General features: G+C 46.7%; 1 protein-coding gene and 1 long non-coding RNA gene across 3 annotated transcripts; one reads left to right on the top strand and one right to left on the bottom strand.

Annotated features, from left to right (window-relative positions):
* Positions 1–94402: 94402 nt before the first annotated feature.
* On the bottom strand, positions 94403–143144 carry LOC138582219 (uncharacterized). Its single transcript, XR_011304983.1, has 2 exons — positions 142960–143144; positions 94403–96704 (listed from the first exon to the last, which is right to left on the bottom strand). It is a non-coding gene; the product is annotated as an uncharacterized lncRNA (long non-coding RNA).
* Positions 143145–143489: 345 nt separating this feature from the next.
* SP1 (Sp1 transcription factor) lies at positions 143490–278397 on the top strand. 2 transcript variants are annotated; one of them, XM_069653314.1, is made up of 6 exons: positions 143490–143671; positions 158417–158544; positions 158937–160413; positions 212125–212287; positions 250207–250406; positions 271099–278397. In XM_069653314.1, exons 1-6 carry the CDS (start codon positions 143665–143667, stop codon positions 271407–271409), a joined length of 2286 nt encoding a protein of 761 aa, XP_069509415.1. In that variant the 5' UTR covers positions 143490–143664; the 3' UTR covers positions 271410–278397. The 2 variants fall into 2 exon arrangements, with proteins under 2 accessions (XP_069509415.1, XP_069509414.1); XM_069653313.1 differs by having other exon boundaries at positions 158399–158544.
* The last annotated feature ends 9961 nt before the right edge of the window (positions 278398–288358 follow it).

Below are 288358 nucleotides of genomic sequence, written 5' to 3'. Positions count from 1 at the left end.
CCTGAGGTAGTGGAAATTCCCAGTCCACCATGAATGTGTTCCCCAGAGCTCCTGTCTGAGGAAATTCCCTGGAGCAGAACAGGTCACATTTCCTGTTGATACTGGATGCAAACAGATCCACTTCAGCGGTTTCCAAAAGGGTGAAGCTCTCTAGAAGGACTTCTTGAGCTAACTCCCATTTGTGGGGGATCGTGCTCTGCATGCTCAGAACGTCTGCCACTGTGTTCTCTTCTCCAGCTAGATGAACTGCTGATAAAGACATTCCATGTTGAAGAGCCCAAACCCAGACCTGCATTGCCTCCCTGCAAAGTGTTAGTGACCCTACACCTGCTCTTTTGTTGGGGTAATGCATGGCCACTTTGTTGCCAGTTAGTATCAGGACATTCTTTCCCTGTGTGGATGGCAAAAGGCCATCAGCACCAGTCGGATTGTCCTCAGGTCTATAAAAGGTTTATGTGCAGCCAAAAAGGTTAATCACATTCTCCTTGCTGCAAGGCCACCACAGGAGATCCTGTGCGACCTTGCTCGGAACCTGAAGAAGGTCCATCATCCTGCTGGAGAATTGCGACCATTAGGATCTGAGGGCTCACTGGAGCGACCTCATCTTTAGGCGGGCTTTTGGCACCAGGAAAATGAAGCCCAGCAACTTCAGAAAGTCAAAGGCCAGCAGATATTGGCCATTCTGAAACTTTTCCACCATCTGGGAAATATGTTGAGCCTTTGACTCAGGAGGCAAAGCCTTCCCCTAGGAGGAGTCCATGATTGCTCCAATAAACTGCAGCTTTTGGGAAGTTTTCACCTGAGACTTCTTGAAGTTGAGGGAGAAGCTCAGTTTGGGCTTCTCCCTCAACTTCAAGAAGTCTCAGGTGAAAACTTCCCAAAAGCTGCAATTTATTGGAAGGGTGGCAGGTGCTGCTGAGACATTCCAGAGCTTGTTCGGGATAATGAGCTCTGATCAGCCAATCGTCTAGGTAGAGAAAGATGTGAACCATTGCCCCCCCTCCTTAGATTTGCTGCCACCATGCCATCAACTTGGTGAAGATCCTCGGGCAGAGTTGAGCCCGAAAGGCAGAACTCGAAACAAAGTAAGAACTGGCAAAGGAGAACATCAGGTACTTCCTGTACTTGGGATGTATAGGTACATGAAAGTAAGCATCCTGCAGTTCGACTGACACCATCGACTGACACCATCCAATCCTGGAACTGAAGGGCCTGGAGGAACTGTGAAAGAGTGACTATGTTAAATCTGACCTTCCTGAGGAACTTGTTCAAGCTTCTCAGGTCCAAGATGGGCCACGGTCCTCCGTCTTTCTTGGAAACCAGAAAAAAGGTGGAGTACCAACCTTGGAAATAGCACGGCTACAGGTACCCTTTCCATGACACACTTCTCCAGCTTGGAGAGAATCTCCTGCAGGAGGAACGGGTCTGGTTTCCAAAGAGATTGTTTGCTTGAGGTACAGTGTGGAGGTCTTTTTAAAAATGGAAGGCAGTAACCCTGGGCCACTGTCCCATCCAAAGTAATGTTTAACCATGCTTCATAGTACTGTTTAGTCTGCCTCCCACCAGAGTCTTGTGTGACAAGATGTTTTGAGTTTGTGGCTGCGGCAGAAGGGAGAGAGGCAGTAATTGCCTGGGCAGTACTACCTTCACGTCTCGTGCTCCTAGTGGAAGTCTTCTTTGACCTCTTAGAACAATTTGACCTCTAGTGCTCCCGACTGAAGGAAAAAAACCAAAGGAGCGACCTCTCCAACCTTGAGAGGTTGACTGAATCTGTTGTGGCTAGCGAATAGCTGCAACTAGAGATTTAGCTGCTGCTTTGGAAGCTTGGAGCTTTTCTAGCATTTCATCAGCTTCAGTGCCAAAAAGATGCAATCAATCAAAAGGCATGTCTAGTAACCTAGACTGCACATCCGGAGCAACACCATACTTACGCAGCCACGCAAATATTCTTGCTACTGTGCTGGCCACCATAGAACGATTTACACAGTCAGATGTGTCCAACCTTGATTGTGAAGATTGCCATGCCACCTCTTTGCCATCCGGTATGATGTTGAGAAAACCTTCTCTCATTTCCCCTTCAGGGATATTTTCTGCTGCCTGTGCTACAACATCCCATAATGTGTAGGAATATTAAGCTAATGCACAAGAAGCATTTATGGCTTTGAGCGCCATGCTCCCATCGGAAAACCCTCTAAAGAGTCAAACTTGTCACCCCGGTCAGGCGGAATTGCAGGGTAGGATGATGCTTTTGTTATAGAGGTACAGGAATTCCAAGTCAATTGAAGAGGGTTTATACATTTTAGCCAGATCCTTGCATACAGCAGGCGTGCGTGGTATCTAGTTTCTGCCAGTGCTCAAGGATTTGGTTTTTCAAGATTAGTGAAAAGTAAAGCAGGATCCTTGGGGGAGGTAGGATCCCTTGTCTAGGATGTCAGTAAGAACATCCTGCACTATGTACTTGGTAGGACGGCCCCACCCCAAGTATTCTGTATCCTTATTCATCACAGACCTATAAGCCCCACTAGGCTGGGCAGTAGGATCTGAGGGGGCAAAACCCATTTCTTGGGAAGTGTCAAGCCCACTAGCCTCTTTTAAACATGTAGACATATCTTCCAAGCTGGAGTTTTCAGATATACACTCCTCTGGAAAATGTGGTGTGCCATATGCATAACCAAAAGGAGAAATCAGAATAACTATCTTCCTTCTCCTCAAATATAGACCCCATGGACTTGAAAAAGTCTTTTTACAACAAAAGCTCAAAAGCCTTCGACAGGTCAGAGGTATAAACTGATGGCTTTGATGTCGAAGGCCCGATGAAGTCGAGGAAGAGGGAGCTAGAGGCTTTGGCTTTTCTCAAGACAAAGACAATGTCAATGCCTCTCGAGGTAGTTCTTCGGCTTAGGCGCACAGGGGGTAGCCTATGACAATTCCCTGTCAGCCTTCTGAGGTGCAATGGGGTTGGAAGCCTTCTTAAATGTTCAATATATGTATGTTGCCACCAACGTCACCGAGTACGGTATGGAAGCTGCAGAGGGACCGCGACTGGACGATGCATTCTGCTGTCGAAGTTTCCAAAACTGCACGAAGGATATTGGTAGATCAAAGATAAGGAATCAGTGGGAGGACACAATCCATTCGAAATATTGTTCTTGATGTTCGTTGGGGGCATAGGACTACATCAGTGTCAAGAGCTGTTAATTTACAAGTCCTTTAAGAATTAGGTATCTACATTCTAGGTGCCTATATACGTATTGCCTAGTCAACCTTAACCCTCTTCCCATCAGTATAGACAAATCTCTCTTTTTTGTCCCACTGCAAGCAAAATATTGTATTGGGTACAATCTATGCTTTAGCCTTCCTTCATCCTGTTCAACTATGTGTGTTTCTTGTAAGAAGACTATAGGGGACCCCATTTAATTCAGTCTTCTTATTATAGAAGGTCTCTGGGGGTGGGGGTGGGGGAATTAAGACCCCAAACATTCATGGTCACGCACTATAGATCAGTAATTGGCCACCAATATCATCGTTCCATTTAGGCACCTTATATCCGAGATCAGATTGGATGCCATTTGACATTTCCCTTCCCTCATGTCAACCTAAAAGAAAACCAAAACAAAATAGATCCAGAATCATAACAAACACTTCATGTTCTCCTCAAATCCTGCCCTTTGACTCGCCCATATTATTCAAGCACACTTTTCCCAAATGACAACTTGTATAACACCCCACCCTCCCCCAACAGACTCTTACTGTAAAACAAACTGCTTTGGTTTGGTATATATATATTCAATGAAAAAACTTTGTTAAGGGGACGTTATGGTTCCAAGTAAAACCGAAAACTCCCTGAAATTCGCCAGTTATGGTAAGCTAAGCAATCATAACTCGCGCCACCACCGTTCACTGCTAAGACTAACACCCAGGACATGAAAGATGACATCACAAATGTCATTGATGATATCACTGATGACATCACATGTGCATTTACCTTTCATGAAAAGTCTGTACAAGGGATTCTTATTTTAATGTTAATAAAAAAGTGTCAACGTTCATTGGAATAAATATCATGAGGTACGTAGTGTATCAAGTAATGCATTAATCCAAATAGCATTGTATTATAAAGTTTTTTCCAATATACTAAGGTACACATGTAGTAACAGCATAGTGTGCAGCAGACATGATGAAGATGCAATATTAATAATCGTGCCAGGTTAAATACTAAAATTATAAATGCTTTCTTATTAGAGTCTTGCATACTGTGAAACATATAATAAGTACCTAATCAAACCCACTTACTACATTATTGCATTACTGCACACAGAATACAAACACACAACACATACAAATAGAGCATATACAGGGAAAGTGAAGTAAACAAAAAAACAGCAGTATTACCCGACAATCTTCATAACCTAACGGATTATCTTAATGCACAGAAATGATTGCACTACTTCAAAGCTACTACCCTATGTATAACTATCACATATTGTGGAGCGCCAAGGGACCACTACGGTGGTGATAGTGTGCGGTACAAATGTCCTTTAACATTAACATTAACTAGACACTAAAGAAAGTAGTGTAAGTGCAACGTGTACAAATATGAGCACATCCAGGAAAAGTACAGTAATAAAAAAACAGAACTATAAGACAGTGTTGATAACCTTACTAATCATCTTCATACATAGAAAGCATTGCTTTCTTCCAAGTCTGTGTTTTCCCTTTGTATATGTTTCATATGCTTTGAGTGGACCCTAGGTGAATTACTGTAAGAACATATTTGAAGTATAAGTCTACAAATATAGTACTTCGTACTATAGTATAGTGAATTTTTAATTCCTGACTGTTACTGGACTAGATATATCAGTAACGGAAAAAAGAGTGAGCCACACATATGATGTCATCAATGACATTTGTGATGTCATCTTTGATGTCCTGGGTGTTAGTCTCAGCAGTGCACAGTGGTGGCTCGGGTTATGGTTGCTTAGTTTACCATAACTGGAGAATGGCAGGGTTTTTTCGGTTTTACTTGGAACCATAACGTCCCTTTTAACAATGTTTTTTCACTGAATTTCATAGGTTTTTAGTAGCGCAACATAACCATAACGTCCCCATAACAAAGTTTTTTCATTGAATTTCATAGGTTTTTATTAATGCAATTTAACCATAATGTCTACGAACATCTGACTTCATTGCAGACCTTCCGGAGAGTGCCACATGACCATATGCTGGCGCGCGGCATAATGACGTGTCAGAGAACCCGTACGCACTTCACGATAAGATATGTGCTTCGCGGACAATTCGGAACTGCATTTTCTACTGATTTAGGAACTTTCAACTTCACAATTTCCCTTGCACATCTCCAACACCTATTCCTACTCATCCATTGATAATCTAGTACACAGTACATACTTTTAGCAAAACTGCTATTTATCTTAAAATAGAATCAGCTAATGCCATCCCTCCTCCCCAAGAGACACCACCACTGCTGTAATCAAGGAACATGAGAAACACTGCCCCCTACCTTAGAAAAAACACACACGCAACATTTTCCCCTCCATATTAGTGTTTGGTGCCTCTTCCCTCATTTCCCTCCCCACCTTTCGTTCTAAGCTCTCCTGGCAAAACAATGCATCCAAAAACAAAATAAATGTTCCTTTAGGAACCACCTTTCACAGTTAAAAAATAGAACTTAAAAAAAAACGTATAGACTCCAACTACTTTGTATTTCTCAGTAAAGTACATACACTCAATAAGATTTTCCAACATTTCCATTTGCATTTTGTGTTATGCTAATGGGACTATTGTGGCGTTCATCCTCCGTTCCAGGGACTGGAACGGTGGATACCGGCCCAACAGCCTAAGTTATCAACCCAAGCAAAGCGAGGGTGGATAACGAGGTCTCTGGACCATTATCCCCCCGTTCCAGCCCCTGAAATGGGGGATGAAGGCCATTAGCAACCTAGGTTCCCAAAGCGGGAACCCAAGGTGCTAAAAAGAGGATTTTGCTTCCTACACAGGCGTCCCGGTGTAGGAAGGAAAATCCTTTCCCAACATGGTCACCATGGAAAGAGAAGGCGAGGGTTCCATACAGGGCCCTCTTCGCTTTCCATGGAAGCCTGCAGAAGGCAATGAGAGAACCCTGAGACCATATTACCACGAGCACATTTTTCTTCCCTTTCAGATCTATCCTAATTTCAAATAACTTCACCACAAAGCCAGTCCCAGGTTGACATGGCCACTTTACTCCTATGTTTTATCCCTTGTGGGCATGGCCAGTAGCCATATTGTCCGGATCATGACCTTATTCCATGAACCGGACAATCTGGCCACTGCCCATGGCCACAGGCTACCCCACAGTCACTAAAAGTATACCGCTATTTTTTGTAACTACATTATGACACATCAAATAATAAAACACTAGCACATTTGCAAAACCATGCTTGTAGATCCTTGCCAATGCGCCTTACGCAAGTTTGCTGGAAATCCACCCACGTTTTATTTTTTCAAAAGTGTCAAATGAATGCATATAAAATCGTATATAACCTAGCCCCCACTTCACAAAATCCATTCAGACTTTACGAAAACATTTATATCTAGATCTATAATCTTTTTGTAAACCTTTGTGTAGATTTGTCAAATGGTACCACATTTATAAGCCTTTACGTTATTCTGGCACCCCCATCTAATTTTGCCCCCTGTTGACAAAATCCCACCAAACTTTGTAAACTCATTCGGAATCAGCTCAGAAATATCCCATCCCATCCTCATCACCCCTCACCTCCCCAGAGATTATTTGATAAGTTTGACAAGTGCAATGCTCAGACAATATTATTGTTCTGAGGGTTCGAGCATGTATTTTTTATACATACGTTGATCGATCGCACAAACATTTCCAATGCACCTTACCTTTAGTTTTCCTCTTTTGTAAGCATGCGAAATCTGTCAGCAGGGCATGGCCATCTTGTGCTAATCTTATCCGTTGCTGCATCAGCCTTAGATGAACTGCCCTGACGTCACTAAATCATATGCCCCGCCCCTGAGCCTCACATCACCAAACCTAGTGATATTCTCCACCTTTCTCAGTGACATTCCTCGGAAGCGTAGCCAAACGTGCCCATAATCACCTACGTGACGTAGAACCCCAAAATCAACACACATCGTCTGACAACACAGCACGCCACAATTCGGAATATGAACCCCTACTTTAAAAGGAAACAACAAGACTGTACAATTTGTAAAGTACTTTTATTTCACAATAAACGCTCAAGAACATCCGACTATTGCCATCTTCAATCAAATTGGAAATTTGTTTTTTCGCTTGCGATCCAAAATGTTTATCGTGAGTAACGCGTTGTTCTTTTTGCGCACACAAGGTGTTTGTTTTGGGTAAAAGAAGCGCTTGGGTCGCACAGTGAATTCTAGGACTTGTGCATGAACTTGGGAATAGACCACCGTAAAGGATGTTATGTTGTTCTAATCGCCAGTACAGCGTAAGGGCATATGGGCCCTTGCCGATTGTCCCAAAAAAGAGTCAAGTATATCCAGTTGTTCACAAGTGTCTGCAGCTGCCTGTTAAAGAACCCGTCAGTTGGCATCTGGAATCTATGACAATCGCAGAATGGCAGGATGTACCTGTTTCAAAAACATAACAGAAATGTGTCTTACTAGCCGATCTTTATTACAGTTTATCTATTGACTTATTAATTCGGCATAGAGTTTAAACTAATGATTAGCACAGACATGAAACAATCTCAACAGAGAGAAAACAACGTGAAAAGTGGTACACAATTCGAGGTGCTCATAGATGGCATTTTAATTAAATATTAGCGTTGAACCTGGGGGAACCTAGTGGTGGTCTACATGCACCTCGATGTTAGACGGCCCATGTGCACGTTAGGAAGACCACTACACACAAAGGTTGTACTTGCGTTTCATTGCAATATGCCACACAGAACAAACGAGTAGAATGTAACCCAGAAATAATGGTCCGACAATGATAAATTGATGCTCGTTCAGCTATAAAATCGTCAAAAATCAAACTTTCATTATATTCACCATTTCCATTATCTTGGCGTAACTCAGACCGTAACGCAGACTCCGTTCGCACCAACGATTTTTCATAAACTGAATTTACATGTTCCTTATTCCAGTTTTGGAATGCATAACCTTATCATATCTTACATTATTACAAACCTCCTTTCATTCAATTCCTTTCGGAATGGCCCCTTTCTCTCAAGGTCAAAAAACAATTGAACCTTATACTGTGTGTCCGATGCGTGGGCTTCCTATGCTCGCAAACAAAAATTCAAAGCTGGTGACCTTCACTCAGAATCAACATACATTCTTAGTTTGCAACAACTTGCCTCACCGCATCCATAAACACTGTAATTCTGATGCACGTGCAGTGCCGGTCTTTGCATCAGGCAGTGCAGGTGGCTGCCTGAGTTGCCAGGCTCTAGGGGGCGCCAGTCTGACTCCATTATTATTTTAATTACATTTTTACACAGACATGAATAGCCCTTTCTTTGCCACGCTCTGGAGTGTAAAATAACCTGAAATTGCTTCTATTTAATATTAATAAATATTGGGCAACCAATATAAACAATATAGAGGAACGGGCATTCGGAATGTAGTATTACTCCGTAATACCACAAGGTAAGCTTGGGGTTGCAGACTGCAGAAGCAACAATCTATGTTTACAAGTCCACCATTTACTTTTCTGCCTCACCATCGGTGTTGTCACTGAAATAATGCAATCAACTTGAAAATTAGTGAAGGTTGCAGGCTAAAAGCACTGTGCAGAGAAGTGATACAGCACCCACACGTGGTTATATATTTTGTGGGTCGTCCTCGCTTCCCTAGCACTCTGCAATCTGTCTTAAATGTATCCCAACCCAGGCTTCCACATGCTGCTTGGTTTTGCTAAGAGACTGCACAGGACACACACAGACACAAAGCTGCACCCATCATTGTGTTGCACCCAGTCACATGCCGAGGCACACACAGGCACTGAAGAATCACCAGATCAGAAACAAATGAGAGGGTGTGGATAAATGGTGGACATAGCCACCGGTTAGAATGAATGTGCACCCAACCCCTCACCTTGAGTGAATCAAGCAGAGCCCAGGCAAATACCCATGATCAGCTTCAGTGATACTCTTCCGTTCATCATGTTTGGTAAGACTAACAGAGACGTAGAAGGACAAGGCACAGAAAATAAATGGTGGTGGCAGCAACACATTTAACAAATTACAGGCAATTGGCAATGTAAAACATTTTATTGTTAGCACCTGCAATCGTATGCATACATTTTTAGGCAATTGAAATCAGATGGGTATTCATTCTTGCATGTCAGGGGAGTGATTGTAAGTGTAGGGGCAGGAGGCCGTTCATTTTCACAGCAGAGCTTAAGTGTATGGTTTCTGAGTGGTTTTATAAGTGAAAGAGAGATATAACTGATTGTAACATTGACGCTGCACTGGAATAGTCTCATTAGAATGTGTAAAGAAGTTAGATGCCCCCACACAAGTAAGTTTGCCCCTCCCCATCGTCTCTGAAATAGCACCTCTGCCAACATTTTGGGGGGGTGCCAATGATGCTTCCTGCCTGGGGTGCAATCTGGTCTAAGACCGGCCCTGTGCATGTGCACAGTATGAAAAATGTGGGGGCTGCCCTACCTCAATGATCGTGGCGCTGCTAAGGGGTAGGGAAACTTTGCAGCTTTTACGCTTTCGGGACCAAGCCGCTGCTCCTGCTGCAAATTTGGTGAAAGTCCATCCAGCGGTTTGGGCTCTAGGCGTGAGCACATTTTTTTCCGCATTCAGTCTATGGGAAAAAAATACATTTTGGGACCCTCCCTATCTTCATCTTCATGATCCCCTTCTTTCAGATGCTGGAGGAGGAAGGGATCATTTTTGCCAACTACGCGGATGACACGAAATGCATCCTACCTATCTCAGGAACCTACCAAAAGGACGTAGCTTTCATTAATGCAATATACCTAAAAATTCAAGATTGGATGGTATCCAATGGCCTTGCCCTAAACAGTGCCAAAACTGAACTTCTTTTGGTGGGCTCGCCAAGTAAATTGGATAAATTAGGAGCAGAATATAAGAACATCAACCTGGACAATTGTAAAATCAAAACCTTGCCCAAAGTTAAGACCTTGGGCGTATGCCTGGATAGACACCTAAATATGAAGGCTCAGGTGAACAGTCTTGTTTCATCAGCCTCATATTTCCTCAAACTTTTTCGCCATCTTCGTCCATTTATTTCTGAAAAAAACTCAGAATCATTGGCTAGAGCCATCATTGGATCAAAATTAGATTATGGATGCAGTCTTTTGGTGGGTATCCCTCAGACCGAGATTCATCGTCTTCAGGTGATTCAAAATGGGGCTGTGAGAGTAGTTGAGGGCTTAAGTAAGAGAGATCATGTATCAGAGGCCAGAATGAGCCTTTATTGGTTGCCGGTTAGAGAAAGAATTCAGTTTAGACTTCTGCTCATCACCCAGAAATGCATTCTCGGTCCAATGCCATCATATCTGAAGGAAGCCATAATCGTGAAGGACAAGGGAAGGTCACTTAGATCAGATAATTCTAATACACTCAGTGTACCCTGGCATAAGACCAACAAAACAAGGCAGGGGTCTTTTGAAGTTGCAGCACCCATTGCTTGGAATGCCCTTCCAACCTCAATAAGAACGTTGGTCTCAACAGAACTTTTTAAAAAGAAATTGAAAACATTGCTTTTTGCCTAAACCCGCCCAAAGGGACAATGGATAGACAATAGTTTAGCTGTTTTTGTGGCCTGTTTTATGTTTGTATGTCTGTGCCCATCAGCCTTTGGGTACGAGGTGCGCATTACAAATAACTTAACATAACATAACATATAACTTTGCCCCACCTGTACCACACCTCACCAAACTTTGCAAAACAATTCAGAGTGGGCCATATACTTTTTTTGCAAGGTTTGGTGAGGGGGAGCAAAGTTATAAGCCGCCCAAAAAGTGCTCTTCCTATGGGATTAGCAATTTAACCATAACTACCGTGGCTGTGTAATTATATATATATTATATATATATATAAAATTATATATATATTTATATATATCCTTCAGTCTTTTCAATTTTTCCCTTATCACAATCCTTCCTTCCATCAGACTCTGCTCTGTATGGCTTGCCAAATGGCCTGAGCTTCATACAGCTTCCCTGTTCCAATCAGGTTCTGCTCAGGGCACCCTTCTCCTTTCCTCTGCTTTTAGGGTTTGAATGTCCCTTTTCCATCTTTCTTTCTCATTAAGATGCTTTTGTCTTCTCTCACGCCCTCTGTCAGAATAGGAGTTACTAGGTGCTGTAAGGAATCAGGAGTAAGACTCCTACTCAAGGGCATTATGTTGGTTGTTATACACTTTTATTAAATTAAAAATAGGGTTGGAGAAAGACCTATCTCACCCTATCACTATGAGGGGTTTCTCTGCCTCAACAAATCCAAAGGATGTCAATGTCGGAATGTCCAAAAGCAAAAGAGTTCTCTGACCTGTGTCCGAAATCCTAACCTGATCCTTACATTCTAAACCTATGATAATGTGAAAAAAGATACTGTCTTGTACACCTTGTAGTTGGGTGCGGGTCCCAGACTTGCCACACGTTGCCTGGTATACTCTGCTGCCAGGGCTTTCTACTTTCACTTCTGTTCTTTCTGCCACACTGTTTTCCCTTCATGTGGCTTTTTCAATACTACTTTGGGTCACAGATACTTTCTCATTTACTTCTTGATTTATAATCAACTGTGCAGGGTCCCTTTTACTCTGCTCCGGTTTCCCCAGCTCTTGTACTGCTTCTGTGTCTGTACGCAACAAACCTCCCAAAGTGCCCCGGCGGCCATGTCCCTCTGCGCGGGCTCACCGGTTCTTAGCGGCAGCTTCGGAGTCCCTCGCATCTCCCGACTCGGCCTGCGGCTCATGTCAGGTTTGGCATACGCTACATCTGCTTCTCGGTCTCCACCATGCCTCCAGCACCCTTCGGCATAACCTTTAGTTCTTGGTGTCTCAGTGTCAGACCTATGACACTGGCGCTTGGCTTTACGGCGCTCCAAGCTCTCCCGTTATTCAGCAAGGCAGTCTGCTTCCTCTGGTTGTTCCGACCTGCATCGGAAGCTGTGAGTCTCTCTTTTAACAGATGTTCTGAAGATTTAAAATGTCCCAGCACCAATCGAGCTGCCATAACAACTATAGTGTGCTTCTGGCTTCTCAGTAATCTTCATGCTCAGGTTCATCTTCCTCATCCCTCTTTTGACTGTCTTTTGAGAAACTATACTATCAGTCATGTCTGAATGTTGTGCAATACTATAATGAGCAACAGAGGGATGGGTAGTCCAGAATGACCTATGAGGCTCTAGTGAAGGACCAGGATAACATGTTCTCTCTAGCGAGTCTACCCCATTACCCTGTGGGTTGACTCCCCTCATGTGGTCCTCCCACAGAAAGCCACCCCCGGGGTCAAAGCCAGGTAGCCTCTGCCTTTGCCTGGCCACATGGTGGGAGATTTTCCCTGGGAAAACAGTGATGACTTTGCTAGATTCGTCACAGTGCATAGTCCGTGATATGTTCACCAAATCTGTGACCTCTTCTTTGGTGCTGTTATAAGGCTTTCCTTCTTATTCAAAGATCAGACTGCATGGAAAACCTCATCTATACCTTACATCATGTTTACGAAGCCATCCCATGACTAATCTCTGACTTTTTCTGTTCTGCAAGGTGGTTTGTGCAAAGTCTTGGAACAACATTTTTGATGCATCTCTGATGGAGATGGGCCATTGTCAAGACATCAGGTTTATCCGTTGGTTCAAACTGTTCTTGTGTTATCCCTATATTGAACATGGAGGTCTTTTTATTTGTGCCTCTTGGTCTAACAAACACTACTTTGTCCTTGTTCCTGTCTGGCTAGTTCTGCTTTCGTCATCAGGTACACCAGGGTCTTGCTTACTCAGGGGTGGACTGGCCCATAGGGAACTCTGGAGATTTCCTGGTAAATCTCTACACCCTGGGCCTGTTTTGTGTGGTAAGCTATTTTATTTCCAAATGTTCTCATAGCAAAAAAGGTTGGGCTTGCTGAAAATGTCTAATATGGGCCCACTTCGGAAAAGAAATTCCAGGGCCTCTTTTGGTTCCCAGTTCACCACTGTGCTTACCCCAACTTATGTTCTCCATCTGTTGTCATAGTTTCTTTCAACCCCTCCTGGGATCTTCAGATTATTAGCCCTAGGTAGGCTACAGGTTGTACGTACAGCTTTTCTTACCCCCTCCTGTGGTTTTCTGGTCATCAGCCCTGTGCAGGCTACAGGCCTGCTTGCCCCGCTTTGATTAAGATTGTTCTGATGGTTTTGCATTCCCCTTTCTCTTCTGTATGTCAGCCCCATCTAGACTGTGGCTCTGCTTGGCCCCACTTCAGTTAGGATTTCTGTCTCTTACACTTACCCCTCCTTCCAGGGTCTTCATAATGTCAGTCCCTGGTGGATGATGGGCTTCACCGCCCTTTCTGCCACTTTCTGTGCTGCGCCACATACCTTCACTCCAGCTGTGGGCTTCGGTTATGGAGGCAGTCTATTCTCTTGATACGCAGCGTCTACACAATGCGTTCTGTCCCACACGATCTCAGAGTCGTCATGCCTTCCCTGGTTGGACACTCTTCTGACAATTAGTTTGACTGATCAGGCAATGAGATTAAAGTGTGTGTGGTGTGTATTACATATTCTAAGGTTGTAGTTATTAGTAATGGTCTTTATTGCAAATATATGTCTCAATTATAAAACAAATGAAAGACTTTTGATTAGGTTCTTCCTCTCTCTGGTTTCGAGAGGAGTTGGTAAATATTAATTTATTAATCAAGTCCATAACTCCACTAACAAATTCAAAAGAGTTATGTAGAGACAAACCCACTTCGAATGGATTGTGTACTCCCACAAATTCCTCATTTTATGATATCTCCATATCCAGCTTTAGCTGCTTCTGAAAATAAATTTCAGCAGGGGGCACTGTGCGTCAATGCCTGTCGACTCGATGTACCTCGAGGGCCCCCGCCTTGATGTCGAGGTCATCTAAGGTATATAGCGTGCGCAGCGACCATTGGCTTCAGTTTGTTTTTTCCGCAAGAGCTATTACTTCAGAAGCTTGCCATGCATTTGGTTCCTTGGCAAGAAACCACTTGAATTTAGTGAAAATGGCATTGTCGTTGGCATCGTCGTCTCAGAGATCGGGGTTCAAAAAATGTCACGACTTGGAGGGCATAAATGTCCCTTATGGACCCCCATCGGGTGTCTCTTTGGTGCTTAGGATCCACTCATTTAACATTGGAGTGTTGATCCTGCCTATCAATGACAGCGAAAGCCCTAAAAGAGCGTAGAGGGAAGTTAGCGGGGTAGGTCGCATAAATCTCCATCACCAACTCTGTCGAAAAAGCAATCCTCAGACGAGTCAAGAGGAGACTCTCCTCACCGGAAGAAAGCTAAAAGGTCCCGATCCTGCAGTGGTTCCCCCCCACTTGTCATCATCCTCACGACAGTCGAAGAAAAGGCACTACAGGTCATCGTCTTCGCCGTCGAGTTGCTCCCAGGAACAGGTTGCTTGCCCGACCAAATCGGCCTAACCAACTGAATGGGAGAGATTCAGGCTAAAAATGCTCAAAGTTTTTGAGAATGCGGTCTCGAGCCCCTCGAAAAAAAGCAAGAGCCATATCAACAAGCATGACAGAGATAAGGCAAAGGGTAAATGATGTGTGCCCTCGGGCCCGGGTGTCCAGGAGAAAACTCCTTGGGAGCCCTCGGAGGCTCCTTCGAGTAGAGAAAAGTCTCCTTTGAAAATAAAGTTGTCGATGTCATTGATGCCGAAAGACTCGACATAATCGAAGTCAAAGAATTTGACGCCATTGTCCACGCAAATGACAAAACCGTCAAATGAGGTCGAGAAAACATTCACCCCACTGCCTAAGAAATACTTTAAGTCACTTTCCTCAATGTAGGAGGTTGATGAGCCATCTTCGGATGAATCATGTCCTTTTGGGTTACAGTATGGGACACAAGGTGTCCCAGAGGCCTTAATTTCAGAGGACTCAAGAATAAAAAATCTTCTTGAAACCCTACAAACTGTAAGTGGATTAGACACTTAGCCCAAAATAGAGTTTGAGACCAGATCCATCAGGCGATCCATGCTGATGGATCGTACAGGCAAATGTTGTCTAGGCTCATAGAATATCTGGGATGAAGTAGACTTGCACCACTTTTTGAGCTGGTCGATCTCACTGACATTTTAGATAAAGAACCCCACAAGGACCGTATTCTTCCTTGTCATGAAGCCCTTCAAAACGTGAGTTAATGTCAATTTGGAAATGCCGGAATTAATTCCAGCAGTGAACAAAAAACAGACAAGTACAGAGCGTCGAGCAGTGACTCCTGTTATCTAACAAAACACCCTACTCCTGGAAAGTTTAGTTTTTCAGGCCGCCAGATCCACATCCAAGCAACATGCATTCCCAACAATTCCCCTGGACAGAGACGACAAAAGCTATGACGCTTTGGCTAAAAAGGTTTTCTCTGCGGGAAGTATGGCCCTTAAGTTGGCCAATGCAAGGTGAGCACAGGCTAATTTCCCTTTCACCCTGTGGGATTGCATAGCGATGACAGCTGAACATTGGGAAGAAAGACTGTTTCCTAAGAAGGATGGCAAAGATGCAATGTGTAAATCCCTCCAGACTGGTCTCCACTCGGCTGACAGTATCAGCAGGACTATGGTGGCTAGCACTGTAATGCGCAGGTTTGCCTGCTTCAGAATATATGGTTTTACTCCAGATGTGCAGTATAGACTTCTTAACATGCCCTTTGATGGCACACATTTGTCAGCAAGGCTGACAAAAGCCTTGAGAAGCTGCGGACCTCCAAAGCAGCAGCCAAATCCTTTGGCGCTGCAATCAGGCAGCTACAAACCCACCCCTCTAGTACGGCTTGGAAGGGCAGGTCATTTGGGTATTACTCCTCAGTTAGAAGAGGGGGAGGACTGTTGAATCAAAGATGTCAGAGAAGATTCCCGTGTGGTGGACGGGGAAAAGGTGCTAAAACCGCCCAGGCAGTGACTGCTTTACCATCAGCTGCCTCAAAACCTCTCTTAGCCCTTACTCCACAATACCCCTGTGGGAGGCAGACTCTCACAGCCTCTGAAAGAATGGCAGGGTATTACTTCAGATGCATGGGCATTGGAAATAGCTGCCCAGGGTTACTGCCTTCCCTTCCTAAACAGGCCGCAGGATCATCCACTGGGGAACGGCTCTTTCAAAGTTCCAGATCCGCTCCTTGATATGATATGATATGGCATTTGTAACGCGCCTATACACAAGTGTTTCCTTATGCAGGAAATGTTGACCCTGCTAAGGAAAGGTGCTATAGAACCAGTACCTGTAGCAGAGAGGAACAAGGGTTGGTACTCTCCTTACTTTCTAATCCCCAAGAAGGACAGAGGGTTAAGACCCATCTTGGACTTGAGAGACTAGAACAAGTTTCTCAGAAAGGACAAGTTCAAGTTGGTTACCCTTTCTCAGATCCTTCAGGCCCTCCAGCTTCAGGACTGGATGGTATCATTGGACCTTCAGGATGCTTACTTTCACGTACCAATCGATCACAAGCAAAGAAAGTACCTGAGGTTCGCCATTGGCTGGTTCATTATCAGTTTTGAGCTCTGCCATTTAGGCTGACCTTCGCCTAAGGGTTTTCATCGAGTTGATGGCGGTGGTGGCAGTGAGTCTCAGAAGAGGAGGTATTCATGTCTACCCCTATGTAGACAATTGGCTGATCAGGGCACGTTCTCCCGAACAGGCCCTGTATCATCTCAGCATAACCTGCCACTCTGTCCACAAACTGGGCTCCTCCTCAACTTCAAGAAGTGCCACATGATACCATCTCAAAGATTTCAATTAATTGAGGCAGTCCTAGATGCATCCTTGGGAAAAGCCTTGCCACACGAGGTGAGGGCTCAAGACATTCTGTAGATGGTCACCAAATATCAGAGTGCCCAGCATCTTCTAGCCTTCGATTGTTTGAGGTTGATCGGCCTCATGGCATCCTGCATTTTCCTGGTGCCAGACCCTCGCCGGAGAATGAGATCTCTCCAATGGGCTCTCAGGACTCAATGGTCACAATTCTCAGGCAGGATGTCAGCCCTTCTTCAGGTTCCAAACAGAGTCGCACAAGACCTTCTGTGGTGGGTCTGAAAGGAAAACCTTCTAAAGGGAGAACCTTTTTGGCAACCATGGCCAGAGATAATTGTAGTGATGGATGCCTCACTCACTGCGAGGAGCCCACACCAACAATCTGACAATTAACAGTCATTGGTCTCCATCGGAGTCCAAACTACACATCAACCTGTTGGAGCTGAGGGTGATCAGACTTGTGCTGGAGGCATTCCTGCCCTCTGTACGGGGAAAGAATGTCCTGATAATGATGGATAACACAGTGGCCATGTACTACCCAAACAAGAGAGTGGGTGTAGGGTCACTACCACTGTGCAGAGAGGAAATGCAGCTCTGGTTCTGGGCAATCCAAGAAGGAATCTCCTTATCAGCAGTTCACTTAACTGGAGAGGAGAACACAGCGGCGGACGCTCTGGGCAGGCAGAGCTCGGTCTCCCACGAGTGGGAACTAGCTCAGGAAGTACTTCCAGAGATCTTCACCCTTTGGGGAAACCCTCAAGTGGATCTGTTCATGACCAGTGTCAACCGGAAGTGTGGGCTGTACTGCTTCAGGGAATTTCCCCCAAGAGGAACTCTAAGAGACGCGTTCGTAGTGGATTGGGATTTTCCACTCCTGTATGAGTTTTATCCAGTCCCTGTCATTACTCACATAAGGAGGTTGGGAAAGCTCAGGAAATCCCTGATCCGAATTCCTCCGGATTGGGCAAGGAGGACGTGGTACCTGGACATTCTGGGCATGTCCATCTGCCCTCCAATAAGTCTTCCACAAAGAAAATACCTTCTTTCGCGAGATGAGGGGTCGGTTTCCCCATCCAGAGGTCAAGACACTCTGCTTTCACGCATGCTTTCTGAGAGGCTGAGATATAAGGATTGGGACTTCCCTGAAGACGTAATGGAAAATTTGCTTTCGGCCAGAAGGACAGCAACACAATCCTTATACCGCTGCCGTTGGAACAGGTTCTGCAGCTGTTGCAGAGATAAGAATGTGGACCCTTTTACAGGCAGCACACCTATGGTATTGTCATTCTTGTAAACAACAAGGGGGTCCTGGGAGTCCCTCTGCCAGATATTAGTCCTGGTTACAAGAGCCTTACCCAGAGTCTTCAGCTCACTATCTTTCAAAGAGAACTATCTGAAACATATCAGTCTTTGTCCTGCCCTGGGACACTCCAGCACTGAAATGCTAGGCAATTCTCCTCTGAACAAGAGTACCAACACCAACCCCAGACACGTGTTTCGGTCTGGTTGGACCTCATCAGTAGGGTGGAGCTGTGCCTCTCTAAGAATAGTGAGTAAGGGGTCCATGTCTGGATTCCCCTAGTAACTTAGGGTGAGACCCAAAGTTAAATAAATATGCAAATAACAAGGGGGTTCCTCGGAGTCCCTCTGCCAGACATTAGTCCTGGTTACGAGAGCCTTACCCAGAGTCTTTAGCTCAGAGGAGAAATATCCGAAACATATCAGTCTTTGCCCTGCCCTGGGGCAGTCCAGCAACGAAATGCTAGGCAATTCTCCTCTGAACAAGAGTACCAACAGCAACCCCAGACACGTGTTTCGGTCTGGAGTCCCTCTGCCAGACATTAGCCCTGGTTACGAGAGCCTTACCCAGAGCCTAAGGCTAGTGAGCTAAAGACTCTTGGTAAGTCTCTCGTAACCGGGACTTATATCCGGCAGAGGGACTCCTAGGACACCCCTTGTTTTTTGTCATTCTTGTTACAACACCTGGCACAATCAAATGGTACCTGGCAGCACTATCTATTTAAGAGGATTGACAAATGTATTTACTCCCGTTCCTTTTCAAGTCCCGGTTTGGGATCTGAACCTAGTTTTGAAATGTCTAATGTGTACTTCATTCGAGCCTATTCATTCCTGTCCTTTAAGATTGCCAACTCTGGAGACCATCCTTTTGGTGGCTCTTACATCAGCCCGTAGGGTTAGTGAACTTCAGGCCTGGTCTTGCAAGCCTCCTTACACAATTTTCTTTAAGGAGGGGGAAGAGTTAAACCAACATTTTTGCCAAAGATTGTGTCTGACTTTCATTTAACTCAGAAGATTATACTACCGTCTTTTTATCATCCATCTCATCCTGGGAAAGAAGAGAAGAGATTACACAGGCTTGTCCCAATATGTGCACTTAGCTTCTACATTTCCTGGATTTCTAAATTAAGACTGGATTATCAACCTTTTATTGGTTACACAGGCCATAAATTGGGTATGTCGTCACAAAACAAACCTTATCTAGGTGGATCCTCTTAGGTATCTCTGAATGCTACAGGTTAGCGGGAAAAGAACCTCCTCACTCCCTCGGAGCTCATTCGACCAGGGGTATGGCTACTTCCTCTGCTTTACAGAGGGAGTCCCAATTCAGGATATCTGAGTGGTGGCCACATGGTCCTCCATCCACATATTCACCAAGCATTATAGTCTGACTCTTCCTCAAGCCGGGAAGGTGTTTTTGGGAAGGCAATGTTACATTCTGTGCACACAGACCAGTAAGGAATTCCCAAATTCTTTGTAAAGACTGAAAATTCTCACTCCCTCCTCCAGAAATACAAGCACTGCTCTGGGAGTCTATCAAAAGATGATGAATACGGGGGAGGACACAATCCATTCGAAGAACAAGTTACTTACCCGCGGTAACATTCTTTTTCGACTGGATGTTCCTCCCATGCATTCCTCAACTCCCCTCCCAACCTGCCCCGCAGTAGAATTTCCTTGTTATTGCAGTTTACGCTCTTTCAGGGTGAGCATCTGTCGGGAGTAGGATAAACTAATACACGTAAAAACGGAACTGAAGCCATAGGTCGCTGCACGCGCTATATACCATTGATGAAGTTGACAAAAAGACGGAGGTCCTTGAGGGACATCGAGTCGACAGGCATAGACGCACAGCGTCCCTTGCTAAAGATGGATATGGAGATATCATAAAATGAGGAATACGTGGGAGGAACATCCAATCGAAAGAACATTACCACAGGTAAATAACTTGTTCTTCTGTGTTATTGAAATATGTGCATGATGTGATTTATTGTATGCAACAGATTAAGTTTTGTTCAGAACTGAAATTTTTTGTAAATGGACCACTGATTTTTTTTTTAAACACTTATTCTATTATATTTATGGTCTATGAAAATTCAACATGCTTAAATTATTTAATTTGTGTATGAAGATTTGAGCTAATATTCAATAAATATGGTTTGTTAAACAGTCCGTCACACATTTCCTATACAATCCTTGTGTAACGTCCACGCGGTTTCCTAATTTCAAACATTCTGGACAAACAAAAGGGTTGAACTATGGGAACTATTTCCTTGCATTGATACTGGAAACAACTAAAATAATGTCTGTGCAGGAAAGAAAAGGTTTGATCGCTATGATATTTTATCTTACGTGGGCTTTTTATAAAGAGCAAACCTAGGATGAAAGCAACAGAGCATTTTACATGGTAAGAGTGCATTTATACAGTAGTAGTAAAGCATTGGAGGGGAAGCGGCCTGGCAACAAGTGGAGGTACGCATAGGAGAGCACAGAATAGTTTGTCACACCAGCGAAGGAACCGTTTGAATATAACGTTATTCCTAAACTGTAAAAGCCATATCAATTAAAGGGGATGGAACGGTATCCTCTCCCCAGTGACAGTGCTTAACAAAAGAAGGCATGCTTCCTTGTGTTCCCCTTTACAGCAAATGTTGGTTTCCAGTCTTCCAATGTCACAGCAATCCTCTGCTAATGACTATGGTTTCATCTAGGCTCTGTGGTGTTACAGCTGACACGGCTTTAAAAGTATGGCAGGCTGTTTTAAAAAGGGGTTGGTGTCATCAACAGGTGTAGTCCCCTGACAGTGGGGAATACATGCTTGAATTTTCAGATGCTTGCAATTAGTATTGCTGCAGCTTGTTGTACAGACATGGAAAGTTGTCAGAGGCATTGGAGAGAAGGGGATTTGTCAACCCCCACACTCCCATGCAGATGCAACAGTACTAGGGACTGGATCTTGGTCCTGAAGTCAGCTGAGGCAAAACGTATTCTGTTGTGTGCAAGAGTGCTTCCCAAGCCCAGGCATATCCAACAGTCTGGCTTGCACGTCAGGCAAATCGTCTAAGCACTGTACCAGCAGCCATAGAGCAGTTAATACAGTCTGCCGTGTCCAGACCGGACTGTAAGGATTGACACATAGCGTCTTTTCCATCCTGAATAATACTCATAAAACTATTGCTTTCTTAACCCTCTGGGATGTGCTCAGATGTCATGCCAATCACCTCCCACAAAGTATAGGTGAACGTTGCTAGTGCACAGGTTGCATTGGCTGCTTTCAGCACCATACTCTCGGCAGAAAAACCATCCCCATAGAATCAAGCCTTTTATAATCCCTGTCCGGAGGAACCATGGGATAGGGTGCTCCGTTAGAAGCAGAAATGTCTGCATGAGCAAGGCTTTGTGGACTTCGATGTTTCAAAAGAAACTCTGGATCCATTGACAAAGGTCTGTATTTCATTGTGAAGTCCTTATGTACTGCAGGTGTGGTAGCCAGTCTTTTCCAATTCTCCAAGACCCTACTGTTGACTGCTGTATGAAAAGGAAGGATTGGGTCCTCAGGTGACCTTTTATCCAAAATATCAATCAAGTCATCCTGTTCATACTCAAACAGATGACCTGCCCCAGCCCAGGTATTTTATTAACTTTGCCATCGCTGATCTTAGAAGAAGAATCAGCGTGGTCCGGTGCCTTCAGGAGTTCCAAAATCACCTTCTGGAGAAGTATCCTTTAGGGTGTCCACAGGGTCCTACACGCTTGAGTCCTGGGATATTAGCTCCTCTGGAACACCAGGGAGTGACGTACTCCATGTCAAAACCATAATAAGAACTTTCCTCCTCCACCATACTGCTTGACCGCCTGGCCCACGTCGGAATTCCGGGCCAGGTTCACACCTGGTTTACCTCTTTCCTGGCCGAGAGAACTACACTCAGATCCTGATCCGTTTAGCTCTTGATCAGTCCGAGATGTTGGTGTGCCTGCGGGGGTGCCTGGCGGCCGTGGGAGATTGGATGAACCGAAACTGGCTGAAGTTGAACGGGGATAAGACTGAGGTGCTGGCAGGGCGTGGCTAACTAGCCGTGGACTAGGTCGCATCTCTGTGCAGTGCTCCTGTGGATCCGTCTTTCATCCGTGAATTTATGCTACTAACATGCTCCTTGACGCTGGAAACAGAAGAAAAGGAAGTGGGAAAGTATATGGAGCAGGAATCCTGAAATGCAAAGCAACCGAGTCTGCAGATCAGAAGATAATTGTATTTTCGTGCGGTGGCGGAATTGAAACGTTGTTGCCAAAATGGCGGACAACAAAGGGTGCGGCATCGTAGCCCTGCGGGTGTTGAACTGTTGCTGAACATATGGGTGATGAGTGAGGCGGCTGCCTGAAACACTGATGGACTTGCTTTGCTCAGTTGTGTGCTGATACAAAGACACCTCGTGCTGAGACAAATGTAGCAGTGTGTGAGTGCTGCGTTGCTGGCAGGGAGGGGCCGTGGTTCAAGGCGGCTATCCGCTGCCTAGTTTGACTGCGGGGCTCCGCCGGACGACCGCCGAGGGCAAGAACATTGTCTGTTGCTGCGGGAGAGACGGCGGTGCACTGACGGCAAACAAAATAGTGCCCGCGGGCGATCGCGTGGCATCGCAGCTCCCACCCGCTTAAGGAACAAGGCGGTTGTGGAGACCGTAGAGCGCCACGCTTACACGAGCGGGTGGCGGCGGAGAAAGTTAACAGTTGAATACTCGCGTTCTGCACGCGGTGGGATCCCGTGTGCCTGAGGCGGCGGGGGACACCCATGCACGGGACGCACAGAGGTGCGCACTGAGGCCGCATTGCCTGATACCAAGGATCAACTGCTAGCTCTACGGTGGGGACCGAATACAGAGTGCGTGTAGGTGCGCACAGCCTACGCTAACAACACGCTGCACTGGGGCCACTCGGCTGGGCAAAGGCAAGAGGCTGGATGGGCTGTAATGTACACCCTATCGTTGACCCTATCCAAGGACACGATTTCGAATGAAGTTTGAATGGCGAGGGATGCTGTGACCTCTGGGCAAACTGCTTAAGACATAGTACACGACAGGCAGCAGAGGTGAACTATCGTTATGCTTGTGCACAAGACACTTGCACAGAAGATATGAGTGGAAGGGGCGGATTGTGATGCTTGCAGAATAAGAAAAGCCACGCACGGAACCCTCCCTGTGGTGACGCTGTGCCAACAAACACTGTGTGCTAGTAGTATTACGTGGGAGGCTACAATCCATTGAAGTTATTATTTCAGGGGACTTGACAAATACAAACGAGAAGAAAAGTACCCCAGCAATCGAGAGAACAAGGGGAACCACGACCTCAATACGGATCTGGAGTATAGACGAGTGAAGGGGGATATTATGTCTATAAAAAGCTCAAGAACAAAGACCAAACAATACACAATGGAGGTTTTCGCAAAAAACGCAGAGAACCCCTACAACATCAGTGCAGAGCACGGTAGCGACTCCTGCGGAAACTGCCCCAGATGTAGACAAGCACCAGTTCCTGGATACCATTGAAGAATTGAGCACTAAATGGGGGTCAGCCTTGGAGAACAAAATTGATACGGTAGGAACTGAACTCACTTTGTTAAGGCAAAATGTTAGGGCGTTGGCAGAAAGAACAAGTGGGCTGGAAGGTGCAGTTAAGACCAACACAGACGTCAGTGCAAATAATACAAAGTAAGTGCATGTGCTAAAACAGTAGGTGGCCAATCTCGCGAATCGGGTGGAAGAAGCGGAAGGAAGGGCGAGAAGAAATAACATACGGGTGGCCGGCCTACTGGAAGGCGAAGAGGGCCAGGACCCAACGAACTACGTGGAGAACATGATCCTACAGGAGATAGGAGCAGACAAGCTGTTGCAGGGGTTCACGGTAGAACGAGCGCATCGCGCCTTAATGAGGAAGCCACGGCCTGGGGCTCATCGCAAGGATCTTGAATTACAGGGATAGAGAGAAGATCCTGGAATACTTTCGCAAAGGCGGAACAATAGAGAGAGCATCCACCAATGTCACGGCATATCCGGACTACACGATGCTGGTGCAAAGGCAGAGATACAGCTACATGACCGTCAAGAGGAGGTTGCGTGCGGCAGGCATCAGGTACATGCTTCTGTACCCGGCTAAAATGAAGGTGCTACATAAGAGCACAGTGTTTTTTTATACCCCGGAGGAAGTGGCGACATGGCTGGACCTGCAAGGCTGCCTGGAACAAGAGGCGGACCGGCATGGACAGGATAATTAAAGATTTTGTGCTGAGAACATTGAGGGGGTAAGTGGGAAGATGATCCTGGTATACTGGGGAAGCGAGTTATGGTTGAACAATGATTGACATTTGAGCTTTGAGCTCTGCATTGACTGGAATATAGTGGGTAAGATACAATTGACAGCTATATAGCATTAATAGTTAGCGTAAGAATTTGAAAATAGGAGTGACAGGAGGAAGACAACCTACCCCGAAATATTAGTAGTTAAGTGGCCCTTAGGCCGACTTCACCATACTGAGCCCTGAGCACAGGTTAGTGCGTGCAGGACTAGATGTGGGGATGCCTGAGATCCAGGAATGGAGCTGGGCAACTGTTGGGGAGGGTGTTGTTGGGGAAGGGATGGGTGGGGGGAGGGGAAGGAGACGGGGAGTTTGGTGTGTATATAGTTATGGGGAGTTTAAATTTAAACAAGAGCCTATGCGGTCTAAAGAGAGGGATCTGTTTTGTGTGGGTGGGAAGGACTGGCTGGATGAAAGAAGGAAAAGTATTAATGAACCATGGGGGAGCTTGCTTAGATAATAATGTGGAATGTCAGAGAACGTAATAGTTGTTTGAAGAGGAATAAGGTCATGCTGTATTTGAGAAGGCAAAAGATAGATGTTGCACTGTTACAGGAAACGCATCTGACACGAGAGAAAGTAGAGCTGGTTGGGGAAAAAATGGAAAGGGATTGTGGTGGGCTCATCATACTCTGCCTATGCTAGGGGAGTGCTTGTTTGGGTGGCGCTGCACGTTCCATTTAAGCTAATCGAGGAAGTGGTAGAGACAGAAGGGAGGATGGTTATAATGAAAGGGCTGATAGAGAACAAAGAAATATGTATTGTGAATACATATGCCCCTAACCAAAACACGGCGGCATACTTCAGAACTCTGTGTACCTCCCTGGGCGCGTGTGTAGGCAGTGCAGTGATTTGGGGTGGGGATTTCAATTGTGTAATGAATCCTAAAATAGACAGGTCGGATGATAGGATTGATAAGCCCACCCCAGCGGCCAGAGCAGTGCGACGCTGCTAGATGATTTTGGCCTGGTAGACGTTTGGAGAACGAAACATCCCAATGAGAGACAGTATTCACATTATTCAGCCCCGCAGCAGCTGCACACAACAATCGACTATGTCTTCGCCACTTCAGATATGATGACAGAGAGTACCCATATAGAATATAAGGCAAGGATCCTCTCGGATCACTCGCCCCTGGTCCTCAGATGGCAATATTGCCCCCCGAGGGCACGGATTCCAAGGTGGAATGCAGAGGCACTCAAGGATCCAGTCTTTAGGGAGGACATAAGAGATGAGATTATCAACTATTTTGAGGTGAATACTGGCAATGTTGACTCGGCAGGAACACTATGGGAGGCCTTTAAGGTGGTGATGCGAGGGGTTGCCATATCCAAGTCAAGGGAATTGCAGGGTGGAGTAATAGCTGACCTACAAAGAGCAGAGGAGGAATTAGAAAGAGCACTGGGAAGAGGCAATGCAGATACGGAACTAGTACTCAAATTACAGCAGCAGTGCGCGGAACACTGGGAAAGGCTCTGCAACCTCAATTATAAAAAGTACATAGAGAGACAGCATGCAGGGGGTGATAAAACGGGCCGGCTCCTAGCGTGGTTATACAAGAATGAAACCCCTAGACCCCCGATTAGGACTATAACTAGAGAGGATGGCGAGGAAGTGGATACCCAAGAAGGAGTCAATGAGGAATTTGCGGAGTATTACAAGGTGCTATATGACGATAGAGAGAGAAGCAGCCAAGAGGAGATAATTGAAACACTAGAAGATATAGGACTGCCAAAGATAAGTAAAGAAGAGAGGGAAGAGCTGGATGCACCAATTACCTTGGAGGAAATGGAAGAGGTTGTGAGGCAGTTGCACACTAGCAAAACTCCAGGAGCAGACGGGTTCCCTAGTGAATTTTATAAAGTATTTAGGGTGGAAGTGCTCCCCTCAATGCTGGAAATGCTTAATGAAGCGTTTGAGGTGGGACAGTTGCCGGAGTCGCTCAGAGAAGCGATCATAGTACCACTCCCCAAGCCCAATAAACCAGGGCATAGTTGTGGCTCCTACAGGCCCTTGTCGATGCTGAACCAGGACAGTAAGATATTGACAGCCGCCTTGGCAAACAGATTGCGGAGAATAATTGTGAAATTAATTCATCCAGATCAAACGGGCTATGTCCCGAGTAGGAACATAGCTCACAACCACAGGCGACTCCATCGGATGCTCGAATGGGGGTGTAGGAGTGAAGGCGAAATGGCGATTGTGTCACTAGACGCAGTTAAAGCTTTCGACTCGGTTAAGTGGCCATGGCTGTTGGCGGCCCTAGGAGGATATGGAGTAGGGCCAGGTTATATTAAAGGGGCTAGGATGCTATAAAGTGAGCCGTTGGCCAGAGTTCGAACAGGATCAGTGATATCTGAGAGATGACAACTTAGCAGAGGCACTAGGCAGGGGTGCCCCTGGTCCCCGATGCTTTACATCTTAGCCCGGGATCCCCTAGCAATATACCTTAGGCAACCATATGACACGATAGGTATTGAGGTAGGGGGGGGAGCAACACTTCATATTCTTGTATGCAGATGATTTGTTATTGTATCTGAAATACCCGGAAGAAAATCTCCAATACATTTTGGAAGTGTTGGAGAGGTATGCCAGGCTGTCCGGCATAGCGGTGAACCCCCAAAAATCTAGCATATTCCTGCTGGGTGGCTATGTGGGAACCCCTGTAGAAAGGTTGCCGGTGCTACAAATACTGTGGGCGGTGAGTTCTTTCCGCTACCTTGGGATAGACGTGTACCACATGGCAGAAGAGGAACATAAGTGCAACACCGAGATAGCCATTGAGAAAATCAGGAAATGCATGAAGTTTTGGGAGAAGTTGCCCCTATCAATGATGGGACGAGGAGCAATGCTTAAGATGGTGGTCCTACCTAGGCTTTTACATTACTTTAGCAATATTCCATATATGATACCTAAGAAGTTCTTTGTTAAGCTGAACAGTATGTGTAGGGACTTCTTGTGGTATGGCATCCGGATAGAGTGGCGTTATGGAAGTTGCAGAACTTTTATGAAAAAGGTGGTATTAAACTGCCTAATTTCGAGGTTTATTATGTAGCGGGTCAACTGCAATATGTGGCCAAGTGGCTCTCTGATGAAGAGACCCCTGAACATAGGTTGTTTGGGCAGAACTGTACTCCATTTTACTCAAGGGAAATGATCTGGTTGTCTGAGTCAGAAATGAAGGAGCGCCCTGGGATGATGATGTTTGGGTGGAAAATGTGGCGTCGAACTTGTCGGATGATGGGGGACCCTTTCCCATGCTCCCCGCAGATACCGTTGGTTGCACTGACAGGGGGAGATAAGCAGCTGAGGGTAATTATCAGGTCCTACTGGGAATCGGTGGGGCTGGTTACGTTGGGGGACATTTGGCAAGAAGGGACCATTAAGGATTTTGAAGGACTTGGGGAAGTAGCGGGATTACATACAGGTCAATATGTTACGTATCACAGAGTGGTGCAGAAAATTCGGAACATGTGGCCTGAAACAATTTTGACAGAGGAACCAGATGCTACTATTGGGGCAATATATGACATATTGGAGGGAGAGCATGAGATCTCTAGATTGTATGAGATGGTGATGACTACGATCGGGAAGGAATTGGTACATTTGAGATTAGAATGGGAAATGGAGAAGGGAGTTCCGATAGAGGATGGGATATGGGAACATGCCTTGGGATACCACAAGAAGGTGTCAAGAAATGCCAGGTTTAAACAAATACAGCTATATATAACGCACAGGGCATACATGACCCCTCTGAGGATATTAAAGTTCCAAAACGTTGGGCGCCAGGCGTGTCCTAAGTGCGATAAGGAGAACGCCGACATGATACACATGTTTTGGTCATGCCCGGTAATTGAGTGCTTCTGGGGTGATGTGGCACAAAAACTAGCGGAGAAAGGGGTCACGCTCGTCACAGACACGGCCTGGGCCTGCTTGCTGGGAGGGTTGCCCAGACCACGGAAACTTAAACATGTTGGGAAATTGAAAGATTTGGCGTATGTGCTTGCAAAACGAAGGATTGCTATGGGATGGAAGAAGTGCCACAAGCCACGGATGGAGGTATGGTGGAAAGATTTATAGAAATGGGCAGAGGCTGAAACGATGGTATGGCAAGATATTAGCAGCATGGGTGGGGAAGAAGAAATGGGCTCCCTAATGGCATAGAAATTATTGATAGCGCAAATGTTTGGAATAGTATCGGATCCAACAGGATCCAAGGGCAGCGAAACCCTGCCACACGAAGCAGATACTGTATGCGAAGAACAAACAGGCTCATAAAGGGGGGTGGGATTGGGGGAGCAGTGACTAAAGACTAAATGTGTTTAATGGAACTGTCATAAATTGCACTGCATGTTTGGTTTGTATTGTTGTTTGGTTTGAATAAAATTAATAAAGAAATACAAAAATTTAAAAAAGACAGGTGCTGGTGGTGGGCTCGCCTCTTGATCCTTCACTCTGGGTGTCCTCTTTCTGGCCTTCTTTGGGTCCCCTTCCTCTTCCAGCCGACAAGGTGAGGAATCTAGGGGTAATAGTCTCTGCTTCACTCTCTATGGAGTCTCAGGTTGCCGCTGTCTGTAAAGCAGGGCATGTTTCTTAGAATTCTGAGGAAGGTCCTTCCTTTGATACCTCCTCATTTACATTTTCCAGTAGTGGTTGCTCTTGTGCTCTGTCGCCTAGACTACTGTAATTCCCTTTATCTATTGCAACCAAAGGGACTTATTCAGCGGCTTCAATGTCTGCAAAACATGGCTGCTCGGGTCGCCACTGGCTCCCCTAATGGTGCCCATATATCCACTCTGCTACATTCCTTGTATTGGTTGCTGGTTGCACGGCACATTGTCTTTAAAGCTCTATGCCTGGTACACCATGCCCTGCATGCTCAAGGTGCTGAATATCTCTGTGATAAGTTCTCCCACTACCTTCTTACGTGGTCCCTGCGTTCTGCTACAGCTGGCTTACTTGTTGCTCCTCTGTTTTGACACTCCCATAGTGGTGGGTGTGCTTTTTCTGTTGCCGTAGCTCAGCTTTAGAATGGCCTTCCGATCATTTTGAAACACTTGGTAAATCTCCTTACCTTTAGAAAAGGCACTGAAAACGTATCCATTTTAGGATTATGTATGTAGGCACATGCTAATCTCTCTTCTTTTTTAGCGGCATGATGCCCTCGTGTGAACGAGCGCTTAACAAATTACCTTAACATAACACCACCTCCTCCTCAGAAATAGAGGCCACAGACTTTTAAAAAAAAAGTATTTTTCTTGTGTTTTGTAAACCTACGGCGTTCCGAAAAGGACAGTAGACAGCCTCGACACTTCGATATTGATGAACTTGACTTAGATGTCTTCAACAGCGTCGAGTGGGTCGAAGGAGTAGTATCCCTTCGAGGTCATGACTGGTGCACGCGAAGCCTTTGAGGACTTCAAATGCTCTCAAGTCTTCGACAACCTGCTGTCCATGAACTTGGGCATGCAGTCAGCGGTTTTCATCAACTCCCCGTCGGCCTTCGGCATGATGGGGTCGGGAGTCTAACGACTTCTTCGAAGGGGCTGAAGTTTCCGCCTTGTCAAACCCCTACAACATCTGCAGGCGGAATTTCTCCAGTTCTGTCTTACTAGCCCCCTTTTTTGGAAAGATTACCATTTAACATTCAGGCAAGGAATCCGTAGACGACGAGCTGGAATGATGATGCCTTTCCTTAGATCTCCTCGAAGACTATGAACAGGAATGACGAGACTTCAAACGCTTAGCGCACTTACTGTGCCTCTTGGTCCGGTGTGGAGATTTCTCTGTTGGGCTCTTGTCTTTGGGTGATTTTTTGGGGGGTTGGAGGGATTATTGAAGAAGATTTCAGGGAGAGTTTGCCACAAGCAATTTTCCCCTTCCTCTCTTTTAAAGCTTATCGAGTCACAGACTGGCACAAGCCACAATCGTCAAGGATGTGTTCTGACCACAGGCACTAGAGACATACTCGATGAGAATCGGTTATAGACATTCTAGCCGAACACTCGGCACATCTCTTGAAGCCAGTTTCCGGGTTATGGGTTGACATTTTCAGAAGAACTCCCAAACTACACAGTTATCGAACATGCCAAGTCAAAGAATCATTTCGAGCAGCTGTGCAGAAAAACGGAAATGAGGTAACTGGCGCAGTGCAAGTCTTATATACCAGCATCAACGTCATACTCGAGGAGGACAGAGGCCCTCGAAGGACACAAGGTCGACAACGACGCACAGCGACCTCTGATGAGAAATGTTTCCAAGCTGCAACTAGGATATCAGAGTATATCAAAGATTAGGAATATGTGGGAGGACACAATCCATTTGAAGGAGGGGATTCCCACCCCCGGGCCTGACTATACTCCACGTTGGGGGTAACTACCTGGTCTTCTTGGGCAAGAAGACGCTGATGGAATGTTTATTGTCTCTGTTTGCCTGGCTGGGTGGTTTTTGCCATGGGGCGCTCCTCGCTTGCTCCCAGATAATTTCTCGCGTGAACTGGGGACACCGAGTGCAACCATTGAACATCTCTGCTGGAAAGTTGAACAATGAATTGGCTTGGTTGGCAGCATGCAATGGGTGTCTGAGTATGGTGGAAAATGGTCTTGTGAGAGGACAAAGGACCTTTCACGGGGACAGGGTGCACCTGTCCGACTTGGGAACTGAACAGTTGCTTCAAAACTTCTTGGCCCTGGTGAGAACATTTGGGCAATTGGGGGGTGGCGCGGACCAGTGGCTCTGCACCACTGTGGCAGGTGGGGGAGGGCCATGTGGACACAGAGCTGCCCCGTCTGGGGTATCCCGGGGCTGTAATGCTGCTGGGCGAGGGCAAAGGAATCCCCCTCGATAAAAGCCACTGGAGGGGTCCCAGTTGGAAGGGGCCTGGAGGGGGCGGATCAGGAGGCCATTTGGGACAGTGACGAGTGAGTGGCCTCCTGGTATCGTCCCCCTGATAGGGCATGGGGTGGAAGACAGAAGCCTCACCTCCATGCACCACCATGAGGGTGGGAGCCATGGTCATCTGGACCACCTGTCAGTCATATGTTTTGCTGTGATGTGTTTTGTGGGGTTGTCACGTTTATGGGATACGGTATGAGGTTTTCTTGAAGTGGTAATGAAATGTGCCAGAATAGCTTCCACACACAGTGTCAAGTGCATTTACTTCTGCCCTGTCACTGCCCCCTGCAGAGCCCAACACCAAGAATCTGAGGACGCATAACTGTTAATGTCTCCTTGCTTTGCTAGTTGTGAGGAAGGGCATGAAGGCCATCAATTTACTTACCTTACCAGGTGCCAGCTAATGCATTTTACTGGGTAGTCAGCCTGTCTGAAAAGAACAAAAAACTCAAAGAACTCAACGAATGAGTTTCGCTTTGACGAGATCAAAGAAAAGATGTTTCCACTGTCTGTGTATTAAGCTTTATGACCACTGTTGGGAGTAGTGCTGATTTCATGAGGGAAGACTAGAACCTTGGATCCAGGCAGTGACGGAAAGGGTCTTCCAATATAGGTTGACTCCACACTCAGTAACATGTGTGTCACTGTTTGAACTATTGAAGAGACAGGAAGGCTAACTCGCATTTGTGTCCAGGATGGATAGGGAGAAAGCGCTGATCTGGAAATGGTATGAGACAGTATTCATGAGAGTGAACTTAAGCCAAAGGTGAGGTTCGATGAGAAGAAATGCTGCAGAGATGTGAAGGTGAATCCAGGTCATACAGTTCAGTTGAAGCTGAAAGGGGAGTCGCAATTTTCCAAAGCATTGAAGTTGTTGAGGGTGTTTTATGGTCAAATGAGGTGGTGTTTGGTATAAGGAGAGGATGGCTCTGGTGAAGAAGGGCGCTAGAAGTGTACAGTGGAAGGAAGGGAGGTGTTTGGAGCAGTGCTGCTCTCAGGAGGGAAGAATAGAACCTTGGGTGGGGGAACAAAGAGATGGAAGGTTGGAAGGGGAGTGAGGTGGACGGAATGGGTGGGATTTGAGATGGATGGTGGACATAGGGAGGTAGTTACTTACCGACTAAAGGAGAACTTACTGCAGCACTCCTTGGTCTCCGTATCATATCACAACCACAAAGATAAAAGCTTGCTGAGTCCCACGGGAGGGGGTAGAATCATGGCTGTTACAGGGGTCTCTCTTGTCATGTTTTGAGTTGGTCTCCTGCAACATTGTCGAATAAAGATTTCTTCTTGACCTGATTTATACAGCGCTCACGACCATCAAGCATCTCAGCACTGGAAACCAAAGAGAACTGAACAGGAGAGAGCATTTAATAGAATATAAGCTTTTTCAGAACAGTGAGTGTCTATAAAGCCCATGGATCAAGAGGCAAGGCGAGTGGTTAGCTCAATGTCTTTTTTTTTTTTTTTATTTCAAATTTCATTTACACTTAACATACAATCAACACAAGAACAAAACAGAGCGTAAATCAACTGAATTAAATACAGCACCATCATTAATGTGAACTACTACCTCCCGTCCGACCGACCGGGCAAACAATATTTTCCTAGTACTTTCACATCCTACCATGTACAATTAACAGTTATCACATCTTATCCGTGCAGTGTCCTCCATTCCATAGTCACGGACCAGTGAAGATGCCCCCTCCACACCCTCTATATTGCATACAACACCCTGCTCTGCCCTTTACCTCCCTCTCGCATGCCCCCATCCTCCCATTAACGGGTGCCCTTGGGTTACGGCAGCATTAGGTCCAGTGACCAACATTGCGTCTCCCAGAGAATATATGCCCGCCTGTTCCATTAAATAAGTTTGTTTCAGCCTTATGTCCTTTTCAGACGTGGCTCATTCGATCATGTCTTTGGACCACACCCCGATCAACAACGTAGTTGCAAGTTTCCATTTCATTGGGATCTGTCTCTTTGCCAGTATTGTACTTGAGGGCACTCCCACCACATATATATGTATGTGGTCCTTTACACACACATTTAGGACATGTCAACTGGCTTGATTATACATTTTCTGCAACATATTGGAAGATATGTATCCATGCTGAAGGCACTTGTGTAGTATGAATTTTAATATTATGTTGCACAATACATTTTTGGTATTCCAGCATGCTCTTTTCCACTCTGTGTCCTCTAACACATGCCTATGTCCTCCTCCCGTTTACCACGTATATCCAGAATACATTTACCCTCCTCCTGACAAATGTCTTGTATAAAGCTGTGAGGCTTTTGTCACCTTCTCCCAATGCCAAAATGGCCCGATTAACAGTGTGTAGTTGTGGTTCCCTGGGAAATCCCTCCCATGTCCTCCTACTCCCCGCTTCCAATTTGGTGTATATCAGAAATCCAGCTCCCCCAAGTTCCAACATCTCACATACCTTTTCAAACCCCAAAAATCTTTTATCCCCAAATATTTGTCGGGATTTCTTATGTTCCTTCCAGCACTTGCTTGGTGATCAGCAGTGTAGATCGCTTTCCCACATACCATGAGCTGTGGCATATACTTCCGTTCTTTTGCTTTAGTGTTTTTATTCCATGTCCTATGTATCACCCTTACATGCCACGGTAGTACCTTAGCTGGCTTCCTCCCCAGCAGTGGTATGTTCAATAGTTGCTGCAGGGCTATCAATCCTTCTATTAACTTTGTCCCCAGGTCCTTGGCCTCCCTTAAAAATGGCACCACATACCATAGAACAGTGCTGCCAAATAGTTGCTAAGGTCCAAGGCACAAATGCATCCCTCCTCATACTGCAATCTCATTGCCTGCAGTCCTATTCTTGGGCTATTATTGCCCGAGTATATGGGTACCTCCTGGAAAACGTAGAAGAGTCTGGTAAGAAAACCTGATACCCTTCCCATCAACATGAACTTAAGCCAAAACTCGACTAATTTCTCTACCATATTGAGTACCTGTGTGACATTTGCTGTTTATACTTCACTCATATCTGCGCTCACCATTATACTACATATCGAAAGGGGGCCCAGCGTTGTTGGGATGGCCAGCTTTGCTAATTTCGCAGCATCCGTCCACGGCATAGAATACAGACATGATTTTGCCCAATTAATCTGCAGCCCCGACACCATCCTAAGTTCCTCATTGTTCCAGCATTTGTGGGAAAGTTGCAGCTGGAGCTTTTATGTAGAGCAATATATTGTCCGCACATAATTATGTGCCTCTGCCCGTTAGGTTATACGATATAATCAGGAACTTCTCCCTCATCAATAAAGCTAGCTGCTCCATCACTATGGGGAACAGTAACATTGACAGTGGACATCCCTACCTAGTTCCCCTGCACACCTTCCATTAACTAGATATTTTATTTTTGTATTTTATTGTGCATTTGTAAGGCGCTCATACAACAAGGAATTGTGTTTCAAAGCGCCCATAGGGCAAGGGGGAAGGGAACATGGCAAAACAGACAGGTAGATATAAAACTGGGGGACAGGAAAGGTGCGGTCCTACTGGGCTTGTGAGCATTCAGAACGTGCAAGTGCAGAGAGAGAGAGAGAGGGGAAAGGGTAAGTGCTAGGAGATTCCACAGAGGGGAAATGCCGGCGAGTAGGCCAGTTGCAGGCAGGCAGTAAGTGCAGGGCAGTGATCACATGGTAAGTAGTGGTCACCTCCTAATACAGTAAGTGCAAGCTAGTGATGCAACATAGGCTGGTGGGTGGCAGAGGCAAAGTGCTGGGAGAAGGCGGAGGCTGAAGGTGATTGGGAGGGTGGCCAGTACCCGCAAGGACACAAAAGCCCTGGCCACCAATCTGAGCAACAGTGGGGTTTAGCTGGGGATATGACCAGGTTCATTTTAATACTGGCATACGGTTCACTATAGAGTAGCTTGACCCAGCCGATAAAGGCTTCACCTATACCAAAACATTTTAATACTAGTCATAAAACGTCCGCCGACAACCTTACGTGCTTCCAGACTGGGGATTGCCCCACTGACCTCCCTCCTTTTTCATGCCCTCCACGATTAGGAACTGCTGTCTGACATTCATCATTGTATTTCTGCATGGTACAAATCACGCCTGGCTTATGAATCATTCGGACAGCCTTCTAGCTATAATTTTGGCCAATATTTAACTGTCCACAGTTATCAACGATAGCGGCCGGTACAATGTTTATGTTTTATAGAATTCAACAGGAATCCCATCTCCTCCTGGTGTTTAACCACCCCTTAGAACTACAATTGTCCAGTGTACCTCATCAATATCTAATGGTCTCTCCACTGATTCCCTGCCTGATACTTCTAGCCTTTTTGATCCTGCATCAGCCAACAAATTCGCCCACTTATGCAGCATCTGATCCTTTTTTTTTTACTTTTATCAAACTTTTCATAAAATAACCAGAATGTCCCATTAAGGTCATCCTGCTCTCGTACCACATTGCCACCAATATCCAATACTGTGGCCATCGAGCCACTATCCTTTGACTTGAATAGCCATGCTAACGTTCTGCCAGGTTTGTCCGCTTCGCCATACATTCTGCTAACATGCGCAGCATATTCTATTTTCCGGATCGCCTCATGTCTTTCAGACAATTGTTCCCACCTTCTACCATCCTACTGCATATTGACCTTTTCCAATATCCCCCACAGCCCCCAACTCTGCCTCCAGTTGTTCAATTTGTCTTGTAGTTGTTTGATCCCACATGTACTGGCTATACAAACCCCTTGTAACATTAAACGCCTCCCACAATACCCAGATATCGTATTGCACCCCTGTTCTAAAAAAAAAAAAAAAAGAAATCCTATTGCCTGCTTGATTGGGTACCTAAATGCTCCATCTGTGAGTGCCTCTGCTCAAAGCTTCCAGGTTGGTTCTGGTGCTTTCCCCTGCGCACAGTGAAATGTCATCATCAGAGGCGCATGATCAGACAGCGATCTATCAAGGTAATCGGCTGCCTCCAGTGAATGAGCCCCTTCCTCCTGTAGGAATGTTAAGTCGATACGACTATATGATCCATGTGCAGTTAAATGCAAAGAGTAATTCTGGGTGTAGATATCGCCATACCTCAATCAACATATGCTCTGCAATGGTAACAATTAAAGCACTGGAAGCAACTGCCAGCAGCCCTGACCCCGACCAGCAAAATATCTACCACTTCATCTAATATACAGTTACAATCTCCCATCCAAATTACCTTAAATGCGGCATATCCACATAATAGGACCGATATCTGAGAAAAGAATTCAGAGCCATCAATATTAGATGCCTAGGTATACAGTAATTCTACCATTTTCCTAAGAAGTCTACCTGCCACCACCACATTTCTAACATCGGTATCCTGCACTACTGATTGATCTGCCAGTTAAGGTTGTTACTTAGCCATAAAAGAACCCTTCCGGCTGACTAGGTGAAAGCTAAGAACTGGTCCCCACAAAGAACATCCTGGCCTGCAATCATGAGCTTGTCCTGGGCTCCATATTACTGACTAGAACGGTGTGCACTCTAAGATGGCCACCAAGACTGCAGGGACCCCGCTTTCTCCATTAGCCCGCCTCTGCAAATTGCAAATAGGCTGGGGCTGGGGCTTGAATATCCTGCCCGGCCAGCCCCCTCCAAGGGCCACTTAGAAGGATCTCTGCCATCCCTGCCTGGGCCAGGAGGGCCTTCCACTCCTCCCCTCACCTAGCTTGTGAGTTTTCTCAAGGGTGTTCGCACCATCGGTATTACCCAAATTGTTTGTTTACAATTGTTCGAATGAACAATTGACCGAATTTAAAGGGTCACAATTGACCTTTTCACAATTGACCGAATATATATATTTATATATATATCGGTTTGGTTATATATATATATATATATAGGGGTTTGGCGTTGGGTGGGGGGTTGTGGGGGGTTTCCCCCCACATATATGGTACAATTGACCTTCACAATTCGGTCAATTGTGAAAAGGTCAATTGTCATTCGAGCAGTTGTAAAACGAACAATTCGTATACAACCCGCACCATCTCGCCTTGTAAAGTGTTCTAGGTAAGCTTTCTTCCCGCTTCTACATCCTTCAGCTGGCCAGACTTTACCACCGGCACCATCTCCTCCACCCGATCCTGCCCCCACAGATCCACGGACTGATGCATCTCTTGTACTGTCCCCCCAGCCGGAATTTACCTGTATGTACTACTGCTCGTTGATCCATTTACTCTCTCGTAGCCGTCTGCCACCGTAATCTCTCCTGCTGCTGTTGCTGATGACTTCCTTGTTACCATAGCCACCCACTACGTGTCCCCACACATCAGCTGTTCTGCTGGCCATGTGCATACAAGCAGTTACGACACATCCCACCCTGTGACTCTTGCACCTCCCTCAGCAGGATGGATTTTATCTATTGTTAGCACTGGATTGATACGCTTAGCCCTTCACTGTACTGCCTATTTGTACCTGCCTATTGATGTAGGCCCCATAACTATGTGCTGAGGCTTTCCCAAATTGCACACCCATCCTAATGCTGCATGTTTCCCATTTGTACCTGCATATTTGATGTAGTCCCCTGGACCATGTGGTAGGGCAGTCCAATGTTGCATTGTACCTATTTTTTCTTGCATAGTTGATGTAGCCCCCTCACTATGTGGTGGGGCAGTCCAATTTTGCACTGTACCTATTTGTACCTGCATACGCGATGTAGCCCCCTGCACCATAGGGTGAGGTGTTCCATTGTTGCATTTTAGCTATATGTACCTGCATACTTGATGTAGCCCCCTGCACCAGAGTGAGGCTTTCCCAAATTGCGCACCCACTCCAATGCAGTGTCTTCATTTCCATCCATGTGCTGTGTTGAACCTGTTCACTTGCACTTAATCTGCCCTTCTCCACCCTTCCACCAAGCATTACTCCTTCCTTCCCCTCACCCCTCATTTCTGTTAGTGCACTTGCATGGTCCGAATCGTCTCACGACCTAGTAGGAAGGTTATTGTTGGTCTTCTTCCCCCTGCTGATCCCTGCCCTACAATCCCCCCACTCTCCCCTCATTCCGTTACTGCACTTGCACAATCCAAATGTCTAAAGACCTAGTAGGAACGTTATTGTTTTTTTTCTCCCCTGTACGCCTCCCCTCCCCCCCCCGTCCTGATTCGCTGTGAAACACATTTTTGCTTCACAGGAGCATTATAAAACCCAATAAATAAAAAAAAGCGGGAGCATAAATGCACCCTACCCATTTCTTGCCCAATTTCGTGTGCTCTTCAGGTGGGAGGTTTGTCTCCTGCAACTTAATATCAATTTTCCTCCTGCAAAAGTAAAAGCAAATCCTTGCTCTCTTGACCACACCATTGATCCCTTTATCGTTCCAAGTAAGAATTAAATGTAGCCATTTTCTTGTTGCGATGGCTTACCCCAACATATGTCTCCTACTCCCCTACCTTTGGTGGCTTCTATTATGGCTTTTGGCCATTATACCCTTAAAGAATAATGAGCGATGGTGCATGTAACTGCTCCAAACCACCCCACGCGTGCATCCATTGTATCCCCAACTGCGTTTGCCACAATATGCGCGTAGGACAAGCCCCACTCAAACTTCTTCCCCCTCCCCCTTAACTTTAACAAAACCACAACCATTCTGTTAACTGCTTCGTGCAAAGATGCCCTACGCCAGCTGCTGCTCTACCACAGTAGAATCATGAGTGGATGCCCACTGGTCCAACACCCTTCGGGAGAATGACCAATCAGTACATTGACATGGTAAACAGGAGATCCTGAGTTCGAATCTCAGCAGTGCCTCCAACTTGTCGGGGTGATTATCCCGGGGTTGGCAGAGCCGTCCGCGGACCTCCGGGCTGGGAGGCCCCAACTCCTCCCGTGCTTCCCAAAATGAGTATGAGACACACACAAGGAGCAAGGTGGTTCTACTGTTCATTATAACAACGGCAGGGATGGGTCTTGGATCGTACGCGTCCGTCCAGACTCTCACCCTTAGTGGGGCTCACAGGCCCTTTTTACAGCAGTATGACACGCTACCTGCGTCACCTGGGAAAGTTAGCAAACAATCTATTGCCACTTTGGATTGGTTCCCCGAGTGGTAGGGTTAGTGTAGGATACATATAGAGAAGGATATTAGTGGTTAAGGATGAGTCAGGTGGTATACTTGGGCTGTCCCTAATATTAGATACTTGAAAATCGCTACAAGAGGACCCCTGGTGATTGGCTAATGTTAGTGGCGTCAGTGATGAGCCCCCCTGCGTTCTGATTGGTCCTCTCGCAAGCTCCCAAGCCTGGGACCATTGTCGTCCCCAGCTCGCGGTGTACCTGTCATTAGCAACAATGTGCAACTATGTGTTTGTGCAGACAACGTACAGGTCTGCTCATAGACTTGTGAGCGGGCCGTTCCCATCGACGTAGGTGTCTATCTTGCTGCTTCGCTGTTGCAACCTGTGTCCCAGACGTGGAACCCAGGCGACTTTCTGTCTCGTGGGTCTGGCACCTTGTCAGATCGGTTTGGTCACGTGTGGAGAGACCGTAGCTGGAGCAGAATTCTGCACATTAGATTTGGATTTCATTTCTGTGGGCTTGGCTTTTTTACAGGTGTAACCTTGGCGCCGGGCTGGTAGCATGCGAGTTGCAACATCGTGGCCTTGGCTATGAACTCTCGCTGGGGCTCGTTCTGCATGATCAGCACTTGTACTCTTGCTCTGAGAGGATTTTCATGGTGGGGCTCTTGCTTGCGGCCTACTCGGTCCTAGTTCATGGGTGGCGATACATAATCCATTGTACGGAGGTCGCGGTTTGACATGGCGTCACAAGCAGTGTTAGGTATACATGATGGTGTCATCACAGGGCGAGTGGTGGGAGAAGCGTCAGCAAGCGTATACACGAGTTCTTCAAGCGTCTTGCGTTTCTGCATTACTATAAAAAGGCCTATGTGAAAAATAACAATGATGCACGTCAGTGGGTGTGTCAGTCACCTACGTCATAGCACTGAATATGTTCTTCGTGTAGGTTGGTGTGTGAGCGACCAGAGTGCATGGTGGCACGTGTGTTCTTGGCAGTTGGCTAGGTCGTTATGGCATCTCTAACGATGTGGATACTTGTGGCTGTTGTCTTAGTCGAGTTCATCCATGCTGCAGGTGTCGGCTTGAGTCGGACAGGCTGTTGGGCATACCCTTATGTTCCTGAACCAGGGTATTTTGTCATCTGGTAGATAGACTAACTCATCCCATGGGGGTGCCTGGGCCGTGATCCTCTAGGCCATGGTCGTGATGAGATTGGGGGGAGCTTGTTTTCTCATTCTCCCACTTCAAATCCCCTTCAGCCGCCACACCTATGACAAATTGTCCCGCTCAGCATTTGGCCTAGTCCTCAGCTCTGCCATCTCATTTTAGCTTTGTTTCAATGTAGTGTAACGCAGCCTTAGGTTCCACAAAAAATTGCCATTTTCCATCAACTTCAATGCATTGTTTTGCTGGCTGCAATAGCACATAAGGGATCTTTTTCGCTCTTAGTAGCTTCTTGACTTTTTCCAAATGTTCTTCTCCGCTTCAACCCCAAAGGCCAAGTAAAAGGAAAGTCTGCTACCATTCAACACGACATTAAGCTGCGTAGGTGCCAGCAATAGTAATTTTACTTTGTCCCGATACATCAGCATCCTCATCATGACCACGTGCAGAAATGCCCCTGGGGACTGTCTTTGCACCAAGCTCCTTCAAGCTGTAGACCCTGCAGTGCTGTTCCACCCTCAAGTGTAGCAAGTAGCAGGCTTTCCATAAACATTTCCATGTTCTGACACCTCGCTTCTTGACCGTTCCTCAAGATCACGGTAGTTTTGTCATCTCCTTCAAAAGCGCCCACTCCTTAACACGCACGTGGTTGCTGTCTTTAAGGTTGAGCACTCTTTTCCATCTCGCTCTTCTGCTCACCCAATTTACTGCCATCATGCCTCAGCCTCGCCATCAATATCAATAATAAATCTATTTAATCTGTGATCTGATGGTTCCCTTCAATTATCAATGCTCAGTTCGACATTAGTTGGGTCACAGGCCTGTCCACCCCCAGCCACTGCTGCATCTTCCGCCATCTTGTCTTGCTTCTGTGGCTTCAGAGAAGCTGAATTCCAATGAGCCCGTTGCTGTTTTGACTATGACCCAAGCCCCGCCTTCTCTCTACTTGGCAGCCGCCTGGGCCCCCACTTTGCCCAGTCTCTCCCTATGTGTAATTGCTGCCCTCACCGAATATCTCCCTCAGCACAATCCTAGCTAGCGCACGCTGCTCCTTGAGCCTCAGCTGAGAACATTCCCAACCTCTGGTGACCCTCTTCCATATGAGCACTGCGTTCAGCTACCAGCCGACCTTGGTGCCACCATATCGCGAGCCTCAACCCCACTACTTCGCCCCCATATGGAGCCAGTCCTAAACAAGCCAGCACTCCACTCTGGTTCCAGTATATTCGGGTTAAAGCGATCTTCCAGTTTATGCCTGGCAAACCGGGCAACTAGAACCCATGTCCACTACAGGCAAACGAGCAGAGGTCCACTGCGTGCTCTCCAGTCTTGCACCAGTCCACCTTCCATGCCTTCGATCCGTCCTGCAGCAGTGGTCACACACTGTCCCTTCATCCACTGATCCCCTATTGCCATTTAGAGTGGTGTTCCCAACAAGTCACGAACAGTTCCACTGTGTTTGGCTGGGGCAAGTTAAGTTTGTTAGCAGCAGCATAACGCAGCTCCGAAAGCAGTTAACTTATTGAGCAGCCATCTGGTCTTCTCCCTGAGCTCAATGCTGTTTTTACAGTGCAGTATAGACTTCATTAGCATGTAAAGCCGATGGCTCGCCAGTTTTAGTTGATGAATGCAGGGGAACTCGGACTCTCCAAGGAGGGACAAGTTATACATGTTTGCCACTGAGATCAGGTCATTGTCCAATGCCCATCCAGCCTTTTAAACGAAGCAGAAGGCGATATCAGTTCCATCAACAACAAAACACTCTTTTTTGCCCCCTGGAGGCCCATGATGCTTTTTCTTTTCAAGTAATGAATATGAACCAAATATGGTATAGACCCAGTGTGGGAAACCAATATGAAAATGCATTTACAATTGCATGCTACATTTACTGTTTATAAGGAAATTCACATCAGCAGAAACGTTTCCCTTTGTAATAAGCTGATGCACTATACTGCGAATTGGATATATGCATAATTAGCACAAAACATTTGCAGCAGGGCAATCCCTGTGGAAAAGACAATACTGCAAGAGACATTTATCCCAGAAATGCCACCTACCTACAGGTGAATTCTCCACTGCCATTAAACTAATCCCTTTTCAGCAGATACCAGTTTTATCAGTAAGGAAATCAGTGCTACAAGTTGGTAAAGCTGCCCGTTTCTCCCGTGAAATTGACCTGCATGTCAATTTCAATTCTCCTGCCTTACAGTACCGGCAACCTTGACTCCTTGGCTAGCACCACAGGCTTTGTGCCCTCCTCCACACACAAGTTTAATTTTCTCCCTTCCTCTTTGGTCTACAAAGTTGTAGAAGTTCAACTCAACCCCTGCCCAGGACGGCTGTGTCCTTCGTTCAGCACAGTCAAGGCCCACTTATGAGGACATTCTCCTAGCCACTTCGATTGGACAGCCATGGTGGTTATTCTGTCCCTTATGCCCTGCATCACAGTAACGATGTACATTCCCCTACCCCTTCACCTGCATCCCTGTGGAAACTGCCACCCCTCATGGTATGGGCAGGCCCAAAACCCATGAACGCATTTTAAAAGCCCTGCTCTATTGGGCATAATACAAGGTTGACACTATGGTAACATGGAGGTGAGGGTAGGCTATAAGTTCCCAACTGAGCCCTGTGCCTGCTCTACCAACCCTACTAGTTTCTTTTTGGGGTTTTGCTGGTGTTGAGAAACCAACACCCTCCTAGCACCAATCCTAGGGGCAAAGGCCATCGTAATTTCACACTGAGTGGAACTAGTTAAAATAACTGTAGCACAATCTCATATTACAGACAAGCTAGGCAGAATGGAACTCACTGTCCCCGTCTCTAACAATAAGGAGGCACCTATTTTTTAGTTTTAAACAACACCTCGGCAGACACCCTGGCTAATATTGTGAACAAAAATTAGACCTACTATGGGTGGGGGGGGAACCCTCCTGTCGAAAATCATTCTCCCCAATAAGGAATTATTTCTCCCCTTCCTTGTATGCCTTACCAAAGCCAGCTTTGGGAAAAGGTTGTGTTCCTAAGGCTTTGAAGAAAGTCTGGGTGACAACATTGTTAAAGAAACCAGGTCTGGATCAAAAAGCTTATTCTAATTTCAGACCCATTACTAATGCCCCTTTTTTGCTAAAAGTTCTAGATAAAGTGGCCACGGCCCAATTTCAGGTATTTCTTGAAGTATCTGGAGCTTTACATCCACGTTAGTTAGGCTTCAGAGCTTGCTGTGGCATAGAGATTGCATTACTGAATATGCAATCAGAAATGCTCTAGATTATGAACAATGGCAAGGCAGGGTTGCTGATGTTGTTGGATCTGTCAGCAGTCTTTGACCTTGTCGACCATGATACATTGTTACGTGGCCTGACAAGGGCTAGCATTTATTCCACTGGATTAAATCTTTTTTGACTAGACGAATGTCTAGGATCGTCTGGGATAATACCTGCTCGCTTGATGAGCCACTTAAATGCGGTGTGCCACAAGGCGCCTGCCTATCCCCCTCCCTGTCTTCTGCCGCCAACTCTGTGACTTCTTGGAAGGGCTGGGCATGCCTTTCCCAATTACGGCGATGACACTCAGCTCATCTTTGAGCTGAGCAGCAAATAAATAGAGGATGCGGAGAGGATAAATAAGGTTTACACCAAAATACAGGACTGGATGACCAACAATGGGATGTACCTGAAAGCCACTAAAACTGAGCTCATGCTGTTTGCCCCATCCCAGTTTAGAACAAAATTGGACAGTCAATATGCAGGATTTAATATTGAAAAACATCTTATTAAAGGCAGTCAGTAAGGTTAAGACATTGGGTGTTAGACTGAATCATCCTGGAGCTTAGACGCTCATATCGTAAATGTTACAAACAAAGCCCAATATTTACTTAGGCTTCTGAAACTAGTAGAGCCCCATGTCTCAGAAGCTAATTGTGCCACACTGGTCCGTGCACCGATAATGCCAAGGATTGATTACTGCAACGCGTTGATGATCTGGGTCAGCTAAAAGGGCTTAAAGTGCCTGCAGGTACTTCAAAATGACGCTATACAGATTGTCAGAAAGGTACCCAGCAATGAACCCATCTCCGCCCACAGAAATAATCTGCATTGGTTCCCGGTGGAAGCACACATTAATTTTAAGGTGTAGAGGAGGAGCCAAATACCCCTACCAGAAGCTCCGCCCCATGTTGCCCATATGTTGGGAACCAGAAATTGCGACACGTGCAGTACCAGTGAGGATGCCTATACCGCAAAGAATTCTTGAAACAAGGTATCCTCTGAGAAAACCTTATATGCATTCACAAAGAAATAATGCTCTTCTGGACAGAGTCCCGGAAGAAGTGTGAAAGCGAGTGAGAAAAGACTGGTGACGTCATGCGAAGCAGAGCTGACACACACAGGTAAGAGACACAAGACAAAAAACAAACATCCTATAAGATCTGTAGAGGACGTGTCAAGGATGAGCAACATTTCGGGCTCGAGATGAAGATGCTCATGCAAAGAAACGCTGAAGAAAATGCAAAGTAATTTTACACTTGTACAGATGCAGTAACGCAAGTAGACAAAGTGATCTTGAGGATGGCTACGTAGTGAATAGATTGCAGCGATGCGCCAATGTGTATACATGGGAGTGTATAGAACCTGGATGTTCCACAATGCACTTTCGCAAGGCTTGAAACCTCGTGTATGGAAAGGTTTTCAGTGTGGCCCAGTTGGAAAACAGCTAATGGCGGAGGAGCAATTCAAGAAAGGCTTGGCTGGCCCAGCACCAAGAGTCAAGGCCACTGTGAGCCTGGTTGTCCATCAAGTAGTTACATGAACGTGAAAAAGAAATAAACTTCTGTTTGAGGTGAAATGGAAAAACACTAAAGGTGCCAAGAGTTCATCATTTATTAGTATTATATGCAGAGAAGAGCTCGTAAACGTGGTCTCCAGTCACATGGTCAGATGAGAATAGCCTTGGGTCGAGCTACACCGAAACCAGAAGAGGAGACCATGCCACACTCCCTTTTATTCTCAGGCACAGAGAGCTTCTGCAAGGCCAAGTTCAAAGCCTTAATTGAACGTCAAACTGAAAGAGTGATTATAGATGTTGGGCTAATTGGTGGGGAGGTATGACCAGGCCGACCCTCCCAGCACCTGGGGTAGTAGCCTGTGTGCTGGTAGCGTGCGGAATATTCCAGAAGGGTACATGCGTGCCAACAAATTGTAGAGGGCCACGTATCAGAGAGCCCTATAGTTTATGTAACCAATGAATCATATAGTATTTTGTGAAGATGACTTGCACAAGAGGAGGGCTTAATTGTCCACCTGATGTTAGAAACCCAATCACTACTCCCGTTAGTATGGAACGTATACTTAGATGTTCCCTGTAAGCCTATCACATCCCTAAATTGGTTTTTGTAGTTTGCCACGTAGTGTGACGTCAAAGACGACGAATAATTACTAGAAAAGTTATATTTTTTATGAAATGCATTGAGAGCTCGAGCGAACGTCTGATGTCCATTGTAACCTCCTTGTTTTAGATAATTGCAAATAAAACAGAACAGAGTTTTGCCAAGTTCCTGAGTCGGTTTCATTATTGATGTACAAGTTATTTCTACATCCCCATCCATCTCTAAGTATTGCTACCTCTTAAAGGACCCAGGTCTGAGGGCTAACGTGGTAGCAGAGGTAGGATTGTAAAAAATGTGTCGACCCAGTAGGTTTTTAAGTGTCTCGGAAATATCAGATGTCCTCTGCCATTTAGCTGGAGGACTGCAAGGCTTCCTGCAGATAGCGGGCGAAATTTTGCAAGACACAACGAGATAGGTGGGACGGGTCCCTCTTTCACAGAATTCCCCTCCTGGTTTCTATAGGCATCTGAGCAGACCGAAGCCTAAGGTGGCCAGTTGAGGAGGAGATGATCCCAAGGGTCAGGAGCTGTAAAGCAAATGGTGAGTATATTGAGAAAGGGGGCAAAACACGATATATGTATAATAAATGGGGAAGTGATAATGGGAAGAAAGTAACAGAGGGTTGGTGGGGTATTTAGTGAACGAGGAGTGTCATTTAGAGGTACTTAATAGATGTACTTAGTTAATGACGAGGAGCGTCACAGATTAAGCCCATAATCCTACGTCCAGGAATGTCTACAAGAAGTTATTTAAATATCCAAGTGGATATAGCTAGGCTACGAGCAAACAAGCTTTTGCTAAGGGAGATCCAATTTGAGTATTTTTAGGGGCAAGAACAAGTAGCGCTAACATGAGATATATGTTGGGGCCGGCCAGTCTGTCCGTCTGTCTGTATATTGTATGTGTTAAGGAAATGATGAGATGTCGAAGAACGACAAATAATAGATTATGGTAAAAGGCTGAGAGTAGATTATGTATTTAGTTGTTAAAGGTGTCGACTGAATAGGTGGATTGAAGTATAAAGTGAGAAAGCGGTTTGGAGCGGCAACGATTGGTGCACGCTGTGTGTAAAATAACAGTAAGTATTGACAGTCGATTGTGATTTGTCATGATAGAGGATGTTACTCCGCTCATGCATCCGTGTAAGCGGCCGAAACATGCAGCCAAAAATAAGCAATATAGTGCAGAATGGGTTAAGGGCACAGCAGATAAAAGGTTCATGCCATGGCCACAAGGAGGATCACTGTCAAAAGCAGTTTTGCAACACATGACTACATACTTGGATGCAGCGTACAAAGGACAGAAATTGGAAAAAGGTTAGCTAGTCTCGAGCTTTGGAAAATGTACCAGGAGGAACGGGAAGACCTGCCTCCTGAAGACTGGATGCTTAACCAGTGTAAAGAGGGGGGTGTTGAGCCTACCGCTCCCCCTACCGTGCATGAAGTAAATGGGGATAGTATGAAAGATGAAGGATTGTATCTATTAAGAGAGCTTAAGGCAGTGACAGGATACAGTAATCCGATAGATGAGCTGTCTGCTTATGGCAGTGACGAGAGCCCAGAAAAAACTCCAGAAAGAGATGTGATCTCTAAAGTCCCACGGGACAAAGAGAAAAGTGAACGGCCGAGTGTGACCCTAGATATAGAACGAGAAATTAAGAGATGGAAGGGAGAAAAAGACAAGCTGAGCTCATACAGATCGAATGGCTGGGAGGTCAGATATTGCTCAAACTTGATGGGAAGAGCATCAAGGGAGTATGGCAAGGTGAGCAAGATAAAAAAGACAGGAAATGAGAGAAATTAAAAGAAGTGTATAAAAGAAAGAGTAGACAAAGATGGGAACAAAAGTTTCAGGAACAGTTAAGAAAAGCAGAAGAGCAAAGACCGTATGACAACAGGCAGAGAGCAATTGAAGAATGAGACGGGCAAGAAAAGAAAAGACGAGGAAGAACAGAAATTAAGAGATAAAAGAATGTAAAGACGCAGAAATGTAAAGACGCAGAAATGAAGTGCATAGGGCAAATGAGAGAAGAGAAGCAAAAAGACAGGAAGAACAAAGTTAGGGAGGAAACAAAGAAACAAAGAGAATTCTATGAGGAAATAGAACAAAAGAGAAGGCAGAGGGCACGCGACATTGATCGCATTTAGAATCTAGTCCAGTAGTATTATGGGAGGACATAGAGGAATTCCTCCCATCACAAAAAACAATGCCAGGACCCTCTAGACTAAATCTAGAGGAGAATTTTGAGATAGGAAGTAATGGAGACAGAATCGAGAAGGCTTATCAGGCGATGAGGACAAAATCTAGAAATAAAATAAAGACAATCTATCTGAAATTGCCCGTGACGGGGAAAGGAGGGAAGCCTAATCTCGAACATAGAGCCTTGTCTTTGGACCGGCTGACTCTAAATAGAGACGAGAAGGATGACTGCCATACTAGTTGGGGACAAGATGTGTCAGATGTAGACAGGGAAACCTTCCCTGGGGAGGAGGGAGCCAAGGGGTGTTTTCAGACTGAGAGAAGTAACATGGTTGGATTTAGACCAGCCTAAAGAAAGAACGCCAGATCCTATTGCGCACCCAGAGCGACCTAAAAGGCGACGTCTTATTGAGAGGGGGGGGGGAATCGCCACCATATTTGAACAGACTGAGGTCATTGCCAGGGAGAAGGCGATCAGGAACCATTGTCCCTAATATGGATAGGCAGATGATGGGAGCCAATAGTAATTTTGGGATTTCACACTTTCTCTTGTTAGAAAAAGGCGAGGCCAACAACAGTATATCCCGTGGCCCCAGATGGATAAGAATAATCTAAGGTGTAAGCTACCGAGTTTGTGTAACGCTCACCTGATTCCCACGGAGGCGCTGGTCTAGGCAGGAAGGAGTCTGTGACTCGAAAAGTGATGTGCAGGACTCGATTGGCTTCTGGGGCTGAGCCTCTTCGCACTGTGTGTCGAACTCGAAGGGTGAGATTTCTGCAGATGAAAGAATATATGGGGTTAAAGATCTGGGCAATCGAGTGTCCTTCTCTCTCTCTCTCTCTCTCTCTCGTCTAGCTTCTCCGTAGAGCCCCCAGGTAAACGTGCTCACCTTAGATAGGTGAATGCTGGGCTCTCCATCTGCGTCTGGTGCAGGGTGCCGTTGCCAGTTCCTTCACTGGGTGAAACGTAGGCCTCTTAACATCAGAGGATCGCAACCGCTGTTACAGCACGAGCAGTGAGTTTCCGGACACCTTTTAGTCCATATAGTCTTTAGGTGCGTGGACACGTAAGTATTGAACAGGGCTCGGAATAATGCTTTGTTCTATTTGTTTTGCAGGGCTCTAGCGTTTAGAAGATGGTATGAAGAGAGCCAAAGCTGGAGCCAGAGCCTTGGAAAGAAACGCTTGGAAATGCGTGAGTATATGCAAGCGCTTTAACTGTCTCTTTCCTTCACAGCTGTGAGTTCGTGCTGAAGAGGTGATGAACGCCGGAGTAGTTGCAGGCGCTCTATTGTGGAGAGCGCGATGGGCGTAAGTAAATACCTGTCTAATGTCTCTTCTTTTGTCTTTCAGATGCTGGGTTGCAGTGTTGAAAACATCCGGAATTCGCGGATTGCCGGTGAGTAATAACTATGCTTTTGTCTCCACAGGCGGCGGTGCAGCGTGAAGAAATGGTCGCTGCCGATGGACCAGGTAAGGAATGCGTTGCATGTGAAGTCGTCGTGCTAACCTGTTGTTTCTTGTCTTTTACAGGTGCTGCTGAAGACTGGATACTGGAATGGTAAGTATTGTTCTTGCAGGTACAGGATCGGAAGAAGAAAAGCTGGAACAGACTCGGTGAGCGTTCTGCTGCACATGCAGAATAACGCGAAGCACGCTTCATCAATCGGGTGTGGTTTAAATAGCCTAGGAGTGATGAGGCGTCTTCCTCCATGGCCCCGCCTAGGTAAGAAAAGAGTTCCTGTTCCAGAAGAGTTCCAGTGTTGTATCCAGGGCGTGGAGCTTGCCCCACCCAGGTAAGAAAATAGTTCCGGCTTACAGAGGATTCCTATGTAGCTGGTAAGTAAGCAGCATGGTCTGCTGCAGGTAAGTCCACCCAAGCATCTTTACATATAATATGAGCCCGGCGCTTCCAGTGCCGGGACCGATGGCCTTGATGAGCCTGGTGCCACTGGCGCCAGGACAAGGTCCAAAAGGTCCCAATAGGGACCGGCTGGTGCCTAGGCTTAGGATTAGGGGCCTGCTTCCAAGGACGTTGGACTGGTCCTGGCTCCTTGGAAGCAGTGATCATGACAGCACCCCCCCTCAAGGCCCCTCCTAAGCGTGTCTTCTCCGGGGGTTTTGGCTTTTCGGGGTGATTCAGATGGAATTTCTTGACCAGACGAGGTGCGTGGACATATTCTGAGGGTTCCCAAGATCTTTCCTGGGGGCCGTATCCTTTCCAATCAATCAGGTAATATAATTTAGATTTGGCGATTTTGGAGTCTAGGATGTTCTTTACTTCGAATTCAAGTTCTCCTTCTACCAAAACAGGTTCTGGGAGTTTAGTCAATCGGGTTTCTGGTTGTACTGGTTTTAATAAGGAGACATGAAAGACTGGGTGTATTTTCATATGCGCAGGTAATTCCAATTTGACAGCCACAGGATTAACTATGGCAGAGATGAGATAGGGTCCAAGGTATCTTGGGATGAAGGTGCGGGGTCCTTTTAGAGGCAGGTGCTTAGTGGATAACCAGACCTGGTCTCCTACTGCGTAGTGAGGGGCTTCTTTACGGTGTCGATCTGCTCCTTTTTTGAATTGAGCTTTAGCTCTTTGCAGGTGGGCAGTGGCTTCCTTAAAAGCACAAGTGATCTCCGAGTGCAAGTAATCCACAGCAGGTGTTTCGAATTCTTGGGGAGGATCCAGGTTAGAGGTTCTAGGATGGTGTCCGTATAATAGGAAGAAGGGAGTCTTCCCGGTTCCAGAATGAGTCGAATTGTTGTAAGCGTATTCAGCGATCCAAAGAATATCCTTCCAAGGGTTTTCAGTTTGTTGGAGCATGCAACGTAGATATTGCTCTAAAGTCTGATTTGTCCTCTCGGTTTGTCCGTCAGTTTGGGGATGGTGACTGGTTGAAAGTCTTACATCAATTTGGGCTAGACGACAGCAACTTCGCCAAAAGTGGGAGATGAATTGACTTCCCCTATCGGAGACCAAAACCGAGGGAAAACCGTGTAACCGAACGATGTTTTCTAAGAATTCTCGGGCCAATACTGAAGCTGAAGGTAGGCCCTTCAGGGGAATGAAGTGAGCCATCTTGGAGAATAGATCCACGACTACTAAAATGGTATTATACCCTGAGCATGGAGGTAAGTCCGTGATGAAATCCATGGACAGGGTATGCCATGGACAGGGAGGGATGTCTAATGGGTGTAATAGGCCGGCTGGTTTCTCCTTCTGACTTTTATTCTGGGCACACACACCGCAGGAGATTACAAAGTCTCTAATATCCTTCTTCCATGATGGCCACCAGAAATGTCTTTTGATCTTTTCCATGGTTTTGGTAATGCCAGGGTGACCCTCCATTAGAGAGTCGTGATAACAGGAGATTACTTGTTTTTGTATTTTCTCACAGGGCAAGTACAATCGTCCTCGGAAATATGGTAGGTCTTGATCCACTGAGAATTCTTTTCCCTTTAATTGCCAGTCCTGCAAATCGGCCGGATTTAGGAGTGATTTGACTGTAGTCTTGATGTCTTCAAAGGATTGAGCACTGACCAAACCCAAAATCCTTTGTTCTGGGATAATGGGTATTGGTTCTGGATTGGTCAAATGTTCATCTACTCCCATTCGGGAGAGAGCATCTGCTTTTCCGTTTTTACTGCCTGGTCGATAAGTAATTATAAAGTCAAACTCAGCCAGAAACAGAGCCCAGCGAAGCTGTCTGGAAGACTGAGCTTTGGCTGTCTTCAGATATTGTAAATTGCGGTGATCAGTCATTACGGTGACTGTGTGTCTGGCTCCCAAAAGATAATGCCGCCAGGCTTTAAAGGCCGATCTGATGGCTAAAAGTTCCTTGTCTGTAATTGAATAGTTGATCTCGGGAGCCAAGAATTTGCGGGACCAAAAGGCTACAGGATGTAATTGGAATTGGTGTGTGACCGGATCTCTTTGTGATAAAACTGCCCCCATAGCAAGACTAGAAGCATCCGTTTCCACGATGTAGGGGAGTTCTGGGCGAGGATGTTTTAGAACAGGTGCAGAAATGAATTTAGCTTTTAAGTCCTGAAAAGCTTGTTCTGCTTCAGTAGACCACTCAAAACGTTTGTTCTTCTTTAACAGAGCGGTGATGGGCTGGACTATCCGAGAGAATTCAGGAATGAATCTGCGGTAAAAGTTAGCGAAGCCTAACATGCTTTGAACTCCTTTTACAGAGGTTGGTGATGGCCACTTAATGATTGCATCGACTTTCTTTGAATCCATATGGACTCCGTGAGGTGACAATATGAATCCCAGGAACTCAACTTCAGTTACGTTGAAAACGCATTTTTCAAGCTTAGCAAAAAGGTTATGTTGACGCAATCTCTCGAGAACCTCTTTGACGTGTCTCTGGTGTTCCTCTTCAGATGATGAATAGACGAGGATGTCATCAATGTAGACAACAACACACACATCTATGAGTTCTCTAAGGACATCGTTCATAAAATACTGAAAAGCGGCAGGAGCGTTACAAAGTCCAAAGGGCATCACTTGATATTCAAACAGCCCATACTTGGTGCGGAATGCCGTCTTCCATTCATCGCCCTCTTTTATTCGTACCAAGTGGTAGGCTCCTCTGAGATCCAACTTTGTATAAATACATGCGTCTTTGACTTGGTCCAGGAGTTCAGGGATCAAAGGTAACGGGTATCTGTTTTTAACGGTGATTTGATTCAGGGCGCGGTAATCTATGCAAGTCCTAAGGTCTCCTTCCTTTTTCGGAACGAAGAACAAAGCCGAGGAAGCTGGAGATTTTGAAGGACGGATAAACCCGTTAGCTAGGTATTGGTCCAGATATTGTCTGAGGTGAAGATTCTCTGGCTCGGTGAGGGCATAAATCCTACTACAAGGAGTTGTTGTTCCGGGTATCAGGTCTATTTGACAGTCGTAGGACCTATGAGGAGGCAGGGTGTTAGCTTGGTCCTTCCGAAAGACGTCTTGGAATTCCTGGTATTCGGGAGGTAATTTGGGAACCTCGGAAGAGATCGCTGCCAGTGAAACATCAGGCCGAGGATAACAAGTGGTAAAACATTCTGGAAACTGAACTGCCTTTGCTCGCCAATCGATCTGAGGATTGTGCTTCTCTAACCAAGGAATTCCCAGAATGATCTGGAACTGAGGGGCCTTGATTACATCGAACACGATTTTCTCCTGGTGTCCATCTTGGCTCACTAACGTCACTTCTTGGGTGGCATGCGTTACTTGTCCGGAGGCTATCTCCGTGCCATCCACTGTAGTAATGACATCTTTTACTGCCTTAGGGACAAGAGGTAGATTCATCCTTGATACCATTTCACGGTCCACATAATTACCGATTGCTCCGCTGTTGATGTAAGCTTCAATTGCATGCAAACGATCCGGACGTTCTGGGCTAATGAGGACCATAGGCACCACGAAATGCGAGGTCACGGGACAGATTTTAACGCTCGGCAAGAGGACCTCTACACTTGTCGGGCTAGGTCGTTTCCCTGCTCAGAATTTTGGGTACAGGTATCTGCGGCTCCTACAGCCTTCTTAGCTGGTTTCACTGGGCAGTCTCGAAGAAAGTGCCCCGAGTTTCCGCAATAGAGGCATAATTGCAGCTGTCTTCTTCTTTCCCGCTCCTTTTGAGTTAAAGGTCCTTTCATGCCCCCTAGTTGCATGGGTTCCACGGTGTCGGCTCCCCTAGTAGAGGTCTGTGGTTTAGAAAATACTCGGGTATCAAATTTGGAACGATCCGCCTTCCTGTTCTGTAATCGGTGGTCTAATTGGACAACTAAGTCAATATAGTCTGAGCATTCTTGTGGAGGATTCACAATTTGAGCTAACACATCCTTGAGCTCTCCACGCAGGCCTCTGTAGAAAAGCGTTATTCTTTTATCCTCCGGCCATTGAGTTTCCACTATAAGTCTATTGAATGAGGCAATATAAGTCAAGAGGTCTTGATTACCCTGTCCTAACGAGAGGAGTTCATTGTCCAAGGCCTGCCCCTGGGCATGTCTTGCGAATAGTTTCTCCATGCTGGACTGGAAGGCCTGAAAATCGTGAAGGACCGGATCATCCTGAGTGACCAAAGGGATCGACCAATCTGCGGCACTGCCACTGAGATAAGAAAGCACGAAAGCCACCTTGGTCTGGTCTGTTGGAAAGGCAGCTGGGCGACATAAGAAGTGTAGGCGGCACTGGTTGATAAACACTGCAAATTTCTTTGGGTCACCAGAAAAGCGTTCGGGTGGAGCCAAAGGCACATTACCGGGTAGATTGATTTGCACTGGATTTGAGGATGCTGAAGGGTAACTTACTCCTGGAGCGGGCAAAGGAGTCTGTCCTGCCTGTGTTTGTAGTAATTGTCTAGCGAGGTCTTCCGTTCGCTCCTTGGATATTATCAGCTCTCTTCTCAAAGAGTTTGTTTCCTGACGAGCTGCATGTACCTCTGCTCTTAGTTCCCCAAGCAATCGGGCCAGTTGGTCTGTGTCCGAGGTTTCTATTGCGCCTGGGTAGGAGTTTTGTGGTGTGCTTCGCGTTCTGTAACGCTCACCTGATTCCCACAGAGGCGCTGGTCTAGGCAGGATGGAGTCTGTGACTCGAAAAGTGATGTGCAGGACTCGATTGGCTTCTGGGGCTGAGCCTCTTCGCACTGTGTGTCGAACTCGAAGGGTGAGATTTCTGCAGATGAAAGAATATATGGGGTTAAAGATCTGGGCAATCGAGTGTCCTCTCTCTCTCTCTCGTCTAGCTTCTCCGTAGAGCCCCCAGGTAAACGTGCTCACCTTAGATAGGTGAATGCTGGGCTCTCCATCTGCGTCTGGTGCAGGGTGCCGTTGCCAGTTCCTTCACTGGGTGGAACGTAGGCCTCTTAACATCAGAGGATCGCAACCGCCGTTACAGCACGAGCGGTGAGTTTCCGGACACCTTTTAGTCCATATAGTCTTTAGGTGCGTGGACACGTAAGTATTGAACAGGGCTCGGAATAATGCTTTGTTCTATTTGTTTTGCAGGGCTCTAGCGTTTAGAAGATGGTATGAAGAGAGCCAAAGCTGGAGCCAGAGCCTTGGAAAGAAGCGCTTGGAAATGCGTGAGTATATGCAAGCGCTTTAACTGTCTCTTTCCTTCACAGCTGTGAGTTCGTGCTGAAGAGGTGATGAACGCCGGAGTAGTTGCAGGCGCTCTATTGTGGAGAGCGCGATGGGCGTAAGTAAATACCTGTCTAATGTCTCTTCTTTTGTCTTTCAGATGCTGGGTTGCAGTGTTGAAAACATCCGGAATTCGCGTATTGCCGGTAAGTAATAACTATGCTTTTGTCTCCACAGGCGGCGGTGCAGCGTGAAGAAATGGTCGCTGCCGATGGACCAGGTAAGGAATGCGTTGCATGTGAAGTCGTTGTGCTAACCTGTTATTTCTTGTCTTTTACAGGCGCTGCTGAAGACTGGATACTGGAATGGTAAGTATTGTTCTTGCAGGTACAGGATCGGAAAAAGAAAAGCTGGAACAGACTCGGTGAGCGTTCTGCTGCAGATGCAGAAGAACGCGAAGCACGCTTCATCAATCGGGTGTGGTTTAAATAGCCTAGGAGTGATGAGGCGTCTTCCTCCACGGCCCCGCCTAGGTAAGAAAAGAGTTCCTGTTCGAGAAGAGTTCCAGTGTTGTATCCAGGGCGTGGAACTTGCCCCACCCAGGTAAGAAAATAGTTCCGGCTTACAGAGGATTCCTATGTAGCTGGTAAGTAAGCAGCATGGTCTGCTGCAGGTAAGTCCACCCAAGCATCTTTACATATAATATGAGCCCGGCGCTTCCAGTGCCGGGACCGATGGCCTTGATGAGCCTGGTGCCACTGGCGCCAGGACAAGGTCCAAAAGGTCCCAATAGGGACCGGCTGGTGCCTAGGCTTAGGATTAGGGGCCTGCTTCCAAGGACGTTGGACTGGTCCTGGCTCCTTGGACGCAGTGATCATGACAGTTTGACTTCGGGCGCCGGGAAATGGATCTATGAATTAGATAAAATAACAGGAGGAAACACGTTAGCTATAGGGGACAATAAGGGTCTTCTAGCAGCCATCCTTGGGGAAAGGGCTGATGACATTTGGACAAGATCAGGATACTCAAGTGTCACAGCACAGAACACAGCACATAATGGAGCACCATTTAATAATTGTAGAGCGACATTCTGGAAAGCACTTGAGTACAATATCCTGATACGCCAGATATGGGTGAAATTATGGCACGGAAAATGCAAGGAGGAGAAGATCTGCTTGCTTACATTCAGAATTTTAAGGAACAGTGGTCTTTGGAAACTCGAGAGCCTTGGGGGAAATCGATACCTGTATTATATCATATTTTATGTCAGGGATTGCTGGAGCAGGTACAGAGACAGCACACAAAGCTGGTGGGTATGAAGGCAAAGCCATGGTCAGAAATACAGCTGACTATTGTGCTTCATTGTCATTTGTTGCAAGAGAAAAATCGAAAGAGAGAAGATGCTAGGAAGCTAAACTAGTACAGAAGAAGCTGTCAAAATATGCTATAGAAGGGGCGATGTTGACTAGCGGAGAAGGGCTAGGATCGCAACAGACAACAAGTATGCCGCAGGTGAATAACCAACGGTAGTCAGATCAAGGAGGGAACAGATTTATGCCGAGAGGCAGGGGAGGCTTCTGCAGAAGAGGCGGCTTTCAGAATAATCAGGGAAACTTTCAGAATAACCAAGGTGGCTTTCAAAATATGCAAAATGATAATCAAGGCATGCAGGCAGGGCAGATTAGAAGACCCCCTCATGTGTGTTGGACATGTGGAGTGACAGCTCATATTGCGCGAACATGTAAGAGCCAAGGGTAAGTGCAGAATGGGAAATTCTCAAGAGGGGGGGCAGCTTATACTCCAGCATATACCCCACAAAGTAGGGATGGGTCCACCCAAGATCAGACAGTGGATCTACCACAAGCACCGCAAATACAACAGGCTTTGCAACCACAGCAAGCACCATTGAATCCGCCGCAAGAGCAGTCACAGCACGCATGCAAGACAGGTATTGACTCCTAGACTAAAGGGTGTCATTATAGAGGGTGGGAATCCATTCACGTGTACGGGAATAAGTATGTACCCACAATAGGAAAGCTGACAGGGTGACTTGATGTGTTCAGTACTATTGGTGACGCCAAATCCTCAAGAGGAACCAAGGGCTGATGTTACCATAGGGGGCAAATCCTTTTCTTTTTTAGTATACAGAGGGGCACCTCGCTCATGTATACAAGATGGAACATTTTCGTTATCGGGAAATGCCATGAATGCTCAAGGGTTCTCTGGAGCTACAAGAAGAGTTCCTTTTACTGAGAAATTGCCAGTGTCTATAGGAGAGTGTGATAGTTCTGTCCCATTGTTGTATTCAAGGCAGACACCAGTTAATATACTGGGCCGAGATTTAATGACGAAGCTAAATATGACTATTTCCTTCACTGATGTAGGCATATTGTGTTCAACGCCAGAAATACATTATTTAAATGTGGGCAAATTTATCATGGCATTTACAGGGCAAATAGCCATGCGAGGAACGGCGTTAGAGCCAGAGGTTTTTCACTATGGGGTATGCATTTTGTTAACGTGGTTACCTGATTTACTGGTCAAGATTATGAGAATACCTGATGAGTTTCTGCTCAGGCCGCAGATACCAATGGACGAAGAGGGGGGGTTCGGAGACATGTTTTTCCCTTGGAATTGCAGGCATCCATAGTGCGAGGGGAATTGGCCATGCTCGAAGGATTTGACGATGAGGGCAGACCATGGAGTGATTGCTATTGGGGAAAGGTATAGATTGACTTATGTCACTGACAAGGATATGTTTAAAGACGACCCGTCAGACGATGAAGTGGTGTTTGAAATGAGCGTTACATATTGGATCAGGACAGAAAGACGAGGGGTTCCACAGAGGAGGATGATAGTGCGGCAGCATCCTGCATTTTTTTTAATGAGGTTATGGAGAAAGTGCCAATTTCTTTATGGACTACGGGCCCTTATGGCATATGCCAGTTAAAACGGGTGGGAGAGGTAAAGATTACGTTGAAACCAGGAGCAATTTTACCTCGACCAAGACAGTATCCCATGTCTCATGAGTCAGATAAGGGTATTTTTAAGACTGTATGAGCTATGGAACAAGGCATCTTGGTGATATCAGAGTCAACATGTAATACCGCAGTGTATCCGATTAAATAAATCAAAAGGTGGGTCATGGAGCTTAATTTAGGATACAAGACCAATAAACCAGATTGTAGAGGCAGTTTTTCCTCCAGTTTCGAATCCTGCGACGATTTTATGCAGCATCCCTATTGAATCACAATATTTACGGTGATGTACTTGAAAGATGAGTTTTTCTTAATCCCGTTGCATAACGATTCCCAAGATGTTACGTCATTTACGTTCCATAAGACTAAGTTGAAAACTACACGTTTGCCCCAGCGGTGCTGGGAGTCTCCATCGATTTTGAACAGGGTCCTGCAGATGGACCTAAGCAATATTGATTTGCCTAGTGTTGTGCTGCAATATGTAGATGATATTTTGGTCTGTAGCACAACAGAAGAGGAGCGCAGACAAGACTCGATTAGGCTAATGATTGTTTTAGCAGACAAAGGATATAAAGTGGATAAAGAGAAGTTGCAGTACTGTCAAGAAGAGGTGTTGCTCATAGGACAGTTAATTTCGCATGAAGAAAGAAAGTTACACCTGAAAGAACAGCGGGAATCTTAAAAACGTCAAAACCACACACGATAAAGCAAATGCAACAGTTTTTAGGACTGTGTAATTATGTAAGAGCATGGGTATTTGATTATAGTTCATACACAAGACCCTTTTTGCAGGCTCTGAAGAAGGCACATGTTAATCAGGAAAAAATAGAATGGACTGGGGAAAAGGAGGAAGGGTTTGATTAACTAAAAAAGACAATTTGAACAGCTCCAGTTTTAGGAATTCACAATTATTCTGAGGAGTTCTTTTTATTCCCACACACGAATGGAAAAGTCATGACAGCAGTACGCACACAGAGAACTACATTGGGGTACAAACCCTTAGCATATTACAGTGGGATTTTGGATACCATTATGAGGGGTCACTTGCCTTGCGAACAATCGTTGGCGGCAGCCGCGTTTGCTATCGAGAAATCTGCAGGCATAGCGATGGGGTGTTCCATGGCTTTATTTGTTGAGCATGCTTTGTTTGCAGTTTTGGACACGCCTAAGGGTACACTGATGTCCCAAAGAACTTCCGCTTATGAGGTGGTGATCTCGAATCCAGCGATCAAAATAGTCAGGTGTAAAATGGTGAAACCTGCCACTTTTGTAACTGGACCACTGGCAGAGGAGGAGCAAGTGCATGATTGCTCAAACTATGAGGAGTTTTATGACGAGATCCTGAGAGTGAAGGAAAATGCTCTAGCAGCTGGGGAAGTTTCTTTATTGATGGTTCTTCAGGGATCGATCAAACTGATGGAGACAGGCATTCAGGCTCAGCTGTGGTAAGGCACAAGAGCCAATGGGGAATTTGAAGTTAGAGCAAGTGCGAGACTATTTTTCAGCACAGGCTGCAGAATTGGTGGCGCCCTTGAGAGACATGCAGACCAGGAAGTAACAGTGTACAGTGACTCTGCCTATGCAACGTCAACCGTGCATGCAGGATTAGCACATTGGAAAAGAAGGAGCTACCTCCGAGTGGACGTCACTGCAGTGCAACACGCTGCATTATTGGATAGGCTTATTAATGCACTACAACTCCTGGTAGCCATCGCGACAGTTAAATGCGCAGCACATACCAAGAGAACTGACTTTATTTCACGCGGAAACCAAGCCGAGGATGAAGAAGCTAAAAGGGTTGCACTGATATTATTAGTATTTATACTCCTGATGTGAAAGAGAAAATGGTTGTGAATGAAAGCTTTAATCACTTAACACAAACACAGTTACTGGAAGTTCAATGTGGAGCTCCACAGGAAGAGAAAGAACTGTGGATGCAGAAGGGGTGTTCTTTATCCCCTTCCAACGCACAGTGGCAACAAGACAGCACTGGTAAACCGGTGATGCCTGTAGCCTTATTAAGGGTGGCGTTAGAACAGCTACACTACCCTGCGCATGTTAATAGGGAGAGCCTTGCGGCAACCATTGCAGAGGACTGGCTCGTACCGAATCTGTTAGAACATGTTGCTTTTCAAGTAGTAAATTGTCAAACGTTTACTGCTGGGCACACACTGCGAACAGTCTGAGGAGTAATTCCTCGACCAAATGGTCCTTTTCGGCATTTACATATCGATTATGTTGATATGCTACAGGGTTGAAATGGATAAAGGTATATGATAATGGAAGTGTGCCCGTTTGATATGAATTGAAGCTGGGCCATGCACACATCCTGATATCAGTTGCGCTGCAACATTTTTAGTCCGAGAAGTATTTCCTAGATGAAGAGTATGTAAGGTGCTGAGATCAGATAATGGCCCCCATTTCGTGAATAAGGTCTTTGAACAGATTAGCTTATTGCTTAGCATTAAACACAAGTTTCTCCTGCTTATCACCAGCAAGCGAACAGATTATGTGAGAGACTCAACGGTCTGCTTAAGAATAGAATAGCCAAGTTGAAACTGACACTGAAAAAGGAGTGGCTGCATTGCCTGCGCCTTGCATTATATGCATTGAGAAATCAGCCTGGCTCTGACCACCACCTCACACCCCACAAATTAGTTACACAGAGGCGAATTAGAACACCTAACTCCTCCATCGCGGACTAGGAGTGATGCCCAGACAACTGCAGAATTGTTAGGAGATGAGTTACATGATTACTAAACATGTATGACCGCTAGTATCTCTGTCATTTCAGATCAAGTCAAGCGGACGGGGTGTCGGTCTAGGAACACAGATGAAGACCATACAGCAACCAGACCTGAAGTACTATGTGTTCATAAACTTTTTGCTGCAGATCATGTACTAATAAGGAACGTTCCATGAAAGTGGTACAAGCCCAGATTTAGCGGCCATTTCATTGTAGAGGGTATTACTCCATCAGCAGTCACGGTCCAAGGGAGACTAGCTTGGATACACCTAGGGGATGTGACAGTCTACACAGGAGAGGCCACAGCACCCCCAACCCATTTGGTAGAAAGTCAAGGAGAATTGTTCACACATGCAGACTAGATTGAGGAAGAAGGACACAAAGACTATCCAGTGGATAGGTGAAAGTGTACATTTGGACTGTGGCTCCCTTGAAACACTCTTTGTAGTTGCTATAGCAACGAGTAAGAAAGCTACTGTTCTTGAGCGACAGGAGTTTGCTGACATTTGGACTGTGGAGTACTGAAGTAAATGGAAAAATGCCCAACTTAAGACTTTTTGTTCAACGATGGAAGAGGGAGCAGTTCCCCGATTAGTTTCTCACTGAGTTCCTCTTTGGAGGTGCTCATGGTGCTGTCTGATGTTGACGTACATAGACTACTTCTTGCTGTCTTCATGTTTATACTCCGAGCTTACCCTGCTCTTGTTGGTTGGAGAACTGATATACATGCTTTTGTCCAAGATCCTAAAAATGGCCCTACGATCAGGCGACTATTGGCAGCAATTCCAGAGCAGATTAGACTATTACCTGAACATCTTTCTGGATGTACAGGTGGTCCTATCTAACGATGATGCCCAGAAACTACTTCTTATGATCTTTTACTATTTGCTTCAAGTACACCCTTATCTTGTTTGGCGAAACACCAACACTTGTGTTTATGCGAGATCCTATAAATCATCCTGCAATCAGCCAATTACTTGTGGAGATCATAGAGCAAATTCGACAGCTACCGGAGCATTTAATGAGATTGCCTGAATAAAGCAAATTCTTCCTTCCTTACAAGTAATTACAGGCAATCATGTGGTCTATTGAGCATATTGCAGCTCCAGAAAGTGAACAGAGTCAACGACATGAGTAAAGACATTGATGGTGGGGCCTAATGTATTGGTGCATGATCTATGCCTGCTCAGCATGCATTATCATTTTTCTGTTTCCATTGATTCATGCCGTTTACCTTAATGGGTTCAGAAGGGAAGGATTTCCGCTTATCCTTCCCACTCCAGTTACTTTGGCAGAACTAGACATTGTGAAAAGGCCAAGGCCTTATGTGATTGTACCCACTCCAGTAGCTCATGTGAAGGCACCTATTTCACTGACGAGTGTCCCTATGATTCCTCCTGTAGGACGAATGCTCTTCATGAGCATTTTGCATGTATTCTTTTGGAAGGAAAGAGGCCTAAGAGAAGTGCAAGGGATGATTATGAATTAAATGATTATTTAGAAAGTACAGCATATTTGGGGAACAACATGTGGTATCAGCACATGAAAGAGGTGGGGGGAAAAAACCTCTGAGCAGGATTGACATGTTTGTGCACTCCTGCCTTATGCTATGGGAAAGTCTAAGATATAGCTATTGAAACATGTTCTAAAAGCTCATTGCCTTACTCACCTTGCACTCTGCCATACAAGAGGTCATTTCCAGGGCCGAACGGCATCCTTGGTATGGGTGACAGAATGGACATCTCCTGATGATTATGTTCAAGAATTAAAGACAAGAGAAAGAGCATAATCATCTTCATCTGCATGAAAGGAGCTGGAATCAGATGGGAAATAAACAGGAAACTCAAGGGAAGACTGATTAAGAAGTTTGAAGCTGCAAGGAAAGAGACCGGATGCAAATGTGGGGAACAGTACTTTATCCAGATGGCTGGGAAGAAGGCATAGTCGTATGAAGAGCTGTGGCAGTAACTGGCCATCACAAGCCAGTTATTGAACAAATGGAAAAAGGATGCAAACCTCTATGGCTGAAGCTTGCAAAGCTTCTAATGTGGGTCGAAGACAGAGGAGGTCCACTACAGATATTGCAGAGCTGTGTTTCAGAAACAACGGTACGAGAAATGTTTGAGAGAATCAACAGTTTGGACGAACCTTTGATGTACCAGGAATGAAAGACAGGACAGTAGTGATAATGGACCACTACTGGGCCTGCAGATCCAGAGCATGCATGAAGCTGCCCAGAGATTGGGGAGGGCTGTGTTCTATGGTGATTGTTCATGTTCCAGTGTTGGTGATTGCAACGAGTGACCTGAACATTGGCGAGTTTCCAAAAGCGGATGCTCACCTGAGGAAGAAGAGATCTGCTGAGCTCTTGAATCGAATGAAGAGATAACATGATTTCCCAGCCAAATCAATAGAAGCCTTCAATTCTATTCCGTATGAACACAGGTTGTTCAGTCAGACTTCAGCACTGCCGGCTACAATCTTTATGCCGGGTATCCAGATGATAGCAAATACCAAATGGTTACAGATAACCAGATGAAAGCTTCTGCAGACGATCAACGCCACTACAAAGGGATTCAATGCCATCAAGGAGGGGCTGAGAGCCATACGACTGATGACTCTTCAGAATAGATATGTCCTGGATATGATTGCAGCTATGGATGGAGGGGTTTGTGCCAAAATTGGAGCATCAAGTTGCACATTCATATCTTATCACGATGGCAAGAATGGCACCTTGAAGGGGGTCATAACGATGCTGACAAATCTACACATCAAGATAGAAGACGAAGACATTGCTGATGACAGCTGGTTTGCAATCTTCTCGTGGGTTCCACAATGGATGGCAAACATTTTCAAGTTTCTTGGAGTCCTGTTGGTGATGATCATGTTTGGGTTCTGTGTGATCAGGATAATAATCCCACAATGCAAGAAGACTGCAAAGAAAGCAGCAGGAATGAAGATTGTGATTGATGTCAAATCGAGATTCCAACCCCGAGAGCTGACAGATGAAGAAATTAGAGACTAGGTGAAAGCCAGCATTCATGCACCTAAGGGAACGAAGTTCCTGTCCCCGAAGAACCACAGGAAGTAGGTGGGGAGATGGATCTACTGCAGTCCCAATGGACAATGCATGCTTATGACCTGGAGTGTTGAAGAGCATGTGAAATCAGCTGTATGCCTGAAAGGTGTCAAAGATATAGGTTCCAAAGAAGCATTTCTTCAGACGAGGATGTGAAGATTGATGAGAGAAAGGTCAATGAATCACCCAGATGGGGCAGGGGGGGGCAGGGAGTGTAGAGGAGCCAAATACCCCTACCAGAAGCTCCACACCCATGTTGCCTATATGTTGGAAACAGGAAATTGCGACACGCGCAGTACCAGTGAGGATGCCTATGCCGCAAAGATTTCTTGAAACAAGGTATCCACTGAGAAAACCCTATTTGCATTCATGAAGAAATAATGCACTTCTGGACAGAGTTCCGGAAGAACTGTGAAAGCGAGTGAGAAAGAAGACTGGTGACGTCATGCGAAGCAGAACTGATGCACCCTGGAAAGAGACACAAGACGAAAAAACAAACATTCTATAAGATCTGAAGAGGAGGTGTCAAGTATGAGCAACATTTCGGGCTCGGGATGAAAATGCTCATGCAAAGAAACGCTGAAGAAAATGCAAAGTCATTTTACACTTATACAAATGCAGTAACACAAGTAGACAAAGTGATCTTGAGGCTGGCTACGTAGTGAATAGATTGTGGCGATGCACCAATGTGTATATATATAGGAGTGTATAGAACCTGGATGTTCCACAATTCACTTTAGCAAGGCTTGAAACCTTGTGTATGGAAAGTTTTCCAGTGTGGCGCAGTTGGAAAACAGCTAATGGCGAAGGGGAAATTTAAGAAAGGCTTGGCTGACCAAGCACCAAGAGTGAAGGCCATCGTGAGCCTGGTTGTCCATCAAGTAGTTACATGAACGTGAGAAAGAAACAAACTTCTGTTTGAGGTGAAATGGAAAAACACTGAAGGTGCCAAGAGTTCATCATTTATTAGTATTATATGCAGAGAAGAGATCGTAAATGTGATCTCCAATCACATGGTCAGATGAGTATAGCTTTGGGTCGAGCAATACTGAAACCAGAAGAGGAGACCATGCCACACTCCCTTTTATTCTCAGGCACAGAGAGCTTCTGTAAGGCCAAGTTCAAAGCCTTAATTGAATGAAAAACTGTAAGAGTGATGATAGATGTGGGGCTAATTGGGGGGGGAGGCATGACCAGCCCGACCCTCCCAGCATCTGGGTTAGTAGCCTGCATGCTGCTAGCATCTCGAATATTCCAGAAGGGGACAAGCGTGCTAACCAATTGTAGAGGGCCACATATCAGAGAGCCCTATAGTTTATGTAACCAATGAATTGTCGTGTATTTTACAATGCTGAAGATGACTTGCACTAGAGAAGGGCTTAGTTGTCCACCTGATGTTGGAGACCCAATCATTAACCCTGTTAGTATGGAACGTATACTTAGATGTTCCCTGTAAACCTATTACATCCCCAAGTGGGTTTTTGTAGTTTGCCACGTAGCGTGACATCAATGATGACAAATATTTACTATAAAAGTTGTTTTTTATTAAATGCTCTGAGAGCTCGAGCGAACGTCTGATGATGTCTGTTGTAACCTTCCTGTTTTAGATCATTGCAAATAAAACTGAATAGTTTTCCCAAGTCAGTTTGATTTTTGATGTACAAGTAATTTCTGCATCCCCATCCATCTCTCAGTATTGCTACCTCGTCTTAAAGGGTCCAGGTCTATGGGTTTAAAGGCGATGACACTAGTCCATAAATGCCCATATGGCCAGGCCTCTGCGTACCTGAAAACTTGTGTTAAGATTCACTGCATGGGAAGAACCACCAGATCAAGTGATGGGGCCTGCCTGTCGGCTCCCAGGAGCAAAAGAACGAGAGGTATGGGCAGGTCCTTTACTGTCCATGCAGCCAAGCAGTGGAATAAACTTCCGATAGCTCTGCGTGTGGAAGATAACAGGCTGAGCTTCAGAAAAAAAAGGTTGAAAACCATCCTCTTTGAGTAATCAAAAACGGAAGATTGCACTATCCCCATCTCTTTGCCCTTCTCTATCCTGCTCTGCTTCTATTTCTCTCTTCTGCGCCCTGATGCCTGCGGGCTCCGGCACACTATAAACTAACAAATAAATAAAGAGTGGTGAATATTTCACCCCTTCGTTTGCACAGGTAGGGTTCTAGCGCCCCCGGCCCCTTGTTTCATACAGCTGTTTTGAGGCAAAGGGCAAAAGTAGAACAAAAGAGGTCAGGGAATTGTATTTGTCTTTTAAAAGATCTCAATTAGGTTTTCCAAATGTATTTTATGTGCTACATGAAACAATAGGCAGTCCGACAACTGTTATCAAGTCAATATTATATTCCACAAATTGCTCCGAGAGTAAACATAAAGAACATTAGAACTTATCTTTGAGTAAAACATTAAGAATGTAAAGGACGGCCATTTAGGACAAACCACATGTTCCCGTTTGGAGCAGAAAGGTTTTGTCCTGCTCACTCTGCGCAGTCTGACTTGTGTGCTGCTTCTTATAACTGCTTCTGAATTGTTAACACACACATCCTTCGCAATTTGCATCACTTACTCAGTGTTTAAAAGGTTTGCGGCAGGACACAGAGCGCATCATGCCTCTCTTGTTCAGTCTCCAAGTATCTTGTCACAACCATCGTTGGGCTTCTCCTGAAGAACTCTGACCCATACTGAACATTGCTTTGGAACCCAAGACCACTCGCCACAAAAGGTTCAGATAGCAGTGAGGAGTAATTCTATTCAGCTAGGTTGGTGCCTTCGTTTCATAGTCCTAGGATCCCAGTTGGCTAGTCAGAACACCATTCTACCAAGTTCCCTCTCACAGACTACTTTCCTGAAAGCTCTCTTCTCAGAAAGAGCTTTACATATTTTAGAACCGGTTACGATTGGCAAAAAGATGGTTTCTTCATGTTCCACGACTCATGTGTGTACATGTGCATCATTGTTCATTTGGCCCAATCGGTTGGGAGTAAATCTCCAGCATATGCCAAATTCTGCTCCAGAAGCCAAAGTTTTTAACAAGCTTCCAAGTTACTTGGAAAAATTCCCAAGCAATCATCATAGAACATTTTATTCGAAATTCCGACTAAACCTCTTTGAAACCAAGAAGAAACAAGGCATAAGAAAACATTATTTGCACGTGAATGTGAGTTGCAGATTCTGTAACAAGGCGAATGAAACGCTTAAACACTTGAATATATACTGTCCAAGCCTGAAAACACTAAGAACAAAGCATCTGGGTGCAGAAGTACAAATAAAACATCATTGGATGGAGAAGATTGGTGGCTGAGACTCTCGGAAAGACATTTGCATGGACTTTCATTTTGGAGGAAATTAATAAGATGATTAAAAAGCCCAAAAGTAGAAAAAGTAAACATGGGAGAACAATATGATCAAAGGAATGTTTAATGTGATCGAATACATTTAGATACATTTTAAAAGTTTGTAATAAACTGAATAAAATTAAAAAGAAATCTGCAGCTTTCACAGAATAACTCATCATTGAGGTTCTTATGTTTAAGTTTGGATCCTCACATTTATAACTTCTCTGACATCAGGTAACATGGCGGAATAAGGCTAGAGAGAGCTCTTCTCCCTCTCGCCATGTGAAATGTTGACACAGAACTGTTTCAGGTGTCAGTCTGCAGGCCACAACAGCTTCTTCCCTGAGATTTTGTTGGAACCAGCCAGCTGTGAGCTTCCATTGAATAATCCAGTTGCTCTGTTTTCCTACCTGCCCTCTGGCCTGTGGGTTGACGGAGCTGCTTTGCTTGATATTGCTCTCAAAGAAGGCTATCATTATATATACTAAATACCAATTGACCCTTGTCAGTAACTTCCATTTTGAAGAAATCCATAATTACACCAATCAAGGTTGCTGGTGTAAAGTCAGGAACAAAATGGAGTTCTATTACTTCAACATAATCTACCATTAACAATGCCACAATGGATGTGTGGGAAGTGAACAGCCAGACACCAGGACTTTGCTTCAATATCTCAGATGAACAAGTTACTTACCCATGGTAATGTTCTTTCGACTGGATGTTCCTCCCATGTATTCCTCATCTTTAGATATCTTACTTCCAGCATCAGCTTCTTCTGATTTTTTTCTTTTCGGCACAGGGCGCTGTGTGTCGATGCAGTCGACTCAATGTCCCTCGAGGGCCTCTGTCTCGAGGTAGACATTATTGCAGGCATAAATAGTGCACGCAGCACCCGGTATCATCAGTTTTTTCTGCCTTCAACCCACAGGATTACCAGCGTTAGTATGTCAAAGACAGTATCAGACGTTGAGGGAACGCAAGGTGTAATGCGCGGAAATTCTACTGCAGGGTAGAAGGGGAGGGGCGATGAGGAATAAATGGGAGGAACATCCAGTCGAAAGAACATTACCACGGGTAAGCAACGTTCTTCTAATGGATTACGTCCTCCCATGTATTCCTCATATTTAGATAGACTCCTAAAGCAGTATACAGTTTGGAGGAGAGAGTAAGAATTTTCGAATTAGAAAAATTAAGTCTCAGGTTTTAATCATGAATAGAATGTAGAACCGCCTTTCCAAATCCTCCCTCCTGGCCTGAAACAGAGTCCAGCCAGAAGTGTTTTGTGAAGGTATGAATGGTAGACCAGGTGGCTGCCGCCCAAATGTCATTAATCGGCACCCCTCCCAGCAAGGCGGAAGACGTAGTCATACCCCCTTGTGGAGTGAGACCTCAGGCCTTCTGGGGGAATTTTTTCCTGAAAGCCTATAACATTCTGTGATGCCTAAGATTATCTATCTGGATAATGTTTGTTTAGTGACTACCAGACCCAACATGTGTCTGGAATACGGTCATCTTGTCTTAATTTAGCCATTCGTTATATATAAAAGCTAAGCCGCCTTTCAGGGTCTAGTCTGCGTTGCCTTTCTTCCTTCTTTCTAAAGGTGCAGAGGTGGATAAAATGTTGGCAGAACAATTTGGGGGATGTGAAAGTCTGATACTATTTTTAGAGGAAAAGTGGGTTTAACCCTCAGAACAACTTTGTCCTTATAAAAGTTTGTAAATGGTGGTTTACTTGATAAGCCTTGTAATTCGCGCACCCTGCAGGCAGATACCAAAGCAATTAATAAGATGGTCTTAAATGTCAACAGTCTCAGACAGGAATAAAGCGGCTCAAAAGGGAGCGCACATCAGGAATTTCAGCACTAGATTTAAAATCCCACACTGGCACCAGAAATGGGACTGGAGGAAACACATTTGTGAGTCCCTTTAGAAATTAGATTTGCAGTTTCAACTTGAAATATGAGCCTTCTTCTGACGTGCGCTTAGAAGCTGAAAGCGCCATCAAGTACAGTAGATGTACTATTGCTAGATGCAATAAATAAAGACAACACCATAGGTGTATCGCACTGAAACGGGTCCACATTCTTTTCCCTGCACCAGCTGCAAAATGTGTTGCAACAGGGACTTAATTGCTGGCCTTCTAGTTGAAATCAAAATCTCCATTACGTCTTCCAGGAGGTTTCAATCCTTATATCTCAACCTCTAAGAAACCATGCGTGAAGATTGAGTGTTTTGACCTATGGATGGAGAACCCGGCCCTCTCGCGACAGAAGGTCCTCTCTTTGTGGAAGATGTATTGGAGTGCAGGCGGCCAGGTCAAGAAGGTACTGGTACCACGTCTTCCTGCCCCAATCGGAGAAATTAGGATCATGGGTTTCCCAAACTTTCTCAACTTCCCGATGACTTGAGGAATGACGGAGACTGGAGGAAACACATACAGGAGCGGAAACTCCCAGTCCACTGCAAACACGTTTCTTAGAGATCCTTTTGGGGGAAATTCTGTGGAACAGAACAGTTAATATTTCCAGTTGACAGTGCTTCCAAACAGATCTACCTGGGGGTTCCTCAAAGGGCGAAGATCTCTTGAACTTGTGGGAGACTACTCTGTCTGCTCAGATCGTCCACCGCTGTGGTCACCTCTCTGGCCAGGTGAACTGCTGCTAGGGAGATTCCTTCTTGAATTTCCCAGAACCAGAGCTGCATCGTCTCTCTGCACAGTGGTAGTGACCCTACACCACCTCTCTAGTAAGGTAGTTCATGGTCACTCTGTTGTCTGTCATTATCGGGACATTTTTCCCCTGCACAGCAGGAAAAAAGGCCTTCAGCACCAGTCTGATTGTCCTCAGCTCTAAAAGGTTGATGTGTTATTTGGACTCCGATAGAGACCAACGACTGCTGACTGTCAGATCGTTGGCATGGGCTCCCCACCCCGTGAGTGAGGCACCTGTGTTATATCCGGCCATGGTTGCAAAAACAGTTCTCCTTTCAGAATGTTGTCCTTGCAGGCCCACCACAGGAGATCCTGTACGACCCTGCTCGGAACCTGAAGCAGATCCTACAGTTTGCCCAAGAACTGAGACCACTGGGCTCTGAATGCCCATTGGAGGGATCTCATTCCCAGGCGTGCCTCTGGCACCAGGAAAATGCAGGATGCCATGAAGCCAAGCAACCTCATCAAAAAGTTGAAGGCCGGAAGATGCTGGGCAATCTGGCGACCATCTGCTGAATGTGTTGAGCCCTCACCACAGGTGGCAAGGCTTTCCCCCACCCCCACCCCGAGGACGCATCAAGGACTGCTCTGATGAACGGGAGCCTTTGAGATGAGATTTCTTGAAATTGAGGGAGCACAATCTGTGGATAGAGTGGCAGGTTATGCAGAGATGATCCAGAACTGTTTGGGCCTTGATCAGCCAATCTTCCAGGTAGGGGTAGAGGTGACTCGCTGCCACCACTGCCATCAACTTGGTGAAAGTAAGGTCAGCACGAATGGCAGAATTCTTAGTTGATTAATCGAACCGCCAATGGTGCACCTCAGGTACTTGCTGTGCTTGTGATGGATAGGCACATGAAAGTAAGCCATCTTGAAGGGCAAATGACACCATCCAATCCTGAAGCTGGATGGCCAAAAGGATCTGAGAAAGAGGGACCATTTTTAACATGTCCTTCCTGAGGAACTTTTTCAAGCATCTCAAGTCCAAGATGGGTCTCTATCTTCGGTCCTTCTTGTGGATTAGGAAATGGGGAGAATGCCACCCTTTGTTCCTCTCGTCACAGGTACTCATTCTATATCACCTTCCTCCAGCATACTCAACATTTTCTGCAAAAGGAACAAATATGAAACTTTGAACGAGTGGCTGCCCGATGGATGATCCCAAGGCCTCCTTAAAAAGGGAAGGCAGTAACAGTGGGCTACTGTTTCCAATGCCCAAACCTCTGAAGTAAGGCCCCACCATTCTTGCAGATGTTGAGTGGGTCTGCCTCTGAGCCAGGTTTCGTGGGTTAAGGCCTCAAAGAGGTTTTGAGGTGGCTGAGGCAGCGACTGAGGGTAAAGAAGCCATTGCTTGGGCTCTTTCTTTGGCCCCTTTGACCAGCCAGTCCTCTCGCTCTTCCAAATGAGGAGTAGTAAATAAAGGACCTACCCCTCCAAGCTGGTGCACTGGGATGCAAGGATTGTGGCTATCTGATGATGGTGCTGAGTTACTTGGTTCTGGCATTAGAGGTCTGCAGCTCCTCTAGGCTCTCGTCAGCCTTGCTGCCAAACAGCTGAGTGCCATCAAAGGGCATGTTGAATCTGGATTGCACGTCTAGTACAAATCCAACTTTCTCAACCTCGCAAACCGGCTTATGACCGTACTCACCACCATGGCTCTGCTAATGCAGTCTGCAGAGTCCAAACCTGATGGAGAGTCCTAACATTGCCTCCTTTGCTTCACTACAATGCTCAGGAAGCAGTCTATCTCTTCTCCCTCCAGAATGTGATCAGCCGTCATGGAAACACAGTCCCACAAAGTAAAAGAGAACTTGGCAAGTGTGCAAGTGGTTTTTAGCACCATACCCTCGTCTGAGAACACCTTTTTGCCATTGCGTTGAAACGCTTAGCCTCTCTATTAGGCAGTATAGTTGGATATGCTGACTGCTTCAACATGGAAGTTGCCGCCTGGACCACCAAGCTTTCCGGTGTCGGATGTCTAGTTAGGTATTCAGGATCAATGCTGGAAGGCTTGTATTTTATGTTAACATTTTTGTTGACAGCCAGGCTGGATTCCAGTGCCTCCCAATTTGCCTTAACCCTCTTTTGTAGGGCAATGTGAAATGGCAACAAAAGGTTCTTCTGTGGTCCCTTATCCAATAAGTCAGTCAAATCATCTTGCTCAAACAGAAGGGCTGGCCTGCCAAATCCCAAAAATGCTATTACCGTAGACATCGTCTATAGGAAGCATTCACATGTTCGGCTCAATCTGGCCTCCCAAACTCCAGCTCTGGTGAAGTGACAGTGCCACTTGCTGACTGAACATTAGGGGTTCCATATTCGAGCCCGAAGGGTGGTGCATCTAGTCGGCCGCATAAACGCACAGCGCCCTCGACCAAAAAACAAATTCAAAAGAAATTCCAAAGCAGACGATGCCGGAAGGAAGATATCTAAAGATGAGGAATACACGGGAGGACACAATCCATTTGAAATGTATTTTATGAAAAGAAAAAACAAAATGAAATCCAGCTTCTGATCAGCAACTCAAATTGGATTAAGCTCTCTAGTCTTTCCTGTTAGCTCTGGAACAGGGACCTTCCATAGCCTTCCTTTCCTTCTTTCCTCCTGGCCTTCAGTCCAATAGCCCCAGCAGTATTCGTAGTCTTCTGAATCCTGCAACGCAAGGAACCCAAAAGTGACAATGTAACCATTTGGTTCACTTTTATATGTTCCTCCCATTTGATTCACTAACATTGGCCCTCTACCTTCTGTGGCAGCCTCTGTTGGCACCCTTTTACCTGACCCGGGCCTATCCGATATGGCCTCTTGGGAAGTATTCCTGCTGAGGCCTCCTCTGCGGGTTCCAACATGGGTGCCGCTGTCGATGCGTCCCAGGCCACATTCTCTTCTCTTCTGCAGGGTCTATCGCTAGCACCGCTGTCGGCTCCTCACATACTTCCACCGTAGGATCTATCCGTTTGGGCAGATCAATGGCACATGACAAATCGTCCGCTATCGTGTGGAAGGCCACCAATGCAGGATAACAAAATGGAAGCAGGGTTGGTAGAGCACTAGAATTCACTGATCACTGCGCTGATCTCAAGTAGAACCTGCTGCCGGTGAGAGGGTTCTTACAAGACAGTGCTAGCCCATCTTGATGCAGTGGCCCACAGCCTTACTAAAGACCCATGTTGGGTCGCAACACATGTCGGCTGAGTGTATTAATAAATCACCAACAAACAAAGCGACAAGACTGCTCCAATTCTTTGTAAAATCTGTATATAATCATACAAAGAGTCATTATTTCAATGAACCAGGCCGTGGGTGATATCGGTTCTTAAACCCAAATTCCTTCGAACAAAATTAAAGGGTTGTAGGATGAGCAACCATCTCTAGACCATCCTTTTGGGTCGCTAGCCACTGTAAGGGAACATGATCAGCAAATAAGGTAAATATTATTATTATTATTATTAATTTAGCATGCTTGTTTTTCATTGTATGTTTTGTTTGCTAACCACTATATTGCAATCATCCAGCAGTCATTTTCTATCTGTGCAACCAAATACAGTATTAATTTAGTATTTTTCTGTCTCTTTGGTGTTTCTTCCCCTTATGAAAGGAACACATGTGATTTGCACCAATTTATTTTGGTTAAATGGAGGGTTGGTAAGAAGAGGTTACCAAATTGAATTAACCCGTCTGTTTCAAAACCCTGGGCACAGCAACACTCCTTTCTCTGGTTTATGTAGTAACAGCTAGACCCAATTTGGAGCCTGTATAGCCAATGAATTGGTCATTTTGATGAAATTTAGACATTCCGGATATGGGGCAGATGGGGAGCAGGTGCAAGTGGATCTAGGTCACCTGGCCTAAGCCCCACCCACCTGGCACCTTCCAGGTTGCCACCCTTTTTCCCTAGTTGAGGAGCCCCCAGCCTCTTTTCCTTTGCAGATGGGGAGCAGGTGCAAGTGGATCTAGGTCACCTGGTGCCTTCCTGGTTGCCGCTCATTTTCCCTACTTAAGGAGCCCTACAGCTGCTTTTCCTTTGCAGATGGGGAGCAGGTGCAAGTGGATCTAGGTCACATGGCCTAAGCACCACCCACCTTCTTAGCCCTTCCTCTTCCTTCCTGCTCTTAACTCTTAGATAAAGGTCGTCTCTCGCCTGAGCGTCCAATGGGAAGGGCAGACAAAGAAAAGGGTAATTCCGGTTTGGACCAGGAGGACTCAGGGCCCGAACCCCTGCTCAGACAGCAGGTAAGCATGCACCAACATGCGTTTACTCACTCTGTCCCCACAGGCCATCCCCACCCCCTCTGGTCGCCCTGTGATGTTCCCTTGTGCACCCACCCTTCTCGCCCACAGGTGTTGCCCGTTTTGCTTGATTATTCTACGCTGTTTCCCCTCCCTCCCCCTCCAGCCTACTTCTGCAGGAGTCTGTCCTGATACATTCTGGTTTGACCATCACTGTCTTGTGGCCAAGGGTGGACTTGACTTTTATGGACCCCATTGTTTCACAAAGGCGGCACCCTTTCTCAACTCTCATGCTGGACTTCCTTTGCATCTTGTACTCATGGTGGCCCTGAATCATGCTGTTCCCATCTTCATCTTGTATCCTGGCTTGCAACATTATGTGTTACTACTGACCTCTGCAATTGTATTTGCTCTCCCCTCTTGCTTCTCCACTCTTTTTGACTGCTTACTCTGTTCTCTCCTCCTCTCTCTTTTCCTATCTCCTCCCCTTCCTTTCTTCTATGCGCTTACTCTATCAGAATTGTCCCTGGACCTAGTATGATAGTAAACTCGTCTATCTCCTCTCCCCTGCCCCTCCAGCACTATCTGAAATGTCGTCAGGCCAAGTACGATAGTTGCTTGTTTTGTTCCTCCCTGCCCTTTCTTCACCCCTTTCCCTCACCTTTTGTTTTTCTCTGGCCTAGTACAGTAGCCGCCTGTCTGTTTCCATTTCCTTCCCACTCTCCCCCTCCCTTCCTAGCACTTGCACTATCTGAAATGTCATCAGGCTGAATAGAATAGTTAATTTTATATCCTTACTGTTCATGGCCTGTAAGAAGGTGATTGTATTTACCCTTGTGCCCTCCCTTGCCTTGAAGTGCTTTGAAACACATTGTGTATAGGCGCTATATAAATAAACTGACATATACATATATCAAAAACTGATCCAGTTGGGTCCAGTCTATGTAATCTTCCCTCCTCCTTCCCCGGATAGGAAGGTGTATCGAAAGCCGGTAAAGTGATTTGTTTGCGACAAGTGGAAGCCAGAGACTACCTTCTGCAAGAAAGAAGGTTTAACCATGAGAATAACCTTGTCTTTATGGAAAACTGTATGAGGTGCTTACAGGACAGGGCCTGCAACACGCTTACCCTGCAGGCTGACGTTACTGCAATAAGCAAAACAGTTTTTAAAGTCAACAATCTTAATGGGCGTGAGTGTAGAGGCTGAAAAGGAATGCATGTTAAAAATTGTAACACTAGATTAAGATACCATACAGGTACATTGAATGGAACTGGTGGAATTGCATTAGTAAGGCCTTTTAGGAATCGAACAATCAGATGGATCTTAAAATATGAATCCTCCTCTGAAGAGCGCTTGAAAACAGACAGCGCCGCCAGGTAACCATTAATTGTTCCAATATGGAGCCCCAGATTTGCCAAATGTAACAAAAAGGAAAGCACCATAGGTGAGTCACATAGAAACGGATCCACATTCTTATCCCTGCACCAGCTGCTGAATTTATTCCAACGGCAGCAGTACAAAGATTTTGTTGCTGGCCTTCTGGCTGAAAGCAAAATCTCCATTGCGTCATCCGGAAGGTCCCAATCCTTAGATCTCATCCTTTGAGAAACCAAGTGTCTTCACCTCTGGATGGACAACTCTACCTTCTTCTTGCGAGAGAAGATCCTCTCTTTGAGGAAGACCATTGGAGGGCAGATGGACATGTCCAGAAGGTCCAGGTACCACGTCCTCCTGGCCCAATCCAGAGAAATTAGAATCATGGATTTTCCGAACTTTCTCAACCTCCTGATCACGTGGGGAATGACAGGGACTGGAGGAAACACATACAGGAGTGGAAACTCCCAGTCCACCACAAACACATCCCTAGAGCTCCTCTTGGAGGAAATTCCATGGAGTAAAACAGTTGGTACTGGTCGTGAACAAATCCACCTGAGGGGTTCCCCAAAGGGTGAAGATCTCTTGAAGGACTTCATGAGCTAGTTCCCACTCGTGGGAGACTGTGCTCTGCCTGCTCGCAACATCCGCCACCGTGTTCTCCCTAGGTGAACTGCTGACAGGGAGATTCCTTCTTGAATTGCCAAGCACCAGAGCTGCATTGCCTCTCTGCACAGTGGTAGTGACACTACACATCCTCTCTTGTTGAGGTAGTACATGGCCACTGTGTTTCCATCATTATCAGGACATTCTTTCCCCCATACAGAGGGCAGAAAGGCCTTCAGCACTATTCTGATTGCCCTCGGCTCCAAAAGGTCGATATGTAGTTTGGACCCCGATGGAGACCAACAACCACTGATTATCAGATTGTTGATGTTGGCTCCCCACCCCGTTGAGTGAGACTACGGTTATCTCCAGCCATGGCTGCCAAAAAGATTCTCTCTTGATAATGTTCCTTGCAAGCCCACCACAGAAGGTCCTGGGAGACTCTGCTCTGAACTTTCAGGTGGTCTGAAAACTGGGACCATTGAGTACTGAGAGCCCATTGGAGGGATCTCATTCTCAGACGAGACTCTGGCACCAGGAAAATGCAGGGTGCCATGAGACCGATTTTACTCCCAAAAAAATAATAAGAAAAACCAAGGTCGGAGGATGCTGGCACTCTGGAATTTGGTACCCATCTGCAGAATTTGTTGAGTTCCAACCTCGGGTGGTGCGGCTTTACCCGAGGAAGCATCCAGGACTGCTCCAGTTAATTGGGAGTCCTTGAGATGGTATCATGTGGAACTTCTTGTAATTGAGGCAGAAGCCCAGTCTGTGGAGTGAGTGGCAGGTTAAGTGGAGATGTACCCGGGCGCTTGCTCAGGTGAACGAGCCCTGATCAGCCAATCGTCCAGGTAGGGTAGATATGAACCCCTAACCCTCTCCTGAGACTCACAGCCACCACTGTCATCAAGTTGGTGAAAACATTTGAGGCGGGACATCAGCCAGAATGGCAGAACTCGAAACGGATAAAGAGAACCACCAACCAGGAACCTCAGGTACTTTCTGTGCTTGAGATGGCTAGGCACATGAAAGTAAGCATCCTGAAGGCCCAACAACACCATACAGTCTTGGAGTTGGAGAGTCTAAAGGATTTTTGAAAGGGTAACCATCTTGAATTTGTCCTTCATGAAGAACTTGTTCAAGTTTCCTAAGTCCAAGATGGGTATCAATCCTCCGTCCTTTTTGGGAATCGGAAAGTAAGTGAAAAACCATCCCTTGTTCCTTTCCGTTGCAGGGGCATGTTCTATTGCACCTTTCTCTAGCAGGGTCAAAATTTCCTGCACAAGGAGCAGATCCAGGACAAGAGTTGTTCCCCGGTGGATGATCCTGAGGCCTTCTTTGGAAAGGAAGGCAGTAACCTTGAGCTACAGTTTCCAGTGCCCAAGCATCTGAAGTAATGCCTTGCAATTCTTTCAGGTGCTGAGGAAGTCTGCCTCACACTGGGGTATTGCGAGTCAGTCCTCAGAGTGGTTTTGAGGTGGCTGAAGCAGTGTCTGAGGGTAAAGTTGCTGCTGCTTGGGGTGGCTCAGCACCTTTCCCTCGTCCACCCCAAGGGAATCTTCTCTGACCTTTTTGACCAGCTTGTCCTCTTCCGCTTCCAATTGAGGAGAAGAATCGAAAGAACTTACCCCTCCAGAGTAGGAGTATTGAGGCTATCTAATGGCAGCGCTAAGGGATTTAGCCACTGCTTTTGAGGTCTGCAGCTTTTCCAAACCCTCATCCACCTTACTGCCAGACAGCCTTGAGCTGTCAAAGGGCATGTTGAGTAGCCTAGCTTGCACATCTTGTGCAAACCCAGACGTCTTCAACCACGTAAAGCTGCATAACACTGTGCTAGCTGACATGGATCTGCTGATGCAGTCTGCAATATCCAGACCTTACTGGAGACATTAATCCATTACCTCCTTACCATCCAGTCGATTGCCAGGAAGCCATCTCTTTCCTTCCCTTCCGAGATGTGGTCAGCCGCCATAGCTATGCAGTCCCACAGGGTAAACTTAAACCTTGACAAAATAAAAGTTACATTTGTGATTTTAATGCCATACTGCCAGCCGTACAAAAACAGGCATCCACTCTCTTATCATCCCAATCAGGAGGGATGGATGGATGGATGGATGGGTATGCTGACTGCTTGGTATATTTAGCAGCCTGAACCACCAAACTTTCTGGAGTTGGGTGTTTAGTTAGTCGCTTCTGGATAGTCTATTTTTTGGCAACTTTTTATTTTATTTACTGCAGCCACAGTTTCTGGTGTCTGCCAATTTGCAGAGACCCTTTTCTGTAATACAGTGTGGAAAGGTAAAAATGGATCTTTCTGGGGACCCTGGACCAAGTTGTCCATCACATCATCTTGTTCAGAAGGCGTAGGCCTGCTCCAGCCTATACGCTTTTTAACCTTACTGATTCGTTTTCTCTATGAGCAGTCAGCATGTTCAGTTGGATCTGTTTGAAAAACAAACTCGGAGAAGAATCTAACCCACTGGCTGACTTAAGGTTGTTACAGAAGTCCTTTAATCTAGACTCAGAAGGATGATCTTCCTCATAGATGGATGATAAAGACTTTAAAAAGTATTTTTTTAGGTAAAGGTTTGAAAATATTTTCCTGTACCACCACTAGTTTTGACAATTTTGAAGCAATCATGGACAATAACCTTGAAGTCAGGATCGCCTTAGTCAGCGTTGATCCTGGTGTCGACGGCTCAGACATAGTCAGTGAAGGTGTTGAAATTCAACTTCCCTCGGTCGTCTTTTTGCAGATCAACAGGGGCATGGGCTTTCTGCTTGTCCTTTGAGTGGGTTGAAGCCACATTCCCCAAGATCTTAAGCCTCTCAGTACGAAACTAACCCCACGTTGCAGGGGAGTCCGATTTCATTGGACACCCGGTTACCTCAGCCGAGGAATCACTGGAAGTCGAAGGAGACCTAGGACGCCGTTTCTTAGCCTTCTTCGAAGAAGAATGGTGTGATCGACTTCTCGATCGAGAACGCTTCGATTTTGACGTCGAGAGGAGCCCCTCGACTCATGAGTCTTTTTTGAACTCTTCGAAGGTAACCTCCCCACAGCCAATTTACCTTTACGCTCCCCAAGAGCCTTTTTCGGTCATCGCTTGACAAGAGCCACAGTCGGAGGTATGATGCTTGGAACCAACACACCACAGACATACGCGGCGGGGGTCGGTGATCGACACCTTCGATCCACAGTCTTGGCACTGCTTGAAGCCCGACTTGGGCGTCGATGGTGCCGACGAAGAAGAACTTTGAAATGAAAATAACTAGTGATTTCACAGAACAACCGAAGCGCGCCTTAATTCTCTCAAAGCGCTAGCTCGGAAAAATGGAACAGATGCTAAAGGGCGCTGCGTGCGCTACTTATACTGAATATGACGAACAGAGGCCCTCAAGGGACACCGCCTCGACGAGATGGTACACAGGGCGCCTGGTAGAAAAAAAGTTCCAAAGCAGCTGGAAAGATAATCATAACATGAGGAATACGTGGGAGGACACAACCCATTCGACATTAAAAAAAAAAGGAAATCCAGCTTCTGATCAGCAATTGGATTAAGCTCTCCAGTCTTTTCCTGTTAGCTCCGGAATAGGGATCTCCCAGAGTCTTACTTTTTTTCCTCCTGGCTTTCAGTCTAATAGGCCCAGCAGTATTTGTAGGCTTCTGACTGAGAACTCCTGCAACATATGGAATCGAAAAACACACAATGTAACCATTTGTTCCTCCCTGTTCATCCTCCAATCAGCACCTTCCTTCTGGCTAGGACCAATCACTACATAAGTTTCAAGGACACACCCCCAACCTAGTCTGTCCCATCTGCAGACCTCCATGTTGCCAGTTTGTCTGCCTGCATGGAGTTAGGCCTTGGGGACCTCTCTGCAGCCCCATAACACCAGGTGCTCCTCTTTTCCGGCATCAGCGGTAAGAGGTAGGGAAGGTATGAATGGGCATATGCATTGCTGCAGCGTCCCAGAGAGTGTTTCAATAACTTTACTGGCTTCTCTATCCGGGTCGGTTTAAGGCTGGTCTCCGCCTCTACCATGGTATTGTGATGCGTGAGCTAAAACATGGCGCAGTGCATTCTGGGGGCACTCAGAGCCATAATGGCTATTTATTCCATGCCTCAGTGGAAGCTGCACTTGCTGAAAAACATGTTTTCAATGTTATTTGTTGCTGAAACTGGTATGCATGCCTCAGCCAAAGACACAGTGCTGGGAAAGCTAGGATCCACAGGTGCCGGCTGGTACTTGATAAGAAGGTTTGTTATGGTTTGCTATGCCTGCGCCAAGGTTTCAAGATGAGTTATGGAATTGTTTTCCATGGTGCTTTGGAAGAGGGAAGCGCTTTGCTCCTTGAGATTACTGTCGGTTGACCCAGCCAGCAACCAACGGCCACTCATTAACGCGCAAGCGCTAATGCCAGAAGGTTTGAGAAATGTTCACCCCTTTTGAGGAGGGCATATATGCAGAGCTCTGGAAAGGTCAGGCGGGAAAAGCACAAAAACCTCAGTCGGAGGGGGACGCCTTGTTCCGAAATCCCCATGGGTAGTTGTGCTCTTGGCCTGGCTGTTACCGGGGTCTTTCAGCCGCTTCTCGCGAGATGAGGAATTCAGTTATGCCGATGGTGATGTATTCTTGCTAACTTACTATCTGTTCTGTGATTTATGTCTGTGTTATTACTTATTGCTTATGTATGTTTAACTATGAATAAATAGCCATATAAGTGTTCCTTATCCTGTAATTGTGCGTGTGGGTGTAAGTCATTGCTTCGTCTACCTGCGTTCAAGGTATTTGCTCTGCTCTGCAAATGTACTGGTGATAAATAACTGTCCGTGCACTCTTGGCGAGCAAAACAGGTATGCCGGCTTTCTCCACTGCTACAGTGTTTTGTCTGCTCCTGGCCGGTTAGCCCTCCACGTTCTGTAGCAGCCTCGGTTGGCAACCTTCTACCCGACCTCTGCAGATGTGTTCAGAAATGTTCCTGTTGAAGCCGCCTCTGCAGGTTCCAACACAGGTGCCGCTGTCGGCTCCGTCCCAGCCCGCATTCCCTTCTCTTCTGCTGGGTCTATCACTGTCAGCTCCTCACATACCTCCACCCTAGGATCTAGCCGTTCTGACACCAGGCAGCCATGTTGACAGTTTGTCCACCTGCGTGGAGTTAGGCCTTGGCGACCTACCGTATCTAGAGAACACTGGCTGCTCCTCCGTTCGACATCCATGGTAAGAGGTAGGGAAGGTTTAAATGGGCATATGGATTGCTGTCGTGTCCCGGAGAGCATTTCAACAACTTTACCAGCTTCTCTGTGATGTAACTTTCCCTGAATACATCCGACTCTGCCAGAGTATCTCAGTATGATGGTGGTTTCCGCCTCTACCGTGGTGTGCCAGCCTTCTACCCTGCTACTTGTCTGCTCCTGAACCATCGGCCCTCCATGTTTTGTGGCATGTGGCAGCTTCTGTTGGTACCCTTTTACCCAACCCCTGCCTCTCCGATATGGTCTCTTCGGAAGTGTTCAGGAACTGCATTCCTGGTGAAGCCTACTCTGCCCATCGCTGGCGCTGCTGTCAGCTCCTCACAGGCTGTCACATTCCATCTGATCCAGCAGACCAATAACATCTGGTTCATCTTCTCCCAAACCACCACAGGAGGCCTCAGTCGTTTCCAGGACAGCCTTCCTGGGACATAATCGTATCAGTAGCATTCAATTTGCAACTACTCCCCCAAATCGTTGTCAATTTAAGGCCCCAACTGTGCTATTTTTTGTTGCATTTTGGCCAAAACGAGCCCTAAAGATCACTTGCACGACTTGTCAATGACAAGGGCCTAACTATTGCGGGGAATTTGGTTGATGAGCTGGGTTTATACACCCTTCCTTGGACCATATTCCAACCACATGGTGTTGAACTCTCCATCGCTTTATTCCTTTCCACTCTGATTCAATGCTTAGACAGAAAACTTTCCAGGGAATCCAATACTGCTTCAAGAACATTGTGGGAGCTGATGGTCTGCATTGTAGCTGTGACGTGCAACCCCCCCACAATGGAACATGTTTAACAGTCCATTTATTGACTGCTGACTTATTTGTGATTGTTGTAGAAAATGTAATGCACCTTGAAGCACGGATGTATTATTTGGTCACCAGCACCCTCTTTGTGATTCCAATTTTCTCTTTTGAATTATTTGTCTTCTGTATATATTTGATGTGTTGGGTTATTTAGCATCTGCACTTATGTATTCTTTATTCTAAATGATGTATTATTTGGAACCTTCCATTAGACCTCTTTGGTTGTTATTGTCCCCCCTCCCCCTCCAATTGAAGGATCCTTTGGAGGTGCCTCCCTTGTTAGGTTTAACATGTTTGACTGAACATATAACTCTTGGACCTTTCGGGAACAGTTTTGCTAGTGGTTGCATCAATGATTTGGTACCGCCCTAAGCAGAGCAGCAGCTTCTGGACAGTTAGAACCGAGACTCTGTCCACTGATACAAACACTCTGAAGTAGCAGCAGGCCAATTATTTTTATTACAAAGTAGCTCCTTTTTCTCATAGACTGTATTGACAATAATCTCCTGTCTTTCGGTCCCTTATTCTGCATGCACTGACAGATGTGACCAACCTGGCGGTGAAACAATAAAAGGGAGGGTGCATTCAAGATTCATAAATTCCCTTCTGCAAATGCTTTGCCTGGTTACCAGTTGAACTCGGAACCCTCTCATAGCAACTGGTACATGCATTTGCTTTCCTTCTAGAAGTGTGCAGCACGTAGTATGTGGAGTTTCTCCTTGGACATCATTCATCACCTTAAGGAGATTTAACTGTGTCCTCCCGCAAGTCTGCACTTTGGAACGTAGCACTATTCATCTTCCCCAGATTCCAGGCTATTATCCTGAAAATTGGATGGATATTGAGCGTCAATGCATCAGGCCCATAATCTTCAGGGACTGAGAAGTAGACAGGAAAGGCCAAACTGCAAGTGTACCTATATACTCGTCAATAAAAGCTTTAAGAGACTTGTACTCTTCACATGATTTGATTATGTGTCCCACAGGTTGGTAGAGACAGCAGCACTGCTCAGCACAAGTAACTGCTCAGACAGACTGGCTAAATAATTATCTGTGGTAATTTCCCTGTGTAGGTTCACACATACGTGCAGTCGTTCAGAGTTTGATTTCCTTATTACAACCACTGGGCTTATTCATTCAGTGGCTTTGACTGATGCTATGGGGCCCACTTGAACCAGCAAAACAAAAAAAGGCGTGGGGAATTTTTACAGCAAACGGATTCGTCCCCAAGTAGGTGCTTTGGATATTCAATAGCTATAGAAACCTGTTGCCTCTGTGTTGTCTCTTCTTACCCTGAACACCACGCTTGCAGTTCATACAACAAATAAAGAACTGTAAAACATTACAATATCATTCTAATACGTGGAATTTTATTCAAAAATATCCGCAATTAAGATAAAAACACATAAAATCTAATCAACAATATAAAAATCTTAATCAAAGTGACAAGTGCAGTGCAAATCACAATGTACATGGTTACATAACATTAGCACAAACAAATCTAACCAGTGCTAGCTAACTAAAGCCAGTAACGTGCGTTAATCATAAACTTTGTTGGATAGCGGATAGGGTGCCAATTATATTAATGGTTACTCTACCCTCTCATACGTATAGACATGTGGGCGAATCCTTTCACGCTAAAAAAGGTTCTGAACAAAATTCATATTTTAGTGAAAAACATTTAATACAGTGTTACTTGAAACCCAACATGTTTCGTTCTTCTCACACAATCCACAAGAACTTCTTCAGGGGACCAACGATTATGAATACTAGTACACACTATCTTCAGGTTTTCAGAAGTGAAGACCTCTATTCAAGCGCTTTTGTCCAAATGCGTAAAAAGTGCTTCCTAATAGACATTTAACAGTTCAGTGGGGGTGTCTTCTGAGTAGACCCAGATCTCTAATTCTTTAGTCTCCATCGTAAAAAGATGAAATACCAAATTTGTATCAGACGACTGTAAACCCAATATACAGCAATCACGTAAGTAGTTTACACATCGCACCAGTTGACGGATGGAGTGAAACTGAAAATTGATCAAAATTCGTTTCACTATAACATCGCCACACGTCTCATTGCCCAAATGCAATCACCTGATATCCGTTGAGGTCACCTGTCACCAGATCATGTATCAAGTCCTTTAGAGCTTGCATGCTGGTACAATTAGCAGCCAGACCTTTTGCTTGAAGGGCACTGCTACTTCTGTGAACATATTTTGTTATAGTTCGTACACATTTTTAAACCATCACCTTGTGTTATTCCAGGTCTTTGCAAGTACCGTTATTCAATCTAATTGTCAGTTCTGTGCTGCATGATGGCAATCATCAATTACAGATATCATTGTACTACCCTTCGATAGTTAGGCTGTGTTTAAACAAGTAGATTTTACCCAACACCTAGCATTCCTTGAGTTTAACAGTGCAGTGTTTGTGGCCCAGGAGGTCTGCACAAGTGCCATACACTGAGGGCATCCTCACTTCAACTTCCCCTGTATCCCCCTCTCAGGTGGCCAGGGAAAGCCCATCGCACTTGGATCCCGACCTTGGGGGGTGGATATGCGAGGGAGGATCACCTGCGTGGAGTGAACTTGGGGAGTGGATGTCTTTGGGTGAGACATGGTATTCCCCTTTCGTTGGCAAAATGAACCCTAAAATCCTATTATAAGTCTTTGCCCCTTTCTTCCACCAAAAAGGTCCCAAAGACTGGGATGGGGAAGAAACAACTGGGAGTTATGCACACTTCAATTCATTCACACCACTTTGGAACTGAGACAAGGAAGAGGGCTTTTGAGGAGTTCCATTGTAATTGCCAGGCATGTCCAGCCAATAGGCCTAACCGTGGTCAGGCAAATGAAGTAAAGGACTTACACCTGAAACCCTTTAACCAGTCACAGGTGTATAAAATGCAAGAGCCATGGGAGAGATGGCTTGGAGACAGGAACGGTTTACAGAAGCAGAGCAGGTTGTAGGGAAGCTGTGCTGAGGCGGAGCAGGCGTGTGAGACACACGCCAGGGCCAAGGCTGGCCGTGAGAGGGTGAAGAAGCCTGCCGCCCTCATTGCCGGTGTCCACAGCAGGAGCTGCGGGAAACAGAAGCCAAACGATCTTCAAAGGGTTTATTATAATTTGATAAGACACTGAAGACCATATTGCGGAAGTTAGAGGAACAGGATTGCAGAAACTGGGATCAGATTATTCCATGGGCTTTATTTACGGTTAAGAAGACACCTCAGGCTTCTACAGGAGTCTCCCCATTCAGATTACTCTAGACGGGAACCCCGTGATGTCCTAGACACCTTGAGAGAGCCCTGGAAAGAAAGAAAAGCCGCCCCCATACCAAATTGCCAACCAGCTTCAAGAACACATGACGGTGGTCATATGGCCAAGGCACAAGAACAGATAGCCTCCTCTGACCAACGTTTCTTTGAGACCTTTTTCAGTAGGCCAACAGTTATTAGTAGTTACCCACTTCAGAGAACAAACTAATATCTAAGTGGCATGGACCATATGCAGTGTTAGAACAAATGGGACCTTGTAACATTGCCCAACCGGCTCGCTGCCTAAAAACACCATTCTACCACATAGTCTCGGGAGGATAGCTCAGCAGCAATGAGCTCGCCTTGGAAGCAAGACGACGCAGAGCAACACAGATCCGATCCCCAGGTCCACGCTTAGAAAACCCTCGGTATTAAGCGTGCTATAAATAACCAAACATATATCACAAAGTATTTTAAAGAATGGAAAGAAAATCCTTGAGAGTCCAATGCCACCATTTTGTCTGGTTTGTTACCAGAGGATTCGGATAACACCGCCCTAATTCCAAGCTGAATTTAGTAACAACCAAAAGCAAAATCTGTATGATCTCAGAAGGCAGTTTACGGATGTATTTAGAGAGGCGCCAGGAAGAGTCAAGGGTATTTATCATCACATCCACACTCCAGAAGGCAAAGTGGTACATTTAAAACCATACCGATTACTTAATCTTGAAAAGAAACCATCATCCAGAAGTCAAGCAAATGCTTGAGGCTAATATTACTGAACCATCCACTAGCCTCTGGTTCCCCCCTATCATGTTGCTGGCAAAGCCCGATGTGAGTTGGCGGTTTTGTATAGACTTTAGAAAGGTAAAGGCCATATCTGCCTTTGACGTTTACCCAACACCACATATTTATCTTATTGACCAGCTAGGTAATGCCATCTATCTCCCTACTATAGATTTATCAAAAGGCTATTGGCAGGTTGCACTATATGGGCCCAAAGAGACAACTGCCTTGCCTACTCCCATAACTCTGGTTTCAATTTAAAGTACAAGGCATAAATTAGTCTTGCAAAATTGATTAGTTGAAACTGCTAAATAAAAATATTTTGGATTAGCAATTCAACGTATATGATTAGCAAATTTGTATATCCTTACTCTCAATCAGGGCCAATGCAAGACATGTTTCCCCTGTACGGCAGCAGAGGGTCTAGGGACCTCGCAGGCTTGTTTCGCCACTGGTGCTATAATTAGGATGCCTTTTGTTGGACATGTGACCAGACACTGCTACCGTTGCAAATTCAAAAGGGCTTCCCACTAGTGGCTCGCAAACAGTCAACAATTCCCAGAGCTGCCAACGCCAACTGCATCTCTGCCTAAATTCAAGAGCAAAGCTGGAGGCTCTAATTTCCCAGCCACAGCTGTCAAACACTGGAATCTCCTCCCTCTCACCCTACGTGATAGACTCTCCTACTGGACTTTCCAAAGAACTCTAAAAACACAGTTTGCTTGAATGCTGAACACAGGCCCTTACCTGGTCTGATCTTCGAAACTACAGTAACTTTTACTGGATAACTATTACACTGTGCTTATCCAAATGTCTGTACATTACTGAGTAACTGGTAATGCAACAGTGCCTTGATGCTCTTGGGCTTAGTGCGCTATACAAATGTAAAAATAAATAAAATAACACAAACGTATCTATCGGCGGAGCCTTTTAATGGCAAGCTCCTTATTAGTGGTGGTTCATTGATTAACCATTGTTTCTGACAAGTGTGCACTTTCTCTTCACATGATATGCAGTAGCAAGCATGATTCTGTCAAACAAAGACTACAAGAAGGTGACCTTGTCATACAATACCTTTTACCTGTGTCTAAGTCTTAAACATCCTCTGAGTTTGGTAAATGTACGTTTTTTAGCTTAACATTATTTTGCGCTCTTGTAGTTTTCCATTCAAAAATTTGTAAATAAAGCTACAACCATAGTGTTTGTTCTCAATGTGGATTTATATATTTTTTTGGATGATGATTTTTTTGTAAGTTTAAAACATCTCTACAAAACAGTGTTCTTTAAAACCAAAGTACTATTTCTACCAACTAAAGCTGGGAAGATATTTGGTTAAGGGCCTTATGTTGCATATTGGTCTCAAACCCCAGCTTCACAATTAACTAAAGTGTGTGATCCTTGGCAAACCATTTGATCTCACAGAAGTGCCCACAAGCCATTCATGTGTATGTTACACATAAAAGCTCACTCAAGGTACTGCTTCATATATAATAATGATAATGCCACTTGTTAATCTGCACCTCCAAAGTGATTTGTCTCTTCGCTTACTTATAAAAACGTTTTGTGATGTAACTTACCATCATCACATTGAGTATTCAAGGCTACATATGAGCTCATTTTCTGTGGTATCTCTCCCAGCGATGTCATTACATATGCAAATTAGGGGAGGCTTCATGTATTGCACAGCCACGCAAATTATAAACCTGGCAACTTGCAATGGAAAGCAAAGTTCACGTTTGTCATGAGTTTATTGTCAGCATGCGTATCAAGTTCCCATCACCTGCTTGGTACAAACTATCAAATCTGGTAATAAATGGGTTAATCATAATCTTAGCTCTTGGTGTGGTCATTGAATTAAGATGTGTCAAATGGTAACTTGTACAATACACAACTGCAAATAAATGAAGTCGTTCTTTCCCCATTCTTCTAGACATGTTCCCTTTCTGACAGTCCTTATATGTACATTTCTTTATCAAATGACATCTGCGGTTAGAATGTTTAAAAAGTGTTGTGCATAGGAGCTACACTTCTGTAAATATTTGCATGGGTATAGTTTGCATACATTAAACGCATTGGTTTGCCCTTTGGGGGGATAGGCACAGTTTAGTTTACCCATTTGTCACTGGTGCCAAAAAGGAAAGCTCCACTTATTTATGCGGCTCGAGGAAGAAAGTTTATCATTTATTCAAAAGGAAGACTTCTAACTTACGCAGCCCAGGGTCACTCATTCAAAAGTAAAAAAGCTCGCATGAGCCGACAAATAGAAGGGAAGGACACAGAGTCAAGGCTACACCTCTCTTTGACGCACAGGAGGTGCGAAAAAAAACCTACAGGAGGCTAGGAATTATCGAGAACTAGCCATTTGATCACACAGACAAAGTGGGAATAATACTGATAAAACAAAATGTATTCACATTTAGGAAGCATACTAAAAACAAAGGCCAACCTAGAAGTCATGCACAGAGCGTAAAACATACAATTCTGTACATGGTGTGGTTAGTAGCACAATGGTGATGTTTCATGTACTGTCAAAAACATTGGCAGTGCATTTCTACTGTCGACACAAAATAGGTGTTTCTGGTTCAGAAGCAGTTTTGTATCAAGTTCTCAGAGTGGCACAGAATATACAATGCTCCGAACTGTCTTTAGGACACTGTGGGATGCTGTTAGCAAGAGAATTGATTGTAGAAGCAGATGTGTCTGTACATCTATAGTAGTGGGTGATTAGGAGTTTACTAGAAGGCTGTCTCATGTACAGGCGAGATAAAGGCTCTGGCGGTAGCCGGTTTCCATTAAGGTAGATCGCGTCAATTTCAAGATGACTTTGCAAACATGTGGGGAGGAACCAGGGGGCAGAGTGTGCCTTATGTTATCCACACGCATTATGGGCCTTGTTAGAGAACATGTTTTGGTCAAAAGTACCATGGCTCCCAAAGGGGACACCCACAGCTTGCATCCGCTACGAATTAAACTTAATATCAGTTTGTTGGACTATGCTCGCCTCGTGCCGCAAAATGACCATGAAAGATACTCTCCCACAATTCAAAATCATGTACGATCCAGGTAGTGGAGACAAACAATGCATCCTGATGCAGTGGACAAATCGATGTACGGAGGTACTAAAAGATCTCAATATAGATCTCATCACACTTCACACCAATCCTAATCTTGCCAAAAAACTATGTAGGCAAGACAGGATCCTCACCGGAGAACAAAGGGCAAACCACAAAATAATGAAGAATGTCCCTTGTGAAGCAAAAGCAATGAATGACGCACAAAAATACTTGGTAAAATTTCCTGATCGGAATCGAAGGTTACTGTACATGAAATTTCACCTTAATCTGTTTAAAACCTACAAAAGATTAGGTTTATGGACAAACCATGCTGTAAGTGCTAAAAAGAAATGCAGACTGAGCAACCAACAAGATGAAACGTTAAAGCACTTAACACTATTCTGTTCGGCAACCAGAAAGAACAAAACATTTGGTGAGCTTAATTGCAAAAAGGAAGTTACTTAGCGCCGAAGAGTGGTGGAAAGTGTTATTTGACGAATCAGACAGAAAATTGACAATTGTATTGACTGATTTTTTGCAAAACATGACATCTAATTTGAAAATAGTGAATGATCCTACCCAAATCAAGAAATGACATGCTTATACTGCCATAATGCATGATTTTATTCATTTGTTTTTCTTTGTATAGGATTAATCTCCTTAACTAATGTTATGTTAAATGTTTCATAAACAACAATATTGTAATAAACCATAAAAACAAATAAAAAGAAGTATATAACTTACTGAAGTAAGCCACCGTCTCTTGGTTCGGAGCGTATGTGTTGATTATGCAGAACTCCCTGTGTTCAACCCGTCCCAGCAGTACAGATATTCTGCCCTCTTTATCTTGAAAAGTCTCAAATACCTTCAAAGGTATAGAAGGAGCTATCCATATTAATACTCCCCGAGCATAGGCCAAGTATATTAAATACTCCCCGAGCATAGGCCGAGTAGGACGATCCCAGCGTCGTGCCTCTCCATTTCTTGGCAAGAGCAGCCTGCCTTTTTTTTCTGAGATAAGTCTCCTGCAGGAGTGCAATATCAATTTTCTGCAGACATAGATAGGTCATAATTCTGTTACGTTTGATGTAACTATTAAGGCCCCTAACATTCCAGGATATTATTGTAAGTTTCCCCCATCAATTTGTAGCTTCTAACGCTCCTCAGCAGAACAGTATTCAAATTAGAGTTCATTATATTCATTGTGGTCCCACAAGCTAACTACCCCATCTCCCTTCCCCAACCCCCATCCAAGAATTGCCCAGCTCAACACCTTGTGCTTAGGCATCCCCACTTCTCGTTCCAGGGTAAAGTCCTGTTGCACGGGCGCAGTGGGCGGATACATAACCGCTGTTATCCGAACAAACAAATCCGCTAGTAGGGCTAGGGCGCTCCTTTGCGGTGCGTTCTTGAATAAGCACCACATCCTGTATTTACAATCACCTCTTCGTACAGCTACCATCCAGAGAGTATGTCTCTTCGCTTCATCATTATAAACATTGGCCACCCATAGCTGTCATCGACTCCTGGTTATATCTACTCAATGCTGCTTGGACCAGCTTCTTTGCCGGTTGGCACATTCTGCGTGTCCATGTGTCTTCTGGGCTTTCGAAAAAGATGGCGCGACCTTTGTAAATCACCTTAAGCCTGGCTGGATATAACAGCATATACTTCAATTCAGAAGCTCGCAATCTTCTTTTAACTGCTATATAGTTCATATCCGCTGCTTCTGTACTTGTAAAGTGTATCTGGGTAAGCCATGACCGTGGCGGACGGTCATTGAATTGTCCCCCCTTTGCGGAAAAATTCAAGGATCTTCTCCCCATCCCGGTAGTTTAGTACTCGGGCTAGGATTGGCCTCAGCAGGGCCCCAGGTGGCAGCTTCCTAGTCCATGATCCAAGCGCTCTTTCGACTGAAGCCTTGGGTGAGGGCGCCGGGACCAATTTCTTGCTGTAGTAAGGACTATGTAATTTGTCGGGTTCACCCCTTCCTCGCTTTTCCTGGAGCTCTATTATTCACACGTTGTTGTGCCTTGCTCTTCCTTCAGCGTCCTCAGCTCGGTCTTCGAGATTACGCACTTGTTGCTGCAAGACCCTGACTTCCTCCGAGGTATCCTTAAGGCCACTTGAGTTTTCTGTGAATGCTTTCTCGAGCGTTCCCGTTCACTAGGCCAGTGACCGAACATCTTGTCTAAGCAAGTTCACATCTATACTGATGGCGTTGATTTTAGCCTCGAGGGATTCCTTCAAGGATGCTATGGCTGCAAGGATTTGTTGATCTCTTCTCGAGCCTCAGCTCCTCTCGAGGCGACCCTGAAACAGCGTGGTCAGCTATCGTGGTGGGCTTAACGAAAGTATCAAACATGGGTTGCTTGGCTTGGCTTTTCTGGGGCTTGGATGCCATGTTTGCTCTCCTGCGACCAGGATCTCTTTTGCACCGTATCTTCTTGTTCACTTAGATCTTCTCCCCGCCTGGACCACTTCACCGCAGGCGCGCCCTCGTTTCCGCTGGTGTTGAGGTCACGCCACTGCTTGCTATGATAGATTAGTGCTAAAGCAGAGTCTTGTGACCCGTCACTGTGCCGATGCAGCCTTTATCCTTGGGCAATACTTGCAGACATGACGCCCACTCTTGCCACCAACTAGCAGCATGGAACTGTTAAGGGCAGTCCTTGCTAAATAATGTCACTGTTAGGATCTGCGATTTAGTCTCTTGGTGTAACCAGGAGAGCTCACCATTTTCACACTCCGCAGTTGCATAGCCCTAGGTCATACAGGGCATCCTCCGATTGTCCTCAGCAGTGATCAGCTCCCTCCGGTCTCCTGGCCAATGAGCATAGCAGCCTTATTTACTTTCACCCCAGCTCCTTGAGCAATGCCTGGGGTAAGTTCATCTGCCCCAGTACTACAGGGTGCGCCCGCTTCCCGTTGTGCATTAGTGTCGCTGCTACAAATTATGGATCAGTCCAACTCCTGTCCTTGTGGCCTGTCGTGTCTCACTCCTGTCAGCTATGTACAACTACAGTAGCACCCATCATGCATCCATTTTGTGTAGTATGCCCTTATTATTGGTATTATAGTTCCACTGTGCACGGATGTGTGTTGGACTGCCACTGTAGCTGCTAGTCTATGGCAGCTTTATAGCAGGTTTGCAATACATCGTTTGCAGTGCACCTCTGCTGTGCCACAATTGCGATAATATGCTGTCCCTGCATGTCAAAGCAGCTGCAATCACTCGTAGTTCGGGCCAGACCACGGGGGAAGCTGCAGTTAGCTGCACTTCCAGATGACTAGGCCCCGCCTACTTTCCAGGGCAAAGCAGCAATAAATTATCTCCTCAGCTACTGTTCGCACAGCAGTCTTCTCACAGGACAGACCACGGTGAACACCTTCAGCATCAGTCACGTGTTTCACAGGCAGCGCACTGGCCAGACCACCACGAGGCCCGTTCACGTCTGATTGTTGTGCTTATGCCTCAAAAGGCTGCGGTCACATCAGCTGGTGTGAAATGCCTCATTGGAGCAGTGCTTCCCACCGTGGGTCGGACTACAGTGAAAGCGCCCCTCTCTTTGCTGCACTAGTCCGGTCCAGATCCTCCTCCGGGCCACACCGCAAACAAACAGCTGAGCGGGTTGTTTAGTTTTGCTGCCCCATCAGCAGCATTTACATTCACAGGCCGGGCCACAGGGGGAAACCGCTCAGCAATAGCAGCAGCCAGACCGCAGTGGGGGCTGCTTTGTCTACAATATTACTTTCTTTGTAGACTGGTGTTTCCTTTGCCGATCTGTCTCAGCATGTTATGCGCTTGTGGCAAATTCAGCCGTTGTAGGCTCGCCTCGGCATGAGCTAGTGCCGCCGCTCCTTCCTCCTCCGAAATGTTGTATCTTGGCGCTTCTATAGCTGCTACATTGCGCTTATTCCAGCGACTGCACCACAGTCCCGCTCTCCGTGTTAGTTCCTTGTGGATTCCCCCAGCCAACGCTACAGTTTGCCTTCATTGGATATTTATGTTTCTTTTCCAGTCTCCGTCTCCGGTGATTAACCCTATTGTCACCGCGCTGCCACAGTCAGCCTCTGCTTGATCCTTTGTCTGGTCATCTCTGCCATCTTGTTTTCCACGCAACTTGTCCGGGCGACAGTTTCTTGTAGCTCGTTATCAATCTTTCCGGCTCACAGGACTCGCGTTCGTCTGCACGATCCCTTTACATATTCAGACAGCAGTATAAAACGCACCACCGCTCGCTACAACCCCAGCTATTTAATCAGGATCTTCACAGATAAGCAGGAGCCCATCAGAGCCTAGTCCTGCAGCATGGCTCCTTAGCCACGCCTCCCCAGGAGTTAACATTGTACTGTTTCTCCATAAAGATCCTGTTCAGACATAACCGATTTTCATTATTAAAAAGGCAAAAGTTTGAGACCACCAGGAGGGAGCTCCGTGCACTACCGTCCCCGACGGTAGTCTGAGACTGAGCGAAGGCATAGACCTGGGTGAATAGCTCTGAATGGGCGGCAGAGGCCCCTGTGTCTGTGAGGTCGGCAGTACTATAGACTCTGCGGCATAGGCACACAGCGAGACCCTGACATCCCACAGCCCGCAGTGGAGCGAGTGCGGCCGAAGAAGGCTCCTGGGTTGTGTGGTCTGCAACGGTGTGCTCGAGGTGTTAAGACCCCGGTGTTGCTTTTCTCCACCTCTTACACTCCACCAGGCTCTCCTGGTCGTTCTGGGGCCCTCTGGGACTCTCCGGTATTTCAACAAAAGTACTTCAAGCATCACACGTGGAGACAGAGTCAGGTTCACAAAAGACGTCAGGTTTTATTCACGCCAGACTGACACAAACAGCATCGTTGTCAAGTACACAAACCCCTGCTCCTCTTTTGAAAACGGAGCTTCCTTTTATACTTTTTAGAGCAAGAGTCAAATCCCCTCCCTTTTCTAAACATGTCCAGGCAAAACTCTCCGCTGACTATACTCGCACACAAGGCAATGATTCCTCATCTGTTCAACCCTTCAAATTGAAATACATTCTGGCACACATCCTTTGATTTTCCCGGCCATGCTACCCCAAATATGGCCACGCAACTGCATCCCTTGGAGAGAAATCCAGACATAGGTTCATTATATGTTTAGTTTCAGAATTCTTATCTGGTTTTTTCAGAACACTATGGCCTTGACTTTTTCGACTCCAGGACTGACTCATGCTACCATGCTCTGCAGAAGTTCATTTAATGCATTGTTCGAATTAAAGGGATCGTATTGTCAGTTAAAGGCATTTTCAGTTACACAGATGGTAGAGTTCTTTTCTCTCTAGGTATAGTAAAAAACAATCATTTTCCTACTCATTTTTTTTATAATGTGCATTCTGTACCATGCCTGCTTACTAAACCATGATAAAAGCATTTGACTATAAACAGAACACCATTTAAAATACTAATGTCTTTTAACCCTATCAGTTCTATTTTACAATACTAAATCATTCCATACAAACTTCTCTGCCTAGCTTTAAATGGGGGAGGGAGGTGCTGTCACCTACTGCATTCAGTTGCTGGTGCCGCATCTTCATTTTGGCACCTCCGTTACACTCCCACGTCTTGAAAGTTCTTGGTTGCTACAGCAATTACTTTCAACCAGATCCATGTCCATCCTCAGATACGCATCTAAAAAATATTCTTTCACATTTCTACAATTTGTCAAATACTAACATATTATTAAAAACAAAACATGTCTCAACTCCTTTTGTCTTCTTTCATCTATGCCCCAGCTTCCTTTCTCAATTTACTTTAAACTAACTGTATGCCTTAGATAATTTTACAGCCATTGTGAGACTCGAGAGGTTGGTCAAGCTTTGCGGTAACCCATTAGCCCATTGTCTTTTCATATGTCATACCTGGCCTGCAACTCCCACCCCAACGAAATACAATCTCTCCTTGATCATCTTCTTCTGCCCATGCATATCTATACAATGTTTTCAAACTGTATCCTTTCCTCTTGTTCCACACGTCATCTTCTTTCGTATTTTCCACTTTACTCATCTTAGTTTGGCATTGGTGGACTGTCTGTGTCCTGTCTCCTTTGTCCTTTCTTTTGAGCTGTTTTCATAGTCAGTCTCCCAGGTTCTTTTGATGCTTAGACCGGGAGTCCATTGTCTTTTTTTACTTTTTCACAAAGAGTTAACTTTTTCTTGAGTGTCTCTCTTTCAATAAATACATTGTTGAAATATGAGTCCAAAAGAGGGGACGTTTCAGCATGGGGACATAAGGTTTGGGGGGAGTCTCTTGCAGACAATTCAGACAAACAACCTTGGCTGGGCTTCCACTGGGTTTCTCTACGACCTCCCTCTTTCCTCACACGGTTCGATGTAAATTTTCTGAGGCATACAGGTCCCTCGACGTATACCTGTAATATAAAACTGAATGAGTTTCTTTTGTAAAATAAACATGTCTTATTTGCCACATTCCCTATCAAACCATTTCCTTAAAAACCCCTCCGATTCACATTCCAGCTCTCATACACTATTTCCTAGAAAACCTACAAGACATTCTCTCTTATTGAACACCCCTGCCTCCTAAACAAATTTCACCCCCCATCTTTCGCTTTGTGTCAGCCGGCTAGAACCGGAGTTTGTTTTAAATAACATGTCCTTCATGGGACACATTTTTCGCTCGAGGGGCACACATGTAACCCTAAGGAAACAAAAATAACAATTAAAGAAAGACGTCTTTTGAGGTCTTCTAGGCGTGTATGTAGTAGAGACACGTCCTTGGGGATCCCCGTTGTCTGTAGAAAGTCAAAATAGGAACAAAAGTCATTCGGGCAGTGGTAAGGGGTCAGGTTTTCTTTCTAACTTCAACCCTTTCCTCCTTTTCTGCTATCAAAATACTTTCTGGATCATTCTCCCCTACTCGTTGGTGCACATAAACAACTATTTTCCAACCACCCTGCAGGATACTTAGTTTAGACTTGGCTCCTTGCTTAGCTGCACATGCTTCCTGGTTAGCTGCAAGTGCTTCCTCAACTTAGCAGTAAATACTTGCTCCAGCAGCCATTCTTCCTTTTTTCTTCTTGTCTTGGACCATGGCCTTTGCGTTCATCCTATGGAGACAAATCAGAGGCGTTTCGCTGCACACCGTCCCTGCCTAACTTAAACTAGTCTACCCCTGTTTTTTGAGACTATGGCACCAGTTCTTATTATGTGCCTCCATTTTATTATTGTACACAACAATGTTTGCCTCTTCTAATAATTGTATACCCCTATCACATCAACCTTCTTTGGCATTATGAACACAAAGATAATTACTCACCTTCAATTTGACTTCTGTTTTCTGTGGTTGTCTGAAATGGCCATGTTGTTATCTATTTTTTACTCTTTCCACACCCGATTGTACCTATTTTGGGAAAAACAGCTTGTGTCTCTTACTACCTCTTTTCCTGTTACTCACCAGGATCTTCCTACGTTTGATGCTGATCAATTGTGTGTCCACGCCCTTTTGGCGTGAACTAGTACTTACCTTTTTCTCCCTAATTAAGGCCATGCAGACATTTCTTGTGCTTCTACGCAAAGGTCCATAACTTATCTGTAAAATAAATGAAAATCGTAGAGGCACTCAAAAATGTTTTTTTTTGTAATTTTTTTTACTTACCTCACTATATTTTCTTAAAATGGCTGGTGTGTAATTTCCCTCATTTGGTTGACCCAATTTTTTGTCAGCCATGCTCCTTTTCTCGGTTTTCATGGTCACGGATGCTTTTTATTGCCCTACGCTCCTTTTTTACTGTTGGCCAGGAAACATAAGTGCTATTTGTTTTCCAGTTTGATTTTTTGTCCGTTTTATGCTTTTGAGTTTATGCCCCATCCTTTTATTGATTTGCCCAATTGTTCCCTTCCTCAATTTCTCTTTTATTCATTTTTTTATTTAAGAGGCCCTAAGTCTCCAACGTTTTTTTAATCCTTTATTCTAATCATCTCTCATTTATGCTGAGCATTTTTTTCTTCTTCTCCCCCATGTATACTAACACACACTTCCTTTTTCTGCGTGATGCTGTAAGGAAAGTACCATGTCATACTCCATTAAGCCCTGTATGGCTGTATTGTCATCTAGGACGTTGTTTAACCTAAATCTTTTATCTGAACCATTACTGTCCTTCACAATTCTTATTTCTTTCTGTTTGCTTCTTAATCAATTGCCACGTGTCCCTATGCCTCCAATTTCCTGGAGGTCCTCAGTTTCTTTTTTGTTCATAAATGTTAATGGGCAGCGCCTGAAGTTATCAAATATTTTCATCATTTCTCTACCAGGTCACACAGCTGACTATATTACCATGCTGCCACAATAATAAAATCTTTTATTTTTCACTCAAACAATCTCATTGGCCTTCTGCAGTTTTCATGCCTTCAAAATTATGCTTGTGTCTAAATGGTGCATGTCCCATATACACAAACATGCTTTCCTTGGTAACCTAAACACCATCATCATGCTTTCAGGCTGTGTCATTCAATCCTTTCTTCAACCATCTGAATCCTATATTAGTACCCGGCAACGGCGCAATCAGAATGAAAAAGAGCCATTCTGATTGGCCCTCGCCGAGTCGTTACCAGGCCAGGAATCCCTCTGTTGGGATTCCACAGCCTTTGTCCCCAGCGGGGGGCGTGGCAGCCCCTCAGCCAATGAGGAGGCTCGAAGCAGGGCCATTCCCACTCCGAGCCTCCCCAAGGCTGAGAGGATACCTTCGCCCCCCGCCGGGGACAGAGGTAAAGCTTTTTTTTTACCCTTCCCTCCCTCCTCCCTGCCCTCCCCACCCCACTTATCTTCTATGCCTTTGTCCCTGGCGGGGGACGATGAAAGCCTCCAGCAGTGTGAAGACTCGGAGCGCGGCCATCCCCGCTCCGAGCCTCCACACGGCTGGAGACTTGTATCGTCCCCCGCCGGGGACCCAAGTAAGTTTTTTTCCCCCCTCTTTCCCCTCCCTTCCGCCCTCCCAACCCCACCTTTTTTTTTTTCGGGAGTGGACGCGCAGGAAACGCTTCCGTTTCCAGCACGTCCGCTCCCGATGGCCGCTATGGAAAGGGAAAACGGACTCTGTTTTCCCTTTCCAGGGCGGCCATTTTCTTTGACTCCTCCCCCCCCCCCTGAAATGCTGCAGCGCTTCCGGGAAAAAATTAAAACTTTTAGTGCCCCGGTCATGCAGTTTTTGCGGGCCGGGGTACTAATAGCTATATGCCCCTCACGGCGGGGGCATTACTGACTCTGGTACAATACAGTATGTATTAGTTTGTCCTATAACTACAGGCAAAGCTGTGGCATGCAACCACTTATGTATGCCATTTTCCTTGTAATCTGCAAGCCTCTTCTTTGTAACAGCAGCCCGATGCCCAAGGGCTTCCGTGTGCTCTCTAAATTCTAATACATAAAGGGTTTTTCATGCATTCAAACCTTTCCCTTCTACTAGGAATTGCTCATTCCTTGCCAAAACTACAAATAGGCACTAATACTGGATCTCTACAATGCCCCTTCTCTGGGCACTCATGGACAACTCCTCAATAAAACTATATATCACACATAATAATGCCTCTAGGCAATACTGAATATTACCATACAGAAACCTCCCATAAACCAGGAAAAAAAGTGCACTGGCTATCAATAAACAAATGCATTCCTTTTTTTTTTTTAAACTCATGGCCATCACACAAAAGATGCCTTTTTGTCAACGTCCTTTCATACTATCAGAGTGAATCACTCTTGTTAGTCCATCAGACCCTCCTGGTCAGTTCAATAAATACGTCTGCCTTTAAAAATCCACAACTGGGGGGGTGTGGGTAGCTCTAGCCATCTGGCTCCTAAAAACTGGAATGCTCTCCCACCAGCACTAGGAAATAAGCTTGCACTGCTTTCCTCAAAATTCTGAAAACATTAATGTGCAACCAAGCCTCTTCGTGATCTCATGATAAATAGCTAAGCTGGCTACGACAATGCCATCCATGTGCTAATTCTTCTCTTGTTCAATGTATTCCTGTACTTGTAACATTGAATCCTTTGCATTTGCGCCACAATGCTCCTGGGTTGATGTGTACCTTTATATTTAAGCAACTACCACTGAAAAGTGCTCATTGAAATTACACCACAGCTAACACATTCTCCCCAAAGACTGCTAAACCAATGCCACATCTGTAATCTTAAAAGCCGTCTTTGCTCCGTGGATACACAGTTCCAATGTATCATTAGACCAAAAATTGTTTTTTCTTGCCATATTTCTCCTTGCATTCCAAAACCCTAGTGCCACTTAACTCTTCTAAAACACATCTGATCATCCTCTGGGGCTGTCCCACTGTGAAACACATTTATTTTTCTGTTTTGCAAAAAATATTTTATTTTTTATGTTGACACCTTTTATTCCCAGGTGCCTCTGTGTATCCTGTGTTTGCGTATTGCTGAGCCTACATGTACACCACTTACTCGTCCTCTGCAACAAATTCATTTTGCATGCAATGCACCTTATTTTCACAATAAATGCAACATATAAAACACAACTCACTTGATAATTTTTCAGCCAACAATTACACCAGCTGCACACACAGCTGATATGCATCATACAATGCGGTTCTGCTCGACTTTCTTGGTCTATTGTTCTTGAGGGTGTTTAACCTATCAGTGCTTTAAAATGATGCCACTGATATGTAAGGTGCTATACGACTGCCAAATAACATGGCGTGACATCCTTGCTTTTATTAACATGTCTTTTTACCACACATTTTAAAAGAATATATCTAGTTTACCGCCCTGCTAAAACAATGACCACAAGTCATAATGAAACATAAATGCAGAATGCAATGACCGAATCTGAGCCCTGCGCTTATCAGCCAATCCCACTAAAATATTCAGCTGCTGTCTCCTTTAATAAGTATCCCCTTACCGCTGGTTACTCAATGGATCAGCTGCAACTGCACTTATAAATGCTTCCAACGTCCAAGTGTTGGCATTTATTCCATAATGCGCAACAATGCTCTGAAAGACCCTTCGCATCTGTGATATGTATTTCACACATTGTTTTTAATAAAGTAAAGCCCGTCTTGTATGCGATAAGTATGGCCTTGCAAAACGTACGATCATTTTGCATTTCTTTCAACAAGGAGCGATTGCTTAGCTTGGCAGTGTTATCTCAAAGAACTGCTATCGCGCATTCCTGTCTTGATGAATCACTGTATTAACTCTCGTGTGCCATCCTATCCTTGCTGCTGGGTAAATGAAATTATTTTCTTTTCTCATGTATTACTTAGTTGCATCCTGCTTAAATATTAATTCTCAATTGCGTGTTTTCAAGCAGCTGCTCAGACTTTATTTTTCATGCTAAACAAAAGAGAAATGAGACGGACTGGAATCCAATCCTGGACGCAACGGCACTCCGGCTGTGTTCGTGAGAAAAAAACATCAATCTTCTTCACAAATCCACACGCAGTCAGCGTTTTCTGAATGCAGCCAAAAACGTCCTTTATTAGTTAAAAAGTACATGGACAACGGAAGGCAGCATCAGTTTAAAAACAAAAAAGAAAGAACGACGCGCTTCACCCTACTCGGGCTTCGTCTGGACATAACATGGAGAGAGGACTGCAATATTATAGATAATCATGTATAAGTCCATCTTCAGTGTTTTGCACTTAAGCAAGTTAGCTGAAAGGCACACAGCAAACAAACAAACAAAAGAGGCAGCCATGTTGGAACATAGTGTGCATTACTTCTGTTCTCTGTTAATGTATGTGTTTGTATAGACTGCTTGCAGTTCACTATTGTAGCTGTACAGGAGATCGATCCAAAATTAGATTATACCAAGTGGGTTTCGACAGGATGATATATAAAAAACAATTTCATAATTTATAGTTTTTAATTAATTAATTTTATAATTTGTAATACGTGTATCATCCATTCAAATATTTGACATTATGAAAATGGCACGGCAGGATGGTTATTCTGCATTTGCTTTTATGCGGACCTAGATAATGTTCGTCTTCCCAAGTGGGTACATTTATAACTAGGTACTGCATAATACAACAAAGTGATGTGTGCTTTTCAAAAATGCATATTATGAGACTATAAGTGATTCATATATATGGATATATCTCAATACATATTAAAATGCTGTGTGCTGTATAAACATAGATTAACTATTTAATAATAAAGTGCTATGTGCTATCAAAGTGCATGTTAGAAAGATATATAATTCATATATTAGCATAGGAGGCTGTGTGTTACCCTTGCGGGTGCCTCTATAGTCTGAGTGTGTACTATGTGAACTTAAAAAATATTCAAAATACTTAAAGATCCTGGGGCCCAGATGATTCTAATAGCACTGATGGAGGCTGTATGTTGCCCTCAAGGGTGCCTCTACAAAATAAATTGACCTGCCTAAGTGATTACTTTTAAACAAAGACAAGGAGATATGCGATTTCACGCCATAACCAGAACATGAGTGGTTTATAAGGCCTAAGTGGTTCTGTTGTAACAATGGAGGCTGTATGTTGCCCTTGTGGGTGCCTCTGCAGTGTAACTTAACCCACCTAATAGGGCTTTCTAGGCAAAACAAGAAAGAGAAAGGATTTAAGATATTATGCCATAATCAGAGCTTGGCAGTTTGTTGCCCTTGCGTGTGTCCAGCTATGATCAAACCCTGAAATATAAATCACTCTTGTGATTTATAGGAAGGGGCAACCATAATGGTTACTATGACCATATGTTACCTACTCCTATTGTTGGAGTGTTGACTCAAGTATATTAAAGTGCATGGTGCTATACATAAGAAAATCACATTTCATAGTGAACCCACAAACATGTTAAAATGAATAGCCCAGTTTTACAGATGAAATCATTTGATGGTTAAAAACAACTGAGGGCTACAGATTAAAGTACAAAATATTAAATAATACAATCATGTATTAAAATCTGCATGTTTGAAGCATTAAAGTAAGTGTTTAGGCATTAAGATTTGGTATCACATCGTCCCTTTCTTGGTCTCATTGGTCATTGTGGTTGGCTCCCTACCAAGTTGTTCTATTCTTAAGAATTTTTCACAAAGATCACCTATTTAAAAATGATATATATTGTGCACTATTGACAGCAAAGCACTTAATCTATAAATGCATGCCAATCTCTCCTATTTTCCACAAAAAATGCATGTAAAAACTGATTAAAATATACTTATTGGAAAAATCAATAAAATATAAATGCAAAAAACTGCTTTCTGCTGAATAGGCATCCAAATCGTACATAGTGTACTGAGAAACTTCACTTATGTTATCGCACACTACGTACAAAGAATAGGAAAATGATCGGGAAATTTTTACATTTAAAAAACTTGGCAAAAACGGAGATACAAACACAACAGAGAATAACAATCATGACAAACATAGGATTTAAGATCCCAGGAATACATATAGTTCTTCGTCACGATTGTGACCGCCTGGGTGTTTAGTGTTAAAATCTACTATGTATCTTGATTCCATTTGTCTCAGAGTCTGCAATCTGTCCCCTCCTCTTGGATGGATTCCCACTGAATCAATGATGAAATACTTGAATGTGCCAATGCCATTCTGGTGGAACTCTTCAAAATGTTTGGCAAGTGGGGAGGACATATCACCATTCTTGATTGCAAGTAAATGTTGTAGTATTCGTAGTCTGGCTTCCAGTTTGGTGCTACCGATATACCATAAATTGCATGCACAGGTAATCATATAAATGACAAATTGGGTGGAACACCTCAGATCTTGTTTAATCATAACTTCTGTCCTAGTTCGAGGATGTAAGAAAGCTAAATGAAATAATTTTTCTTTTCTCATGTATTACTTAGTTGCATCCTGCTTAAATATTAATTCTCAATTGCGTGTTTTGAAGCAGCTGCTCAGACTATTTTTCATGCTAAACAAAAATATACACGTTTTGTCATCTCACAAATCCAAGCTAAATTAAAATATAAAAAAAAACCACTATCTTTTAAACCGCGGCACGCAAGCCCCAAACAGAACATTCAAAATAAATAAAGCTTGTTTCACTTCAGCAAAACATCCTTGTCAATGCCTTTCTGACTTGAAACACAAAACATCGACTAGCATTTCAGCATGCTCTGCTTTTACCTTGAGAATCATTCACTCATTTCTTGTCTAAGGACCAATTATCTTGCGCGCCTCACAGTTCATTTCTTGAGTCATAAATTACTATAATTTCAACTGGACTTTTCTACGCTGCACAGTTGCAGTGCATTCCTTTCCTCAGCGCGCTTAATGCGTGACAACTGCACATCTATAAATCATTAACTCAGTCATTTAAATGCAAAACTCCATCGTTCTTAGCGTGATTCATTAGTTATCTTGTCTCGTAGTAGGAAATCACAAATGTAACTCCATAGTTGCTTGTTTGAATTTTTTGTGATGGCTACAAGTGCAACCGCTTTTTACATTCTCTCAGAACTGACTTTTTTAGATGAAATCACCACGAATGTTTGTGCCTTAAGTCATAGCATCTGATCATCTACATTTTTATTATGTTTTGGCATTTTTCAAAAACCTGGCTGAAAGCCAATTTTTTTTGATTAGCTTGAAAATATAATTTTATATTATTTCCAATGTTTTACAGTGCACAGACAGTTACGACATAAAATGAAACAGTCATAACATACCAAATTCAGACAGACTCTGGCCGGCTACATGAATATCTGCCCCTAAATATGTGAGTTTCTTTACAAAACGCAAGTTCACCCCTTTCAAGGAATTTTTAAATTCTCTCGGTCTCTTTATCACCCCATTAACTGGGCTCTGGGTGCAAAACTCCTTACAGCCGTCTTAAAAAGCTAGGCAAATGGGCGTATCCCCCTCTCTCGGGCATCTTACCCGCTATCTCTCTTTTCTCAGGTATCTCTCTATTGCTCCGGTACCTTGAGTCAAAATTATATAATTTATATATATATATATATATATATACACACACACAGACACACATTATACTCTTATTCTGATGTGTTTTTTTGTTCCTATCCCATCTCCCTCTGTTACCTTTTGCTGGGGTTCCCCAGGAGTAATTTTCCACTTGTGATTTTAAATGCTGTTAATTTCTTGGCTTTTTCCCCACATCTGGACTAACATTATTCTTCCCTGAAAAGTGAACACAAATATATATATATATATATATATATATATAGTATTAACTTTTCAGGGAAGAATAATGTCAATCCAGAATGCAGGGGGGGTGGGGTGTCCCCTACTACATTCAGTTGCTGGTGACTCATCTTCATTTTGGCACCTCCGGTACAGGTGTTCTGGCCTGCAGCGGGCAAAGCAGGAGGGAGTTCCCCACTCCTTGTGGATCCGCGGTGCGGTAAGTCTGCCCCAGCAACTCAGTGGCTGCTACTTTCAGAGGTCCTGAGGAGGAGGGAAGGACTGGGAGACTCTGCTCGCCTCCCAGTTTAAGGTGCATCTGGACTGCCGGTCTGGCCTGGATCCCACGGGCCATGTGGCTGGACCTAGCAGCAGCAACTGGTGGAGACAGCAGACAGGGGGCCCAGGCAGGTGAGGATTGCAGGGGGGCAGCAGGACTAAGTGCCAACATTGTGGGAGTCCACTCTTATCTGCCTCCCCGCCCAAGGAGACCTATTGAGCCCAGTGCACTGGGGAGGGGGCTGGGCACCTGCAGTGGAGTGCAGACCAGTGCCCAGCACAATGAGACATTAGGACCAGCCTTGCTGGTGGGGCCGCGGAGGACCATGGCACTGCTTTTTTGGAGCACGGTACTGGATGTGCCCTGTGGACTCACTGGAAGGGATTGGTGCCCTGACCCCCCCCCCAGTTGTGTATCGTTGGCTGGGGGACAGCCCTGAGAGATGGATCAGAGATTTAAGGTGTAGTGGACACAGGCCTAAAGTGTGGTGCCCCCAAAGTACTGGGGAGCGAGCCCAGAAATTTTGGGTCATGTGGCACAGAGAGGCAAGAGTGCCAGTGTCTGGAGGAACCTTGAACTGGGATCCACTGGCGGAAAGATTTTAAAAAGGTGGCATAGACAGCTTACAGCAGTTCCAGAGGCTATCAGCAAGAGAGGGAGGTGGTGCCGACGGCCCACCGACACCTGAGGTGGGGAACAATATTCAGTCCCCTTCCACGAAGGAGGATATAAATGACATCTTGCAGGAGATCAGAGCACTGCGAGGAGAACTGCAGGCCTCAGTATCGCACTTGCAGGGCAGGGCCAAGGTCCTAGAGAATAAGTTCGAAGGCATGGAGAACAACCACCTTCATGGCGATCCTGAAGATCAAGGGGAGGTTGTCGGACCTCGAGACCCAAGATGAGGACTATCAGTTAAAAATGGATGATCTCGAGAACAGGGAACGTAGGAATAACCTTGGGTTGTTTGGTCTCCAGGAGACCAGCGATGTGGTGAAAGTGATCAAAGTGCTGGTTTATTTGCGGAGGAAGGTGGAATGGAAATTGAGAGAGCGCACTGTGGAGGAATGGCTTGGGGCATAGGCCCAAGATCGGTGGTGGTGAAATGTTTGAGTTATACGGAGAAGGCGGTGGTCCAGGAGCAGGCAAAGCGAATTCGGAATATCCAGAATGAGGGGGACACCATCCAAATCTATCAAGATATTTCGATTTTTATGCTGGCCAGGCATAGGGACTGCGGGTCGCTTACTGCCTGGTTGTCTGACAGAGGCTTACGTTATATGTGAACCTTTCCGTTTGCACTGGTGTTTGAGATTAAGGAAGTGGATTATCACATTACCAAGGGCACGGGGGCAGAACAGGTCCTGCGATACCTCTCTGAGACGGGGGGGTGAGGAGGGTGTTGTGGGGGCATAGGAGGGGGGCGTTGGAGTTGGCTGGGAGCCAAGAGACAGGGAGAGGATTCGGCCAACGTAAAAAAGGGTTCCACAAGGCCAGCAATTCAGAAAGCTTATCACCTGTAACGCTTACCTTGAACTCTTCTGGAGCGCCTGGACCCTACGATGAGGATTCCTCTACTCTTGTCGCCCCACACCCGTGTGGTGCTAGAAGTGGACACCATCCAAGTGTAGGGTGGAATAGGCAGGAGTATGGTGTGTAGCTGCAGGATGCGGTAACCCCTAGATATTTGGAGCTGTGCTGGTTCGGACTTCCTCATTATGCGTGTGTCAAGCCTGTGTAATGCACCCCCTTGGCTACCGCCCCCTCCCGTGGAAGGCTGGACTCACCTGTTGAATAGTACAAGGGTGCTCTCCTTCCTGCTGACTGACACATCTGTGCTTTGTTACTGCTCTTCATCTGCACCAGTTACTTCACTGGCTCTGGCCAGACCGGCTGTGGCTTAGATGAAGCCATGTCTGTCCTTCAACTAGTTTGTCTTTGTTGCGAGTGTCTCTGCGCAGCTCTGTCCTTGTTCTCAGTGTCTTTGCACTGCTTTCCTGGTGCGCGCTGTGGATGGTTTAATTTGCATGTGCTGCTGCTGCCTTGCGTACTGCGCGCGTATCTCTGCAACTGCTTATTGCGGCTGTGTGTTATTTCCCTTATTTACTTTCTCTGCCTTTATAGGCTGTGCATTGACTTTCTCTTTCTTTGTTTTACAGGTGCCGAGCCGGAGCCAAGGACTGTAGCGGATGAGCCGATGCACTAGGCCACCAAGAGATGTGAAGCAAAATGGCTCTGCTGTCAGCCATCTTAGTAGTAATCCAGATGTGGTTCAGAGCGGCCATCTTGGAGGGACAGCCTACACAATGCTAAAGGCAAAACCTATGGCCCTAATGAGCATCAGGTGCGCACCAATGGTGTCGGGCCTTCCCTTTTCCTGGCCCTAGATGTAGCGTGAGCAAGTGGGTGAGGAACTCCTGGTGATTATGACAACACCCCCCTCTCCTGTGAAGTGACATGGCAGCGGTCTGCTCGTTTCAGTTTTCTTTTGGGGGCAATGAAAATTCTGTAATGGAGGAGAGGTTGTTGATAAGCCATTTGTTTTGGATGTGAATTATAATGTTCAGTCGGGGGGGGGGGGCGGGTGGGGTGGAAGTTGTTCTTTGCGTCACCCTTTCTCAAATCTCATGCTGGTCTTCCTTTGCATCTTGTATTCATGGTGGCCCCAAATCATGCTGTTCCCATATCTTGTATCCTGGCTTGCAACATTGTGCTACTACAGACTTCTGCAATTGTATTCGCTCTCCCCTCTCGCTTCTCCACTCTTTGACTGCTTACTCTCCGTTCTCTCCTCCTCACCCTTTTCTCATCTCCTCCCCACTTCCCTTACTTTCTTCTATACACTTACTCCATCAGAATTGTCCCTGGACCTAGTACGATGGCAACCTCATCTGTCTCTGACCCACCCCACCCCCCCACACCACCTCCAGCACGATCTGAAATGTCATCAGGCCTAGTACGATAGTTGCTTGTTTTGTTCCTCCCCTCCCTTTCTGCACCCTCTCCCTCACCTTTTTTCTCCGGCTCTACCAGAAATATTGTCAGGCCTAGTACGGTAGTCACCTGTGTTTTCATTTCCTTCCCTCTCTCTCCCCCCTCCCTTCCTTATCTATGTCTTAGCTCTTTCACCATCTGAAATGCTGTCAGGACGAGTACGATTGTTAATTTCACATCCTTACTGTTCATGGCCTGTAAGAATGTCATTGTATTTTCCCTTGCGTTGAAGCGCTTTGAAACACATTGTGTACGGGCACTATATAAATAAACTATCATATCATAAGACCTTTCCTTGGTGACCCAGCGGTTGATGGGCATCTCTGGTCATCTTGGAATGGGTTGGGGGAGCGGTTGAGTAGTTTGGGGGAGCAGGGGTTTAGACAGCATGGGGTTTAGTGCATCTGGCAACGAAGTATGCTACAGCCTGCTTGAGATATGGTGGAAAGGGAAATAGCGACGATAGGAGGTAACAAAGGGGGACAAGCAGACCACCAGGCTGGGGGGATGTTGAAGGTGAAAGGGTTAAACTCCCTGACCAAGTGCATGTTGGTGGCCAGGGAGTTCCAGAGAGCAGGGTTGGACTTGCTGATGCGCCAGGAAACAAGGCTGGTGAGGAGAGACACATCCCCTCTGGGCTACTTGGAGATGTGTTCTGGGCGGTTGAAGAAAGGGAGTGTTGGGATCCTGTTGCATAAGTGTATGATGTCAGAAGGTTTGGAGAGGGCAATGTGGGAGGGCTCTGTTGGTATAAGGTGGCAGTGGGGATGTCCTTTGACACAATATACTGCCCGAATCAGGGGCAGAAGGTGTTTGAGTGAAACCATCGCCCTATCGATGAGGGAGGTTCAGGGATTTCTCATACTGGGGTGAGACTTTAATATGTGGGTGGACCCAGACTTGGACAGGAAGGCCGTGAGGAAGGGGGCTGGGAGAGGGGTCATGGGGAATGTTTGGATGTACATGGCCTGCAAGATGTATGGCGACTGCTCCATCCGTGAGATCTGGTCTATAACTCCTCTCCACCCCATTGTACCTATACGCGTATTGATTACATGTGCTTGGGGAGGGAATTGATGTCTCGAGTGGAAGCCTATGATCACGTCCCGATCAGTTCATCGGATCATGATTGGGATTTTCTTTAGCCGGAATGCACAACCGGGACTCACTTTGGCTTTGCAATGACTCCCTCTGGAAGGATGTGAGGTTTAGATAGAAACTGGAGAGGGTGATGGGAATAGTTTCAAATAAATGATACCGGGGAAGTGGAGCTTGGCACCGTCTGGGAGGTGGCAAAGGCTACCTGGGGTGGTCTCGAGAAGGTGCGAATGAGAAAAGGGTACAAAACCACCTGGAAGGTGCGAATAAGAAAAGGGTACGAAACGACCTGGAGAATACTTTGAGAAGGGATATAATTTGCCTGGAGCGTGGGATATATGCAGGCAAAGAGGGTAGAGTTGACCTGATAAAAGAGGCTAGGAGCAAATGGGAGGAACTGAAATATCTGGAGCTAGGTAAGGTGGTCTGACCGTTACAATTCCTGAAACAAAAGTACTACGGGAAGGGGGATAGAGCTGGTGGGCTTCTCTCTGCGCCTTTGCAGGGGCAGAGAGCGGAGAGAAGGGTGGACAGGATTAGTGGACTGGATGTACTGGTCAACACGTCCCCTGATGGGATAGAGCAATGCTTTGCAAAATTTTACTAAAGACCTTATGGGAGAGAGAGAGAGAGAGACACACAGGTAGAGGGGGACAAGTTGGATGCATATTTACAGGAGGTCACACTCCCAACTTTAACACTCGAGGAGGTGGAGATGGTCAACGCAACCTTTTGCCGTTTTGTTAGCGATCCGGAGGATGCAGGCAGGGAAGGCGCCGGGAGAATATGGTTTTACAAGGCCTTGGCGGGTCTTTTCGCCTCACGCTTGGTGAAACTGTTTAATCATATTCATGATACAGGGAAAGCTCCATAGTCCGTTGGCCGGGCACCAATATTGGTCATTCTGAAGGGAACATGGGGGAGTGTTATGGCATGAGGGTTGTACTGGCCCATTTCTTTACTTAACGTGGATGCAAAGATTTTCACCAGGGTGCTGGCCTCTCGACTAGAGGGGCTGATGCCACGACTGGTCCACACAGATCAGGTAGGCTTCCTACAGGGGAGACAGAGCGCCGATACGGTACAGAAAACCCTACATCTGATGGACATGACCCGGGGAAAGGGGGGCCATCCTACGCTACTGGCCTTGGATGCCGAGAAGGCCTTCAACAGGGTGGATTGGTGCTGCAGAAATATGGGTTGGGGTAAAATGTTCCGAGATGCGTGAAAGCCCTATATAGTGGCCCGTCTGCAAGGCTGGCTGAGTTTCCAGAGCCTTTCGGTTGCAGAGGGGGACTAGGCAGGGAAACAGAGTTTAAGCTTGGACTGTATGCGGATGATGTTTTGTTGCATCTGCAAATTCTGCATTCCTCGTTCCTGGCAGTGTTGAAGGTGATACAACAGTACAGGAGGTTCTCTGGACTTAAAATCAATCGGGATAAGTCAATCCAATTTCCGTTTGATGATGCTGAAAAGGGATGTGGGAATAGTTGACTCTCTGGGGATCGCGGTGCGCTTAGAGACGCTTTGCTATCTGACGGTCACTATCACCAAGATCTTTGTGAGGCTAACGATCCCCTGCTTCTTCGTAACCTATCTGCGGATTTGTCAAGGTGGGAGAAACGTAGTATCTCCTGGATGGGGTGTCTCAAAGCTATTAAAATACATTTCCTTCCTAGGATCTTGTACCTTTTCCAGATGCTCCCGATGGGAATCCCAGGGTCGTTTTAGGGAAGCTAAAGGACAGATGCTGCATTTCCTGTGGAAGGGGCAAAGCCGTGTGAAGGATTTGATACTCTGGTTTTGCCCATGGAGAAGAGGCAGGGAGTGGGATCCCCGGATCTATGGGAATACTACAGGGCTGCAACGTTATGGGTGTTGGTACCAAATTTCCGGGAAGACAAGGGCAAGCAATGGCTTTAGAGAACCTTTGTTTGCAACCCGCTACGGTGGGCGAATGGCTCTGTGCGCCTTAAACGTTGATTCCACGTAGAATTCGAGAATACCCCATTCTGGGGATGATTTGGAATTTTTGACATCCAGTGTAGGGATGCGGTGGATAACGGCGTGGCCCTCCCCCATGAGCCACCAGTGGGCACAGGAGGAGATTCCAGATGTTGCTAGGTATCCTGCATGGTTTGAGGCTGGTTTGGTGAGGGTGGCCCAGCTTTGGCGCAAGGGGAAATGTATCTCGATCCACGACCTAGAGGAAGAGTTGCAAATAGGGAAGTATTCAGAAGTCTCCTACCTGCAGAAAAAAGTGGGGCTTACAGCGGATCACTGGAAACGGCAGATACAAAGGGAGCTTACCCCGATGGACACGCACCTGGAGATAAAGGGCTCGATTTCCACCCTATATGCCGATTTCATGGAAATGGGTGCATCAAGAGCAGAGTTTCTTTGGGCTAAATGGGAGCGGGATCTGGGGAAAGAAATTGATAAAGTATTGTGGTGCAAGATGTTCTGTAGAGCATTTAACATAACTATTTCATGCCAGTACAAGCTTCATGGTATCAAGCTGCTCCACGGGTGACCTCTCCAGGATGTTTGTAGGGGAGAGTCCTTTGTGTTGGCATGGTGTGAGGAAGGCGCTACTTATCCGCATATGTGGTGGGACTGCAAAGAGGTGTAGATTTACTGGTGTGAGGTGCTGTATTAGAGAGAGCGAGGTTCTCTCATGACCCCTTAAGCCCCCCACCCCCTCCACCCCTGTTGATCCTATTTGGATTGGAAGAGGGGGAATATAGGAGCTTACCTCACATGGTTCACTTCTCACTGTTGGCAGATAGAGCATGCCTGGAGACCCACTGGAAGAAACTGCCAAGTCAGAGGGAGTGGGTAGAAAAGGTGGAGGAGATTTACTTAACGGAAAAGACCACAGTAGCTCTATAAGGGCGAAGTTAGGAGTTGGAAATTAGTTGGCTGGGGTTCAGCACGAAATAAAATGAGGTGTGAGGACCCCCTGGGGGAATTGCAGGGTAGTGGTACTGGAGATGACTGGGGTGATTGGTCTGCAGCCCCTTCCGGTGGATCTCTTGGTTTTACGGGGTATGTTGCTTTGATGGAGGGTCTGTAGCAACGTTATTGTTATTATGACTGCTTTAAAAAAATGTGTTTTACTTATTTGTACGCCAGGTTTGATCTATTTGCATTATTGGGTACAGGGTGGCAGCGGGGGGGGGGAGGGGGGGGGGGGGTAAAGGGAGGGGTTAAGGGGTTGGACAGGGATTGTGATTGTGCTGACTAGGTCTTCTGTTTTCCTTTGTTGCCACCCCACCCCCAATCTAGTCTGGTCTTGGTTGCCCCTACATATATTCATTTCATTATTATATGCCCAGAAAAGACACTACCTTGCAGACAAACACCCCCAGTAGAGATTTCAAAAGGTTTCTTACCCCTTTGATTGTCCTGCTCATGTCGCCATCCGATGGCACCAAATTGTCAAAAACTCCAGGCTGAAATTTCAGGACGCAACAGGTCACAGGGTCAATTTTGAAATCCAAGAAAATACACCAACCTCTTGCAAGCTTTCCCATACCAACAAACACACCCTCACATTGTACTGAGGCAAGTGGGACCTCACCGGGAGAGACAACCCCCTCCCCCAACTTAGGGACAAGGACTCCCGTTCCTATGAGGTACTCTGTAGGCCAACTACCATAGCTGCACACATGGGACTACCTGCAAAAGTAAAGTGGTAGCTTTGGCCGAAGGCAATGCAAAAAGAAACCCAACTATGCAAGAAAAGGAAGATGTCTTTTTAACAAGAGACGCATATTTAACTGATGAGTAGGCGAGAAAGAGGAGAGCCTTCTGCGCAGGGCAGGGGAAGCCCACTTTACGTCTTGTAGAAGTGCAGCACAATAACGCCACAGAGCACGTGATTTAAGCAATTGAACGCCAGTACGAGACGGCAGAGGCACAGGAATATGCATATGCGTGTGGAGCATTGTGAGAAAAGAAAGGAACGAACTACCCGGTGGTGGCGTGACAAGAGTAGCATGGTGGGCAGGACGCCCAAAGAATGACACTGAGATCACCAGTACGGGAAGCGTGTACTGCTTCCAATCACCAGCCCCCATTCAGAGCAGGAACCCGACGAGGACCAGAGAAGCTGAGAAGCAAGAAAGCAATCCCGAGTGAGAGCCGAGCACAACGCCATCACCAACACAGAGAGGTACCGGGAGGCCGTCACCATAATAGATTGGAAGAAACTTGTCCCAGTCAGAAGTATGAGAAAACTAAAATTGGGTAATTGGAGTTGGAAATGCCCAACAAATATCCCTGCCAAGTATTGGAGAACATAGAAGGGGAATATTTTTAGCATTGCCACTTATAATGATCAATACTGTTAATATTAAATAGGCATGCACATTAAACAAAAAAAAAAAAAACATAGCCAAACAAATACTATTTCTGGCAAGCCAGACATCTGGGACTCTTCCTATTTAATTGATACAAAAAAGGTATAATGACACCGTGGCTCTCTTGTAGCCTTGCACACTGCCTCTTTCCTACAATGTGCCAATGTTGCACCCTCCAGTCAATAGAAAATGTGTGGAAAAATGCAGCAATAAAAAGAAAAAAAAAAAATAAGTATGTGCCGCTAAGCTTGCCATTTCATGCCGCAATATCCTGGAGGGTCTGCACTGTGGTTGCCCGTAATAGGGATGGTTGTCGGCAAATTAGTGTAAATGATGCCTAGTGAGTCGAGGATGTCAAACAAGGGCTTAGTGTAGGTGTTGTAGAGGGTGGGCGACAGGCAGGATCCTTGGCGGACACCTAGGGGGACTGGGATAGATGGGGTCAGCGACTGTATTCCCCATGAACACTCTAAGTGAACGCACTTCAAGAGGATTTGACCCAAGTGACTGCTCGGTGGAGAAGTGGAACTGTGAGCTCAGGTGTAGGCAAAGGGTGTCGTGGTCAACCAGGTCAAACATTGCCGCGAGTTTGAGGAGGAGAATGGCTAGGTTACCCGAGTCTCAGATGTTGCCTAGTCGCATTTTGAGATCAAGCAGGGCTGTTCGGTGCCATGTTTGGGGAGGAAGCCAGACTGTCTTACTCCAAGGAGGTGGTGGGATTCTAGGGATTGTCGGTCTTGAGAATAGGCAATGCGGGCCAGAATTTTGTGTAGTAAAGGGGCCATGGTGCTTGGGCGGTAGTCAGTGGCCAAGGATGGATACAGAGGGTTTGAGGTGAGGGGTGACCCAGGCTGATTTGATACCAATAGGGACAGTAATAGCCTTCAAGGTGGTCTTGACAAAGCCCATGATAATGGGGGTTAAGGTTGTGGTACAGAGCTTTACAATCTGCACATATCTCCTTTGCAGTTGGTAGGTTTCAAAGCCCAAATTGAATTCAAGCCATGTACTCTAGACACTTGGGAGGCACAACCGGCTTAGGGAGTCTGGGGGCCTCTGGGTAAAGTGGAGATTGTGGCCAGTTCTGTTTTCCACATTGATAGTACTTAGTGGGTAGATTCTCTTGGCACGGGCATCTTGGATGGTGATACACCAATGTGATGCTGGAAATGCATCGGAGGGACAGGGCCGCTGTATCCTGGTCCTTTACTGTTTTTTTATTGTGTGTTCTGTCGTGTTTTCCGTGCAAGAGTTCATGTGGGACTCCTGGCGGTGCAGCTCTCTTTTGGTTTGGTGTACAGACCCATGGGTTACCCTTATGGCACCCATGGGTGGGGGGTACAACCTAGTGTATGTTGGGCACCTGTGTGTGGCCCACAGAGCAGGGTATGGGCTGGTGGCAGCTCCATGCTGAATTTGACAGGTGCTCAGAGTATCCTCCATTTTGGGATACCCAGGCCCCGCCATTGGAATCAGTTGATTCCTGATAGGAAACAAGACGGCCCCTGTGGCCTCTTGCCCGTTACCCTGTTTTCCCCAAAGTCCTAGGAAACCCTGACTCTGTCCCTTCCCCCTGACTGGCTGTTGGGTGGAAGTTCCATATATGGTGTTGTTGTGAAGTCCAGGTCAGACTGGCTGGAGCCTTCCGAGTGACGGTATGTTGTGGGTACGCCCTGTGGGTGGGACCTGGGTGAATGGAGTGTGTGACGAATAGGCACTTCTTGTTGTGGATGTCTATTTTCTGGTGTTTGACACAATGACTGAGACAGCCCTGCCTGAAACTGGTATGAATGCAGCGTGGAGTGTTGAATGGCTGGGTACTTGTCCCAATACACATAACCTGTTGCAAGTGTCTGGAGAGAAGCGAATGGCCTGAATGCACTATGCACCCGATTGGCTGCTAGAATTAGTGTTCAGAAGCTGAAGAGAAACTGGAGTTGAAACTGAAGCTTAACCTTGAAGCCCTGCTGGAAGAGAAGTCTTGCTGCTGCTCTACTTCAATCTGAAAGCTGCTATGTCTCCAAGGACTAACCCAGAGAGGACCTGGTTAGGCGCCCTCTTCTGGAGCTACGACGGACCATCTTGCACCAGCTGATCTTTGCCAAAGCTCCCTGGTAGACCGACCTACGACAGGCTGCCGACCGAAGACAGGGACTGCAGCAGAATCACAAGAAGCGCCCGGACACTCACAGTCGCCGACCGCGGTCGCCGGCCGGAGCCGCCGTGCTCCCTTTGCCCAAGTAACATTTGATCCAAGGATGCTCTCGCCTGCACTGTCGACCGCTTTGTCCCGCCAGGGACGCACTGAGGAGCATACGCCGGTGGGTTTCCCGCCACCCGACAGCCGTAGAGACGCCGGACGACTCGACGCCCTTGCTGGGCCACAGTTCTTCACAATCTCTTTGCGGTCCTGATCTATCGTCACCAATGTGCCCCGCACACATCTTCCTTGCAGGACGCCAACACTCTGTCGTCGACGAGCACCGCTAGGAACGAAGCTGCCTCCTCACTGTTGTCGTTCAACCCTTTTTCCTCGTGGGATCTCGACGATCCATGGCTCCTGCCTTAAAGGGAGCCACTCAAGAAGGATCCGTCCACAACCCAACAACTAACTCTGCTATTCCAGGTACATTGGGGTTGTAGAACTATTTTAGAAAGAAATAAGACTTCTAGAACAATATATGGACTGGGCTTGTACAGTTGATGCACTTTAAAGGAATCTAATAATAATTGTGGCACCACATAGAACTGTATATATTTGCCATTATAGATCTGTTGAGCACAAAGTGAGTTATTGTATAGTGTACATAACCTTGAATATTAATGATATAAAGACTGTTTAAACTAATGCAGTGTGTGGACATTCCTTTGTGGGGGCTTGGGGACTACACTGTACTTAAGAACCAGCCTGCATCACCTCTTGAGACGCTAGACCTCGATTGCTTGTCCACTGCTACCGTAATAGAGAATCTTGGCTGGGGTCCTCTGTGCCTCTCCTCTACCATAGAGAGCAGAAGTATAGACCCCCACCCTCCAGTCTTTACAACCAAGCTTTGTCTGATCTAGCCAGAGTATTAGTATGGGACAAGGTATTCTAATTCTCTAAGAAAGAATTTCTTTTGCATTAGCAATTGTGTTGGCGATTCTGCGTCATAAGAATTGGCTTTGTGAGCCAAAAACACTTTCTTGTAGAACTAGGCGCTGTTTGAAAGGTTAATGCAGTTGATGGCGGTTGAGTGCTTCCTACAGAGATGATCTAAGGCTCTCCATGCTTCTGCAGCACTGTAATAAGCCACTTTGGAAAAACTTCAAATCGTATTACAAAAGTCCCCCAAGTCCCAAAAACATTTTTTGAGAACCTCTCCTTCTCAACTATGGTTTCCTTTCCACTACACCACCACTCACCTCGCCCTCCAATCACCACACCCCTTTTCCACTTCTCACACCAACCAATACAATCTTCACTCAAACACAGATATACCCAAACCACCTTAACTATGATACAATCCAACACTTCACTCTACAACCATAAGTTGCCTCACTGCCACAAAAACAAAACTCATCCCCATATACAATAACATTCTCTCGCCTCCCTCATGAGGCCACCAATAACAAAACCTAATGCTCTACCTCTATGTAGCTCTGCCTTTTGTGATGAATCAGCAATGATTTCCCCAAAATCCTGTCCTCAGACCGTCATGTGGCCCAGGAAGGGCAGACGTTTCCCGATTCTGACCAGCAGTGGTATTCTGTGGGGGGCTGGGGGGGGACAGATTCGGCTGCCCGACCCTGTCCTGAGAGGGTCCCGTTCCCTTTAAATCTCAAGTGCAGAGGAAGGAAGACTGCTTTTGCCCATGTGAACCTAATTGGAGAGATTGAGCAGCAAGAAGCGTGCAAGAGCGTGTGGCTGAAAGTTTGTGTACATCCGAGGGTCCGAGGAGTGAGACAGCTACTGCGTGGCGGGAACGAAGACACCTTCACCGGAAGTGTGCATGTTCAAACAAGGCCAAAAGCAGTAAAGTTCTGTCGCATGCAAAGGGAGCAAGACAGAAGCCGGTGAGTGTACCGAGCGTTCTGATCCCTTGCGTGAACAAAAGGCAGGCAACTGTAGCCAAGCAGAATCACTTGCATGTGAATGAAAGCAGTATAAAACCAATTGTTGGACATTGGAAAGTTACAAAAGTAGCACTCACGTGTAAGTGAACTTCATAAATAGTACTTGCGTAAGAGTAAAACACTCTGAACCATGTAAATTGAATACTAAAACCGCAGAAAATGATGAGGTTCCGTGTGCTTAAAAGTGATTGAGGTAAAGGTGAACCAAAGAGGCAGTTGGAAATAATGTAGCACTGAAGTTAAGTGAAAGTTGATAATTGTGAGTTCTAGCGAACAAGCATTGCCCAATCCAAGACCAGTGCAAGCATTGCCCAAAGCCTATAGTGTTGTACAAACATTGTTTCAAAGCCAAAAGAGACTAACGAGGCATACCATTAAGCTGCTCCAGTTGGCAGGAAGCAAAGGGGCGAAGGCAAGGTTGTAAAAAAGGTGAAGCTTGCCAATTAGGATTGTTCCCTTAAAGTTGGTATAACTCACAATGCTAAAGCCAAAAGGTGGAAACATTAGATTTACACCCTTAAAGGCATTTTGGTTGTTGGTGTTGCAGAAAGAAAAGTGGCAAAGGGGCTGCCCTTCTGAAAGATGAATGTTCAGAGGAAGAGTGCCTTGCCTACATGAAGGTGTTGAGGAGCACTATTGTAAATATTGTATTATTCTGAAAAGTTTCAGAAAAAGTCACAACGTTGAACTATCGAAGCTGTGGTAATACTTTTGAATGTCAGATTTAAAACTTCAGAAGCACAGTTGAGGGTAGGGCGAGTAGACCCGCATGTTGAATCCTTGCAGAAGTTAACCTTGTACGAGACTTATCCAGGTGGAAGCAGAGGTGCTGTGAAGTCATCCTGACAAAATCTAAACTGATTTATGGTACTATAAAGAGAATTGAAAAAGAATCCGCGTTTCTTTAAACCTGGCCGGAAATTGTGTTTTTGACCCTGACGAGAAGCTGCGTTTCTTCTTTGACATTAATATGTTGTGGCAAAGCATCTCAACACAGAACATTGATGCTATTTGATGAAGTGGAAATCATTATTCAAGGAAGAAGAGACATATTGATGTTGGTTGTGTAAGGTACTCATGGTGGCAACAGTAAAGACAGACAAGTGATCACAGTTCAAGGGTGTTCTGTATATACAGGTTGGAAAAACGCCCAATCTAAACCTAAATCTCAGATGGGAGCAAGCTACGACCATCAAATAATAACGCAGTCCTAGTGGAATTGTGTCAAATAAAAGGGCCTATACTAAGAAAAACCTATTGCCAATACGCATGCTAAATACAAACAATGAGTGTGGGATAAGGTTCAAAGGAAAGAAAGAAGTCTTCACAAATAAGTCAAGAGGCGGTTGTCAGGGTCTCCATTTCCCCCGTTTTGAGCACGGGACAAGGTAGGACTCCGGAGCAGAGCACACACTCGAGCTTTCCCAGCGCAAGCTAACCGTTGCTTTCAACTATCAGGGCCTTTGGTGGTTAAGTCTTTTTTCTACAAAGAATTCTCTTGCCTCAGAGGATCTGATGTGTTCCCAAAAATAATAAAACACGTTGCTTTCTGCTTGCACGTAGGGTGGTGCCTTTTCACCCCTGGATCCCCTTCTTCCGAGCTCAGATCCCCCAAAAAGTATTTTCGATATTGGGACCTTCAGTTTTCAACCTCTTGCTTCCGAGGGCCTGATATATTAAAAACTGCAAAATCAAGTTATTTTTCTTGTATTTAGAGTGATTGTTCGTCACCCTTGGGGCTCCCTCTTCCGGGTTCAGGTGCCTCTCGCATGTCAGCCTCTCTCCGTCGGGTTCACTACGGCTTGCAATACAATCGCCATTCACAAATCTGAACGTGTTTTTAAACAGTTCACTGTGGACATCCCTCTGCCGCGTTCACTCTTTTCTACACACAATGTATATTGGGACTTCAGACTTTGCCCCCTGTTTGTGCCGGTCAAAGACTTTCTGTACAGAGGATTTTGCTAGACCCCCATATGACCACTTCGACCCAAGTCTCTTGCGCCGTCCAAGGCCTTCTGGTAACGGTAGTTTCAACCATAGGGTATTCGTCCAGAGTTTCTCAAGAAAACACCGGCAGGGTGCCAGACTCCCCTGTAGCTGGATTTCTGCTGTCGCATCAAAATAACAGTTCTTTGCATTTTCCTCAATTATACGTTTCGCTATTTTTGTTTTAAACACAGTTCGATTTCTTATCAGTTCTCCCCTTAACTCACTGGCTGTGATGAACTGCTCTGCTTTTTTCTCTGGAGTCAAGGCCAGCACCACAATGGCAGGAATTTTCCCTCAGCTTGGTAATCAGTGAACGAGGGCCTCGTGTTCTGTTGACATCTGCTGCAACACATGCTGGCTATTGTTAGCAGTCTTAGTTTCCTTCTGTGTAGGTTTCACAGGCCTGGCTTGAAAAGGGCAAGGTTGCTCCTCTGCTCGTTACCCTCTCCGTTCATGCTGTTTTTCTCCTCCTCAACTGTTGTGCTGCGTTAGCTCTCTCGTCGTGCAGTTTGCCTTGCTTGTATTGTGCTCTCATGCTCCTCTTTTATCCCTGTGGGGAAGGGAAAGGGCCGTCGGGTGTGAGATTCTGGTCAATTGCCCGACCCTGGTGACTTGTCAGGTAAATGGCCTTGGTGTTTGTCCATCGTTCTTCGCGATGGGTGAAAGGATGTGTGTTAGAAAAGTGGAAAGTGTCACGAGGAATGACATTGTTCGCCCAAAGGGTTTTGGCAGGTTTAGAAGGGTAAGAGGGTACGGTTTGTGAGAACGCCAGTGTTTTGTCTGGGCAGATGTGTTGCAGGAAATAAGAGGACGGAAAGGGGAATCAATGGGAGTATTCCGGTAGAAAACCACTGGGAAACAGGGATTGTCGGAGTAGTGGTTTTCGATTTTAATGGGGTTTGGGTTTGAAGGGTATTCGTATATGGGAGATTCTTTAGGAGGAAGGGATGTCGAGTTGGTACAATTTATCAGAGCCTTTGTTCCTGGTCATTTTCTTTGGTGGAATACCGTGCTGCACCTGGAGTATTCCCCGAACACAACCCTGGGTTCCCCCATTCAGGTGATCCTTCCCCATTCGGCTACCCTTAGAGTTGGGATGAGAAAGGACCAGTTAGTCCCTGGCCACCGGATTCCTGGGATCTACTTCAGAAAATACCCTCAGGTTTCTCACAGTTGTATATTGGTTAACAAAACTTTCTTTTGACAAAGTAAAGGAGCCAAGAACGGAATTGGAACTTGTTGCAAACCTGCATTTCCCAGTTTCTTTTTGTTGAATGTTGGAACTGAAAAAGAGATTGTAAATACAACTGTTGCTGCTGTTGTGAATGTGAATTGCCAGATCACGTCTTGTGTATTTTAGGTTTAAGCGTGAGGGCCAGATATTTATTTGTGCATTTGTAAAGACCTACGGATCAAGCGCACCAAACCCTCAGGTATCTAGGCGGTTGAAATTATGAAAATGGTTACATTGGCTCAAGGAACCGAGTCACCTTGCTTACGTTGGTAACATTGCAGTCCTAATCAAAGGTTACTCTGGTTCAGGCTTCTGAGCACAAATATTACGTACTTAGTCAAATCAGAATACCGGGGTGACATCAGTGTTTTCACAATACCATCTTTGCATGGTAGGTTAAGTAGTAGTGATGATCGAATGACGATACATTGTGTTAGTATACGGTAACATGTTCGCAGGGAGTAGTGTTAAGAGGTATTTTGGCTAAAGAGCCATGTTTTGAGGTTTGTATGGAAGGACCAGAGGGGTCTTCTCTTAGCTTTTGGGGCATGGCATTCCAATATATGGCTATGATGACCGGGAAGCTGTAACCTCCTGCTTTTTGACATTTGAATCTCTGGGTGGCTAAGTGACCTGCGTGTGAGGAGCAGGTAGGTCTTGTAGATTGCACTTTTGTCAGGTATAATGGTGCAGTGTTGTATAGGTATTTATGTGTTAAGGATAGTATGGAACAAGTTACTTACCTGTAACTGTTGTTCTCCAGCATGGGTCTGGCATGGATTCACATGCTCATGAATATTTCCCGTCAGGCCGGGAATCCGACAGGGTTCCGACAGGTTCTTCTCGTACCGGTCCCTCTTCGCAGGAGCCGTGGCAGGGTTCTTGAGGAGGGCGAGCCCCTCATCCCAGATGTCATCAAGAAGCAGTACGGCGAGGACCGTCTTCCTTTTAGCCTCGCGCCGTTGGTAAAGGAACCCCTCCTTTTCTTCAGGGCAGAGCTGGAAGAGCTCGGATGCCCTGGAAATCATTGCATGGAAGGATCGAATCTTGTCGGGCGGGGACGCCCAGGCAGGGGGCGACGGGGGACACGTCCCGTCATCGCCTCCGTCGTCATCCGTACCCGTCGTAGTCGTGTCCATGCCTGGATCATCTCCGTGGGTAGTGGACCGGGGGAAGGCAGCGAAGGCCACAGAGGAGGCCTAGGATGCGTCGTCCTCCTCTTAAGTGGTGGGCTCTCCGAAGGTCCTGGCTCCGGTTCCTCCGTCGGGTCTGGCTCAGGTACCTCCGTCGGGGGAAGGGGCAACCTAGATCTCCAAGCATAAGGACTGGATGGCTGACAAAATGGCCGCCGAGGTGTCCTGCGGCACCGGAAACGACAGGAGCGAGGGCTCTTGAGGAGCCTAGTCTGCGTCACGGTCGCCCTCGCCGGGATCCCTCCCGAAGGGCTCGGCCTCCTCCACGACTTGGACGGCCACCAACCCCTCCCCCACCCTTTCCAACGAGGACTTCGTGGGGGTCTTCTCGATGGGCCTGAAAGACGACTCCCCCCCCCGCGGTGGCAGGGAGACTTGGTGCCTGAGGGCGCCTCCACTGGTGTAGCCTCCACAGGCTGAGCCAGGGCCGCGGCAACATCCTCAATCGAGGTCTTAGCAGGGTGAATTAAGGCCAACGTCACCTTCTGTATGCCTGGGGCCTTCACCCTCGGGGGAGGGTCCGAGCCTCGCCCCCCCCTCTGCCGGAATCTTCGAGATCAACCGGGCCTCTCCAGAAGATTCGCCGGGTTCTCGGACTTCCTCTTACCCGAGCCAGAGCGTTGGCTTGTGGTCGATGGCGCCGGGGAGGATGCGCACTGCCTGGCAGCCAAGGAGCCTGACCGTTCGGCGCTCCCGGTGCCCGCGGTGCTTAGCCTTTTGTTGGGCCCCTGTCGCCGGAGCACCCTCACAGGACTTAGAAGACCCCTCGGACTTCTTTTTCTTCTTCTCGCCTGGCGGGCTCTTACCTTCCAGCCAGTTGGCGAAACCGAGGTGGCGATCCTTCTTTGTCCGCTCCGACATGTTCCCGCAAAATGCGCAGTCCTTTTCTTTGTGTGTCTTGTCCTCATGGAGACAGTAGAGGCGTAACGAATGCTTGTCCTCCTTGAAAACGTTCTGAAGCTGGCATCCAGGGCAGGTCCTGAACAGCTTCCCGGGCGTCGAGCTCCCTTTCTCCTGGGCCATGTCCGGGGTAGGCCTCGGAACTTCTGGAATCCTCCAAAAGCGTAACTCGACGAAATCTTCACCCTTGAGGGGCGTAGAAACCCCGAAACGGATCTCCGTTGATCGGAAGTAGAAACGGTGGAGCTTGAGGCTCTATTTAACCAAAAAAATGAGAAAAACTCCTGAAAAAAGTGCGAAAAACGCAGCAAAAGCTCGAGAGCTAAGCACGAGGACTCCCAACACTTGAACGTGCGGTAAAAATCTGAGGATGGCTGCCATGGGCCGGGCTTAGGGAGAGGGCAGTCATTGGCTGGGGGCAGTATGACCCAGAGACCAGTGATTGGTTTACTACTGAGAAAGAGATCAGAAACGAAACTGATACCGATACTGATTTTTTCTATACCGAGGATTCCCGGCCTGACGACGGAATATTCATGAGCATGTGAATCCATGCCAGACCCCATGCTGGAGAATTTAAAATTATCTGTCCCGTACTAGTAGCCAGTGGATATTTCTCCTGACCGTCGAGATATGGTCTTTTTTTCAGGATATTGAGGGCAGCTCTGTTTACGATGTTCTGTACTAGATTAATGTTTTTGGCTGTGGTTCCTGCAAAGAGGGAGTTGCAAAAATCGATGAATTCGAGTGATGCAGTTTTCTGTGGTTAGGAAAGGTTTGCAGGAGGTAATGAGTTTGGCAGTATAGGCTGATGCTGAAGCGATGGCGTTTACTTGTCTGGTTAGGGAAAGTGACGAATCTAGATACACGCCTAGAGTTTCTACTTCTTTGGCAACAGTAATGTTATTGCCGTCGATGATTGTAGCCTGGTTAAGTTCTTTAGCTTGGCTGGGATTCCCATAATGAGTTTTATCGTCATTTAGGCAGAGTTCATGTTGCGCCAACCAAGCATGGATGATTAGGAAGATGGTGTTCAAGCAACTGGTGTCTAGGTTGTGGTTTCCAGTGATTGGCAGCAATATTTGCATTTCATCCACATGGTTTGTATAGGTGAGACACAGTTAGAGAGGCTCAGTAAACACATTGTACATGGTAGGGAAAACACAGGAGCCTTGTGGGACCCCACACGGGATGGGAGGTGCTGAGGCTATGGTATTGAAAACTCATGCTGCTATTGGATAGGAATGATTCTATCCAATGTATGGCATTCTTCTAAAAGTAGGCAGCCCGAGCTAGATGATGGCGCAGGATGTTGTGGTTTACTAAGTAAAATGCTGCCGACAGGTCCAGGAAGAGGAGGATGGCTAAGTCACCTGTGTCTCCGATTTGAATTTCCAATAGGGCCGTTTCAGTTCCAAGCCCGATTGGCGAAGGCCAAGAAGGTTGTGGGTTTCAAGGTGGTTCTGTATTTGTATGTAAGATACTCTGTCAATTATTTTTAGTAGAAAGGGTACTGTTGTGATAGGCTGGTAGTTGGTTGGCACATCCAGGTCTAATGTAGGTTTCTTTAGTAGTGGGGTACTCAGGCTTTCAGATTTTCTGGTACTTTGTTGGAAGCAAAGGAGGCATTTAACAATGGGGCCAGACTTTGTCTCAGTCTTTAATGAGTGTGGCAGGACAGGCATCCCCTTGGCATTTCAAAGGCTTTAGTCCCTTTATGATATTAAATAGTTTCTTTCGTGGTGATAGGGGTGAATTCATAATTCAACCCTTGGGTAGGATGTTGGTGGAGATGGGTCTGGGTATGTAAGCTGGAGCGTCGGGATGGAAGTTTTTCGAACTGGTTTTATTTTGCAGAAGGGTAATCTTGTCAGTGAGTGCCTTTTGTATGTTCATGCACCATTGCTGGTCTTTGATACAGTTGTCTTGGACCAGGGAAGGTAATTCCAGTTCACATAGGATGGAGAAGAGTTTTCTAGGGCCTGAGGTGGCATTTTAATTCTGTGTTATAGGCGTTGCTTTTGGTTAGAATGGTGGCTTCTTTAAATTGTGTGGCTAATATACTGAATTGCTGTTTATTGTCGGGTAGATTTTTTTCCATAGGCTCTCAGCATTTCTTTTTTTACTGTGTAGGTCTTTAAGACTGGAGGTGTACCAGGAGTTGGTGTGTGCTAGGGTTTTGACTTTGCGATTGCCTAGTGGTGCCACTTCATCGATAGCTGGCTCCATTGTTGGATTGTAAAGGGTCACCAAGGATGTTGGACTGGTGGTATGTTCCAAGTGGGTGGTGAGGGGTACTAATAGGGGGAGCAGATGGTCAGGTGTGATATTGCAATGGTTGCGGGTAAGTGCAGCAGGAGCAAGAGGGGGTGTATAAGCCAAGCTGTGAGAAAGTGCTGATGGTGAAGAGTAACATTATGGTCTGACCATGGGCATGGATCGTTATTGGATATATCAGTTCTACAATTAAGATCAGCGAGACAGTCCGAGGTGCGGCCTTTAGCACGAGTTGGGGTTGTGATACGCAAGGTGAAGCCCTGTGAATCAATAGTGCTAGCAACTGAGGCAGCGTGGGGGCCTGTGATGTCATTAAGTCCTAGGTTGAAGTCCCCTAAAATAACCACTTTGGACCGTGGCTTTGTGCCGGTTGCTAGAAGAGCGGCTAGGTTTTCCTCGAACGAAGAAGTGGGTCCTGGAGGCCTGTAGATGAGGTAAGGAGACGGATGTGGTCAATAGCGTTAGTTTGGTGGATAGTAGTGCTCCTGCCGGGAAGACTTGGCTAGTGGTTTCTCCAAGGCCGAAGTTTGATTTGGTGATAATTGTGACTCTGCCGCCTTGGGAAGTGGTCCCATCTTTCCTGATGATGGAATATCCTTCAAGTATAGCTAGCGATAGGGCAGGGCCAGTGGCTGCGTGCAGCCAAGTTCCAGAGATGGCACTGAAGTCTAAGTCCTTGAATGTGATGAGGTCTGCAATGTCCAGATTCTGAGCTAAGAGGTATCTTGCATTGATAAGTATGCCCTTAATGTAGGTTAGGGTGTGTCTTTCACTGTCCTTATTGATGGCAGAGGTGGCTTTGCTCAGGCTGGGTTTTTGATTTTTTCCTCGAAACTGCAAGTGGTTTGGCTATTGGGAGTAGGAGCGAGTGTGTGAAGACTGGGGTAGCTTCGTTTGGGTCTACTGAGTTGGAGATGGTAGCTTTTGGAGTGACTCAGAACGGGTTGAACCTTCTAAGCAGGTGTCGCTTTCTTGGGTAAGGCGAGGCTTTTGTCCCATCTTTAAGACTTATATTTCTCATGGAGATGGTTTGGGTGGTGGTGTGCGAGTCACAAATGTAGGATGCATGGTAGTGGTTCGATGTGGGAAGTTCAGCTGTGTTCTGTGAAGCAGGTTGCATTCTTTTCCAGAGATCATGTGTGTTAAGTTGTGTGGTGTAGTGTGTGGGTGGAGATAGGTGGCAGGTGCTTCATGTGTGGAAGTGGGTGAGGCCATCATCACATTGTTGGTTGGTGTGGAAGTTACGTTATGAGGGAGTTGGAAAGGGTCCATTTGGGGAGGTAGAGGGAAGGTGGGATGGTGAGTGGGTTAGGGAGCAACTTAACCATGTGCAATATGCATGTGTGTTTCCCCTGGGGGCGTAGGATCAAGTTGGCCATTTTGCAGGCCAGTGTTCCTGTAGTGAAGGTATGCATGTTCGTGAGCGGATTCATGTACTGACTGGCAGCTAGTACAGTCCTCCAAGCACTCAATACACGTTTAAGCATAGGAGGTGGTGAACATGTAAAAAGACAGTTAGTACAAATCTCAATGCATGTTTTGAAATACTAATCTATGTATATTAAAGAGTCATTCAAAGCAAAGATGACAGACATAAAGACATTAAACGGTAGTGGATGCGATCCTCAATGCAAGAGTCTCCGTGAGGCAGTGGGCCATACGTATGTATCGTACAGATAAGCGGAAGGGTGTGTAGGTATTAAGAAGACAGTGAGTCTGAGAATTTGTGCATGTTATGGGGACATTCAAAACACAAATGAGGGCATTACATACAAGAAGATGGCGAGTATGTTCTTCAAAACATTAGTGTCCAAGCGGATTGTCCATTGGCACTACAAACAGTATCATGTGCCAAGTATTTGATCAGGGGTGAGACACCATGTAGAAATTGGATCGACAGTTGCAGGCAGTGACAAAGGAGGGGTACAGTGATAGGCGCAGGCTCGGTGCTGGATGTTAAAGTCGAGTGTTGGGCTAACTGGGAGGGGCAGTCGCTCTGCGATTCTGACAGGCAATGGATTTCTGCAACGTCAGCCTTTAGGGGGGATTCATAGTGTCAGTGAGGATCAGGAGGCGGGATAAATGTTTGAGGTGATCGGGTACTCAGTACCCTACTGTGGGAGAGTGTGCAACTATATGCTCGGTTTTGAACAAATCGGCCGGGCAGTACATCCAACAGGCACTTACCCAGCATTGCACGAGATCAAATGAGCAAGTCATTATTAGCGTAGCATAGGGTGGAACATCCTCCCTTCTGCCTGGCTCGGACAGGGGCCTGGAGCGTGGGCGTTGGGGGCTGACGTTCGCCTGCCAGCTCCCTGATTGGCTGGAATAAGGGAGGGCAGCCAATCAAAGGAGCAACATGCTGCAAGGAAGAAGCACTCCTGTGCTAAAAAAATCTTTTTAGTTTAGTTTTTGATAGGCAGGGAAATTCCCCATCAGGGTAGGGATAGTGAGGCATTTGTTGAAGCTTATTTAGATATAATAAAACGGCATATTTTGAAAAATCATCCAAAAGTTGTCCGCCTCACGTTTCGGACCCCTCACACTTTCCTCCTAAGAGGAGTTCCCAAACCAATTCACAACTCTACTTATGACATCTTTCCTCCCAGCGTAGGAGTTCCCTTCATCAAAACGTACCAGTCTTTCCCCACACCGGAGGAGATCCCTTTCCGTCCACTTTACTAACCAATATAATAACCAACAAAAGCATGCACAATGATCTTTTCATGCACTGGTATACTCGCGTGCTCAAGGACCCCCCCTTACCCCCCCCCCCATCCGAGTGCCCTCGAAGAAGAGTCTCCCATGTACATCCTGGGTCACGGATCCGTCCACGGGATCAAGCAGACCTTTCGGCAACCAATCGTCTGCAAAACCTTATTTTGTGCACTGAATCTGGACTCTGCAGGCCGATGCCTCAAGGTGCACGGCAGTGGGCCCGCAGTCTCGCTGGGGAACTCGCAATCTCACCTGGGCCTCCAAATTAGGGGTGTACCAAAATTCGGTTTCAAGTAAGCATTCGGCAATTCCGCCTGAAAATTAGATATTCGACAGAACGCCTATTGGAAAGCGGACGTGAAAAAAATAAAGTTAGGAAAGTCCTCTTTGCAATCATCTCTCAGTGTGAGAGACGATTAGAACAGTGGGAAAGCAGCAGCAGCCAGTAAGCTGTTCGCTTAATGGCTGCTGCAGGCAGCACAAGGAAAAATACCCTGAAGCATTGGGACAGTGCACCAAGACCGGAAGACAACGACCAGAAGATGATGCTTGAGGTGGCATCAGGTAAGTGTCCACCTTCAAGAGCAGGTCCGTTCCCTGCCCCCCTCTTTACCTCCTCATTACACATCTCATCCCCCGTCCTCCCAGCCTTGCACCGTCTCGGTATATGCCACTTTCCGTTTCCAATCTTCCTCTCACCACATAAGCCCCTTAAATGATTCGTACGTCATGCCCCATTTTAATACATTCCTTGACCCTATGCCTCTGGCGGACAAATGCAGATCCACGTCCGACTTAGTGTTGATGGTAAATTGTTATGTGGGCGATGTATGGGTGTGAACCAGGCCTCGGCTGAAATTGCCGTTTCATGCTCGTTGCGTTTGTTACAGTTGGGTTCTTAAAGATTCAAAGTTGTAATGTTTTAATGCTGTAGTATTTATATTGATGTGCCGTGATTATTATTATACACTTAATGCGGACCCTCGTATAATGTGCCCCCCACACTTAATATCTTTGCCACTCCTTTCTTCTGATGTGCAAGCTCTTGACACTCATGCCGCGTTCTTGTGGCACGCCAGACTCCTCTTCTTTCACAGTCCAAGACACTACTCTGCTATCAGCCACATCTCGGCTGACATGGACTTTCCTGATCTTCTCACTGCCCTGGCCATAACGAACATACAAGACACACCCCTCCCCACTGACCCACAATGCCCTCTGTGATGCCACTCCCCCCACGAAGGCCTATATATCCTGAGGGCAATCACTGAGCTGGAGACCACGTTGCTGCTAGAGCACTTAGAGGGGTCATTCTCTGCAGTGGGTCTGTGTGCCTAGTACATGCATGGAGTGTATGGACACACACGTCAGCTACAGCACAAGTTGTCGCAGAGCCCCTGGAGGGGTTGTTACCTGCAGCCATGCTGGTCTCTGTCCCCTTAGCTTCATTTCTAGTCCTGTTTGAGAGATGGGATAGAAATGCCAGTGTGACAGCAGCATTTCAAACCTCTGCGCTCTCATAAAATACACAAGTGTCAAAAATGGTCCATACAGACGAAGGGGAATGCGTTTCCATTTTTACGCATTTACATGAGCATCAATGCAAATTTAGGATCCAAATTGAAAGGTGTAGAAATGCCTGCTTATTTGTGCAAATGGGGTTGAAAAGGGCATCTGAATGTGTGCATCCATGATGCTTGCATTCACATGTTCTTTACTGTCTTGCGAAGCAGTATTTCTCATGTGCTGGAACGTGTATTAAAAAAAAAAAAGAACTATTCGGTACACCCCTACTCCAAATGTAAAGGTGCAGTCCCCCAAGGCTATCCAAATAATTTATTTTAAAATGAGTGTACAAGCAGTGAGGAAATGAAAGTTGTCAACAGCTGGGAGAAAAAAATAATAAAACACAGACAGCTCATTGGAAATGAAAAACCATTCCTCAAAATTGCCACTTCCGGGCTACACTTTTAAAGCAGAATTCACAATTTCCACAATTGCAACAATTAAGTAAAATTCTAAAATGTTGATTGGCTGCTAGTCATCGACTAAAGAACCCTATACATTAGATCCAATTGGAGGTTACACTTTTCCCACCCTTAAAAGATCCCGATCTTTCATGCCAACTCTTGTCAGGACAAAAGTTGGCAGCCCGAGATACCGCGTATTGTTGACTCCTTAAAGCTGTATTTCTGTGGGGGTCGTTTCAGAGGATGACTGGTTTTCATAATGTTTTAATGCTATTTTGATGGCCTACATGTCCCGATTTCTGTTTACAACAGAATCGGGATGTAAGGCGTATGCAGCCAGCGGGCGATATCGCACAGGCAGCAGACATCTTGGCTCACCATAGCAACCATATAAACACAGCTGATTGAAAGCTGCATGTGGTAAGCAAACTATCTTTTTTGCAATGAAGTTCGTGAAACTCTGGATATATTCTCACAAAGTAGCGAGTTTCTTTAACACACGTATCTTTTTAGCAGAGAGTGTAGTAACCTGTTGAAAAATTTCAAGAAAGGCTCCACGTTTCGCATGCGCCACTCAGGAAGTAAATGACTTTTTAAATTCACAACATTACCTTATCAGCTATATGGTAAATTGCATCAGTATACTGAGCCGGTTCGATTTCCTTTTTGCAATTTTTCGTACAAACCACACGCAGTTCTCTACTTCAAGCCCATCGTGGGCCCACGTTGCTTTAAGGTATACAATTAATCGTAACAGCTTTAGAAACTATTTCTATGAGACACTAGCATATATCTTGACTGATGGTCGTTTCCCTTTTTCTACAGTTTTTTATTTTAATTTACTTGCAATCTTGACACTTATCACCATGCTCAACGCCAACTTTGGAATGTATGTAAACGTGAGACCATATGTATTTCTTTGAAATTATTTTTTTTCTACATTATGTAATTATCCCATGTAACATGTTTATGTTTCATTTTCCTTCTTCGTATCATATTGATACCAAACACTGGTTAAGATAAGAGAGTAAGCCCTGATGAAGGAGACTTGCATCTCCGAAATGCATTGGAATATATTAAAAAACTCTTCCATGAACATACACTTGAGAACTGTGGCTCTTCTATTATTAGCATTACATTGATGAGCATAAAGCAACAGAACCAATTGTGAATTGCTGAGTGATACATCTATACATCCTTACAAGCAAAATGTGAGGACAATTACGAATCTATTCACACCAATACTAACCTCCAGAAAGGAAATCAGTGAGCGGCTGTATGGTTGAGTGTGACTCACCCATCTTTCTTTCTTCAGTTGTGTATTCTGGTTTAGGAACACAGCCTGCCCACTCAAACCATGAAATCAAGAATACTTTGAGTATACTGAATAAATATTTGACTACAGTTGAGTAATTATAGGGTGGTGCCCACCTTTTCGAATTGTTCTGTAGGACAAGACTTGGACCACTATGTTGGAGATGGCACAGGCAGTAGAATCCCACCGAAACCGACAAATGGGCATTATGCATGGAAATCAGCCAGGCCAAAACTATGTTGCACCCCTTGGAACAAACCCATCCACTCGCACCTGCGCTCACTACCTCTCGTGTTGATGCATGTGGCTAAGTTTAGGCTCAGCCCATCTTCTCACGATGGACAGATGCATGAAAAATGTGTGCTCGGCCGCACTGCTAGAAATTAATTCCTTTCTACCACACACTTATTCCTCATCAAAACACCCTGCTGGTCAATGAGGTGCTGCTGCAGCCCTCCTAATACTACACTGGGCATTGCGTGATTCTACCCCCCCCCTTGTGCCTCATACTGTGTCCTTCATGATCATTGTGTATTCATTAGTTCATCGTCTCGGAAGGCACCTGCTGTCTGGACAGCAACTTAATTCACCAGAAAAAAATATTCCCTTGCAAAATTGGACCTTGTTCAGCACCTCCATTGTGACCATCACTCCATGAGCTCATCCGCCCAGCAGTGAAAATAAAATTAAACCGATACTGCGGCCTTTAACTAATCATGGTGCTCTGCAGTTTTCAACATTCACCAGCCCCAATACGGCTGTCCTCTTGCTCCCTGCAGCAACTAACAATGCTACTTGATACAGTTCAACCTGCATGATAAAAATCAAGCCCCACCTACCTGCCCTTTTACCTACTAAGACAAGTGTGCAATTCTCTCAGACAATACCCCTCTGCACGGGTTTACGGCATCAGCCCCCTCCCTACTAGCTCCCTGATGTGTGGCACAACTATATGTACATTCTAATTATCAGGTGATGTCGCCAACCCTTGTGATTAGTACCCAGGGCCTTGCTAAAATACTTTCCGTAGCTTGTCCTTGCGTCCCTCTGTGAAATGCTGAATCTGCACCTTTACACTACATCCCCAATACTGAAGATAGTTTTAAATCCACAAACACCACTACATTCCGTACTATTTCAAGTGCAAACATAAGGAAAATATACCTGCTACTAGTACCAACTGTTAAAAGTAATTATTCAGCACAGATAATTTACTTATTACTGGTGCTTCTTTAACTTCTACATCGAAAAGTTCAACTACTGAAAAAACAAAATGGGCCTACTACTGACAAGCATTTCAAGCAGTGTTATTAGCAAAAACCATCCCAAAACAAAATATAACTACCTCTGGAACAATTCATTTGGCAAATTAAGATCTTGGAATTGGGACTACTTGGAAACTCTTGAACCACATTGTGTTAAACGCTACTTGCATCATACGCAGATCAAATATAAAAACCCTCAAAAATATAAAGAAATTCAGCAAGGTGAGCACATATGTGATAAACAGGTTTATAAAAATAAAACCGTAGAATTAAATAAGATAGTTGGACCAGAAGAAAACATTGAAATTGTGATGGTAGAAAAAGGCCATGAACCTGTACCTTCTAAAGTTCGCAAAACATATCAAGTTGGCGATTCAGTGTCACTTCCAAATTTACCAGCTATTGATCCAGTGTATGCTTATTCTTTTTTAGGCTGCTTAAAATGTGGAATAATTGCAGGAGAAAAATGCTGCTACTCGTCTGCAAAAGTTCAAGTGTCATCAAGAAAAACTTAGAGTAAATAACCCGTTTTTTTGTACAATATAGCATTCATATGAAAATATTTGCACTTTAAAATGTGTCCTTTAGCATTTATAAATACATTATGAATATGCGTATTTATCTTTGTAAATATAGATAAATGAATGAGCTTTGAAATACGCAATAGTCAAGATTAACACTGACGATACCGCGAAAAAAGGTGATTGCTTTAAGAGAAAGACTTAGTTGAATTATTTTCATTGTGTTGTGGAACTACCCAGACCAAAAGAGACTGACTGTGACAAATACTGAAAGGAAGAGCTGAAGTGAAAGTAAAAATAGTCCTGCAGAGGTTTATGGAAAAGCCTCATACATTCAAAAGTCTTCGACATCAGTGTCTCAGGAGGATAGCCGAGGGGCAATGCGCTAGTCTTGGAAGCAAGACGCGGAGCAACATAGGTTTGATCCCTGTGTCTGTGCTTAGAAACCTCTGTGTTTCCCCCTTTAGACACTTTTTGTATAAATAACCTATTTCAACTACAAAGTGAAAGGTCCAAGCTTGACTGAGGGAGACCTGAACATGAAATAAGTTAGGGGGAAGGGAACCCTAACAAATATGAATCAACTACTTGTTGATTTTGAATAAAAGCTTGGGGAAAGGAACCCCTGCAAGTGCTGTGATTGCAAGGTCTGAGCCCAGCTGAAGAAGATCTACACTGAATCAGGTACTTTTGTTGAGAGGTCAGAGCCTGACATATGTGAACTATTGATGCCTTGAGAGGTCCGAGCCCAACAGAGGAAGACCTATGTGAATTTTGAACTGTGAAAGAGCTTTTGGTGAACTTAAGTGACTAACGTGGAAGGCCAAGCGGGCATCGACCCATGTTTTGAAATGCCTTTTTTTTTGGATAACCTGAGCCAGAGTGCGTCATCCTGTATACAGGGGACGTCTTACTCCATGCTGCCCAACCTGGGAGGAGAGCAGACTCACCCATCTTGGTCCTTTATGTTAGAACACTGACATTCTGTTACATACACCTTCCCCGTTACATACTTTTTATATAAGATAGGGATGGTATTAAGTTTTTTTTTAGTATAAGCCATTTTGATTTTACGTTGACTGACCGTACGGTTTCTTTCCTTATTTGATTGTAGACTACTCCCATCATAGCTATAGGACAAAGTAGTTTTTCCAAACCCCAAGAACTGAATAAAGTTTTTGAAACTTGTACCTCTTGTGTCAGCGTCACTCCATGCCTATTTTACAACTCTGAGCAAGAAACTTTGCGTAATCAACGAGCGACAGAGAATACCCAGAGTTTTTGGAATCTGGGGGAAGTGAGCCATACCCTCTGGCTTAGAGAACGATATATTTCAAAGAACTTGGGGGTGGGAGGATTTGCACCCTTTTGGAACTTTGTGTTTGAACTGCAGAAGGAACCACCTAACCAGTTGGACGATTACACCGTTTTTCCCCCCACATTATCTTACATTTCGAGTGTAAGAGTCATGTTAGGATTACATGAAACATGATGGAGAACTCTTGCTTTTGGACATTCTGACATTGATATCCTTTAGTTTCATTGAGGCAGGGAAAACCCTAAAGGTTTATAGCAATCAACACAATACTCTTAGGTCCGAGTCTTACTCCCGATTCCTTACAAAACACATCAGAGGAAGAAGCATTTTGCCTACCTGTTTAGTGAATGCAGTTTTGCCATCCTGCTAAGAAAAAGTAAACATTGGTGCGTTGGGATAGCTCATTGGCAACACAGGTTTGAATCCCGATCCCATGCTTAGAAACCAATCTCTGGTATAAAGCACGTTATTAAAGTGAGTAAAAGCAGTGGCTGCGAACTCTCAAGTGGTTAATAACCACTGAACAGGTTATCATGTCTGTTCTTGCGAGAGAGGGGCGCCCGCTACCTTTGTAAAACTATTTTTTAAGGAACCTGGGATTGGTAACCCTAGGTCTCCTGGGGGCAACCAGACGTGGTCTCCCCCTCACTGTGCTTAGAGAGGCATCAGCTTCACCTCACTGATGATCCCCAACAAGGGTGAAACACGTGTATGGGGTTGCTGGTGGTACTCTCGTTCAGATTGGAATTGCCATTGTATTTCGGTGCTGGACTGCCCCTGGGCAGGACAAAGACTGATATGCAAATGGGTATTTCCCATCTGTGAAAGGCACAGTGAGTAAAAGCAGTGGCTGCAAACTCTCAAGTGGTTAATAACCACTGAACAGGTTATCATGTCTGTTCTTGCGAGAGAGGGGCGCCCGCTACCTTTGTAAAACCATGTTATTAAAGAACAATTGTTATTAATATTATTAACAGAGGACACGTGTTGTGGGCAGTGAGGGGGTGTGGATGCGCTGGAGGCTGATGTGGGCGAGGTTGCTGCATTGCGGACTCCATGTCTTAGAGGAGGGGCGATATCATTGAGTGTTCCCTGCTGATGGTGGGGATGACCTGTGAGGACAGGGGAGAAAGCACATGTCGGGGCATGCTTACCTGTTGTCTGAATAGCGGTTCAGGCCCTGGGTCCTCCCAGTCCCAACAGGAATTGCCCTTTTCTTTGTCTGCCCTTCACTTTGGACGCCCTTGATTGAATAGTTAAGCGGGGAAAGAAAGAGGCAGGGCTATGAAGGTGGGTGGGTCTTAGGGCACGCAACCTAGATCCACTTGCACCTGCTCACCAACTGCAAAGGAAAAGTCTCAAGGTTTGCTTAAGTAAGGAAAAAGGGGTGCAAAACAGGTAGGCACCAACAGTTAGCAGCGATTGACAGGTGGGTGGGGATTAGGCCACGTGACCTAGATTCACTTTCACCAGCTCACAAACTGCCCCCACTCCCCGCAATCTCTGAAGTTCACCCCTATCCCAAAATTTGAAGGTTTGGCCCTCCCTGAAATTTTAATCTAGTTGCACCTCCGACTAGAGTACTGTGCAAAATCCACCTTAGATTAAGTGTTCTTATGTACCTGCCCTCTGGGATGCACTGGGGCAACGGGAGGGGCGACCAGGGCCTTAAATGTTGGCCAGTGCTCTGAATTATTTGTCAAGAGACCGAACGGCACACGTACATAATAAACCTACAAAAGACCTATGCACGACTTACAAATAATGAATCTGAAAAGAAAATAACCAAATGAACATCCAACCAGGGTGTCCAACCGCCCTATTTTTGCCAGGACTCTCCCATTATAGAATACTCTGTCCCATGCTGGATTGGTGAAGGCCTGGTCTCCGTTCATTCAGCAATCTCGACCCAGGCTCCTTTGTGAGCCTTCAAATAGAGTTGCTGCCTGCCGTTCCAGTCTTTCGGCTAACGCTACAGCCAGGGCCGCCTCTGGTCGTGTGCAGTATGTGCCGTTGCACTTGGCCCTGCGCTTCATTGCCCTGGATGGGGGTGCGATATCCCTTGGGGTGAAAAGCGGCAGCAGGTGCTTCCTCATCCGACCGGCAGTTAAGTAGAGCCCGGCCCACCATTTAATGAAGTTTCACACCCCTTATGTTTGAGCATTCCTCCCCGACACTCCAATTGCTCTCTACCACTACCAAGACCAGTGTGGAAAGAAAAGGCTGCATTGGCCCACAGACAATGGAATTGCTCTCTGGTCTACAGAATTACCTCCATTCAGCTGCAAGGTATGCATGAGGGAGTTTCTCTGGTTCTGCCACTTAATATAAAGTGAATTGTTCACTTAGTCAGCACCCTAAGACTAGGAACACGTGATGGGGTTCTGACAAGTTCTGAAAGGTTACAAGTGCTGCTGATAAAAGGATCAAGCTGCCTTTAGAAGTTAAATGCAATGTAAAAAAAAAAATACAAAATTAAAAACAAGCCAATCGATAGCTTCATCCTTATGTGGGTGATCAAAATTAAGTGAATAAAAATATAAGCGCAACTTTTGCCATGCCGATACCGCCGGAAAACAAGCAGGGCTCAGTCGGTGTGTTGTGATGCATCCAAATCTCCTCCCTGTGGCTTTAATTTTGTACAACAGCTTGGTTGGTCAACATGCCTACTGCAGAGTTCTAGCCAGTGTTATATACAAATTAAACAAACCGTCCTTTCATTGTTTTAAAAGTGATCAAATGATTTTGGTACCGAGTGATCTACACCCAAATCTGTTAAGCATGCGCACATGCCGACTGAGATATCCAAGGCTTCTTAACAATATTTTTTAAAAAGGTAGTCTAGAAGCGGTATCAAAGCTGAGCTGCTGAGGCGTTTTATGGTTAGATCTGACCCTGTGCCAATCCTCTTTGCCTTTGTATTGGGATATCCCTGCCAACAGGATCACATCAGGCTAAAAACTAGCAGGCTTTTACCGGAGCACGGCAGACACTTGGGTCGCGGCTTAGTGCAGGCTTAACATTGGGCAGTGTATGCGTACACGGTTTAATGAGCACATACGACATCTATTAGATATACTTAGTCACAGATTCAACTATGCATGGTTCCCTTCCTCCGACAGATGCTCAGGACCAGAGTAAAGCTCAACTGCCCAGGGAAGCAAAATTTCCCTGAGGGGTTGGGGTGCCCGATTGCCCTGGGTTGGGACAATCCCAACTCCTGGAATTTCTCAGTCAGAGTCAATGTCGAAACAATGAAGAAGTAGGTTTGTGCGCAAGTAACACTCCATCCTGTGACGCCATTTCCTGTGATGTCATGTCACCCCATGCACATCAAGGGGCCCTGCACTTAACTTGCCACACTTGGCCCCCACAAATCCTAGGACCGGCCTGTTACCAGGTACATTTCTGATTCTGCACTTTTTGGTTTGAGATACATCACATCTGAAGCAGGAAGACTGGCCTAATGATTTGGCATAAGGACTGGCCTAACACCCAAGAAAGCAATGTTGCAGCTACTGTGGAATGCTGCAGGCCTCGCAGATGGGCATCAACAGCCCTCCCTTCGAGAACGTACACAGTTCTGAAGCTGCTGGCTGAAGTCCCAAGGCAGATAAGAGCCTGCCTTGCAAAGAATCTGAATGTTACGAAATAGGTTTTCAATCGCTCTGTTCTTGCGATTTGTACATAATTATGAGCCAGGCCTGGGGAGGGGTCAGAGTCGATGCAGCCCTCCAGAGCCTGGTGTGTGTTAACATTACAGAGCTTTTACACCCTACTTCTGGCTTTGTGCATTTGTGTCTGGGTGCCGAGTGCCTGGAATGCCCGAGATGGCGTGAGGGAGCTGAATTTGCACTAGTCCTCGGGGGGGGGGGGGAAACGAATGTAACATATGGTGCCAAACAGTGCTCCAGATGAGATTATTGAGGTGGGAGTATTTTACTCCCCGTTTTTAAACTTTGAGAGTAAATGTGATTTTAAGAGAGTAAAAATGACTTTTCTCCTTTGCAAGAGAGTAAAATGTATGTGACATCCAGCCGACACATGCACAAACTGTATGGAAATTATTACCGTATGGCAGCTTTCTGAATTGTGACAGAATACACCTTTCATTATTTCTCTAAGGTCTGGCCATTTGATCTCTTGTATATATTTAAATGTTGAAATTACAAAAACCTAGCCAATTACATAGTAAAGCAAACATGAATTGTATGTTTTGCGATTCGATAGCAGAATTGTCATTTGATGTTTAATGAGTCCTCATTTTCTGGAGTTATGCCAATGCTATGATACAACAGTGCAGAGAGGCAAGGACTCCATGCTAATTTCTATGCCTAATCTCATGGTCAAATGGCGCTCTGTACATAGAACATATTTATAACAATTATCACCAAACCAATGTTGGTACTCCTTTTTCGACCACGAAACGAAGAAAGGCAGAGTTGGACTTGCCGGGATTCGAGCCTGCAACCTACAGATCACGCAGATTGCAGCAATGAGTGCTCAACCGGCTGAGCTATCTTATTGGCTAACATCCTTCAGAGGTTGGTTAACAGAGTATCGACTGATGTACAATAATCACAGTACCTAGATGTTGGGCAAACCATTTATGAAGCACTACATGAATATCTGGGACAGGTTTTGCCGAGTTTCCATTTCAATTACAAATGTAACTTTTATTTGTTTGTATTTGAACAGAGTTTGCACTTCCTGGAGAGTCAGGTTTTGGATGTTTTAAATAGTAGTCTTGAAGATTTGAGAGACTAGCTGTAATTGGTGTAATGACAACCACTCACCCTTGAGCAAAGACTCTGCTGACACTGACCATTTATAGTAAAGTACCCCATTGACTGCAAGGTTGAATGGATGTAATCTAGACTGTGCATATTCATCAATTTACACTTATAATTATAGTGTAAATTAAATTATCAATGTAAAAATGATCTGCCTCTGCATGATTATGCGCACAGCAAAAGAACTCACATTGTGCAATACTGGTTTGCTTTCACTGGGGAAAAAGCATTATTTGTTACAAAATATGCATTCTCAATTGCAACTTAGTTTTCCATCTTATTAATTATACCGCCCTGAAATTCTAAGAAATTATGCACAGTGCTTCTAAAGCTGAATGGAAAGAAGCCATTCCTTTTATCAAACTGTGCAGTTTCTTTTTTTGAAAGGCTTCAGAGAAATACATTCTGTTTCAGAGGTGGCTTGCAATTACATACATGTAGATAAAAATCAAAAGAAGGCTCCTAGTTTCTATCTAGTAACCTGACCTTTGCATTGCCCTTTGCTCTAAACCTATGTGTAAATGTACCCAGGAAAATAATAAAGCTGTCGTATTTGCAAGATTTTCATGCGTAAAAAGGCCTCGTACCCACCTTATCTGGGGGCCTGGTGCCGAAACCTGGGAGCTCCTCTTCTCTTCATCAAGTGCAAGGCATGGAGATGGAAATTACACCAATACAACGGGTAAGTGAAAAAAAAACATTTTCGCTGGACCTGTTGCATGTTCCAATAGTAGACTGTGTGGAATTTGTAGTCTTCAGGGACTCCAGGAATAATACAAAGGTAGGGCAGAGGATTCTTAGGCACCTGTAATACAGTCAAGAGGAGCGGGTCGTGGAGAGTGGGTGTAGGGTCGACGCTGTAGAGGGCACAAAGTAGGAGTATGAGGTCTGTCTGAAGGTTGAGTTAAAGTGGAATAAAAGATTAAAGAATACAGATTACAGAATACAGTTTCAGTGGCAATATGGCAGATGCCGGTCCACTGACAAGGCAAGAGGCGGGTTGAGAACTGTCATAAGTCGGGGGCAAGGGCTGTGCTGGAAAGGCTGAAGAGCATGTTGCACAATTGGGATGTGATCCCCCAGTCGGCACAAAAGAAGATGGAGGCTGCCCACGAACATCAGTTACAAAGGGTACTGCAGGGAACGGACAAGGAGATTGTGCGGAATCACAAGCAAAGCACAAATATATTACAAAGGGGATGGAGGTATGTCCGGACAAAGTGGCAATAAATAAACTGGAGTTCAGAAGGACGGAGAGTGTGCACCTTAGACGAGGAAGTGAACAAGATGCTAGTGAAAGGCGTAATGTCAAATCACAACAGGACGCTTTCAGGGCATGTGCACCAGAGAAGGACATTGACAGGCCCACATATGAAGTTGGTGGTCAGTGTCAGCGTGTCTTAAGTGTTTTGGTTTGGGGGGGGTGGAGCACAGTATGGTGAAGCACAATCAGCTGGCTCTGGGAAGAAAGATAACTGCATCTGAGCGAAAGTGGCCCCTGGCACCTGACAATGATCCACAGCCAGAGCTAATGGCATCCATAGAAGATAAGGAGTGTCATTTGATGGAGGGGCCACAGCTTGAAGTGGTGAAGATTATCCTACAGAAGAGCAAAGGAAATGTGATCGCCACCTGGCCATTTGGAAAGCGAACGATGAACTAATGATTCAGCATCTCAATGCAGAGAAAGGGCAAGACAATACATTTCAGTTCCCGACAGAGGTGGCCTGGTGGCCCACTGTAAAAGAAGGGTGGCAGGAGCACATGGACAATTGTGTGGCTCATTGGAAAAAAAAACAGCAAGAGGTGCCAAAGAAAGAGCAGTTCAAACAGATGGATGTGAAAGACACACAGAGGGAAGAATGGCTGTCATTTGTTCTCCATGGACTGCTGAGAGAGTTTTCAGCGACTGGGTATTCACCATGCAAGATGCTACTTGGGAAAAATATGACAAGCACTAACAAGTTGCTGACACTGACTGCGGGTGCACCTAGGGACTGGGAGGTACTGCAGGGTTAGTATATACTGGAAAGTAAATGAGACTTTGACAGTGCAAACAAACATGACAGACACATGAATGGGGCATTGCTGAATTTGAGAGCGACAGGGATGCTCAGAGCTAGAAAGGACGGACATGTAGTTATGACTTTTTTGGTGTTTTAGAGGTTGTATACGAATTGTTCATTTTACAACTGTTCGAATTACAATTGACCTTTTCACAATTGACCGAATTGTGAAGGTCAATTGTAGCATATACGTGGGGGGAAACCCCCCACCTAACGCCAAACCCCCCAAAACCCTATATATATATATATATATATTACCAAACAGATATATATATATATGGTCAATTGTGACCCTTCGGTCAATTGTTCATTCGAACAATTGTAAACGAACAATTTGGGTAATACCGTTTTAGAGGCACCCTATATTCTGGCTGATGCTAATAGGTGTTTATGCAATACAGTACAGTGAATGGCTTTAAATTAGTAAAGACATAAATAAAATGTCTTAGTTTGATGTTTTTTATTTTTTTCTTGTTTCCTTATGTAGAAGTTAGCGATTCATAGATAAAATAAGAAGAGATGAAAAAAAGTGGGCACATGTTGCCAGGTACATTTCCCATTCTGTACTTTCTTTTGGCTCGAAATACTTCACATCTCAAGCAGGAAGACTGGCCTAATGATTTGGCATAAGGACTGGCCTAACACCCAAGAAAGCAATGTCGCAGCTACTGTTGAATGCTGCAGGCCTCGCAAATGGGCATCAACAGCCCTCCCTTCGAGAACGTACACAGTTCTGAAGCTGCTGGCTGAAGTCCCACGGTCGATAAGAGCCTGCCTTGCAAAGACAATCTGAAGTTACGAAATATTTTTTCTCTCTCTGTTCTTGCGATTTGTGCATAAGTATGAGCCAGGCCTGGGAGGAGCCAGGCCTGGGAGGGGTCAGAGTCAATGCAGCCCCCAGAGCCTGGTGTGTGTTAGAGCTTTTACACCCTACTTCTGGCTTTGTGTATTATTTGTGTCCGAGTGCCGGAGACGGTGTGAGGGAGCTGGATTTGCACTAGTCTCGGGGGGAGGAGGGGGATGTAACATGGCCTTGGCTACGAGATTCCATGCACCATGATTCCAATGGTAATTTTTTTCCGGGGATGGCAATGGGCCCCGTTTGCAGTTAAATAAATGTGACCATCAACTCCCAAGGACAAACAATTAACATTGAAATTAAGCCTAGCGTTCGAGCATTAGCAGCCATTCACAAATTGTTTAAATTAAAAACGGGGGCAGCACAAAGATGGAGGACATGACATCACCACCTTGTACGCAATAGTCCCGCAGAATATCAGAATGTTGACCAACCTACATCCAACTTCTTTTCAACAGTGTAGACAAGAGCAAACGACAGCCATGTAATGCCAACTGTGTGTTTCACAGTGGAGTTACTGCTACGTAATATTTGACATCTACAAGTCACAGCTCCCAGACCCTCGGAGGGAGTAAGCTCCCGTCCCCCACGCAGGAAACACTAACGCCTTGAAACTACTAGTGATGATTCAGCACAGCACAAAAAGCATACGAAACATAGAATAAAAGGAGTACGTATTACACAAACATAGAATAAAGCAGTTACTCTTTCCAAACACTGTACAGTTTGCTCCAACTGCCCGCCATCCGTCAGACAGACCCCCCCCTACCACCGTTGTAAACAGAAACGTTGCCCAGACCATGCCTTGCCGAGGACACGACCTAGTACCCACTAGTCAACGGCAGCCATTTTAGATGGGAGATCGCGTATTTAGTCATTATCTGTACATAATTAACGTCAAGCTGCTGAAGTATGGGGTTAACACAAACGTAACATACATTTTAAATTGCCTGTTTTTTAACGCCGAGAAATACTTCATCCTTTTCGTGCACAAGAGGCATTCGGTTTCGTTATGCTGTAGCGGTGTGATCGGGAGCTTGCACACCGTAACACCGTCCAGATAAACAAGTGCAACTCTCAGTCACATTTTAAAAACTCTTTGAATTGAAAGTAATGGCGCCATGACCGCCATCCCCTCCCCCAGACCACCCGCGCCCAACCCACCTCACCCCTTCATGCTCACACCCCAACATGTATTCTAGCGTGTCTGTCATTTGTCCACCTCCTATTCGGTCGCTCCGCCCGTCCATCACAGCCCTTTCGACTACCATTGGCTCAAACTGCGCCACGGAGAGGAATAGATTTAGGGGCGGAACTGTGAATCGGGCATGATCACCTCCCTTACCCCTACCACATTCCACCTTCCAAACATCCCCTCCTCCCTTCAGGGCGTGGTCGCTCACTCACCCATTGGCTAGACCTCCCCCTGCCAGTCAAGGGAGGCGGGAGCCATAGCCTCCCACCACAGTTTGGGAGTGGTTAGCAACCCTGTCACGTTGGCGAGTCCCCGCCCAGCCGCCGCGCGCCGTCCAGTTCCTTTCCAGCTAGGTTAGGTTGATTGCTTCGTCAGCGTAAGATCGGTGGATGTTGGGTGCATTGGTAGAAGGTTTGAGTGAGCGCTCGCGGCGCGGTCACACCAGAATATGAGCGGTAAGAAAACGGTCAATTGGGGGTGTTGGAAAAAAAAGGCGGGTTCCGGCTCGCGCTGTGTGCGAGGAGAATGAACGCGAGCGTGCGAGGCGGGCTGAGGGGTGGAGGCCGCAGCACAAGATGGGGGCGGCGGGAGGAAGTGCTGGCGAGGCCGCGCCGGCCCCCCATGCTCCCTCCAGCCCTGCCCACAGGGATTCCTAAACGTGGGGTGGGGGAAAACGTCTTCTTACAGCCCCTCCCTCGTCCCCGCCGCCCCTCGGCCGTCCCCCGGAGGCGGTGTCTCCCGCCCTTACTGTGAGCGGGCGGGCCAGAGAAGGGGGCGGGAGTAGGGCAAAGTTGCAGCCTCACAACATCCCCTCCGTCCTTAAGATTTCCTGCATTCGAAATATGTGAACTTTGAATAGCACAACACACGATTGTGTGCACTAGCCTTGTTGACTTGCAACGTTTGATATTTACAATGTACACATCAAGTACCTCGGTGTAAAGGAATACCACGAACGGCCCTTCATATAAGTGGTGTGTCGGCCACTTTTGCTCTAAAAATTGGCAAATACTTCCAAACAGCAAGAATACTCCCAACAAAAAATAGGAAAAAGACATGTAGAATCTTGCGGCCCTGCTTTCAACCTCAGTTTCCTGGATCTGTTTGGACTAGTAGTGCATGAAGTTCCACAGGAAGAAACTATTTTAACTGCCTGATTGGAAGACGTGAACATGTAGTGTACTGTATGGGATATTTATAGAGCGCGCAAAGAACAAGGTATCTTTTAATGTGCATGAAAACTAGGTGCAAAGAAATAAATATATAAAAAACATTCTGTTTTTAAGTTAAAACATTTTTACAAGCTTATAAAATACTCTTATTGGTAATTTGGTTTAGATTTTTTTTTTTCTCAAAAAATCATTTTACTTCTGTGGTATAGGATACATTGCAGAATAAAGGTGGGGGGGAAAGCTGGGACTGGACTAGAATCTCACGGATTTAATGGGGTACGTGACCTCAACCAGGCCTAGACAAATCTGAAGGTGGCTAACATAGTTTATGCGACCTAAGAGAATTCTTCCGAGCAGCATATTTTATGCATTGAAAAAACATGGTGGCACATGACTAAACGATACTTGCACTGTTAATGTACCGTTTCAATATTATCATGAACATGTTGGAACCAGATTCCCTATACATTTCGAATACAAGATCATGGGAGGGATATATTTAAAGCAACTGCTCCCAATTCCACATAACGTTTCCGGTTAACATGATTGAATATGTTGCATATCTGATAGAATTGTATTTAAGTATAGAATAGCCCATATGGGAGGAATGGCACATTGTGGCCGGGAGCAAGTACAACTTATTGGCCCATAGTGTAAGTTCCAGGCCGTTGTCATGGCTCTCAACTAGCATGCTTTTGGCGTGTGTCACCGGCCTCGTAAACGAGTATAAAATCAGGTGTTTTTGCCCACCATGGCAACGCAAACATTGCATAATATGATTAAAGCTGGGATTGTAACCCGGTTCAACGTTCCATATCTCCTACTACACTAGTTTGATGTAAAAATGAATTGCTAGAGCAAGCACCATCAATAATCGAGCCTATGTCGCCCACAGTCTCCACTATGTAGCATTGAGTAGAAATGTTTGACATTGCGTTCCTAGTTTGACATGAGGTCAGGATTCCACCTCTTACCCCTTTCTGGGTGCTAGGCTTGCAACATCCTAGAATGTGTCCGGACCACAGCAGCACGCCCTACAATTTTATTCTCCTGACTACATTCACCTTTCACCAGTCTATCCTAGCTCTAGCAGATGTTGCTGTCCCAAACTACTGGAGTACACATTAAGTTGCAATCTACTAGATAGAAAATTCCTCCCACCCCCATTCTCCACATGCACACAGACTGTATGCACTTTCTTACCAAAGGGAAATCATCAAATAGAGTTCGAATTTTGAGGCCTATGGAATAATGTCTCCACGGTTAGGGTATACATTTTACACTGAATTTAGACCTTACTTTTAGTGTGCACGCTACCATAGTGTCTGATTCTCAAACATACAAATGCAACCGCTAGCAAATCAGGAGGTGTGGAATTGTCGTGGCAATTTTTTGCTCATAATCCTTTGTAAAAAATAAATCCACCCATTTCTGCTCACATAATCCTCAGTTAAATTCCAACCCAGAACCTGCACACCAGTTTCCTAATCACACAGACAATTGGACCTCAGGAACACATGACCGTAGTTTGCTGTTAGGATAGGAATAATTACATTTAACTTTATTAATTCTGTCTATCCCACCCGACTGTGTTTTTTTTTGCCAACAACTTTCCCCTCGCATGTCCTAATCTTGGACCAAGCCACCTTCTGTAGCTGGCTTGGCAGAACTTACTTGCAGTAAAATAAGCAGACATCAAAGGTATTTAAGACTTACTTGATTGCCCAATCATGCCCTCGAGAAAGTTGCATGCCAAACACTACTCAATATCTAACAAATCATCCAAACTGCCAATGTGTCTATTAACCCTAACAAATTCTGTCTGTCTCTCAGCTCTGGAAAAAAGTCCATGTGTAGTGGACTAGCATGCATTTACACTGCCTGGCTCTCACTGCACTTGCAACTTCCTTTGTCACGTTTGCTCCTTCTTACTTTACTCCTGCTGTAAGGATCAGTGCTTTGAAACTGCTACAGTGGAGAATTTGGTTCAGTACACATTACAAATCATCCTAAAGGGAATTTGCTTTGTGTCCCATATGATCACTTTACTCTCTGTGCAATCAACGTTTTTTTGCATTTTTGGGGCTCTCATGCGACCAGTCTGAATATTGACACATTATCAACTATCTTATTGTTTGTCTCGGTTACAATACACATGTGGTGAACTCTGGTGTTTCTATTAATCTAGGTAAAACAAATGTGACTTGTTGTATAAATGGCAAATCACAGCCTAAGATATGGTGGTTATAACCTAAGTGTCTGCATACACAAAAAGGTAATATGAGCGTACAGGTCAGATAAAACAAAATACGAAGACTTAACAGCTATGCATTCGTGAATTTATTTGACATACTGGTTGGACTCTTTGGGCCTTTATTTATGTGTGTTGACTGTCTGCGAAGGCCACTTGTTCACTTAAACTCATATCCTAAATCATTCCCACGTGTAGGAAAATTGTGCAATCTATATTGTATAAATACACATGGCAGAAGACGTGTTGACCTCAATTACTACTCAAAATGGAATCTGTGCTCACTTAAGGAACATGCAACAGCAGGTGGCATGGAAGCCACCCAGAGATCTTCTGGTTAGGGTGCCACCATATCTCTCCCTATATGTGGTAGCTCCACCGAGGGTGTCGACCGCCACACTGCATGCTGAATCGGAGCCATCAGATAATAAATATACAGAATCTGGAAAGTAAGAGTCCTCCCCTTTCATATGGTTTTGTTAGTATGTCATATGCAATCCTTGGTTGCTTTCCTGCCCATGCTAATCGGGGTCTGACCTTATCACAGAACCTCGTAGCCGGCGTTAACGGGTACATTAGTAAATATATATAAAAGGTTGGGAACCAACACCATCTTGGCCAATGAGAGCCTGGCAGCCTGTGAGATGGGGAGATGTATCCACAACTCTACCTTAAGCTCCAGCTGTTCTGTTTTTTTTCATAGTTTTCAGCAGAGGGAGCAGATTTTTCAGTAGCTACTAGTACTCCCAAGTATCTTATCTCCTGCATGCACCCTTTGAAATCTGTCACATCGCCCTGTATAACAGCAGTTGTCAAGGGCAGAACCTCCGACCTGTCTCCGTTAATTTGCAGCCCTGATAGCTTCCTGAAATCCTGTACATCCCGGACAATAGGTGGTACATTAATCCTGGGGTTTCTAACATAGAGCAACATATCCTCTGCATACAGCGAGACAACACTCGCCTGGGAGTACAACTTTATTCCTCTGTGCCCATGATGTTCCCTGATGTAGCAAGCCAGAGGTTCAATGGCCAGTCCAAAGAGAAGGGGTGAGAGTCGGTGCCCTTGTCTAGTACCCAAAGTGGGGTTAATTGTCACAGACAGCGTATTATTTAACACCCCGGCCCTTGAACCAGAGTATAGAAGCCATATCCATTGTAATAGTATTCACAGGTTCCCGCTCTTCCTGAATGGCCCAAGCTAGTCCTGCTTGGCAGTCCTCTTTCCCCATATGCCACTGCCCTCCACCATATACTTAACCTCTCTTTTGGAAATATCTGAAAAGTCCCTCTTCGCTTCCTGCAGTCTCTCTGACTCGGCCCCCACCATCTACTTACTGTTTGCCTGCCTTCTAGCACCTTGATTTTGACTTGTTTTTTTTTTTTTTTTAGACTACTCTGCAAGGCTTTCAGTACCCCTCCTTCTCTAGAAATGCAGCTACCCCAAGTGTAGACTGTGTTTCCCACACTACCCCTGGGTCTGCAACTGGCCCTCTATTGTGTGTGAAAAACCGTTCAATGTCTTGCACAGTTTCCTCTCTAAATAATACTGAATCTTCTATCGCCCTATTCTTAAATCTCCAGTGTGTGGTTTTAGGCCGGGGAACCAATCCTGTAAGTGTAGCAACAACCAGTGAGTGATTAGTGTTCTTGGGAGTATCTGTGCATCATCTTAGTACCGTACTGTGTCTTGAGTGTTCATAATATAATCTATCATAGAAGCGGAATCATCTACACTCGAGTAGTATGTAAATTCTCTCCCCTGTGGGTGTCTGAGTCTCCACACATTCACCAGCCCGTGATATTCTGCGATCCCGTTCCAAGTCTCTGCCATCCTCTGTAGTTTCACCTGGGTTGTGTTGGCCCTATGCATATGCAGTGTGAGGGAGAAATTAACATCCCCTGCCCACCAGACCTCATATCCTTCATATTTATCAAGGCATAAAATGAGCAGTGTCGTATAGCAATTTGCTAGGCAACTTTGTAGGTTTGCTAAATTGAGACTTGCTGCAAAAATAGCTGTTTTAAGTTGCTGTGTTCAATGAAGGCACATCTCGCACTGTATTCCTCTATTGCCCGAAGTCCTCTCTCCACCCTTCTTTCCTCTGTTCACTGCAGTAATCATCTCCTCAAATCTGAAGTGCCAAAGGCCTGTGTGGGAGTGCTAGTCAAGAATAGTTTTACTTCAAATAGTTGCAAGCCTGAAGTTATCGGGTTTCACTTTATAGTTTTTTGAAGACAGTCATGCAATTCCATTGCTTACGTAATGCATTATTGCAGTATTGCTACAGTTTGGGTTAGTATATCTAAATCTCAGTGTAAACTAGATTTAATTTTATTGGGGAAGATGCATCATATTGATGACTGAACACTTTTGAAAATGTATGTGATACACAGCCACATATCTTTGATGGCAAACCTAGTTCTGTGACCTACTGGTTGTATAAATCTGCAACCCATGTGATGAGCCCATAGTCCTGGACATTCTATCTTCTCGCCCTGCTTTTATACCAGCTACCCTGAAAGTGAGATGGCCACAAACTACAATTTCCCCCCTAGTTTGTGCAGTTGTCTGCTACGCCTTCCACTCCGCTTAGTCTTTTTCTTTCGTCTCACATAATGAATACCCAACACTAACTAGGTATGTTCGCAAAGTAGTGATCAATAGTTCCATCCAGTCTGTACATCTACAGATCTGCTGCAATACCATCCGCTGTAGTTAGCATCCAGAGCTCACTTTGCTATGATTGATTGCCTTGTACAATAGCACAAACATGCAAGAGGTGTCCACACTGTTTTCAGAGCCTTTTCATCGTATCCATTTGTGCCCATTCATGCAGCTAACCTTTTACAGACACTCCTCCAGGGCAGGCAAAGTCTACTCGCCCACTCGCATAGTCAAGTAGATTTTAAGAAGGGCGAGTACCGTTTGCAGGGAATGTTTTAAAACCTTTATATAATAGTATCCCATTGCTAATCAAATGGGTTTGTTTGCTAATCGAGAACATTTTAATTAGCAAACTCTGCTAATCTGTTTTTGAAAAATGTATGCCTTTTTTATATAAGTGTGTAGCACATTCTTGAAGAAACATCAGGCAAGTCTTTATTTGACGCATATATATTGATTAGTAGTACTGTGCCCATGCATTTACACAGCGATCACATACTGACTCTTCTCCCATCTTTCACACAATCCTATACTTTACAATCAAAAGCGGCATGGATATAGGTGGCTACATCTCTAGAATGTAATGTAAATGGTGTGCCGTATCTATGGACCCCTATCCCTGTGCCTTCAGCAACTTTCCAGCCTGTCACAAGTGTCTCTTGCAACATAAGTATCTTCACCTGATGTTTCGCAAAGCTAATAATCTTTCAAAATTTTGTTTTTGTGTGAACCCCCTAATATTCCACAAAACATAAAATAAGCATTGTCGAATAGCAGCTTGCTATGCAATTCTGTCAGTTTGCTAATCAAATGGACACTTGTGTAGCAAAGATAGCTTTTTAAGTTACCCTCTTCAATGAAAGCACAGCTCGCCCTGCGTTCCCCTCTTGCCCTTTGTGCACTCTTTCCCGTCTTTTCTCTGTTCGCATCAGGTCCTAATGGAGAGAAGGTGCAGGAGTAATCATCTCCTCCGTGTGAGAGGGCTAGGCAAGAATGTCTTTTTCAAATAACTGCAAACCCGAAATAATCGGGATGTTACTTTTATTAACCTTTATATCCTATCTGGCAAAGACCAGTATTTGTCTCTTTTATACATTTTTTTAAGACCGTCATGCCATTCCATTCCTAAAATGTAGGTTGTTACATAATGCACAATTAATAGTATTGATAATGTAAAACACTGCATCGTCTCCATGCTTTACAGTAAAATTGAGGTTAGTGTATCTAAATTTCATTGCGTCAACTATATTTCATTTTGTTGGGGAAGATGCATCATATTGACGAGTCAACACTTTTGAAAATGTACATGATCAAATGCTTTTGATGGCAAACCTAGTTCTGTAACCAGCAGGTTGCATACATCTTGCAACTGGTGCTCAGTGGCCCATACTCCTTTACATTCTAAATGATCACCCAGTTGCTGCTTTATGCCAGGTACTCTGAAATTGAGATGACCACAGGCCACAATATACTTTTTGGGAAAGACCTAGTGCCTTAATTGTTATGGCTATATCTGTGGCGTATTTGTCTGTTCGGTCCATATAGCCAAGGTTAAGGTCCCCTAATAAGAGTATTTGCGAGGATGGTTTGAGGTTGTTTGTGAGTATGTTGTGCAGGTCCTCCTCAAAGGTACCGAGTCGACCAAGCGGTCTATATATTGGGTGAATGGTCAAGGTTTGAGAGTTATTTATCTGGAGTTTGACAGAGAGGGCTTCACACGATTGTGCCAAGTAGGCAGGGGCTAGTCGTAAGCATAGAGATGTTCTAGAGGTGATGGCGATGCCACCTCCTCGGGTACTGTCACGGTCTTGTCTGGCTATGGTGTAGGCATCGGGGATCGCTAGCATGAGGGCAGATCCTGCTGCACTATGGAGCCATGTTTCCGTAATGGCTAGGAAGTTGAGCTTACCCTCTGTGATTAGGTTGGCAATGTCGGTGCCATGTGCGACAAGTGATCTTGCATTGAGAAGGGCCCTTTTGAGGGGGGGGGTCTCGGAAGATGCCTTGGCTGGGGTAGATTTGTCAGCGTTATTAGCCCGCGACTTACACTTGTGGTTTTGTTCTGCGGGATTTTTATGTCCCGAGTAGAAGGTGGTTTCATGAGTACTTCATGAGGCACCCGCCTCCGACACAGGACCTTCTTCTATTTCTTTAAATCCCTATAACTCCTCCCCCACATCCATGTCACTCAGTTTCATATTACCAAGCCGGAGCATGGGACCTTCCCCGCAGGGAGGGTGAGGAGGGTCGTCAGTACTGTGACGAGGAAGAGTAGGACTAGGAGTAATGAAGATTACCGGTAAGTAATCAGAGCATTACCTCCACGTCCACTCTTCCTCGTCCCAGTACTTACTTCATGAGGTATACCAAAGCATCAACGGGGAAAAGGTCCCAATGAGACAGAGCCAAAAACAGTGCAGCAAAACACACCCACAATAACTCTTAAATCACATCCCCACAGACAAAAACTCCAACCACGAAGGAACCAACCCCCGAGTGGGAGAAACTCAACCCATAGTGGTTGATGAAAATGCCTAGACCAGCCAAGGCGGCAGCCATACAAATCTCTTGCAGAGAAAAACCCTCCTTACATCGGGCCAGGAAGCCGCGAAACCCCTGGTAGACCGCCCCTGATTGTGCGCAGGCACAGGCAGGCCAGAAGCCACATAGGCCCTAGAGATCACAACCCGGAACCACCGGAAAATGGAAACCACAGATGCGTTATGCCCAGCCCCAGCCAGACCACAAGCAATCAGAAGACTATCAGATTGGTGGAAAAGGCAAACCAAGCCAAATACTCCAACGCGTCCCGCCGGACATCAATGTTAAGCCGAGCCACCTCCTCAGGCGTTCTTGGATCATGAAAGAAGTCAGGGAGAACCAGACCCTGAGAGGTGTGAAACCCGAGAGACAACTGAAGGGAGAAACTTCGGACCACACCCCGGCACCACCGAGTCTGGCAGCACCCTCAGGAAAGGAGCGTGACATAAGAGAGCCTCAATCTCCCCAAGCCTACGGGCAGAAGTGAGGGCAATAAGAAAAGCAGATTTCAGTGTAAGATGTTTGATATCAATCTCGGAAATGGGCTCAAAAGGAGGCCCATGAAGGAACCGTAATACAAGAGGGAGATCCCAAAAGGAAAGCCCTTTATCAGCACAAGGAAGGGAAGAAGAAAAACCCTGGATCAACTTCCCCACCAACACCTCCCCATCCAAGTGACCGTCAGAGTCCCCCAAAAGGAATTTCATGGAGGCCCGCTGAGAGCGAAGCCTGGAAAAACTGCCAGGCCCCTGTCAAAACCCCTCCTGGAGGAACCGAAGGATAGCAGAGGCCAGAACGCACAGGAGGGATCCCAGACTGCCCATACCAGTCTCGGAAATGGCCCCAATGTCTGCCTAACACCTTCAGAGTGGAGGGTCTAAGAGCATCCATTTGGACTCAACTACAGGATCTGAGAACCCCTGAGATATCAACCTAGACTGAGCTATAGCCACACCGCCCATTGCATCCGGTGGAATTCTAACCGCAGATCCCCTTGAAGGGGACACGGCCACCTCGGAACCAGCCAAGGTTCCTAGGAACGAAGCTCCAACAGAGAGGGGAGCCAACTCCGGCGGCACCAGAACAGAGCTAACAACAACACAGTCACCCTGGACACTCAGATGCGCCAAACCACCCGGGGCAGAAGGGGAATAGGCGGAAAGGCATAAAGGAAAACCCCAAGGCCACTGTACAGAGAGGGCGTCCATCCCCCAATCCCCTCAACCAGAAACCGAGAGCAGAAGAGGGGAACTTCTGCTGAGGCCGGGGATGCAAGCAGGTCTAGAACCAAGGACCCTAATCTGACACAGGTCACCGCAAAGACCTGGGCCAACAGGACCAGTTCTGCAGAGGAGTGAAAACCGGCGTCTGAGAAGATCCGCTTGAACATTGTCCACCCTTCTGATACGTGAGGCCAGCAGATACACCAGATGAGATTCCTCCCAGGTGCCTATCAGCGCTGCCAGAGCATTCAGGGAACAGCCGGAACCACTTTTGCAGTTCACATATGCCAAGGCCGTCGTATTGTCCGATCGGACCAAAAACCGCAGACCGTCCAGCAACTCCTCGAAGTACACCAGAGCTTGCACAATGGCACAACTCTTGCCAATTGGATGATCACCGGCTCTCCCCAGATCTCACAACCCTTGAGCTGAGAGGACCCCCAATGTATACCCTTTCTGCTGGTGTTGGTAGTAGGAGAGGTCACAGGAGGAAGGACCATGCACACCTCAGCCTGTAGACCTGAACCCCCCCCGCCACCATAGCAGGGACACTCGCAGCGCTGGGGACACTGAAAACAAAACTACGAAAGCCGAGATGTCGGGAGCCAGTGGGAGAGAGTATAAGACACCAGGAGACGTAACCGAAGACATGCTCAAGGAACTGGAAAACATGCAAGACGCCACGTGCCCCGTAACTTCAGCAACAGGTGAGTCGAGACATACTGCCTTCTGGGAACCCAGCCCAGAACAGGCAGCAAGCGCCCCCCCTGCACAACATCCAGAGTACGCTCTCCCCAGACGTCCGGACAAGCAGTGCAGGGTCTTGAGACCCATAAGCAGGTGACACATCCTAGAAGGCATAGGGACCAGGAACACCCGCAAGTAGAAAACTTCTCCCTGAACAGGGAGAGGAATGGGCAAGACGGTAACCCACAACAACCGTTCGGAGAGAACGGATCCCATGGCCGACTACTTGGACCGTGAGCTGGGTACCAAAGTCCTAACCATGCAAACCTGGACAGGAGGAGACAGGAACGGCAACTGATACCCCCTCCAGAAGGAGCCCATTACCCAGGAAGCCGAACCCCACCGGTCCCATACACCTCCGAGAAGATAGAGACGAGGAGCCAGGGAAAACCGCCAGTCACTGCACTTGCACCAGAGGGAAATCACAGGACGTTGAAACAGGCCTGCGCCACAATATAACAGCATGCTTGTCAGCCCACAAAAAGATTTGACCTATCAAAAGGAAGATACTGGACAGCCCAGAAGTCCAGCAGACTATGGCCCCCTCAGCCGACAAAGGAGCCACCAGGCTGGCGTCAAAAGGGCAGAGTACTGTCATAAAGCGGGGCAAAGCAATCCATCCCGGATAGCCGGCATCAAAGGCAACCCCCTACCTGAGGTATGCCTATACTGGAAAACCCACTGAAGTGACATCCCCCTCCACCGGCACCAGGGGCTCTGAGAACCCCTCTAAGCACAGACATGTGCCACCATGTGCCCTATCACTTCCCACAAGTCTGAGAGAAGGCGTGAAAGCAACACGTCAGCACCGGAGGACCTAGGGCCTAAAAGAAGAGACACTGGGAACCCCCTGCATGGCCGTACTTCCATGATCATTTTGCATAATCCCATGCCGGACAAGGGAAAAGCAAATCAACTCCTTTGACTTTCCCTTGCGCAGTTTAGAGGAAGAGGACAGGACAAGGAGTCTGCGTCCATAGCTAGCACAGACCCAAACACACCACTAACACACCACATGACTGAGAGGTGGCTTGAGCCCTGTATCCAGTAGCTGGTAGCCCCATGCTCTAAATCGTTCCAATGCATCGGTCTAGGAAGGATGAAGGACCGAGTCGGCACCGCTGAGACTCGAACCCGAAGTGTAGACTATGCCAGGCCGGTACCCTTCCGGCCGCTTGCAGATGTGTCCAAAATCTGCGCCGTATTCACAGGCAGCACGCAAGGAATGCAGCCAACATCCGGTGCATACTGGGCTGTGTGTGTGTCTGAGGAGCTGGTGGTATGTGACATGTCTGTGACAGAACAGAGCCCTGCACTTTCAAATACTCTGTCACAGTCACCCCACGACAAGAAGCAGAGAGTCCTCACAACAAAAAAGGAAGGCTAGCCCATACTGCCAAGTGCTTGCCATCATTTCCAATAAAGATGTGTACACAGAGCACGAGGTAACGGCCTTTCAAAGGAGTCAAGATGGCCATACCAGCAAGAGAGGGGAAAACATCAAGCACAGTCCTCCCCTCTCTTTACCTTCCCCCAGAGAATGCAGCTGACATCCGGTGCATCCTGGGCCGTGTGTCTCTGAGGAGCGGGTGGTATGTGGCATGCCTGCGACAGAACAGAGCCCCGCACTTTCAAATACTCTGTCACAGTCACCCCACGACAAGAAGCAGAGAGGCCTCACAACAAAAGGGAAGGCTTAGCCCATACTGCCAAGTGCTTGCCATCATTTTCAATAAAGATGTGCACACAAAGCACGAGGAAAACGGCATGTTGGAGTCAAAATGGCCATACCAGCAAGAGAGGGGAAAACATCAAGCACAGTCCTCCCCTCTCCTTACCTTCCCCCAGATAATGCAGCTAACATCCGGTGCATCCTGTGCTGTGTGTGTCTGAGGAGCGGGTGGTATGTGACATGCCTGCGACAGAACAGAGCCCCCGCACTCCCAAAGACTCTCTGCCACTGTCACCCCACGACAAGAAGCAGAGAGGCCTCACAACAAAAGGGAAGGCTAGCCCATACTGCCAAGTCGAATCAAGATGGCCAAAACAGGAGGAGAGGGGAAAAACATCAAGCCCAGTCCTCCCCTCTCCTTACCTTCCCCCGGGCCGTGCAGGACCCGGGACACAATGCTCACGCTGCGGTCCGGAGCCCAGCAAAGAACCGAGCGAGGCAATCCAGCTCAACTGTGACCCCAAGCCCCGCAGGGGGCCCAGGAGCAGTGCCGCACCTGAGGGAGCCGAGGGCCCCGCCACACAGCCCCCCCCCCCCAGGGGGCCAGCAATGGGTGCTCCCTGGTGCCCCGCACCGGGAAGAAAAAGTCCAACCTGCCGGAGGCAGGAAAAATTTAAACTGAGTGACATGGATGTGGGGGAGGAGTTATAGGGATTTAAAGAAATGGAAGAAGGTCCTGTGTCGGAGGCGGGTGCCTCATGAAGTAAGTACTGGGACGAGGAAGAGTGGACGTGGAGGTAATGTAAATTGGGGATCAAATGATCGGGAGGATCTGCCCGCGCTGGTGGGCTCAGTGACTGGGACTGGGTAGTTAGGCAATTTGGTAAGCCAGGGAAGCAGGAGGGAGTATGGGTGTACAGGGATAATTATATGTATCTTTGATATATGAATAGTGTCAGGTGCAAACGGCCAGGGGTTCTGGCTAGCGGCTAGGACAGGCACAGGACAGGTGAGGATCCTTCGATCGTGGTCCTTAGTACAGTGGGCCGGCTCACGCCTTGCCGGCGTGTGATTGGCTCAGAAAAGGAGCCAGCAGCCAATGGTATGCTGCAGGTAGGCGAAACTGGGGAGAGGCTGCCAAGGTGAGGCTGCCATAAACGTATATAACTTATATAAAAGATGTCTGTACCACAATTGGCTAACTAGAGATCACAGGCCTCTCCCCCATGCACTAAAAGATGCAAATAAGCTGCTTCTGGCAATCAGCACACAAGAAAGAATTGTTGTGAAAATAAGATCCGAATATTGCTTGCTCGCTGCTAGGTGGAACATACCTGCTGTTCCTCCTGGATGATTTGAGGTTAACCAAAAAAGATGCGCTCCACTGCAGAAGATGCAAGTCAGTAAAAACAATTTTTAAAAAGGTTCTCCCGAAAGGAATAAAACCTCTCATAGTTGCAAAGAACCGCATTCCAAACGTACGTGGATTGGCTTTTTATCCGACTTGATAGTATCGTACTGGGCTGGACCCACGCAAATGAACCGAAATCCCAAGAAAGCCAACCTTTCTTTTGAAACCTAGTCAGTTAACCATTTTCTAGCAGCAGGGAATGTCCTGTAGAAAAGTTGCAAGTAAAGCAACATGTTTGTATATGTCGAAAATGTAACCTCTACAAAAAGTAGCCATAATTGCCACCTACCACGCTTTAACGACTTCTACCAATATACAAGAAGTACACTTTGCCAATCGGGACAGGAGCGAAAGTCGGAGTGCAGCCCCCCCCCCCCCCCCCTTGGCCAAGACGCAGGGAACCGTTGATAAAATCCACATAGTTGAATTAAACCATCCCAAAACAATGGCTCGGTCACAAATGTGATGTTTGCCTCAGTCTAATAAACGTGGCAGAACGACATTTCCTTGCTGGTAATGTGGATCCACTATTAATCCCGTAGGCCCATGCGTACTATTATCAAATGTATAAGCATCATAAACCAGTCTTTCGTGTATGCATTTGCCCACGAGTTTAACCCGCACACATTTCTTTGGTTGCGTTACAAAGCATGCATTTCAGTTGTGTGCGCACATGCAAGTTGTGCTTATAAGAATCTAGTTTAGTCTATGGTTGTAAGCGTGTTTCGTCGTGCGTATTATGGCGATAATGACCTTGCTAAGCTGCAAAGATGACTGTTCTATTTGGCTGCGTTTAAACTCCGTCAATAGATTGGTGCTCTAGTCCACCCTGGATTTTAAGATTCCAGGGTATTTGTTTCTTTGGGATGGTAAACCCGACAGGATTTCTGGATGGATGCAGTGTCTGAATTCTAGTTGTGACCGTGTTCTAGCTTCGCAGGCGCACATTTTCTCCAGCTCTGAATTTGTTTCTGGTATAAGCATCCAGGAAATGTTTGCTACCAATGGGCGAGTGGGGAGACATCTTGGGGTTGGCTAACAAAAAGATAACTTTGCCCATAACCTGCACAATCACTCAAAACACGATTAGGCTTCCAGAATGGCTGCTTCTCTGTTCGAGTTGAAAGAGCTACTTCAAAGCCCTTACCCATACAGTCTTTTAAGCTGTACCTTGGTGCGTCACCACTTTTTGAGTATAAAGTGACCCATCATTAATGGCTGAAAAACCAATAAACTGTTTTCTTCTTTGGGGAAATTATTTTGTGTTTAATCCTGACCCTGGCAATTGTTGTATTATTTGGTAACCTAAAGCAGCAGATGTGCTGTAGAGCTGCATGCTTTTCTGTGTCCAAGATGCAAAAATATTGTCCGTCTTTCATTTGGTGATGTTGGTTACTATTTGTGTGTTTTTGGTTTAATTTCATTTTTTTCAATTTCTTTTTTTCTTTTAAAATTGTGTTTTTCTTTTTCCCCACGTTCATATTACTCCCACTTCTAGATATATATCTTTTTTCAGACCAGGACACTTCAGAAGACATGTCCGTTGTGAAGACTGAGCGATTCCAGCAAACGACGTGCCAACAGCAGAACAACCAACAGGGCCAGCAACAGAATCAACAGCAGCAAAACCAGCCTAGAGGACAGGTGAGCAGCAGCATATCAGACTGGGGCTCGTAGGTCACCCAAAAGACTATCTTCTGAAATAATGTTTACCCTACTGCATGGTATAATTGCACGTCCTCCCTTTTATTTGGGGTGGTAAGGTTTGGGGGATGATTCAATTTGTTCAAGCTATTTCTGAATCCTTATACCCCTCCTTGAGCCATTGTAACATTAAGTATGTGCGTGTGTTCATGTATACCCGCTTTCATGCAGAACTTTCTCTTTGCACTAACCTTAAAACAAGGTTTTACCCCTTTCTGTGCCCGCACTCTTATGTGAACATTTAGTGAATTGTAGGCAAACGTTTGAAGTTTTTGCTGTTGGTCTGTCTTTTACTTTAATCTCAGCATCACTCATTTTTTTTCTGTCTGTAGGACTCCCAGCCATCGCCATTGGCGCTGCTGGCTGCAACTTGCAGCAGGATTGAGTCACCAAATGGAACCACTGTACAGGGACAGCAAGGCACCCCAGAGCTTGAACTGTCTAGTGCACAGATCACTCAGACAGCCAATGGCAGCTGGCAGATTATCTCTACGACTGGTGGGGCAAACTCTAAAGATGGTGCTGGTGGTGACTCGAAGAACCGGGCCATGGCACCTGGGCAGTACGTGGTTACAGCTGCCCCCAATCTACAGAACCAGCAAATGCTTGCTGGTCTACCCGGAATGATGTCGAACATCCAATACCAAGTTATCCCGCAATTTCAGACCCTGGATGGCCAGCAATTGCAATTCACCACCGGGCCGACCCAGCTCAATGTTCAGCAGGATGCATCGGGTCAGTTTCAGATCATCCCTGGAAATAACCAGCAGATCATAACGACTAATCGAGCCGGGGCCGGTAATCTTATTGCTGCAATGCCAAATATTCTCCAGCAAGGTGTCCCCATCCAAGGGGTGAATATAGCCAACAATGTCCTCTCGGGCCAGACTCAATATGTAACCAATGTCCCACTGTCTCTGAATGGCAATATAACACTGTTGCCTGTGAACAACATGGCGGGTGCTACCTTAACACCTAGTTCAAACTCTGTGACCTTGAGCACTGGCAACTCTCAGGACAGTGGCTCCCAGCCGGCAACATCTGGAGCTGCTATTAGCTCTTCCCAACTGACCTCACAAGCCAATTCTGGTACCTACTTCACCAATGCCAACAGTTATGCCAGCACAGTCAGTAGCACCAGCAACAATAGTATGCATTTTACAACCAGCAGCAGCACTGCAGGGTCTAACGTTCAAGTTCAGACCCCACAGAGGTCTGCCAACCTTCAGAATTTAGTCAATGATGCCATACAGATACAGCAGGCTAGTCTGGCCCTTCAACAAAGCCTGCAAAAAGACTCAGAACAGAATCAACAACAACAACAACAGCAGCAGCAGCAGCAGCAGCAGATCCTCATCCAGCCCCAGCTCCTCCAGGGAGGGAATACTATTCAGACCCTCCAAGCAGCTCAACTGTCGGGCCAGACTTTCACTACCCAGGCCATCGCACAGGACGCCCTCCAAAATTTTCCATTTCAGGCACTCTCCAATGCAGGTCCTATAATTATCCGAACACCCACAGTGGGGCCCAATGGGCAGGTCACCTGGCAGACAATTCAGCTGCAGAACCTACAAGTCCAGAACCCACAAACCCAGACTATCACCTTGACCCCGATGCAGGCCATGTCCCTGGGTCAGACTGGGAGCACACAGACGCTTACTACGATGCCTGCAGGCACTGTTACTTTAAATCCTGCCCAGCTGTCCTCTATCCCGGGCTTACAGACCATCAGTCTAGGTGCCCTGGGGACGTCTGGCATTCAGGTCCATCAATTGCAGGGGATGCCGCTCACCATCACAAACGCTACAGGTACTATTTATTTTTTGAGGAGCGGGGTGGGTTGGTATGAGCTTGTGTTCCATTGGTGTGGCAGAAACCGGAAAGCACAAAGAAGCAGTTAAATTAATTGTCGTGGTATTTGGAACTCAGTAATATTGTCAGTGCTATCTAAGCATTCGATCAAGAGCACTATGAAAACAAACGTACAGTTGAAAATGAAGACTTCTTGGTTATACTCTAGTGTTGCATAACCATTTCGGTTTGGGGATGTTTTTATTTCCATGCCTGATGACTAGCCTACTTTCTAGGTTTAGCTAAAGCTGGAAAAGCTGCATGTCGCACAAATATACCTGGACTCTGAGCTTTTAAATTTGTGTAAGGATATTGCTGTTAGGCTTGCTAGTTCCTTCCTGTGATGCATTTACCCAATCAGTATTTGATGTAGCAGGGGCCTGCCCCACTCAGGCCCAAAGCTAAATTATCAGATACATTTTAGTGGAATCGGCAGAACCAGCTACGCAGGAGGAGGCCAGGAGCCCTGTGCTTTTCCCTTGCTGAAAACAATATTTGATGGCAGTGTTCCTGTTGCACACATGTCCTATTTCTTATACCAGTGGGGGCTCCCTTATCCACTGTCCCCTCCACACAATTTCTATATTCCTTGGCAGTATGTATATTTGCCCAGACATTCATGCTCCATTTGTAGTATTGTGTGCTTTCAGATTTGATGTTTCGCTCAGCAGGCGCCCCCCCCTGAAAAAACATATATATTTTTTTTTGTTTGTTGCATTTCTGTGCCACATCCAAGAAACTCCCGGGCCTCTGCTTTCCCATTTGATGGTGCACTTGCTGTAATTTCTCTGTCCGCACCAGCATGGTCCTTTGGGGGTGTCCAGTTATGGGGTTGGCATTAGGGTGTCCTATGTGACAATTTCTTTCTGTGTAGCCAGCATACAGTGACTGGTGGAACCACCCGGGGTGTTTGTGGAGCTTGTTAAACACTCTGTAAACGTAAATACCATCAGTATATAATTCAGAAACAACCTGGAATCTGTGGGCTTGTTTCAGAGGCACAGAGAGTCTGTGACTAGGACTGACATCGACGTGTCCCACATCTCTTACAACCCTCAATCGCTCATATATGATGTGCCACCAGCTCAAGCTGTTCGTATCTAGTTATAAATATAGCAGGTTTTTGATTTAATGGTGCTTTGGTATAAGGGTGATGGGCTGAGGGGTCCCCGTTGGTTGTTTTTTGGATTCAACTGTGTTCACTTTGTCACAAGAAAAAAGAAGGGCTGAGTGGTTGCTGCTGGGTTTTGAACTTAAAAGCGCATGGTTATGTCTGAGGTGCTGTACTACCTTGTTGAATTATCAACAAGTTTTGGAATTAAGATTCAATGTGCAGGAGCTAAAACCAGTTCCTGTGTGTCCAGCATCGCCTAGTAGGCAGAAGCTACTGCTGGGGAACCAGGAGCGAGTACCCAGCATGCTGCAAATCCCACTTCCACTTGAGATGCATGCGGGAAGATGTTGTCTATTTTGTATGGTTCATTATGTTTACATGAAGTGCCCCAATTTTTCCTTTAAGTATTCTCAAATACTAGTTAATGCCACATATGCATGTTTGTAAGGCACCAATTGGTCTGGCGAGCCAAAAGTAGTTCCTGGCAGCTATTGGTTTACCAGGGACTCCTATGCTAGAAGCAGGAGCTAAATGGTTCCCAGCTCCCCTCAATTTCGAGCCCCATGTGAAGGGTGTGTGCTTGTTTAATTAATATAGCGCAAAACCAAACCTGCAGGTAGCCGGGCACACACATTACAAGGATACTTGAGAACTTGGTTGCAGTGACACACACAAAGTAGGCAGTAGGACAGTTCAACAACATTACAGTCTGAATATACTTATACAGTTAATGCCAGGTGTCGGAAGCATAAAGAAATAGGCAGTAGGACAGTTCAACAATGTTACAGTCTGAATATACTTATACAGTTAATGCCAGGTGTCGGAAGCATAAAGAGCTAAGTAACAATCAACCACAGTTTTGTAGTCCCGGTGGGATCCAGTGAAGTTCCTAGATACTAGCAGTGGTAGTCGGCGGTCCCTATGAGGGGACAGGTGAACAATGGGCATAGTCGGGAGGTGTCACTCAGGACGAGTGGCTCTAGTAAAAGAGGGTGATCACATTAGATGTAATTAGATTGTATCCATGAAAGAACCTTACGCCTGAAGCTTGGGTAAGGTTGGTCCTTTCTAAGTTCTAAGGGGAGTTTGTTCCAGGTTTGGGCAGCTAAATTAGATGCTCAACCATAGCACATTCTTTTATAAAGTCATATTTACAATATAGTTATTTCCAGGTCCTTCTGTGCACACATTTCCTCAGTGTAAAAAGTAAAGGTGTTATAAGGGGGAAAACAAGTAACATTTGAAAGACTAGTCGCACATGCGCTGTTGGCCTGTAATGTGAAGCCATTCTTGTATAGTATGGTTCCCTTTGCCAGAGGAATAGTGTTCTGAAACATTATGTAAGCGCTGTTCGTGTGCAGTGCAATAGGACCAAGTAGTGCCGAGAAACGGAATTGGAGAGCATTCTTGTTAAATCAGTGTTTTAAACCTCTGTTTTTAAGTTACCTTCAGGCCCTTTAGTCCATTTTAGTCTGTAGCCAGTTACAGTGAAGCAAAGCTTTTCACTGCTCCGCAGGCACTCGCTTTAGAATCTCATTTAGAATTGTCACATAAAACCGTGGTTTTGAAGTGTTTTAATAGACTCGCACATGGCATTAAGTAGTGTGAAGGGTTTTGTGTTGACTAACATTTGGAAAAACGCTGCTCGTCTAAAGCACCTTCGTACCGTCCTGTCCAGTTCTATAAGTGAGATAAAAAGCCAGACTTGAGCCGATCCTGCAAAAGAATTGCTGTGTAAATGTAAAATGGAATATTTTGTAAAGCGCAGATGTAAATGCGAATTGTGAGCGGGGGCAAAGCCATCTGCCGGTTATTTTCTGGGGGGAGGAGGGTCTTAGAGGACAACGAAAAAGGTTGTTCCACGTGACACGAAAATTTTGGGAAGTGTTCACAAACACAAACATCAGGTTAACATTGCGTTTAACATTCGTTATGTCCCACATATCGCTATAAAAACAACGTAATGCCTGTGTTTTGATGCACAACAGTATCTGCATGTGAAGAAGCTAACATAACTGTATTCGAAAACGAAAGCACACAAGTGAATAATGCCAACGCACCTCTACCACTTTTCTCAGTATAAGCAGATGGCGATGAACCAATTTACAGAAAGGCTTACATTGTAGTCCTAGCTTCTTTTAGCACATGTACTCTGTCCGCCCCCTTGCCACCCTTCTTTAATGGATGAAAGGCGCCTCTGGAATATGAGTACAGCAGTGACTATGACGGGTAACTAGCTTTCTTTTTGCATTTGTGTAAAGTACTAGTATTTTGTTCACATCATAATGTGGCACAAGTACCACAGTGAGATATGAAGTCAGCCTAAAAAAACGGAACTTGGCTGGTTTGCTGTAAAATACCCTGTGTTGTTCTTTTAAGATATAAAGACAGTCGCTGCTTTAAATTCACTGACACGGGCTTGTATGTTGTTATAGTGCCACAGAGTGGTTTTCTGCATTTAACAAGCAAATGTGGTATGGTAAGCATTCCAGAGTTGCGATTCCATTTACTTTGGAGGAAGCAGAAGGGTTTGGGGTCTTTGTCCATCTTGTTGGAGGCAATTCCAAAAAAGACACCCATTGTTTATACCACCTTGAGCGGTCTCCAACCAGAGGGTTTCTGCTGTCACCTGGGGTTTCATCCACACCCCCTCTCCTCAAACGTCCCGAGAATATACCTCCTCCTGCGGCCCTTCTCTGCCGTCCCACCACGTCCTGCCCTCCTATATATTTTTTTTTTATTTTATTTTTTACGTGCCCTATCGCGCGATTTCACCCCGCGTTTTCCTCCCTCTACATACACCGCCAGGCCCAAAGCACTCCTGCCAGCTGCCACTCCCGCTAGCCCATTTGCATCATCCCCGGACCCCCACATGGCTACCTATTCCCCCTCGACACGCTGCTTCCAGCATGCGGTCTTCCGTAGGCAGTGTTTTCTGGGGGCTCTTTTAGAGGCGGCCTGGTAAACCAGGTCTAAAGATTGCATACCGATTGAAAGCCCGAGTAATTATCTATGGCTGTGCTCATTGCAAATTCTAAAAACAGATCTGTTCTGTTACAAGTGGTAACAGAACAGATCGTCTCCTACACTTCAACAGTGATGTGGGTGTCTACTGCAGCCCCATAATACAAAATTAGTGGTTTGCTAAAGCGTCCGTGTGAGAAGCACTTTAATTGCTCACAGCATGAGGTGTGATGAATGATGCAGAGCAGACTTGGTATGTTACTGAGTGCTTGTTCTGTTTGGGACTACCTTCAGCTCCCTAAACCACCGTCCTCGCCGCAAAGCTTGTGGCCCTCTGCCCCTGTGAGTAATGGTACAGAAACATTACACCAAGAGGCTTAGGGGTACTTGCACATACCATTTTAATATTTCCTCCAATCTATGTGAGTGTTGGTTAGCTGCATGCCAGTGCTGATGACCGTTTCAATTCAATGGGAACCTGACCAGGCAAATTGCTGTACTGACGGAATGGATCAGTGGGTTGTAACCTGTGCTCTAGATACTGTTTACTCAATGGGGTCCAGTTTTGAATTCAAATGGGTAATCCGGTGAGAGATATTGGGGGACGGGTCAACAACCCTTTTAGAACTTTGGGCCTCACATTCTACTAACCACTCTTACACGTATAAGGTATACAGTAGAGACTGGGCCTCATTACTAATTTGGTGGTAAATATGTGCTTTTTATATTGTAATGAATATGAAATTCCTGGCACTTTTTTGACACAAACACTGGCTAAAGTATTCGCGAACAAAGCCTTAACCCTTTGACTGTCAGACTGGTGTGGATGTAACTGTCATTCAAAGGGTTACATACCAAAGCAAATGCTCTGCACACCGAGAGGTGACAAGAGTGATATTCATTAAAATTAACATACCCAGGCCATGGTGTAACTGAGAAGCTGCAGTTTGAACACTTTTTCGCTATTCACCGATAATGCTTGCATAATTAGACTATATGCATGTTTTTGTTCTGATTAAATGTACAGCAATAGCAAATCTTTGTTCTCTGACAATTTGGATGCTAAGCCCCAACAACCTACTGTGCTTCTGTAGCTTACACGATATTCATTCACTTACAGGGGTCGGAATAAAGATTTGCTGAACAGGAGCTAAAAGTAGCTCCTAAGTGTCCACCAGCGCCCTGTAAGCTGGAGCTACCTCTGTAAAACAAGGAACTACTACATAACTTCCACACGAAACGCAAGCTTTTTGTCCCTTTCATATATTACCCATTATGCTTTAAATGCTATAAACGCCCAATAAAAATGCTCCTTTTCTGCATATTCCTCAAAATACAGCTTCACATAACATATTTATAGACTGCTCATCCTGAGGCGTCAATAGTAAGTAGCTCATGATAGCCGTATGTGTCAAGATTTCTCATCTATTCTCAGAGCAATTTCCTTCAATGACGTTCTACGTGCAAGTTCTGCTCCTTCTGTACTGAAACATTGCATGGGGCTAAAACTCGAGTCATTTTTTTGCCTGTTCTTTTAGTCCACAGTAAAATGTTCACTTACTTTTTTACCATTTTTTTTTGTTCTTCTTTATTGTGTATTTGGTCAAAACCTTAAACACATCCAACAAAACAATATTCAACGTAAAAATTCATCAAGGTTAAGACAATATAAAAAGGATTACATTAATATTCGAATTTTCATAGTAAGCCATATGCATAATAAAATAAGAAATACAATTCATGGAAGTAATTATTAAACCCTAGAAATACTAGGATACAACCTTCTGAACTTCTTTCCAAATATGGAAAGCAGATGCTGTAATCACTATCGATTCTGCACAATATAACGTACTCCAGAAATGGTCGGAAGTAAGGAAGGCCATATGTCATACCAAGTGTCTATATCCTAGCTCATATAGTTTGGCTAAAGGTCTGCAAGCTTCAAGTACATGACAAGACGTTTCTATGTTCTCCTTGCACATTCTACAGAGTCTTTATAAGGGATACCCGTCCATCCTCCAAGATACTCGTTGGTGGGCAAGATGTTAAATCATAGGTACATAACAAATCTTTTTATTTGTCGGCACCCTGCTTTAATTTGGTAACTCTTGGGGCGATTATCGCATAATTCCTCCTATGGTGCAGATAGCCGAGGCTGGATTTTGTCACATGTGATGGTTTTGGATTTCATATCCATGGGCGGAGTGGGCGAGACGATCAAATCTTGCAGGGAAAACCATGGTTCATGGTAATACTGGCGCATGGATGCCTGTATTTCTACAAACCGTGAGCTACTCAATGTTTTCAGAAAATGCTTGCCAAGTGGTCTGTTGTGAGAATTGTAAGTCAAGTCGAATGAAATGATCACTAGCTAGCAACCATAATGATCTTAAAGATGGGAGCCCAAACTCCAGCCTCAGCGCTGGCACAGGCACTTATGACTGTACGCCAACAATAGAGTCAAGTACTTTGCCCTCTAAAAGGTCCAACCATGTCATATTAGTTACGCATAGGGAGTTTGCCAAATAATATCGCAGGTACACTGCTGGTTTTATATATGGCTATCCCAATCCTTGATGTCTGTCCTCCCTTGCTACTGATCTACTTTTCTAGCATCCACCATTTCCTCAGTACCTTACTTGTTATGTCGGCACCATGTTCTGATTGGAGACGACGGGTCCTCATGGGATCCCAAGACACGTTTAATGATTAACTATTTCCAAAGACACTCCAGTTTCTAAACAAATGTTCACACACTATTCGAGTCCTATGCCATATCGGCGACAGAGTTTTATAGCAGGGGAACATGGGTGCACCCCTGCTTAAGTCCTACGTTAGTCATAATAGGCTGCGTGGTCAGACCCTCTTGGTTCAGGCGAATCTTTGAAAATGTGTTGTGTACAACTTTGGGATAAAATAAAGCAAACATGGTTCGATAACGTTTTTCCCTTAGCCTTATATGGGGTGGGTACCGTTTCAAATGCCTTGCTGAAGTCCACAAAGCAAGGATAGTCTCTTTGCCCTTGGATGTTCGGCCTCCGACATCAAACACTGAATGGCACAGATATTAAGCCTAGTTGAGTGTTCTTCCTAAATCCCTTTTGAAATTTACTGAGCAGACACTGTTCTTTGACCCAAGTGGTCAATCTCCTGAGAAGCAGCAAAGCAAAGGTCTTCATTCTACTATCCATCATGGCCAATAGCCTATAATTATCTGGGCAAGTCCTGTCTCCCTTTTTGAAAACTGGTACGAGTATAGTCATCGTACACCTCTGGTATGTTACCACTAGTCAAAATCTTACAAAATAATGAGACATAGTAAGCGCCCAAAATGAATGGTTAGGATAACCGCGTTTGCCAGGCCGTCTGGTCCTGGCGCGCAGGAGTTTTTATGTTTCTTGACGACCAGCAAGAAATCATCCATATCAGCTTCCACGGGAGCAGGTATCTTAAATTCGTGTTTTATATCTGGATTAAAATTAAGTTTTTGGGTGGCTTTGGACCAAACTGTCCCCGAGACTACATTTTCTTCCTGTTTAGTCCGAGGGGCAGTATATTGCCTGATGGACCAGAATTTCTTATTGTTGTTGACTCGAAACAGACTAAAGAGGCGCACCCAGTTAACATTGGTCATGGGGTATTTATGTGCCATGAGTCCGTTTTTATAGCGTGTGGCTAAATGGATGATGACACTGTTTTTCTCTACGTCAGGAATGGTGGAATCCCTCTTAATCTTGGCTCTTTATCGACTATATTCCCTTTTTTTTTTTGTCATGGATAAGGATATCGAAGGGCCCATGTACCGCTGTGGGCCTATGAGTGGTTTTGTTATATAACCGAAGTTGTTTGCCCAACGCTCTAATAAGCATGCCAAAGTCTCAGTCATGCCTTTCAAACCAGTATAAAAGCAAAAGTTCCCTATCTAGGATGTACTTATAAAGATGACCAAGATTCATCCCAGTCCAAATAATACGATTTCCTTGGGAGTTAATCGTCGCCCTGTTAGCAATGCTACTGCTAGACCTGGCCTTATCCAAAGGCAGTCAATTTTAGTATAGCATGGTCACTGTAATCTGTGTGCACCATTGTTGGCACACTGCAGCGATGGGGCGTGTTTTAATCTGCAGAGACGTAATCTAGGCAGTAGTTGGTTCTACCGTTCATCCATGTATTGCGAGAAATCTTCCCTTGGTCCACCCACCTTGGTCCACCCACCGCCCCCACCCGCCCCTCTTAATGTTGAGACGAGAAAGATCATGTGTTGGTCAAATTACGCCAGTCCGAACTATGGGTACTAATTTTATTACTAATTTCCTTCCAGAACTTGGCACTCAGTCTCTTCACTGATGTGTACAAGATGATCATACAGGGTAGGTGAGTTAAAGTCCCCCAGCCCACAGGGAGAGTAGATTGTCTATTGCTTTTATCATACGAGTATGTACCCCACTATGATGGGGAGCAAGCATATACATTAACAAGGAGTATAGGCATCCATAGGCAAGAAGGGTCAGAAATAACTGCCGAAAGAATAGACTGATTAGAAAGGCCCTTATTGAAAGGGGTTAACGTGAAATGTACACATGCTCCAATAGCAAGTCCACCTGTAAGGCAGCCCCCTCGGTTGACTAATTGCTGTAACACACAGAACCTGAAATCCATCCATATAAAATTTGGGAGTCAACCAGGTCTCCTGTAACATGAATATCTCATGTGCAAGCGTTCCGCCGAATACCTCAAAGAGGTATGCCCCGAGTGTTCCAACACATACTCAAACTAAATCCAACATTCACTGTATGTCATTGGTTGCCAAATATGAATGTGTCGGTTATCCATGGAGTAACTTGCTTATGGCTAGGGACTATGGTATTATGTTGTGCTAAAGAAACACAAAGGCTCTCCCTCTCAGCGGTTACTTTGGCAATAGGGACCGGGCTCACTCGCTTAGCCTGTATAGAATCCGTGGTGTTTTGGGCTGGGGTACTAATTCTATGTTTCCTACAAACCGTGAGGATATACCCCATGCTGTTTTGATTCCACATTACAGCTACGCAACAGGGAAGAGACCAATGGAGAAATAAATGTAATCCTGACCGAGTTTGTAAGGCTACATGCAGCGGGCAGTTCTATATGCAGTATATCTTCTGTGGCGATTCCACTCGGTCTCAGGGTTTCACTTGGATTAATCTCTTCCAGTTTATAGCCCATTTCCCCTGTGGAAGGTGGGACTCCAGGTCTCCCAAGGACAGTACCGACTTTCCATCATTGTTTACAGGGTTTACTGCTCTGTGGTTCAAATTATGAAGGAGGGGCAGATTGTTTTTTTTTTTCTTTTGTCTTTACGATGAAATCCTTAAAAGGAGGGGGGGGTCATACACCTTCTGAGTTTCTTAATGTGCCATTATAATCCACAAACATCCTACAGTTGTCCTTTTGTGGTAAAAAGATTATAGGAACCTGGACCACCGTCTACTTTGGGCCTCAAAATATGCACAACCCAATAGCCGTTGGTGAGTGATAATCGGCACTTGGCGGATTAAAAAAAATGATGTGCTTTAGTGCCTGTGGTGAATTGAGGTGGATGGGTGACTATTTATGCTGGGTTAGTAGCTTGCAACTCGTGCTGGGCTAGTAGCTTGCAACTTGTCTTACTCCACGCCACTTCCAAATAGAACCCCTGGAACACACCATCGTGGAAGAACAGTTGTGGGGCCCTCGGCTAGCATTAAAAAGATCAAGCTCAAAAACAAATACTTAGATTGCTGACCAAACCTGAAAAGTGAAGATAAGATTGATGATAAGCACAAAAGGAGTAACATTTCTCCGGTCATTTTTTGGGTCCTTTAAGGGACTCCTCAAACGTCATTTCCTTCCTCTCTCTTCCTGATCGCCTCCTACGTCTGACTTAGAATCTTTGCGCAACAGATGGTGCTGCCTTTGTTTTTATTGGCTCAGGAGCCTCTTTGCTGGTGATGGAAGGAAGCTGCCCAATATTCTTGAACAGGAGCTTAAGAGTTTCCCCCACCTACTTTTGATATTGTCTGACTCCGTCACTGTTCCTAGGCTCTCCCATCTCATGAGGGTAGCCTGGGCAAGGTCCTGAAAGAATGAGGGAGGCATCTTTGAACTTGATTTCACCAGACGTTTTTGCTGCTGCCATCACTTTATTCTTTTGTTGGTAAAAATGCACTCTGGTCAGAACATCAAGGGTGAGATCCTTCAAACATACACTGCATGCAATCTAAAGTAATCTCTGCTGTAGCAGGAAGCCGACAAAGGCTCTGAAAGTATACATAACTACTTATCTAGGTGGGGCGTGGCTTGGTAGCCATGTACTAGGCTGCTCTTCTGCAGAGCTCCCTGGATCCGACAATCGATCCGTGTAGGCGCATGCCTATAAACTGCAATATCCAGCCTGAAAACAAGATGAATGCAGCATGAAAATAACACGGACTCTGCCGCAAGCTACTGCGAAAGGATCGTGCAAGTATGCTCGAAGTTATGGAACTTTGAAGTCCCGGATAAAGGTTGCTGGCGAATACCAAGATGGCAGAGAGTTCAGAACAAAGGAACTCGAGTATGCAAGGGAAATGCTCGGTAAGAAGCGAGTCGTGATAAAAGAAACCAGCGACACTGCGTGTGGAGCCGACTGTGTGGGACAGAAGAATAATCGGCAGGTAAGCAGAGAAACACGCCGGGGTGGCGGTCCGCCCCCAGACATCCGTGTGTGCAGAAATGGCAGCAGTTTCTTAAGGGGAAGAATCACCGAGCGGATGGAGCACCCCCGTGGAGGCGCTGCATAAACCAGCGCGCCGGGGCCAGTGACTCCAACAAACGGGGACACTGAATTGGGAGCCGCGGAGAGGTGCAGCGAAGTGCGGGCAGCACAACAAAAGTCTGGGTTGGGACAGTAGTGAGTGAATGAGGCACCCCATTGCTGTGCAGTGTTGGAAACGACCCGGCAGACCATAGACCATGGGCACTATGTTACGCAAGTACTGTTACAAGTTGCACAACGCCGCCTCTACCCTCACTCAATAAAAGGGAAGCAAAAAGGTGAAGGAAGCATTGATGCATTGTTACCCTGGACAGCAGCGCGCAGTTCACTCCGGGATACTGAATAACCAGACTTCGAGAGCATGGTAAAATTGAATTTAGGAGGACAATAGAGTTGTATATTACGCCCCGGGAACCAAGACACAGCTGCCAGAGGGCGCAGACAGCGAAGTGGAGTCACAAGCACACAGAGTACATGCTAAGGAAGCTATGTGGAAACGGGGGGCTGGAGTCATCTGTAGTTCACACAATACCAGAAAAACAGATGCTAAGCTCCGCTGCTATGCACTTGGGGACATAGCTGTGCCACAAAAGGAAGATTGAAAGGAGGCAGACACCCCATACAGCGGTGCCAGACAAGCCGTTAGGAGGGCGACAGGGTGGAACATACCCCCGGTGAAGACTGCAAGAACACATGTCTGGCATGATCGCAGCACACCCAATAGAGGATACTAGCCAGATATCTGAGAGCTCAATTGGCTGAATTCGTCCTCACTTCCCTAAGAGGCGCCTGAGAAATAGAGGCCATTGCACCACGAGGTGCACCACACACCAACTAAAAACCACAGGCCAAACCGGTGTCAAAATACGGCCAGCAGCATGCAACAGCAGATCTGAAAGCGGCCCTAGAAGTGAAGATGGATGCAGTAGGGATAGAGGTAGGCCTGCTAAAACAGGATGTGCGCGCGCTGGCAGAAAGAACGAGCGGCCTTGAGAGTGCAGTGAAGTAAATGCAGAGACCAGCACCACCAACGCTAAGGAGGTCCACATACTGAAACAGCAAGTGACCAATCTAGAGAATCGAGCAGAGGAGGCCGAAGGAAGAGCGCGACGCTGTTAAGGTGAGAATCGCGGGAAAGTTGCGTACCTGAATACCTGGTTGATCTCGACGGGGCAGCCAGACTGACGAGAAGAATTGGTGACACAAGCAACCAGCCTCTCCTCCACCCAGAATGGGTACTGGGTAAAAGATGGACCGATTCCGAACGCCACAAGCTGCTCTCTCCTGGTTTCAGTGACGTCGGGACTGTGCGAGCACAGACAGGAGAGGTTGAAGGAGCGAATCCTTGAGGTGGCGAGGCTCCAGAGTCCAAAGAAGTCAGGGGCGAACTCCTGGAGAATGGCACTGGATGCTATGGTGATTGAGAGTCCAAAGAGGGAGCCTTACTCCCTAAGCTGGCACTGGATGCTGTGGTGATTGAGAGTCCAAAGGAAGGGAAGCAAGCACCAAGAAAGGCACTGGCAGAATACCACTGGGTACAGGCTGGGCCAGGGAGGAGAGAAAAGGCAAAGGCAGGCAGGGAGCACTGGGCAGGCTGAGGGAGAGGAACCTGGAAAGAGGAGGGAAACCAAACGGGGACCAGGTAGGGATGGAGAAATGCTGGCTGGGAACCACAACCAAACCCAAAGGGGAAAAACCTGGAGGCAGCAGGGGAGAAAGGCAAGGGAATCCCCAGGCAGAAGAGAAGGGCAAGGCAAGCGCTGGAAAAACAAGGGAGAGCGAGTACACGATCCGGAACAGAACGCGTTGAGACGCGATCTGCTCCCGATCCCCACACTCTCTTTATGGGCCGCCGGCGCCCGCGAGGCCTGGAACGCAAGCCTGATTGTAGCTGGGCGCCGGCGGACCCAGAGCGAGGCTTGAGCAGCAAGCCGCTCCAATCCCGGGCAACCGCTCCATGGCGCACGCGCGGAACCGTGTCCGCGGTCTCCCGCGCATGCGCCGAGGAGCTGCAGCCCAGGTCCCCGGAGCTCTCCCTCCGGCGCCTCCGAAAGCGCGAATAGAGGTGCCAGGAAGGAAGAGCGTGAGTAGCGAACCCCGGTCTCCCGGTAAGCGTGACCGACGCAACAACATACGCTTAGTAGGCCGGGAGGAAGGGCCGGACCCTACAGACTATGTGGAAAATATGCTCATCCAGGAGATGGGAGCTGGCAAGCTCTCACAGGGATTTGCTATAGAACGGGGGCACAGGGCCCTAATGAGGAGGCCTCAACCCGGAGCCCCACCCCGGGCAATCCTAGCCAAGATACTAAATGACAGGGAAAAGATCCTGGAATTCTTCCGGAAAGGGGGAACGAGCATCGGCGAAGGTTACTTCATACCCGGATTATACTATGGTGGTACAGAGACAACGATACAGCTACGTGGTGGTGAAAAGAAGATTGTGGACAACTGGCCTTAAATACATGCTTTTGTTTCCTGCAAAACTTAAGGTTTTATTCAAAGGCAAAGCACACTTCTTTGACGGACCGGAGGAGGTAACGGATTGGCTGGACGTTCTAGGCCTCCCAGAGTCTGGAGAGGGGCAGGAAGGAGAAAGACGGGACAAGTGACCATGTACGACATCCGAGACCACCGGAAGAGGGAGTGGCCCCAAGGCGCAAGTCAAGAACAATGATGATGGAAGCGTTGGTAAAGTATTGACTTCACCAACTCGTATGTTAAATAATGGGACGTATTGGACTGGAATATAGAACTGCATAATGAAGCTAAGAGAAACAAATGCGCAATAGGAGATTTCAATAAGGGAGTTACCATAAGCGAAGGACGGAACCCCAGTAGGTAGAGTAGTGAAGGCGCCAATAGGGCGATACTTCCCTGCAGGGCCCCAGTACAGGCAAAGCCGAGAAAAGGCTAGATGTGGGGGTGCCTGAGATCCAGGGATGGAGCTGGGCCACAGTTGGGGGGTGGGGAGGCTATATTGGGAGTTGGGAAATATGTTGGGGCTGGGAAGGGATGGGGGAGGAAAGGAGACGGGGGAGGGGGGAGTTGATGGGTTAATAGTTAGAGGACCTTTAAGTTGGGGAAAGAGCCTACACGTAATTGTAAAAACTCTGATCAGGGGCTGGGCAGACACCGCAAGGGGCCGAGAAGGGACTGATACATGGGTGACCTAAGGATAATCTCCTGGAATGTCAGGGGGCTCAACAGTTATCTAAAACGGAATACTGTCATGATGTACCTGAGAAGGCAGAAAATAGACATAGCTCTCCTACAATATGGGGAGGAGACCTTAATTGTACACTGAACCCAAAAATAGACCGCTCGGATAATAAACTAAACTAGACAGGCCATCCCCAGCAGCAAAGGCTCTACAGGCTTTGCTAACGGATTTCTACCTGGAAGACACATGGAGAGCTCACCACCCACAAGAAAGGCAATATTCACACTATTCTGCCCCGCAAAATCTGTGCACGAGATTAAATGACATGTTTGTAACACAGGAACTGATGCCTTATATTCCATTTGTATTGTTTCAGCTAAGAGTCCTATCGGACCACTCGCCATTGGTCCTAACGTGGCAATACAGACCCCCAAGAGCCAGGATACCTACTTGGTGGCTCAGAGCAGAAGCGCTGAAGGATGCGATATTTAGGGAGGACCCGAGAGAAGAGATCGTACAATACTTTGAGACCAATACTGGGAGTGTAGAATCAGCTGGTACTCTGTGGGAGGCTTTCAAGTTAGTGACAGAGGGATAGCGATAGCCAAATCCAAAGGGCTACAAGGAGGCATACTAAGAGACCTGCAACAGGCAGAAACCGAACTTGAGGCAATTTTAAGCAAGGGTGGGGACACAAAGGAATATGCTGATATTATACGCCAACGGCAACAGAAGTGTGTAGAGCACTGGAAGAGATTGTGTAATTTGAACTATCGGAAATATATGGAAAGGCAACACACGGGAAGGGATAAGCCCGGTAGGATATTGGCATGGCTGTACAAAAGTGAGTCCCCCTGAACTGTGACCAGAGAAATAGTGGGCCAAGGTGGGCAGATGGTAGACACTCAGGAGGGGATCAGTCGGGAGTTCCAAGAATACTACCGTAATTTATGAGGATAAGGTTTGGCACGATAGCCAGGAAATGGCAAATACACTGGAAGACATAGGACTACCGCAAATAAGCGCTAAGAAACGAGAGGACCTAGACGCCACGATCACAGCAGAAGAGCTGGAAGAAGTGGTGGCGCGGCTACCAACTAGTAACACCCCAGGGGCCGATGGGCAACCTAGTGAATTCTATAAAACGTATAAGAACGAGGTACTACCCCCGCTGCTAATGATGCTAAATGAGGCATACGAATCAGGCAAGCTACCAGAGTCCCTGAGAGAAGCAATAATCGTCCCACTGCCCAAACCCAACAAATTAGGGAAAGACTGCGGATCCTTCAGGCCGCTCTCGATGCTAAATCAATATTACAAAATGCTCATAGCGGTGTTAGCAAATAGAATGAAAAGGGTAATTAACAAACTAATACACCCAGAGCAGACAGGATATGTCCCGCGTAGGAACGTATCTGATAACCTCAGAAGACTCCACCGAGTAATAGAATGCGCAAAAGAGGTCCCAGATGAGATGGCTATTGTATCACTAGATGCAATCAAGGCCTTTGACTCTGTCAAATGGCCCTGGCTGATGGCAGCCCTGACACACTATGGGAATGGACCAGGCTACCTCAAGTGGGTCAAATTACTGTATAGCGCACCGATAGCCCGAGTAAAAACAGGAGCCATAATTTCTACAAAATGGCAGCTAGGAAGGGGGACCAGACGGGGATGCCTGTGGTCCCCGATGCTTTATATCCTAGCACTGGAACCGCTGGCAATATGCTTGCGACAACAGTACGAGGAAGTAGGAATCAAAATAAAAGGAGAACGGCACTTACTCTCACTATATGCAGATGACATGCTACTGTACTTGCGATACCCTGAGGAAAATCTTCAATAGATTGTCAGGCATAGCAGTGAATCCCAGGAAATCATGCGTATTTCCCCTGGGGATGTATATAGGAATCCCACATAACGAACTACCGGTTTACAAATGCCATGGGAGCCAAACACATTTAGATATCTGGGGATAGATATTTACCATGTGATAGAGGTGGAACACCAACAAAACACTAACAAAGCAATAACGAAAATTGAGAATGGCATGAAGTTTTGGTCCAAACTCCCCTTGACGATGATGGGCAGAGTGGCGCTGCTGAAAATGGTGGTGTTACCAAGGTTACTGCATTTTTTTGGGAATATCCCATACTTGATACCGGGGCGATTCTTCATGAAACTACAGAGCATATGCAGGGGCTTCCTGTGGCATGGTACTAGAAATAGAAGTTGCAGAACACATACGATAAAGGGGGGATAAAACTGCCAAATTACGAGATTTACTACTTAGCTAGCCAACTGCAATACGTGGCCAAATGGTTATCGGAGGACCCCACCACAGAATCGAGGTTGCTGAGATTGGAATGTGCCCTGTTCTTCCTTAAAGAGATGATATGGCTGCCCAGGGTGGAGGTGAAAGTGCGCTCAAAGATGTTGGTGATGGGAGATATGGCGCAGAGCGTGTCGGGCCGTAGAAAACCCAACCCCATGCTCACCACAGATACCACTGGTCGCACTGGGAGGAAGGGATGGGCAATTAATACGGACAATAAGGAGGCGTTGTGAGCCGGTGGGCATTGCAACGATGGGGGACATATGGCAAGAGGGGGAGGTAAAAGTATTCGGAGCGTTGATGGAGGAAACGGGGCTGCATGAAGGACAATATATTACATAAAATAGATTGGTACGGCGAATTAAAGAATTAAAGACACCTGGCCGGAGGTAGTGCTAGATGAACAACCCGATTCCGCCATTGAAACTATATAAGATATAGCAGAAGGGGGTCATGAAATATCCATATTATACGAACAAATGAGTTGGGAAAGAGGTGGTACAGTTAAGGGAAAATTGGGAGGAGGAACTGGGTGAGTTCATAAGTGATGAGATGTGGGAGCAGGCCCAAAGATACCACAAGAAGGTTTCCAGAAACACGAGGTTACAACAAATACAGCTGTACATAACACATGGAGCATATATGACTCCCCAAAAAATAGCCAAATTTTAAGAACGCAAACAGACAGGCATGCCCCAAATGTGTAGCAGAGAATGTGGGAATGACGCATGTTTTGGGCATGCCTGGAAATTGGGACATTCTGGGAGAAAATAGCACATCGACTAGATGAAAAGGGGATTAAACTAAATATCGAATCGGCATGGGCTTGCCAAGTAGGAGGATTCCCGAGATCACGGCACCTAAAACATGTTAGCAAATTGAAAGACCTGTCGTATATACTCGCCAAATGTAAAATCGCTATGGGGTGGAAAGCATGCAATAGACCTAAAATTAAAGTGTGGTAGAGAGACCTTCAAAAGTGGGCTGAAGCTGAAACAGCACTATGGCAGGAAACTGGAAACGGAGGAGGGGAGGAGGAGGCAGCATCCCTGACAGCCTGGAAGCATTTAGGAGCCACGCTTTATGGGCCCGCCCAGGACGGGTCAAGCTACCAGGACTCGAATGAGGACACTGGAGCAGGCACCCCTGAAGCAGAAACGGATGTTGAACAAGAAACGAAGTAGGCTTGAACGGGAGGGAGGGTGGCGTGTAAGCAACGGACATGCAAATATAAATGTAAATATTGTGTAACATGACGCTAAGTCATTCAAGTTTGTTGTATGTTGTTTTGGTTGTAAAAGCAATAAAAACTGTTTAAAAACGACTTATCTATGACAGCTGTGTAAAATGTAGTTGACAGTAAAGTATTGCTTTGGGTGACGGATCCGGAGATGTCATCACTTCTCCCCAGCAGGGAGCCCCTTCCTATAAGGCCAGGGTGGTGAGGCTGCTACCCGACAGTTCCGGTGGCACTCAGCGGGAGGATTTCATGGGAGACCACCTCCCCTGTGGGGTCAAGGGAGAACATCTTGGGAGAACACGGTATACCCACCCATGCCTTATACACACCTTCAATCCTTAGACCCCACTTCCAACACAAAATCCCAGTAAGAGTAGGCCCATGTACTTTCTGTGTGGTTGACATAACCAAAAGTACTGTGACGTAGAAGATCCTTGAGTGCCCTGAGGGTTTGCCTGACCCAAGTACTGGGACGAGGTGGCCTGTAGGAGGAATAAGGACTGACATGACAACCAGCATTGCAGGTGTTGACGTCGCTGGGGTGGAGCTGGCATAATCCAAGGAAAACAGTCTTCAGCCCGCAACAAGCCTGTGAGTTTCGAATCGAGACTCCCATAGAGAACCAGGTGGACGCAAGCGAGCAGACTTGGAAGTCCAGAGGCGGTCGAGCGGGGGGCAACCTCCCCGCCAGCCCTGAAGACCCACACGTTGGGTGGTAAAGAGGGTCTTGCATCAGCGGAACGCTTCCTCAGCCCTTTGGCCTAAGGAAAAACACTAACCACCCGAGTCGTCTGGGACCCAAACCAAGAAGCGAGGCATTTTCTTTGTATCAGTACTGGGCGAGAGAGTGAGCCAAGGGAACTGAACCAGTCGGAGAAACCAGGGTCTGGGACCCGAAATCAGAAAATAGCGCGAGTAATCTTCCTAGTCGCAGTGCTCGGTAAAAATAGATACCAAGTGAGTCCAATCAAAAAGGAGAAGTCTGGGTTGGGGCCCCATCTAACATTTGAGAACTGTGTATTTGAAATGGCATGAGACGTAGACCAGGGGAAGGTAGTCATTCCCCCTGGGTGTGTTGAACTATTAAGTCAAGATACTATGAGAAGGGAGTCGCCCTCCTAGTAACCAAATAGGTGAAGACTTTTTCACACAGACTATTAGATGGGCAGTGTATCTGCCAGGGAGAACTGTTTGAACTTTGCCTTTTGTGTTTTGACTTGGGGAAGGGAGCCATTCCCACAAAAAGAAGCCACTTCTATTCCCAGTCCAGAAGATCGAAATCATTTAGATCTACTTTATATTTAGTTTAGTATTCAATGTAAGGGACAGAAATAGGGGTTTGATACAGGACGTTGGACTATTGATTTATACAGACATTCTGACAGCCATTAGTCTTTCAGTTGAGGCTGGGAAACCCCTCTGAAGAGTTAGGGAAAGTTAGGTTTTCTCTTCTCTTTATTTTCTTAAACAATAAAAGTCTATAGCAACCACTATGCCACTTGTGTGCCGTCTCCTCGTCCTGCACCCTTATATTTGCTAAATGTGTGTGTGTTTTTGATGAATAGGAAACGGCCCGTCACACTATGCAACCAAAGATGAAACCTCATTATGCATCAGCCAATACAAATGCTTTGGGTTTTACACACATGCACTGAACCTTTTTTGTGCCCAAAGGGATAGGATGGAGAGGAAAGCAACCTTGTATACTCCCAGCTCTTTGGCTGGACTCAGGGCTTTTTAATTTTTACTACGGAGTGAGTGGGACTTTTTCCCCCGCTTTTTCCCCCGCCCCCTCATGGGTTTCTTACTATTTAATGGAGTCTGTTACATAGGCATCTGCTTTTTGTATGGAGACGCACAGCACCTTGTTGTGCAGTGCCACTGAGAAGTCCATGATTATATACCTTTTCTTGGGTGCTGCAGTAGAGCACCCAAGGGTGATCATTTTTCCAATATGGCTCCTTTTTTCACCATTTCTTGTCAGTGAGTTCCTTCTGGGCTTTTACTCTGTTTGAGTCTTTGTGCATTTTGCCTTTGGCGGGCTCCAGTTTGTCTGTAAAGGCAGGAAGTGAGGGAGGGTCCTGTAACTTTCCTGTCCCTTGTCTCTAGGTGTGCCGGAGTGAAACCAGTTGTGATTAGCCGGCTGGCTGGCTGTCTGGTAGGACAGCCACCCTGCTAGATGATTGACAGCTTTAGGACCGTGAATGAACGGGAACATGCTTAAAAGGTGAGGTTTTTGGGACTAGAGGCAGCCCACCACTGGAAGACCATATCTGATGAAGACGTAGAGACGCCAGCAGCACCCTCCTGGACTGCGAAGTACCTGGTGAAGCTGTGACTTGTTGTGACTTTCCAAGGATACAGAATCCCAATGCCCAAGGACCCCTGACCATCATCTAGTGCAGGCTTGGTCAACCTTTTTGACGAGGGGCCAAAGCTTTCTGTCACCCGTTGGGCTGGGGAGCCAAAACTCAACAACCTCACCCAAAGCAGTATATTAAAAAGCGATGGTGTGTGACCTTTGGCACAATAGCATCACAGGCAGTGATAGCCATGCAGTCCCAAAGATAGCTTTTGGTGCCGGGGGCAGTAAACAAAGGTTAGTTTCTTGCGATTTCTTCCAGTGTGTGTGTTGATATTTTTCTGAAATAGTGGGGGCAACCAAGCGTAGGGAGAGCGCTCTAAGGGTCGGGGGGGTACCGTACCTGACCAACATTGCAGAAATAAATTAATCGGGTCCATGGACTCTCGAGCCTCGCGGGCCACATCAAATGGCTTGGAGGGCCGCATTGTGGACTTCAAGCCGTATGTTGGACAACCTTGATCTAGTGCATTGTCTTCGGCAGTGCGAATCCAGCCAAAACTTTGTTGGCATCCAGAGGACCCTACAGAAGCAGGAAATCTTCATCCAGAGTCCCATCACCAGAGTCCAGGACCGAGGGATCAAGTTACTTCGAACTAGAGCGGTTCATTCTTCTTTGACTCTGCGAAAAAGGCGCCAGAACTACAAAAGGCCGCTGAATCGAAGAGAAGCCATTGCTGCAGGGTTCCTCTCAAGTGCTGCTGCAGTAGCCCGCCAGATGTCCTCCCTTTTGTCACATCAGGAACCAGGGTATGCTACACTGCAACAGGAAGGCATTCAGCTAGAACCAATTATTCAACTGTGGGGCTTGGGGGGGGTACATCTACCTTTTGCCATTTGCAGTGCCTCCTTCTAAACCTTTGAGTTGACCAACTCACCAGCACTGGCATCCTAGCCTTTTCTACGAACTACTGACTATTTAAAAAAAACATTCTAAGACTGCATCAGAGCTCTGAACTGGCCCATTGATTTTGTCTGTCCTGGATCCCTAAAGGCCCCCTTCTGAACCTATTGGCTTTGGCAGTGGGTGTTCCCTTACATGTTTTAATTGTTGAACACCATTTTTACTGGGATAAAAGACTGCCTACATGCCTCTGGGAGAATCTAAGTGCTTTAGTACCTATAAAGTATGTTCTGATCTGGCTAACTTTTCCCTCCTTGAAACTCAATATTGTAATGGGGATCACAAATAAGCGCTAATACTGACCTCAAATTTATTTATTTATTTATTCGGATTTATTTAAAGCGCACATCAGCCCGGGGGCATCGTGACGCTGTTACATGAATACATACATAGTCTGGTTACAATGGAAGGAAGATGGTTACAAAGCAATTTACATTACAGGAAGCATTTCGTGTCGAACACTTTTCGTATCAGATGTGTGCGAGCTGAAGTGGGTGAAGGGAAGGTGGAGTTAGTTGAATAGCGTGGTTTTGAGGGATTTGCGAAAGAGATACAGAGATGGTTCTGCTCTGAGCGAGTTGGGGAGGGCATTCCAGAGCTTAGGTGCTATGTGAGGGAAGCCAATGCCGCCGGCTTTGGCTCTTTTTACAGTGGGTACTTGGAGTTGGTTGGCGTGATGACTTCTTCTGGGGCGGGTGGAGGAGTTCTTGGTTATAGTTTCTGATAGGTAGGGGGGGTGCTGTGTGGTTGATGCATTTGTGTGTGAGGGTGAGGATTTTAAGGTTGATCCTTTCCTTGACTGGGAGCCAGTGGACGCGTCTTCTGGCCTGTGAGATATGGTCAGTTTTGGGAATGTGTAGTGCAGCACGGAGGGCATTGTTTTGCACTATTTGGAGCCTGTTTAGGTTTTTTGACGAGGTGCCTGCCAGGAGGGCGTTACAGTAGTCCAATCTGGCTCCTATAGTAGCTCTGGCTATGGAGAGGCAGTTGGGCGTGGTGAGGTAGGGTTTTATGGCGTAGATGAGTTTGGTAGTCAGAGCAGAAGCTGAGGCAATGGCGCTGGTATGACTTGTCATTGAGAGTGTCGCGTCAATGTAGACTCCTAAGGTCTTGACGGCAGAGGAGACAGGTATGCTAATACTGTCGATGATCATGTGCGAATAATCGGGGCTGAGTTTGGTTAGAGTTTCGTTAGGGGCTAAGATGATGATGATTTCGGTTTTGTCTCCGTTTAGGCAGAGACCATTGATAGCCATCCATGTTTGGATAGTCGAGTAGATTTTGAGGAGGGCTTCTGAGTCAAGGTCGTAGTCTCCAGAGAGGGGGAGGAGGACCTGCGTGTCATCAGCGTAGTTGGTGTACGCTATGTTGAGGGAGTCCAGTAAGTCAAAGAGGGGTTTGGTGAATAGGTTGTAGAGGGTCGGTGCGGTGCAGGACCCTTGTGGGACTCCACAATTGATAGTGGTGGGGGGGGCGCTATCATGGTCAGAGTACACTTTCATGGCCCTGCCTTCAAGGAAGGATGTGATCCACGTGGTAGCCTTGTTTGAGAAGTGTGCAGCATTGGAGAGGTGCGATGTGAGAATGCTGTGGTTGACCAGATCGAATGCTGCAGAAAGGTCGAGTAGGAGGAGGAGGGCAGGTTTGCCTGTGTCCATTATTTTAGTAATTTGATTTTTTAAATCTAGAATAGCAGATTCAGTCCCATGGCCTTTGCGGAAACCTGACTGTCTTTTGCCTAGGATGGTGTTGGTTTCCAGGTAGTTTTGGATTTGATTGTGTGCGGCTTTGTCTAGGATTTTGAGGAGAAAGAGGACGGTGGTGATGGGGCGATAGTTGTTAGGGGAGGAAGGATCGAGAGAGGGTTTTTTTAGGAGCGGGCGGACCCAGGCTTCTTTTAGGCATTGTGGTACACTTCCAGATGCGAAAGAGGCATTGATAAAAGCCGTGATGATGTGGGTGAGGTATTCTGCGCACTCTTTGATTACGGAGGGTGGGCAGATATCCCCTTTGCATGTGGAGGGTTTGATTTTTTTAAGGAGGTCCTTGACTTCCGTCTCAGACTTCTCTGAAGGCAAAAAGGGGTGTTTGTGAAGGAGAGTTGTAGGTGAGAGGTATGGGCGGGCAGGTGGGGGTGTTGAGAGCTTTGCTTTGGGAGGTTATTTTGTCTTGGAGTAATTTAACTTTGTTGAGGAGAGCAGCCTGGATGCCTGTACACCATGCTTCATCCTTGATGATTTTGTCTGGGCTGGAGGCTGGTGTGGTGAGTTCTTTGAATATGGTGAAAATTTCTCTTGATTTGGAACTGGCATTAGTGATTCTCTGGTTGTAGGATTCGGATTTAGCAAGGAATATGGCTTTTTTGTAGGTCAGAGAGATCTCTTTAAAGTCATTAAGCGAGGATTGGATAGGCGCTGCTTGCCACCTGGATAGGGCTTTGCGTTTCTTAGTGCGTAGGACGGATAGTTCTTCAGTGAACCAGGAATTGCAGTGTGTTGATTTTTTCCCTTTTTTTTTCTTCTAGCGGGGCAATGAAATCGATGGCTTGAGTGAGTGTGCTGGAGTAGATGTTGGCTAGAGATGTAGGGTCAAGGGGGAGTGGATGCTTGAGTTGCGGGGTATCAAGGAGAGGGGCGAGGTTGGCAGCAGTGAGTTTTTTGGAGCTTCTTACTTTAGCGGGTGGGGCATGAGTTAAGGTTTTATGAGTGGGCGTGGTAGGAATGGTGAATTGGATGAGGTGATGGTCCGTCCAAGGAAGGGCTGAGATAGAGGTAATTGCAGATGAGCAGTTGTGATCAGCTAGCCAGTCAATGGATCTGCCTTTGCTGTGAGTGGGTGCAGTAATTTTGTGTTCGAACCCCATGTTAGATAATTCTTTGGCTAAATTTGCGGCTGCTTTGTCCTTCGGGTCAGCTAAGCCAAGATTAATGTCCCCTAAAAGGATGCTTTTGGTGGTGCTTTTGAGGTTGTTGCCTATGTTTTGGAGGAGTTGCTTTTGGTAGTCCAGGGGAGATCCTGGTGGTCTGTAGGTGATAAAGAAGTTTATGGTGCAATTAGGTGAAAGGGCTAGTTTGGCAGTGAGGAGATCGGCGTTATTGTCCCATTGTTGATTACACATTCTTATGGAGAGGGTGTCCTTAAAGATGAGGGCGACGCCGCCACCAATTTTTAAGTTTTTACGATCCTGTCTAAGGATGGTATAGTTTTCAGGGAGAGCGAGGTGAATGGAAGGACTGGAGGCTTCATGGAGCCAGGTTTCGGAAATGGCAAGTATGTCGAGATTGTGGGTGGTGATAAGGTCATTGATTTCAATGGCATGGGCATGGACAGAGCGCGCGTTGATGAGAGCGCATCTTAAGTTTGGATGTAGAGTGTGTGTGTTGGTGGTGCTGGGGGAGGGCGGTGTGAGTTTGTGTGTGTGTGAGGCTTGGGTGTGGCACATGCAGTGTGATGCGAGCTAAGGTAGTGAGCGTGGTCAGGGAAGGAAGTCTGGGCGGCTGAAGAATGGGTGCGAGAGCTGAGTCTGTAGTTCCTAAGGAGTGTGGAGTACTGCGGAGAGTAAGGAGGTGTTTGGTGCGAGTTCTTAGTCTACAGAGCCTGAGGTGGAGTGGGTGGTGTCCTACCGGATCGGTAAGGAGGTTGAATGTGGGATGGGGATGGAGTGCATATGCCGGTGTGTTGTGTATGAGATCAGATGGTGGGGTAGAGCAAAGGTGGCCATGTTGGTCTGGGTGCGCATGCAGCATGTTGCAGGTGGCCAGAAAGGAGAGGGATGTGAGAAAGATGGAAAAAGTGGAAGGGAGGTATGTAGGCGCTTTGGGGTGTGGGCTAGGGGGCTGCATTGGTAAACAAGAGATGTACAGGTAGGTGGGCAAAAACGCTGTTGGTCAGATCACAAAGTAAATCAGGGCAGTTTGGGGCAGTCAGTATCACAAAGAGCAATTTGACCAAGGGGCACAACACTACTGAAATGTGGTCTGTGGGCGACCATAGGGCACAATACAATTCTAAACTGGTCTGTAGGCGACCATGGGGCACAACACAACTGAAATGTGGTCTGTGGGCAACCATAGGGCACAATGCAATTCTAAACTGGTCTGTAGGCGACCATGGGGCACAACACAACTGAAATGTGGTCTGTGGGCGACCATGGGGCACAACACAACTGAAATGTGGTCTGTGGGCGACCATGGGGCACAACACAACTGAAATGTGGTCTGTGGGCAACCATAGGGCACAATGCAATTCTAAACTGGTCTGTAGGCGACCATGGGGCACAACACAACTGAAATGTGGTCTGTGGGCGACCATAGGGCACAATACAATTCTAAACTGGTCTGTAGGCGACCATGGGGCACAATTCACTTGTGGGTTACCGTGAGGCACAACACCAGGCATAGCATGAACCATATAACGATCAAAAAGCACAGCATAGGACAATGGGTGTCTGATCCAGGGCATGGGGCATAGCACGTGACAGGAGTAACAGGGGAGCACTACTGTAGCTAGTTATAGCATAGCAGTTTAACAGTAACAGTACTCACGTGGATTAATGTCCAGTAAATATACGATCATCCGCGTTCAGTGCATAAAAAAAGTTTTTCCTTAATGCGGAGTTTGCCTGTGAACTTTGCGTGACATCACTAATAGTGCTGGGATATGTTCAGCATAGGAAACGTTTACTCACCTACTGTATTGCTCTTGTTGAAGTGAATCCTAACTTTTATATTAATTTTACTATTAGTTGCTGCTTTTGAAAGATTGTCTAATTATCCTTGTGTATTTATAAATAAATATATAAATAAATATTTACACCTAACTCATAAATGTTTACTTGGATACCTGCATTTGCTAATTTCATTGTACAGCTATACAGCTTGCGTTACCCCTCTTAAGATCAGCCTGGCTGCTCAGTCACTGTACCAACTTGTGTAGTTCAGGCCTCTATTAAAATGTGGGTTACCTAATAGCAAGAGATAAGCCTTGTAAAGCCCCACACCAGTTGGACTCTACTAATTCTTACCTAATACTGGTGGCAGGTGGTGTGATTGGTGTAGAGTGCATTTACAGTGACTATTGGTTGTACTTGTGCCCAAATAAACAATCCACACAGCTAGGCCCACCAACAAGTAAATTAACTTGTAACACAAATGCCGGAAGTTGATCATTTTAATGAACAGTCCCTTACTGCACTTACAATGGAACAATTGAAGGATGTATGTAGAACAAGGGGACTGGCTTTAAAAGGATGAAAACATTAAAAAGTTGTTAAATCACCAAACCCCTTGGAAAAGGCCCATAACCCCTACTCCCAACATTGATGTGGAGGAAACTGATGAGAGGGATAGTTTAGAGCTTCTCAGCGTTCTCCTGTATCTCAACAACCTCCTATCATTACACTTGTGGGTCACGATGTAAGCCCAGAATAGCTCCCACTTGAAAGAATGAGCCTGGAACTGGAATTCAAGAAACTTGTAGTACAATCTGAGGACAAAGAGAGACGGCTCAGAGAGCGGGAAATGCTTCATGAATATGATATGAAAAAGATGTCTGTTGATTCTGCTTCCTTCAGAGTCCTCTTGGTTTACTAGCCCGCCTACCCTAAGAGAATGTAAGTATGCATGATCCTAAGCTTGTGTTGGATTGGTTAAGTACATTTGAATTCACCTATGGTTTGCAGAATGTGTGGGAATTATTTAGTTGCATGGATCATGTCTAGGCTCCCACAGAAGGGTTGTGATACTATTATTGGAGTTGAATGCTAATGACAGGAAAGATTATGGGCTAGTTAAACAGACACTTATAGCCAGGTTTTTGAACGCTCCTTCTCAAGACCTTAAAAGATTCAGAGACCATAAAAAGGATGGTACGCCTTGGGCTACCAGGGTGTGGGAATGCCTGAACAACTTGGATGGTTGGGTTAAGAATTATAAAGTAAACTCCTTTGAAGGAATGAGCAATGTATTTTTACTAGAAAATGTGTGGTGCCTCCTCCCCTGAGCTGAGGCAGCACGTGGCCCGACTCCAAGGAACTTGATCCCAAGAGGCTAGCTCATGCTACTGACTTATGGGTAGCCAATATGGCCACTCATAAGGATTAAGGAGAAATCAAGAATCTCAAACCAACAGGCAGGCCAAACTTTCACTTAAAGAAAGGAGCCCAAGGATAAATCCAGAGTCTCTGGTAAGAAGAAGGATCTCCAATCCAAACCTGATGTGAAAACTAGGACCTCCCCAGAGCACAGTTCCAGGTCACCCCAGTGACCCCATCTCCAGCTGAGGCTGGGTGGGTGGACGAACCAACGCCTGAAGACCCAGCTACTGGTGAGACAGAGCTGGAGGATGTCCTTCCCTGCTTAGATCTGGATCCTAGAGACCATCCTGAGCTGTATACTTTGCGTGCAGAAGGTGGACCCTCTAGAGGACAAAGAGTGCAACTCTAGACAGTCTGAGACAACAGACCGCTTCCCAGCTGGAAGGGCAAGAGCCAGGGACGCATAGAGATTACTGGGAGAATGGTCTCCGCTACAGTGAGCCTATGGAGTCTACCCCAGGGGACTTCAAGCGACTGGTAGTACCCCTTAGGGTTAGGCCAATGCTCCTACAACTAGCACATGATATTCCTCTGGCTGGTCACTTGAGTTCCAAGACCAAAGAGAGGCTTTGTATGTACTTTTACTGGCCCAAGATGGGTGCCGATGTTGATAAACATTGTAGGAGCTGCCACACCTTCCAGACCATTTGCAAAAGTGGTTTCAAGAACCTGGCAACTTTTTAGTGCCCCTCCCAGTGGTGGGAGTTCCTTTTGAGGGGGTGAGGATTGACATTGTTGGTCCCCCTAGACCCACCAACCTCCTCAGGCAACCGATTTTATATTGGTTGTGGAAGACCCCTGTTACCAGATATCCTAAGGCAATACCTATAAGAACTGTTACTGCTCAACCAGTGGTTACGGCCCTCCTTGGTATTTGTTGCCAAGGGTGGGTTTCCTAAGGAAGTTATCTCTGGCGGGGGGGGGTCACATTTTATGTCCCACTACATGCAGACCATGTGGAAAAACTGAGGAGTAACTTGCAAGATCTCAACTGCCTACCACCCACAAACAAATGGGCTTGTAGACAGGTTTAACGGTACTATGAAGAGCATGATGGGTGCCTTAGAGGAAACCCTGAGAAGAAAGTGGGACCTTACTGCCATGCCTTCTACTTGCTTATAGAGAGGTGTCTCAAGCTGGAGTGGGTTTCAGTCCCTTTGAACTCCTCTGTTCATTCTGTTGGAGGCCCTTTGGTCCTGCTCAAAGGGTTTGGAGAGTGCTCCAACCCTAAAGCCAGTCTGTTTCACTGACTATGTACTAGGCCTGAGGAGGAGGATGGTATTCTTGATGGCTGAAGCATCTGAAAACTCTTCAGGCTCTGGTCAAACATTGGCATGATCAGAAGGCCAACATGGTGGTGTTTACTCCAGATTTGTTAGTACTAGTTATGGTTTCTACAAGGCAGAGGGCCTGACAAGACACATGGATTGGGCCCTTCAAAGCTGTAGGCAAACTTGGAGAGGTAAATTATTTAGTGGACTTGGGCAACCAAGTCTTTCACACTGGAGGCTTGTTTGTCTAGACCAGAACTAGGAGGTTTGCTTGTATCCTCTGATCAGGAGGAGAGTGAACATCTCCCTGATCTCCTCAGGGGACACCCTTCAGGTGAGACAATTGAAGTAGTTAAACTCTCTTTAGATCTGACTCAGCCGCAACAGGAGGAGTACAAAGCTCTGGTGGCACAGTTTGCCTCCCTGTTGTCTCTGACATCAGGCTTGACCCCTTGGGGCCAGCATGATATAGTCACTGGTGACAGCCCCCCTGTCAAAAGCAGGGGCTACAGAATGTCTGCTCATGTCAGAACTCGCATGAAGGAAGAGGTCAACAAGATGCTTGACCTGGGGGGGGTGCGGGGGGTTAAAGAGCCATCTGCCAGTCCCTAGGCTAGTCCATTTGTGCTAGTGCCCAAAGCGGGAACCAGTGAGTTGAGGTTGTGTGTGGACTATATACGGCTCTGAATGCAGTCACCAAGACTGATGCCCATCATTTACCAAGGACAGAAACCTGGAGCTGGCAAGTTCCTCGGGATATTGGCAAATAGCACTGACTGAGCATGCCAAGGAGAAAACTGCATCTTCCACCCCAGGAGTCTTATACCAGTTTAGGGCTATGCCTTTTGCACTAAATAATGCACCTGCTACCTTGCAAAGGGTGTTGAACCAAGTTCTGAATGGGTTAGAGGACCTCTGCATGGCATACTTGTATGACATTGCAATGTTCAGCCCCACTTGGGAAGACCATCTTCACCACCCAGGATACGTATTGCAGGCTCTTGAACAGGCCCATCTGACCATAAAGGCAAGTAAGCGTTAAATTGGACGGAGCAAAGTGGTCTACCTTGGGCATGAGGTAGGAGGTGAGAGTAGGCCCTTGCCTAGTGACGTACAAGCTGTACAAGACTGGGCCACCCCCACTACTCAAACCCAGGTGAGAGCCTTTCACTGGGTACTACCGGAATTTCATTGAAAATTATGGGAGCATAGCTTGTCCCCTCTCTTCTCCAAAATTTCCTAAAAAGGTCAGATGGCATCAGCAGTGTGGCAAGGCATTGGAAGGGCTGAAAAAGGCCCTCTGCAAAGCTACAGTTTTAAGAGCTCCTGATTTTGTTGTTACTTGCCATTTGTATGGCACCTTATTATATATCATTGGTATGACCTCCAAGCACTGGTAGGTTCAATGCCCTCGGGAACCGCAGTTCTAGTCAGTAGAGAGAGAAAGTGTTGTATGGTGCGTGGGTGCAGCTGGTGTGGTTGTTGCATGATAACTGCTGCTTAGAGGTAGGTGTGGTGCTGATGGATCAGTTGGATGTGTTCAGTCTGGAGGGTGGACACCCAGACTTGAGTTCTGGCTGTGTTAGGCCTGAGGAGAACGCCTAAGCTAGCTGGTGTGTGCTCAGCTAGCTGTGTTTTATTAGGGTGAGGTATTTGTGGGGTCATGTTAGTATGAGAATAGCTAGGCCGGATTTTGTCATAGTATAGCTGTGTTCTAGTTGAATGATGGTGTATAGGAGCGAGTGAGCGTAGTAATGTGATATGGTGGTTATCAGTAAAGTGCCTGCGACCGGGCATGAAAGCAGGACAGGGGGGCGTACATAGCGGCATACGTGTATAAAGCAACAGGATCGATAGGGGTAAACGTGATACAGATAACATGGGGATACAGGTATTTAGCATATATAAATGTGTACTCTTTTAGTCGCAATCAACGATGTTGGGAACACTATTCAAACTATAGTACAGTGCTGCTATTGGGCACACAGTGATGTAGGGAACACTTTCTACACTGCAATTGTAACACATTCTAGGTGTGAGATTCAACACAGTGAGGCTCTGGGGCACACTCAATGTTATTTGGGCACACTTTCTAGATGAGAAACTCACACAGTGAAGCAATTTGGGCACACTATCAAGAGGTGAAGCTCACCAAGTCAAACAATTTGGGCACACTCCATGCTCTTGGGCGCACTTTCTAAGTTCAAACATTAGCACAGTGACACTGTTGGGCACACTCAATTGTGTTGGCCGTACTTTCCAAATCCAAATTGTTACAGTCTGGAAATTGTTACACAGTCTGGATGTAGGATTCAACTCTGTGACGCACCAAGGAACACTCAATTTTGTTAGTCAGTCTAGCTGCAAGTACAGTGATGCTATTAGGGTACGAGTAATCGTTTGACTTTAATATGTGGCTATACGATGTAACACAGTAAAACTTTTTATATTTTTAAGTAAGGGTGGTAGGGCTTTCTGGTGTTAAGTAATAGCTTCAGTCCCCACCCTTGCCACACTTACATTGTGTCGCTATTAGGCACACTCGATGTTGGCCACACTTTCCAAATTCAAACGTATAATGTATAATTATAATATGTGACTGTACGATGTAACACAGTGAAGTTTTAAAGATTTTTGAGTGGTAGGGCTTTCAGGTGTGAAGTAACGGCTTCGGTCCCCACCCTTATACCCAATCCTTTATTGTCCAGACACAGATGCCTCAAATACAGGAATGGGTGCAGTCCTAAGCCAACTGGATGAGCAAGGCAGTAAACACCCTGTTTGCTTCATCAGTAGAAAACTGAAGGCCCGTGAAACAAGGTGGGCAACCATCGAGCAGGAGTGTTTTGCCATTGTGTGGTCGTTGAAGAAGTTTAGGCCATACTTGTATGGTTCTACTTTCATTATTCAAACAGACCACCAACTGTTGAGATGGTTTATGCAAATTAAGGGAGAACATCCTAAATTACTTACATCCTAAATTACTTACATCCTAAATTACTTAGTCTATCAGCCTCCAGGGGTTTGATTTTACCATGGAGCATAGGTCGGGATGCAATCACCAAAATGCTGATGGTCTCTGGAACAAGAGAATCATCCACGAGTGGATTAAATCCTCCTGTCCCTTTGTCTGGGAGGACGAGTGTTTGGGAGAATGTTCATTTCTGTGCCCCTTCCCTTTAACTTTAGAGACCCCAAGCTCTTTTTCTGGACTCAGGGCTTTTTAATTTTTACTTCTGCGTGTGTGGGACTTTGACCAACCCCACACTCCCTCGTGTGTTTTTCTCACTGGGACTTCTGGTTTCTTACTGTTTAATGGAGTCTGGTAAACTCCAAACACATCTGCTTTTTTGCACAGGGACATACAGCACCTTTGGTGCAGTTCCACTGAGAAGTCCCTTGGACTTCCCTTAATGTTTAGGTAACTTTTCTTATATATATTCTAACTCTTATGTGTGTAAGTGTTTACTTGGATACCTGTATTTGCTAATTTCATTGTACAGCTCTGCAGCTTACGTTATCCCCTCTTAAGATATGCCTGACTGCTCAGTCACTCTACCAACTTGTGTAGTACAGGCCTATATCAAAAGGTGAGTTCCCTAAGTCTTGTAAAGTCCCACACCAGTTGGTCTCTAATTCGTACCTTACAAGGACAAATTGCTTAAAGACAATTGTACCTGGATATCGGGCACCCACAGCACTACGGCCCCAAAGAAGCCCTTCAAACTGTCTGAAAAAAGTTTTCAAATGGTTCACCCTAAACTTAATCTCAAAAACTAAAGATCTAGCGAGAAAATTACCTCCCAACTGATATATAATGGCTTATCACCGACCTCCTTGCATACAGAGCGGCAAAATGGTCAGCTTGTTGGGCTTATCAAATAGTCATCCAACACGGACATCCGAAGGGATGTTTTCGTTAACACCACCGACATCTCATGTGCCTCTGTTTCTCCAGTGAAGCACACTTCCAACAAATCCAGGACCTCCCTAGATAAAAAGTGCCCGCACCACCAATTCCAGAAAAATGGAGACCACATATACCTTTTTTTTTTTGGTTTTTTTTGTTTTTGTCATGCATGCCTGTAGGAGTACAAAGAATGAGGAGACGGAGATGGAGGAAGTAGTAGCAACTGTGTTACTGGATTATATATTGTTCCTGGAGTTGGAGCCGAAGTGCTGGCGTAGGGGATCTAGTTAGAGTAAGGAAAGGCAAGCTCCTGGAAAAGAATATGTACAAATATTCACAGCCCGTGGTGGTGGAGGCCTTAACCAAGGCAGTGAGGTTGGAGGATTGTTCAATATGGAATTTGAACAGGGTGCACTTATGTTGAGGAACTAATGCAGATGGTGACAATGATGAAGAAAACGGGGGAAGAAACACCTGTGTTGGGGAGACGATCTGGTGAGGTGGAAAGCGGCAGTAAATGGGTGGTGCCGCGGCCCAAACTGGTCATGCAACTACCATCATGATACCAAGATTTTACCATGTAATGTCTATAGCACTGAGAAGTGTTAATGTGTACTTAATGTAGAGGCATAGTTTCTTTCCTGTTCGTCATTTTACTTTTTTCTGCTGTTATTTATTCTATATCTGGAGTGTACCACGCAATTAAAATGTTGCCATGTGATCACTTACGTGGGATAGAGAATGACATAATGCAGGGTTGGAAGGTTGTAGAGGATGGTTGGAAGGTGGACGTTGTGGAGAAGTGCATACGGGCTGCGGGGCTGTTGAACCCAGACATTAAAGATTGTACTTCACTTGTATGCGTTTGGTCCCTTAAGTTTGTTCTTAATACTCGAGACTAAACTGCCAGCAGCCTCCACCTGGGGCTCCAGGATTTCTGACTGCAAAGGCTACAAAACTATTTATTTTATTTAAAATATGTATACAGCACATGCCCCACCCAGGTGATCCCAGAGTGTGTTACAAGGTTTGAAGGGATGATGTGAATGGAAGTGATTAATTTTTCTAAACTTGATAGAAAGATCCAGATGGACAAAAATATAGTGGTGGTTTGGCTGGATTAGGTGGGGTGGGTGGGTTCAGAGGTGGGTTCTGAGAATTTTACGATTGGGTGACTTAAAGCACACCAGAAGTGCGAATATTCGAATGCCTGGGTTTTTTTTTTTTTGCGTGCAAGTTGGCTTGCAGTGTGGTATCCATAGGGCATTTTGCTTGTCTTGTGTAGCTTTTATGTGGGTGATTATCTTTTATTTGGCTTTGTGGTAGAAGGGGTTCCTGATGGTAGGAGATGCATAGACCCTTGAAGATAATTCTCTGCGAGATGGGCAGCCAGTGGAGTTGGGGGAGAACTGTTGTGTTTGGGCAGGTTTAGAATGAGTCTTGCTTCTGTGTTCTGTACATCTTGGAGGCAGGGAGTGTGTTGGGGATTCTGGTGAGAATTGCTTTTCTGTAGTCCAATTTGGCGAGGACAAGTGCTTGAACTCAGATGCAGAAGTAGGGGTGGGGATGGATGCATTTGATCTTGTGTAAACTTCTTCTGAGATGCGACACACAAATGTATCACCTGGCCCTCAGAACAGTCCACTGGCTCCTGATCACCAGAGGATTCCGTTCAAAACTTCGGCAGGACTCAGAATCCCCTACAAGGAAACTAATTAACTACAAACCATTGAACGCCTTGATCAAGCAGTGTTGCCCTAGTAATGGTACCCATACCTGCCTACATTTCAAAATCAAAATTCCTGAGATGTATGCCCCGCCCACAGCCACGCAAGACTCCGCCCATTTGCACACGGCTCCGCCCACACGCCCAAAAGGTAAACTCGGTTGTTGTAGTCTTCAGTTTCCGTACTATAGCATTGAAAATAATTCATTCAATGCTATAGTAGGCGAAACTGAAGCAGGCGGAAGGCGCTGCCGCCTTCATAATAGTGCTTTCAATCAATGCCATTGGATTGAAAGCACTATTATTACGGCGGCGGCGCCTTCAGTTTTCTTACTATAGCACTGAAAAACATTCATTCAATGCAATGGTAAGCAAACTGAAGGCGCCGCCGACATAATGCTGCTTTCAATCCATGTCATTGGATTGAAAGCAGCCTTATTACTGCTGCAGCGCCCCCTTCATTTTGCTTACTATAGCATTGAATGAATGATTTTGGTAAGCAAAATGAACGTGGCACCGCCGCCGTGATAATACTGCTTTCAATCCAATGATATTGATTGAAAGCACTATTATTACGGGGCTCGGGGCCGCATTGAGCGCCGTTCCGGGTCACGGCCACTTCTCCACCCAATTGGCTACCGGCGGTAGCCAATCAGGTGGAGAATATGACGGGACCCGGAAAGAATCTCAAAATTCCTGAGATTCACGGGACTTTAACGGAGACCCGGAAAAATTCCGGAGATTAGGCAGGTACGTACCAGCCCTCTAGATGAAACGAACTTGTGGTTATATAGGCCAGTACCAAGACTCTGGTACTTCTGACTTGCGAGCATCAATACCACAGGATTTGCATCTGTTTCCCTCAGTCCATTAACACCGCTCCCTTTCTTGCAGGGATGTGCAATGCAAGATCACTTTACATTACATGAATTAAGGTAGAGTTGGTGGTAACGTGTGATAATAGCAGGAGGAAGGGGGAGCCATCACAGGTATTGACAAAGGTTTCTGGCATCAAGGGCCATTTAGAAGGAAGGGCACCCTGGAGCCCTGCTGCCTTTCATGGCTGAGGCATTCTTTTAGAAACGCCAAGGCTGCACACTGGACCATCATCAATTTAAACTTCTGAATGAACCTCCTGCTAAGCTGCTAGCGAAATAGTGCCCACCTCACCCATGCTGATTTGCCATCATTCCCTCACTTTGCAGTAATGTAGCAGGACAGTACTGGCGATGTTGGTCGTGGGTAGGCAAAACCTCTAAATTGGCACAGCTTAAGCAACCATTACCACATCCAATATAATGCTGCACTAGGGTGACAGCCACCATTTTGCCCTACAGTTGTCGTATGGGCTATCTTGAACCATGCATAAACAAATGTGCCTGCAGGTTTTGGGTGAGCGGCAGAAATGGGTGACACTTGCACAATTCACGTGAGTTGAGAGGTACGCTCATGTAGCAATTGGTCACTGTTGGGCTTTGTAATCCATGTAAAGTAGTGGGTAATCCAATACACAGGTCAATATTTAGTGCGTCGTGCAGTTATGCAATGCATTATGACCTTGTAGTTTAATGATGTCTATGAAATAAGGCAGATGTTACATAGTGCTAAAACATCTGCAATATGCGATTATTTGGTGGATCACACAAAAAATATTTTACAAAATGTAAATCACAAATAAGCACACTTGCCTTTATCAACCACAATTTCCCTTTGGGCTTGTACTGAATAAAAAAAAATAAACCGCTTTGGTTTCTCAAACTGCAAATATTAAGGATTTCAGTTCTCGTTTGAAGTGAATGAAAATAGTAGACCGGCAATGGCCTGAATAAGCCTAAATGAAAGCCAAAGCATCTCGGTTTTGAGAGCTTGGTTTGTATTCCCAGTGGGCGTGTGCTGAGAATTTGCAGTGCTGTATTTTGTTTTCTATACATGCATAGTGCCAGCCGTTCCGGTTTTACCGGTTTGGTGTTCTGTACTAGAAAATGTACACCTGTTTCCTTAGTTTGTCTGAAGGCTAAGCTGTAACATATCTTGTTAACCTGGAGTTTACTGTCCCTCATAGTTGCTAAACGGCTTTAGCAAATAGGTATCAATATCTTCAGGTTTATTCCATGGTATCAATATCTTCAGGTTTATTCCGTGGTGCTCTTGCTCAGAAACGTTTCTCGTGGACCTATGCAACATTATTATCGGCACCGATGGTGCAGTCTGTTTAGGTTTTGTGAATGTTGAAATATGTTCTTGACTTGCACCGTTACAATGTGTTAACCCCTTAACTGCTGAGCTTTAATCAAGTTAATGGAAAAGGGACGAGCATATTTGTCCTTAGCACTTCATCGTGGCCCTGTTTTCTTCTCCGATCGTCCATTTGAGCCTGCTAGAAACGCAGCATATGCCTAAGAAAGGGCCTCCAAAGCCCTTGGAAACTGGGAGAGCATGCTGAAGGCGGCTATTGTCACACACAGTACAAAGTGAGTAAAAACATTTTCTTTCCTAAAGAGGGCAGAGTTGTCTAATGTATTTCAGAAAATGGAAATAAAAGATTTCCCAGTTTTCCTTGAAGTCAATATCAGCATGACATCGTTTCAGACAAGATGATCTGCTTGTATTCATTTATATAGCACCCTTTCCCCATTTGTATGGCCTCAATGTGCTTTGTGATTGGAATGCCCTCTGGGGATCGAAGTCCATGTGTGGGAGAGTCTGAGTACATTTTTTAATGGGGAAGGGGGGTGGGGGGGCGTGTGTGCGTGTGTGCGTCCGTCCGTCCGCCGGGCTGCTTGATCAGGTGCATGGGTGGGTGCTGTTGGTGGTTTTGGATGGGAGTGTCAGAGCCTCAATGTGGGCCCAGCTAGACGAACATTTTTCATAGGTTAGTGCTGTATATTAATGGCAGGGGGAGTTTCAGTGTGGATGGCAATGCAAGATGCTAGGATGGAATTGCATAGCCATAGCTGCATTCTATAGTGCATGGATGGGTGGCCGTGCCTGTGTTCAGACGTGGTGCAAGGTATACTTAATTTAAACTTGAATGGAGTTCATCTTCAATGTCGGAAGGTGACCTCTGGAGATGTCCTTGTACATAGCTAACCATTTTTCTGCTGGTGGTAGTGTGTTTTGTTAGTTTCAGTAATTATTGCCGTTATAACCCCAAGTGGTGGCCTTTTATCGAGTGTTGGGTAAAATTTCACTTACTGCTATTTTACCTCTATTTGTGGACACTTGTTTTTGTTTCAGCCTCCTGTCCTGACTTTCTGCCTGTGAAGCACAGCCTTCAGATGCACTCCACTGGGCTTTCGCTCATCTTTCTGGGGGAAACTGAGCTGTCCTTCTGACAGTTACTTGTCTTACGAATTTGTTGCCATTTTTGGCAACTTTTTTTTTTTTTTTCCCCGCGTGCAGTACATTACAGTACTGCATACCGGGGTGCTTGCGTTTTCGGTCCCTAGACCTACCTTAAGGATTTTTTGGTAACTGGATAATGTGCCTAGGAGTAGACTGTTGGCAGCAGAATCTTTTTCATGAATTTATTTTTATTCAATTTCACCGAACCTTACCGCCGGTGGCTCATGATTTGGCTAGTGTCTGTTATGGCAGTGCAACAAGGTCTTTTGACTTCTCCTTTGACCATTTTGTCCGTTGGCCTTCCCCTTTGTTACATGTGGAGTCCTATTTGGGCAGGCACTATCCCACGAAAGCCGTCAATTTTCTCTGGCAAATGCATGTCCTGTGTGGGCACCCAGGAAGTGGGCTCGGACTGTCTGGTCCCAATCCACACTACTGCTGCCAGGATGTCTGGTGTGCATGAGGGCAGCAGTGGTCACTGATTGGACCACTGCTGGCGTGCATGAGTGGGGCAGATCTCATTGGCCAGATGGATGCGAGCACTCACTGGACTTTGGCATATGAGGAGGGGCTCTAAGTGCAGACCCACAGATCACCCTTGGGTCCGAATCGACCCATAAACCAAGCCAAGTATCCTGAGAAGCGAAGCAGATCCAAGGACTGTCCAGAACCACACAGACGGTTTGGCACCTTGCTCTTGATTTGCAAAGGTGCTTCAACTCTTTTGTGGTGGGACCAATCACTCTCAGCACCACCTTGGTGCCCTGCAAACGTGCCTTCTCAGAAGTGTTCTTGGGCCCTCCAGCGGGCTGACCTGCTTGTGCCTTGGCACCTGTGCTGGAGTGTTGTTACATTGAGTTTCAACTCAAGCTTTTGGAGAACCCTTGTTCGCACTGCCAAATCTTGTCACTGTGCAATAGTTGCAGTCTGTGCTGGTGACTTTCCCACCTTTCTTCAAGTGTCCTGAGACCAGCTGCATCCATGCTCTTTGTCCAGCATTCGTGTTGAGGGATCCAGCTCCAGATGTGTATATAGTAGATGGAGATGTAGAAAGAGGACTATGCGCCTGCACACTTCCTCGCTGTAGCTGGATTAAATTGCAAATAGTCTCCTGCCAAAGACTCTTAGTCTGACTCCTCTATATACCAAAGGAAGGAAGGTTTCTATGTCTGCGTATCCTGCACTGCAAATAATACAACCGTATTAGCTAGTTAAAATTAGCTAGTTATAATAGTCATCTGTGGGATACTGTGCTTAAACAACTAAATACAGTTTCTTAAGTCTCATTTAGTGTCTGAATGCCTTATGTACAACCTAGACGCAGCTGATGAGGCTGGTCACATTATTGCTAAGGGAACACTCTTAAAGTTTCACTCTTGGCAACTTTATTAAACATACCCTGTTGAACCTAATGTTCTCTTCGGCAAGGCTGTGGACAATGTTCTTAAGATTGATAAAGAAGAGTATGAAACCCCAAAAACATTAGATCCGATATCTAATAAACCCTATGTGCAGCAGGGTGTATTTGACCCATGCCATTCATTTCACGGAAAGGGATTTCCACCCTCCTCACATTCCAGCTACTATCTGGGACAATCCTCTTATTGGTTGCCTCTCAAAGTCAGTCCATCGCTTATAGGTCAATCTCTCAAAGGGGCTACAAAAGAGCTCGAGGTAGAGCTGCCACAGCTAGAGGCTCCACAGCCTCTTAGCAATGACATTTCCATATCAACAGTGGCAAAGGGTTACTCCATCGAGGTTCTAGAGAACCCCCAACATCATCCACCAAGACGCAGGAAGAGGTCTTCAGAGCATCAAGAAATTCTGCAGGAAGAGATCAACTCAATCCTAGAAAAAGGCACAGTAGAGCTGGTTCCATCTCACGAGGTAAACCAGGGTATCTATTCGGTGTACTTTCTACTACCAAAGGGGGATTTAACTATGCGCCCTGTGTTAGACCTGCGTCCAGCCAGCACATATGTGAAACCACAAAGGTTTTTTATGGCACTTCAAGAAATAATTCCCCTCCCAAGACCGGGGGATTACATGGCAACATTGGTTATGAAATATGCATACTATCATGTTTCAGTGTTACCAGCGCACAGAAAATACCTCGCTTCCAAATAGGAGATACTCCCCTATCAGTTCAAAGTGCTCCCCTTGGGCATTTCATCAGCGCCATGGGTGTTCACCAAAGTTCTAGCAGTGGTAGCAGCAAACTTGCAAATATAATCCATCCCAGTGTATCCTTATCTGGACGACTAGCTCATAACAGGACTCGCACCTCAAATGGGTTCTCAGTCAACGAAAAAAAGTCGTCTCGTCCCCAGTCAAGTAAAACAATTCCTGGGAGAACTAATTTACACTCAAGAAGCCCTAGTCTTTTCCCTCAAACGGAGAGTCCAAAACATGCTGTAACAAATCACTCATGTGGCCATTTGTCAGATAACCATGCGCAAGGCAATGCGCCTTCTCTGGATGATGGCTTCCTGTACGAGAGTGGCTAGCAAAATAATGGTCTTGAGCAAGTGGTGATCTAGTGGTCGTTTTGCAGCCTTTGGCACAGGCCCTGCACTAGTGGTCCAGAGAAAATCTGTGGGAAACCTTTTTGCACCTGACCAGTGCAGGCCACTCTAACAACAGACTCCTCACTATCCGGGTGGGGAGCACACTACCTTCATCACACGGCTCACAGCGCTTGGACACAATCAACAGCAAAAAATCCCATCAACCTACTAGAACTGCTAGCAGTCCTGAAAGCACTACAAGCTTTCCAACATCATTTGGCAGGACAAACGCTTCTAGTCCTCACAGACAGTACCACTGGCATGTTCTATCTCAACAAGCAAGGCAGGACGACGCTCTCCGTGTGTCAAAGTTAGCCCAAAAGATTTGGAACTGGTCTCTCCAATGCAACATTTTCCTACTATCTCAACACGTTCTAGAGGCTCACACCATTCACTTGTCGCCAACTTAAGCTGCAGCTTCCCGTAGAATGCTTGACAAATTCACGCAGATTTTAGTCTTCTCCCAATGAGAGCACCCAGACTTATATCTGTTTGCAACTCGGCAAAACGCACAATGTCCAGGCTTCGCATCCAGGTTTCCCCTAACAAGATCCAAGGGGAACTCCCTGTGGGTGAACTGGTCAGAGAAAATTGCTTGCACTTTTTCCCTCAACACCACGCAACAAAATAGTTCACAAGATACACCAGGAACAAATCACTCTGGCAACAATTTGGGCCCGAAAACCATGGTTTTCACACCTACTCTGTGTACAAACCAATCAAACTTCTGTGTCCATATAACATGCTGTCCCAACACCAGGGGACAACATTCCATCCACATCCTCAAACTATTAACTTGGCAGCATTGTTCCTGAAGTCCTAGAGTTGGAACATTTAAACCTTCCACAAAGATGCATCGACACCCTCAAAGAGGCATGAAAACGCAACACAAAACAAGACACTGCTATTTTAACAAATGGAAACGATTTGTCATTTGGTTCAAATCCTGCAACACCAATCCAATTGACTTCCCCTTCTCGCATATAGTACACTATCTGCTTTACCTTGGATTTAATTTGAGTATTTATAAAGCGCCCATATAGCAAATGGTGTTTCAGGGTGCCACAAGACAAAAAAAGGGGAGGAAACAATAACTGTCCTACTAGGCCTTGTGTCATTCCGATTGTGCAAGTGCAGTAACAGAAGTGCAGTGGGGAGGAGAGTGGGGAGGGCGGGGGAACTGCAGGTAGGGGCAGAAGGGATAATGCTAGGGTGGCACTCCTGGTTAGTCTTTAATTACCTTGAAGTACATTTGGCAGCTCTCTGCATGCACCACCTCGTAGAGAAAAGTGTCGTGCTGGAAAGTTCCTGTAAACAAAGCTTTCATGGAAGCAGTAAATAGGTTTTTCTTATTAACCATAACCTCAGTAAGGGTTGGTGAACTACAAGCCCTCTGTTCAAGATCCCGTCATTAGTAGTCACAAAGACAAAGTGGTTCTCGGTACTCATCCTGGATTTTCACCTAAATTCATTTCAAAGTTCCATGTTAGCCACGCAATTGAACACGTGTCTTTTTCCCAAAACCCAACTCATTCTGCAGAAAAAATCCTCCCTACTTTAGAATGTGAGAGCGATCATATACTACATAGATCAAACAAAACCACTACGGAAAACAGAAACTCTGTTTCCATTGCAGCTGGTAGGGAAGGAGAGCCAACGTGTTTTGTTTTTTTAAATGGAAAAAAAAAAAGTGGTTTCGTTTGAAAATTTGCAACGGTCAACTTTTCTGTGAAACATTGTGTAGCTAATAAATGTGACTGTGTGCAGAACGACCCCTAATCTGCAAACAGCTTTTTGTTCAAATACCATGGCCTTCTAAAGTAGTGGTAGCTAACCATTTTTCTTTCTATGAAAGATGAGGTGCTAATGATCAGACTGTGTTAGTAAATTATCATCCATCCATAGCTTCATAAAAGTGACGCTAAAGGGAACCTTGGTAGTATTACCTTGAATGAAATTTCCCAATTTAAAATAGTGGGGAGAATGCCCTTTGAAGCTGTAAAATGTGCATATCGGGGCACTACCTGAGCGACTCGGCATGCTTAAATAGGTGTAGTTTCCAGGACCATTTTAACAAGGGCAAAAATTAAAGTTGGAAGCTACTAGATTGCCATTAAGAAGTCACTCGCTAACTTAATTACATATTTACACACAGCACATCATTTCTTACTCGTTGATAGTCAAATGTCACTAGCCGGTGGCAAGTGCAAATTAATCACCCTCATGTTAATTTGTACTGATCTGATTATTGGACAGGAAGGAGTCGGAGCATCTCCTTGCCTACTCACTCCTCTGGTGTTCCACAAGGCTTGGTCTTCGGTCCGCTCCTCGTTTCACTCTGCACTTCTGCTCTTGGGGCACTAATCTCCTCCTTTAGGTTCTCGTACCAACTCTTTGGGGACGGCACCCAACTCTTCTCTTTTCCTGAACTTTCTTCTGATCTCTATCAAAATTTCCAACAGCATCTGTCATTAAATATTGGATGGCTTCACACTCCGATGTTCAACTCTACCAAAACCGACGTACCCTGCCAAAAGGTCTCATCATTTCCTCTATCCAGTTCCTACCCGATACTCTTCCCCTACTCTTCATCTAGAAACCATGGCGTCATCTGACCCTTCTCACACCTTTTATACTTTCATCTCCAAAACTGGAACAGCAGCTCGCCTAAAATCTCCTAATATTGGGAAAATCAGGCGCATCTTTCCTTTCAACACCACCCAAGCATCTCTTAACCACACTTATCTTCCTTTAACTGGACAGCATCCTCCTTTCGTCTCCCCAACTATACTTTAGAATGGATTGTCCTCCCACGTCGTATTCCTTGTCTTATTTCCAATATCCAGCTTCGCTACTTTGGAATTTGTTTTTCAGCAGTGGGGGGGGCTGTGCATCGACGCCTGTCGACTGGATGTCCCTTGGAGGCCTCCGTCTCGATGTCACCGAAGATATATGTAGCACACACATCGCCCTTGGCTTCAGTTCCGTTTTTCCACCCATCAGATACGGTACACGGTACGCTTCGTTCCTTGGGAGAAAATCTTCAAGTGAAATTTTCTAGTAAAACCTTAAAATCTCTGAGTAAAATTGAGAGAATGGCTTTGTCGTCAGCGTCTTCCACTCCAAAGTCGGGTTTCAAGAAAAACTGTTGTGCGAAGATGTCCGTTACGGACCCCCATAGGATATGCCTATGGTGTCTGGGATCCACTCATCCAGAGTGTGAGGACTACCTGTCGATGATGTCGAGAGCCCAGAGGAAGCTTGCGGCAGGTAGGATCCATAAATCCCCTTCGACTCCGTAGAAAAAACAAAAAACTTCAGATGAGTCAAGAACTTTTTCTCCTCACCGTAAGAGGAACTCACAATCACATAGTGGTTCCCACCACTTGTCATTGTCTAAGCATGGAAAGAAACAGCGCCATAGATCGCCATCTTCCTCGTCTTCCAGTTCCTCTCCGGAACGGGTCGTTTGCCCCACCGGCCCAGTGTGAACACTTTAGATTGAAGATGGTAGGTGTTCGAGAACGCAGCCTTGTCCCCTCGACTACACCCAAAAGCCATGCTAAAAAAACTGTGGGTCTTTGGACCCGGCGGGCAAAACTCCTCGAGAGCGATCAAAGGATCCCTTGAGTTAAGGAAAAGTTTCTTTGGGGGTCGAAAGGTGCATCCCCGACGCCATCCGTGCTGAAAACGTATGAGAAGCCATCTATGCTTCGAGCGTAGAGCTCCTTGGCACCACAGGTGTCCAAGCTGTTGACGCAGCCATCGAAGCCGTCTGCAATTTCGGCTCCTTTGACCACAAATATTATGACGACATCGACTACAATGGATAAAATATATGCTCCTTTGCCCAGGTCTGATTATTTCAAGTCTCTCTCTATTTATTAGGATGAAGAGGACTCCTCAGATGAATCTAGACCTTTTGGTCTACAGTATTGTACACCATCAGTGACTGACGCTTTAATTTCAGAGGATTCTAGAATAAAAAATTTGCAAGGATGTCTGCATGATGCCAGTGCTTCATATACCTCACCTGCGGTTTGGCAGGGGAGATCCTGGTGACAATACAGAGGTTACTTGTAGACATTTGATGTCAAGAGGTATGAAATATATGGGTTGGTCGAGACCAACCCCAGTCTTTGAGCAAAACGACTTAACTGACATTTTGGACAGGATACCCCAAGAGGACCCAATTCTACCATTCCATCAAGCCTTACAAAGGCGTGTGGCTGCCAAATGGCAGGCACCCGAGGTTATTCCAGCTGTCAACAAGAAGTTGACTTTGAGATACAAAGTTTGAAGCTATGACCCATTTTACTTGTCAAACATCCAACACCAGAGAGTCGTGGTGGTTCAAGCTGCCACCTCAACCAGTAGACGGAATGCCTACCTGCAATCCCTCAGTATAGGTATGAGGAGCGTTACGACGCCCTAGCCAAAAATGTTTTTCGGCTGGAAGTATGGCCTTGAAATTGGCTAATGCCACGTGCACGTTGGCAAGGTTTTGGCGGCTGACCATATCCCCAAAGAAGAAGAGCGAGACAGGTTTTTAAACCTAGTCAAGGATGGGAAAGATGCGATGTGCGAATCCCTCCAGGCTTGTCTCGCCTCTGCTGACAGTATCAGTAGAGCTATGACGGCAAGTACAGTTATGCGCAGGTTTGCCTGGTTGAGAAAGTTTTAGGATTTGCCTGAGACGTACAATCCAGACTTCTCAACATGTCCTTTGACGGTACTCTTATTCGGAAGCAAGGCTCATGAGAGTTTGGAGAAGCTGCAAACTTCTAAGGCAGCAGCCAAATCACTTGGTGCTGCTATCAGAAAACTTCCAAACTGCCTCACAGCACACTCTGGAGGGGAAGGTCCTTTCATCACTGCTCCACATTTGGAAGGGGCATAGTACAGCCAGCTCAAAGAGGCCAAAGATTCCCCGGGGTGGGCGGGGAAGAAGTACTAAGACAGCAGCAGCTGCCTTAACTTCAGCTACTGCGTCAGCCGCCACAAAACCTCTGAGGACTTGGTTCACAAGACTGCAGTGGGAGGCAGACTATCGCAGCATCTGACAGAAGGGCAGGCTATTACTTCAGATGCTTGGGCATTGGAACAGTTGGCCAGGGTTACTGCCTTACTTTTCTGCAAAAGAGTGTCATCCACCTGGAACAACTCTTTCAGTGTTCCAGATCCGCTCCTTATGCAGGAGATACTAACCCTGCTAGAGAAAGGTGCTATAGAACCAGTAGCGGAGAGGAACGTGGGTTGGTACTCACCGTACTTCCTCATTCCAAAAAAGGACGATGGATTGAGACCCATCTTGGACTTCCTCAGGAAGGATACGTTCATGATGGTTACCCTTTCTCAGATCCTTCAGGCCCTCCAGCTTCAGTATTGGATGGCATCATTGGACCTTCAGGATGCTTACTTTCATGTGCCGATCCATCACAAGCACAAACGGTACATGAGTTTCGCAGTTGACGGTTCTCATTATCGAGTTCTGCCGTTTGGGCTGACCTCAGCCCAAGGGTGTCCACCAAACTGATGGCGGTTATGGCAGCAAGTCTCAAGAGTGGGGACATTCACGTTTACCCCTTCCTAGACAATTGGCTAATCGGGGCCAGTTCCCCCATAACCGGCCTTGGAACAGCTCCGCTTTAACCGTCACTTCCTTCAGAGTGGGCTTCTCCCTCAACTTCAAGAAGTCCAACATGATATCGTCACAAAGTCTCGCCACCAGTGGTGAGGGCTAAAGACATTTGCAGATGTGACCCAAATTCCAAAATGCCCAGCATCTTCCGGCCTGCGATTTTCTGAGGTTGCTCGGCATTATGGCATCCTGCATTTTTCTGGTGACGGAGGCTTGCCTGAGAATGAGATCTCTCCAATAGGCTCTCGGGCATCAGTCCATTTCTCAGGAAGGATGTCAGACCTTCGGTGGTGGGTCTGTCGGGAGAACATGTTGAATGGAGAACCGTTTTGGCAACCATGGCCGGAGAGAACAGTAGTGACGGATGCCTCACTCACGGGGTGAGGAGCCGACACCAATGATCTGACAATCCGCAGTTGTTGGTCTCCAACTACATATCAACCTTTTGGAGCTGAGGGCAATCGGGATAGCGCTGAAAGCTTTTTTTTATGCCCTCTGTACGGGGAAAGAATGTCCTGATCATGACGGACAACACACTGGCCATGTACTACCTCAACAAGAGGTGGTGTAGGGTCACTACCACTGTGCAGAGAGGCAATGCAGCTCTGGTTCTGGGCAATGCAAGAAGGAATCTCTCATCCGCAGTTCATCTGGCCAGAAAAGCGAAACATGGCAGCGGACACTCTGAGCAGGCAGTGCACAGTCTCCCACAAGTGGGAACTAGCTCAGGAAGTGCTTCAAGAGATCTTCACCCTTTGGGGAACCCCTCAAGTGGATCTGTTCGCGACAGGTGCAAGTGCAAACTGTACTGCTCAAGCGAATTTCCCCCAAGAGGAGCTCTAGGAGACGCGCTCGTAGTGGACTGGGAATTTCCACTTATGTATGCATTTCCCCCAGTCCCTGTTATTCCTCACGTAATCGTGAGGTTGAGAAGTTTCAGGCAATCCATGATCCTAGTTGCTCTGGATTGGGCCAGGAGGACATGGTACCCGGACCTACTAGACATGTCCATCTGCCCTCCGATACATCTTCCACAAAGAGAGGACCTTCTCTCGCGAGAGGAGGGTCTGGTTCTCAGCCTTCACGCATGGTTTCTGAAAGGCTGAGATACAAGGATTGGGACCTCCTGGACTTAATGGAGATTTTGATTAAGGCCAGAAGGCCAGCAACAAAATCTTTTTACCATTGCTGTTTTTAATACCTTTTGCAGGTGGTGTAGAGATAAGAATGATTATCAATTTACATGTGATACACCGATGGTGTTATCCTTTTGTTACATCTGGCTAATCTGGGGCTCCAGATTGGTACCATTAAGGGATATCTGGAGGCGCTATCTATTTTTAAGCATACTTCATAAGAAGTTTCTTACTTTAAGATACCTCTAATGATACAATGTTTAAAGGGACTGACAAATGTTGTACCCCCACCCCCAAGTCCCGGTCTGAGATATCAACTTGTGTTAGTTTATGATGTGTGCTCCTTTGGAGCCTTTACACTCCTGTCTTTGAGGCTACTAACCCTTAAAACCATCTTTTTAGTAGCCATTACATCGGCCGAAGGGCGAGTGAGCTTCAGGCTTTATCCTGCAAACCTCATTATACTGTCTTTTATAAAGACGGTGGCGCTGAAGGTAAAATCCACTTTTCTACCAAAAATTGTCCGTTTTATCTCCCACAAAAGATAACTTTACCATCACTTTACCCTCCTCCTCACCCTGGGAAGGAAGAGGAGAGGCTTCACAGGCTTGACCCTAAACGTGCACTGAGTTTTTTATATATCTAGAATGGCAAAGTTAAGACAGAATGTCCAATTATTCGTGGGCTGTTCGGGTCACAAATTGGGTATGGCTATCACCAAACAAACATTATCCAGGTGGATTCTATTGGCAATATCAGAATGCTACAGACTGGCCGTAAAAGATCCTCCAGGTGGCTTGCAAGCTCATTCGACCAGAGGCATGGCAACTGCCTCTGTTTTAGAGGGGAGTACCAATAAAGGAAATCTGTGCGGCTGCCCCCTGGTCGTCTGTACATACCTTCACTAAACATTATAGTTTAGACTCTTGCTCAGGTCAAGAAACTGTATTTGATAATTCAGTGTTGCACTCTGTGCGCACACACCCATGAAATCTATTAAATTATCATATGAAATTTGGACACGCTCCTCAGTAACATTACAAACTGCTTTGGGACTGTATCAACAGATGTGGAATACGTGGGAGGACAAAATCCATTCAAAGAACAAGTTGCTTACCCCTGGTAACCTTCTTTTGACTCGTTCTTTTCCCACGTATTCCTTATCACCCTTCCCAACCTACCTTGCAGTAGAATTTCCCTTGCAATTAGTCTGTGCTCTCGCAGGAGGAGTAACCATCGGGTATAAGATGAATCCCTCACTCGTAAAAACAGAATTGAAGCGAACAGGCACTTTGCATGCTACATATACCTTTGGTGATGTCGACATAGAGACGGGGGACCTCCGAGGGACATCCAGTCAACAGGTATCGACGCATAGCACCCCATGCTGAAAAAATAAAATTCCAGAGCAGCGAAGCTGGATATTGTAAATATCAAAAGATAAGGAATATGTGGGTGGAACATCCAGTCAAAAGAACGTTACCAGGGGTAAGTAACTTGTACTTTGGTCACCTCTGATACAAAACTGCTTTGGGAGTCTATCTAAAATGAGGAATACGTGGGAGGACACAATCCATTCGAAGAACAAGTTACTTAACCAACTGTAGCGTTCTTTCGATTGGATGTTCCTCCCAAGCATTCCTCATGGACCCTCCCAGCCTACCCCACATTAGTTTGTGGTTTACACTCAAAATTCCTTTAAGGCTTGGGTCAAAAGAGGCATGCAACTACAATCCATTGGCTACAATATACGAAAAAAACAGAACTGATGCCAACGGGCGCGCTCGAGGCATTTATACAGCGAATGACATGAGCGCTCGACGGATGCCGCCGAGGGACATTGACGCTGCAGCCTCGTTTTGAGCGCCCTCTGGTGGAGAGAGATTTTTTCCGAAGCAGCAAAGCTGAAGGTAAGGATATATCTAAGATGAGGAATAAGTGGGAGGTACATCCAATCAAAAGAATGTTACAGTTGGTAAGTAACTTGTTCTTCTCACTCATGTGTTTTACCTGATTTGTATTTTGTGTTCTCACTGTTTTTGGAGTTTGACAAACTCCATAGGCATCTACCTTTTCATGTTGACACACTACACCTTCACTGCAGTGTCAGAGAAATGCTTTAAGATTTGTCATAAGGTTCAACTAACTTCTCTTATGTGAACTACAGTTCCCAAGAATAGTAAAGTGAAATTGACTTTACTTACCTTTTCTCTTTGTAGGACGAGCACACATTATCTTATGTGAAGTGCTGGGGGGTTACCTAGTAGCCCTTTATCATACTCTCTCATGTAAAATTGTTATGTTACCCTCACTACTTTAAATGGGTGGTGGCAGTGGTTTTATTTTTCATACCATTGTGCTTTTCTACCGCAGGCTGAACCCTCAGCTGCAGTACAGCACCCATGCGTGACCATTTTGTCAAAATGGCCTGTATTCTTCTTTTTACCATTTTCAGTTTGTGAGGTCTTTCTTGGGCTTTACTCTGTGCGTTGAAACATGTTTGAGCCCTTTGTTTCTCTTGCATTTAGGGTGCTTCAGCCCTGGAGCCCGCCCCTGGCTCCAGGGTGTCTGGAAGGACAGGATGTGAGAGGGTCCCTAAACACCCCTGTCCTTTGTCTCTAGGAATGCCTGAATGCAACTAGTCCTGATTGGCTGGCTGTCCTTTCTGGACAGCCCCCCTGCTGTGTGATTGACAGCCTAGGCAGTGCATGAAAAGAAAAAACATGCTTAAAAGGTGAGGGCCTTGGGACTACACGCAGAGTCGACCACTGGGAGAAACACCCGACGAAGAAACCGCGAATAAAGCTTGCTGCAACCTCTTGGATCTTTGAATTGCCTGGTGAAGCCCTGCTGCTGTGCTGAACTCCTTTTTCACCTTGACAGAGAAGCTCTGGACGGAACGACTTCTCCCCTTGGGGTAGTGGGACTAACCCTGAGACGAACTCCACTGGATCACCATCCCCGACTGGCTGTGCTTCTTCGTTGCTGTAAGGACCCAATGCCGTGGGGTAGAGTGGCGTAGTCGTGTGCAACGTCTGCCGCAGAACGAATCCGGCTAGGAGCTCCAGGAAACTCCTAAGGATCATCCCGAAGCAGGACCCTCCGATCCAGAGTGCAGGACCGAGGTAGCAAAGGGAGTCCAACCGGTATACAAGATCCGCAGCGGTGCTGTTTGCGAAGCGCTGAAACCATGAAGTGCTGCTGAACTGAAAAGAGCCCATAGCTGCCGACAACCTCCCAAGTACCACCGCAGGAGCCCTCCAGACATCCTCCCTCATGTCCCCACGACTGAGTTTCATGAACAAAGGATCTGCACTGCTGTAGCAAGACAGAATCCAGCTGGACCACTCTTCTTCAAACCAGAGGTACAGTTTAGGCTTGGGATACTTAACTCATTGTCTTTTAGTCGTGCTGTTCTCAATTGGGAATTGCATTGGCTTACCGTTTTTATAGTTGATTTCAACTCTCTTCTCACAGGCTTAACAGCTTGTGACCCTACAAGGGATTTTCTAACAAACTCTCTAACTTTGTGCAAGACTAGCATATCCATAGACTGTATCCCAATTGCCTTTGGCTGTCATGGCTCCCTGAAGACTGGGTGGTAGCTTAGTGTATACTGTTACTGCTGGGAAAGGCTTGTATAGATTTCATTGGAAGATTAGTTGTCCTCACATATACTGAGAAACTGTCTAACCGTTTTCCTTCCCTAACCTTTCCTCAACCTCAATCTATATAAATGCCATTATTGTCCTTGTCATTGTAGTCACCTCAGGTTTCAGGAATTGTGTATAAAGCATAGCCAAAGATTATCCACTAACTAGTCTTGATTCTGAAAAGTACATTTTAAAGTCTATATTTACATTGTTACACAAATTGCCTTTTTAAAGAATGCTTATTTAAAAATTGATGTTAATTAAATAACTATTTTATAAGCGAAACCTTGAATGTAAGTACTTGTATTTACGGATTTCATTTGTACAGCTCACATTTAACCCTCTTGAGAAAGACCTGGCTGCTCAGTCACACTACCAACTTGTGTAGTACAGACCTATACGAAAAGGTGGGTTACCTAATACCAAGCAGATAGCTGTTGTGTAGTCTCACACAGTGTCTGCATCAATTCTTACCGAACGGTGGGCTTGGCCACTGTGGAGTGTCCTTGGATGTCATAGAGAGGGGTACAGTGATGAACCAGCATCTTTGTCCCTTCGGTCAGACTATGTAACAGTCCATGGAGACCCTGTGGGTCAAGCCAATAGTATATCGTGGTGGTGCTCTAAACACACTAGCCTGGAGGCTGGAAGAGGGCAGCCTAGGCGAGCCCTCAGGATTACAATCTGTGTAGTTTGTGGTGGGTCATCAGTGCAAATGCGATTGACTGATGCGTTAGATAAAACCTTCTGATCTGTGGGTCGCAGTGAACAAACCATGTCGTCGAGTTGCCTGAGAAAATGAGTTTTAACTACTCCTTGTTGCCCAAAAAAATCCTTTTATTCCCTTGAATGAAGTATATCAAAAATCTCTTCCCAGCGTAACCTAGAATTAAGTGTCTGAAACGTTAGTGCGACACAGATGGACATGAATGTTCCATTCCCGGGTCAGACCATGCAAACGCCTTGCTTCGGGCATCGAAATGTCTAACCTTGTATGCGGGGTCTGTGTAGGAGGGCCAATAAAAAGCTTTAAAAAGCAGAGAAGCAAAACTAGTATCTGGTGTAGTGTCACTGCGCCAGCATCATCTTTTATGTTTTTGTAGAAATAATAATTCTCATGGGATTTGTTGAAATCCACCCAGTACTCCATCGAAGTAATTATTTCATCCAGAAAAATGTAAATCCCTGGTTGGTGGGGATTGCGGCACATAAGTGGCAATAGCGTTTTTGATTTCATGTTAGTCGGTCACAGTGTGTTTGTTTTTTATGGTGTTTTTTTTTTTTCTTCATAAAGCAAACACAGTAAACCCAAATGTCTGGTAGCCATCAGCTATCCTTTAGAATATTATCAAACGCCTTATTTTGTGGGTTTTGTACATGCACCCGATTGTTCATTCATGGACTTGTTGTGAAGTGCTTGAAGTTATTGCTAACAGAAATGAAAATGCACATGTTTCTCTTTAACATAGGGGATCACAATTCTCAGATGACCCTTCATAGCTCGGGCGGAGATGTTATACAGGATGATCCAACATTGGATGAAGGGGAGACCAGCCCAGATGCACAACCTTCCGGTCGCAGAATGCGGAGAGAGGCGTGCACCTGCCCGTACTGCAAAGATAATGAAGGAAGGTAGGTCACATGTCAGATGTGAAGGTTATGTCATTTCTAGCTCTGAAAGTCATAGTAATTTCGCTAGCATTTGTGGCTTAAACCTGTTTGAAACCATCAAAGTAGTGCTAATGAAGCTGTTTGTGGACGAGAGATCGGCTCGAGGACAAGAACTGCTGTGTTTTTTTTTGTTTGTTATATATATATATAGCTTTGCATTTCTGTGTTATGGCAATTTGCATATGGGTAGTGCTCAACTATCTTCCCATGCCTCGATAATTTCCCATCATTGGCTGGGAATCCTAGCTTTTTATTAAAACCGGAATTTGAGGGGACTGGGGAGGAGTACATTCCCTGGACAACTTAAAGCCCCCTTTTGAGTCTTCTGCTATCTGGCTAATGAGGTTGAATGGTTTCAGCTTTGCCCCCGAGGCTGAGTCCTCAGGCCATTCATAGTCATTCTGAGTTGACGAATGCAGCAATCGTCAAACGGTTTCCCCACATCTCCTCCTCATGTGTGGACTGTTACACAATAATGTTTATCTTTTGAGGGTTATTTAGGGGTTTCCTCTTTTCTGTGTAGAAAACATGATGAATTGTAGGTATAAAAGGGTGATGGTGATCAGTCATCACCCAAGTGTGCAGTATACTCCTGAAGTAGCGGTGATCAGCTACTTCGATCAGGAATGTATATAGCATGGTACAATACAAAGCATTGCTTCATCTCCTCATCACTAGTGTCGTAGTACATCGACTAATACGCCGCTTAGCATCTTCTACTACTGTCATATATCTCAATTGGCTGCATGACATATAGTGTAATGTATTGTCAATGTTTATACTTTTCCTCATCTAATATCAGTTAGCTGTTCTTAACACATACAACCTAAAACAAAAACTGTTGGTCATCCTTTGCATTGCACATTGTGTAACTGCCTAAAGGTTTCCCAAGCACCTTTTTATTTAATTTTTATTTTTTTTTTACTTTTCTTAACAGGCCCATTAAAGTGGCATGTATTTTTAATACATCAGCTTGTATGTGCATACAGGTTATTATAATCTGCTCCCAAAATAAAATGATGAATTGCGACAAAGCCAACTTTTAAAAGCTGTCAAGATGTCCTAAGAAACATCATAACCAACATCATCAATAACCCTTAACCCTTTTAGTGCCACAGGTTTTCCCCCCAGTGCTAAGGCCTTTTTTGGTGATTTCGGTATGTCGCCATTCAATGCCTTGTAACTTTGTTACTTGCGTTCTCCAGCATGGGGTCTGGCATGGATTCACATGCTCATGAATATTCCCCGTTGTCAGGCTGGGAATCCTCGGTAAAGAAAAAAACAGTATCAGTTTCGTTTCTGATCTGTCTTTCGTAGTAGTAACCAATCACTGATCTCTGCGTCATACTGACCACAGCCAATGACTGCCCTCTACCTAAGCCCCGCCTCTGGCAGCCATCTTCAGATTTTTACCGCACGTTCAAGTGTTGGGATCCTCGTGCTATTGCTCTCGAGCGTTAGTGCTATTTTTTCACGTTTTTTTCTCAAAAACTTCGATTTTTCGGTCAAAAGAGCCTCAAGCTCCACCGTTTCTTCATCCGATCAACGGGGACCCGTTTCCGATTCGTCTACGCCCCTCAAGGGTGAAGATTTCGTCGAGCCACGCTTTTGGAGGACTCCAGAAGTTTCTCAGGCCCATCTCGGACATGGCCCAGGAGAAGGGAAGCTCGACGCCCGGAAAGCTGTTCAGGGTCTGCCCTGGATGCCAGCTTCAGAATGTCTTTAAGGAGGACGAACACTCCTTTTGTCTGTACTGCCTACATGAGGACAAGACGCACGTGGAGAAGGACTGTGCGTTTTGCAGCAATATGTCGGAGCGGACCATGAAGGACCGCCATCAACGTCTCGCCAACTGGCTGGAAGGGAAGAGCCCGTCAGGCGAGAAGAAGAAGAAATCCGAGCGGTCTTCTAAGACCTTTGAGGACGCCCCGGCGACGGGGGTCCAACACAAGGCCAAGCACCGCGAGTCCGCTGGCACCGGGAGCGCCGAACGGTCGGGCTCTATGGGCGCAAGGCAGGGCGCACCCTCCCCGGCACCATCAACCACGAGCCAACGCTCTGGTTCGGGTAAGAGGAAGGCCGAGCACCCGGCGAAGCTCCTGGAGAGGCTCCGGTCAAGCTTGAAGGCCCCATTGGAGGGAGAGCGAGGCAGTGACCCTCCCCCCAAGGAGAAGGCGGTGAGCGCACCTAAGGTGGTGAAAGCCTTAATCCATCCGGCCAAGGCCTCTATCGAGACAGTCGCGGCGGCCCTGGCTCAGCCTGTGGAGGCTACACCAGTGGTGGCGACCTCGGGGCTCAGTCTCCCTGCCACCGCGGAGGGAGTCCTCTTTTATGCCCATCGACAGGACCCCCGTGAAACCTCCGACGGAGAAGAAAAATGGGGGGGCAGGGGGTCATCGTGGATTCGGCCTCAACCTCTGAGGAAGAGCTGATCGAAGTCTTAAGCCACGGTGTTGGCGTGGAAGAAGACCAGCCCATCGGGCGGGACCCCGACGTGGGAGACGACGATAACATCGAGGGTGCCGACGGGGCCCCTGACCGCCCATCGGAATCCACTCAACCAGTGCCGCAGGACAACTCGGCAGCCATTTTGTTGGCTATACAGTCCTTATGCTCGGAGATAAGGACGAGACTGCCGTTACCACCAGCGGAGGAACCGCTCCCGACGGGGGACCCGGAGCCAGGCCCTTCTGGGAGCACTCCCCCTAAGAGAAGAAGGATTCATTCTCCACCTCCTTTTCAGCCCTCCTCCCCGTCCACGACTCGTGGGGATGATACTGGGACTGACACGGCCGCGACGGGTACGGACGACAAGGTTTACGACGAGGATCTGCCGTCGTCACCTCCCACCCGGGCTTCCCCGCCCGACGAGATTGGATCGTTTCACTCCATGATCGCCAGGGCATCCGAGCTTTTCCAGCTCTGCCCGGAAGAGGAGAAGGAAGGTTTCCTTTATCAACGGTGCAAGGCCAAGAGGAAGACGGTCCTCTCCGTACCTCTACTGGATGATATTTGGGATGAGGGCCTCACCCTCCTCAAGAACCCATCCACGACGCCGGCTAGAAGGGTACGAGAAGAAGTACCGGGTCCCGGACGCGGCCCCCTTGTGCCTTCGGGCACAGCCGACCCCGGACTCGGTCGTCTCCGCAGCGGCCAGGAAGAAAGCGGGGGGGGGGGGGGCGGCCTCTACGTCGACCTCCCCGCCGGACGGCGAGGGAAAGAAATTAGATACGATGGGACGCAGGGTCATCTTGTCTGCAGCGACGACGATTAAGGCGGCCAACGCCTTGGCTATCGTAGCCCGCTACAACAGGGAGTTGTGGTACAAACTGGCCCCCCTGCTGGACTTCCTACCGGACGACAAGAGGGCGGATGCCCTAGAGATCTTGCAGGAAGGAGAGGTGGCGTCGGACCACGCCATTACGATTGCGACGGACATCTCTGACACTGGATTTCGCCAGTTGGGCAACGGCGTGTGCCTTAGGCGGCGTGGATAGCTCAAGGCTACTGACTTCCGCCAGGACGTGCAGACCAGGGTCTTGGACATGCCGTTCGACGGAAACAACCTGTTTGGGAAAACAGTGGATGATTCTCTTCAAGCCATCAAGGCAGACACGGAGACGGCCCGGGCTCTTGGGGTTCTCCAGCAACGGAGGCCGCCCTTTCGGAGCGGCAGAGGCAAACAGGGTGCCTCCAAAGGTTCCGGCGGGGAAATTTTCCACCTACCGTCAAGCGGCCCGTTCGTCGTCGCAGGAAGCTTACAGGGGATGAGGCAAGTCGGGCGGACCCCGCCGTCGTCGCCAAGGAGGTCAAGGCGGCAAAGCCTCGTCGAAGCAGGACTGAACCGGCCGTGGGGTCGGGCCCGCACCGAAGCACCCCGGTGGGAGGCCGGCTGGCGAGCTTCGTCAGCGTGTGGGAGTCCATCTCCACCGACCGTTTGGTGCTGGACGCCCTAGCCCAGGGACACGCGCTCGAGTTTCTAAAGGGGTGCCCGCGCGTACCCCCTGTGGCCAGGAAAGAACATCACGTCCCTCAACTTCTCTTGGAGGTAAAGGCGATGCTCAGGAAGGGCGCCATCGAGCTCGTCCCAAAGAGGCTTCGGAGTTTACTCAAGATACTTCCTCGTGAAGAAGACGGGAGGATGGTGTCCCATCCTGGACCTATGACGACTGAACAAATTCATCAAGGCACAGAAGTTCCGGATGGTCACCCTCCAACACGTCCTGGGTCAGCTGGGGGAGGGCGATTTCCTGTCGTCGTTGGATTTGGAGGATGCCTACTTCCATATTCCCATCCTAAAGGGACACCGAAAGTTTCTCAGGTTCGTGGTCCAAGGGCGTCACTATCAGTTCAGAGCCCTTCCCTTCGGACTGAGGTCGGCACCCAGGGTGTTCACCAAGTGCCTCGCACCGGTGGCGGCGCAGCTTCGCCGAGAGGGGATCCACGTCTACCCCTACCTGGACGACTGGCTCATCCGAGTGAAGACGAAGGAGCTCGCCGTGGAGCACACGGCAAGGACCGTCCAACTTCTCACGGACCTGGGATTCTCCGTAAACTACGCCAAGTCCCACATGGTGCCCGCGCAAGATGCACTGTTTATGGGAGCGAAGCTCGACAGTGTCGCTCCTGGCCTATCCGTCGGAGGAAAGGACGAGGGCCATTCTGGGCAAGGTGCAGCGGATGCTGGTTGCGGACGCGGCCAGAGTGAGGTCCATCAAGTCCCTCCTCGGAATGATGTCTTCTTGCATTTACCTCATCCCCCTGTGCAGGCTCCGGGTGCGCCCGTTGCAGGAGTTCCTGGACGCGCGCTGGATCCAGACTACGGGCAGCTTCGAGGAGAAGATCACACTCGACGAGAGTTTCCGACTAGCGATCCGGTGGTGGGGCACCCGCGCGCATCTGACGGCGGGCATGGACTTCCAGACCCCCGGCCACCAGGAGACCGTGACCACGGATGCCTCCCTGAAAGGGTGGGGAGCGCACACCGAAAATCTGCACGCGAGAGGCCTTTGGCTCCCGACGGAGAAGTCCCTCCATATCAACGTCCTGGAGCTCCGTGCAGTGTTTTGGGCCCTCAGGTCCTTCCTTCCGTCCCTCAAGGGCAAGGTGGTGAGGATCTTCACCGACGACACCACCACCATGTTCTACATCAGGAAACGGGGCGGAGCCAGGTCCCCAGCCCTGTTCAGGGAGGCGCAGGATCTGTGGCATTTGGCCGTCGCCCAAGGGATGTTTCTGGTGCCGTTTCATCTGGCAGGGATAAAAAAAACACCATCGCCGACTCACGCAGCAGGGAGCTGCGCTCGTGCTACGAGTGGGAACTACGACAGGATCTAGTGGACCGCCTCTTCCGACGGCGGGGCACACCCCAGATCGATCTGTTCGCGACGGCGACAAACTCCAAGTGCCGGAGGTTCGCCAGCAGGTTTCCCCAGCCGAGGAGCATGGGCGATGCTTTCTCGTTCCCCTGGGAGGGCCTGTTTCTATACGCGTTCCCTCCATTGCCGATCCGGCTCATCAACCAGCTCAAGAGGTCACGGTGCAGGATGATCCTCGTCGCACCTGCGTGGCCGAAGCAGATATGGTTCCCGGACCTTCTGGACTTGTCAGCGTCCCCGTCAATCAAGCTGCCAGGGGACGCGGATCTTCTCTCCAGGGAAGGGGGCGCCATCCTCCATCACGACCCGAAGTCGCTGAACTTGCAGGCCTGGCTCCTGCAGCGTTAGAGTTTGGAGGATACGACATACCGGCCGACTGCAGAGAGGTTCTTGCAAAGGCCAGGGCGTCCTCAACTCTTAAATGCTACGGACACAAATGGAAGAGGTTCTCTGTCTGGTGCCACGCACAGAAGATTAACCCTCTACGGATTACGGCTCCCCAAGTACTGCCGTACCTACTGACGCTGGCCAAAGCTGGACTGGCGCACGCGTCCATCAAGATTCACCTTGCTGCGATCTCCTGATACACCAGAACCACGGGGCGGACGTCCTTGTGGTCTCATCGTCTGGTGAAAGAGTTCATGAAGGGACTGTTCAGTTCGTTCCCGCCGGTGAAGGCTCCGGCCCCGGCGTGGGAGCTCAAAGTGGTGCTGACCAAGCTCATGGGACCTCCGTTCGAGCCTCTGCACTCGGCTCCGTTGAAGTTCTTGTCGTGGAAAACAGCGTTTCTTGTGGCCATCGCCTCCGCACGACGGGTGGGAGAGATCCAGGCCCTTTCCTGCAAGGCCCCGTACTTGACTTTTCACGACACGAGGGTAGTGCTCAGGACGCACCCCTCCTTCATGCCCAAGGTGCCGTCGGACTTCCACCTCAACGAACCCTTGGTGTTGCCTGTTTTCTTCCCGTCGCCTTCGTCGCCGGCTGAAAGGACTTTGCACTCGCTGGATGTGGCTAGAGTGCTGAAGTTCTACGTGGACCGCACAAAGTGTTTTCGGAAGACGTGTCAACTCTTTGTGTACTTTGGACCGGTCAATCAGGGGAAGGCTCTCTCGAAGGCTTCCATTGCCAGATGGCTCTCCGGCAGTATCATGTACTGTCATCAGTTGGCAAACCGACCGCTGCCTGGACGTCCGAGAGCCCATTCCACCAGAGCGATCACAGCTACCACGGTGTTCCTATCTGGTGTGCCCTTGCTGGACATCTGTAGGGCTGCTACGTGGAGGTCGATGCACACCTTCACGAAATTCTACTGCGTCGATCGGGATTCCAGGGAGGAGTCCAGGGTCGGCCAAGCAGTGCTGCGCAACCTGTTCGCCTAAGGTGAGCCTGATGAGGAGGTAAGATTTGCTTAATGTTGAGTTTGATGTAATGCTTAATGTTGAGCCTTTGCCACCTCCCGTGGTTGTGCATGTGTGTACTGCTATGTATTCTTTATTCATGAGCATGTGAATCCATGCCAGACCCCATGCTGAAGAAGGAACAAGTTACTTACCTGTAACTGTTGTTCTCCAGCATGGGTCTGGCATGGATTCACATGCGAACCCTCCCGCCTACCCCTCTGCGGCTCTTCACTTGGTCATACTGCCACTTCACGTGCTACCAAATCTGAAGATGGCTGCCAGAGGCGGGGCTTAGGTAGAGGGCAGTCATTGGCTGTGGTCCGTATGACGCAGAGATCAGTGATTGGTTACTACTACGAAAGACAGATCAGAAACGAAACTGATACTGGTTTTTTCTTTACCGAGGATTCCCAGCCTGACGACGGGGAATATTCATGAGCATGTGAATCCATGCCAGACCCATGCTGGAGAACAACAGTTACAGGTAAGTAACTTGTTCCATATCTCGGCTAGGTGTGGCCCCATTTTTTTTTTCCCATGTAGGCGGTCATAACGCCACCCAGGAATCCTAGGTTGCTGTAGGGGGGGTGAGAGAAAATACCAAAAAAAAGGCGAAAATGTTTCCTTGTAAGCGCTAGGAACAAATAGTTTGCTGTGCTGAATTCCCCAATTTCCCGGCTTTCAAGAACAGGTTGAGGTGGAAACGAAAAAAACATTTTGAGGTGGTTATCAACCATTTTGTGAGAGGTCGGCGATTTTGGCCATTTTTGCCAATTGGACATGCAAAAGGGTAGGAAAGCCGAATTGGAGGACAGAAAGGCATACATTTCTGAAAAGTAGACAAAAATCCAAGTTTAGGAAGGGGTGATTTGCACAGGTCGGGCAACAACTAGGTAGGGGAAATGCCATAGGTTGGGGGAAAAGCGGGAAAATAACCGAAAAACAAGATATGGTGGACATGGTTGGCTTGGTACGGCAATGGCTTCTATGAATTTTGAGAAAAACAATGCTCTGCTACATTCCCCCTACTCTTGCAGTTAGGAAATCACACATTTTTTGTAGCTTTTCACAAAATACGCAATACCACAAGCCAAACACTGAGCCATGGTACAAAGCAGTTTTATGCTTGCGGCCTGAACAGACGTACTTGGCATGTGTAAATCAGGAAAACCAATGTGGTGAGGAATGGCAAGCTTCTATTTTTTGAGAGCACAGGCAGACCTTTTCAAGGGTAGGTGACTTGTGCAGGTTACAAAAGTGTATGGTGCCTAAAGAAGCTACTAAATGTATGCTGCCTAAAGAAGCTACTAAATGTAGGGCACATTTGAGAAATTAAATGGTTGCGTGACAAAGGGCACCCGCAAATGGGTCGAAACGTTATGAAAACCACACAAACGCAACAAATGTCATACCTTCCTGTGTTCCCACACGTGTCCCGATGAAAACGGTACCTCACATGTGTGGGTGCACCTACCGGGGCGCAAAGGGCAAAGCTGAAAACAGTTAACCCCAACTCTTTTTGCACAGCAGTATTGCAGGATTTTGACTCATGTTCACACCATACAGATTGGGCCTAGGGTGTCCAGAGTTTTCCTTGGTGGCTTGAACACCATGCATTTCTGAAAAGAGGACACCCGTGGGAATGCAGAGGTCTGACTTGCTCGAAGCGGCCCAGAATTTATTACCCACAATCCTCAGCAAAGTGTGATATTTGTTGGGGAAAAAACGCGTTTAATTTGTCTGGAGTTCTGGGTAATAAAGTCGGGGCCGATTTGCGCAAGTCAGACATCTGTGTATTCCCATGGATGTCCTCTTTTCGGAAATGCATGGGGTTCCCCGTTTACCTTGGTGGCTTGGACACCCTAGGCCCATATCTGTATGGTGTGCCCGTCTGAAAAAATCATGACATTCAGGTGTCGGTAAAGCGTTAAGCGTGTTTTAGGCTTGCCCCTTTGTGCCCAGGTAGGTGCACCAACACATGTGAGGTACCGTTTTCATCTGTACACGTGTGGGAACGCGTGAAGGTAGACCATGTGGTGTTGGCAGTGTGTTTCGATGGGTGGCCAGAGTGAAATGTCTGAGAATTGTCTTTATTTCCAGCCAATTTCAGAGATATTTCCCTTTGTCCACTCACCGAAACACATCACCAACAACAGATGTCATACCTTCCCGCGTTCCCACATGTGTCCCGACGAAAGCGGTAAGATAGCTCAGCGGGTTGAGCGCTTGCTGCTGTGATCTGAGTGTGATCTGCAGGTCGCATGTTCGAATCCCGGCAAGGCCAACTCAGCCTTTCATCCTCCCGAGGTCGATAAATGAGTACTGATTTCGGTTGGGTGATATTGTATATAAATATGTGCTCTGTAAAGCGCTTTGGATTAAGGCGCTATATAAATAACACATCATTATCACATATGTGGGTGCACCTACCGGGGCGCAAAGGGAAAACCCTCTGGTAACCCCAAGCCTTTCGGCACAGCACATTTTGTTTGTATAGGCAACCTACAGATTTGGGCCTACGGTGTGGAACCCAGCAAGGAAAACAGGGAACCCCATGCATTTCCCAAAAGAGGACACCAGTGTGAATCCACAGAGGTCTGACTTGCTCAAATCTCCCCAGAATGTATTGCCCACAAGGCCTACCAAAGACCCACATGGGAGAAGGGTGCCGAAGGCCAGTGATATTACCGCCGACTTTGCTGGAGCTCTGGCTGGCCTGCATTACAGCTTCTCCCCACAAGGGAGTCCCGGCAGTGTGCCCTTACCTCCACGAAGGGAAAAGCTGTAATGCAACTCCAGGACGGTTGGAGTTGATGTCCCCGGCCTTGGACATCCATGCACCATGTGAGTGTACCGTCCCCTAAGCACAGTGGCAGCTCCAGGGATCCCCGGCAGGATCCCCATTCCTCCCAGGAGGTGACGCCTGTAACGTAGCACATCCAGAGCTGGCAGACGGACAACCCACATGGGAGGCATCCGCTCCCAGGGAATCACTAATGTTCTGCTGGCATGGGAGGCAATTTGTGGCCTGCCCTTGCAATTGTGTCCCAGCCCAACAAAATATCTTCCCAGACGGCACATTCCCACCGACACCACCAACAATCCAGCCCCAGTCTAGCCAACCCCACTGACAGTGGGCCCTAACCATAGAATAATTTTAAAAAAAAACAGTACTCGCATAACGTTGCAGCTGCTTGCGTAGAAAAGCTGTAAACAAAACTAAAAACATGTGTTCCCTACGGTCACACCAGCAAAAACAAATCCATACTTTCCAAGCATGCCCCCCCCTGTCCCCCCTGCAAGCCAACCCTGGTGGTCTACTGAACCTCACTCCCCCCCCCCCCCCCCCCCCAGTGAAAACGGAGGTCTGCATGAGGTGCCCCCCCCACACTCCATTTGGGGTGGGGGGAGAAGCCCACCCCAAAACGTCACAGGCCCCCCAATGGATGGGGAAATAGGGTTTGGCCACCCTGGGGCCAGATTGGCACACCAATGTGCCCCTCTGCGCCAAGGCAAGTTTGGTAAACAAAGGAAAACATTGAAAATGGCAGGCTGCACTTTAAGGGGGTTGTGGGGCACCCTACACCGCAGGGGAACTTTGTAATGTGAAGGGGGGTGCACCTCTCCACCCCCACCCCAATTGAAGGGGCGGCGCATCTCATGTAGCCCTCCCTGGGGTCAGATAAGGGGGGGGCTGTCCTGCACTCCTCCCTTGGCTCAGGTGTCCCTTCCTAGGAGCAGATATCTGCCTCCAGGGAGGGCTGCATGGCATGGCCCCCACTCCATTGTGGGTGGGGGAAAGGTGGGTCACCACCCCTTCCCGTTAGAAAATTCCCTGTTGGTTTGGGGTGCCCCACAGACCCCCCGCAACCCCCCCTAAAATGCGGTCTACCATTTTCACTTTTTTCCTTTGGAAACACAACTCCCCTTGGCGCAGATGGGCCCAATAGTGTGCCAATCTGGCCCCAGGGTGGCCAAACCTTACTGCTCCGCCCACTGGGGGGCCTGTCCCACAATTTTTGGTGTCCCTCTCCCCCCTCACTCCAAATGGGTGGCGGGAGCACCTCATGCAGGCCTCCCTGGGCCTCCTAGAAACGGCTGCGTGAGGTACAACCCCCCCCCCTCCGTTTGGTGTGGGGGGGCCACCAGAAATTGTGAGACAGGCCCAGCAGTGGGTGGGGCAGTAAGGTTTGGGCACCCTGGGGCCAGATTGGCACACCAATAATGTGCCCCTCTGCGCCAAGGCAAGTTTGGTTAACAAAGAAAAAAAAATGAAAATGGCAGGCTGCACTTTAGGGGGGCTGAGGGGCACCCTACACCGCCGGGGAACTTTGTAATGTGAAGGGGGTGCACCTCTCCACCCCCACCCCAATTGAAGGGGCGGTGCATCTCATGTAGCCCTCCCTGGGGGCAGATAAGGGGGGGCTGTTCTGCACTCCTCCCTGGGCTCAGGTGTCCCTTCCTTGGAGCAGATATCTGCCCCCAGGGAGGGGAGCATGACATGGCCCCCACTCCATTGTTGGGGGAGGGGGTCATCACCCCTTCCCATTAGAAAATTCCCTGTCGGTTTGGGATGCCTGCCCCAACCCTCCCTCCCCCCCTAAAATGCAGTCTACCATTTTCACTTTTCCTGTGGTAACCAACTCCCCTTGGCCAGATGGGCCCAATGGTGTGCCAATCTGGTGCCCAAACCTTACTGCCCCACCCACTGGGGGGGGAGGGCCTGTCCCACAATTTTTGGTGGCCCTCTTCCCCCCCTCACACTCAAAACAAGGTGCCAAAAAGGTCAAAACAAACTGCCAAAAAGGACGAGCTATCTTGGCTTTGGCACTATAGAGGTAATGTCAAGGACGAGATATCTCTTCCTTGGCACTTGTGGTTAAGATCTTATAAGCCTTATCAGCAATGAGTGGAATTGTTAAATTACGCAATGTATTACCAGAGCAGTAATCGTAACCCCATAATCTTTCATTGTGAGACAGTAGCGTGATCACTAACGTTTTGTAGCATGCATCAGCAGATCGCAGTTCCTCACAGCCCTAACGAGCTGTGCCGTTCCTGCAAGGTGCCGCTTTAATTTCATCTGAGCACTGCGGCTTAAGTACCTGACGATTTGGGCTGTCATTAAAACATCCATGTTACAATGATCTCTGTATCTCTTGTGCATAGCTAAGGCATCTCATACAGTGGAAACGTCATCACGCAGAAACATTGAAGGTGATTTTCTCTAGACCAACAGAGCTGCCAGCAGCAGTGCTCGAATTAAATGAAAGCGTCCTCGTCGCCATGACATTTTATTTATTTATATGCTTGTATCGCACTGAAAGTCCGCAGGCTTTGGGGCGCGTGAGCCATGAAACAAATAAGAAACAAACAAGACAATAATTTTCACAGATTATAACGGAAGGTTTTAGTTGACAACCAGACCAACTCATTTAAACAAATGAGATATCAAGGATTTCCTGAAAGTCAAAGGATTTGTTTATAACCAGAGGTAGATCAGTAACTTATTCCAGTATTGCGTTGCCTGTACTGGGAAGGGTTTACCCTTGCCTGTAGCCCGGCAGAAACACGGCACATTTAAGAGACCCTGATCTTCCGATCATAGTGACCATAAAATGAGTATATTTTGAAAATTGGTTTTCTAGGAATTTAGGGGCTGTGCCATGGATGCATCTGTGAACTACAGTCATCGATTTTAAAACTAATTCTGTCTTCTATTCTCAGCCAATGCAATGATTTTCTTTGTTCCGTGATATGCTGTCTATTCCTAATACCTTTCGCTATACAGATGGTGTGATTTTTCCATAACTTGACACTTTCTATTTCTTTCTTAGTAGTCCCTAGGAGCAAGGCATTACCATAATCCAGTCGGGACAAAATAACTGCCCTGGCAACCATGGCTGTATTTTCCTCATTGAGGAATGGGGGAATGGCTCAACAGGTGAAGCATTGTTCTTGTGGAGGTATTTCACCTGCGCTTCAGATCCCACTGATGCTTCCATCATCCCCAATGTTTTAACCTGAGGCGAGACAGGAATGCGTGCCTCCTTTATAACGAAAGCTTCATATTCTGCGCCCAATTTGGCTCTAGCCTGACGTGAGCCAAAAATCATCAGCTCGGTCTTGGAGCCATTTAGGCACATCCAATTCTGTCTAATCCATTTGTCTATGATATTATAACTTCCATTATTTTGGCACTGTCTACTGAATGGCTCCCCCACCCCCTAGTTGAGTATCGTATGGTCGCATAGACATCTTGTATATAAATTAAAAGGCAAGGGGGAAAGACTTGCTCCCTGTGCAACTCCGAGAATGATTAGCGTGGGTTCAGAGAAATTATCTTCGTGTTGGAGTTTGCCATGTGGAAGAGTCAGTGCATGGTCGGCACCCAGAGAAGCTGAAAGCAGAGGGCCCACATGCACGGCCTGGCCTTGCCACTCCACGGCCTGGCCTTGTCAACTCCATTTGTCCGTTGTGGGAGGACCCACTAAAAGCCCAGCTGCCATCCGCAGAGCGGAACGCGGAGCACGTGGATTTAAGCAGTCCTGCAGACCGAAGCAGGACCATGCAGGGTCAGGCTCCATCGGTTCGCCGGATAGAAGAGGGAAGGCGGCGGAAACCGATTAAGTATTTGACTCCTTTGAGTCGGCGGAGCCGGCTAGATGTCTCTGGAGGAACTCAAAGCTCTTCCCTGAAGGGGAAAGAAGATCGCCGCCCAAACGAGGTAAGATCGCTTCAGCCGCTACGGAGACCCACCCTAACTCTGATACCCATCGTAAAGTGGAGAAACTGTATGCCTCCATTTCAAGTGGATCTCAGGCGACGGCAACGGCCCCTCTAACCCTGCAGCGCGTATGACGCCCGATATGTTTGCCGACTACACGGGCCGGAGTTCTGCCTTGACGAGAGGTTTGCGAGCCGAGCCCGTCGTAGGGCAGACTGGGCTGGCCCTTTCTCCGGCCCCTCTCGCAAACATACGCGGCCCACATAGTCAGAGTACAGAAATGCAAAAGAAAGCTGAGACTGTATCTTTGGGTAACGCCACTATTGCCTTGACTGCCCCCACCGGAATGCCTACAAAGTCGAGTGAGTCCCAGTGCCGGCATCCCGATTGCGGGGTAAACAGAAACCCCCTGGAGCCCCATCCAAAGGAGACTGAACACCATCTGTCCCAGGGACCCAGACCAGGTCGGTTGGGGCAGACAGGAATTGTGGCAACAGCACAAATACATGCACAAACTGACCCAACCATCCTAAGTCAACCAACAGACGATCAAGCCACAACAGTTCCTACTCCAGTCAACCCCGCTTTGGCCATAAAGTCCAGCACTGGCCTTGACCCCCACCAACCGGAACCACCAGAATCCACAGGAGATACAACTTCAAATACTAAAAAGGCTGCCCCATTTAAGGCGATAAAAACATCATACAATAAAAGGCAAAAAGGAAGGAATCGAAGAGCAAAAGGGACAGAAAAACCAAATCTCAACGATCACAGGATGAGCAGACATAAAGAAAAAAACCTGGGATCCAAAGAGTCAAAGAAACCTAAGCCCCCTGCAAGTAAGAAAGCGGAGGCTGGGACCCTTACCCTGCCAAACCCTCTGATCTCAAACGCCCTGCTCAATTTCTTCAAGAGGCAACAGTGCAAGCGAAAACTAAGCTCAGACACAGAACTCTCTGATGCAGAAATCATGGAAGTGGTAGACTGGATTCTACCTGCCAATAAAGCCAGGAAAACTGACTCCGCAAATACCAAAACCAACGAATATGCAGAAAACGGGCCGCAGGTGGCTAGCAAGCCTATGGGGGGTCCTCTGGGAAATGAAGCCAGTCCGACGAATCAATGTGAAAACAGGCTACAAATTTCTACGCACCCAAAAGCAAGTGAAATCCAGCATCAGGAGCAGACGGAACAAGTGGTGGCTTTACCACAATCCAAGCCCACCGAAGGCCCTGAGAAACAAGATCTGACCGAGCCTATGACCGCACAAAACCAAAAACCGAAACGGGGAATACAAGCACCCACAGAGCACAATTTAGTTCACAAAACTCACTGTGGTAACATTCCAAACGAGGAACGTGAGCGGCAATACTATCAAGCACCTGGTTGAAGGGCGCAAATGAGCGTGCAGCCTTGGGCAAAAATCCACCTTCAGCATCTAGAAAGGAGTGAAAACTCAACAAACCAAATCATAGATGGAATAGCTCTAAACACAAGCTCCACTAGAATGCATTGGAAGTGTCCAATCACATCAACCCCACCACCGGCGATTTTCCCATCCGAAATCTCAACACCATATCACATTCCCTCTCAAAATTTGGACTCTCAGCAAACACCAGGGACGCACAGAAGGCACAGCAAAATCGCGATGGATGCGCAAAGACCGTCACCTAACAAAAAAACAGACATGACAACAATTATGTCGGCTATCAAGATCGCCCTCGCCCCCTTCGGCAAACTCTATGAAACAGTAAATGAATCCACAAGACAACACGACGATCTTATGCAAGATCCAAACAAAACTTGATTTCATTGAAGGATATATAACAGCCGTAGAAGCAAAAAGCGAAAAGCAGACAGCGATATGGGAGGCTAAATGGGCTCACATGGAGGCAGATTTCAAAGACTCCATTCACAAAAATAAGACATAAAAAAGGGCTACAAAAAGAGCTACCCAGACAACAACGGATAAGTGGAAAGGAGAAATTGAGCCAATCTTCACCAAATCCAAGCTGACAGAACCACGCGAAGCAGCACCAGGGCAAATTCAGCTCCCTAGCCCCCATCAAAAATCATCGACACCATCGTCAAGTAAAAAGCAAAGTGTAGGCCTACAGCTGGCAGGACACACCAGCACACTACATTAAAAAAAATCCCCTCCCAGAGCACAACAGGGAGGAGGACATAATTGAACTAATACACAGCCCAACAACACCCAAATTGAAACCCTCAGACTCAAAAAGGGCCTCACACAATGGAGAAATCACCAAGAACAGTGGAAGAATTTCCGATGGCAAGTGTACTAATGGACTTATCAGTGCACATTGATTCAGAGCCATGCTTGCATAAGGTGCAAATGCAACGCACCCAGACTTCGGTCCCAGAAGGAACCACTAAAGGTCCTCAGACAGATTCAGAAACAATCAGTGACGGAAAGACACAGATCCCTGTGGACAAAATACCGCTAAATAAATGAGCAGGAAACCACCAAGAACAGGAAAAAATGGGAGACTCGAGATGAACGCATGCCGCAGCCAAGGATGGAAAATAGCTGTGGGCCCACTCCACAAAACCAAGAACTTGGCTACATTCCGGGTAAAAAACAAGAACGACATATGGGCGGGAGAGAACCGCGAAATCAGAGAACCAACCAAAAGAAATCAGTGTGTTCAAACTAATACAAACTTCGTGCAGAAGCAACTATATGATCCCCAACAGGAAAACGGTCCTAAAAATTCTAAGCAAAATTGAGTGTCTACAACATTTGAGAACAGATGACTTTATCCTAATTGAACCCTACCATCGAGATCAAAAAGCAAAAACCTACCTGCACATCAAAGGTAAGGTACTCAAAGGACTCTCGGATGAGGCATACAAAGACCTGAAACAAGCAGCCTTTACACTGATGGAAGTGCTACCAGCAAAGAAAGAACCAAGGGTTTTGATCAAGGGTGACCGTGGTGAACAAAAACGCCACTACATATCAAAAACCCAAGATCTGTACAACCGGAAAAGACTAGGTACAAGATAGAACTACAAAGAGGAAAACTACAGGCACAGGGAGCAGAATCAACGAGAACCAAGAGGGGAGACCAATAGAAGGAGAGAGACCTACGCCACAGAAGAAAGAAAGGACGCACAAGCTTGGAAGAGCGATCAAACCCACGACCGAAGGGAGCGACCAGGAGCCCACGAATGTACTCGGATACAGACCACACATGAAAATGGAACAGAAGTAGAGAAGGAGCACAACAAAAGCGGCCTTAAACCCAAGCCATGACAAATGGCAATCACCCGGAGGGGCTCCCAGAAAACTATCTCCTCCGTCCCATCTCCGAGAAACCCCTCCGCACAAATGCTCGACAATGGCAGGACCTCACAGCTTTTGACATACTTTGCCATGGCAAAGCCATCCTTAGATGGTTGTGAGATTGCATTTCCACCGGCAACAAAAGGCCTGTTCGTCTCATCAGGCCTCCTAATAGCAATACGGCTGGGGTCAAGGATCACGACCACAAAAAGAAATAAGTCATATGGTATCCTCACAGTTCTAAAAACATGTAGCCAAAAAGACAGTGGAACGAGGGGGAGCGAAACAGCAAAGATAGCTATCATAACTGTCTACTGGAATCTGCAGAAAACCGCGACTGCAGACTTTTGCAAACAACTAGCAAAGGTAGTTGATGATATCTCTGTGGAAGATCCCCTGACACATATAATTATGTGCGGAGATTTAAACTCAAACTACAACACCACAACAGATGACAACACGGCGAAGAAAGTACAAACGCCAGCGGAAACAAGAGGAGCAACCTGGATGGACCTTATGAAATCTAGAAATCTACACAACGTTGCATCAGTGAAATCATGGGAGGTTACAATACCCACATGGGAGAGAGGCGATTAGAGTGCAACTCTAGATTACTTCATTTCCCATAGTCTTTTACCATATATAGAAGACTACTCTGTCTCCAAAACCACAGAGAGCGACCACAATCTTCTGGCAATAGCATGGACATCGATATGCCCAGTGATCAAAAGATACAACCACCCGATAGAGGTGAATAACCAATAAACCCGCTTACGCTTAACAGCCCCTAATATTGAAAGCATTACGGAGACCTACAAAAGAGGAACTCGCTCTGCTGAAAAAAAGATGGGACGCCCACATCACTTACCTGTTCTATTACAGTACAGGGTGAACATGAAGGGTCGCAATTCCACTGTAACCCAAAAAGGCCACATGTATGACAGAGAAGTGGTGGAAAAAAGAAGAGTACTGAGAAAAATGAAAAGACAAGCTAAAATAGCCAACTCCCCAATGTCTTGAAGCACTTTGTTATTGGAAACGAGGAAATACAAATCGTGGCTGCTAGGACATAGACATGCAGTGTATCAAAAGGATGCGGAGGCAATGCTCCGGTCACGGAGTACAAAAAAAACAAGTGACTTCAGGGCCCTCATCAAAAGACCAGACAATGCGGTAGAAAATCAAATTCAGTCAATGAAGAAGCATGGGTCATATTTTTTGAAAATCTCTTTAAGGCCCCGTCGGACCACAAAACCTCCGTTCCAAATAGACTCGGGAAAGCCATGGATCGACCTATCCGCAAAAGAGGATATAAAGATCGTCGTAACAAGACTTAAAAACTCAAGAGCTCCGGGCCCGTATGGCCTTAGTAACATTGATCTTAAACAGAACGTAGAGGAATGGACAAACTTCATCAGTATCCTCTTTGACCACTGCAGACAAACAAGAGCCATTCCAGCATCCTGGGCCAAAGCAGTAGTGGTACTGATATTCAAACGAGGGAACAGGGAAGAACCGGACAACTATCGTCCCACCGCACTTCTCGACATAACCGGAAAAATCTTTGCAACCCTCCTTCTAGGCCATTTCCGTAACTGGGCGAGAATGTAGCCATGGATCCATTCCAAATGGGCTTCCTAAAAAACGGAAGCACCACAGTCAACATCTAGGCCTCATAAAATCTAAGGTCAAGCAAGGCTCCCTCTCAGTTTTTTTGGCATTCGTAGACCTGTCACAGGCCTTTGACAGAGTGGACAGGCAAATACTGTGGGCTAAATTGGAAAAATGGAAATGCCCAAAGGGAAGTGCTTGAGCCAGTGATGGCCCTCCACACGAACAAAAAGTTAAGAGTGCGTTTGAACAACCATGGTGGGCTATCAAGAGAAATACCCTCAGACCGCAGAGTGAAGCAGGGCTGTCCCTTAGCCCCTGCGCTGTTCATCGCGTTTCTGGGGGACTTTAAAGACGCAGAATTATCCATCAGATCCTTCCCACCAAAGCTGGGAAATGTCAACATATCACACCTATTATACGCAGACAACCTGATTCTGCTAGATCAGACCCAAATAGTCCTCCAGCGCCAACTCACCAACTTAGCTGTATACATGGAACTAAACAACCTAAAAATAAACAAAACAAAGATAATGATCCTCGGAAAGAGTTCCTCGAAAAGCAAGACCAACTACAAGTGGTCTTTGGAGAAAGTGAACATCGAAGTGGTACCAAATTTCAAATATCTAGGAGTATTTATTGATCAATCTGCTAATGAAGCAACAATGCAATCAACACTGTACCTGGCGGCCCAAATGAAGACAATCGATAGAAAATATGGTAAAGTCTCAGTGATACCAGTCATACAGTTCTACAAAGGAAAAGTAGTTCCAACTGTTACCTATGGGATGAGTGCAACCCTGAATATGCCAAATACAATCTGGCGGACACTAGAAGGATTCCTTTGGAAATCTGTACTGGGACTTCCGAATTCGGTTTCGATGGAGCTCATCAGGCGAGAGCTAGGTCTTCTATCCCTGGAAGCAAAAGTATTGCAAAGTGCAATGCAATTGTTCAGGAACACCCTATTACCTGATACTCCACCGGTTTACAAGATCATTGCAAGAGAAATCTCAAACCGCCACGTGACCATCCTAAATGACTGGGTAGATAAGCTAAGACACAAGCTGGTGGAGATCGAATGCACAGAAGAAGACCTGCAAGTAAACCCTGTAAGAGTAAACTCTAAAATGGAAGCCCAAGAGAAAGCACAGGCAAACAAACTTACCAAGCACCTACCGCCAAGCTTTAACAGATTGAAAGTACTGTTGTCCTATTGCATCAAATTTCCGAACTAACAGCTAAGGAAAACGTACATGAGAGCAGGCCTAAATCTCCTTCCAACGCGTGAAATGCTGGCTATCGGGCTACAAATAACCACCAAAGAATGTACATTATGCGGTCAGATAAACCTACCTGAAACAATAAGACCTCTCTTGCTACAAGGTTCAGAGCTATGGGACGTAAGAGCTACCTACCTGAACAGCCTGTGCACAGACTTTGTGGGACACCAGGAAGAAGCCACATGGTGGAACAGGCTGATGTGGGTGGGGTGGGGTGGGGACGAACTGGACAAATAGCTACGGCAAACACTTTGGGAGGTGGCTTTCAAAAGATCAACGTACAAACAGACTGCCGGTTTTGTTGCCCGGTCAGTGATCAGGCAGATTGATTTTATCGGGACTGAAATGACCCCCAAGCGAGGGTGTCATCCTCCTCTTCTAGTCTCCGTTCTCTTCAGTGTGTCTTTGTTTCTTTGTATCTTCTTTTCTCCCTTTGTATCTCTTAGCTCCTAAAGAATAATCTGCATTCTTGTAAAAATTGCAAGTAAATAAAAAATAAAAAAATGATTCCCCTAGTGCACTCGGGCACTACGATCTGCCAGAAAGCAGGTCAACCATGCCAACGCCGCTGGAGAGCAGCCCGCTATATTGTCCAAGCCTTTTATAAAAGTTGGTGATCCACCACATCAAAAGCTGCGCTACGGTCTAGCAGCATCAGAATCCCCTCCTTGCCCTTGTCAACAATTTCCAGCCTGTGTGTTTTCAAGTCTAACATGGCAGTTTCAGTACTATGGCCCGCCCAGAAACCTGATTGTTGTTCATGCAAGGTATCTCTGGCTTCTACGTGCTTTTGTAGTTGATACGTTGCTAACTTATCCAACATTTTAGGAATACAATTTGAATTGGTAATGGGGCGCAGGTTTCCTGGATCTTTGGGATCAAGGCCTGCCTTTTTTTTTACCAGTGGTGTGATGGGTGCCTTCTTTATGTCCCTGGGAACTAAGCTCTCTTGAAACTAGGCATGGACTATTTTGGCAAGTACATGCGGGAATAGTTCTTTGTTGTCTAGAATAACTTTAGCTGGCAAAACATTCTCCGCACATGAGGTTGGTTTCATCTTGCCCAGAACTGAAAGCATCTCTCCTTCTGGGACATAGCTGAAGCTGGCCACTTCGCAGTGTCTAGAAGCAACTGGAGAATGTGCTCTGACTTTCCTAGATCATTTTTCTTTGGAGGCTATAATGTTGTCTGCGGCCTTTTGAATTTTAGCAGTAAAGGCCTTTTATAGTACATCACAATCCTCCTTATTAGGATGAAAAGGAGGAGTAAGCATCTTAGGTTTTTCTATATTTTTCAAAATCTCAGTGATCTTACTGGTGGATTAGGAGCTGCTGCCATCAACTTTATTGTAGTGGTTAGATTTGGCTTCTCTAATGGCTTCCCTATATTTTTAATTTATATCTTTCCAAATGTCCTTATTAACCGGTGCTGGGTTACATTGCCATTTCCTTTCTTGACTGCGTTTTTCCTGTTTTAATTTATTAAGCTCATTATTAAACCATTTTTGTTGGTTATCAATCTTCCTGATTGCTTTAGGTTTTGATGGAGCAGACTTTTCCACTAAATCGCATATATGTATATTGTATTGAGATCATATTTTCACAGGACTCATTTGCTTGTAAATTATCTAGTAGCTTTTTTAGGCAGGGTTTTAATTGATCAGGACCTATACTTTTATAGTTTCGACTATATACTTTATGATGGGGGTTTATTGACACATGCTGATGGATGGTTTAACAGTATGTCAAATGTGGCCAGAAAGTGGTCTCCCCATATGCATGGTTCCGTAGAGATGTTCTGGGTGTTCAGATTCTGGGTTATAACCCAGTCTTATTGATTGCCTTGGGGTGTTGTGGGCTCACCACTCATTATCCTAAAATCCAAAGCGTTCAATGTTTTTTCCAATAGGATGGCCTCTTTATCTAGTTTGTTTCCTCGCCATCTGTTTAAATCTCCTACCAGTACTGTCGCCGTATTAGTGGATTTTAAATTGTTTAATTGGGATGTTAACTCATCACAAAAATCTGACACAAGTGATGGTGGTCTATTTATAACTATAATATTTAAGCAGTCATTGGGTGTGTGGGTGAATTTAAGATGCAATGATCCGCAACCACTACATGTTAAGTTGGCTTTGAAGAGTGTGCTTGAGTCTTTACCGCTACCCCTGTCCCACTAGCTCTGTTTTTGTGATATAAACTATAGCCGTTTTGGTTCTGCTATGTCACATACTGGACCTACCGAGTCCTTTAGCCATGTTTCTGTAACACTCATGGTAAAAAAAAAAAATCCTCAATCAAATCGTGAATGCTAATTGCGTGTTTACTCATGGATCAAGTGTTTAAACCTACTTTCCAAGTTTTAGGCAGTATTAGAGTTGGTGTATCCTTATCTGCTGAAACTGGTGTCAGTATCATCTGAGACAGTGCGTGTCGCTTTCCAACATTTTGCCCTTTCTTTAATATCTCTGTAGCATTATTAAGTGCTAGGTGTTCCTTGGCACCCTGAAACACGTCTGGCACTCTGATCCTCAGTATGGGTGCTATCCAAGCACATATAGTAAGTCAAGAAGCACACTGGGGTCGGGTAGGTGCAGGTTAGAACTGCTTTATTGGTTACCTGACAAAATACAGGGCAAGTTGGAAAGTGAATACAGGAGAGTTGTACAGAGGCATCTTTCTAGTAAGGGCTTCCATCTTGTGCGTCCCAACTGTCCCACCTGGAATCCCCTCGGCCAGTGGTACGACATTGTATGATCATTCAATCCCAGCCACATACTACACATTTCTTTTATATGGCATCATTGGCCCACCATAAAGGCAAAGGTCCTTCAAATCTTTGAACGAGTGAAGCACATCAAGGAGACCGTTTCCTGTTTGATTTTTGCAGCAGGAGAACTGTGGTGGTTTCAATGCCTGATGTCACTCATGGCGCCCTGCATTCTAGCAGTTCCCTGTGCATGTCTCCACGGATCCAGTTATACCTGGCAGAGCACTGGAGTCGGGCTGCAATGGCATTACACCCGGCCCTGCTCTGATGGTCCAGAGACAAACAGCCCCTTCGGATGCACCACCCGAAGCAGTCATCCCAAGAGACTCACTCCCCACCGAATGGGATGCAGCCATGGGCTTTCTATTTGTTTACAGTCACTGGTCATCCCAGGATAAGTAGGAACCCATTGACATCTTGGTGCTCAGGACGATTCTCTTAGCCCCAGTAGTGTTCCTCCATTAGCTGCCAGGGCAAGACTAGTCATTCAGAGGGACAAAGCAACTTGTATGTATTATGTCAACAAGTAGGATGGCACCAGATCGATCCCCAGCTCTATGCAAATTAACGATACCAATTTGTGAATGGGCTTTGAAACAGCCTCTCCCTGCAAGCCACAAACCTTTCAGGAGTCCAATGTGAAGGCAAACCGTTTGAGCAGACTTTTTCAGTTCAATGAGAATTGCACAGACAATCGAAATGGGGCATTCCTCAGCTAAACTTGGTTGCCTCTGAGGAAATGCAAAATGCAATGTTTTTGCCTTCAGAGGGGAGCCTGGGTCATTGCAACAAAAGTAAAATGCAAAAATTGGTATCAGCAGGATGCTTGATTCATTGATGCAAATGGAGTCTGGTTTGTTTTCCCATCCCATCCCCCTCATTGAGTGTAATCAGGAAGTGGCTTTCCACACAATGTGCTTCATTGACCTTTGTGACTCCTTACTGGCCATCCAGGACCAGGTTCTTGGACCTGATGGAGCTCACTTCAGATTGGCCAAAGTTTATCTCAGCATTTCTGGAGGTTGTATCAGAGAAAGAAAGGGTTTCACCCATCCACTTAATTGCTAGCTCCTGAGGAAATTACACTAGATCACTTGGGCCTGTCACAGGACCATTTTAAATTTCTACAGGAAGCCTGAAAGCCTTTCACATGCTCCCAATTTAAGAGCAAATCACTACGGTTTTGATATTGCGCTATTGACAGAAATATAAATCAGTTAAAATGCTTCCTTGATCCCGTGTATTGTCGTGCCTATCTTGGCAAGCTCTGGGATGCAAGCCGACTCTTGTAGGACATGCCTCGCTGCTAAAGGACCTGGTTTTGTCAGTGATCGTGCACAAGCCTTTGAAACATGAAGGCGGCCAACGCACTGACGATCGTGGTCAGGTACGACGGGGAGCTGTGGCACAAGCTGGGCCCGATTCTAGAGTCCCTCCCCGGCGACAAGAGGGTGGAGGCCATAGCCCTCTTCTAGGAGGTGGCTTCGGACCATGCCATTACGGTGACACTGGACATCATTGACACAGGTTTCCGGTAGATGGGGAACAGTGTCTGTCTCCGTCGTCAAGGCTGGCTGAAGTCCCCGAATTTCCACCAGGCGAGGGTACTGGACATACTGTTCGACGGCGATTACCTTTTTGGGAAGGTTGTTGACTAATCCCTGCAGGCCGTCAAGGCTGATGGAGACGGCCCGTCCCCTGGGCATGCTTCAGCAACACAGCTCTTTCTTTTGCTCCTCTGCAGATCGATGAAGGGTTTCTCCTTGTACTGCCAGCCCTCGGGTTCACGAATCAGGAGGCCGTTCCAAGGCTTACAGTGGAGGTGGTCAGCGCCGCTGTCGCCCTAAAGGCGCCGAAGCAGGACTGAATCGACCAGGATGTCAGGGGGGGTGGGTGGGGGAGCACTCGTGCACCCTGGTGTGAGGTTGGCTGACTTGGATTCATCAACTAGTAGAAGATCTCCTGTTGGGTGCTGGACGCTCTTGCCCACGAACATACACTGGAGTTTCAGCACAGGTGTCAGCAGATGCCTCCAGTGGCACGGCAGGAGCAGCACATCCCTCAACTCTTGGAGGAGGTACAGGCCATGCTGTAAAAAAGGGCGATGGAGCTGGTTCCACGACGACTCTGGGGCTCCAGAATCTACTCCAGAGTAGTCAAAAAGAAAACCAGGGGCTGGACGCCCATTCTCGACCTGCAACGCCTCAACTAGTACCTCGAGTCCCAAAAATTCAGGATGGTCACATTGCCGCACGTGCTCGGCCAACTGGAAGGAGACTTCTTAACGTCGCTGGACCTGGAGGACGCCTACTTCCACGTCCCATTCACAAGAGGCACCGAAGTGCCTACGCTTTGTGGTGCAGGAAAAGCAGTATCAGTTCAAGGCTCTCCCCTTCTGCCTGAAGTCAGCCCCCAGGGTGCTCACGGAAGTACATGGCACCAGTAGCTGGCTGTCGGCATCTACCAGGGATACACGTGTACCTGGACAACTGACTGACTCATTTGGGCCAGTTTGAGAAAGTTGGCCGTTGGACACACAGAGATGACCGTCCAGCTGCAGACGGATCTCGGATTTTACATCAATGAGCCGAAGTCCTGCTTGACGCCATCGCAGAATGCGCTGTTCTTGGGAACCAGACTGAATACAGTTTCCTGCCTAGCGTCACCCTCAGAGGAGAGGGTAGCTGCCATTCTGTCGAGTGCAACGGCTGTCATCGCTGAAGACTGCCACGGTGCGGACCGTCATGTCGCTTCTCGGCATGTCCGTGTGCATCTACCTTATCCGGCTCTGCAGGCTACGGATGCAACCCTTTCAGGAGTTCCTGGGCACTCGCTGGGTTCAGGTGTCTGGGAGCTTTGCAGACTAGGTCCTGCTCAACGAGTTCTGTCGGGCGATACAGTGGTGGGGCGGTCAATCCAACATTGCCCGGGGAATAGGATATCAAAGCCCCCACCACCCCCCGTACAAGGAGACGGTTGGGTGCTTCGAGGAAGGCTGGGGAGTCCAGGCTGGGTCTTCAAATCATTACTTCTGTCTCTGAAGGGCAAGTGGGGAGGACCTTCACGGACAACAACACCACCACAGTGTTCTACATCAGGAAGCAGGGGGGCGCACTATCCCCAGCACGCTCCAAAGAGGTGCAGGACTTGTGGCACTGGGCCGTCGGACAAGAGATTTTCAAGTACCCCATGGCTGACTCACTCAGCAGGGAGTTGAGCTCCTGCCATGAGTGGAAACCTCGACAGGAGCAGTTGGACCGCATCCTCATCAAGTGGAGCAGAGCCCAGATCAATCCGTTTGCGACGGCCTCGAACTCAAAATGGCAGAAGTTTGCCAGAAGATTCCACCAACCGGGAAGCATTGGGGGACGCGTTCTCCTTCCTGTGGGAAGACCTGTTTCTGTATGCGTTCCCTCAGTTGCCTCTCCTGCTGAAAATCATCAATCAACTCACAGTGCCGATGCAGGATAATACTCATCGCCCGGGTGTGGCCGAGTCAGATTTGGTACCCGAACCTTAGCATGTCAGCGTCGCCCCTGGTCAAGCAGCCGGTGATCGCGGATCCGCTCACCAGAGAAGGAGACGCAATCCTGCATCACAACCCATATACGCTGAACCTGAGGGCTTGGCTCCTGCAGCCCTAGAGTTTGGAGGATACGAGTTGCCAGCGGACTGCAGGGAGGTCCTTGCTAAGGCCAGAGCATGCTACGGTCACAAGTGGAAGCATTTCGCTACGTGGTGCTGGTTGCAGAAGATCACCCCTCTGCGGGTCACATCCCCACATTTTCTTTCTTACTTGTTGTCCTTGGCCAAGGCGGAACTGGCGCACGCCTCTATCAAGGTGCATCTGGCGGCTATCTCCCGTGTGCTCTTGAGGCTCCCAACCGGCCCATAGAGTCGGGGTTTGCCCATAAGCACTTTAAGACAAGATAGCAGCACCCGTGAGTTGAATGGGGGTGCAGATTAATACTCCAACCCCAAATCAATAATGGCAACTCAACGGTTTGGCAAAGGGAGTCCATTTAATGACAAGTACAAAAACGGGGATTTAGGAATATCAGCAGTGGCACGATCTTCTTCCCGCTTCAACTTAATCAAAATCAGAACATTTATACTGAAACCACGTCATTATTAACATGTAACGCTTAAAAGTTGGCATGCAATTCTAATGGTTCGCGAAAGGTCATTTTAATATAGGTTCTATATCTGTATATGGTAACAGAGTGAGCGTATTGGGTAAACACTGTCAGGTGGGGCATCTAAGCCCTTCTTTCAAAATGGCTACTGCAGACGCCACTAAAAGTACGACGTCCTATTGGTTCTACTAACTGTAGGACCCTAGATTACTTGGTCCATTGTGATTGGGTTGGCACCAACCCTATGCATACTTTTCCACTTTGCTTAGCAGCACGCAGAATGGTTGGCCAGGTGTGGGGTGCCCCTTAGTTCCCCCGGTCTTCCTCCAATTATTGTTACAATAAATCATCACTTTGGTGGCCATGTGTCAATTATTTCACTGTGGTTGGCCTCGAGACTGCATCTGCTGTCTGGAAAAGTTCTGATATCTTCGCCTGGCCTGCTGCCATTGAAACTCTTGCTTCTTCTTGCTCGGCTGGTCACGTGATTCGGGCACCGTAGATTTGCCACTTTTCCACATAATTTATGTATTTGATTTTCGTTTCACCCACCACCTGCCTTTGTCTTCTTATCTTGACCTTTCTGAGGCAGGATAGTCTGTTCTTAGCTTCAATAAATTGTCGCTACCGTTCGTCTTTTCCAATGATATGACCTTGGCTGTCCTGGCATGGGTTGCTTCTGCTGAGTTTCGTTTCTGCCTCTTTATTCTCGATTTTGCTAAATATGAAGCTTTCCTCGTGTGGGCTTTAGTAATCTTGGGTTCATTCTGCTTTTTGTAAGAAGTGGAAATATACTTATATAACTTGCTTCTTTTGAGGTAGATTATGTGTAGTGGCGCTTGCCGCACTATCTTTCTACTACTGTTTTCTTAGCTTTCTTGCGGTTCCAAGCATATGTACACGTGTAAACTGGTCAAATAGCTTCATCATGCTCATGGCTTAAGCTTCTTACATTTGACATCGTCCTTTCACCTTAGGTTCATGATGTCCCTGGCCCATGGCGTTTCGTCTCTTTACGTCATTCTCTGGTCGTCATTTCTTCTATATGTGAGTCAGTCCGGGTTCTTGTGACATCACCATTCGTCTTCCATAACTTTTTGGTTTCTTCAGGGACTGTACTTAGACGATCTTCATTTCGTTTCATTTGTTGATGTCTTTCTCAATGGGTACCTTACTGTCCATGGTTTCCTTGGTACTGGTACTTCAATAGGTGTTGTTCTTCTGATGGGTACTGGACAGAGCACCACTGCGGCTCTCTTCTGATTTATTTGCTCATTATACGTCACAGATTTCCGTGTGAACGTTCCTGGTACGTCAAAATGGGTGGTTGGAGTGCGGACTGTATTCGGGACCTCCTCTACACCCGGTCTCCAGGAAGACCTTATGTTTGGTCCCACCGTCTCATCAAGGAGTTCCTCAAAGGACTGTTTGGATCTTTCCCACCAGTGAAGGCTCCTGCCCCGTCGTGGGAACTTTTGGTAATTACGAGGCTCATTGGGGGGGGGGGGGGGCGTGTGGGGCCCCTTTGAGCCTATGCATCAAGCCCCTCTCGTTCCTTTCATGGAAAATGTTTTTTCTCACAGACATCACCTCTGCCAGGAGGGTGGGTGAGATCCAGGATCTGTCCTGCAAGCTGCCTTATCTGACTATCCACAACATGAGGGTGGTGCTGCAGACAAACCCCTCCTTCATGCCAAAGGTCCTGTCGGAATGCCACCTCAACAAGCCTTTGGTGTTGCCTGTGTTTTTTTTCAGAAGCCTTTGTCACCGGCTGATTGTGGCCTGCCTGCTCAGAGCGTCCGCTGTTGTGTTTTGCTCTCCGGCTAGATGAATAGCCAATAGAGAGATCCCTTCTTGTATTGCCCAGAACCAGAGTTGCATCGCCTCTCTGCACAGCGGCAGTGACTCCACTCCTCCTCTTTTGTTGAGGTAATACATGGCCACTGTATTGTCCGTCATTACCAGAACATTCTTTCCCCGTACAGAGGGCAGGAAGGCCTTCAGCGCTAGTCTGACTGCCCTCAACTCCAAAAGATTGATGTGTAGTTTGGACTCCGATGGAGACCAATGTCCGCTGATTGTCAGATCGTTGATATGGGCTCCCCACCCCGTAAGTGAGGCGTCCGTCACTGTTATCTCCGGCCATGGCTGCCAAAAGGATTCTCCTCTGAGGATATGTCTGCAAGCCCACCATTGTAGATCCTGTGCTACTTGGGCTGGGACCTGCAGCAGATCTGACATTTCCCCAGAGAATTGGGACCATTGAGTTCTGAGAGCCCATTGAAGAGATCTCATTCTCGATCTGGCTTCTGGCACCAGAAAAATGCAGGATGCCATCAGACCGAGCAACCTGAGAAATCGAAGGCCGGAAGATACTGGGTATTCTGGAATGTTGTTACCATTTGCAGAATGTGGTGAGCTCTCACTTCGGGAGACGAGGCTTTGCCCGAGCAGGTATCCAGGACTGCTCCTATAAACTGGAGTTTCTGTGATGGTAACATGTTTGACTTTTTTTAATTCTGAGAAAAACCTAGTTTGTGAAGGAAGTGACCAGTCTTGGACAGATGATCCAGGGCTTGTTCTGGAGAACGTGCTCTGATCATCCAATCGTCCAGATAGGGGTAGACATGAATCCCCACTCTCCTGAGACTCGCTGTCACCACCGCCATCAACTTGGTGAAAACTCTTGGGGCGGAGGTCAACCCGAATGGCAGAACTCAAAACTGATAATGAGAATTGCCAATCGCAAATCTCAGGTCCTTTCTGTGCTTGAGATGGATTGGCACATGAAAGTAAGCATCCTGACGGTCCAATGATACCAACCAATCCTGGAGTTGGAGAGCCTGAAAGATCTGCGAAAGTGTGACCATTTTGAATTTGTCCCTCCTTAGGAACTTGTTCAAGTTTCTCAAATCCAAGATGGGTCTCAGTTCTCCGTCTTTCTTTGGAATGAGGAAGTATGGGGAATACCAACCCTTGTTCCTCTCTGCTACAGGTACATGTTCTATTGCACTTTTCTGTAGCAGGGTTAAAACTTCCAGCAACAGGAGCGGATCCGAATGTTTGGCAGAGTTGTATTCCGGGGGGTGATTCTGAGGTTTCTTTAGAAAAGGAAGGCGGTAACCTTGGGATACTGTTTCCAGCGCCCAAGCATCTGAAGTAATGCCCCACCATTCTTCTAGATGCTGTGAGATCCTGCCTCCCACCGGGGTCTTGTGGGTCAAAACCTCACAGTGGTTTTGCGGCTGAAGGTACAGATGCCGTTGCTGGGGCTGATCTAGCACCTTTTCCTCGCCCCCTAGGACATTTTCTTTGACCTCTCTGATTGGCCTGCCCTCTTCCCCTTCCAATTGAGGAATAATAACGAAAAGGACGACCCCTCCAGGAAGATGAGCCTGTGTAGGGGCGTTGCTGAAGTTGTCTGATAGCGGCACCGAGAGATTTTGTCGCCGCTTTGGAGGTCTGTAGCTTCTCCAAACTTTCATCTGCCTTGCTACCGAACAACCTCGAACCATCAAAGGGCATATTAAGAAGCCTAGATTGCACATCAGGAGCAGGGTGAAGGCAAGCAGGGCCTAACCGGAAGAGACTCCCCCTTTGGGGACAAGGACTCACATTACGGTGAAGAATTCCCTAGACCTAAGATCGCTACACCCTCTTCAATAATAATCCATGAAGAACAAGTAAAAGTTTTGTTATTGTCAATCAAGTGTACTATTAATGTCCATGTGAGAAAACTAAGAAAACTGTGACAAGGAAGATTTAAGCCATATTGAATGAGTCTGAAAGGGAAGAAGGACTTGTGCGAAATACCAAGGAAGCCCCGTGCCAACGCCCTAAATCAAGAAGGCGGTGACCTGTAAGGGGAGAGAGAGAGAGACAGAGAGAGACAGAGAGAGACAGAGACAGACTTTCAAATCGGCTGGCGCTGTCGAGCTGAGTAAGCCCTGGACGTGCGGCGGTCGGGCAAAAACCCCATAGGAAAAGAGAACGCTCGAAAAGCTGAAACCAGGAGAGAGCGTACCGATGGGGAGAAGGTATCGAGACATCTCACCAAGGTACAGCGTTGGCAAGAAGAAGAGATGGAGAATGCTAAAGCAGAGAGAGGACGTGCCGTGAGATTCTGATCCCGACGAGAGTAATAGTGGTGACCTGACCGCAGGTGAGATGCAATGGACTGATGGGTCCATAAACAATGACACCACTGTTTTGACGGAGAAGGAAACAAATGGAAGAGCGAAGAAGCAGTCTCATGTGTTGCTGAAAAAACAGAAGCCATTCTGACTGGAAGAGAAGCGGGTCCATGTCCGTATAGGACCCTGGTGACGTTATCCCTACAAAACACAGGTGACTGGGGAAAACGGGATACCCCGCAGGGGGACAGAAGCAAGAGATGATCATTACTGGAATGCTCATGCTCGTCCCAGTAAAAAGGGAGCATTGAAACTATCAAGAGTATTAACAATTGCTGGAACATTCATACTCGCCCCAGTATAGAAAAGTTACTAAAAGGTGTTAGGGAGAATTCTCATCTATGGCTAATTTCCCTCACCTAGTGAGTCTCCCAGCAGCTTTGCTGGACTTCTGGAGTTTATTTTTTTCCACTTGGTAAGAGTGAGCTTTTCCCCCACTCTTAGCTGTGTGTTGCTATGTGTTTTTACCTGTTTTTGTGATTATGGACTCTGAAGTACACCACTTCAGTAGCCCTCTGCTTTTTGTGTGTCACACAGCACCTTCATTGCCGTGGTACAGGGTTGTCTTTGAGACTTCCCTCGACTCCGTTTCTGAGGCGACTACCGTCCCCCAGAAAAGAGTAAAGTTACCATTAACTTTATTTGCCATTTCATTTTGTTAAAGTCCTTCTTAAGTCTTACTTTGCACGGCAAACTAGGTTTGCCTTCTTTGTTCACTGTCTTTTGGCGGGCTTCTGCTTGGAAGCCCTCCTCAAGGTGCCGGGGTGTCTAGGTGGGCTGAATGTGAGGGAGGGGTGTAGTCACCCCCTGCACAGGGTATCCTAGGAAACCCAAGTCGCACTTTGTCATGATTGGCCAGGGTAGTTGTCCGGGCTGGACAACCCCCCCTCCCCCCTGCTGGGTGATTGACAGCCAGGCTGTGTGAATGGGGCCTTTTTTTGCATAAAAGGCAGGTCTCTTGGGCTAGAAGTCAGAGAGTCGCCACTGGAACTACAAGGAACCGAAGAGAAGCAGAGAGAACGACGGCTGCTGCAACTAACCCGTCCCGGTGAAGCCCTGGGCTATCTCCCCTTCAACGACTTAGAAAAGATCCAGTCCGGAGGCTTCTTCCCTTGAGCTTGGTGGGGATAACCAGCTCATCTTCTACAGCCAGAGGATCCTCTTCCTTGGTCGAAATCGCTGCACACTGCTGTAGTGGTCCGGATAGCCTCCTGAAGAGCCTCTCCTGTTTTTAAGGAGCGCACCTTTTATTCCTCGTCGCTGCTGCCGGCTTCATCCCTGTGTGGTGCAGACCCCCTTCAGACGTCCTCCTTCACAACGAAGCTACAGGAATCGTGGGTCTGCGGGAAACCAACAGGAACAACTGCCAGGGCACCAGCTGCACCATTGGAACGAGGTACTGTGTTCTGCTGAGGAAACTGGGTGAATCCCTTTTCTTCATTTTCCAAGGCTTGCCCTTGTCTTCCCTCCGTCTTATAACTTTTGCTTCCGAACATTGACAATATAGAAGTACTTTTTGGCTACGTGGAATCGTGAACTGTCTGACTGATTTTCGGCAACCGGCCCCGGTGTCTTTCGACCCTGGCTCCGGTCCTTTGGATTTGAACTCCTGTCTCTGAGTGTTTCTTGATTCTGCCTACCTAACCAAAATATTGCTTTATGATTTTTGCCTCCAACTCCCTCTGGGTATCTCGGGTGCTAAGTGTGTTTTTGCCTCGGTAGCATTTCATATCACGGATACGCGTTTATTTAGTAGACCCAACTGTCAAAAAGTGATCGCAATTGTATTTGCGGTAACGTGTTTTGTTCATAACACAGTTTCATTCAAACACATGGTACTTACCTTGAGACTTACTGTACCAAGTGAATTGGTTAGTTGTAGTATATTTAACGTGTGGTTTTTATTTGAGTTTAATAGAAGTGTTGTGTTAATAACGAATGGTTTAAAAATAAATGTACTTATATTTTTTACCTGAAACCTTGAGTCAGTGTTTGCTCGAGTCACAGTAATTGTGGTCCCTTTGTGTAATCTCTGCTACTGCTCATATACTCTTGAGATAAGCCTGCTGCTCCGCCACTGCTACCACTCTGACATAGTAGTACAGGCTTGTACCAAAGGTAAAACTTGTATTTCCACCTGTGGTCTTAATTGTGTGTAGTGGTCCCTAAGGGCACTGCACAGGATTCTGTCTAACAAAAGGAAGCGAGAAAGAATATTGGGACTTTCAGCCTGATCACCACAGGTTGTAGAGATATAATCTAGCTTTGTAGACCTGCAGCGAGGGCTGTAGCGGGTGTTATGGGCCCTGAAGACCGCGGTAATGAGGTGAGGGACCATAACGCTTGGTACGGCCCGAGCTCCAGGTCTATAAAGCTATTAGAACACCCTCACTGTTTAATTAAAGTTGAATAAATGAGACATGTTTAATGGAAGTACAAAAAATTGCAAAATGGTAAATAAATGTTGCAGACATTTTTTGTACTTCCATTAAACATGTTTCATTTTATATGGTGGTGGAAGGTGCTTGGGTGGGTGGAGTATCATACTAAAGTGGAATCGGATGTGGGTATGCCTGCCCCCTGCTCTAATTACGTTTACTTTATTTAGATGTGCTTTATTTCCCCCCACTACACAAATGTTAGGCACCACTTACTCCACTCAAACATGGAAGTTAACCCTTTAAGTGCCACCGGCGAGCCGGCTCGTCAGTGGAAACAGTTCCAGGTTGCCACCGACGAGCCGGCTCGTCGGTTTTGGCACTCTGCTTTGCTGGATCCCTGCGTTGCAGGGATCGAGCAAAACTGTAATCCAACCCCCGGGCTATGTGAGGGGGAGGTCCCCCCTCACTGCCAGGGGGCTGGATTACCTTCAGTTTCATGTCGGCATGAAACTGAAAGTAAAATCACTGCAGCAGCCATTTTCAGCTGCTGCAGTGAAAGAAAGAAGGTAAGAGCCCTTCTTTCTCCGCATCGATCTCCGGCTGTATTTCATCTATTGGGGGTCCTGCCCCACCTTTTGTGGTGGTCCTCTCCTCACCCACACCGAACGGAAGGGGGGGGCACATCATGCAGCCCTTCCTAGGAGGCTCAGGGAGGGCTGCATGAGGTGTCCCCTCCCCAGCCATTTGGGGTGGGGAGGGGAGAGGGCCACCACAAAAGGTGGGGCAGGACCCTCAATAGATGGGGCAGTAGGGTTTGGGCACCCTGGGGGCAGATTGGCACACTAATGTGGCCATCTGCGCCAAGCAAAGTTGGGTAAACAAAAAAAAAAATACAAAATCGTAGGCTGCTTTTTAGGGGGGGCTGAGGGGCACCCCAAATTTGGCAGCGAATGTTCTACTGTAACGGGGGGTGGCCCTCCCCTGCCCCCCCACCCCAAATGGAGGGCCCCACCTCATGCATCCCTCCCTGGGGGTCAGATGCCCCTTCCTAGGAGCAGATATCTGCCCCCCAGGAGGGTTGCATGAGGTGGTGCCCTCCATTTGGGGTGGGGGGGTGACTGACACTCACTCCCGCCCCCCCCACCATTCCTCCCGTTGCAGTATAACATTCACTGCCAATTTAGGGTGTCCCTCAGACCCCCCTAAAAAGCAGCCTACGATTTTGTATTATTTTCTTTGTTTACCCAACTTCGCTTGGCGCAGATGGGCACATTAATTCCCACAGGTGTCCCGACGAAAAAGGTACCTCACATGTGTGGGTGCACCTACCGGGGGCGCAAAAGGAAAAGGGTAACCTGCTGGTAACCCCAAGCCTTTCGCCACAGCACAATTTGTTCATGTGGGCAACCTACAGATTTGGGCTTAGGGTGTCGAAACCAGCAAGGAAAACGGGGAACCCCATGCATTTCCCAAAAGATGACACCCGTGGGAATGCACATAGGTCTGACTTGAGCGAAGCGGGCCAGTATTTATTACCCAGAACCCCAGACAAAGTGAACATTGTGTTTTTTCCCCACCAAATATCACGCTTTGTCGGGATTGTGGCTAATAAAAACTGGGGCAATTTGCGCAAGGCAGACCTCTGTGGATTCCCACGGGTGTCCTCTTTTTGGAAATATGCATGGGGGTCCCTATTTTTCTTGGTGGCTGCAACACCCCAGGCCTAAATCTGTAGGTTGGCTCCCCAAACCCTTTGGGGGATTGCAGTGGTTTAGCCTTATTCCTTCGCGCCCAGGTAGGTGCACCCACACATGTGAGGTAGTGTTTTCATCGGGACAGCTGTAGGAACGCGGGACGGTAGGCCATGTGGTGTTGGGGGCGTGTTTGGATGGGTGAGCCGAGCGAAATGTGCGCAAAATGCGGTTTTTTTTCCCCACATTTCGGGCTTTGTGGGGGTGTCTGGGTAATAAATTCTGGGGCGATTTGCCCAAATCATACCTCTGCGGATTCCCACGGGTGTCCTCTTTTCGGAAATGCATGGGGTTCCCTGTTTTCCTTGGTGGCTTGGACACCCGAGGCCCATATTGTATGTTGTGCCGGTCGGCAGAGCTTCTGAAATTCCAAGTCTTCGACTTGGGGTTACTTGTATTTTAGGCTTTCCCCTTGGCGGCCAGGTAGGTGCACCCACACGTGAGGTACCGTTTTCATCGGGACACCTGTGGGAACGCGGGACGGTAGGCCATGTGTTGTGTTTGTGTGGTTTTCATAACGTTTTGACCCATTTGCTGGTGCCCTTTGTCACACAACCCTTTCATTTCCCAAATGTGACCTACGTTTAGTCGCTGCTTTAGGCACCATACTCTTTTGTAACCTGCACAAGTCACCTACCCTTGAAAAGGTCTGTCTGTGCTCTTCCAAAAAATGTATGCTTGCCGTTCCTCACCACATTGGTTTTCCTGATTTACACATGCTAAGTGCGTCTGTTCAGGCCGTGAGTGTAAAACTCCTGTGTACCATGGCTCAGTGTTTGGCTTGTGGTATTGCTTGTTTTGTAAAACACTACAAAAAATGTGTGCTTTCCTAACTGCAAGAGTCAGGGGAATGTAGCGGAGCATTGCTTTTCTCAAAATTCATAGAAGCCATTGCCGTACCAAGGCAACCATGTCCAACACATACCTTTTTTTTCGGTCATTTTCCCACTTTGCCCCCCAATCTATGGCATTTTCCCCTACCTAGTGTTTGCCTGACCTACGCAAATCACCCCTTCCTAAACTTCGAATTATGTTTACTTTTCAGAAATATATGCCTGTCTGTCCGCGATTCGGCTTTGCTACCCTTTTCTTTGTATATCATTTTATTGGCATTTTTTGAAAAAACCCAAAATGTTCGCCCTTTTTGCTTATTTTCTCTCGCCCCCCTACATCAACCTAGGATTCCTGGGTGGCGTTACGACCGCCTACATGTGGGAAAAAAAGGAGCCAAATTTGGCCGAGATATCTCATGTTACAAAAAAGTTGCAAGCCATTGAATGGCCACATACCGAAATCGCCAAAAAAGGCCCTGGCACTGGGGAGAAATACCCATGGCACATAAAGGGCTAATACATTCTTACAAGCTCCACATGTACGTACATTCACTTAACAGCCAATTCACTTACTTGCCTTTCTGTGCAATGTCGACAACTTTTCCTATGATTTCATTGTTAAATATAAACTTTTCCGTTTGTTCCCTATTATGCTGCAGTGCAGCTCATGTCAGCCCCTTTTTCATTTGAAACACTGCAAAAGCTTTTCTTTGCTTTTTTATTTCATAATTTAATGTCCGTGAGCGTGATCCTGGTAAAGCGTTCCCATTGCTTAGCTTTCCTTTTTTCCTGTCCGTTGGCCTACGTGCACACGTTGGTCTAGGAATGTGTATTTCGGAACGGAAAGTGAACTCTTTCCATTCCGAATACACACGCTGACCAAGGCGTCCACTGCTGTAGGCAGCTCTGCTGGGGCTTTAATCAATCTGCGGGCTATACCAGTGCGTATAGCCCGCAGGTTGCTGATTGGTCAATGCCAAACACCCGCTAGGGTGTTCTAATAAGACTAGAAGAACTTCTGTGAAAGTAAAGGGAAAGGTGTTGAGTCCATGACATAAGAGAGAATACAACAGGAAGAAGAACAAAAGAGAAGGAAGCAAAGTCAAGTAAAGGAACAGATTAAGGCCTGGAAGAATCCAGTATCTGATCTGTGTAGCCTAATTAAAGTGGTGCCTAACAAATGTTAGCGAATTTCATATTGAACCGAACTTGAGGGGGTGAGGGGAGGGGGGGGGTCCCTCATTCTGATGTGCCTTAGTTCTTATAATAGTGGTAGGTCTGTGCCTTAGTATAGCAGTGGAAGGGTCCGAGTAAACTACTATCCTCCTTCTGACCCACCACAGACGGCAGTGATGTTCTACAGACAATTTTCGTTTACTTTGCCCATGAACAAGAAGGTTGTAATGCCACTAGAAGTCTTTCATTGCTGGCATGAGTGATAAACATTGGTTCAAAAAAAGGTGCTTTTCAAACCAATAATGCATTCAACATGGGGATCTAAGTCAACTCTTGCATTTATGTCTATTGTTCCTGTTTGCAGAGGAGCAGCGTTCACTAAACAATGCTGCTTGGATTCTCAAACCAAAGCAGGTTAGCAAGTGGGCCAGGCAGTACTAGGCAATTTGTTTTTTACAGTGCCAACCACGCACCCACCACAGAAGTCGCACACTTCCATAGTTCGTCAATCTAAAATCCACAAGCCTCTGAAGACTAACGTTACTTAAATAGTAAGTGTTTCTGGCTCTTGCGCATCTATTCAGAGTCTCATGCCCTCACCCAGCCTCGCGACTGAGCTACATGTGCAAGGTGGGCATGAATCTAAGTGTAACTGAATGAATTGGGAGAACATACCTTAACCTCCAGGGGCAACATTGCTCTCGCGTGTACAATATGAAGATGCATGCTCCAGGGGCGTTTCAGGTCCCAGTAGTGTGATGTGAACGCACCCTGGCAAGGTCTTTTACTTTGGGGTAATAAAACTTGTCAATTTTGGAAACTGCAAATGTTTCCTCAAGTCAATTGTCATATGATCCCGGTCTGTCTCAACTTTTACAGCATTTGTGTGTGATTATTTGACGTGGAGGATGTCTGACATATTGCTTTTTCAGACTCTCTGGAGATCCTGGCAAAAAGAAACAGCACATATGCCACATTTCTGGCTGCGGAAAGGTGTATGGAAAGACCTCTCATCTGCGAGCGCACTTGAGGTGGCACACAGGTGAACGTCCCTTTGTGTGCACCTGGCAGTACTGCGGGAAGCGTTTCACCCGAAGTGACGAGCTGCAACGGCACAAGCGCACCCACACTGGTAAGACTAAACTTTTATAGTCACAGATTTAGACTATCCATGATTTGTCTTCTTGCCATGTAACAATTCTGTTTGCTTAGGACAAGTTGTAGTTCCTGTCCCCTTGTCTCAATCTAGAAGTTGTTCCTGGGACTATTGCTCCTTCAGGCAACCGATTTGACCCTCATTTGGAGAAGCACAACCCTTTCCTAACTGAAATCTGTATCCCTTTGAGAAAGTGGTCATTTTATATTTCTCGACTTTCCTGTTCACTTTACAGTGCTCTTAAATGTCCGGCTAGTCTTGCCGTGTGTATAGAAACCTAAGGAAAGGCCATAACATGCATGTGTCCTCTTCAGTTGCTATGAAGTGCTACACTGCAGTAGGGCTAAGTTTGTGCTCTCTTGTATGTTCTCAATATTATACAAACTGTTCATGCGTGATGTGCACGAGTTTATCTTCCACGTAGAGCCACTAGCCTCACTTCCCAGGCCTTTTGTCCACTTGGGTGCACAGCAAATAGACTCTGCGTTCATTTTCGATCAGCAACTAAAATTCTCCTATTACTACCGCAGTGGTCTCGTAGCACTTTGGCTTGTCTGAGTGGTTATTGTGTATTGTGCCACATAAAGGTTTCCAAACATTGGTCTGTACTGGAAAGCTTAAGTGGGAGGGAGCTCGGAGCACCCAGTGGGAAGTAGAAAAGGCAGTGAGGTAGTAGGGAGGGGTGAGTTTGTTCAGTTAAGTGCGTGTGGCTAACATGTATTCATTTTTTTTAGTGTTTTGGCTCCCCCAAACAGACGAGTGGAAACCTTTCACAGCAGACAGAAATTGCATGATTAGTACATTTCTTCATGGGTTAAAAATACACTAAAAAGAAAAGCGAGAAAAAAAGAAGGAAAATTTGGCTGTACCATAATATAACACACACATCTCATAGTGCGTACATAAAAATCATATACATCGTCAAACTCAGATTCAGCAAGTTGATTACGAGAAAAAAAAGGGAAAATGGAAATTCAATTACACTCCTTCAGTTACGTCTTCAGAGTTTAGCAGCTCTAACTTTTTCGATATTATACCGAGCCACCCACATAGAGCCAGAATCCGGCTCTGTAGATTGCCCCCCCCTTCAAATGAGTCCAAAAAGCTTCATTGCCTATAGCAATGCCCAGATGTTTAACTCGATCTTCCTTTGGGGCAATGCAGCCCATCACCAGGTGTTTCCTGGTTTCTCTCAAATCAATATTGGCACAGAACCTACAGTTCTTGTTCCCTAACCCAGTCATCCAGCCACTCTCTCTCCAGGGTAGGGAACTGATTTAAGCGAAAATGCAAGTACAGGTTCCTCTTTTTAGAACAGGGAAAAATAAATAGATATTTTGACAAGTATTCCCTTTTGTAATTCAGCTTTGCGTATTCTTTCCAAAGAGTATAGGTAGCCAACTCCTCATTAGTTTTAGCCCAATCATTTTCACACTAGCTAAATTTGTGACCAGTTCTTCCTTGGAAGACCCTATCACTACCAAAAGGGTATTCAATTCTTCCTTTAGTTTACCTGAGGTGTGTGTTCGCTCAATTCCTCATCCTTCATACGGTGATTGAGGGGGTGGGTTTAGCAGCTTGGTATAGTCAAGACAATTTCCTCCATTTAGCTCTAATGGCCAATGAAACAAGTCCGAACACGTGCCTCACCACCGAGTTAGGAAAAGAATTTGCCCGTCCTAATGTCTTTTTTCCATAACATGCCCTGTGTTGTGTTTAATTTTTGACCCAGATCGTTTAAAAAGATGTTTAATCCATATAGTATAGTTTGTTCTACTTGCATCAAGTAGAACTGGATTAGAGGTTTCAGGGAAAATGGACATAGCTGGACGTTAAACCCTTTTCATTTTCACCAAAAGCGAGCTATATTTGCCGGTCAGATAGCACAGCGAGTAGAGCGCTCGTTTTGACATCCGTGCAGAGCCTGCTGACGCAGGTTTGAATCCCGGTAGGGCCAAACTCAGCCTTTCATCCTTCCGAGGTCGATAAATGAGCACCACACACTGTGGGAAATAAGCAGCGCTCAGATACCTGAGGGTTCGTAGCCCTATATAAATAAACCTATTTTGCATTAATAAGTTGGATCCCGGATTGCTTGGAGATTGTATTGAAAACTACCTATTACTTTTTTCTTCACTGCTGCCCGCATGTGCCCCATAGTGAACGCATTTAGGGCAGTGCCCATTCCTGCACGGAAGCCTACTTGAGAAACAGATAGTAGCTTGAGTTTGTTTATCTGGGCGTTTAGTTCCTTAAGCAGCAATGTAGCAAATATTTTACTGGACGAATCCAGCAAAGCATTTGGCCTTAAATTAACTTGATTTGTTTTATCCCCTTCCTTATATATCAGGATTGCAATAGCTTCCATGAATCCGGGACCTTAAGGGTAACTTGTTTAAATAATTCCCTGAGTGGGTGGGCCCAGAGATTGAAGTTATAATGAGTATCGGCGGGATGTTATCTGAGCCTGGCGCTCTCGAAGATTTTACTTTTTTAATCGCCCAACAGACATCATAGTCGCAGAGCCATACTTATCTGTCTGTGACCCTATTCCCTCAAATACGAATTGCTCTTCCTTTTCTGGCAACAATTATTTTTCCATTGGAGATTGTTCCCAAACCTGTGCCTCGATGTGACAATGCCCCACTATACTGAGTTTTTTATTAGTGGCATCTCCCAGTTTTGACCAAAAGTTAGGCGCGTCATTAACAATTAGAGTCTCAATCAACCCCTGGTTTCTCTTAATGTGTGTTTCTCGCCTGATCAGTTTAAGGGACCTTTTATATTCAAAAATGATTTTTCTGATGCTTGCGAATCTACTTAGAATCACATGCTGTGCATATAGTCCGACATCTAGTGGTAACCGCAGAGTATTGCATCTTGTCTTTTTGAGGATCGAAAGGGGACCTTTTCCAAGTGTAGAACCCCATCACTAGGAGTTGAGTGGCATAAATCCATTTCCCCAGAAAGTCGTTCCACAACCTACCTTGTTGGTCTGACCTAGATTTGGTTTTAGCACTTTTAATCATAGTGTGGCCCTTTGTCGTGTTTACACAGGCTGCATTAAAATCACCTGCAACGATAATGTGTTGGTTAACGTATCTCCCCAAACAATCGGTCAGTATACTATCCAGGAGACCATGCATAACCCTAATAAACAGGTTGTCTTGTTTACCATAAACATGAATAATGAGCAGGTTTGTTTGCATCTGTGGGATATTGATGTTAATTGCCATTACATTGTCAGAATTGATTTCAATCTTCTGATGTGTACAGGCCCAGCTTAGTTCCACGGCTATGGCCATCCCGCCTTTTGGTCGACCCTTGTCGCCCCAAGTTGCTGGTTTGCAGTAGGTTCGATAACCTACCATTTCAAAACTGTCCATGGCCATGGTTTCCTGTAGCACTAGCACGTTTGTTGTTGTGAAGGCAAGCATGATGTTCCCTATTAGTTTGATATCCACAGATGTTCCAAGTTTTTGTTGTAATATGAGGTTGCTCAAAGATGCTGCTGTTGAGACTTTACTTTCTTAAACATTTCAATGGCCCCCTCCAACCAAGCCCATTCATCCCAAACAATGTTTGCCTCCCCTATGGCACCTGCCATTTCCTGTAGTCGTCGTGTTTTGCTTGCCGTCATTTGGACAGGGTTCAAAAAGGTTTCAATTTCCTCTTGAGATGAGTTCCTCCAGAGGGTATCCCAAGGTCTTTAGAGCATCTCGATTGTTCCAAACTATTTGGGCGATCAGATTAGAGCAAAAAAGCAGACTGACCTCTAAGTGCCCTTTTTGGAAAAAGCCACTCTTAGGATGCCGTCATCGCATGGTGGACCGCCTGGAAACCGTTAATTATTTGACCCAGATTCATGTGAAAGTCACCATTTTCTTTTTTCTATCCCATTCAGATGCGCTGAAAGATCTGTTTATTCTTTGTTCCTCGATCTTGAATTGGCTCTGGACAACCCTCCACTCTGGTTTCCCCTCAACTGGTTTGCATCAAGCGGATTCTTTCGGGAGTGAGATTTGTTACACTTTCCAAGTTTGCTGTCATTAGTGGTTGTGGTACCTGTGGTTCCAAAGTACGTTTTGCTGCTATGGGAATTGCAGCTGTAAGGATCTCCTCCAAAGGGGAGTCCTTTGGCGATCTAACCGGAGTAGATGCCTCTGTCTGAGGCAGTTCTGGATTACCCAAGAAAATTGTACATTTTGCTTGCTGCTTTTGGGTGCCCCATTCGTTTTTCCTTTCGCACCTTCTTTGTTCTTTAGCACCTTTTTTAGGGGTACATTGGCTACCTGTGCTTCTGATGTTGGGACCTCGAAGAATTTTCTCGAGCTGCTCCACTTATTTCGATTTAAGGCCGGTACATTTTTGGTTCTCTTATTTAGCGTTTTGCTTCCTTTCTCTCCTGGAAAAATTTACCCAGCCCTCCTTTTCCAGGTTTTGGTCCGATGTGTCTAATTGCCCATGAGTTGTAATTCCCAACGGCTCCTCTCCTTGGCCTGCTACTTCCAAACAAGATGCATTTTGCTGTTCGCATATTTCGACCAATGGATAAAGTTAGTCAGGCGATACAGACGCTTCAATGCACTCCAATGTCTCAGACACTAAATCACTATGGCGAAAACTATTTTCCACCCTCACTGGCATAGTCGTTTGTTTTGACTCTGTCCGTTTCAGGTGGCTTATTCTCCCTGGCCTTATCTCTAGAGAATCCGTGCCATACGGAGTCACCTTAATGGGTGTAGATTTCGGTTGATTTAGAAGCAACTGGCTGATATGACTCCAGGACCAAGTGCAATGCTGAGCTTGATGCAGGTCCCAGAGTATCCATTTGCCGCAAGATGTTTGAATCCCTTCTCAGGGAAATGTTTGTTGGTGTAAAGAAGTTTTCATTTTTTCTGTTCTTGAAATTCCAGCAGATTGCGTGAGGTGTTGAATATCTGAGACTCGCCATTTTATTTTTTACACTTGTATAGCGCACAGGGCAGTCCTTAGACATTGCAGCGCTGTTACTTGAAAGTTTACAGCTTAGTTACAGTAGTAGTACATTACATTTATGCATTTAGGTGATTAATAAAAACATTATGTATTCAGGAAGTAGCGTGGCAGGTGTGTGGCGTGATTAGGTGAAAAGTAGAGCTGATTGGTGGGCTCCGTTGTAGATCAAGATCATTTACAAATCTTTCAGGGCGGTCATTGCCGTCCTTCGCAACATATTGAATTTGGCAGTGCAACTAGTGATGGGTATCGGAGGTATTCACCCTTCACACCCTAGACACTGAAAACATTCGTCCGCACTTTACAGGTGCATTCAAATAGGCAGATCTGGTGCTACAGGTTAGGTGCACTCGGAGGGAGTGTGATTGGACAGCTTGAGCACAATTTAGTTTGAAGCCCTTTTGGATTGAATGTGTTTTCGCTTCAGCAATCAATCCGCCAGCAATGGATCCTAGGTTGGAGGCTTCCTGCCCTCTTCTCTTTGGAAGGCCACACCAGCATGTCGCCACACTGTGGGTGATTGCAGTCTTTAGCCCAGTTTCGTAAGTTCATACACTTCAACATTGGCTACCGGACTGCTTTTTTAGTCCCACTACTCCTGCCACCTCATTGGTAGATTGTTTCTCGCCACTTTTTTTGTCCTCATTGGTTTGGGGCTTTTGTCTGCTCTCATGCCCATGGTTTTCAGTGGTTTCTCCACCATTATACAATGTTTGGCTGAGGATGTACATCCTACGTCCCGAAAAGGTTTGTGCTGCAAAATAAAGTGCTTCCACTTTAATTTGGTAGCACGTGAGGCCGTTGCATTGCTCGCTAGTCCCACCCAGCGGCACCCCATCAGTCCTCTTTTCCACACTGGCGGGGTCAAACCTGCACAGCGTAATCATGTTATCTTTTGTGCGCAAACTCGCCTATTTATTTTGGATTTGTTTCTTCCAGCCTCCAGTACCCGCTCACCTGGTGCATCTTGGGTGATATGTTATATTTCATTTCTATCGCGCTCGTACACAAGTGTTTCAGAGCGCGACAAGGCAAGGGAGGGGAACAGGGGAGAACAAAGCAGCGATCTTACTAGGCCCAGTGATGTTGAGAATACGCAAGTGCATGGGAGAGGGGGAGGGGAAAAGTGCATCGAAGGGGGAGAAGTGGAAAGTGCAAAGCAGAGGAGAAACAGATAAATAACAATAAATAAATAATAAAGGCAACAAACCGTTTTAGTGCAGCCAGCAATTTGCAAGTGCTAGGTTTAAGGCAGCAGACAGGGTAGGTCTGATAAGTGCAGGAAGAAAAAAGGGGAGGCTGTATGGGTACAGATACAGACCCCAGTGCAAGGGGTGGCCCAGAAGCACTGCGGGAGGGTGGCAGGGTGAGCAGGTACCTGGGCCCAGAGGACAGAGGGTGGCCAGGTGCACAGTGCCGAGAGAGAACCGATCAGCAGGGGAGAAGGGGAGCGAGGGCAGAAGAAAAGAGGAAGGTCTTGAGGTGCTTCCGGAACCAGAAATGGTTCTCAAGTTTTAGAGTGGCAGGGAGGCTGTTCCAGAGGGAGGCCCCAGCCGGAGACTGAGATCTACCCCAAGCTCGTTTCTTTGAAAAACGACTGACCCTGAGGGAGTTGGAGGTAGAGGAGCGAAGAGCTCGAGAGGGGAGGTATTTGCGGAGGGATAGCTGAAGGTATTTTGGACCCAGGCCCCAGAGAGCCTTGCGGACAATGCAGAGGGTTTTGAATTTAATCCTTGCATCCACTGGTAGCCAATGGAGAGATTTCAAGGCTGGAGAGATACGATTAAGGCGGGGTGTACATCCTGTGAGGGTTTCTGATCATTAGTGGGACTCCCGAGATCATTGAACATGAGATTGTCCAGGTGACGCAATCTCTTCTAGTTCTACTTGAAAGTGTTCGCATACAAGAAGTCCAAAGATACGGTAAGTCCTTGTCTTTCTAGGGCACTACAGCAGGGGTGGGGGCCTCCTTTCTGCGGAGTTCATTGGATTGGTAGGGTCTGAATGATTCCTTGTAACGGTGCACACTCAAGAGGCCCGCAAGGCTACCAGAGCTCATGCTGAGGTGTCGGCTGACTCCAATGAGCGTGGTGCAGAGGGGCCTAGAAGCTCTAATAACGGACCAATAACTGGAGTGCTTTTTGGTCCTTTTGCTGGGCTGCTGTACATCAGAGGACTACTGGGCTTAGACCTCAGAGGTCCACCGGAGTACTCGGTGGCAGTTTGAGGGTTCAGGGACAACCCCTCCTCAAGGCTTTCTTCTTGTGCGTTTGTCAGTGAGTAATGACCAAATGGCAGATGGGTGAGAAGGCCCTGTTCCTCGTATGGCTGAGTCAGAGCACTTGTTGTCAGGGGAATCATCCCCCTCAGAAATTACTGGTGAATGAAGGGGAAGAAGGTGGTAACTGCCTCGATAAACCCACCCCTTGGTTTGGCATGTACAGATAATTATGGTATACATTGTATCAATCTACTTCCAGCTCTTTACGTTACTCGGAGGAATGGGCTTACCAGTTCAAGCAGGCTCCTTGGGAACACCCAAGGCAATTTATGTGCCTACTTTAGCACCTCAGCCTGTGGCTTCATTGGTAGCCCGTGAAGAAAGATGATTCAGTAGGCTCAAGGGGTTAATGAAGTTTTCTCAAATGACTAGCATTTTAAAGGAGGTAGTGATCTTAATGCTGCAGAGACCATTCCTACCGTCGGCTCCTCAACTACCATTGATACCTCTAATCCCGGTGCTATAGGGAGTGTTGCAGGTGCCACAACCAGTGTCGCAAAAGCAATCTTAGAGTGGAACCTTAACAGCCAGAACTTCCGATCCAGCGGGACCCACTACCTTCCTTGGGAGAGGGGGGGGGGGGCGGCAGGAGGGAGGCATTCAAATTCTCAATTATTTGCTCCACATGCCCCCCCCCCCCCCCGTCCCCCCTGTACCCCCCTGTCCCCCGTCCCCCCTGACCGGGTACGGCAGACAACAAAGACACAGATTAGGAGGAAGAGGAAGATCTTCTCAGTCAAAGCTTTCCTGAAAGATTGGAGGTTTTAGCAGAATTCATCAGCCTGAGCAATTTGAGTAGGTAGTGCTTTTAGAGATTCTGGTATTCGGAACCTTGAGTAGATTGGGAATTAATCTATATAAAAGGATGTTATATGGCTCTAGAAAAATGTTTTGGCAAAAACCGGGTGATTAATGGAAGACTAGATGTAAGGTTTAGGCAACTGGAAAGAGCAAGTGCGCTCTTGTCTTTGCATGCGTAGATTTTATAATCTGTAGTTGCAGCAGCCTCATGATATGGGAAATTGGCCCCAAACCTACCTACTACTTCGGCATCTGCCTCAGAAGCCTGGAGGCCTATGGATGAAGGCTTTACTCAGTCAGCCCTCCACCTCCTGCAGGCGACTTTCTCTGATCTTCCATTAATCCACAGACCGGTTTCATGGTAGGTTTGCTAGAGTCAAACGTGGTACCTGAAGACCTGGAGTTCACGGTGGTACATGTTGATACCTTGGGAAGAGGTATTTGTATTGGTGCTGACATGAGGCATTCCACTTGGATGAGGGTGGCCAGATTCTCCTGATGTGCAGGAGTGCATTCTGGGTGGCATTTCAAAGGTAATGATCTCTTTGCAATCCTTTACCGATGGGGAACCGACTAAGAAAAATAAGTTCACAGGCAGCAAAATTGCTTGCTCTTCAGACCAAGCCTCAGTCCAAACAGTCCCCTCAAGCACGTGCCAGGAGCGATAGCATATCCAAACTTTTTGGAGGCTTCAGGGATTTTGAGGAAAAGCGGGTATGCCGGCCAGATAGGTCGTCTAGTCATGAATAGGTGAAAACCGCCGAGAACTACACCCAAAGACTTTAATTTGTACCCACCCTCCCCTCTCCCCCAAATCCCCCCCCATCCTGAACACCAGCCTCTGAACGAAATAAAAGATAAAAGCAATGAGCATGGCATCCAGGTCTGAGTCCCCTATAGGAGGCAGGCTAGCACGGCATTCGGAGCACTGATGCCCGCTCTTAAGAGGCCACTCAGTTCATGGTCTCTGGTCTCGCCATATACATTTTCTGCTGCTTTAAGTGATCCAATTGTGCTCAGGTCGGGACTGCCAGTAAGGTGGTGTTGATCGGCACCGACCGCGCCACATCAATGTTTTACATCAACAAATAAGGGGGAACTAGATCTACAGCCATCATGCAGGTTAGGAGTGGAGATTTGGGAGTAGGCCCTAGCACAGGGTATGATGCTTCATAGCACTTGTCTTTCTGGGGACTTCAACATGGAGGCAAGCAAACTCTGCAGATTGGGCGCAAACAATTTCACTTTGGGGGTTTCCGGAGGTGGATTTGTTTGCGATATGTTCAATGCCAAGTGTCCACAGTTTGCTTCTTGGGAAAGCCAGGGCCGACTGGTCTATCGGGGACGTGTTACACTGGTCTATGTAACCTTGCCAACCCCATGGCTACTGGCAGGTCAAAGTCTGCAACACATCAAAACGTCCAGGGATGATCCAACAGAAGGTAAGGTCTGTGCTACACCTGTCTCTGCAATTCCTGGTGCTTAGTGTGGTGCCAAAAAGGCTGACCTCATCAGATAATTCAACAAGCTTGGGAGGAATCTACCAACACTCCATATGAGTGTGTTTGTGCTGTTGTTCTTCTGGGTGCAAGAGAAGAGTGTGCATCCGCTCATGTTTTCTGGGTGATGTCCTTTCATTCTCATCTCATTTGGCAAAGTCTGGAGTGCAGGTTGACACATGACACACTTAATCTAGCAACCATTGATGCATAGAGGAATTTGCAAAACGCAACTACTTCTGGCAATCCGATTAGTAAGAAAACATTTGGAAGGTCCTTTACCCGCCCAGTCCAGCGGCCACATCCAATGTGGTGCCGACTGTTGACTCGTAAGTCATTTGAGCCTATGTCTTCTGTAGATTATTAAATTAGTAACTCCTGGTAGAATAACTGAAATGCAAGCATTAGCGGCTTCCAAACTATACACTGTATGTCATTGCACGCCCACCCCAAATTCTTGAAGTGGTGACCACTTTTCATATACAGCAAATTGTTCTGCCAACTTTTTTCCCAAATCCTCAGTCCAACGTGGACAAGACTTTGCCAGCTGCGGCCACCCCGTAGACACCGGGGGACCTGCCGGCCAAGAGCAGGAGGCGCATCTCATGCCCCCATGCCACCCATTGCCACCCTCTCTCCAAGGGAGACTGAGTCGGACACGGCAACAACAGCGCCGGAGGAAAAGAAAAAGGAAGGCTTCTTATATCAGCACCGGGAGGCGAAGAGGAAGACCATCCTTTCGGCCCCACTCGTGGAATAAATTTGGGAAGAAGGGCTGGCTCTGATGAAGAACCCCTCGACCGGTTCAGCGAAGAGAGACCGGCTAGAGAAAAAGTACAGGGTGCCGGACTGTGCACCCTAGGTCCTATGGTCTCAACCGTCGCCGGACTTGGTGGTCTCGGTGGCCGCCAGGAAGAAATCGTTGAGTTCGGCGTCTTCTTCTTCCGCCCCTCTGGACAACGAGGGGAAGAAATTGGTTTCTATGGTTACAAAGGTTAATCTACTTGGCAGCGACGACAGTCAAGGCTGCCAACGCCCTCGCAATCATGGGCAGATACAACCGGGAGCTGTGGTTTAAGTTGACTCCACTACTGGACTTCCTCCCCGGTGACAAGCAGGTAGAGGCCTTGGAGATCCTTCAAGAAGGCGAGTTTGCGTCGGGCCACGCCATCACAGTGGCCCTGGGCATTGCGGACATGGGTTTCCGCCAGGTGGGAAACAGCGTCTGCCATCGCCGTCGTGGCTGGCTCAAGGCCACCAAATTTGACGGGAGGTCCAGACATGGCTCTTGGACATGCCCTTTGACGGGGACAACCTGTTCGGGAAGGCAGTGGATGAATCCCTTCAGGCCAACAAGATTGACACAGACGGCACGTGCCCTAGGCACTCCAGCAATGACAACCATCCTTTTGTTCCTCGGGAGGGAAGTCTATCCGGTCTTCGATGGGTTTCGACAGGGGCTCTTCCTCTTACCGCCAGCCATCCCTCTCCTCGACCCAGGAAGGGGGAAGGCCCTGTCCAAGGCTTCCATTTCCAGGTGGCTCTCCGGCTGTATCACCCATTGTCACTGGTTGGCAAACCGACCGTTGCCTGGCCATCCGAGAGCCCATTCTACCAGAGCGGTCGCTGATACAACTGCGTTCCTGTCTGGTGTGCCCTTGCTGGACATCTGCATGGATCTCCATGGCTACATGGAGATCGACAAACCCCTTCACGAGATTCTACTGCGTCGACAGGGATTCCAGGGAGGAGTCCACAGTCGGCCAAGCAGTGCTGCACAACCTGTGCTTGAAGGTGAGCCTGGTGAGGAGGTAAGTGATTGCTTTTGTTGAGCCTTGCCACCTCACGTGGTTGTGCATGTGTGTACTGCTATGTGCAGTATTCTTTATTCATGAGCATGTGAATCCTCCCGCCTATCCCTCTGTGGTTCTTCTCTTGGTCTTACTGCCACTTTACATGCTACCAAATCTGAAGATGGCTGCCTGGGAGGAGCTTGGGTAGAGGGCAGTCATTGAACTGGGGATTCCCGGCCTGACAATGGGGAATATTCATGAGCATGTGAATCCATGCCAGACCCATGCTGGTTAACAGCAGTTACAGGCAAGTAACTTGTTCCTTTTCAGGTCGCTCAGAGGTGTTCTGGTTTCTATCAAGTCAACTGCCCTTTGCATGGACCTCTGCTCTTAAACTGTGCGTAAATGGTCTGCATTAAAAATAAAAGGTGTTGTATTTACAACAGTTGAATGCATAAAAAGGCCTTTTGGGACCCTTATCTGGAATCCTGCATCTCGTGGTTATAACATTTCTATTCTTCGCCTTCGTCATAAATAGTATGATTCTTTGATATCCATACTCAGTAGAGTGTTTGAGAGAGAATGCTATGCTGGCCTGTAGCCAGCTGGGTTTTGTCCTTGCATATTAGGTCTGTTTGAAAACCGTCAGATGTGTTTTTGTGTAGTGAGCCATGAGATGGATTATGGCTTGACTCAAAGTAGAGTTGTAACTTTCAGTGAAGTTTGCTCTGTGCCATTTTTGAGATCATTGTTACCTTTCTGTGTGTGCTTTTCTAAAATGGTGGCGTCTGTGCCATGTTTTTCTTTCGGTGCCTTACTTCTTGGTACCTATATTTCAAGCTGCTCGGAGTCTTTTGTTGACTGACGGGCTAAGGGGATTTAACTGTGCCACTGCCCTTTTTGCCTTTTTGTGCTAACCAACTGCGTGTGGACTTTTATAGCATCCGCGCTCGAAATGGGGACCAACTACCTTCGTGGCTGCAACATTATCCCCACAGCCTTTTGCCCTCCAGGGTGATGCTTTGTAGGCATCTTTTCAGAGATGGGGATGACTGGCTAGAAACAATTGAAGTTCTTTTTGTATTCGGAGTCTCGGTTGAATGTTTCCTTGGGTCTGAATCATTCCCTACCCCATGTGATTTGACTTCTACTATCTTGAGTGGCTGTTATTTGGAGACATTTACAGCCACAATGAAATACTCCCCACCCCCCCAGAGCTGCTGTTTGCTACGCTTGAGTCTTGGACCTGTATTTCTTACAAGCCAGACATGCCTCCTCTGTGTGATCCCTGAGAAGGCAGAAGTTGCACACTTTGCGAGTCCACCCAAGGAAATGTGCTATTACATTTGGGGACAAACTTAAATCGAGTGGCCTCTAGGCCTCTATTGAGGCCATCTGTCTGGGTAGAGACCACAATTGTACATATACCCATCCAGTAATATTTTACACAACCTGTCCCCAACGCTGTATTTTATGGATCGGACCGGTCAACGTCTTTTCGAATCCAGATCGGTGCTGCTTTCAGACCAGGTTGCCACTGGCATTGATGATTGTTCTTGGCTGATGTTGGTCGATGTCCAATGATTTCTACACCTTATTCATGCGAACATCGAATTGCAGAAAAAAAATATTTATGCGTTACTGATACGTCCTGTCCCCTTTCCTCCATACTTATGGGACATCTCTCCGTCCTATGGGACGGGACTGGAGCACTTTGTAAAAAGCATACCATTTTTTTTCAAAAATGTGTCCCTCTATCCTGCGCGGGCCCCGGCACGCGACCATAACACCGCCCACCTTGGCTTCTCCCTGCGCATCGCCCAATAGTCCTTTTCTCCACACGATCGGGGCCGGACGCACTTACATCCTCGGAAGATTTTCTTCCCTTTTTTCCCCTCTCTGGCTCTCGCTAGCGTTCGTTTACTAGTCTGTCTATGTCTTTTAAACTAGATTTTCCAGACTATTCATCGTGTCACCGTCGCTTCGCAAGGGCGGATCCCCATCCTCTTTGTTTAGAGTGTTTGGGTCCGGAACACTGTTGGGACTGCGGTTTTTACTGTGACTCCCTTTCGGTCCGGGCACTTCAACGTCAGTTGGAGCGGTGGGAGGAGGTGTTCGGGCGGACTCCTCCTTTGCATTTTCAGGCGTACATCGACGAGAAGAAAAAACGCCCGATACGTTCTTTACTTTTCAGAGCACCCCGGCCGGGGGCTACCTTTCCGGGTTTCTCTCGAGCCGGGAGGGGCGTGAATCGCTCTGTTACCGGGGTTCGCCCTGAGGTGCCTGTCGGGCCTAATAATTCTACCAGAGTTTTCTCCGAGGGTCTCCGTAAGGGGCCTGTGAACACCGGAGTATGCTCCGAGGCCCCTTCTGTGGGGGCTGTTTGTAGACCCAGTTCTACTGAGTCGTGGGGTACCGGAGCTTGCTCTTAGGCCGCTCTTTCGGCTTCCCTCAAAAACAAAACCGGGGTGCGCCCCGAGGTCTTGGCTGGGCTTGAGGTTACCGAACAGATGTTCGAGGCCCGTGCCGATAAGGCTTCTACCGGGCCTAGGTCTGATGTCCCTCGTACAGAGGCTAAGGATACCAACAGTTCTGAGGGGCCGGGCAAGGCCCTGTCGGTGACAGCGCACCGTTCCCGCTCTTGTGGTGACACCAGATCTGTTGAGGGGGCAAAGAAGAAAGTTTCTTCTTTTACCGGCAGTGCTGAGGCTCTTCCTTCGAAGGCTCAGTTGGCGGTTGGTATGTCGCAGAAACATTCCAGGCCTCATAGTACCGGCTCTGCCGAGGTTCCTTACGTTAAGGCTAAAATTAAGACCCCTGACCCATCGACGGGGACCCCTGCCTCACTTCCTCACGTGCCGCAGTTCCCCTCAGGTGAGGACAAAATAGCGGCCGTTCCCGCCACGACCACGGCGGCCATTTTAGGTACTACCCCTACAACTACGGCATCGGCCCCTGGTGTAGGGTTCGGTCCTTCGGGTGAACCTAAGGTCCCTTGTGCGCATCCTTACCGGTCGGTTTATGATTGGAACGCCCGGATGCCTCTTCCGCACAATGTTTTGTTGCCCGTGGGGGCAGCTCCCTTGATTTATGTGGATATGTCGGTGGAGCGGCCGGTGTGGCACCCTTCCCCGTTACGTCCCTGGATTTGTCCACCTCATGAGAGGCCTCCTCAGGTTCCGAAACAATCTCCTGAGGACGCCTTTTTTGGTAAATTTTAAGCGCTTATGCGCACCGACCCCATGAGGGAATATTTCAAAGGGCTTTTCAAGGAGATATGTCCACCCACGCCTCCGGCTCCACCCGGCCTCCGCCAGCGCCTCCATTGCCCGTGGTACCTCCCCCTGCGCTTCCACCTGTGCCACTATTGTCCCCAGTGGACAAGGCAGTGCCTGACACAGCTCAGCAGGACCCTGACCTGTCAGATGACCCTCAAGGCGATCAGGACAACAAGGACCTTCCCTGCTCTATCGGAGCTTTCCATGACCGGGTACTGGACATGATGAGTTTCTTAGATGTTCCGGTGCCTGAGGGACCTGCTCTGCAGGAGGGCGTGCTTTCTGGGGCGTTCACCTTGTCTCCTTTGGAGTGTACCAGCCTGTTTTTGCAGAAGGACGTTCTGGCCGAGGTCCTAAGAGTTTGGGAAAAGCCACACTCTGGACTTTTTGTCAATAAAAAGATTGACGTGAGGTACAGGCTACATTCTTCGGAAGAAGTGGCCTTGTTGTCTTGTCCGCCTCCCTCCTCCACAGTGGTGGCTGCGACTACGTTGCAATCCAGACCTGCAGCATCCTCCTCCGCGACGGCTACTCAGGTCTTGGGAAAGGAGGACAAGCTCCTGGACTCCCTAGGCAGGATAATCTTTGCCAATTCGGCCTTGAGCTCAGGCAGGCCAATGCACAATTGATTTTGGCGGGAGCTAACATGCGGATGTGGAGAGGTCTGTCGGAGTTTGAGGAGGACATTCCGGTTGAGAAGTTGAGGATTTCAGAGGAGGCCTTTCCGATGCCAGGGTCTTGGCCCAGGAGCTCCTGGAGGCTGCAGCTCATCACGTAGACACCTCGGCTCGGGGTCTGATGCTTGGGGTTGATACCTCGCAGCAATCGTGGCTACATGCCACTAAGTTCTCGAAGGAGGTGCAAGACAAGGTTCTGGACCTTCCATTTGATGGGAAGGAGCTTTTTCACTCTTCTACTGATGTAGAGCTCACCAAAACCAAAGACAGCACTCAGACGGCCAAATCATTGTCTGTTCTGGTTAAAGCTCCCTTCAAGGCTCAAAGGCCGTTGTCGCAAAGTCGACCTTCCTCTGGTTTTAGGGGCTTCCTCGACCGCAAATCTCGCAGAGTGGATACTCCTGCAGGGAATAACCGCCGTAGACAACAGCGTACGCGCTATTTCTCCCACTCCTCGGCCGCCTCATCAGGTTCAGGTGGCGCCGCCACCGATATACCTGCCAAATGGGGGTTTTCCGCGCTCGCACAAGACCCCGGTGGGAGGACGCATTGCGTCTCATTGCGAGACGTGGCAGGCCATCACAGAAGACAGATGGGTCTTGGCAGTCGCTCGAGCGGGCTTCCGCTTACCTTTACCCTCTACCCCACCCGTCAACCCTCCTTTTCAGCTGTCGGGCTCACCCTCCCTCAAGGCCAAGGTTCAGAAACTTCTGCTCCTCAGAGCTGTGGAACCAGTTCCCCTTGGGGAGCGAGGGGAGGGCTTCTACTCCCGGCTGTTTATGGTGCCCAGACCCAACCAGGCTGGCCTGCGCACCATCCTAGACCTTTCCCAGTTCAATCTTTCATTGCCCCAAGAGAAATTCAAGATGATCACACCTGGCCAGATTCGCTCCTCTTTGCAGACGGGCGATTGGCTCAGCGTGGTGGATCTTCAGGATGCGTACATGCATATCCTGATTTGGAATCCTCACAGGAGATACCTCCGTTTCTCTTTGGGAGAGGAGCACTTCCGGTTTCTGGTGCTTCCTTTTGGCCTCAGTTTGGCGCTGCGTGTCTTCACGAAGATGATGTCGGTGATTGCGGCCTATCTTCGTCTCCAGGGTATCCATGTGTATCCCTATTTGGACGACTGGCTCCTACGCAGCCCTTGTCCGTTGGCATCAGCAGGCAACCTCCAGTCTCTCCTTCAGCTCCTGTTCCATCTTGGGCTGTCGGTGAACTGGCGGAAATCCTCCATGACGGTCTCACAGGACCCGACTTTCCTGGGTTTTCGTTGGAACACAAGACACTCGGCAGTCTATCTGACCGGGGACCGAATGGCGAATCTGTTGGCCACGTGTCAGATGTTTACGCAGTCAGAGAGCATGTCGGCCTATTGGTTCCAGAGGCTTCTGGGCCTCATGGCCTCGTGTGTACTGGCTCTTCCTCTTGCTCATCTCAAAATGAGACGGACCCAGATGGCTCTTAGGCTGTGGACCCGGATTCCAAGTGGATAATGATTCTGGATTCCATGAGAGTGGACCTGGACTGGTGGTCATCTCTCAGCAACCTGTCGGTGGGCGCGGGGTTCCAGGACCCAGCCCCCATGGTGACGATCACAACAGACTCCTCCCTTTTCGGGTGGGGTGCGACGTTAAATCTTCTTCAGGTCTCGGACCTCTGGCCACCTCAGGACAAGCTCCTGCACATAAATCATTTGGAGCTTCTGGCGATTTTTCTGGCGCTCAAGGCGTTCAGACCTCTCATTGTCAACAAGGTGGTCCGCATAAGAACGGACAATGCGGTGTCGATGTACTACATAAACAAGCAAGGGGGAACGAAGTCTCCCCCTCTTGTGGATCTGTCCATCCAGATTTGGGAGTGGCCCGTGCTTCATGGGGTCTGGCTGCTTGCAGTGCACATCCCGGGCCGGCTGAATGTCACCACGGATGCCCTCAGCCGGCGGACAGTGGTCAGCTACAAGTGGGAGTTGAAGGCGGAGATCCTCTCATGGATTTTCTCGTGTTGGGGCACACCGGAGGTGGACCTCTTCGCCACGGCGGTAAACAAGAAGCTTCCTCAGTATGCTCCAGAGGGGGGCTGGGAGCCTCCTCTCTGGGGGACGCACTCGAGATCCCATGGCACAACATGAGAGCTTACGCCTTCCCGCCTCTTCCCCTAGTTCATCGACCAATTTGGAAGTTGAAGAGCTCTGTCAACTGTTCTCTTCTACTGATAGCTCTGTGGTGGCCGGCCAGGTTTTGGTTCTCAGAACTTCAACACCTGTCGTGTGTCCGCGATCAGGTTACCAGTAACTCCCGATCTTCTTCACCGAGGGGAACAGCAGATGTGGCACCCCTCCCCACAATCGCTCAACTTGGCGGCATGGTGCCCGAGTTCACGGCTCTAGAGCATTTGGGTTTGTCTGCGGATAACATGCGCATTATCCAGGCAGCCAGTAAACCCTCGACCAGATCCCAATACAAGAGTAAATGGCTCAGGTTCTGTCATTGGTGTTTGGAGAAAGAATTGGACCCGAGGGGGGCGACGATTGATACGGTGCTGTCCTTTGTATCCTCCCTAGCAGAGTCAGGGGTTCATGTCCTGCAGGATTTATCTCTCGGCGATTTCCGCTTACCTCTCTACAGACCGGTGTTCTTATTCGTTAACTAACCCGGTGATGAAGAGACATTTTGCTGGCTTGACACGCATCTATCCTCCGGTTCGTAGTCTGCACCCGCCTTGGGACCTAAATGTAGTCCTGACGGCGCTGTGCCATAAACCCTTTGAGCCAATGGCTACGGTTGACCTCAAGTACGTGTACTGGAAAGTGTCCTTTCTGGTAGCTATTACGTCAGCGAGGAGAGTGAGTGAGCTCCAGGCATTGTCAGTGGAGCATCCTTTCTTGGTCTTTCACAAAGACAAGGTAGTCCTTCGGACGAACCCAGCTTTCCTACCAAAGGTAGTGACCGAATTCCATCTGAATCAGTCGATTTCCCTTCTGGTCTTTTTTCCGAACCCTGCCTCGGAGGCGGAAAGGGTTCTACACTGCCTGGATGTCCGATGAACTCTTAAGTTCTACCTGGACAGGACTTCCGAGCTTCGGAGCTCTTCCCAACTGTTTGTGACCTTCGGTAAACCCCAGGGCAGGCCGGCGTCTAAGGCATCCATTTCCAGATGGATTGCCGCCTGTATCACAGAATCTTTCACCGTACAAAAGCTGAAACCACCTAAAGGTATCCATGCACATCAGGTGCGAGGCAAGGCAGCCGTGGTTGCTTTTCACAAGTATGTTCCCTGGGAGTCCATCGCTAAAGCGGCTACTTGGGCCTCCCCATCTGCTTTCTGTAAGCATTACTGCCTCGATATGAGCTCTAGAGCTGACGCTCAGTTTGGCCAGGCTGTGCTGAAGAACCTGTTTCAGTAAGGGGTATTTCCATCCACCCATAGTTCCTGTAAGGAGTGCTTGGGAATCTCCCATAAGTATGGAGGAAAGGGGACGGGACGTAGGAGTATTACCAGGTTACTCACGGTAGTGACCACCTTACTACTAGTCCATAGTCCCCTTTCCTCCATATGCCCGCCCGCCGCCCCCTCCTAATAAGGTTCCTCTGTTATTGCTAATGGGTCTTGACCCTGCGATAGAAAAGGACTGATGGGCGATGGGTGGAGCCAAGGTGGGCGGGGTTACGGCCGCGTGCCGGGCCCCGCGCAGGAAAGAGAGGAGGGACACATATTTTTGAAAAAAATGTGGATGCTTTTTACAAAGTGCTCCGGTCCCGTCCCACAGGACGGAGAGATGTCCCATAAGTATGGAGGAAAGGGGACTATGGACTAGGAGTAAGGTGGTCACTACGGTGAGTAACCTGGTAAGTCGAGTCCACAGATCATTAGGAGTACCTGCTCACCTAGTATAAGGATAATGTGATGGGGACACCCGTATAGACGCTTAATTTAACAAATTTATAATACCCTTTCAACTAACTACTAAATGACAGAATATGGAAAGCATGTGATGGATATTTCTAGGACTTGTGAATCTGTTTAGTCACATGGTCTGCATATTCTCACAAAGTCCGGGGTAGACCCACAGGCAACTTAACCAGAAGGGGAGCCGCCTTCAAGCCACGACCTACAACAGGTTGCCTAGTGTGTGTCCCCAGAGGGGCATGGGGCAGAATTTTCCAATATGTCCATGTGTGTGCAGGTATAACCACGGATACGACACTGAAAAACGGATATTGTGTACAGGGTCACTCTTTCCCACACAAAATCCCTACTTAAACAAGTCCATCACAAGAATGTCTCCAAGTATTACAACCAGAGCTTACATCACAGCTTAAAAAGAGGACCCTCGAGGAGGTTCTGTTTTGAGAAAGGAATATACTCTGGCTAATTACTTGTTCCCAAAAAAGATCTAACTTACAGATTAATCATGCCACAAATGTTTTGATTTGATAACTTTCCATCTTTAGTCCAAATATTACATGGCCTTATTAAACACAAAAGATGCATTTGTTCATATTTCCATGTTCCACAAGTACTGCAAATATCACGGGTTCAAAGATGGGAACATCATTACCAGTTCAATGTCTTTCATTGGCACCATGTGTGTTCCTAAAGGTAGTAGCCGTGTTGGCGACCACATGTGTAGAAGAGGCATTAATGTCTATCCATGCATGAACTAATAACAAGTAACAGTTCTATTCAGTGCTGCCAGCACACATAGGAAACCATTTGACTTCACCACTAGTTGGGATGTTCAATAAACATACCAAATCAAGCTTCATTCCCTCCCAGATAACGTTTCTAGTGGCGGAACTAAACACTCAATAGAATGGTATACCGCCCATCCAGCGAAAAAGTTCAGGTTTTTCTGCCCATTGTTCCCCTTTATAGGATAGGGATAGTATGACTGGAACGCCCCATCAATACCAACTTTCACTTTGGGAGTAAACACATTGTAATACTCGAGTCCTACCACTAGGTGGCAAAATATGCACAGCACGTGATTGTAAATGGATGCAAGCAGTGGAAAGAGTATTACTGAGTAACGTTTGTCATATGTATGTATAAAATGTGTTTATTTGAGTCTGTCTTTACGAAAACAAATATCTGAGCACGGTCTCAAACTAAAGGAGCATTGTGGACATCTTGTGCACGTCATTCACGATACCGAAGTTCTGGTTTTAGTAAATGAGGCTTAATGCTCTTGGATGGGCCAACCAGTGTAGCAGACAATTCAAAGAATGGGACTCTTACTGTTTCAAGAAAGGATAATATTACTTGCCTGTACAGTTTTGAAATTGGGTAACGTGTTTCGTCAATTTTCTTGGATATAAAATATCTTCTTGTTTTGTAGGGGAGAAGAAATTTGCATGTCCAGAGTGCCCAAAGCGCTTTATGAGAAGCGACCACCTTTCCAAGCACATCAAAACCCACCAAAACAAGAAGGTCTCGCCTAACAGCACTGTGACTATGACCAATGTCTCCATGGACACTGGCTCGGACTGCAGCACACCCTCCACGCCCACCCCACAGGCTCTAATTACCTCAGGCATGGTAGCCATGGAGGCCATTTCCCCTGAGGGCATTGCGCGTCTGGCAAACAGTGGCATTAACGTTATGCAAGTGTCAGATCTGTCCATCAACATCAGCGGCAACGGGTTCTGAATGGGCAACAGGACATGTTGGAACATTGTACAAAGTGGTGGTGGAAAGGTAGTGTGGTCCAAATAACAGCGCAGGGGGAGAGGGCAGCATGTTCTTTTGTCATAGCTTCTGCCCTCCGCTTTTGTTGCTAGGACTCTGGCAGACGTTTGATAATGGTGCAATGACTGTGGACATGAAATGAACTTTGAGGATGGACTCCTTCCTCACCTCCTCTTCCCCAACTTAAAAAGGTAGATCTGAAGCCATCATGCCTTGATAAATGTATATTATCAATGCAATACTTTTTAACTAAAACAGATTCTATATATATATATAAAAAATATAAAATTATAAATTGCTTTCATTTAAGAAAAATTGAAACAAAGTGCTATGACCAAAGTATTTTGGTCGCCTTAGAGAGCCTTATCTTTGACCATTGGGTTGTTAATGTGACTGACCAAGCTGTTGTGTGGATGCTATCTGACGTTTTACATAATCTTACACGTTCATATTTTTGTTTCCGCTTTTAGTTGCATAGATTTTCTCATGCTTTGTTTGGAAGTGGCAGAAAAGACAATTTCATTACCAAGCTCCCAATTATTTTTACATTTGCACGTTGATTGGAAGAGATGATTCCTTGCAGTAGATTCTGCCAGGCCAGTAGGGTCATTCCTTGTATGCTATTTGGGAAACCACCTGTCTGCAGTCATGTTCTAACTGGAATCGGTCTGAGGTTTCTCTTTGAGATTAGGTTTGCTTGTAACGTTAACAGGTCTGACCGTTTGCGCATATATGGATTTTAAGTAATTGGAGCTTGTGCCAGACGGCAACTGCAATATTTACGATTGAATCATTAAGAACAGTAAGTACATGTGGTGATACCAAACTATTATGGGCCACCTTCAACTAGCAACATTCTTGGTTGTGGTAGTCCCTTTTGGAATTCTATTCAGGGGGCTCTGTTAGGGCAGTCTGAGTTATCGATTTACTAATGTGCAGATTCATTTCAGACTACCCTGCTCCATGAAACACCTGATTTGAGTGGTTGTGAAACGGTCCCTGCGAGTGTTCCCATCACTGGAAGTCAGTGGGGCAGATGTTTCATCAAATACAATTGTTTCCTCAGATTTTACTTTAAATATCTGCCACTTGTCATGGTCTTAATGTTTTTATTTTAGTTATTTAAATATTTACATAGCGCCCCTCTTTATAAGTGACCGGCGTTGGTTTGTAAAGGCACCCATGAAATCACTGCAAGAGTTGAATTTTTTCAGTGCTTTAAAACCATCCTCAAGTTAGTGTTAATTGCCTGTTGTGCATTGTTCTCGAGGTGTCTTTACATGCGAGTGGAACTATAAAATGCTACGCTCCATGTGCCCTAATAATCTGCCAATTTTGTTCCACCTCTCCTTACACGACCCCAAAGACCCAGTTGGTGGTCAGCAAAGATAATGATCTTAGAAATGCAGCTTAAAAAGGGTTGTCGTCCGCTTGTGTCCAGCACACTGCTAAATGGGATTATGTTTTCTGATTAACTGCCTCTTATTATGACATTTGTTTTTAATTGCAATTTTTTGTATATGTCCAAATCCATGCTGCTTACATATCACTAAAATTGAACCCCAGATTAGGGGTGTGAGCAACGGCAGAAAGGTGGCTTGTTCCCCCAATTCTCTCAATTGTGTTAATTTCCTGGTAGTACACCAGCACAATGCACTTAAGAGGGCTCACTAGACGATGATGCTGGTAGCTGTTAGTCGAAGGAGAAGCAGACCTTTTTAGTCCACTCTTCTTGACCTCAGGAAAATTATCCCCTAGTTTTCGATTGTCAATTGATGGGGGAGCCTTTTTGATATCTCCACTTTGTATCATGGCAGCTGTACGTTTCAGTACATGGATGTCTGCTTGGAACTCTTGGGGGTTTCTTGTTGAAGCAATACCATGGGTTGCTCTATGAATATTTGATGTGTAAATACAAACCCTTAATAAAAGGCTACAAAGGCAGCGCAGTGGTAAATGCGGTCATTCATTTTTACTTGTTGAAATGCCCCTTCTTGTAGAGTGATCCCTTTCATAGCGTTTTGTGTGGGGGAGTCCTTTCCCCACGAATGATGCTATTTCTTCATAGCAATTTTGCATGTTGGTAATTTTTTTTTATTGTTGCCAGATCCCAATTATGTACAAAATCCCTCCAGCATCTGGTTAAGGTGGTTCTTCTCCATTTAATTCATGTCATGTTTTGAATCCAGTTGGGGATGCTTCTATGCAAATGACAGGGTGACTAGGGCACTCGCACATTGATGTGGGGGAATGGGGAGGCACACTACCACCATGCGATCTACAAAAAGCGGCATAGGGTGTGATGATAAATAACTCAGTTAATCTTTTATCTTGGGCCATGATTTTAAGTACTATTAAAATGCAACATTGTTTAGTTTTCAGTTTATAATTACGTTTTTTTAAGGATTCTACCAGCCAGGACTGTATTTTATCAGTTGTGTTTAATTATACCATTGCAAAGCAGGGTTTAGCATTTCAATTTTTTGATGTTGTCCAACCCAGGGTCTTTTTTTTCTCACAGCTGTTGAAAGCATCATCCACTTATTGAGCACCTTTCTATAATTGTGAACAAGCTGTAAAATGGCAAGCCTAGTGAACCTTTACATTTAGGTTTTGTTGTGTAGCGCACATCATACTACTAAAATATTGTTCCCTTCCCTCCTCGCTTGATATCAGTAACAAAGAGTGGACTGTACTGAGCATTGCTGCACGGGAAAAGTTAGATTTGGAAGAAGGTGGGGGGTTTGTGAGAGGGCATGTGACGTATATGTGGCCCCATTTATCTAGACTCCACTTACCTATAGCACCTCTTGGCTTTATCCTGTCATTCCTGGCAGTCATGACTGAACATGCTTTTCAACCGACGTGCCTTAGTGCGCGCCTGCCTGATACATCATGTCTTGTTGAGCATTCTGATGATGCTTTGATGACCAAGAAATGATTAAGAAAAGGTGATATGCCTCAATAGTTTCAAGGATATAGAGCATGGCACGGGAGCAGGAAGATTTATTCTAAGCACACAACACACACTCTTAAAAGGTGAATATGCTGTTGGCATTTTTTTTATACACAATTGAAAATCCTTGTAATGTCAGTTTTTATATGTATAGTGTATGTAAACAAACACAGGTGTGTGTGTGTGTGTGTGTGTGTATATATATATATATAATACACACACGTGTATGTATATTTATATATACACACACGTGTGTGTATGTATGTATATTTTGTCACCTTCGCTACCCCAAATGTGTGACTGTAGTTGCTGCCATTACCATTGTACCATAAAAATGCAGTAATAAACTGTCTTTTTCACACTGCAGAATGACACGTGTTGCAAAAGGCCATGCATGTCATGGATGTAAAGAACCTTTTAGATGACTGGACATCCTTGGCTGTCAATGGCGCTAAACACTCACATGCCTTTTTTTTTTTTTTTTTAAAGGAGCCTTGTGCAGTCTGTCCTCGTTTGTTTTTGAAGAACTAAAGGCATACATCCTAACTGAAATTTTACAATCACATGGCAGTGACACGTTACAAATAACTATGGGTTGCTACAGAATAAAATGTATAAGTATATTTACAGAATCCCTCCTCATTTACGTTCAGCTATTATTCCTTGGTTTAAACTGACCAGTAGCTCCACTCGACAAGAGCATGTCCTGACAAAGCAGTGTCCTGTGAAGTGTTTTGCGAGATAACCTAGCTGCACCTTGCAGCAATGTATTTTTTCATACTCTGAAAATTAATTTACTGCTTTGTTAGTTACTATATTACAAATGACATACATGATTTTGTTTACCTTTTCATTCTTTTTATAGCAGTAGCTTATTCTTGGCATTCACGAGGGGCGCCATTTCTCAGATCCATGGTCATTGACACACATTTACATAGGATTTATAAGGGCCTGGTTCCTTTTGAACATAAAAATGGACTTGTAAATTATTTGTGTTCTATTTATAGAATGTTTTTTTTTTAAAACAAAAAAAGAAATTGCTTCCTTGGTAAACATTTGAACTTACTCGTGATTTTGGTGTATTTATTTTTATTTGGTTTCTATGTGTCTATTCTTCCATAAACTTTAGTTTTCCTGAGTTTTTCAGCAAAGCCCTGCAAACCTAGATCTTATTTTTTTTGTAATGTTTTGCTTTTGTGCCAAACGGACATTCGTAACCTGCCAATGCAGATCATTCCGTGCATACTATGATTTCAGGGTTTTTGAGCTTGGCTGGCATGTGCCTGCTACGTAACAATCTAAAAACAAAGCAGAACCGTTTTAGTTATGGGGAACCTATTTTCGCAGCTTTGCACGTGCAGTGAAACATCCATCATTTCGACTGTATGAAGCAGAACCTGAAACGAGACAAATCAAATGTTTCGGCTTGCACAATACGTTAGGACTTTGCTGATGCCCAGATAAGTGTTTACACAAAATCAGTTTGTGTCTCAATAGAGGTCTTCACTCAAAACTGAACGCACATTTGTCTCCTTAAGGAGTCATTTTAAACATTTCCAATAACTGAAATAAGCTGCTTACGCAATTTACTTTGTAATGGCAGTCCATCAAGAGAAACGAAAAAGCATAAATGATTGTCTGATCAAGACTGCCCGGCTTTTATTATATAACAATATCACACCCTTGAAAGCCTTCCTTCCACATTTTCTATTTAATTTGCAGATTAGTTTACCTGAGACCATAACTTTGGTTTTGTAAGTCCTAGCTACTGTATGTGACAATATACATAAAAATGTTTGTCCAACCTGCGAGCCCTGGCCTGTAAAAAGCGACCCCTCATTATAAAGGTGTAATTGCTTTTGGGATGCATTCTGCTTAGAATGCTAGCTCTTCTTTGTTTTTAAAGAACGGATGTGCATTTGCACCAAATAACCTTTGCCCCTCTCCCCTGTTTAGACATTTTTTTTCTCCAATTTGTTGTGATCCTCGTCCATCCAGTTTTGGTCCTATCACTGAAGGGTGCTTTGCTCAATTGGATTGTAATAAGGGCGGCGCTGTGGGCTACTCTTTGCTGTGTATACTTAAATTTTGATGTGTAGCTGTGGGTTAAACACTGACGTTTCCCCAGCATAGAAACTGATCTACCTTTTTTTCCCTTTCACAAAACCTATGCTAAGTTTGCCAATAGCATTTGATTGCTGACCCATCAAAATTAAGCAAAAACATTCCACAGTCGGCTTCTGTGGAAAGAAGCAGTGTTTGGCCACCCTAGCATCAAACGAGCACACTAAAATGGTTGGGGAGGACAACCAAAAATGTAAGATGTGGGGTGGGTTGAAAGCCAAGGAGAGGGGCCTTATCGGATATAGCAAACCATTCATAAAGCAGGATGTTTAGTGGTGCACCCGTGTCCTTGGTATCGGCCACCTTCAATCTATGATGCAAGCGGTAATGCTTTTAGCAGGTTTCCTTTCAAGCTAAATTCCCCCTTCAAAGGCTACACAATGTCGATATTTGCCAGGAGATGGGAGAGAGCCGGGTTTGTTTCCAGTTGTACTTGTCTTGGCTCATTGCCTGTTTAGTTATTGTTAATCATGACTTTTTACAATACAGCAAAAAAAATGTATGTTGAACTATTATTGGTGGCATTTGACTGTTCCCAATCCGGTGTGAAGCAGTGATTCTGCATAAACTACTCTGTAAGGCGGGGTTATCTTATGTTCAGTAACGGGACATGTAAAAAATTGTGCTACCTAAAACCACACTCCACAATTAGGTAGGCAAAATGGCTCCATGCTACTTGGGACACTGTTGCCAGTCTTGGTATTTCATTTATCAAGCCATTTCATTCTGGTAGTTGTTTTGGCTGTCCTCTATCAAAACAATTGGACTAAAACACCACCGAGTAAAAAACGGTAAAAAAAGCCCAGTGCTGTAAAAATTGTTGCCCAGGTTATATGCAACCATCTAGTTACTGTACCCATGCCATCTCTGCCTTTTAAGGAATAGATCCTACATCTGCCAGAGAAGTGTTAATTCCCCTGCAGGAGAATCTGTATGAAGAAGGCAGGCGTTAATATTTTGAAACCATTCATAAAGTATTAGCTTGCAGTTCCATGTCTGCTTAAAAACTCTTCAAATCGGCATCAATAATCAAATAATAATGGGTTCCAGACTGACTTGTTTGGAAAATTGTCAAAGGTCCACTACAGAGAGATGTTCGTAAATGTAGTCTGTATTTGTGGAAAATGTCTGGCTCTAAATCTTGTCTTCAATGTTTCGTCATTAGCCGGTATGCTTCATGGTCAAACGCATACTCTTCTGGCCGCTTTTGAAAAGGGATTCAAAATTATTTTTGCACACTCACAAATCTTCCGTTTGTATTTAATCAATGAGACTGGAACATGCTCCTTTTGGATTACCATTAAAGTTTAAAACTTATCATCACCTTGAAGTGTGGTGATTGCATATGTGGCATGTATGTAATAGTATTTGAACACATAGTTCGAGTAGGGTCCAAGCAGAACTGTTGGATGGTTATTGCAAATGGGGTCAGGCAATGTTCATCTGATAACGGAGAGTGCTACTTGCAGCTAGTGACAAGACGTTATATCTAATGCTATAACTAAGGACCGACAGTTCCTTGCCTTTACTAGCTTACCAATTACCAATGGATTTTACTCCTACAGCTGGTGCTAGTTATGTGGGCTGTTTTCCAATGCTCACGAAAGCCCCGCTTAGAGAGACTTCCTCATTGCAATAGTGCCTCGCTAAATTAACAGATCCTAATCCAACTCCAGCATTGGCAATAATTTGATTGTATTACTGTAAAAGCTGTTGTATCTTGTAATAATGTCACATGCTTCTTTTTAATTCTGTCACCAATGTAATAATGTGTGAAACACATTTTTAAAGTCATGTCTATTTTGTAAAAATATCACTTTACATGCAGTTTGTAGCCCCTTTGTAAACCAATTAAATTTTTTAAGTAAACTAGTGTCTGCAGCATTATGTAGTTTCTGCTAAGCATACTGGTTGGTTTGCCTTGTAAAGTTAGTCATGTGCCTTAATAATTAATGTGGATTGGAAACCAGAATGTGCTGCCAACTTTTTGTGTAGGATTCTTTTCAATGGTTGCTGCCAAGGTTGATTTCAAATACTGTTTTTCTTTCTTTGCAAATATAAATAACCTGCTCTTGCTGTTGGTAATCAACATGGCACCACTTGGCAGCCTTAAAGATAAGCAGCATACTAACCACTTTTACTCTCTAAAATCAGACAAATGCGCTCGGCCACAAATGAAAACGGTAGTACTAGCACTCCAAATAGTGGGACATTCGAACAAGGCATAGGCTGACATCTGGTGGCTAGTACAGAGTATTACATATTTGGTTTTCATCAAAAATGGGTTTCGACAGGAGCGTTTGACATTCAGCTACAACATTTGACCCAGGTTGGCGCCAAAACCTAAATATGACACACCACCTGTTAAATTGGCTCAGGGACAAAAATTGCACAACTTAAAACAAGATTCAAAGTCGACATCTAAAAAATCGACATCTAAAAAATCAGCCAAACTGCCACTGCCCACTACACACGCAGTGACAGTAGTTGAGGAAACTATCAAAAGGGATTCAGAAAAAAGGTGTAGGGGGTTTATACACAGAGGAGGAACTGCATCCATGCTTAACTTGTGCCAGTATTTGCCAGTGGGCAACACCAGCACTTTTTTTTTTTGGGCACTGGAACTAATTGATGCAGCGGATCAGCGCACGTGCAATTATTTTGTTTGCGTTCCTTCCACTTCAATTATAAATCATTGTGATTTGTGATCTCTCGCACTCTGCTTGCAGTTGCAGGCCATGGCTGGCTGGGCCTGGGACTACAGCAATAGCAATGAAACAACAAACTGTTACAAACGGTCAATGAAAACTAACATTCTGTTGTTACTATGCAGTATTTGATAAATTCTGTATAGTAACACAGAATGTGAAGTTTTCATGGGCTGTTCTTCTGAGCCAGTGAAATGACATGGTGACGTGTTATTGTTGCCACAGGCAGCGCAGCGCCATCTTCATTTCATGAGTTACTGTGACGGTGTCTAGGTGTGGCGTTGTATCGTGAGAGCCTAATGCGTGTGGTGTGGTCTAGTTGCTTTCTGGTGCCCTGCTTTATCATTTGTGTGCGCCAGGTTGTGACAGCCCCCAGGCCCCGACAGGAGATAGAGTCCCCGCCGACTCCAAAGCAGGTAAGTGGGTCCGTAAGAGTCAAGTGCTGTCAAGTGATATTCAGACCAGGTTCCGGCGCGGTCCCCTGGTGGTGTCCTGACTCTGGCTGTCTGTGTGACCTGCTGCTAACTGCCCAGTTCATCGATTCTGTGACCAGGGGCAAAGTCAGACTGACGGTCCGACGACTCTGCCACGGGTCCGTGGCTCATGATGCGCCACAAAATACATTTTTTCTTTAAAAACCTGACCTTCCGTGGGGCCGCGGGCACCACTCCACTGGGTATTTGGCATCAGTGTGGCCGTGGCACCGGCCCCACAGAAGGTAGGTTTTAAAAGAAGTAAGTAACTGTGGTGATGGCCCAAAAATGTTTTCTTAAAACCCTTAGCCTAACCTTCCGTGGGAGCTGCCACGCTGATCAGGATCCACAACCAGCTCCCCAGGCCAGCGCAGAAATGCTGGGTGGGGGATGATGAACAACGACCACGGAAAAGAGAGAGGCGAATATGCATTTGTAAATTGCTTTTAAAAACTCCTCAAGCATGGCCGGTATTCCGTCTTTTTAGCAGGCAATGAAGCCCATGAAGACATCTACAGACGGTATTTTATTTATAATTGTCGTTATTTAGAGACTTTGCCAACATGCTACAGTTAGGTGACTTCACACTTCAAAGCTGCTGCAAAATGCTGCAGAGGGCTGCAAGTGTACACTGGAGGGAAATAGTGAGGGATGGAACTATATGGTAATGGTGGAACGCTAGAACGGATGAGAGTATTGGATGTAAAGATAGAGGGAGCTCTAGGTGGAAGTCACAATGGGCAGAGGGGGTGGGTTGGGATGAGTTGTGTACAGGGAGAGAGATGGAAGTGAAGATTACACCTTTGTTTTTGGAGTTGTGCACGTAACCATCTGGCCAGTTCAGGATTCCAAGAGATGGAGGGTATTTATGTTAACCGCATGCATCACTGTTTGCTCTGAGGTACTTCCACGTAGGCTTTCATTAAGTGTATACTGGCAATTGCCTGGGATATTTTACTGCAGAAAATACATAGGAACTACTGCATGCAGTGAAATACGGTTTGAGGGCATGTTTTCTAACGCCTCTGGCATGCACAGCCTTGGCCGGGGTGTCTCTGAAAGCACACTACTCGCACCGCCAACGCCTCTGCGGCTCTGAGCTGATGTGTGGTCTGGCCGGCCACTGGACGCTGCCCCAGCCAGGCGTGCAGATACACAGAGGATTAACTCTTAGAATCACATGCTGCACATATAGTCCGACATCCACTGGTAACCGCAGAGTATTGCATCTTGTCTTTCGAGGATGGAAAGGAGACGGCAACATGGGTTTGCCTGTAACACTATCCCTAACGTGATGTATAGTGTACCCTAAATCCCTAACGCGTCGAGGTCCCTCAGATTGTTTTTTTTCTGCCCAGCTATCTGGTCGCCTTAATTCAGAGCTCTTCATAAAACATTGCGTTGTTATATTTCTCCAGCATGGGGTCTGGCATGGATTCACATGCTCATGAATATTCCCCGTCGTCAGGCTGGGAATCCTCGGTAAAGAAAAAACCAGTATCAGTTTCGTTTCTGATCTGTCTTTCGTAGTAATAACCAATCACTGGTCTCTGCGTCATACTGACCACAGCCAATGACTGCCCTCTACCTAAGCACCGCCTCTGGCAGCCATCTTCAGATTTTTACCGCACGCTCATGTGTTGGGATCCTCGTGCTATTGCTCTCGAGCGTTAGTGCTATTTTTTTCACGTTTTTTTCTCAAAACTTCGTTTTTTCCGGTCAAAAGAGCCTCAAGCTCCACCGACTCTCCATCCGATCAACGGGGACCCGTGTCGGATTCGTCTGCGCCCCTCAAGGGTGAAGATTTCGTCGAGCTACGTTTTGGAGGACTCCAGAAGCTTCTCAGGCCCGGACATGGCCCAGGAGAAGGGAAGCTCGACGCCCGGAAAGCTGTTCAGGGTCTGCCCTGGATTCCAGCTGCAGAACGTCTTTAAGGAGGACGAACACTCCTTTTGTCTCTACTGCTTACATGAGGACAAGACGCACGTGGAGAAGGACTGTGCGTTTTGCGGCAATATGTCGGAGCGGACCATGAAGGACCGCCACCAACGCCTCGCCAACTGGCTGGAAGGGAAGAGCCCGTCAGGCGAGAAGAAGAGGAAGAAATCCGAGCGGTCTTCTAAGACCTTTGAGGACGCCCCGGCGACGGGGGTCCAACACAAGGCCAAGCACCGCGAGTCCGCTGGCACCGGGAGCGCCGAGCGGTCGGGCTCTACGGGCGCCAGGCAGGGCGCACCCTCCCCGGCACCTTCAGCCACGAGCCAACGCTCTGGGTCGGGTAAGAGGAAGGGCGAGCACCCGGCGAAGCTCCTGGAGAGGCCCTGGTCGAGCTCGAAGGCCCCATCGGAGGGAGAGCGAGGCAGTGTTCCCCCCCCCCCCTCAAGGATAAGGCGGTGAGCGCACCTAAGGTGGTGAAGGCCTTAATCCATCCGGCCAAGCCCTCTATCGATACTGTCGCGACGGTCCTGGCTCAGCCTGTGGAGGCTACACCAGTGGTGGCGACCTCGGGGCTCAGAGTCTCCCTGCCACCTCGAAGGGAGTCCTCTTTTGTGCCCATCGATAGGACCCCCGTGAAATCCCCGGCGGGGAAGAAAAAGGGGGGGCAGGGCGTCGTCGTAGATTCGGCCTCAGAGGAAGAGCTGATCGAGGTCTTAAGCCACGGCCTTGGCGTGGATGAAGACTGGCCCGTCGGGATGGATCCCGACGCAGGTGACGACGACAGCGTCGAGGGTGATGACGGGGCCCCTGATCGCCCGTCGGATTCCCCTCTGCCAGCGCCGCAAGACAACTCGGCGGCCATTTTGTTGGCTATACAGTCCTTATGCTCAGAGATAAGGACAAGACTACCGTTGCCGACGGAGGAACCTCTCCCGTCGGGGGATCCTGAACCGGGACCTTCGGGTGTTCCCCCGCCCAAGAAAAGAAGGATTCACCCTCCACCTCCTTTTCAGCCGTCGCGACCCGTCCAGCCCTCCTCCCCGTCCACCCGAGGGGATGATACGGGGACTGACACGGCAGCGACGGGTACGGACGACGAGGATCTGCCGTCGTCACCTCCCACCAGGGCTTCTCCGCCCGACGAGATTGGATCGTTCCACTCCATGATCGCCAGGGCATCCGAGCTTTTCCAACTCTGCCCTGAGGAGAAGAAAAAGGAAGGATTCCTTTATCAACGGCGCGAGGCCAAGAGGAAGACGGTCCTTGCGGTGCCTCTACTGGACGACATTTGGGATGAGGGCCTCGCCCTCCTCAAGAACCCTTCCACGACGCCAGCTAGAAGAGACCGGTACGAGAAGAAGTACCGGGTCCCGGCCCGGACGCGGCCCCCCTGTGCCTCCGGGCGCAGCCTACCCCGGACTCCGTCGTCTCCTCGGCGGCCAGGAAGAAAGCGGGGGGGGGGGTGCGGCCTCCACATCGACTTCCCCACCGGACGGCGAGGGAAAGAAATTGGACGCTATGGGACGCAGGGTCATCTCGTCTGCAGCAACGACGATTAAAGCGGCCAACGCCTTGGCTATCGTGGCCCGCTACGACAGGGAGCTATGGTACAAACTGGCTCCCCTGCTGGACTTCCTACCGGACGACAAGAGGGCGGATGCCCTGGAGATCCTACAGGAAGGTGAGGTGGCGTCGGACCACGCCATCACTATTGCGATGGACATCGCCGACACTGGGTTTCGCCAGTTGGGCAACGGCGTGTGCCTTAGGCGGCGTGGATGGCTCAAGGCTACGGACTTCCGTCAAGACGTACAGACCAGAGTCCTGGACATGCCGTTCGATGGGAACAACCTGTTTGGGAAAACAGCGGACGATTCCCTTCAGGCCATTAAAGCGGACACTGAGACGGCCCGGGCCCTTGGGGTTCTGCAGCAACGACGGACGCCCTTTCGGAGCAGCGGAGGCAAGGGCGCCTCCAAAGGTTCCGGCGGCGGTTTCTCCACCTACCGTCAAGCGGCCCGCTCGTCGTCTCAGGAGGCCTACAGAGGACGAGGCAAGTCTGGCGGACCCCGCCGTCGTCGCCAAGGAGGTCAAGGCGGCAAAGCCTCGTCGAAACAGGATTGAACCGGCCGTGGGGTCGGGCCCCCGCCGAAGCACCCCGGTGGGAGGCCGGCTGGCGAGCTTCGTCAGCGTGGGGGAGTCCATCTCCACCGACCGTTGGGTGCTGGACGCCTTAGCCCGGGGCCACGCGCTCGAGTTTCAAAGAAGGTGCCCGCGCGTCCCCCCCGTGGCCAGGAAAGAGCTTCACGTCCCTCAGCTTCTCCTGGAGGTAAAGGCGATGCTCAGGAAGGGCGCCATCGAACTCGTCCCAAAGAGGCTTCGGGGCTCCGGAGTTTACTCTAGATACTTCCTCGTGAAGAAGAAGACTGGAGGATGGCGCCCCATCCTAGACCTGCGACGTCTGAACAGGTTCATCAAGGCGCAGAAGTTCTGGATGGTCACCCTCCAGCACGTCCTGGGTCAGCTGGAGGAAGGAGACTTCCTGTCGTCGTTGGATTTGGAGGATGCCTACTTCCATATTCCCATCCTAAAGGGGCACCGAAAATTCCTCAGGTTTGTGGTCCAAGGGCGTCACTACCAGTTCAAAGCCCTCTCCTTCGGACTACGGTCGGCACCCAGGGTATTCACCAAGTGCCTCGCACCGGTGGCGGCGCAGCTGCGCCGCGAGGGGATCCACGTCTACCCCTACCTGGACGACTGGCTCATCCGAGCCAAGACGAGGGAGCTCGCCGTGGAGCACACGGCAAGGACCGTCCAACTTCTCACGGACCTGGGATTCTCCGTGAACTACGCCAAGTCCCACCTGGTACCCGCGCAAAACGCACTGTTTCTGGGAGCGAAGCTCGACACAGTGTCCCTTCTGGCCTCCCCGTCGGAGGAAAGGACCAGGTCCATCCTGAGCAAGGTACAGCGGATGTTGGTTTCCGACGCGGCCAAGGTGAGGTCCATCAAGTCCCTCCTCGGAATGATGTCTTCTTGCATCTACCTCATTCCCATGTGCAGGCTCCGGATGCGCCCGTTGCAGTAGTTCCTGGACGCGCGCTGGATCCAAACGACGGGCGGCTTCGAGGAGAGGATCACACTCGACGAGAGTTTCCGCCGAGCGGTCCGGTGGTGGGGTACCCGCGCGCATCTGACGGCGGGCATGGACTTCCAGACCACCAGGAGACAGTGACCACGGATGCCTCCCTGGAAGGGTGGGGAGCGCACACCGAAAATCTGCACGCGAGAGGCCTTTGGCTCCCGACGGAGAAGTCCCTCCATATCAACGTCCTGGAGCTCCGTGCAGTGTTCTGGGCCCTCAGGTCCTTCCTTCCGTCCCTCAAGGGCAAGGTGGTGAGGATCTTCACCGACAACACCACCACCATGTTTTACATCAGGAAACGGGGCGGAATCAGGTCCCCAGCACTGTCCAAGGAGGCGCAGGACCTGTGGCATTGGGCCTTCGCCCAAAGGATGTTTCTGGTGCCGTTTCATCTGGCAGGGATAAAAAACACCATCGCCGACTCACTCAGCAGGGAGCTGCGCTCGTGCCACGAGTGGGGAACTACGGCAGGATCTAGTGGATCGCCTCTTCCGACGGTGGGGCACACCCCAGATCGACCTGTTCGCGACGGCGACGAACTCCAAGTGCCGGAGGTTCGCCAGCAGGTTTCCCCAGGCGAGGAGCATGGGCGATGCTTTCTCGTTCCCCTGGGAGGGCCTGTTCCTCTACGCGTTCCCTCCTTTGCCACTGCTAATCCGGCTCGTCAGCCAGCTCAAGAGGTCACGGTGCAGGATGATCCTCGTCGCACCTGCGTGGCCGAGGCAGATATGGTTCCCGGACCTTCTGGACTTGTCAGCGTCCCCGCCAATCAAGCTGCCGGTGGACGCGGATCTACTCTCCAGGGAAGGAGGCGCCATCCTCCACCACGACCCGAAATCGCTGAACTTGCAGGCCTGGCTCCTGCAGCGCTAGAGTTTGGAGGATACGACATACCGGCCGACTGCAGAGAGGTTCTTGCAAAGGCCAGGGCGTCCTCGACTCTTAAATGCTACGGACACAAATGGAAGAGGTTCTCTGTCTGGTGCCACGCACAGAAGATTAACCCTCTACGGATTACGGCTCCTCAGGTACTGCCGTACCTGCTGACGCTGGCCAAAGCTGGTCTGGCACACGCGTCCATCAAGATTCATCTTGCTGCGATCTCCCGATACACCAGAACCACGGGCCGGACGTCCTTGTGGTCTCATCGTCTGGTGAAAGAGTTCATGAAGGGACTGTTCAGATCGTTCCCGCCGGTGAAGGCGCCGGCCCCGGCGTGGGAGCTCAACATGGTGCTGACCAAGCTCATGGGACCTCCGTTCGAGCCTCTGCACTCGGCCCCGTTGAAGTTTCTGTCGTGGAAAACAGCGTTTCTTGTGGCCATCACCTCCGCACGACGGGTGGGAGAGATCCAGGCCCTTTCCTGCAAGGCCCCGTACTTGACTTTTCACGACACGAGGGTAGTGCTCAGGACGCACCCCTCCTTCATGCCCAAGGTACCGTCGGACTTCCATCTCAACGGACCGTTGGTGTTGCCTGTGTTCTTCCCGTCGCCTTCGTCGCCGGCTGAGAGGACTTTGCACTCGCTGGATGTGGCTAGAGCGCTGAAGTTCTACGTGGACCGTACGAAGTGTTTTCGGAAGACGTCACAACTCTTTGTGAATTTTGGACCTGTCAATCAGTGGAAGGCTCTCTCGAAGGCTTCCATTTCCAGATGGCTCTCCGGCTGTATCATGTACTGTCATCGGTTGGCAAACCGACCGCTGCCTGGCCGTCCGAGAGCCCATTCCACCAGAGCGATCGCAGCTACCACGGCGTTCCTTTCTGGTGTGCCCCTGCATATGGACATATGCAGGGCTGCTACGTGGAGGTTGACGCACACCTTCACGAAATTCTACTGCGTCGATCGGGATTCCAGGGAGGAGTCCAGGGTCGGCCAAGCAGTGCTGCGCAACCTGTTCGCCTGAGGTGAGCCTGGTGAGGAGGTAAGATGCTTAATGTTGAGTTTGATGTAATGCTTAATGTTGAGCCTTTGCCACCTCCCGTGGTTGTGCATGTGTGTACTGCTATGTATTCTTAATTCATGAGCATGTGAATCCATGCCAGACCCCATGCTGGAGAAGGAACAAGTTGCTGACGCAGGGAGAATTACATGGCAACATTGAATCTGAAAGATGCCTACTTTCATATTTCAATGTAGCCGGGGCACAGAAAATACAAGCACAGAAAATACAAGCACTATCGGTTCAAAGTACTCACCTTCGGCATTGCCTAAGCACCAAGGGTGTCTACGAAGGTACTGGCAGTGGCAGCAGCGCACCTTCGCAGAGAATCTGTTCCGGTTTACCCTTACCTTGACGACTGGCTCATAACGGGGGATTCCTCTGGAACATGCCTGTCGAACACTCAAAAGACAATAGACCTCTTATTCAGCCTGGGATTCTCCATCAACGTGAAGAAATCCAGCCTAGCCCCAGGCAAGTCAAGCAGTTTTTAGGGGCTCTAATTCGGACAGAAGACTGCCTCGTCTTCCCCTCCAACGAGAGGGTTCAAAACATGCTGTTTCAGATCCATTGGTATGAAGCCAGTCGGGAGGTGACGGTACGCAAGGCCATGCGACTGATGGGAATGATGGCATCCTGCATTTACTTGGTTGCGCAGACGCATGTGCACATGCGTCCCATGCAAGAGTAGCTCAACAGCTGGTGGTGTCATGCCAACGGAAAATGGGACGATCTAGTGGTTGTCTTGCCAGCCCTCGTTCTCGCTCTCTGCAGTGGTGGTTGAGGGAAAACCTCTTGAAGGGAAAGGCCACTCCTACGACGGATGAATGTCTCACGGGGTGCGGCCTCACCTGCTTCAGCAGACAGTACACGCTGTGTGGTCCCCAGAAGTAGCATCCAACCACATACATCTGTTGGAACTGTTAGCCGTATTCAAAGCACCGAAAGCCTTTCAGACACAGCTGCAGTGGAAGACACTCCTGATCCTCACAGACAGCACCACGGCCATGTACTATCTGGACAAGCAAGGGGGCACACTCTCCAGGGCTATCCAAGCTGTCCCAGAACATTTGGAAATGGGCTCTCAAACACAGGATGTTCCTGTTGTCCTAACACATTCCAGGGGAACTCAATCTTCTGGCGGACGTGCTCAACAGAGACTTCCTACTGCCCGTAGAGTACGCATGGTGACTACATGAAGACCTAATCTCCCAACGTTTTCGCACAATGGAGCTTCCCAGAGATCAACTTGTTTGCAACACTCAATGCCAAAATTACGCCTCCAGGGACCCCCAGAACCGATCGAAAGGGAACAGTCTCTGGATAACATGGTCAGGGAAAATTGTTTACGCTTTTCCACCTGACTCCCCTACTCAACAAATTGTGCACAGGATGCACCAGGAACCAGTCACCATGATATTGGTGGGCCCGCCAACCCTGGTTCTCACATCTAATAGAGATGTTCCTATTGCCTCCAATGAAACTGCCTTGCCCATACAACATGTTATCTCAGGACAAGGGGGAAACACTTCACCCATGCCCGCAAACCCTGAACTTAGCGGCCTGTCTCCTGAGATCATAGAGTTCGGGCAACTACAACTTCCTCATAAATGCTTGGACATA

This window comes from Ambystoma mexicanum, chromosome 3q (genome assembly GCF_040938575.1).
Source record: "Ambystoma mexicanum isolate Mex_15411 chromosome 3q, UKY_AmexF1_1, whole genome shotgun sequence".
NCBI classification, from domain to species: Eukaryota; Metazoa; Chordata; class Amphibia; order Caudata; family Ambystomatidae; genus Ambystoma; species Ambystoma mexicanum.
The sequence above is the reverse complement of the archived record's forward strand: the minus strand, read 5'-3'. Positions and strand labels throughout refer to the sequence as shown.

Bases quoted from the DNA above. Each gene is read 5' to 3' on its own strand.
- SP1 (XM_069653313.1), top strand. The intron at 158,545-158,936 runs GTGAGCAGCAGC...TTCTGTCTGTAG, and splicing joins AAAACCAGCCTAGAGGACAG to GACTCCCAGCCATCGCCATT. The intron at 160,414-212,124 runs GTACTATTTATT...TCTTTAACATAG, and splicing joins CACCATCACAAACGCTACAG to GGGATCACAATTCTCAGATG.